At 34.4% G+C, this 274,789-nt stretch overlaps 5 protein-coding genes across 9 annotated transcripts in view; 3 read left to right on the forward strand and 2 right to left on the reverse strand.

Moving 5' to 3' along the window:
- The window catches only part of LOC127173417 (solute carrier family 45 member 3), an 8,764-nt gene extending 1,510 nt beyond the window's left edge, over positions 1-7,254 (forward strand). The window contains exons 3-6 of the mRNA XM_051123305.1: positions 937-1,112; positions 2,957-3,775; positions 4,739-5,004; positions 5,769-7,254. Coding sequence (XP_050979262.1) covers positions 971-1,112; positions 2,957-3,775; positions 4,739-5,004; positions 5,769-6,182 — 1,641 coding nt within the window. The 5' untranslated portion in view covers positions 937-970 and the 3' untranslated portion in view covers positions 6,183-7,254. The remainder of the gene's footprint in view (positions 1-936; positions 1,113-2,956; positions 3,776-4,738; positions 5,005-5,768) is intronic.
- A 726-nt stretch (positions 7,255-7,980) lies between these two features.
- On the forward strand, positions 7,981-15,353 carry si:ch211-117k10.3 (Krueppel-like factor 15). Its single transcript, XM_051123314.1, has 3 exons — positions 7,981-8,138; positions 9,868-10,868; positions 12,794-15,353. Exons 2-3 carry the CDS (start codon positions 9,922-9,924, stop codon positions 12,960-12,962), a joined length of 1,116 nt encoding a protein of 371 aa, XP_050979271.1. The 5' UTR covers positions 7,981-8,138; positions 9,868-9,921; the 3' UTR covers positions 12,963-15,353.
- A 1,954-nt stretch (positions 15,354-17,307) lies between these two features.
- On the forward strand, positions 17,308-37,277 carry elk4 (ETS transcription factor ELK4). Of its 3 annotated transcripts, XM_051123311.1 has the most exons (7): positions 17,308-17,976; positions 20,642-20,803; positions 20,929-21,235; positions 22,935-23,630; positions 26,013-26,201; positions 28,062-28,178; positions 30,281-37,277. In XM_051123311.1, the coding sequence occupies exons 3-7, from the start codon at positions 21,029-21,031 to the stop codon at positions 30,380-30,382; spliced, it is 1,311 nt and encodes a 436-aa protein (XP_050979268.1). In that variant the 5' UTR covers positions 17,308-17,976; positions 20,642-20,803; positions 20,929-21,028; the 3' UTR covers positions 30,383-37,277. The 3 variants fall into 3 exon arrangements, with proteins under 3 accessions (XP_050979268.1, XP_050979267.1, XP_050979270.1); XM_051123310.1 differs by lacking the exon at positions 20,642-20,803; XM_051123313.1 differs by lacking the exons at positions 20,642-20,803; positions 26,013-26,201; positions 28,062-28,178; positions 30,281-37,277 and adding an exon at positions 24,315-24,474.
- Positions 37,278-39,243: 1,966 nt separating this feature from the next.
- On the reverse strand, positions 39,244-58,892 carry mfsd4aa (major facilitator superfamily domain containing 4Aa). Its single transcript, XM_051123306.1, has 10 exons — positions 58,570-58,892; positions 55,566-55,764; positions 51,087-51,323; positions 48,979-49,144; positions 48,704-48,819; positions 48,430-48,603; positions 45,900-46,047; positions 42,463-42,533; positions 42,222-42,342; positions 39,244-40,482 (listed from the first exon to the last, which is right to left on the reverse strand). Exons 1-10 carry the CDS (start codon positions 58,803-58,805, stop codon positions 40,367-40,369), a joined length of 1,584 nt encoding a protein of 527 aa, XP_050979263.1. The 5' UTR covers positions 58,806-58,892; the 3' UTR covers positions 39,244-40,366.
- A 1,010-nt stretch (positions 58,893-59,902) lies between these two features.
- On the reverse strand, positions 59,903-188,502 carry cdk18 (cyclin dependent kinase 18). 3 transcript variants are annotated; one of them, XM_051123307.1, is made up of 16 exons: positions 188,363-188,502; positions 114,113-114,248; positions 86,811-86,938; positions 83,823-83,948; positions 81,515-81,571; positions 78,568-78,682; positions 76,575-76,669; positions 76,324-76,386; positions 74,123-74,246; positions 73,811-73,931; positions 71,416-71,513; positions 68,101-68,206; positions 67,859-67,901; positions 61,485-61,575; positions 61,259-61,336; positions 59,903-61,112 (listed from the first exon to the last, which is right to left on the reverse strand). In XM_051123307.1, the coding sequence occupies exons 1-16, from the start codon at positions 188,459-188,461 to the stop codon at positions 61,078-61,080; spliced, it is 1,515 nt and encodes a 504-aa protein (XP_050979264.1). In that variant the 5' UTR covers positions 188,462-188,502; the 3' UTR covers positions 59,903-61,077. The 3 variants fall into 3 exon arrangements, with proteins under 3 accessions (XP_050979264.1, XP_050979266.1, XP_050979265.1); XM_051123309.1 differs by lacking the exon at positions 188,363-188,502 and adding an exon at positions 173,812-174,094; XM_051123308.1 differs by lacking the exon at positions 188,363-188,502 and adding an exon at positions 143,684-144,023.
- Between the last annotated feature and the right edge of the window lie 86,287 nt (positions 188,503-274,789).

Consider the following 274,789-nt stretch of genomic DNA (forward strand, 5'->3'; position numbering starts at 1 on the left):
ATGAATGAATGAACTGTATTATAAATAAATAAATAAATATACAAACCAACACTAAATATGTTTTTTATTATATATATATATATATATATATATATGTGTGTGTGTGTGTGTGTGTGTGTGTGTGTGTGTTTAAAGCAGTACAATGTATTCTGCCACAAATTGCATAATTAATTAATTAACTAATTACAATTGTCATAAAAATAATAATGTAATTAATAGCTTTTGTGAGATTCCCTTGAAACGGGGACTGAAACAGGAGATTTTTGATTTGCTTAAATAGATTAAATATAGGCGTGCGTCATTCATACGTTTTAGTAATTTACGTCAATGTGGACTAAACAGCCAACTCAAATTTCCCTGTAGAAATATTCCATGAGTCTGTCACACTGGAAAGACCTAAGAAGAAAAGCCAGTGGTCACAAGTCACAAGCAATGCTAATCCGAAACCGGCAAAGAAATTGCCTACACTGTAAAAATGATTGCTACACATGCCGTGTTTTGTTTACTGTTGCCATGCATTTTAAATTTTTCATAACAATCATGACCTTGTTATGTCTACAATCAATCATAAAGCTGGTCTAATAGATGTACTCTCATCACTACATAATGTTTCTCATAGCTTTTTAAGGTTAAAGATCATTGGCTGAGTGCTAAGAAACTCATCATTATATTGTAGTCCTTAGCAAACACACTATGTTGACTAAAGGGGTGTAATATTCAGTTAAACATCCTGGTGTTAACGATCATAATCACATGAATGAAACTCACAGGAAGCTGGATGTCATAGTTGAATAAAGATGCAAATTATATTGTTAAAATTAGATTACAATATAAAAATCTTCTGAATCCGTTTGGAAGCTGTATGGAAGTCATAATATTGAATATATGCATCAATAATATTCCAGCATGGCTAAACAGCTTCTTTCATCACTACAGACTTTGAAGAGGTGAAAGAGTGGAGAATCTGGACATGCATGGCAGGATCTCGCAGTTGTTCTTGATTAATGCGTTAACATGTGGTTTGGAGGTATGTTTGGCTGCTGGGACCATCTACATCCCACCTATGCTGCTGGAGGCAGGGGTGGAGGAACAATTCATGACCATGGTACTAGGTAAGTCACTCCAAAGGAAGTCAAGATCAATATCAATATAGTACTTAAAAGATCTGAACTGATAACCAAACATTTTGAAGGTGTTGGAACTTCATAAAGGATTACTGTTATGAACTTCAAAGCTTTCAGGTGACAATAGCCTACGCAAAAAATGAGAAGAATGCTTCTGAGTTCATGCTATATCAGAAATATGTAAAATATGAGTTGTCAGATACATCTAACTAGTTTCCTAATGGTCATATATTGTATTTACATTTTTCTGACATGACGCCAGAAGGTGTGTAGCCGTTTTTCCAAAAGCTATTCAACTTTCCTTCAGCACTGACGTAAAAACAAACATAATACAGCGAGACGCACGGAGTTCGCTTCACGAACCGATGACTCTAATGAGCCGGTTCTTTTAACGAATCGTTCAAATACGCACAAGCTTATTGAACCAGACTGGCGAATCCTGACGAATCTGAGTGAACTAAAATTAACCAACTCTTGACTGGTTACTGAGACATATGACTCACTTTTATCATAGACGCATTTTGACAAGGGAACTGGTCCATTCTGTCAACATTACGTAACTTAAGATAAGTTTACGTATAAATGCTTGCATTTGCACTTTTCAAATTCCACAGTGTCTCGTCATTTCTTCCACCTCTGGTGTTTTTAAACCTTAATACCAAGGATATCCAAATATGTCGATCTACTTAAATGTAAAAGCAGCTGTATACTTAAAAAAAATATATTATACTGTTATAAAGATATGTTGTTTATACAATAAAATTGTTCAATAATTAAATACATTGCAATAAAATTATTCAAGTTAAATCATTATTTTATTTAATTATTCAATTTTTATAACCTACCAGTCAAAAGTTTTTGAACAGTAAGAGTTTTAATGTTTTTTTAAGCCTGCATTTATTTAATCCAAACTACAGCAAAAGCAGTAATATTGTGAAATAGTTTTACTATTTAAAATAACTGCTTTCTCTCTGAATATATTTTAAAATGTAATTTATTCCTGTGATTAAAGCTACATTTTCAGCATCATTACGCCAGTCTTCAGTATCACATGATCCTTCAGGAATCATTCTAATATGCTGATTTGCTGTTCAAGAAACATTTATTATTATTATCATCAAGTATCAAGTAAAACAGTATAATTCTGATAGACATTAATACTTTTATTTAGCAAGGCTGCTTTAAATTGATCAAAAGTGATGGTAAAGACATTTATAATGTTACAAAAGATTTCTATTTCAGATAAATGCTGTTCTTCTAAACTTTCTATTCATCAAAGAAACTTGAAAAAAAAAATTATATGATATGATATATATGATATTATATTATATTATATTATATTATATTATATTATATTATATTATATTATATTATATTATATTATATTGAGCAGCAAATCAGAATATTGGAATGATTTCTGAAGGATCATGTAAGTGGAGTAATGATGCTAAAAATTCACCTTTGAAATCATAGGAATAAATTACATTTTAAAATATATTAAAATAAATAAAATAGAATTTATTTAAAATAGAAATAAAAAAAAATAAAAAATTCAAAAAAATTAAAATAGAAATAAAATAAAATAGAAAACAGTTATTTTAAATAGTAAAAATATTTCAAAATTTTACAGTTTTTGCGGTACTTTGGATCAAATAAATGCATGCTTGGTGAGCAGAAGAAATTGTTTTATAATAATTTGTTATTGTACAGCATTGTACTCTGTTGTATAACATTTTACAGAATAAAATAGTGTCATACAATATGCATTTAGCAGACACTGAAAGACTGAATTTACATTTGATGTTTTATGATTTTATCTTTTATTTACACAGCTGTGGGACCTGTGCTGGGGCTCATCGTTGTCCCTCTAATTGGTTCGGCGAGTGATAGCTTTAAAAGTAAATATGGCCGTCGGCGTCCCTTCATATGGGTGTTGTGCATGGGCGTCCTGCTCAGCCTCTTGATCATCCCTCAGACGTCCACCCTCGTCACCCTGCTCACAAAACGGGAGCGGCATTGGCTGGAGGTCCCACTGCTGGTCCTTGCCATTTGTTTGATGGAATTCTGTGGTCAGGCCTGCTTCACCCTTCTGGAAGCCTTGGTTTCTGACCTCTTTCCCGGAGAGGAAGAGAGTCGCAAGGCTTTCTCTGTCTTCTCCCTCATGCTCAGTCTGGGCGGATGCATTGGCTACCTGCTGCCCGCGGTCGACTGGACCACTTTAGACACCGTGGCCTACTTGGGTGGACAAGAAGCCTTCATCTACGCTATTTTGACCTTCATTTTTCTCACCTGTTTGACGGGTACAACCTTCATCTCTGAGGAGAAGACAGTACGAGAAAGGCTGGGGGAAGCTGAGGTGTCCAGAAAGCCTGGAAACCTGTTGAAGACTTGCTGTGGCCGCTGTGTGGTGCTACCCAGATTTTTGCTTTTACGAAGGACGTTGTCTAGTCTCCTTTCTGTGGTTCCCCGACTCTACTCGCTGTGCAGCCGCATGCCAAAAGTCATTGCGAGGCTGTTCGTTGCTGAGCTGTGCAGCTGGATGGCACTGATGTCCTTTATGCTCTTCTACACAGACTTTGTCGGAGAGGGATTGTATAATGGGGTGCCCAGTGATGAGCCAGGCTCCTTAGGAAGGATACGCTATGATGAAGGTGACATTTTATCTGTTATATATACTTAAAAGTACTTTAAACAACACTACATATGATTTTAAAACGAGTTCCCTGGTGAAAAAAACAGCATATAGCTATGTTTTGATGCTGGGATGCTGGTTAGGTATGTTTTGGTGCTGGTTTAAGCTGGTTCTTTGCAGGTCTATGCTGGTCCTTAGCTTAGGCGTTATTAATCCGGGCATATTAGCGGCACTAAATGTAAACAATGCCACTGAACCGAACGAAACTCGCATATTTTGCTGATTATTGCTGCTGAAAACGGTCAATTATTGTCATGTTTTGAGCTGTACTAATCGGTCGAATCAGGAAAAACATTTGGAGTACTACAGACTGCCAAAAGTTATAACAAACTATGGAGAAGAGTGCAAAAAACTGTCTGAGGAACAAAAGGCGTTTGCGGTTGGCCAAACTAATCAGGTTTTTTAGGGCAAGAATCTTGACAACATTTGTGTTTGTTCTTATCATTTCCGGTCAGGAAGGTGAAATATTAGGCTAATCTTAATTAATACTGCTTGTAGGTATCCTTACCACCTATTAACTTTACTTCAACAATATACTTTACTGTCAAAATATTGTCCTTCTCTATATGATGTAGCAGCTTCCACATGTTTTTTTTCATAGTTTAGACAGCATAAATTAGCAAAACACATATTCAGTAGTACATTAACTGTGCAACCCTTGCTGTTGTTTACATCTGAGTATGGCCAATATGGCATCAGGGTAACTGACGAAATTGTAATTTTTCAAAAACTATTCCACAAAAAAATATTAAGCAGCAACTGTTTTCAGCATTGATACTGATACTAATACTAAAACTAATAAAATGTTTCTTAAGCAGCAAATCAGCATATTAGAATGATTTCTGAAGCATCATATGACACTGAAGACTGAAGTAATGGCTTATGGAATTTAAGTATTTGTGTTATTTTTATGTCACTGCAGGTGTGCGAATGGCCAGTCTGGGTCTTTTCCTACAATGTGTGACCTCTGTGATCTTCTCATTGATTATGGAGCGTATGGTGTTGTGTATTGGCGTCAGGAAGCTGTATCTGAGCAGCGTGGTTGTGCTGGCTGTGAGTACAGCTATTATGACCGTATCCCACAACATTATACTAGTCACCATCATGGCCGCTGCTACAGGATACACCTTCTGCACCCTGCAGATTCTGCCATACACGCTCACATGTCTATACCACTCAAATCCACAGGTAAGAGCTCCAAACAAAACATACGCATTTGTGTGCAGTTGAGGAACACAATGCATTAAGAGCTGGGGGGTGAAAACTTTTGGAATTTGAAGATCAGGGTAAATTTACCTTATTTTGTCTTCTGGGAAACATGTAAGTATCTTCTGTAGCTTTTAAAAAGCAGAACTAAATGAAACAAATATTATATTTAGGCAAAATGTACACATCTTCATTCTGTTCAAAAGTTTTCACCCCCCGGCGAATGCATTGTTTTTCCTTCTAAAGCATCAGTGAGTGTTTGAACCTTCTGTGATAGTTGCACATAAGTCCCTCAGTTGTCCTCAGTGTGAAAAGATGGATCTCAAAATCATACAGTCAATGTTGGAAAGGGTTCAAATACACAAAAATGTGTGGGACTTGAAGAATTTTTCCGAAAAACAGCAGGTAGTAACTGTTCAGGGACTCATGAACAACTATCACTGAAAAAAACACAGCTGTGGATCATTCAGGTAACAACACAGTATTAAGAATCAAGTGTATGTAAACTTTTGAACAGGGTCAATTTTATAAATTCAACTATTATTTTCTCTTGTGGACTATATGTCTTTTATGTGAAATATCTTATTCAGGTCAGTACTAGGTGAAAAATAACATGCATTTTGTATGATCCCTCTTATTTTTTAATATTTTGCAGATTCTGCAATGTGTATGTAAATATTTGACCTCAACTGCATCTTCCATTTTAAATGTTTTTATCCTAACCAGCTGCGTTTCACAATTCCCAGGTGTTTTTCTCCACCGACAGGCGGAAATTTCCTCCCAAGGAGGAAGATCTGATGTTAATCAGATCAGCGATGCCATCCATGACTAAGGAGAAAAGAACTAATGGGTGCGTCAATGGGTATCCAGGTACCGTACCCTTCCAGAACAGTATAAAAAACTCACAATTACTTGATCTGCATGTGTCTATCACCGTGGAACCACAACCATCAGCCCTCAGAGGCCTGGGCACAGACATTGCCATTTTAGACAGCGCCTATTTGCTGTCTCAGGTGGTCCCGTCTCTTTTCATGGGCTTCATCGTGCAGCTCTTCCACAGTGTGACTGCATACATGGCCTGTGCATCTTTGTTAAGTCTGGTAGCTGTTTATTTCTCGAGAAAGATCATCTTTGAGAAAACGGATGTTGATGCAAGATGACTAAGATGTTATCAAGAGAGCAACAGACTCAGAATAATGACAAAAAACTATAAAGGGCAGCTGGTTCTGTCTATTATTTTTTGGAAAAACCCAGTTGGAAATGTGCAATTTTCAAGCATTACACTGGCTGTAAACTATTCAGCAAAATATATGGTCATGCATTTACATAAAAAAGGTCTTGTTTGAGCATTAAATTATTTGAAAGAACTATTGTTACTTAACCTGTGGCTTACAATGTTATATTTGCAATATTGCACAGTTCTTTACCTATTAAGGAGAGCAATTACACTGTTAAAAATGAAGTATTAGTTGACTTGGGCGTATTGAAGTGCGGGAAAGCAAATATGCTGAATGAATGATTCAACTGAAGACGAGCAAGAGTTTCAGGTTTTGAATCTTGTGACACAACCCCGTACAAGAATTAATGTTTACATGTTAGTTCCAGAGAATATTAGTTATCAAAAGAAAGGCAAGAACATGTCTGAAGATTTTCTGGTGAGTTAGAAACATAAGTCTGAACTGGATGTCTCAATGATTCATTTTCTTAAATAGCACATGTTTGAGTTTCTGAAACTAATAGATTTGTATAGCATTTCACTTTAAGTTCACTGCACTGTATATTTAGGTATCTTTTAGGTTTTTACGTTTTGGTAGCAGCTTAATCTAAAGAATAAAAGCTATTTGCGACCAAATTAATATTGAATCTAGGATTTAACTTTATTACTGAGGATTGGTTATGCTATGTTAGGTTATGTTATGTTTAATGCAATTTTTAGCTATAGCCAGTCATCTTTTAGCTCGGAATGGGTTGCATCAGTCAGTTCTTTATCAGCTACTGCCATCTAGTGTCTCTATAGCACCTGTTTTTGTTTTATTTATTTATTTATTTAGTAGTAGTAGTCAAAACAGACAGGTTTACTCACATCATTCACTCCTTGTTCCTTTTCCTTCATGTTTTTCATTTTAAATATTTATTTTCTATATAGGCCATGTCAGAATTCACCCAGCTGCAGTGTTTTCAACAATTATGTGGCATTTCAACTAATTTATTAACCATTTCCTCATCTTTGGAAATAAATGCATAAATCAAACTTGATGTTGTTTTTTTTGTTTTTTTTTTCTGACTAAATAAATAAATGCATGGATGCATGCAGGGGAAATAACAGCAGGTGGCAGTAGGACACTGTCCCTGCAGTGCTAAGTTTTTAAAATTACAATAAAAGTGTGATAATATTTGTGATAATAATGATAATATTTAAAATAACTTTATCTTCTCCCAACAGTGAACTGAAGAATTGTGTATGAAGTTTTGTATATATATATATATATATATATATATATATATATATAATTAATTTAAAGCATGTATGTATGTATGTATATATGTATATATATATATATATATATATTAATTATATTATTAATTATATTTATTAATTTAAAGCATGTATATATATATATATATATATATATATGCTTTAAATTAATAAATATAATTAATAAAATTAATAAATATAATTATGGTTCTGGAATATAATGAACGCGTTGAAAGATAAAAGATGACATTTTTTCCGGGTTTCAATGGGTTAAATGCCGCATGCAATGCATGTATTTAAATGTGCATAAATGCATCAAGATCATTTTTTTTTTCTTTTTTGCTTTCGCTGGATGTTTTTCCTACTCTTATAAATAATTCATGACTCCTTTTACGCTAACCAATGACGCGCGTCGTTTTGGGGCGAGCCCCTGCCACGCAACCAATCAGAAGCGAGGAATCGGATCCGTGCCCTCGAGTGCATTGCGATGCGTGTCATGTGACAGGCCTCTGTGAGAAATGCCAACATGGAACCGTGGCAAGGACGATGTTCTTCCCAACAATAACATTGAAAGGGACATCTGGATTCATCCTATGTCGTACATCCACAACCCGGACATTTCAATCCATATTTACGCGAGGTAATGAGGCATACATATATCGTTTTCCGTTCGATAAAGCAAACCAAAGTCGATTTTTAACCAGAGGGTCGGATTCGATCTAAATGACCCGACTTTGTTGAACTTGACACCTGTTTCTGGGAATGTCGTGGCCGTGTTGTCCAAAAGCTGCAGTTTTCCTCGGCTGTGTGCTGGGAGCATGTGTGCAGGCCTGTTTTCCTGCCTTGCTGACGCACTTTAGTGAAACACATGTCTGGTGCCTCGTGTGTGTGCTGTACTTGAGCATTGCTGCAGTGTTTATGCGAGTTTTACTATGTCGTTTTTCTTGTAATTGGTTTAGTGTGCGTTATGATTTGTGTTGTGATGGTGATTTGTGTTGTGATGGTGTTTTGATCAGCCAGCCCCTCCTCTTTCTGCCCCGTAAACCTCGGTGCTTTAATCTCTGCAAGCATTGTGATGATGAGCATGGGCGCATGTAAATATTGACCACAGAACTATTTGGACACTCAAAAAGCATTTTTCACCGCATCAGATTAAAAACATCGCAACAGACCTAACTTAGTTTGTAACCAGCTGTCCGTAAGTTGGTTTTTATTTAATGTATGAATTGGCTTTTAAATTAGAAATTGTTTTGCGAAATGGATTTATACATCCTTTGTGTTTTTGTTTTTGTGGGTGTAGGCTAGTAAATTGTTTGGAAACTTGTTTGTGCTACCCGTCTTGGAATACCTCCTACTGTAATATAAAAAACTATAATTAGTATTATGCATGTATTATTAATTGTGTGAGTTGTTGTTCTGACAATTATTTTGTTGAATTAATAATATAAGTACACACTACCAGTCAAAAGTTTTTGAACAGTAAGATTTTGAATGTTTTTAAAGTTTTTTTTCTGCTCATCAAGCCTGCATTTATTTGATCCAAAATACAGCAAAAGCAGTAATATTGTGATATATTTTTACTATTTAAAATAAGTTCTTTCAATTTGAATATTTTGTTAACATGTAATTTATTCCTGTGATTAAGGCTACATTTTTAGCATCAAAACTTCTGTCTTCAGTGTCACATGATCCTTCAGAAATCATTCTAATAAGCTTATTTGCTGTTTAAGAAACATTTATTGTTATTATCAATATTAAAAACATTATATACTATACCATTCAAAAGCTTGGAGTCAGTATATTTTTTTATTTTTATTATATTATATATTATATTATTATATTATATATATTTATTATTATATTATTATATATTTATTTTATTATTTTTTTATTATTTTGGAAAGGAAATTATAGAAATTAATACTTTTATTTAGCAAAGATAAAGTGATCAAAAGTGATGCTAAAGACATTTTTAATTTTACAAAAGATTTCTATTTCAGATAACTGCTGTTCTTCTGAACCTTTTGTTCATCAGAGAAACCTGAAAAAAATCCACTTGGCTGTTTTCAACAAAATAATAATAATAATGATTTTTGAAGCAGCAAATCAGAATATTAGAATGATTTCTGAAGGATCATGTGACTGGACTAATGATGCTAAATCGCAGGAATAATTTATATTTTAAAAATATATTCAAATAGAAAGTGGTTATTTTAAATAGTAAAAATATTTCAAAATTTCACTGTTTTTTTTTCTGTACTTTGGATCAAATAAATGCACGCTTGGTGAGCAGAAGAGACTTCTTTAAAAAAATTATTAAAAGTCTTACTGTTCAAAAACTTCAATTTCTAACTTCTTTTTTGTTGCAGTGTTTACAAATCGTGGCAATACCTTCAGCCTTCCTCTGATCTGCGCACCAACAAATGGTCTCCATAAGTGACAAAGTGGTGGCCACTGCTAATGAATCATTTGCCGACCATGCCTTGGCCACCTTGCCCTTCATGGAAGTGGGCGGCAGCGAGAGCAGCGAGAGGGGCAGCTCCATCTCATGCTCCAGTCCCGAAACCGGAGATGCTGGAGCCCAACTCAGCTACAGCCCAGGGGAGGAAGATGAGGACGATGGGCCGCTGCAGATCTTCTTAGACTCCACTGAGGAGATGTTGATTCAGCCACCCAAGCTGCCTGATTTTATACCCCAGCTCTCAAGTACCTTCTCTCCAACCCTGGAGGACATTGAGGAGTTCCTGATGGAGAAAATGGAGCTTTTGAGAGATGCTCCTCTGAGCCCGGAGGAAAAGTCAAAGGAGGATGAACCTCCCATACAGCCGTCTTCCCCCGGTGACACCGAGCCGGAATCCAGCCCGACCACAACAACGCCTCCTGCCGCTCAGAGTGTTAACACGACGGCTAGTGCCGCACCGGTGCTCGTCGGTGCTCCGTTTGTGCTTCAGTTACAACCTCTCCAGCTAAGCCACGCCCTCCCACAGCCAGACACCCAAGCCAACGGGCTTCGGGTGGCCCACCTGGTGCTTGGTGTCCAAGGGGCACAGAACATTACCCTTCTTTCACCGCAGGTGCCCTCAGCAACTCTCCTCCCCATCGTGGGCGAGGCCGTCAACCAAGACCAAAAGTATGTGAAGATCGCTCCCCTGCCTATTGCCGTCAGGGCGGTCGGAATAGCAGGCACAGGCCTAGTCAAAGCCATCACACCACGTCCATCCAGGTCCTCCACGGAAACCTTGCGGGTACATAAATGCTCTCACCCAGGGTGTGAGAAGATGTACACCAAGAGCAGCCACCTGAAGGCTCATTTCCGCAGACACACGGGAGAGAAACCCTACCTGTGCAGCTGGCCAGACTGTGGGTGGAGGTGAGTGTTAAAAATAACCAACTTGGGAATGTCAGAAATAACTGCATTAAAAGTCCTACTTGCTTTCTTAAATGGATAGAGTTCACCCAAATAAAAAATTCTGTAATTAATTACTCACCCTCATGTCGTTCCAAACCTGTAAGACCTTCATTAATCTTCAAAACACAAATTAAGATATTTTTTGATTAAATCTGAGAGCTTTCTGACCCTGCTTAGACAGCAATGCAGCTGACACATTCAAGGCCCAGAAAGGTAATAAGGACATTGGGCCTCATTCATGAAACTTGCGTAAATTAAAGCAATAAACCATAAGACGCTCCGCGTCGTGCCTACAAACATCCCTTAGCTGTTAAAAATTCACTGTAAACCATGGCTTCGTGGGACTTATTTCTTTTATGAAACGGTTATTCCATATACATAAGCAGTGTTGCCAAGTCGGCGGTTTTCTCGCGTAATTGGGCTACTTATACACTGTTGCCACAGGTAGTTTTTGATGTTCGCACGTTGAAGCGACCCCAAAAAACGTGATATTTAGCCTCTGGAATGCGAATTTACCAGAGGAACCCCGACAAAAAACGTGTATTTTAACCCCTAAAACACGTTTTTTTAATTGGGGAACCCCCTCGAAATGCGATTGGGCTAGTTTTGAGTAGCAGTTGGGTGGGTTTTGTTATGAAAACCTGGCAACCCTGATAGTAAGGTTTCACAAAATAAAACGGAGCAAATAAAGTGTAATGATATTAATAAAACCATCATTCTTCCGCCAAACAATGTAGTTCCTTCAGTGTTGTCAAGTCTGCAGTTTTCCCGCTGAATTGGGCCACATTAACACTGTTGCCACAGGTTGAATCAACCCCAATAGCGTCATATTTAGCCCCTGAAATGCAAATTTACCAGGGGACCCCGACAATAAAACGTGTATTTTATCCCCCAGAATGCGATTTCTCCCTCGAAACGTGATTGGGCTAGTTTTGCGTAGCAATTGTGCAGGTTTTATGAAAACCTGATAGTAAGGTTTCACAAAATATTTCACAAATAAAGTATAATGATATTAATAAAAACATTATTCTTCCGCCAAACAATGTAGTTCCTCTAGTATTGCCAAGTCCGCAGTTTTCCCATGGTATTGAGCCACTTTAACACTGTTGCTGCGGGTTGTGTTTGATGTCTGAGGGATAAGTCGACCCCAGTAACGTCATTTAGCCCCTGAAATTTACCAGGGGAACCCCGAAGTTTGTATTTTGTCCCCCAGAACGTGATTTGTAACGGGGACCCCGTTACAAACACCACTGGGCTAGTTTTGAGTAGCAATTGGGCGGGTTTTGTTGTGAAAACCTGGCAACCCTGACTTCCTCAGAAATAGTTATGGTTGCAACAAAGTGGTTGCCGAGCAACACACAGACATAAACAAAGGTGTATGTTTGTAGAGTAATTTACAACAGCTTAGAAGGCGGCTTAACCAATCAGAACCAATGACCGAACTATCCGTTTTATAAATAATGTGTATTATAAACAACACACTCGTGCGTTGTGGTACTCTTGTAAATATCTCCGACTGACACGGAAGTAAATAAATGGTTGCATAGAGTCATTGTTTTTGTTTTGTTTGCGCATAAAATAAAGGTTGAACCACTGATGTCACATGGACTGTTTTAACAATGTCCTTACTACCTTTCTGGCCTTGAACGTGTCAGTTGCATTGCTGTCTATGCAGGGTCTGAAAGCTCTCAGATTTCATCACAAATATCTTAATTTGTGCTCCGAAGATGAACGAAGGTCTTACGAATTTGGAACGACATGAGAGTGAGTAATTAATGACAGAATTTTCATTTTTGGCTGAACTATCCCTTTAACATTAAAACCTGTAATGAGGCCTTGATTAACAATGAGCTGATGTGTATTTCCTGCTGTGTTTTGTTTTGAAGGTTCTCTCGCTCTGATGAGCTGTCCCGCCATCGGCGGTCTCATTCGGGAGTCAAGCCTTATGAGTGCACAATGTGCGACAAAAAGTTCGCCAGGAGCGACCACCTATCCAAACACACCAAGGTGCACCGGGGTCCTCGCGCCGGCAGACTGGTCAGGGCAAACGTCTGATCCTCGGATAAACCTGGAGTGTGATTCCTGGAGCCTGAGAGGGAAAGCTATGATATCTAATCGGGCCAACAGCCCGAAACCCTCCGCCTTCATTTTTGTCTCTGTTTCCTCCCCCACTTTTTTATCGTTTATCCAGATGTTTGTTTATCTTGGTGCTACAGTCAGCTAACTTGAAACTCAGGGATGTGATTGTTAAGCTCAAAACAGATTTCTGGCTTTTTTTTGTGGGCTGAAGTAAAGCTCACAGTCGATTTCATCACGTTTCGTCCTTCGCTGGTGTAAATCTACAGTCTGAGCTGCAACAGTTTTCGAGCTGTTTTTATTGCCTTTAAACCGAGGTTGCAAGAAAGTCTGGAGATCTAAAGGGCAATACGGAGAAACGTATTTCTTGTACAGTTTGTGAATATTGTGTTATAGATCTAACCAGGTGAAAATATAAAAGGAGTACAGTATTTAGCGCAGTATTATGCTGCAGAATTTCCCTTAAATTAAGACAATATGCACTAAGATTTAAGCTATGAAATTATGCATTATCAACATGGCCTCTTCCAGGGTGAATCTCAAGAAAAATGTTAAGAAATGCAATATTTAGTTGTATTCTACCCAAAAATATTAAGTAAAACAAAGAATGTTTTACGTATGAGTTACATAAAGAAAAGTTTTTATAACAGTGAAGTATATTTAACCCTTAAAATTGTCAGTAGCCATGCAAAAATCTCATTATCGTTACTGTAATGCAAAAACATCTTATTCTTATTATCATACTGTAAAACAAATTCAAAAATCAATAATCGCAATTAATCGCATACAAAATAAAAGTTTGAGTTTGCCTAATGTATGTGTTTGTACTATGTATATAATAATACACACGAATGTATATATTTAAGAGAAATATATTATGTACAAAATATTTGTATTTATATATTTAATATAAATGATATAAAAATATAAGTACATATACTTCTCACATATATACATGAATGCGTTTGTATTTATATCTACATAATAATTACACACAGTACACACACGTATATTGGGCAATTTTCAATAATCGTTTGACAACCCTAGAAAAAATATTTAAATTGTGAAGTACAATTGTTAGTGTACATTAGTATTGTTAAAATTAATTTGACTGATTTCTATGATCAAAACTGGAAAAATGATAACTATTACAATCAATGAAGGGTTTTTTGGATGGTGGAAATGCACTTATTCGTCATGAAATGTTACAATATGTTAAAAAAATAATAATTTTATTTAATTAATTTTTTTCTATTTGACATTTGTTCATGAGATTCACCTAATTAAAGTACTCTGGAGTACAACAGCTCTTTTTAAATAAAAATAAATGATGTAATGCAAAATTAGGTCTGATGCAGTTGTGACACGTCACCGTGTTTTAAAACATATTTAAGTTTTTACGTTTTTTTACTTTTTCCAAATGTTTTAGTCCCCGCCCCTTCTCCCTCGCGCAAACCCAATCGAAATATTGCAATATCGGTAATTTTCTTGGCCCAATCACATCCCTGCGCCAGCTGAAGGGTATTTATGCATCAAGTTGCTTTCCACGTGTTTTTTTTTCTGGTGCCTCATCTCTCTCAATCTGTTGAGAGCGTATGCCAAACCGGGCTCCCGCCTGTGCACGGGGGCCGTGGATAACATCACTACATGTACGGACGAACTTATGTACTGTAAAACATATATAAGCTAGAAACAATTTTCTCTTGGATCTGTAATCACACAATGAGAATTGTTTCCTTTATGTCGTCGTAATGTGCTTTGCATTAGATAAATGCATTTTTTTCTACTTAGTGCCGTCACGGTTGATAAGCTAAATCGCTGAGGACAGGTGTTACTGTTCACAAAAACTGGCAGCTGATCGCTTCCTGTCGAAATGAAGCTATCTGGACATACATCATTGAAGGCTTCAACTCATTAATGGGACTGTGCTTGAGTTTCCTTTTTCAAGAAGGGTCATTGTCTACCACATGGAGTGAATTTCCTTGACATCGTCTTGCCTTTTTACACCTGGTCTTAACTATTTTATGCATTTTTGTTTTTTTTTCCCACTCTAATTAGCTCATGTAGGCTTTCGTGAACTATCAGGTGCTCTACCTACTTAGTATCTGGACTTATCAATACGCTAAAGTCTGTAGCAGTTTCCGAATGATCACATAGGTACATCGTTTTTAATATCGCACCGAGAGCATCCTGATTTACAGTGTTTCGGCTAGAACTGTCATGTAAGATCTTCTTTTTCTTGTTCTCTTTTTTGGAAGAGAGATGTCTGTTTTTTTGGAATTATAACATTATTTTTCCTTTGCAAGGGCTCATCCTTGATTTTTCTGCCGCCACCTTCATCCCAATAAAAGCGTTAAATTATTTCCTTTACCTACAACATTATGTTAATGCATTAACAGTTTTCATTTATACAGACCATCCGACTATAGCTGCTCTCATACCATATAGCTGGTCAAATTTAGGTTATATTTTTGAATAACTTGAAAAGTGCTATTTTCCTATGTAAGAAAATAAAGTAAAAAAAAAAAAAAAAAAACTTTTGGAAAAGCTGTGATATGTCACCTTTGAGGTTTAGGCTAAGTCTAATCGGCTATTTAAAGAAAAGTCTGGGTTAAATACGAGTTAAATCTTGACTTGACATACTAACCAAGTCTGTGCAAATTCTAACCAGTATTATGTGAAGGTAAACACGGGTGACTTTGTTTTTTCTGACAGTTTATAAAAGCAATGTTTAATGTTTTAGTGTTATCTATACTATTATAGTATTTTAAGTTTTCATTTTTTATATTTTGAATATTAACTTCATTTTAAATTGTATACATTTTTGTCATTAGTTTTTTTTTTTTTCTTTTTGATTTACTACTTAAACTTTTTTTTTTTTTCATTTAGTTGCAACTTCAAATTTTCTTTTTGATTATTTCTATTATTATTTATATATAATTATATCATTTGGATTTGTTTTTATTTGTATATTTTCATTGTAATTTCATTGTAATTTTTAGGCTTTTGGCATTATTTAGAAATTTTATTTTAAGCTTTTCACATTTTAAAGATGCCACCAAATTGAAGGGAAAAAAGCCATTTTTCTGTTTTTGCTAGTATTTCTTTTTAGCTTTATTTTAATTCAGTTTCATTTTTAGTCATTTTACTACTTCAGTTTGTTTTATTTCACTTAGTTGCAACATTTCAGTTTTTCATTCAGATTATTTATATTATCATTTATATACAATTATAGCATTTAAAATGTTTATTTTTTATAATTTTTATGCTTTTGTCATTTGTTTATATTTCTATTTAATTTTTATTAGTTTTATTTTTAGTCATTTTAGTACTTATTTTATTTTGGTTATAGTTGCAGAGGCAACATTTCTATTTTAATTTAGCTTTTTCAGTTTTTTTTTTTTTTTTATTTTACCATTATTTTAGACAACTGCTGGTATAGTTTTAGTTTTATTTAACACTAATGATTGTTGCAAAGATGTCAGAAGTAGATTTCTACTTTAAGGAATTATGGTAATTATGCATAACCAGTCTATTTAAAAGATAATTTAGACTTTAAAGCCTAATTAACAAACAATTTGTATGCACAAATTAAAAGTCTTTCAACATGCATGCAAACGTCACATTTCTGCTTTAAAACCCTCAGCAACCCTCAGTTTCCATTATAACTGCAAACATTTTTTGTAAATCATAAGTGATGCTTTTTATATTTTACATTATTATTTCCTGACAAATGATTATTGTTGCCATTAACACTTTTTTTTGGTGAATAACTGCTAAGAAATATTCACTAAATCTTTTATCAGTCAATGATCTTGTACGGCAGGAATGCTGAGCTTGTTCCTGCATTTATTTTCCATGTTTTTTCCGCAGCGCTGGAATCTGTTTGGAAGGCATGGTCACTGGAGCTGACTCAAGACTAAAATTACAGTTTTATTCTGCCACTCTTTCCTACGCACATGGCAAATGAGTATGAATGAGACACTGTTATAAATAAATGACAGCGGTGTATGTAGGGTGTGGTAAATTTAAATTTAATTGCATCAGAAAGGAATGTTTACATACTTTGGTCATGCATATGGGGATTGTTGACAAGTAATATAGACACAAACCTTATGTTTTTGGTAAAGGAAAATGTTATATTTAATATTTTATAACTCAAACTTGTTCTTTTGAGCTATCTGCACTCTGCTCCACATAATGAGCACATACTGAAGTCTCTTCAGTATGATATCTATCTCACCCATCCATCATTTATGATGTCATTCCTTATCTAAATGTCAAAGTGCAATCAAACTGAATGGGTGTTATATAATATTTCATCTTTAAACATTTCAGTTTGAGTTTCATTTCACTCAGAATTGGTATTTTATATGTATGCGTAGGGTAAATCTTTTTATGAGGTTCATAAATGAAATGAGACAGTCCATCATGAGGTGATCCACATGCTTTCACTGCACTTCATAGGCTTCTGTGCATTTCTCAACTTGCATCTGGAGGATATTAAGGCGATTCAAACTGAAGGGATCTCGTTTCGTACAGATTCATAAAATCCGAGGCTTTGTTCTGGAGTTTTATTGTGCGCGGTTGGAGTGAAAGTGTTTAATCTGGTGGGCTTGTTGCTTCCTGTTTTTGTATTATTGTGGTTGCAGCTAAAAATATTGAGTAACTTACGTGAGATGCAGAGACTTTAGCATTTCCCTTTCTCTTACTCTGTCTATTTTGGTCGTTATCGTTGTAAACGAGGCAGAAAATCGCTTTAAATAGGCGCATTTATATCAATCCATGTTAGTTTAATGAGTCTAAAGTTTGCTAAGACTCCGTTAGCTAGCGCACTAGCACGCTACGCTAGCCGACCACCAGAATATCTCTACACGATGTAAACATACAAGAAAACACTTGACGTTTTTTATTTTATTTTATTTTTTTTTTTGCTTCGAACCCGTCGGAAAACACCTCCAGGAACGACTCTGGAGAGCAAAACGCCTCTCAGGTGAGTTTGACAGACATTAGCTCGATGCTAACGAGCGAAACTCATGTTCTAACAGGTTGCAGTTTAACATTTTTGGACGTTCGAGTGTGTTTTCCATCACTTGATAGTTTGTTAACTTTATAAGCATTATAGAGGATTTTAAAAACTAAAACGAATGGTAAATGATGTACTTTGACCCGTCTTCGCTAGTAAATGTGGTTCAATTGACGTGGATGTTTGGCTTTAGCTCTTATACAACAGTCTGCAACACATCAAGTTTTATGTGAGTTTAAATGGATCCTAAATGCACATTTAGGATTCTTTAGTTCTGAAATTTTAAGTTAAGCTTAAAACAAAGGTATATGTGTAGGTGTATAGCAATCTGTATGGATATGGAATCTGTCATCATAAGATGACATCTAGGATCAAAACCATTTAGGTGTTAAAAAAGTGTAATTATGGTGAGAACTAGGTATTTATTAAAGAAAAAAGCAAAAACAAAATGTACATCTAATTTTAGCCATTAAATTAAAGATGCACAAGTGTCATATTTACAGTATGCATGGACTAATATAATGCAACAGATCAAAAATTTTGAGATATATGTAATTGGTGATGATATCTGGGTTCAGAACAATTCAGGGGTAAGTTTAGTGTTTATATTAAATATCCAGATATGTGTATATATGATAGCAGCATGCACCATTACAATGTTTTGAACTTAAAAAGTGTAATTATGGTGAGATCTAGGTCTGTAATAAAGGAAAAAGGGCAAAGACAAAATGTGCATCTAATTTTAGCCATTAAATTAAAGATGCACAAGTGTCATATTTGCAGTATGCATTCATTAACATAATGCAACAGATCAAAAATTTGAGATGTATGTAATTGGTAATGATATCTGGGTTCAGAACAGTTCAGGTGTAAGTTCTGTGCTTATATTAAATATCCAGATATGTGTATATATGATAGCAGCATGCACCATCATACTGTTTTGAACTTAAAACCTGTAATTACGGTGAGTTCTAGGTCTGTAATAAAGAAAAAAGGGCAAAGACAAAATGTGCATCTAATTTTAGCCATTAAATTAAAGATGCACAAGTGTCATATTTACAGTATGCATTCACTAATATAATGCAACAGGTCAAAATTTTGAGAGATGTGTAATTGGTGATGATATCTGGGTTCAGAACAATTCAGGTGTAAGTTTTGTGCTTACATTAAATATCCAGATATGTGTATATATGATAGCAGCATGCACCATCATACTGTTTTGAACTTAAAACGTGTAATTACGGTGAGTTCTAGGTCTGTAATAAAGAAAAAAGGGCAAAAACAAAATGTGCATCTAATTTTAGCCATTAAATTATAGCTGCACAAGTGTTATATTTACAGTATGCATTCACTATCATAATGAAACAGGCTACAATTTTTAGCTACATGTAATTGGTCATTATATCTAGGATCAACACCATGTATAAGTTCAGTGTTTATATGAAATATCCAGATAAATGTATATATAATAGCAGCATGCACCATTACATTGTTTTGAACTTAAAAAGTGTAATTATGGTAAGATCTAAGTCTTTAATATAGAAAAAAGGGCAAAGACAAAATGTGCATCTAATTTTAGCCATTAAATTAAAGATGCACAAGTGTCATATTTACAGTATGCATTCACTAATATAATGCAACAGGTCAAAATTTTGAGAGATGTGTAATTGGTGATGATATCTGGGTTCAGAACAATTCAGGTGTAAGTTTTGTGCTTATATTAAATATCCAGATATGTGTATATATGATAGCAGCATGCACCATCATACTGTTTTGAATTTAAAACCTGTAATTACGGTGAGTTCTAGGTCTGTAATAAAGAAAAAAGGGCTAAGACAAAATGTGCATCTAATTTTAGCCATTAAATTAAAGATGCACAAGTGTCACATTTGCAGTATGCATTCACTATCATAATGTAACAGGCCACAATTTTGAGCTATATGTAATTGGTGATATCTAGTCTCAAAACCACTGAGGTGTAAGTTTTGTGTTTATATTAAATATCCAGATATGAGTGTATGTGATGGCACCATGCACCATTACACTGTTCTGAACTTAAAAAGTATAATTATGGTAAGATCTAATTCTTTAATAAAGAAAAAAAGAGCAAAAACAAAATGTGCATCTAATTTTAGCCGTTAAATTAAAGGTGCACAAGTGTCATATTTACAGTATGCATTCACTAACATAATGAAACAGGCCACAATTTTTAGCTACATGTAATTGGTGATTATATCTAGGATCAACACCATTCAGGTATAAGTTTAGTGTTTATATTGAAATATCCAGATAAATGTATACATAATTGCAAAATGCACCATTACGCTGTTTTGAACTTAAAAAGTGCAAAATATGGTAATATCTAAGTCTTTAATATAGAAAAAAAGAGCAAAAACAAAATGTGCATCTAATTTTAGCCATTAAATTAAAGGTGCACAAGTGTCATATCTGCAGTATGCATTCACAATCATAATGCAACAGGCCACAGTTTTGAGCTATATGTAATTGGTATTGATATCTAGGTTCATTTTGTCCCGAACTTTGAAATTCCCAGACGTTGTCTCCTACAGTCTGAGGAAAGCTGTCATGTCTCGCCTCTGTGTTTCTATATTTGTGTGTTCTGTTCTGTCAGATTGTATGTGGGAGACTTTTTTCGCTCTCTTTGGCAACTACCAGCTGGATATCGGATGAGTCAAGGCAGATTTAGTTTTAATTTAAGCTGCTTACACACACAGTCGTCCTGCACTCTCCACAGGATTACACTGAAGTCCAGTACCATTTGGTATTTAATATGGTGCGCATATTTACCATGCTTTTGTGAATTCAAGAATGGTCGTTTCATCAAATTAGTGATCGATGGTGGTTGTGTCACTTCGTACCCATCTAACTGATGTAATTGCTTCTTGATTTTAATTTCAGCCTCTGTCAGGATATTTGCCGGAATATGCCGTGACGTGCCGGGCAGGCTGTGAGCGCGAACAGGATCCCGTAAGGTAACGTTTCCCCCCCACGTCAGGACATGGACAGCTCAGTTACCCTGTGGCAGTTCCTGCTGCAGCTTCTGTTGGATCCCAGCAATGACCAGCTCATCTGCTGGACCAATGAGGATGGAGAGTTCAAACTGTTGCAGGCAGAAGAGGTGGCCAGATTATGGGGTGCCCGCAAGAACAAACCCAGCATGAACTACGACAAACTCAGCCGGGCTCTGCGTTACTACTATGACAAGGTGTGTATTGTCAGCAACCATCTGAATCACCTCAGCAGCCTGCAGCGTTTCAGTCACTCAACCTCGTGATGGTCCAAACCGTTACGACTTACTTTATTGAAGTTTTGGTGAATGTATAAGCTGTGGGTGGGGTTTGTCACATTGTCAAAATACGATCATAAAGTTGTCTATACGACTCGTGTGCTGTATTACAAGTCTTTTAAAGCTGTTTGGTAGCTTTTTATGACGAGCATACTTACTTTTTTGTCAGTTTTCATAGATAGTCATGCTTTCCATGATCTTTGATTGCCTTTTATAAGAACAATATTGTTAATCAGCTGACATCAGTGATTTTTAAAAAGTTATTATTATCTGCCACTATTTAATTATGACACTTATGACACTATCTATCTATAATATACATGCATACATAATGACAAAAAAATCATAGCATGGCATAAAAGTTGTTTATACAACTTGTATACACACAGTTTTCCACAATATTTTGCATTAATATTTATATTATAATTTTTTCCCCATAACTTTTTTGACAAAATAGTATTTTTTTTTTATATGTATTTTAATATATTTATATATTGTATAAACAACTTTTATGCTATTTTATGTTTTTTGTCATTATGTAGAAATATATCTGTCTATATATATATGTATATGCACACATATACATAAGGACAAAAAAAATCATAAAATGGTGTACAAGTTGTTTATACAATATTTTTTTATGTTAATATTTTTTTATTTTGACACTTTTTTTTTTTTACCATTTTTTTTTATTTTATTAATATAAAAATATTGTTGCTGAAAATGTGTGTATACAAGCAGTATAAACAGCTTTTATGCCATTTTATGATGTTTTTTGTCATTATGTAGATGGCCAGTTTTCAGTTCTGTTTTGTTTTGTTTCACTTCATTGAATGGGGAAAAACCAGTGTGAATGTTTTCTAAACTGTTCTATACAATATGCAAATAAATTAATTTAATTTTATAATTTAATTGTAATAAATTCAAAAAAAAAAAAAAAAAACATGTTCTAAAATATAGAATGTAAATTAAAAATATTATATTTATATTTATAAATTAAAATTGTGAATAATAAAATAATTATAGATTCTAATTATAATTTATAAAATCATATAAAATAATTATTTTTCATTTTTGGATGAACTAGTCTTCCAGGCTTTTCTGATTTACCTGCTAAACACTGTTGTGCTCATATATTTAAATTAGTGTTTATTATAATTGCTAGCTTTCAGCCCTCTCATCGCCCCCACACTCCACCATCAGTTTTGTTGTTGTAAACACACAATCAAGTCCCTCTGAACTGAAACAAGAGGGTCACCGAGCCCGTTAGCGAAGTGAGAAAGTCATGGCCTCTTGGTAAGAGTTTATGCTTAAGTGGGAACGACAGGTTTGGTGTGTTAGCTTTTTAAGCTTCATCTTGGCACCACAGGGCACGAGGTATCGTTTTCCGCATTCTTCCTGGTCTCTTTACACGGGTTCATTTACTTAATTGCATGTTATTTTGTTTAGTCAAAGTGAGAGAGCGTAGAAGAACACAACAGACTAAACTGTAAAAAATGCAAACGCAAGACGTTTTGGTTGATTTGTTTGGGTGATTGCATAGATATTTTTAGTGGTATGTAGGAAAAAGTCACTCATCGGCTAAAATAAACATATTTTCCATATTTTTTCCATGCAGAACATCATCAAAAAAGTAAACGGGCAGAAGTTTGTGTATCGTTTTGTTTCATACCCGGATATCCTTAAGGGAGAAGTCATGGCCAGAACAGAGGGCGCAGACAGCGGCTCAAATGCACCTCTGCCCCTCTCCGACAAACCTGCGAACATCTCCAAGGATAAAGACAACAAAGCCGCCCCAGACCGAGGTGCGGGGACACCGGGTCAGTCCAAATCGTCCAGCCGGAATGACTACATCCACTCTGGCTTGTATACATCCTTCACTTTGACCTCTCTGCAGTCAGGAACGCAACTTTTTAAATCCATGAAGATTGAAAACCCAGGAGAAAAGCTAATGGAGAAAAAGGCAGCCCAGGAGTCACCCCAGCCACCCACCGTCATTAAATTCGGGACTATGCCACAGAACAGACACACAGCTCTGTCTCTTATAGGGAAGTCTGAACCTCCGGCACAGCCCGCTCAAGCCCCACTTGAACCTGAGGCCAGACAGACAGCCGTCTCACATGTAGTCTGTGCGTTTGTGGAGAATCCCACCTCCGAGAATGCCATGACAGGCTTCCCGCTCTCAAGAGTCTCCAAATCGCCACTCGCTCGTTCTCAGTCGCCTTCCTCTTCTCCCATGACGGATTCCCAGGAGCTGGTGATTGACAGTGAAATCGAGTCCCTCTCCTCACAGCCTTCAGAGTTACATCTGCAGGTATGACACTTAGTGCTAATGCCTGCTTATGCAGTACTGCCTTTGGGAAAATACAATAAAATATGAATAATGTTGGAAGGAAGATGATGTGTCAAATCCTAGAAGATAAGCTAGCAGCTTTAATTTGCAATTTTCTGAATAACAAACATGCACAAAAGATGCATGTTATTTAAAAATGATTTGGGAGTCTTTAGGCATTGCATGATTCGATTGTGTTTTGATTCAGAGATTTGCATTGATTATGCAATTTACTTTTTTTTTTGGCTCTTAGCAAGTACAAAGCCACATCAGGGCCACCCTAAACTTCTTAAATATCGGTCAGAGTCAGAAACATCTTGATTTTGGAATATGCCTTTTCTTTAAATAAACCGCAAAACCAAGCATGGAAAATTTGTAGCAATAATAGCCAACAATACATTGTATAGGTCAAAATGATCAATTTTGCTCAAAATCATTAGGATATTAAGTAAAGATCATGTTCCATAAAGATCTTTTGCAAATTTCCTACCATAAATATATCAAAACTTAATTTTTGATTAGTAATATGCATTGCTAAGAACTTAATTTGGACAACTTTAAAGGCAGTTTTCTCAATTTTTTGAAATTTTTGATTTTTCACCCTCAGATTGCAGATATTCAAATAGCTTGGACATATTGTCCTATCCTAACAAATTATTTATTCAGCTTTCAGATGATGCATAAATCTCAATTTCAAAAAATTGACCCTCATGACTGGTTTTGTGGTCCAGGGTCACAGTTGATTAAGGAAGAATTGCACTGTGAAAGATTTTACTTCAACAACAATGTAAGTTTTTCACACCTGAATTTTGGTAAAAGTAAAATTTGTTGTGAAATCGTGAAATTATATATTATTTGGAAGAACAGCTATTGAAAATGAAAGATACAATTAAAATGAAAATTGAAAATAAAAAATAAAAGCTAATTCAAAATATGAATAAATACTATACAAACTGTATACTATATGATTTAAATAATACTAAAAAAGAAGTTTTTTTCTGAAACTGATTTTTTTTTTCCACCAAATTGATTTTTTTCTTTAAAAAAATTTTGAAATTGTGTGTATATATTATTTGGAAGATCAATTATCCAAGTGTTGTTTTTATTTATATTGTTTGGAAGAACTAAATTAGTGAAAGATTTTTTTGCACTACCATGAAAGGAAAGAAAGGAAAGGACATGACATGACATGTGGCCAAGTATTTGTGCTCTGTGTTTAAACCATCCAAGTGCACACACACAGTAGTGAGTAGTGAACAAACACACACACACACACACACACACACGCACACACACCTCAGTCATGGTATTGAGGGCGCTGGTTATTCAATCCCTGCCGGACCTGGGACTCGAACCCGCAACCTTTTGGTTACAAGCCAGACTCTCTAACCATTAGGCCATGGTTGCCCTCATCAATGCATTCTTAACTTTTCCACAGCTGAAATCCACACACACTCTTGCATATGTGGTTTGCGCAGACTCTCCATAGGCGTAATGGTTTTTCTATTGTACACACTGTATTTTTTTTTTATTGCCCTGCCCCAACCCTACACCTAAACCTACTCCTCACAGGAAACTACTAGCAATTTTTGGACTTGTCTGGGCTTTTTTGGGATTTTTAAACACCATGTGGTATGTTTATTAAACTTTTTGGTTTACATTTAGACATTTAGCAGACGCTTTTATCCAAAGCGACTTACAGAAGAGGACAAAAACGGGGACAAAGGAAGTGTCCGCATAAACCATGTTTACGTTGTAGTAGCTAGGGCTGGGCCATATGGCCAAAAAAATGGCATTTGACTGTTGCAGCATCTCATGGATGTAACAGCATTATAAAAACTCGGTGTTTAAGTTAAAAGTTAAACTTACGCTTTTTTTTTTTTTTTTCTTATTCCACTGCCTGCGTCGCATCTTTGTCAACACGATAGCACATTCTGTGTGAATGGCGCCTATCGATATGAGTTATTTTCTTTTTACTGTTATCGTTGACATATTGTCAAAAAATGTCCTAAAAAATAAAATTGTGGCAAAACATTAAATTTGAAGTAATAAAATCTGAAAAATCACTAGTAGTATCTATGTTATTATACACTTTGGTGTCCTCATAAACCATAAATACCAGAACACACATGTAGATATGAACAGGCAGTGACTTAAATTTAGCATTGAACCAAATTAGATTTGGTGTGGAAAATTTGCCAGTTGTATGCATATATGTTTATTTTGTTTTGAATGGTGCATGAAGGCTCAGAATCACTTCACGTAGGAATTTAGTAATTTTCTAAATGTAAAAATGTGAATATTAAAAAATGATTAATCTTTATCCTATTAAAACATTTACATCTCCCTTTCATGATCTGTCAGGACCAGCCCAGCTGTGTTTCCAAGGACATAGCACTAGTTTCTGAGATGTCTGAATCTCCACCACGCAATCTCAGCGGAAAGTCTAAGAAACCCAAAGGCTTGGAGTTGATGCCCACGCTGGTGGTGACCAGCTCTGACCTCAGCCCTCTCAATCTGTCCAGTCCATCCCTCCCTACGGCCTTGCTGCAGGTCAGTCCCCTCCTGAGCATCACACATGAACAAGGCTGTTTTTTGCTGTCATCGATTTGTTAGAATCGTCAGACCATCAGCAGATTTAGTTTTGGGTCACATTTTCTAGCCGTCTCACTAGAGACGCATCCTCTGTTGCTGCCTGTCTTCTTATATGCTTGTTTCACATAGATACACGTAGTCTTACTTAGCCAGTTTTTTTACTTTCATCAAGTTTAGACTAATATTCAGCTTACTCTGGCCAAGAACTGCCCATTCAGACAGGATACATGTGATATTTAGTCTTGAATTAAAACCACTACAGTAGTTTGCCTTGCAACAAAGTGGTAGCTTATTAAAATAGTTTTTAAAATATTTTATTCGGGAGCTATTATTATGATGCTGGGATGTTGTTGCCAGGCAATATGCAAAACTTACTATTTCATGTAAATTTCATGGATTTACAGCAAAGTAAAGTAAAAATTATTTTTAAGGGTAATTTACTAGTGAAATTATTTACCAAAAAATTTAAATACACAACACAGTATTTCTGAAAAATCAAGAGATTTTTTATAAAATCAATAATTTAGAGATGCTTTTGATTATTAAACTTTAATAAAACCATTAAAATGGAATCCAGAAAATTAATGGAAAACACAATATTTGAGAAAAATAAGACTGAATTTAAGGAAAAAAAATGTATTTCATAGGCCCTTAAAAATTATTTTTTGGTAAACTTTGAATAAATTAGTTTTCTAATTTCTTTTTTTCCCATAAAAATTAAAACTGAACAAACAGAATTGTGGAAAAAGTAAAACGGATTTCATAGGGCTTTAAAAATGTTTTTTTTTTTTGGTAAACTTTGAATAAATAACAGTAAATTGTGTACGTTCCATGCTTCAATTTTTTTTTTTTTTAAAATTTAACCATTAAAACAGTCTAGAAAAATTCAAACTGAACGAATGAAATTTGGAAAAAAAAATAGAATTTTGGAAGAAATAAAACGGATTTCAATGGGACCTATGAGTAAATGATGACAGAAAAATAAAGTGCTTTGTTTAATCAGTTATTTTATTTTTAGCATAAAGCTTTGATTGGACATTTTGGAAATAATACTTGCATTTCAAGCCTGAACGCAAATATTCAATTGTATTCTATTGCAGTTAATTCACAAACAGCTTTTGCAGTATTTGCAACTTTTATTTCAAAATAGCTTCAGAACTGTTTAATAAGCATATTTATGCTTGCAAATATAGGCTGTTGTAAAAAATGATCAATGGTAAAAAAAATCATAGGTTTTTTTTTTTGACCAGTCACAACCACCATTTTTTCTTAAAACATGTGGTTATCCTGAACAGAAATATGATGAGATCAAATCCAAGTCCTTTGATTATGTGGTTGAGTTGAAGTCATTTTGAGGCACTAGAGGGCAGTAGTGCACCACTAAAACTGGTGATGATGTGCCTGAGAGACACTGGTTGGCTGTTACGTGATTGTGATCATATGGTGAGGTTTAGCTGGATGCTACTTTGATGGATCACCTCGTTAAGACTGCACAATCTTTGCATTTACGAGCACTCATACAGCCAGCCCCAGAGGATCGACCTCCTGCTGTCTCTTCAGCGAGATGAAAGATGAAATATACTATAATTCAAATCTATTATTTATGGTTTTGGGGGAAATGCAGCCCCCTTGCCCTGTGATTAATTCTTATTGCTTCTTAAAGTCTCATTAAGCCACTTTTAATTAAACATTTATATTTCAGGGTTATGCCTCTTGCAAATGCTTTGTGCCACGTCGCTCGCGAGTATTTGGGAAGGCGCTTTTAATGAATGCGATTCACTTTGAGTAAAGGTCTGAAAAAGTTCACATTTGTTGCAGACACCCCTGCTGCTCACGCCCAGTCCGCTTCTCTCCAATATCCATTTCTGGAGCACACTCAGTCCGGTGGCGCCCCTCAGTCCTGCCCGGAGACAGGGCGCGCATACCCTCTTCCAGGTGAGCCGCTTGAAATTATTTACACACTTTAGGTCCAAACCTAAATTTGATTCCACAATCATTAGGATGACAATCACATTTTGTTGTTTGGATTCAGATCACGTCATCTGTGAGTATCACAGATATTCCTTTTCACCCAAAATAGTGCTGGTGCTCACATCAGCCCACATTTCCAATGAGCAACTCGATACGGAGCTTTTAGTGAAAACAGCTTTGTTGAATATAATTGGAGTGATCTCTTTGTGCAAGGTAGAAAGACTGAGTTGTTTAGGATTCCCACAGTCCTGGAAAAACAGGAAATATCAGAGAATTACGAAAGTGTGAAGCTTTGAAAAATTATATGTATATTAATTATATTAATTAATTATATTATTATTATTATTATTATTATTATTAATTATATTAATTAATTTTTAGTTTTTTTTTGTAGTGAAGTATATTTTGTTTTATAACTAAATGTATTATTTATATTTACAATAAATGTATTACAATAATTATTATAGTTGCTGCTTTAAAGTTACTATTGAAATTATTTTTATTATTTGATATAAATATTGGTTATTAATTATTGGATATTTTTTATTATTTAAATTACAATATCTTTCTTATTAACTTAAACCATGTGCACCACAATTATTTTTGGTGTGAAAGCCTTGACACATGATATTTATATAATCAGTATTTTTTTGTAGTGTATTTATTTTAGAACTAAATGTATTATTTATATTTAAAATAAATGTATTACAATATGTTAATTATAATATTTATTTTAAATTGTTGCTTTAAATTTGCTATTAAAATTATTTGGAATAGTTTTTGGTTAACAATTATTGGATATTAATTTATGAATTAGTTCCTTTCTTGTCAACTTAATCAAACTATCTGCACCAGAAACCTTTGGTGTGAAAGTCTGAAATCTAATGTTTATTTTAGTATTATTTTTATACTATTATACTATTTAGTATTAACCCTTTTTTTATTTTAATTATTCTCACATTTTAGTAATTTTGTATATGTTTATTGTATATTGTATATTGTTTATTTTTTTATTTAAAAATAAAAAATGCAAGTTTTTTATTTTAGTATTATTTGTAATTATAGTATTTATATATTTTTTTGTTTTTCATTTTAATTATATCTTAAGTTTTAGTAATTTCATGTTTTTTTGTATTAGTTATATATTTTGTTAATTTTTTTTATTTCATAAGTTCTTCAACTTAAGTATTATTTATATATTAAAATATTTATTATTAATTCATTTTTTGTTTTTATTTTATTTATATCTTAAGTTTTTGTAATTTTGTCATGCTTTGTTGTTTGTATTAGTTATATATATATATATATTCTGTTTAATTAATTTAAGCTCTTCAACGTATTATTTTGGTATTATTTATATATTATTGTATTATTTATTTTTAATTCTTTTTTGTTTTCATTTTAAATATATCTTAAGGTTCAGGAAATTGATTTTTATTTTAGTTAACAAAAAACATTTTTAATAGTTTTAGTGTTAGTTATTCATTCTTTATTTTTTCATTTTATATATATTTTAAGTTTTAGTAATTTTGTTATGCCTTTTTGCTTGTATTAGTTATGTGTATGTGTATTCTGTTAATTTTTTATTTCATTTAACTTATTTTAGTATTATTTATGTAGTACTATAATATTTATTATTAATTTATTTTTTGTATTCATTTTAATTATATCTTATGTTTTAGTAATTTTGTCATATGCTTTTTTTGTTTGTATTGTATATATTCTGTTCATTTTTTATTTGATTTAAGCTCTTCAACTTACTGTTTTGGTATTATTTATATATTATAGTATTTATTATTAATTCTTTTTTGTTTTCATTTTAATTACATCTTAAGGTTCAGTAATTTTGTTATATGCGCTTTTTTTTTGCATTAGTTTTATTTAATATTTTTATTTTGTTTAATTTGACCTTTATCTTAGTTACGAAAAAACAATTTGTGATAGTTTTAGTATTAGTTATTAATAACAACACTGGTCAAACCTCTATTAGATATTGACATTAAAACAAAACTGTATTTTAGAAAGGATGCTTTCAGCTTTTTTATTGTTTCTTTTCTTTTTATCAGTTTCCTTCTGTCCTGAGTTCCACGCAGTTCTCTGTTCCCGTGTATAATTTAGACGGCACCAACACACCCGGCCCTCTTTCACCCGACCCACAGAAGACCTAAGAGGGGGACAAAGATCGACACAATTCATCTTTGCCTCACATTTTTGATTGATAAACGCAAATTAACCTCATTCTGTTCACCTGATCTGGCAACCTTCAGGTAACGAAGATTTACGACCACCATTTAAGCGTCAAAGAGCATTCGTTTGGCTCTTGAACCTTTGTGATGTCACAGATACTTTTCCTTACGGATGTATATCAAGCCATCAGAGAAATCATTGGTTTCTATTTTTTAATGCGCTGGTCTTCAGGGATTGGCTAAAGCAGATCTGCACAACTGCCAAAATAGGAGTTTATCGAAAACAGCCATTGTTTGATTGGTAGATTAGAATCCGGATTGAATTTCCTTGTGTTTTGTTTCTCATGGAGCTTAAGACTTCGATCGGACGCAAAGAGATTCACGTCATGATGTGTTTGTACAGCAAGATCCTCCTTCTGCATTGGATAAAGGAGGGATCGTATTGTACATAATCCAACAAGCTCACCTCGTCTCAACTCATGTTTGCCTTTTGTTTGGGAAGTCCTCAAACAAACCTGCCTTGCCAAGCTAAACCGCCCCTTTGCCTTGTGATTTTGATAATGGTGACCTCTGTTTTATCTCGTACCTTTCCTCATGCTGCACTTACTGCCATGTATTTAAAGTGTTCTGTCACAATAATCGCTCAAACAGCACTTAGATGAAAACAAGCTGCACTTACTAGCGCTTTTGCGCCTTTTCATGTTTACTAGCCATACAGATATCAAGTGGTGAACTAGTCGGGTTATTTTACAAAGCTACACTACCAGTCAAAAGTTTTTGAACGGTAAGAGTTTTAATGTTTTTCAAATAAATCTTTTCTGCTTACCAAGCCTGCATTTATTTGATCCAAAGTACAGCAAAAACAGATAAACTTTGAAATATTTTTACTATTTAAAGTAACTGTTTTCTAGTTGAATATATTTTAAAATGTAATTTATTCCTGTGATTTCAAAGCTGAATTTTTAGCATCATTACTCCAGTCACATGATCATTCTAAAATTCTGATTTGCTGTGCAAAAAACATTTATTTTTATTATTATTTTGTTGGAAACAGCTGAGTAGATTTTTTCAGGTTTCTTTGATTAATCCTTGCTAAATAAAAGTATTAACTTCAAAAAAAAAATCTCAAAAAAAAAAAAAAAAATGACACAGACTCCAAGTTTTTAATTTCAGATAAATGCTGATCTTGGAATCTTTCTATTCATCATCCTGAAAAAAAAATGTACTCAACTGTTTTAAATATTGATAATAATAATAATAATAATAATAATAAATATTTCTTGAACAGCAAATCAGCATATTAAAATGATTTCTCAAGGAACTGGCACTGAAGACTGGAGTAATGCTAAAAATTTAGCTATATTCAAATATTCAATTAAAAGTGATTTTAAAGAGCAAAAATATTTATTTATTTTTTTTTTGTACTGTTTTTGCTGTACTTTGGCTTGGTGAGCAGAAGAGACTTCTTTAAAAACATTAAAAATCTTTTGACTGGTAGTGTAAACTGGGATGTGGTTTGTGTACAGACCAAATTTCCTTCCATTGTGTCTATATTTGCAATTTAATGCATCATCTAGTAAAGCTAGCTGGTGCAACCCTCAAAAACGTTCCTTAAGAGCCACATGAACACAATCACTTGCAGTCAGAATTGGCAGAGGTCAAGCTGATTTGGGATAGTTCACTAAAAATGAAAATTCACGTTGTTTGAAAACTGCATGTCTTTCCTTTTACTAAGGAACGCAATCTTTTGGAGACAAAACAACATTGGACACCATTGATCATCACAGTGAGACATAAGATGGTTTGGAACAACGTGATATTTCATTCATCTTTATGAAGATTGAGACTAACCCTCAACGTCGGAAAACGCATTTTAAAGTGACGTCTTAAAACACAAACCCCAACTTTTCTGGTCCTTCGACCATGATGCACATTTTTAAGAGGGCATTTAGTAGGCCAAATTGGCGTTGTCCTCGTTGCAATGCTTGATGGCGACTGTCTAATGGAGCGTGTTTCCAAACACGCCCCAGCGCCATTGAACCATGACCGTAACGCCACCAGATACGCCGCTGTGGCCATGCTTATCATGCAGATCTTTTCACAGAAACCATTTCCCCTCTCTAAAAGACTGGAAGCCATTAGGAACGATTTCAGTTGAGTGGGAAAAACCCAAGGACTTGCTTTACTCCAATAGACTGCCGATTCACCATTAAGCTAATGGAGCGTACACGGCATAAAATGGAATGGAACGGCACCGGCTCGGTGCTTAAAGCCTCATCCCACCATTAGGATTGGTGGAGATCGGTTGGATGTGTAGTGTAACTGGATGGCTGTCTGTAGAGCCCAGGCCAAATGCTCAAAACCATTCCTGCTTTTGTCAGCTTTCCCGGTGTTGTGCAAGATTCAGTCCCTTTGCAGAATACAATCTACCCTGGACAACGAGGCAAAACTGTTTTTAATGCCCAGTCAGAAGTGTCTGTCCTTGTTGTAGCTGGTTAGAACGGTCCAGTTAAACCCTGCTGGTAGATTAAACCACATTTTTGATGGTCATACGAAACTGGCATGTGTATTTGAAGGCAACAAATAAGGGAACCCTGGATATTAAGACTTGTATAGCTTAATATAGCTTAAATGATGTCTTTTACTAAAATATGTGACCCTGGACCACAAAACCAGTCTAAGTAGCATGTGTATATTTGTTGCAATAGCCAACAATACATTGTATGCGTCAAAATTATCGATTGTCAAAAATCATTAGGGTATTAAGTAAAGATCATGTTCCATGAGAACATTTTGGAAATTTCCTATCGTAAATATCTCAAAACCTAATTTTTCATTTGTAATATGCATTGCCAAGAACTTAATTTGGACAACTTTAAAGGCAATTTTCTCAATATTTTAATTTTTTTGCACCTCAGTTTCCAGTTTTTTAAATGGTTGTATCTCGACCTAATATTGTCCTATCCTAACAAACCATATGACAATAGAAAGCTTATTTATTCAGCTTTCAGGGTCATATATGTAGTAGAAAACCCATGAAAGATGTAAGTTTTTTTTTTTTTAAATTACACATTGTTTTGTAGTATTTTAGACTATGGGGGCGCCATTATTTTGATGACGTCAAATGGTTGCACTCTGTGAGTTACTGGCACTACCTGTTGCTATTTTTACTGCAAAACAACTCGAAATGCACAGTTTGGAAAATAAAATACTGATACAATGCCACGTTGTGTGGCTTTTGGTTGTAATTTTTAGTCGGAGAACGACAAGACAAACCATGCAAGTCTTCACTGCTTTCCTAGCGATACGAAGAGGAGAAAATAATGAATAAAACTTCTAAAGACCTGCGTCTTTGTTCTCTCCACTTAAGCCCTGATCCCTTTGAGGCTTTTAGTAGAGCACAGCTACTGAAAGAGCTTACAAATGGCAGAGACAAGAAACGCTAGATGCCATCCTGGCAGGGTGTAAACATGGCGACGCTTGTCATGACACCGCAGCCATCGAAGGAGTTTCTCAGCATGGATTTCACTCGATATCTGGGGACATTTAGACACCTTATGAAAATCAATGGTATCTTTCAGTAGCTGTGCTCATTTTATTTTCCAAGTTACGTTGCGGTAAAAATAGCAACAGGTAGCGCCAGTGGCCCACAGAGTGCACAGAGCGCCCCCCATAGTCCAAAATATGTATAAAATGAATTAGGTTTATTTTAAATAACGTAAATCTTTCATACACTGTAAAAAGTTTTCACCAGTTTCAACTTAAAAACTTACGTTTAGCAGCTGTCTCGAAATTTTAAGTTAAATCAACTTTAAATTTTAAGTTATTTCAACTCACAGGTTAAATCAACTTAAAAGTACAAGTAATTTTAACTCATTATATTGTAATGAGTTAAAATGACGTAGTTTTAAGTTGATTTAACTTAAAATTTTAAGGTAGCTGTTGAACTTAAGTTTTTAAGTTGAAATGGGTGAAAACGTTTTACAGTTTAGATTTTCTACTACATATTTCAGTAAGAGACATCATTTACATTTTATTAAGCCATACAAGTCTATCAAGGGTTCCTTTTAAAGTTTAGGGTCAGTAAGATTATTTTTTTAAAAATAAATTTAATTTAATTTTAACATTTTATTGTAATGAGTTAAAATGACTTGTAGTTTTAAGTTGCTTTAACTTAAATGTTTAAGGCAGCTGTTGAACTTAAGTTTTTAAGATGAAACTGGTGAAAACATTTTACAATTTACATTTCAGTAAGAGACATCATGTACGTTTTAAGCCATACAAGTCTACCCAGGGTTCCTTTTAAAGTCTGGAGTCAGTAAGATTGTTTTTTTTGAAAGAAATTTAATTTAATTGTAACATTTTATTGTAATAAGTTAAAATAACTTGTTTTAAGTTGATTTAACTTAAAATTTTAACACAGCTGCTAAACGTTTTTAAGTTTAAACTGGTCAAAACTTTTTACAGTGTAGGTTTTCTACTACATATTTCAGTAAGAGACATCATTTACGTTTTATTAAGCCATACAAGTCTACCCAGGGTTCCTTTTAAAGTCTGTTAATAATAAGAAATGCCAGTTTGAACTATATTAGCATATTAGAATGATTTCTGAAGGATCATGTGACGCTGAAGACTGGAGTAATGATGCTGAAAATTCAGCTTTGCATCACAAGAATAAATTACATTTTAAAATGTATTCAAATAGAAAACAGCTATTATAAATTATAATAATATTTCACAATTTTACAGTTTTTTTTTTTTGCCTTAATTTTGGTCAAATAAATAAAACATTGGTGAGCATAAGAGACTTACTTCAGAAATTGATTTATTTAACACTAATTATTAAGTAGTGTTTCTGATCAGGCATTATATGGAATATAACAAGTCCTGGAATTATTTTAGTGTCCAGTGGGCTTTGTATTCTGAATGAGAATTAAATATTGCACAATGCCGCCGCTAAACATCTGAACCAAAATCTGCAGTCCTCATTTGATGTCAATGCAGTATCGTGGTGTTTTTATGGAGCGTTTGGCTTTTTTACGTCTTCATTTATAAACCAATATAGAAAATGAATGCCCATATGTTGCACAACATAAAACCCTACCTCTAAGAGTCTTAAACTCAACAAGCCATGATTTATAACTGACATGCATTAGATGCAAAACTGGAAAAAGGCTTAAATGCTGACATTCAATTTGCAGAAACTGAGCTCTGTTAGTCCCTCCCTGTAGGACCACTTAAAGTGCAATGACTAAAATAGAAAGGGATAAAAATACATATGTATATAAAAACAGAAACTGTTCAGCATCTCAAATTCAGCTCTCAGGTATTGTATAATTACCCACAGTCCTTATCCTTTCACAAAACGCTATGTTCATACGCGTAGAAACTGCTCTTTCACACCCATGCTAACATGGTGCCTTCTAGTCCTGTTGTCTGTTGCAGTAAAATGAAAATAGGCAACAGTTTTGTTAATTGTTTCTATTCTGAATAGCTATGTTTTATCCTTTGGTAACAAAAAAAGGAAAAACTTTTAGCTATTTACAAGATTGTTCTGGTTTAAATATGGCTTTTGACAGCATTCGTGAGCACAGAAGAAAATTAATTCAATTAATTGATTCAATTAATTGACCCAAACAAATTGTTGTATTTGTTTACATTTTTTTTTTTGCTGTACTTAACCCAGAACATTCCTTCAGCATGATATCATAAACATAAATAATAAAAGCTAGAATCTGTATTCAGATCTAGTAGAAAACAGATCAAATTAAATATTAATGATTTATTCATACTTTCAAGTACTGTCGGGTTAATATTATTAGTCTGTGTAAATCAAGCATAGGGATATTTGATTCCTTTTAATAGCTGCCCTTGTACATTTTAGTTTTTTTACTGTTGTTTCAAACCTGCATGACAAAAATAAGATGTTTTGCAGAATGTCTTTTCCATACGAAAAAAGCTAACTAATTTATAATTCAATAGTTTTTTCTGAAGCCATACAGTTTTGTGACTGAAATTTCAGGCTGAATTTTCTCCAAAGATTTGAACCGTGAACTACTTTTCATATAACACTATAAATTAAATTTATGGTGCTTTTGTGCTAAGAGCAGCTCAGACATTGTGCAAAATATCTCCTTTTTTGTTTTTCCATGGAAAAAAGGAATTCATTTTAATTTTAGGCGAGTTTTAAAATAGTTCAGATGATTCATTGTACATACAGTAAGATGTGATGGGGTGTCAGTAGCATTGTGCTGTTGTTTTGTAGTATTTTCACTTTGACCTGTTTTCCTAAGGTCCTACAGTGCGACGCGTCTTCATTTGCATTCCTGCAGAATTCAGACTGTGTTTGATTGCTCTTGCCTGTATCGTGAGCACTGCACATGCAATTGCCTTCTCATCGAGGGGATATTGAGTTGCTTAATGCCTTTTACATTTTGAATGATGGATTTTGTGCAGTGTGCAATGTGACTTTTTTTTTTAAACCTGTTTCCATTATTTTCGTTAAATGCTCTCCTACCCACTTAGTGGATTTCTTTTCTGTTTGTGGGAGAACAAGCAGCTCAGTTTGGCTGCATTTATTTTTACTTCATTAAATAGTCAATTGTTTTGTTTCTATGTCTAAAATTTAAATTTCTCCCTGTAATGGATAAAATGGGTTGTCATATATGTTTAGCTGTTAAGCAGTCATGTCTTATGTTTTGTTTCTTCTTTGTTTGAGTTTGGTTTTCTTCCAAACACATTTAGCTATTGTAGCCATGCTGAACATCTGTTGTATTTTAATGCAAGTCTGAAGCACTTAAATTGTCCCTTTTTCTTTCTCTCCTCATTTTTTCTCTTTACTGGCACTTTGTATTTTTTTTTTTTTTTTTTTTTAGAATCTAGAAACTGTAAATCTCCGCTTATTAGTGACTCCTCCACCCAGAACACTCAAATTTTAGTTTTGGATCAACATTTGTAAACTATGCATTTAAAACTTCTGCTGCACAGAGATTTTGTAATGAATTTTAAGACTTTCTGGCATAATTAGAATATATTTTATGATTGCTTTATCAACTTACTATAAACATATTTTCTCTTCAATGAGATTCTTATTCCAAAAAGTCAGAAAGCCCTGTATTTTAGAAAAATGGCACTTTTTATGAATAGGGTATAAATTGGTGGGGTTTTTTTCCATTTCGACCACTGAATAAAAAATATAAAGGTAATTGCGACATTTTATCTCGCAATTCTGACTTGCAAGATATTCCTTTGTAAGGTGTAAACTCTTTTGCAAGTTAAAATGTCAGAATTTTGAGATAGAAACTGCGAGTTTATATCGCGCAATTCTGACTTTATAACACGCAATTGCAAGTTATAAACTCAGAATTGTGACATATGAACTTGCAATTCTGAGAAAAGTCTTTTTCCCCCCGAAATTGGACATTATAAATTGCAAAAAAGTCAGAATTGCGAGAGATAAACTCACAGTTGCAAGAAAAAAGTCAGAATTGCGAGATATAAATTCGTAATTGTGAGAGAAAAGTCTGATTTGTAAGAGATACATTTCGCAGTTGCAAGGAAAAAAAAAGAATTGCGAAATACAAATTCGCAATTGTGAGGAAAAAATTCGGAATTGTTAGAGATAAATTTGTAGTTGGGAGAAAAAAAGCCAGGACTGTGAGATACAAGTTCGCAATTGCGAGAAAAAATGCCAGAATAGCGAGATGTAAATCCACAAATGCGGAAAAAAAAATTCTGAATTGCAAGATATAAATTCGTAATTGCGAGTGAAAAAGTCTGAATTGCAAAAAAAAAAAAAAAAATCTGAATTATGAGAAAAAATTAAGAATTGTAGGATATAAACTTTTCTTTTGAACTTTTCTCACAATTGCGAATTTACATCTTGCAATTCTTTGTTTCTCATAATTGCAAATTTATATCACACAATTCTAAGAAAAAAGTTTGTAAATTCGCAGTTGCAAGAAAAAAGTCTGAATTGCGAATTTATATCTTTCAATTCTGACTTTCTTTTGCAATCACCAATTTGCATCTTGCAATTCTGATGTTTTTTTCTCACAGTTCAGACTTTTTTCTTGCAATTGCGAATTTACGAACTTTTTTTTCAGAATCGCGTGATATGAACTCGCAATTGCGAGAACGTCCGAATTGCGTGATAGAAACTTTTTTCACACAATTTCGAATATCGCGCAATTCTGAGATTACCTTTTTTTTATTCAGTGGCCAAATCAGACTTCATCTTCAGCGAGAATTATTAAAAATGTTAAAATATTTTCTAACATGAAAAGTAATTGATATTCAATTATTTCTAGATTATATATTTTATCCACATACTATTTTACTGTTCCACACTTGCCGGCAATCTGATTATCCTATCATTTCCCTACGAAAAATAGGTTGTTGCTCTAAAATTGTCACACCCAGAAAGTGACATCATGTGAGCGTTTTCTATTAAATAACAGAACATACAATTATATAATGTCATTCCATTTTGTAAATTTGCACACATTGTAGTGTTAACTGTAACCATTCCAAAAATAGCAAATTCCTTTTTTAAAATTTATATGAAATGTGTTTAATATAAATTGAATACAAATCAACATTTGGAAAACTATCATTAATTATTTGCAACCCTGTTACCCATTATGATGTATTTTATTTGCATTTTATTGCAAGAAATTGCACAAACAAAAATTACAAATCAGGTTTTTAACCCGCATTCAAACATTATAATAGATTAGAGTTTTTTCTTCCTCAGAAACTCCATATACAACATCTTATGTATCATAATATCTTTAATAATAATATCTTTAACATCTTAAATATGCTTCTGAAGCTATTTTGTACCCTATTCTAGGAAAGTGCCAATGCTAAACTTTAAGACGCATCAGATTTTCTCATCCTCTAAATATTGACATGTCACAACTGCACTGCATTTAGAACAACATTTTGTGTTTCATCAGCAAATTTGTATTTTGTGGACAAAAGGGATGATGTAATAATCAAAAGTGTGATCAATTCTACTGTTATGGTACAATATTGACACCAAATGTTTTCAATATTTTTGTGCAAATGTATTTTCAGATTGTCTCACTCTAGCAGCTCAAATGTTTACAAATCTATGTTCATTGGCATACCTGTTGTACTAATCTGTGGATGTTGGAAGGGAAGAAAGATTTCTATAAAAAACGCAAAAAAAGTAACTTATTTGGCTTGTGTGTCTTCATCAAATACAGCTGCAGAAGGCTGACCTCATTTATGCAGCAATTGTGTTAACGCTAGCATGTCTGACACCTGTGTAAACCAGAAAAAACAAATAAAATTTTACCCAGGCCAAGAGAAATACGCTGACACAGCAACCTACAACAATCAGGAACGTCCACCTGAACGCTGAGGTCACGGGCTTTAGAGGAACCATTAGACCTGAAGCTGTACAACACAATACACGGAAGCTTTTTCAGGAAGATGGTAGGGTAGGATGTCCTTTTTTGACTTTTTTGATCACTTTACTACAAATGTGTTATGAACATATAGACTTTGGCAGAGAATGATTTGGCTACTAATCTGTGAATAAGCAAAGAACAAAGTAATGCAATGCGTGAGGCCATTCCACACTGCAGGGCTTTTACATATTGAAAATAATAAAAACTACTATTTTATGTTGTACAGTGCTGATTGGTCAGTGCGTTTCTAACAACGAACACTAAAGCAACTTTTCTTTACAGAGAAAAGTCATATTGCACATATCCATTGCAGCCATTAAGAACAATTGCATTCAAATTTATGATCATTCATCAAAAATATTTAATACAAAAATAAAGCTTTCAATACAACTTCTAACACTCAATGATATTTCTATTAGCTCTTTTGATTGTCAGTGATTTGCAGGATGTGTTTGGTCCTTGATGTCCCTGAGTCATGACACCATTGTCCCTTCGCTCCTGTCATTCTCATCCATCTTCTGTATTGTTAGGGATCGATGGACGCTTTCTGCTCTGACGTGTCCCATGAGTTCAGGACGGCAGCAGAACAGGTCTTGATCCCATTTTCCTCAAGCCTTTCGGAAGGGGTGTTACTAGGTAAAGCTGTATGAAAAAACAAGATATGTTAGAAAGTGATGCATCTACAGTCAGTGTTGCCAAGTATGTGGTTTTACAGCAGAATTGGGATACTTTTACACTATTGCTGTGGGTTGTTTTTTAACCCGTGGGTTATAATCATCTACCCCCACCCCAAGAAATCCACCAACAGACAGGAAAACCACCAAAAAAATTGGGCGATTGGACTAGTTTTGAATTGCAATTGGGCTGGCTTTGTTTCACAGACCTGGCAACCCTGCAAACAGTATTAGTTTTGACACAAGACCAGGGTTTGTACAAGATGTTTAAAGTGCTTGAAGTACTTAAATTTGACTTTCTGAAATTTAAGGCCTGGAAAACCCTTGAAAATATTATATTCCTGAAGAGGTACTTGAAAAGACACTGCATCTATGAAGTAAGTGTTTGATTTTGTCAGTAAGCACATATTTATCTTTTAACGTAAAATTCATGTAAATCAAAAAACATCATGCTTTTTTATTTTAGTTGATGTCAGGAAACAATCGAGCTAAGCAAGTAGTAGCACTGCCAGTGTCGTGTAAACATGGCCGAAGATGTGAAAAGAGAAACAGATGAACCAAATCAATTGAGTCACTTACACTGGAACAGCTCCGACTGATTCAAACATGTGACTTGGATCATTCATTTCAAGCAATTCACTAGCAAAAACCAGATCAAATTAAAAGAGCCATTCGTTGTCAAACTTTCAACATCTCTTGTAATGATTTTAAAAAGCATGTAGTGATGGGTAAAACTGAGCTTTTCGAAACTCTGATTCAACTAAACCATTGCGTCGCAAATTGATTCGCTTTTTAGAAACGTTCCAATCAGGTCGTGTATCGCGAATCATTTGTTTCAGATCGGGACTTTGAATCACGCATCGCAGTTCATTTTGATTTAGGTCAGAACATCGCATATCGTGAATCATTTGATTCAGATCGGGTTTGTAAATCATTTTGCGAACTGAATGATTCAAATCAAATGACTCGCGATACACGTTTTGAAGTCCCGATCTAAATCAAAAGATTATTGATATGGAAAGTTCCAATCTTTTCTACTGTTTAAGAAAAAAAAAAAAAAAACTCAGAAGTCCTGATCTGAAACAAATGATTTGCGAACCTACACCGAAGTCCTGATCTGAATCAAATGATTTGTGAGCTGTACTCCAAAGTACCAATCCAAATTAAATGATTCACGATCCATGCTCTGAAGTTCCAATCTAAAGCAAAAGATTCGCAAACCCACTCCGAAGTTCAGAATTTCAGATCAGGATTCGGAGCGCAAATTATGAATCATTTGATTCAGATCAGGACTTCGGTATGGGATCGCGAATTGTTTCAGATCAGGATTTCTGAGTCATTTCACAAATCTTTTTTTTTTTAGTATATTTTTATCTATTTCTGTTTTTGTTTTGTTTTTTAGAATTTAAAATAGAAGACGTTGTTCGATAAGTGAGACCCCTGTTTGAAGTCCTTGAAAATCAAAAAAGAAGTGCTTAAAGTTCTTGAAAGTCCTGCAATTTCATTTTACAATATCTGTACAAACCCTCCAAGACTAGTTTTATTCAACTGGCTTTAGTAATGCCAAGGTCATAGGTTTGATTCCAAGTGAAGACAAATGTACACCTTGAACTCAAGGTAAAGTATCCACCAAATGCATTAGAAACAGTCCGCTTTCAATTTGAGCCTGATTATGGGCAACAATGTGAATTCTGAGAGTCGACGCACCTTCTGTGAAGTTTTTGTGACTTTGCTGGACGAAGAACAGCAAAAGGAAGAATGCGAATCCCAGGCAGCCGAAGATCATTCCACACAACAGGAAGCTGAAGCTACCTTGATTGTGCATCACCTGAGGGAGGAAAGACAGTCGAATCAGCGCATTTACAAAAACAGTTTGAGCTTATTTGGTGGACCATGATGACACTAGCAACGCAAAGTCATGGGTTCAATTCTAAGGAGCTAGACTTACCGAACCCACGATCACCTGGAGTAACATCTCGCCCATCCCTGCACTGGTCACCATGACTGTTGTGGCACAACCTAAAGATGAAACAACACAATCAACTGTTTTCAATTTTTCAAGATTTTCATTGACAACAACCTGCCTGTTGTTGCTGTTTTTAATATCCAGGCAATAAGTATAAAAATACTTGAATGTGGGGGGGAAAAAGTCAAATTTGTCGAGATCGTTACTGTAAAATTCTAATTGACACTGAAATCTGATGACAACTACATAAAACTTGAGATTTAAAAAAAAAACTGATTGTAATTTTTAGGGCTTCAAGTGCGCTACAGTGTCAAAAAGTACAAAATCCCTCATAATTCCCAAAACGTCAGTCGCAGGCTCAAGTGTCTTATGTCACTGGAATCCTTGGCTTGAAATCCTCAAAAGTATTTTTTTTTGAAAAACCTACTTTTGCGAACTAGTCCTAGGTTTTTCGCCCGTTTAGAACTAAACTAGTGCAGAAAGATTCTCTGGAGAGTGAATATCAATAATTATCAAAAACAAGCTGGACTTTCGACTTACGTAGCAATGGGACGCCAAAACGTTTTAGTAAAATGCCTATAACTCCTGAACAGAATGAGATAATGAATGAGTTCCGCCAAACTCTGAGCACTTATGTAAGAGCTCAATCTGAGGTCACAGTATCATATAATATAATTTTATCTCAGTGATACTAAAATAACACTACAGCTTGCGTGTAAAAGAACACAGCGCATCAATTTATTTGATTAAATCACAACCTTTGCTATTTGCAATTTCAGGTTTATTTCACTTAATTGGACTTTGCAACAGTATAGAAGCCCGTTTCCACCACTGAATGGAAAACAAAAAAAGGTTATTGTGACTTTTTAATCTCACAATTCTGAGAAAAAAGGCATATAAAAATTTTGTAAGAAATAAAGTCAAAATTGCCAGATAAAAATGAGCAGTTCTGGCTTTTTTGTCCTAATTGTGAGTTTATATCTTGCAATTCTGGCTTTTTTTCTCAAAATTGTGAGACAAACGCGCAATTGCAAGTTGTAAAGTCAGAATTGCGAGATATTATAAACTAGCAATTGCAAGTTATAAAGTCAGAATTATGATATAAACTCGCAATTCTGACTTTTTTTCTCAGAATTGTGATATAAACTCACAACCACAAGTTATAAGTCAGAATTGCGAGATATAAGTCAGAATTATGAAATAAACTCTTATTTTCTCAGAACTGTGTGATAAACTCACAACTGTGAGAAATAAAGTCAGAATTGCAAGATAAAAACTTGCAACTGCGAGTTATAAAGTCAGAATTATCATATAAACTTGCAATTCTGACTTTTTCTCACAGTTGTGAGATATAAACTCACACTTGTGAGAAATATGGTCAGAATTGCCTGTTGGATTTTTTTCTCTCCCAGATATAAGTTTATATCTTGCAATTCTGACTTTTCTAGCAATTCCTACTTTTTTTCTCAGAATTGTGAGATATTATAAACTTGCAATTGCGAGTTATAAAGTCAGAATTATGATATGAAGGCGCAATTCTGACTTTTTTTTTCTCAGAATTGCAAGACATAAACTCACAGTTGTGAGAAATAAAGTCAGAATTGCCTGTTGGATTTTTTTCTCTCCCAGAGAGAAAAAAAGTTTATATCTTGCAATTCTGACTTTTCTCAGAATTGTGAGACAAAAACACGCAATTGCAAGTTATAAGTCAGAACTGTGAGACTTAAGTCAGAATTATAATAGAAACTAATTTTTTCTCAGAATTGCGTGATTGTGAGAAATAAAGTCAGAATTGCCTGTTGGATTTATATTTTTTATATCTTGCAATTCTGACTCTTCAAGCAATTCTGACTTTTTTTCTCAGAATTGTGAGACAAAAACACAATTCCAAGTGATAAGTCAGAATTATGATATAAACTTTTTTTCTTAGAATTGTGTGATAAACTCAAAGTCAGAATTGTGAAATAAAAACTTGCAACTGCGAGTTATAAAGTCAGAATTATGATGTAAATTCGCAATTCTGACTTTTTCTCAGAATTGTGAGATATAAACTCACAATTTTGAAATTTTGAGAAACAAAGTCAGAATAATTGCCTGTTTTCTGACTTTTCTAGCAATTCTGACTTTTTTCTCAGAATTGTGTGATAAACTCACAATTGTGAGAAATAGTCAGAATTGCGAGATAAAAACATGTAACTGCGAGTTATAGTCAAAATTCTGATATGAACTCACAATTCTTGACTGTTTTTCTCAGAATTGCGTGATACAAAGTCACAATTGTGAGAAATAAAGTCAGAATTGCATTTCTGGCTTTTTTTTTTTTTCCAAAGAATTGCGTGATACAAACTTAGGGCTGCACAATTATGACAAATCATTATTGTTGATTATTCCCTTGAAATTGTAATTGCAATTATTAATTACAATTATCACAATCTCAGTGAATGATGTTTTGAATAGCATTATATCATCGTTTGAGGCAACTTCATGCCACATTTTCATATATAATTTCTTCTTAAAATATAAAAAAGTAAAAATGTAAAAATTAAAACAGAAAAAAACCCTTAAGATAATGTGTAAGAAAAATACACACACACTCTCTCAAACCCACACATCTTAAGAAAGCAGAAAAAGTAAGTGGATTTTTTTTTTTTTGTAAAGTTTTCTGCAAGTTATAAAGTCAGATTTTGAGGAGGAAAGAAATACTGATATGATCTCAGAATTGCAAGTTGATATCTCACAATTCTGATTTAACTCGCAACTGCGTCTTATAAATTCAGAATTGCGAGATACAAACCCACAATTCTGACGTTTTTCTCAGAACTTCAAGTTTGTCTTGCAGTTCTGACTTTATAACTCGCAAATCTGTCTTGTGAGATAAAAAGATGCAATTACATTTTTTTATATTTATTTTTTATTCAGTGGCGGAAATGGGATTTTTTTCCATTAATTTTTTTTTTCCAAGTGGTCCAGGATTCATATGCATTTTAATATCGGTTACAGCTGAAACCAGTCAATTAAATTCCGGTCCAGACCTGTAGGGACTCTAATGACGGGGATATTTTTAATGATAATGATATTTTTCTAATTGCTCTACCCTAACCAACCCCCATATCTGCGGTCAGTAATTAGCCATTTATTTGAAAATAATTCCTCCCAACGGGTTCGCCCGCTGCGTTTAAAAAAAAATCACCTCAGTCGTAAGACACAAGACCTGTCAAGCCAGACCTTCCCTTAATGTCAAAGGCCAACAGCGGAAAGAATTAAACGGGGCGGATCCTGTTGTCTTGGGCTCAGCAGTAAACCTTAAATAAATAGTGAACTGCAAAACCACCAATGGCTACTGTCAAATCAATGAAAGGCGTGGACAAAAAGGCGATTTAACAATGCCGGAGACAGCGGCGGCCCATCTGTCGCAATACCTTTGTACTCCAGGATGTCTTCGGTGAATGCGAGCGTGCAGGGGAAGATACTGCTTATAAATAGGCCGAGACAGCAGGTGCCGATGAAGAGGAACACACTACTGTTGGAGAAGATCAGCAGCAGAAGTAGTGTGACTATCACACCCACCTACGAGAGAAAAGAACGGAGAACATTTGCATTTGGACACGCACCGTCAACCAAGCCTTTGTTCTGTGAGGTGAACACCCCTGCTTTATCTGCACCAGGAACGGAAATTAAGAGGCCCCGCTGTCATTTTGGCGCAAATAAAAGCGTGAAATGAGAAAGGAGCCTTAGTCATGCCAGATAAACAAAAGTCCTGACTGGCCAGAGCAGGATGCAGAACAAGGATGTTTGTTCCTGTCCAAAGTTTCCCCTTGTGCATCGTGGGCGACACACCTTTTTTTTTTTTTTTGATAGTGTAATCCACTTTTATAGTCCATCTGACTCAACCGGAATCTGTCAAGAGAAAGTTTGTAATGGACTGACAAATGATGCTTTTTCTAAGCTCCACCCCCCTTAGTTACTGTTGCTAAAACAGACAAGGTTCACAGAACATCACATTTTTAATTGATGATCTAAAAGAATGCAAATATACACACACACACTTAGATACATAAATACTATTCTTTATATTACATTAAATGTTTATTTTAATTTATTATGAACATATTAGGTTATTTATGTTAATTTTTACAGTTACGTATTATGTATTTTTGCATTTATTTTTATTTAATTAATTAATTAATTATTTTGCAGGTTTTGGTCATAGCTGTGAACTGTTTACCTTTAGCTTTAGTTATATATATAATATAATGTAATATAATATAATATAATATAATATTAGTTCAAAAAGTCAAAAAGGTCAAAAGTATGGAATAATGTTAATTTTTTTTTTTTCATTTTATTTTATATTATTTTTTTATTATTTTGGAGGTTTTTTTTCTCCACAGCTGTCTACTCCCACTGTGTACTGTCACTAGAACCTTTACCCAGAATTTATTATATTATATTATATTATGATAAAAATACTATCAGTCAATAGTATGGAATAATATTTTAAGTTTATTATTTTTATCTTAATCTATTTTATTTTATTGTTATTATTATTTTTTTTTAATTTATTGTATTTTATTAGTTTGCAGGTTTAGGTATTCCATAGCTGTGTACTCTTTAGTCACTATATTACCTTTAGTTATATATAATATAATGTAGTATAATATAATATAATATAATATAATATAATATAATATAATATCTTCATTTATTATGAACATGTTTATTTCTATTATTTTTTTTACAATTACATATGTATTTATGCATTTATTTATTTTATTTCATTTAATTGTATTTATTATTATTATTATTATTATTATTATTATTATAGTTGTTATTATTATTATTTATTTATTTATTTGTATTTTATTTTATTTTTTGCTGTTTTTTTTCATAGCTGTGAACTGTTTAGTCACTAGAACCTTTAGCTTTAGTTATATATAATATAATATAATATAATATAGTTCCGGTCAAAAGTATGGAATAATATTTTAATTTATTATTTATTTGTATTTAATTTATTTTATATTATTTTTCGATTATTTTGGAGGTTTTTGTCCTCCATAGCTATGTACTCTTCAGTCACTAAAACCTTCACCCATAATTTATAATATTATATTATATATTATTATAATTTATTTTTTTATTTATATTTTATTTTTTGCTGGTTTTGGTCATAGCTGTAAACTGTTTAGTCACTAGAACCTTTAGCTTTAGTTATATATAATTTCTAGAATATAATATAATATTATATAATTTAATACAATATAATATAATATATTTCCAGTCAAAGGTATAGAATAATATTTTTAATTTATTATTTATTTTTATATTTTTATTTATTTATTTTATTTTATATTATTTTTTGGGAGGTTTTTGTCCTCCATAGCTGTGTACTCTTCTGTCACTAAAACCTTTACCCATAATTAATAATCTAATCTAATCTAATATAATATAATATTATATAATATAATAAAAATACTACCAGTCAATAGTATGGAATAATATTTTGAGTTTATTATTTTTGTTTGTATCTATTTTATTTTTTATTTATATTTATTTATTTTATTTTATTATTTTGCAGGTTTAGTCACTAAATTGGTTACCTTTAGTTATATATATATATAATATAATATAATATAATATAATATAATATAATATAATGATAAATATACTTCCAGTCAAAAATATGAAATAATATTTTGAGTTTATAATTTATTTTTATATTTATTTTTATTTATTTTATTTTATTATTTTGCATTATTTTTCATCCTCCCTAGCTGTGTACTCTTTAGTCACTAAAACCTTACATATAATGTAATATAATGATAAATATGTTTTTGTTTGTTTTTGATAAAACAGATTTATGTTTGCAGTGTACCTTGTACACTTACAACTCAGCAACAGTGTTTTTCATATATATTTTTTTAATACAACTAAATCAAAGATACGCACCTGACTAACGGTGAGCAATCGGACAGGTTTAAAGCGGTACGACAGAGGTATGGCGGACAGTCGGCCGACAGTGATCGCTGCCCAGAAGACGCAGGTCAAGTATCCGGCGGTCTTGTGAGACAGATTTATAGGGGGCGCCACTGCGTAGGTGTACACAAAGCCTGTGTACGAGCCCTGAGGTGTGCGAGATTAAATAATACATGAGTTCAAGTAATTAAGCAAATACTCTTCAATTACAGAGCTGAAGCTGCTGTGAAGTGCTAATCCTGCTTACCACTATACCGTCAGAAAAGAAGAGCACCAGACCCCCAAGGATATGGATCCCAAAGAAAGACAGTGGAAAATTGTGCGAGTTGCCAAGGAGACAGCAGTCGAACACGTCTACATGGCCTGCGGAGACAGAAGAGCGGGAAGATTACCGAAACATCCTCTCTGCTTTTATTCACATCTTACGGCATGTTATTTCTGACATGTGCTGTGTATGTGGTCTGATCCCACGCGCTAATTATTTCATCAATGTCAGTGGTGAAGAAGTGCTTAGGATCTTACTTTTGGAAGGCTCTTTCTGATGTCCAGCGTCTTCTGTCAGACCTGTGGTTCCCCAGGTTTTCATCGCTAGCGCGTCTCCGTCTAGTAAACGCCGGCTGGGGTTTGAGCCGCACGTGAACAGTCGCTCCCAATACATTAGGATTAATATGCCGATTGGTACAGGAAGCTATATGCAGGGAAGACAGAGTTATAAAAGAATCAAATGAATCATGCAAATGAATCATTCTTAAACGATTCAGATGAATCAGTTTGAAAGCATTCTTAAAACGTTATTGTAAAGAAGACTTGATTGAAACTATATAACCTCAAACAGGAGTATTAACTAGAATATTGTCGTGTATTTGACCATGCACACACACAGAAAAGCTAAATTAAACATCTGATTAATTTTTGTCAGAATCGGTTGTTTCAAACTGTCCATCACAATGAATCCAATGCCAACGGTGCATGTCATCACTCAAATGCAAAAATGTCTGTCTGGCATTTGTATAGAATAAAATAAAATAAAAAATGAAATATGAAATGAAACATGAAATGAAATATAATAAAAAAAAAATGACATGAAATAAAAAATGAAATGACATGAAATTAAACAAAAAATGAAATCACATAAACTTAAATAAAATGACCTGAAAAAAATGAAATGACATGAAATAAAACAAAACAATGAAATGACATAAAATAAAATTGAATAAAAAATAAAATGAAATGAAGTGACATGAAATAAAATAAAAAATTGAAATGACATGTAATGAAATAAAATGACATGAAATGAAATAAATAATACAATTAAATGAAATAAAAAAAATGACATTAAATGAAATAAAATAAAATGAAACAACATGAAATGCAATAAAATTAAATTAAATGGCATGAAATTTAATTAAAAAATGAAATGAAATTACGTAAAATGAAATAAAAAATAAAACATGACATGAAAAAATGAAATTACATGAAAAAAAAATGAAATAAAAAATGAAATGAAATGAAATAAAATCAAATTAAAAGAAATGAAATGAAATGAAATGAAATGAAATGAAATACAAATTGAAATGAAATGACCGACATGAAATAAAAAATAAAATGAAATGGCATGAAATTAAATAAAAAATGAAATGAAATTACATAAAATGAAATAAAAAATAAAATGACATGACATGAAAAAATGAAATAAAATAAAAAATAAAATGAAATGACGCGACATTAAATAAATGAAATGAAATAAAATAAAATCAAAAGAAATTAAATTAAATTAAAAAAAATGTAATGACATGAAATACAAATTGAAATGAAATGAGATGAAATGAAATAAAATAAAAATTAAAATAAAGTAAAATAAAATGAAATATTTTATTCATATTATTATTTTATTTTATTTTTTTCATTATAATATATACACACTACCAGTGAAGGCTTTGGGGTATGTTTTTTTTTCTTTGTGTTTTTGGGGAAAAAAGTCTCTTAAGCTCACCAAGGCTTTAATTAAGAATGCAGTAAAATCAGTAATAGTGTGGAATTGTGTAATATTATTACAATTTAAAATAACCTTTTTCAATTTAAATATATTTTATGATTTAATTTATTCCTTTGATGTAAAGCTGAATTTTCAGCATCATTACTCCAGTCTTCAGTGTCACATGATCCAGATACTTTTTTCAGGTTTCTTTGAATAGAAAGAACAGAGCTTATTTGAAATAATATATATTTTTAAGTTTTTACTGTCACTTTTGATCAATTTAATGCATACTTGTTCAATAAAAGTAGTCATATATTTGTCATTTTTTAACACACACACACACAATAAAGACCAGGTGTTAGGTGTGTATCAGTTCTACGATCACTATTGATCCACTATATTACAGGCAGTGTGTACACAAAGCTGTTAGATAGAGTGCAGTTACCAAGGAGGCCATCTTTATCTATTTTCTCTATAAATCGACTCCCAACTGCCCTTCCTTTGACAGTAAAGCTGACAGAGCATTTAGTATATGCACACTCACCCTACACAACTTTACCACCACACTACAGTAGAGCAGCTAGTGTTCTGAAGACATACCACTCTTAAAACTTAATATAACCTCAAAACTCAAGACAGATCTCGATCTTACATTGATGATAGCCATGATCCAGAAGGCGTAGGAGACGTTGGTCACCACCTCTCCATTAGTGTGGAGGTGGACGCTGGACACGTTGAGCACATGTCTGCCGGCGAGCTTGTTCCTCAGATGCCTTAATGATGTAGCATTGCTGCTGCTGTTCCCAATCACACAGCTGGTCTCAGAAAGGAAGGGGTCAGCGATGAGGGGACTCACTAACGCCCCGAGACCCACAAAGAAGTGAAGGGCCTAGAAAAAGATCAGAGAGAGGCAAGAAAAGAAGAAGATTCAGCAATGATGTTCTCCTCTGAGACGAGATTCTGTAAAAGCAAAAGTTTTTAAAGCAACTTTATAAAACATCTGATTGGATGTTTGTTTAAAGCTGTCAAACGATGCTTGCTTTGTGTCATGTCCACAATTACCAATGTATATGTCAAGTTTTTAATGCCAAGATGTTGACTGTCACCATAAACTATATAGTCTATAGTAATCCAAATGAACTATATCATTTACTAAAAATTGTTTATTGTGATTATTTTATTAATAATAAATCACATTTAAGTATCCACTGTTATTGTAATATTATTCATATTTTATTATAGTTTTTATTATTATTTTGATTTGTTTCTACATTTAATTTAGTAATATATTTACTTTTTTAGTAATTTTGTTGTTTTATATTACTATGTTTTTCTATTGTGTACACATATATATAGTATTATCCAGTGTTATTGTATTTAAAAAAAAAATTATACATACATTTTTATTTTAATTTTAGCACAATATAGTACAATACAAATATTTAATTGTTTAGTCATTTTATATTATTATTAACATAATATAAAATTACTAAAATGTCTATATATATATTTTTTAATTTAAGTTTTATTTATTTCCAGTTTTAATTTTAAATGAACTGTTTATTGTGATTATTGTATTAAATTATATTATTTCTTTAATATTGTGTATTATTGATGTATTATCCAGTGTTATTGTAAAATTGTTCATATTCTATTAGTTTTTATTAATATTTTTACAAATTGTATTCAGTTTTTATTTTAATTTTACTTAGTCAAATGTTTGTTTTTTTGTAATTGTGTTATTTGTATTAATATTTTGAATAGTAGTTTTTAGTTAGTAAAATATTAATTTTTCAAATAACTAAATAATTTTTTTTATGAATATTTTTAAATTATTTTTCAGTTTTCATTTCAATTTTAGTTAGTAAAATACACAATTATATATACATATATATATATATATATATATATATATATATATATATATATATATATATATATATATATATATATATATATATATATATATATATATATATATATATATACATATAAATTAGTTTTTATTTCCAGTTTGGAACTTTAGTGCTAAGAACTGTTTATTGTGATTATTTTATTAATAATAAGATAGATTATTTGTTTAATATGGATGTGTTATCCAGTGTTATTGTAATATTTATATATTATATTATATTTGACATGTAATATATTCATATTCTATTTAGTTTTTATTAATATTGAAATTTTCATCACATTTTTATTATTATTTCTTTAATATTGTGTATTATTGATGTATTATCCAGTGTTATTGTAAAATTGTTCATATTCTATTAGTTTTTATTAATATTTTTACAAATTGTATTCAGTTTTTATTTTAATTTTACTTAGTAAAATGTTTGTTTTTTTTGTAATTGTGTTATTTGTATTAATATTTTGAATAGTAGTTTTTAGTTAGTAAAATATTAATTTTTCAAATAACTAAATAATGTTTTTATGAATATTTTTAAATTATTTTTCAGTTTTCATTTCAATTTTAGTTAGTAAAATACACAATTATATATATATATATATAAATATATATAAAATTTCAGTTTTAGTTTTTATTTCCAGTTTGGAACTTTAGTGCTAAGAACTGTTTATTGTGATTATTTTATTAATAATAAGATCATTATTTGTTTAATATGGATGTATTATCCAGTGTTATTGTAATATTTATATATTATATTATATTTTACATGTAATATATTCATATTCTATTTAGTTTTTATTAATATTGAAATTATCATCACATTTTTATTTCTAATTTAAGTTCGTAAATAATTAATTTTTAAATAATTTTGTTATATGCTTTTGTAATGTTTTTTTATTGTTTTACATTACATTTTTATATACACGTTCTTTATATTATATTGCATATTATATAGAATTTTATTTTAGTTTATCATTTTAGTGTTTCAACTTAAAATACTATTAAAACAACATTAAATAAACTTGTTTTAGTTAACAATAATAGCCTTGAAAGTACAGCTATTAAAAAATAATTTTAAAAACAATATTTTTAAAAACAGAATAAACCACTCAAGACATGCACTATAGTGATTTTACCCCCTTTTTTTTAACTGTCTATGAAATATAAATAACAAATATGAACTTGTTTCTTGGAACTGGTACAGCAACGTCACACTCTCAATTGTGCTGTCAGTCTTAAAAGGACTATAAAACCGGTGTGGTTTGCTTAAATATTTCTTATCGTTAAACATTTGAAGTCTTTGTATAATGAGGGTGTATCTGCTTTTTACTTGGAACAATGTGCTTTGCATTAACATTAAAAAAATAATAAGATGGCAGAGAGAAATCTATAGGATGACACTGAAACTGGTTCTATAAATGCCTGACTCTATCCTGTACATCAACCTAAATATAGCTTATTTTTAAAGATTTAATTTTGCATTCTGTATGTGTGAGGGATGAATACTAATGAGAAACACACATCGGCTCAAATTAATCCACATTTAAGCTACCATATCAATCACCTGGTTAAATAAAATGTAAACTGCTAAATTTAACACCTACAATCATTCACTACAAAGTTTAATTTCAGACAAGTCCCCTTGGGTGAGTTTCTCTCCTCCCCAAATTATGACTAAACACCGGAAATGATGAGTTCAAGTGTAAAATCTGTTTAAAGTCATCATGAATTGCCATATAATGAGATTTACTTAATGACTTAATGAGCGTTTCTGAGGGAAACGCTGTATTTAGTGAGAAAAAAAAACAGTGTAGAATGGGACATTGATCATGTTCTGTGCCCTGTATTATTAATTTTAAAAAAACTACATGGTAATATATAAAATAACTTAAACCATATATACACTACCAGTCAAAAGTTTTTGAACATTAAGATTTTTTTTAAAGAAGTCTCTTCTGCTCACCAAGCTTGCATTTATTTGATCCAAAGTACAGCAAAAGCAGTACAATTTTAAAATATATTTACATTTTTTTAAATAACTGCTTTCTATTTGAATATATTTTAAAATGTAATTTATTCCTGTGATCTCAAAGAAAAAAATTCAGCATCATTATTCCAGTCTTCAGTGTCACATGATCCTTCAGAAGTCATTCTAATATGCTGATTTGCTGTTCAAGAATTTTTTATTATTATTATCAATATTTATAACAACTGAGTACATTTTTTACAGATAAAGACATTTACAATGTTACAAATTTAATGTTACAAAATTTCTATTTCAGTTAAATGTCGTTCATCTGAATGTTCAATGATTTTTCTGAATTATTAAAGAAACCTGAAAAAAAAAATTGTACTCTAAAAATTCTACTAATGGTTTTTGGAGGCAGCAAATCAGAATGTTACAATGATTTCTGAAGCATCATGTGACTGGAGTAATGATGCTAAAAATTCAACTATGAAATCACAGGAATAAATTACATTTTGAAATATATCCAAATAGAAAACAGTTATTTGAAATAGTACAAATATTTCTGAATTGCACTGTTTTTGGTGTACTTTGGATCAAATAAATACAGGTTTGGTGAGCAGAACTATCTTCTTTAAAAAACATTTAAAATCTTACTGTTGAAAAACATTTGACTGGTAGTGCATATATATATTAGTAAAGACATTTATCAAATAAATGCATTGTTGTTTCTGCGAAACAGTTGTTTTCAACATCGATAATAATAAAAATGCTTCTTAAGCAGCAAATCAGCATATTAGAATGATTTCTAAAAGATCATGTGACACTGAACTGGAGTAATGATGCTGAAAATTCAGTGTTGCATCACAGAAATAAATTTTACAATATATTAAAATAGTAAACAGTTCTTTTAAAATGTAATAATATTTTACAATATTACAATCTTTATTGTAATTTTTAATTAAATAAACTTAATTAAATTAAACTTAATTAAATAAGCATAAGAGACTCCCCTAGCTTTTGAACAGTGGTGTCAGTATAGTTCATAAGAACTCTTTTGTCTTCCAGAGAAAAGTCAAACAGGTTTCGAGGGTGGGTAGATAACAACAGAACTTTTAAAGAAAATTATCTGTACACATTGTGTGTAAAGACTTCAGATATGTGGATGGCATGTATTCTGCCGCAGCCTTTCAGAGAAACACTTTGTACCTATAATCAAGCAAACTAAAGATACCATTTTTTTGGAAGGTACCGACCTGCAGGAAAACTGTGGAGTCTCTCTGGTAGATCTTGACCAGTTGTAGGTTAGAGATGGTGTCAATGATGCCCATGGCAAGACCAGATACCGCCAAGGCAAAAGCCAATAGGAGCAGCTTATAGCATAGCGGGATCACAGCAAAAACCACAGAGATGGTGAGGGTGGACACAGCCAACGCTGACAAAGAACATACAAGCCTAAGAAAAAGAAGACAATGAGACATTAACAAAACCACATTAAGCCAGGAGGCATCAAAATGGTTGCCAAATATGCAATGCATTTCTTTAGGGATTAAGCTTTTTATAGTGAAAAAAAAAAAATCACATTTTGTAGTATGTTATATATAAAGAAAAGTTTTAAACAGATCCCACCTGAAACGGCCTCAAGTGAGGCTTTTAAATAAAGGCGTCTCTGTGATGCTGCCTCAGGCAGGATCTCTGACTTTATTTTCACCTTGGCCCAGTTAATTTCTGTTTACATGGCTTATCAAATACATGATTTCCAATGATAACAGATGATACCAGTGGATGTGTGACACTGTTACTTTTTAACAGTTTCATGCTGCTTTCACATGCTCCGAAACATCCTGCTTCTGATTTTTGAAGTCGTAATTACAAGTTTCTCATGTTCAAGTGCTTTCTTTGTCAGAAAGAATAGGAATAATGGAGGACACTAGATTCATTCGTTTCTATTTTGGAGGAAAATCTTATTATAAAGCCTAAATGTATTGAAGACATTCCACCAGTATTCAATGGATTTTTAATAAAATGCAAACCATATAAACATTACTCACACTATTGTATACATTCACCAAGTTTCAGTCAAATAAATGCTGTTTTCACTGAGTACAATAAATAGAATATGCATCTAATGATATTATATACAGTTTAAGTCAAAAGTTTACATACACCTTGCAGAATCTGCAAAATGTTAATTATTTTACCAAAATAAGAGGGATCATACAAAATGCATGTTATTTTTTAAATTTAGTATTGACCTGAATAAGATATTTCACATAAAAGATGTACATATAATCCACTAGAGAAAATAATATTTGAATTTATAAAAAATACCCTGTTCAGAAGTTTACACACACTTGATTCTTAATACTGTGTTGTTACCTGAATGATACACAGCTGTGTTTTTGTTTTGTTTTTTGTTTAGTGATAGTTGTTCATGAGTCCCTTGATTGTCCTGAACAGTTAAACTGCCTGCTGTTCTTCAGAAAAATCTTTCAGGTCCCACAAATTCTGTGGTTTCTCAGCATTTTTGTGTATTTGAACCCTTTTCTACAATGACTGTATGTATATAAGATCCATCTTTTCACACTGAGGACAACTGAGGGACTCATATGCAACTATTACAGAAGGTTCAAACACTCACTGATGCTTCAGAAAGAAACATGACGCTTTAAGAGCCAGGGGTGAAAACTTTTGGAATTTGAAGATCAGGGTAAATGTAACTTATTTTGTCTTCTGGGAAACATGCAAGTATCTTTTGTAGCTTCTGAAGGAGAGTACAAAATGAAAAAATACATATATTTAGGAAAAATAAGAAAAAATCTTCATTCTGTTCAAAAGTTTTCACCCCCCGGCTCTTAATGCGTCTTTTTTTTTCCTTCTGGAGCATTAGTAAGCAATTGAGCCTTATGTAATAGTTGCATATGAGTCCCTCAGTTGTCCTCGGTATGAAAAGATTGATCTCAAAATCATACAGTCATTGTTGGAAAGGGTTCAAACACACTGTGGGAATCTGTGGGATAGGAGTACGAGAGAAAACAAAATAAATGTAGGTAAAACTACAACTTAACAGTTATTACAGCAATGGTTTATAACCAGCCCAACTCAGAAACTCAGGTATCAAAATGACTCATAAATATGACTTGAGAAGTCATTCATGTGCAATTTCCGTCTGGGAAACTCGTATTTACGATAATCTCGATAGTGCATGAAGGTGGCATTAAGTTGCATGCCACAAGCTGTAAAACCAATAGAGCAGAACAGACAAGAGGTAAACATGCTGAGAAATGTGTGGTTAAATATAGTCAGGACTGCAGAACAGAGATAAAGAAATGAAGTAAATCCACGGAGATAAACAAAGTAATATGATTATCTGAAATAAACAAAACATAAAGAAAGGGACTAGTGTTACACCGAGAGCACAAGTTTCCAAATAAAAGCAATTAAATGAGACCTGAGGGTCAAAACATGACTAAACCAAAGAAAAAGCCATGCTTGCTAGTATCCTTGTGGTTTACTTGTTTTTAAGTCATTATTACTTTTTAGTGGTACAGTCGAAGTGCAGGGAAATCTACAAAACAAACTGTAAACTAATATAAATAGTGATTATCGGCAGTGTTTACTACACCAAGGAAATAGTTGGTTATGGTAAAAAAAAACACTCAGTTCTTCCTTAAATATGAAGTCGCTTTAAATGAGCACATGTTGTTCCAAAACTATTTGAACCCACTTACAAATAAGTGAATTTCTTTATCTAAACAACATCAGGGCCGTGCATGTTTTTATGGTTTTTATAACTGAGACAGCACGACTTTAATGAGCACATGACTACTATAGAGATTTCCAGACAGAGGCCTTGGATGGGTTAGAAAACAATCAGTCCCAAAGAAATCAGATAATGATATCCGTTACGATGATTAAAAGCAGCCAAAACAGTTTTCCTTAATGTAGGATGCATATAAAATGCCTTATCTCACAACCTGAGTAAGTGTAAGATACATGACAGAGAGGGGAAAAAACAAAAACTAAATTTTTGTAGTCATGAGACTAACTTGCTCTTTCTAATAACTTAAGGACAACTATATCAGAAAAAAATGTAATTTTTAAAATATACAAATGTACACCTTTTTTCTTTTTTTACAATTTGTATAAGTACTTTATTTCAGTATGACACTACTGAAAGACTTTGACATATGTCAACCACCCAGGAATAAGAAAATAAAATAAAAATGCATTTAAAATTTCAGTCTGAAAAACACTTACGTTTTACTGAAGAATCCTCCAATGGTGCTTCCAATAAAGAGGAAAAACTGTTGGGAGAAGAAGACCAGAGTGATCTCCTGTAGCGTGGACTGAGTCTGACATCTCAGGTCCAGGATGGTCGGACCCAGAAAAGCGACACAGAGTCCAAAACTAAAGAATACACTCCAATATGTGAGAGTATGCTGCCAGTTACTGCGGAATAAAGCGCAGATGCGTTCATTGAGCAGCTGCTTCATGTTGAAGAAAGTTTCTTAGGTGTTTCTTGAAGCATTTACGCAGCGGCATTCATCATAGACGCGAGAGGAGACTTGTCTGAAGCGAGAGTCGCGTGTTCGGAATGATGCTTGTCCGATTCGCGAGCGAGTCGTTCATTCGAATCGGTTCTTTTGAATGATTCGGTCTGAAAAGACCCGTTTGTGAAGAAGCGGTATGAAGACGTTTTAGTCAGGTTTTGCACCATGTGTGTTCATATGATCATTAGTAGGCAAGTCACAGAAAATCATTAACAAAATTATGACCGAACTACCGATTCATGACTCAAACGAACCGGTTCAAGAAAACGAAGTGATTCACTAAAAAGATTCAAACAGATCCGTGCAACAGGTGTGTTTCTGAACGTTTTGATCCTCCTAGATAATTCGTCCTCAAAGTCAACATAAATATGAAGGTGAGAAATCACGCTTCGCTGCCTGGGGCGTCACACATATTTAGACTATTTTGTTTTACGGATATTTTCAAGTTCACCAGACCAAGTGCACCTGACAGGTCCGACGAGTTCTTAAACAAGTCTTTTGTTCCAGCTATGCTAACAATGAAACACAAACTCACACAGGTTTATTTGGCTGTCCAGGAGAGAGTATGTGGCTTAAACCGATTTAAGTTTACTTTGTGAAGTGTACTAATGACAAATAACACAATTCAAGACAGTAAAACTATTGTTTGAGACAAGGGTAAGTCACATTCCCATGGTTCAACTCAACTCATTTATTTATTTAGTTTATTATTTAATTATTTTTGGCTTTTTCGCAGTCACAATACATTCAGCTTCAGAATAAGATCCATAATAGAATAGACAAATCACACAAAATATTTAATATCACATTTCATACAAAAATTCTAAATCTTTTATAAAACATTTAGACATCATCTAAGATCATTTAATACCATTTTTTTTTTTTTTTTTGTTTTTTTTTTTCCTCTGGCAAAAGTTCACTGAGAATAAAGAAAACACTTGTCAAAATACATATGTTTATATATTAATTCTTTTCAGTAGTATTTAAAATATTTTCATTTACCACAAAACGCATAAATTAGTGCCGCAGCTGCATTAATGTTAAACTAAATCTTTTTACGTCATTATATTTGATAGAATTTCATCTTTGTCAGTCAATATGTTCTCTGGTGGTCTTTAGGTAATTAAGCTTTTAATTTCTTTCCACTGTAAAACTAACTTGTGCTCAGTGTCGTTTACAATAAACTAAAGAGTCATAGTGCTTTCATTTTTAAACTACAAGATACAGTAGGAGAAGGTGAACAACATTAGGTTTCAGGTCCAGGACACTTGCATGCCATGTGCAAATACGGAGTAGCAATTAGCTTAAATGGCAAAACGAATATCAGCATGTGCAATTACTTGAAAGGACCGAGATCCTTGAGGAGATTGAAGTAGATGGTTTTTCGAAAGGCGTAAAATTGGACCCCATCATCTCTTACGGTCTGCAAAAGGCACCTTTTGATGATTTCGTAAATTAATAACTAGTCAAAGATGCTGTAAGCGAGTACCATAGCTTTTTTTAATTTTTTTTTTTTTTTAGCCAATCAGAAATCAGCCTGTCAATCATTTTATATACAGGGCGGGATTTAGAATTTTGCTAAAATCACTTACAGCACCTTTAGTAGCAATTTCAATGGTATCATGACAGAATTCAAGTAGTTTTCTATTCAATGGCTCATATATTTGAGACTTTACATTTTAAATGTGTCAAGCCTACTTTATATTAAAGTATTAAATGAACGCTTGTAAAATTAATCGCAGTATGAGCTTGTGCAATGACTCGTCAAACACGTATGGCAAAACAAGTCAAACCACAAACAGAAATGAAGGAAATTTCACTCAATGGGAAATATAGGACATGAAGCTACCATGTTTCTTGCACATACACATACACGCACAATTAAAAATACTATGAAAGTCTGAAAATACTACTAGAAATGGCGGAGAAGAGGCCGAACTCAAAGCTCTGAGCTTTAGGATCAGTGTGGTTTTTAGGTTTGAAAGAGACTACAAGAGATTTGATTGAGCCTTGGTCACACTTTTAACCAGCTAATGTTATGACTGAGGATGATTCACTTCTGTTCAGTCTGTTTTCTGATATACAGACTAATAAACTTGTGTTTGTGAATGGATGCATGCATGCATGCATGTGTTGGATGGAGAAACAAAGCTGTTTGCTTCATAATGGTTTTGTTCAGGCGATCTCTTCATGCGCACCACTTTGTTTCTTGTCCTCAGAATATGCTTTGTCTGCGATTCTTGCCTCGACCTGGATTTGGAGAAAACAACCCACTTTTAGACAGATCTGCAGGAGTGCAGGTGAGTACGTAGGACAGCATTAAATCCTAATTAATTAATATGCCGTATGCATGACTAAACATGATCAAGTTGCGCTTTGCAAATAGAGTAGAATACCCGGCGGTTGGAATACTGAGCTCTTGTGTCCCGGATCCTTCTGTAGCTGGATCTCCCTCAGTGAAAACACAGATGAGGCTAGAGAGGATAGAAGACAAGTGGGTGATGATCAAAGCGATTGTATTTTCTTGTTTGTTGTTGCATCAAGGAAAAAGACAGATTGTGTTGAGGTGATGTTATATAAGCAGACTGTCTAGAAATGCAGTAAATATTGGGATGAACTCACTGTCAGGTATGGAGTGGATGTTCTCGCCCAGAGTCAGGAAATAAGAGTGTCTCAGAGATGACTCGGCGGAAATCCTGCGTCTGGTGTCGTACTGAACAAAAACAGAACAAAAACATGGAGGAAAAACAGTGATTTAATGCTTTTTTTCTTTCTTTTTTTTTTTTAAAGTTAAATTATATTATATATATTATATTTAATGCTGTGTTTTGTATGCTTCTGGAATAATACGGTGAAACATTTTTTTTAAATATTTTATATTATTAAATGTAATTATATTATATATAATTCTCTCTCTCTCTCTCTCTCTGATACTAATAATTTTTTATATAAAAATTGTTTATGTGTTTGTATATATATATATATATATGTATATACATTTGTATATACATATATATACACAATTATAAAAAATTATATATATATCATATTTTTATATATTTCTATATATTACTCTGTCGCTTGCTCTCTCTCTCTCTCTCTCTCTATGATACAAAATTAATTATATAAAAATATATAAACTGTATACAATTCCAATATTCCAAATATATTATATATAACACAATATATAAAAATAATCCATAATGACTTTAATTGGGATTAAGAATATATTAAGATATTATATGCTTATATTACATATTATATTAGACATTATTTATTTTACATATAAATATTATAAGTTTCATGTTTTCTAGAAATTGATATCATCCATATTTGTTGTTTTTATCAGAAAAGAAAGCCTTCATTTGAATTTTCATCAACTTAAGTTTGAAATTTAACAATTTTATAATTTTTTGAATTTATAGTAGATGCTTTCTTACATTTAAATCCATAATTTATTTTATACACATTGCAAATTATATTTAGTATAAATCGTGTAATTGAAATGGAATATGTTGATCTAATAGTGACCATAATTTGCCATGTAGTATTATTTTTATTAAATATTAATTTAATATATAAGTAATTTGATATATATATAGTAATTTGAAATTTAAGTAATATAAAAACAAATTTATATACACACACACGTATATATATACACGTCATGTATATAAAGTATGACTTACATTTATATTTACATAGAAACGTTATAATATAAATTTCATATTTCAATCTATAGTGACCATCATTAGCCATATAAAAATTTAATTTACTTTTTATATAATATTTTCATAAAATTTTCTGTAAATATTAACATCGATGTTTGTTTTCTCAGAGAAGACTACATTTTAATTTTAGTCAACTTTGAATAAAATTATATAAAATATAATTTATATAAAAATTTATAGATTTTTGAAGTACCATAGATACTCTCAACTAACAGAAATGTACTAAAAGCCACAGAACTTGAATTTTTACTTGCATGCGTGACGCTTTATTTTGCGCACTAGAGCGCGAGTTACAGTAGCAGCCTGTGATCTTTCCCGTCGTGTGTGCTCTTCACTAATGACTCGATCTGAGCACAGCTCCCCTGACTTGTTGATCCCTGAGCTCTAAAGTAGTTTTAAATAATGAAGCACCCATCACCCTGCTGTCATCTCACACAAAGTTATAAAATTGTCTCCGGCGAAGTTTGGCGGTGTTTCAAGCGAGCAGAGCGTTCAGAGCGCATTGTGTGCGGCTGACGGCGCGATCAGTCAGCGGGGTTTGATGAGAAACAGGTGCACGGTTCGGACTCATTAAGGCCGCTGTCACCATTAACGAATCGCGCGCTCCGCGGTCTTTCATCATAATGACAGGTCAGTGCGCACTCAAGCTGCGCGCGCCATCAGAGAAAGAGAGAAACGCATTCACGTTTCTACACAAATACCGCGTTCTTCCCAAATACAAACGTGCACAGTCTGAGACATCCCATTGACTCCTACTGTAGTTAAATTAAAGCAATCATAATTATTGCACTAACCCTAACTTTTTTTTTAGGCTTTTTATCATCTGACACAATGAGGGTACATGGTACAGTTTGTAGGTGCAGATTTTATTTAGGACATTATTTGGCACAGCCCTTTTAATCATATTAACCAAACTGTCATACTGCAGAGACATTATAGTATATTGACTTAAAGTTTGTAAATTAAGCTTATCTTAATAGTTTGATGGTATTACCTGGATAGAGGGTAGACAAATTTTAAAGTGCATAAAGACATCAGTCATTTTTCTTGGTCTTTTTAGGCGACTTTTAATATTTGTAAGTTCAGCTAATCATAATAGTTTGCAGATTTTACTGGCTTTTGCTGGTAAATGATTCATGAACCTGCTCCGAAGTTTTGATCTGAATCAAATGATTGCAAAACTGCACCGAAGTCCTGATCTGAATCAAATGGCCTTACAAACCCGCACTGAAGTCCCAATCTGAATAAAATGATCTACGAACACGCACCTAAGTCCCTTTGTGAATCAAATGATTTGCGAAACTGCACCAACGTCTTGATCTGAATCGAATGATTCACAAACAAGCTCCAAAGTCCCGATCTGAATCAAATAATTTGCAAACCTGCACTGAAGTCCCGATCTGAATTAAATGTTTCGCGAACCTGCACCAAAGTCCTGATTTGAATCAAATGTTTCACGAACCCGCACCAAAGTCCCGATCTGAATCAAATGATTTGCGAAACTGCACCAAAGTCTTGATCTGAACTGAATGATTCACAAACATGCACCGAAATCCCGATCTGAATCAAATAATTTGCAAACCTGCATTGAAGTCCCGATCTGAATTAAATGTTTCGCGAACCTGCACCAAAGTCCTGATTTGAATCAAATGTTTCACGAACCCGCACCAAAGTCCCGATCTGAATCAAATGATTTGCGAAACTGCACCAAAGTCTTGATCTGAACTGAATGATTCACAAACATGCACCGAAATCCCGATCTTAATCAAATAATTTGCAAACCTGCACTGATGTCCTGATTTGAATCAAATGTTTTGCGAAACCGCACCAAAGTCCCAATCTTAATCAAATGACTTGCAAACCCATATCAAAGTCCCAATCTGAATCCAATGATTTGCGAACCTGCACTGAGGTCCCAATATGAATCAAATGTTTCTCGAACCCGCACCGAAATCCCAATCTGAATCAAATCATTCGCAAACCCACACTGAAGTCCTGATCTGAATCAAATTATTCAAAAAACCTGCACCGAAGTTCCGATTTGAATCAGATGTTTTGCATTCTGAAGTTCCGATCTGAATCGAAAGAATGATTTAAATCAAATGTTTTGTGAACTCGCACCAGCGTCCCGATCTGAATCATATGACTCGCAAACCCATATCAAAGTCCAGATCTGAATCCAATGATTCGCAAACATGCACCGCAGTCCCGATCTGAATCAAATGATTTGCGAACCTGTACCGAAGTCCCGTTCTGAATCAAATTGTTCGAAAAACCCACATCGAAGTCTCGATCTGAATCAAATGATTTGAAAAACCCATTCTGAATTCCCATTCTGAATCAAATGTTTTACAAACCAGCACCATAGTCCAGATCTGAAACAAATGTTTTGCGTACCAGTACCAAAGTCCCAATTGAAATCAAATGATTTGCAAACCTGCACCGAAGTCCCGATTGCAATGAAATGATTCGTCCACCTGCACAGAAGTCCCGATCTGAATCAAAAGAATTGCAAACCTGCACCAAAGTCCCGATCTGAATTGTTTCATGTTCTGAAGTTCCAATCTGAATCAAAAGAATCGCAAACTCACACCAAAGTCCTGTTCTGAATTAAATGTTTTGCAAACCTGCACCAAAGTCCCGATCTGAATCGAATGATTCACAAACCCACACTGAAGTCCCGATCTAAATCAAATGATTCGGGAACACGCACTGTAGTCCTGATCTGAATCAAAAGTTACGCGATGCACGTTCTGATCTGAATCAAATGATTTGCAAATCCGCTTTGAAGCTCCGAAGCTCCGAAGCTCCGAATCAGCGTCAAAGCAGCTTTACAGTGTTAAAGAGGAAAATAATGAAAAGTCGATAATGCATAAGCACAACAGCAAACACAACATTTTTTTGTCATCGTCCAGCTCAGTTCAGTTCAAATAGTAGACTATCTGTGCAATCAAGTTGACAATATTACCTGACATTGTCTATTGTTTAATTCCGATTTAATAGTGTATTTAATCTAGACTAAATAAAGCTGCAGTATGTTATAAACAATAAAATGTACTCTACTAATTTTTGTTGTATTTACAGCTTAGAAATATTTTTTTACAGTGTAAAGGTCACTGACGTGCATTACTGTATGCAATGTCTACTGCAGACTACAGCCAAAAATGCTGTGATTAGCAAGTCTCTGGAAGAGTCTTTAGCCCGTGGCAGCCCTCTTTGTTCAGTCATTCCCCCAACATAATCTCGAACAATATTCATCTGAAAGGTCCTTACTCTTGCCTGTACCTGAGTGAAGCGTGGAGGTGTCAGCCTGCGTTTGTTTACCTGTGTTTTGATAACGCTATAATGCGCTGTGCCTGACACTCTTGCCTGTATCAAACTAATTGGACCTGGAGGAGAGCAGGCAGAGAGGGGAAGCTGACACCATAATTAGCTTCTGAGCTCACTCCATCTCAGCAGCGAAACTCTTAACAAGGGCCTTTTTTCACCCGGGGATTTGTGGAAGCTGAAGACAGTTGCAGTTCCATGGCATTAAACAGCACCTCTCTGGCCTCTCTGCACATGTGCTGTGTGCTTGTTAGAATCGCACACATAAATGTCTCATGCTAGAGATTGACCAATGTGAATAGATTTTAGTTATGATTAATTGATTTTAATTGAGTAGTGCAAATAGTTTTTAACTGATTAGTAGTTGATCTGATTTAGTAATTTATTTCCTAGTTTTGCCACAGTAATTATACTTACAGACTATTTTAATGATGTCCTTACTACCTTACACTGCTGTCTATGCAGGCTCAGAAAGCTTTCGGATTTCCAGCAATATTCCTGTTTCATCCATGCTGTGATACCAGAAATATTGTCTTCCTACTATTCTGCCATATGCCGTCCTCTGATGACCTCTTTCACCAGCAGGGTGTTTCTAAACACAGTACCACCACTGGCTCGGTGTGTGTGCATGTGCATGTGTTTCGGACTATTCTCAGTACAGCCCTGCAGGGCTGCTGTTTCTGACATCTGACATAGACTGGCAAAACCTCATATTGCATAAATCTATTGTCTCATATCTTCTTGGCTCCTCCTCAGCATTCCAAGAACTGGAAAGTTGTCCATACACAGAGCAATGTACCTCAGATAATATGTGTTTTCAGTAAGAATGTACTCTATGCAAATACATAAATACAGGGATTGATGCTTGCTATTTTACTTTTTTGATATTAATTTTAAATAATTAGGAGTGCATAAAGACCTAAAAGTGGATATAAGGAGGCATTTGTATACAAAATTATTTTATTTTATTTATTTGGGTACTAAAACTACACTACGTTTTAAAAAAAATATGTTTTCAGTAAGTATGTACTTGCTTTTTAACTTTTTATTTTATTTTAATTAAAATATTTTAGAGTGTGTAAATACCTAAAAGTGCATGATGTATCATATAATTAATTTTTCCTTAAAAAAGAGATATAAGGAGGCATTTGCATGCAAAATTATTTAATTTTAATTATTCGGGTGCTAAAAGTACACTAGGTTTTTAAATATATATGTTTAAACTGTATTTACTTATTAATTCACCCCAAAAAATGAAAAATTGCTGAAAATGTACTCACCCTCAGGCCTTGTAGGATGTAGATGAGTTTGTTTTTTTATTGGAACATATTAAGAGCAATTTAACATTAGATCACTTGCTCACCAATCGTCTGCAGTGAATGGGTGCCGTCAGAATGAGAGACAGCTGATCAAAACATCACAATAATCCACAAGTAATCCAAACCACTCCAGTCCATCAATTAACATGTTTCTAATTGCAAATGGTGGCTTCTGGCTAAAATATGAGGTCTCTGTCTATAATAAAAATCATCTGAATCAGGGGAGAAATATGCACAGGTCAAGTGTAATTTTTATGTAAGAGGACAACATTATAGACCTACAAAGATGCAGCTTTTGCTTCACAAAACATTAACTGATGTACTTGAGTGGTGTGGATTGCTTGTGAATTATTGTGATGTTTTTATCAGCTGTTTGGACCCTCATTCTGACGGCACCCATTCACTGCAGTGGATCCATTGGTGAGCAAGTGATTTAATGCTACATTTCTCCAAATCTGTTCTGATAAACAAACAAACTAATCTGGGATGGTTATAAGCAAGCCCGAAATACTCTCACTTGTGATGCATTGGCTGAGGTTTTGCATTTGTGTTTGCATACTTGCATGTTTCTACCTCAAATCAGAATAATGCTTTTTTTTATTTTTAGATTTTTACTCACCAGCAATAGAGCCGTAAGAAGGTCTATTCCCTCTGTGTCAAGCCTTGAAACAAATAAACAAAAAAACAAGCTTGTATATTATAATATTCATCATCTATGATTCATAGCATGCAAAGGCTCCAAAACATAGTGTTGTGTTTTTATTTATAGATACAGGTGTTTTTTTGTTTGTGCATTTTATTTAAAGAAGCCAAAAGCTAGTCCCGTTGCATGCAAGTTAGTTTGTGGTGTATGTGTGGTACCTGGGCACATGATTAATGAGCGCTTGTGCTCTGTACTGAGGAAACAGGTAGGATTTGAATTCCTCATTAGCTGTGATTCCAGGCCAGGTCTCCTCGGTTGGGGTGCCTGGTTACGGAAAGAAGTGTAAGAATTTTAGTACGTGTCCTACAGTGAGATAATTAGACCTCCATTCAGCTTCAGACGGTGCACCCGCGACCACCCACAGTCCGTTCGCTGACCGCCTGATGCATACTGCATAAAAAATGGCTGATGTTTTGTTGATCTGGCAAGCCCTGATCCGGTTGGCTGGCTTTGCACAGCTTCTGAATCGAATTGCACAGGTTGTCATGTTTACAGCTGGCTGCTGGAACGAGCACTTATGAGGAGTTTGTAATCACTCAATCTGAGAGTTTGCCAGCAAGTCACTTAGTAGTAAGTAAATTAGTTTTCTGTGAAACAAGTGCTTTTGGATACAAAGAAATTCTGATTTTTTTTAATGATTTACATAAAGCCAAATGTTGAACAATTACTGCTGTTAGGGGTGGGCGATATACCAGTAGACATGATTAACCGGTAGAAATGTGTCAAGTGGTAGAAATTTTCGACTGTCGTCTCTATCACAGTTACACGTGATGTAGCTGTGCCATGTGGTCACGAAAACGTATTGTTTGCATGCCTTTTTATGCATTGTGTTTTAAAAACAAGTGATTTTAAGCTGTTGAAATGCAATCAGCAGTAAAAGAGAACTCATTTGGCTACAGTATATGTGAAGATCTTGTTCATAGAGTGCAGGAGTACTGAACCAGGTTATTTTTGCTGCTTTATAGGCCTTGAATGAATATAAACACACTTGTGTGTGCCCGTCTTTGCAAGTATCTGCATAAACACAGTAATTTAGGTTTTAAGTGAATGCAAACAGCTGAGAAAGAAAACACGCATGTAACTGTACATTGGATCCAGGAAGCTCTTAAAGTGACAGCTGTCTAATATTCCTGCTGTCTGTCATTCATGTTAATCAAACAACAAAAGAGAGAAAATCTCTCACTGTTTTTGACTAACATCAATTTTGTAACTTTAATAAGAAGAAATATATATTTAATTTACACAGTGAAGAATATGCAGTGTTTTTATACATTTGATTACTTCATACAGTGTATGTAGCATTTCTTATTTATTTGTTATATTCATTAAATTGATCAAAAGAGACATTTAAAGTAGGGCTGTCATGATTAATTATGATTTTTTTAGTAATCGAGTAATCAGTCGATTATTCTGATGATTAATCGAGTTATTATTATTATTATTATTATTTATTTTTTGCTTCATATATCAGTTTGGTGGTCTTATCGTATCTATAAATGAGCAACATTTTATTTTTCCCCCCTAAATTGTTAATTAAATTGATCAAAAGAGGCATTTAAAGTAGGGCTGTAACAATTATGCATGATTTTAGTAATTGAGTAATCAGTCGATAATTCTGACAATTAATCAAGTAATTATTTATTTATTATTTATTATTTTTTGCTTCATATCTCAGTTTGGTTGTCTACTCCTGTCTATAAATGCGCAAAATTAAAAAAAAGGGGCTGTCACGGTTATTCATGATTATTTTAGTCATTGAGTAATCAGTCAATTATTCTGATGAGTAATTGAGTAATCGAGTTGTTATTTTATATATATATATATATATATATATATATATATAAATATATATATATTCATTACATTGATCAAAAGAGGCATTTAAAGTAGGGCTGTAACAATTATGCATGATTTTAGTAATTGAGTAATCAGTCGATTATTCTGACAATTAATCAAGTAATTATTTATTTATTATTTATTATTTTTTGCTTCATATCTCAGTTTGGTTGTCTACTCCTGTCTATAAATGCGCAAAATTAAAAAAAAGGGGCTGTCACGATTGTTCATGATTATTTTAGTAATCAGTCGATTATTCTGATGATTAATCAAGTTTTTTTTTTTTTTTTATTTTTTTTTTATTTACTTTTTTATTTATTTATTTACTTCATATCTCAGTTTGGTGATCTCCTGTCTATAAATGAGCAAAAAAAAAAAAAAAAAAAAAAATTAAATTGTTAAATTATTCTATAAGTTGATCAAAAGAGACATTTAAAGTAGGGCTGTCACGATTATTCATGATTATTTTAGTAATCGAGTAATCAGTAATCTTTTTTTTTTTTTTTGTGGTAATTAAAATAGACCTAAGCGAACAATAGCCGTAAGAAATATTTAAAATACATTTATAATAACAATAACACAATAATAATTAGTTCAAATAAAGTATCAAAAGCTAGTAATAATGGTTTTATTGAACAAAACTGTTAAAATACATAATGTATTATAAACAATAGAACTAATGTACATTACGCATTATAACAAATTACTATAGAGGGCGCCAACAGCCTGACGATTATTTTTACACTTTACTGCACAACCCAAATTACACGCATGCAAATAAAGTGTATATATTAAACCTGCATCATATATTTATTTAACTGTATCGTAGCGTTTGTGAATTCACAATAGCATTATGCTTTATGATTTTTAAATTGGTTTAATATATCATGCAGCCTTGGAAAATGGTCTAATAATGTATTTTGTGTATTCTTGTCCATGAAATGCACCACTTCCGGTATTTCCATGGGCAAAATGCAATTGAGGATTTTTTAAAATCCAGCATTCAAACTGAATCAAGGAATCGTGACAGCCCTAATTTAAAGATATTTATACTGTTACTAAAAGTTTCCATTTTAAATCAGCATATTTGAATGATTTCTGAAGGATCATGTGACACTGAAAACTGAAGTAATGATGCTGAAAATTCAGCTTTGCATTACAGAAATAAATTACATTTTAAATATATATTCAAACAGAAAACATTTTTTGTAAATTGTAAAAATATTTTACAGTATTACTGTGTTTACTGTATTTTTAATCAAATTAATGCAGCCTTGTTGAGCATAAGACTACTTTTAAAAAACCTTAAAAAACTAAACTGAAAATGTAACTAGTTTAAATATGCAAATGTTTACATTTGTCTAGAAAACCCCAAAAGGAGTTTTTCACAGTGATTCCATAAAATAAGCATTTTTGGGTTCCCAAAAGAACCTTTCATGTAACAGTTCCTAAAAGAAACATTTTTGTCTTAGTGTAAACTACATTTTAATGATCTGAAGAACCCTTTTTGACTCTAAGGTTCTGTGAATGTTAAAAATTCTTCATGGAACCATAGATGCCAATAAAGAACCTTTATTTTCAAGTATTTTAATTTATATATAACAATTAAAATGACACAAAATCTCTCTCGTACATACCCATGAGCCGAAATATCAGGTGTAGTTCCTCTTTAACAGTTGATCCAGGAAACATGGGACGGCCTGTCGCCATTTCGTACAGGATGCAGCCCACGCCCCTAGTCATATAGAGACATCCATCATTTCCCTGCTGCGTTATGATCAGAAAATCTCTTTTAATTTCAGTGCTGTTATTCTATACGTCAAAGCTTTTAAATGAAGCCAGCAGACATCATTTGAATATATCAGATCAGGACTGTCACAGATGTTTTAGATACGGCGTCTCTGAGAGTATTCTCCTATCACAGTTTGACGTCTGCTTGACTGGAGGGTAGTTTTGGGAAAGCTGCGAGGTGGAGATATGGGAAAGACACATGTGGCTGCTGTCACGCTCGGATTGATTAGCCCACTGGACTAATCCTGAGGATTAAACACAACGGCATTTTTATCGAACAGGACGGCTTAGCTTTAAAAAAGCATTTATGTCCGAGTCCGTGTCAGCTATCCAAGGTTGCCCGAGGAGTGCGTGTCAGGGTGCGCGTGTGACGTTAAAAGGTTGTGTCAGGAAAGACAGAATTCAATTTTCTAACTTAATGTTTCTTCTGGAGGACTGAGCAACAGTTGAGAGCTCTTTGGCATGATCAAACGGCAGTTTGATGCATTATTTCATAGAGTTCGTAAATAGGATTTTTTCCCCCTAAAACAAAAGGTTATGTGAAACCATTCGTTTAAATATTTTGACATGAGATGCTGAAAAAAATAAAATGGACTAAAATTGAATGTGTTTGAGTGCTGAAAAAGCAGAAAAGGTCCAGTGATGGCAAAGATCAATCATCTCAAAAACACTTTATACTAATAGTTCATAAAGAAAACTGGCCTTGTGTTAACAATACAAGTGTTTTGCCTATTTAAGATTTATGTATATTAACTGAACATAAAATTTCAATCCATTACAGTTTTATCATTAACTTAATGTTCTGCATATTCATCAGCCATACATGAATAAAAAAGATTTATATAACAGTACTAATGAACAATAACCAGGTATATATAATTATCATAAATCTAATTGACAATATGTAAACCAGTCTCATACATTTAACTAAATGAATCTGACTTAATTGCATTTGTATTATTTAAACGGTTAAATCTGGCAAGTTTAAACTGTTAAATTCCTACTATTTAAATGGTTGAATTTGTCTAGTTTAAATGGTGAAATTCATATTATTTAACTGGTTAATTTTTTTCTAGTTTAAATGAATAAATTCATATTTAAATGGTTAAATCTGTTTAGTTTAAATGGTAAAAATCATATTATTTAAATGGTTAAAATTCCCTATTTAAATAAAATTTGTAACTATTGTCTAATTAAAATGGTTAAAATCGCCTATGTAGATTAAACTGGTGTTATTTCACTGGTTAAATTTGTCAAATGATTGTATTTGTATTATTTAAACGGTTACATTTTTCTAGTTTAAATGGTTAAATTCATATTATTTAAATGGTTAAATTTATCTGTTTTAAATGGTTAAAATAATATTATTTAAACGATTAAATTTGTCTAGTTTATATTAATAAATTCACATTTAAATGGTTAAATTTGTCTAGATTAAATGGTTAAATTCATATTTAAATGGTTAAATTTTTCTAGTTTAAATGGTAAATTCATATTATTTTAATGATTGCATTTTGCAGGTTAAATTAAATGTGAAACAATAAATAATTTAAATGATTACAATGGCCAATTGAAATTAAATTGGAATTATTTCAATGGTTAAATTTGTCAAAAAGTAACATTTGTATTATTTAAATGGTTAAATTTGTCTAGTTGAATTGGTTAAATTTGTATTATTTAAATGGTTACATTTGTCTAGTTTAAATTGGTAATTTTATATTATTTAAATGGTTAAATGTATCTGTTTTAAATGGTTAAAATTAATATTATTTAAACTGTGAAATTTGTCTAGTTTAAATGGTTAAAATAATATTATTTCAACGGTTAAATCTGTGTAATTTAAATGGTTAAATTCATATTTAAATGGTTAGATTTGTCTAGTTTAAATGGTTAAATTCAAATTTGTATTACATTTGTATTATTTGAACAGTTAAATTTGTCTAGATAAAATGGTTAAGTCTGTCTAATTAAAAAAGATAAGGTGCTTTGTTTGTTTTTTTATGCGCTTGCTGTGATGTTGTTCACTGACCCAAGTCAAAAGAGCCCGGCTTCCAGTACATATCATGATTTATTGTTTTAGACTTTGAAAACATTTTTTTTTGCCAAGTATTGTGCATGAGCAGTATTATAAGATTTGCTTGAATATTTCATAATGTTAGCAACACATTGTGGCCGATGTCGTACAGTAGCACTATTGTGTTTAATGTTTACCACCAGTGGTTTATGGGAGAAACATCTTACCACATGTCTATCGGTGTTGAGTACTCCGTGGAACCCAGCAGGACATCGGGAGGTCGATACCATAAGGTCACAACCTCATTCGAATAGGTTTTTGTCGGGACTGATTTTGCTCTGGCCAAACCTTAACAAGCAAGATTAGACAGATAGTTAAGGCGATGAACAAACGTTGCTGGGTAACCCAGAATCCAAGCCAAGAGTCACATGGGAGACCGCTGCTGGGTAATGTGCTAAAAAAACAAGTCAGATATGCTTTGTTCTGAACACCAAAGTAAACGCATCTGTGAATATTCAGGCCTCGTAAGAAAGTCTCACCAAAGTCTGCCAGTTTGAGTTCTCCCTTGTCATTAATGAGCAAATTCTGAGGCTTCAGGTCCCTGTGGAGAATCTTCCTCTTATGACAATATGATAAACCACGAAGAAGCTGGAACATAAATATCTACAAGGACAGAGAGACGGGTGTTAGCGCTTCTAAAACTTAAAATACCAACAAAGACAGCATTTTAAGGCATCCCAAATGTAGGCAGCTACCTTCAAATGTAGATTTTGACCAAATTAAGTCAACACCACATGTATCTACTGCAGATAACGCAATTCCAGAATGCATTACGAAATATTCTGAAATATTCGAAAGTTGAAAATTTAGCTTTGTTTTTTAATTTAATAATGGCAAGTACATTATTTACTCTACTATATAGCTCATTATTTTATTTTATTTTATTTTTATTATATTTTAATGAATATTTTTTTTATGCCTGACATCATGTTTTATCCAGGTGCAGCATGATAAAGTGACATGCAAAAAGCAATAAGCTGTCGAATTAGAAAAGTTGATTACTGCTGTTAGTATAGTTTTTATTAATTTATTAATTTTTCAGCCTAAGTTCCAAATTATCATAAAACATGCAGGCTGTTTTCAGCTATTTTAAAATTGCCTATTTCAATTAAATTATTATTATTTTAATGGTTAATTTGTCAAATGGTTACATTTGTGTTTTAAAAACAGCTAAAATTTTCTAGTTTAAATAGTGAAATTTATATTATTTAAATGGATAAATCTGTCTAATTTAAAAGCGTAAATTTAAATTATATTAAATAGATAATGCAATCCCAGAATGCATTATGAAATGTTCTGAAATGTTATATTTGTTTTAATTCAGTAAAGACAAGAATAGAATAAATTAATTCAAAGAGTTCTTTACCCATTATTTACTCTGCTATATATCCTATTATTTTATTTTATTTTATTAATTTTTAATGAATATTATTTATGCCTGACATCATGTTTTATTCAGGTGCACCATGATAAAGTGTATAGTATAGTTTTTATTAATTTATTAATTTTTCAGCTTAAGTTCCCAATTATTATAAAATTATTATAAAACATACTTAATTTAAAATTGTCTATTTAAATTAAATTATTATTATTTTAATGGTTAATTTGTCAAATGGTTACATTTGTGTTTTATAAACAGCTAAATGTTTCTAATTTAAATAGTTAAATTTATATTATTTAAACGGTTAAATGTATCTAGTTTAAATAGTTAAATCTGTCTAAATTAAAAGGGCAAGTTTGATTTAAAAAAAAAAAAAAAAAATTTAATCAGATAATGCAATCCCAGAATGCATTATGAAATATTCTGAAGTGTTATATTTTTTTTTAATTCAATAATGACAAGTATAGATGAAATTAATTAAAAGACTTCTTTACCCAATACCCAATCTATGATTTATCACATTTTATTTTATTTTATTTTATTTTATTTGAATTTATTTATTTATTTATTTATTTTTATTTATTTTATTTTATTTTTATTTTTTATTTGAATTTATTTATTTTTTTTCAATACTTTTTATGTCTGACAGCATATTTTATCAAGGTGCAGTATGATAAAGTGACATGCAAAAAGCAATTAGCTGTCGAATTAGAAAAGTTGATTACTGCTGTTAGTATGGTTTTTATTAATTTATTAATTTTTCAGTCTAAATTCCTCATTATCATAAAACATATGGGCTATTTCCAAATCATTAGATGCTGTTAATCAGCGCTTGAAATGTCACCAAGAGATCTATGCTCAATTTATATTTAATTTTCTTTAATAAATTGACTTATTAGTCATTTAAACAAACTAATTAGTCAATTATGGGTTCCCAATGCTCTAATTTCCACTCAACTTTTCCCTATAGGTAAGAAAAATCACAAATGAGATCTCATTGCTTCTTTGAGTCTGCTGGGTAGCCCCGCCCACTGAAATGTCATTGGTCCAAAATCCTGCTCTTCACAACTGTATGTTCTGATTGGATGTGATGTTGTTGAGCAGCTTTGTGCTTGTAATTGATTAACAAATTGCTTGTCACTGGAAACTTGTTGTTATTTAGCAACATGTTAACATGTCACACTCTATCAGAGTCAGTTCGCTCACATCTCTCTTGCTATTTCGTGTTAGGATGCTGCCTTAGAAGGTAGCTGTCTATATAGATAATTGGTAAGCTTGCTGGTGTTTTTTCGCTGTTACCTTCACATTGTGCATGCTCATTAGATTTCCACAGTTGTCGAGGTACTGCTTCAAGTCACTGTCCTGCAAAGACAGTAGGTTGTGACATCAAAATGCCATTCAAAACAGACCAGCCCTGCCACTTTTTGAGATTGCTTTCATAGTTAGAGAGGAAAAGACGTCAAATACTGCCCCACCCAATATCACAAAGCATTGTTGGACTATACAGGCTGCTACAGTTTTGAGAAGAAAAGCCGTGTGACGTGGCTTACCAGATACTCGAAGACAAGGGTGAGACATCGGTCTGTATGGATGATGTCATGCAGCGTTACGATGTTGGCGTGTTTCAGGTTCTTTAGCAGTGACACTGGTGCAACACAACAAGAATATGACAATGAGCACCTAAAATAATAACCTCCAACGGGGTTGTGCAATATTCAGAATGGAACTGAGACTGGCTTTTGAAATTCTAATCCAGTTCCTGAATTTTAATCAAGCCAAACAGGATGCCGAATTGTTATTCAAATTAGAAAATGCCTCTAAGTGTTGTTTTGTATTAATTCATGCTGAAAATTAAATATTATTAATGATAAACAGCCAACATATTTACCATTTCTGGAAACATAAATGGAAATAAAATAAATATATATTATTTTATATAGTAATTATATATTATATTATTTATATAAAGATATTTTATATTATTTTAAATTATTTTAGTTGTTAATAAAATGTGCATTATATTGTAATGTAATCTGTATATTAAAAATGGCATATGTATTTTTTTTTAATATTTACATTTTTTAAAAATATTTTAACGACTAATGTATTACAAAGAAATAATATTCTAATATGCTGATACATGTTATTTCATGTTATTATTTGTGTTTATGATGTTATTATTGCTTATAATTTTTGTGAAAACAGTTAAAAACGTTTTTTTTAAAGATTTTTTCATAAATAGAAAGTTTTAAACAACAGCATTTATTTGAAAATATTTTGTAATATTATAAATAATTCTATATCATTTATAAATAAATTATAAAATTATATTTTTTTATAATTTTTTATAATTTATAAAAAATTAACTAAATTTGCGATAGATAGATAGTGAAAACAGTTAAAAACATACTTTTGTTAAATATCTTTTTTCATAAATACAAAGTTTTAAACAGCAGCTATATATATATATATATATATATATATATATATATATATAGTGAAAACAGTGAAAACAGTTAAAAACAGATATATATTTTTTTTAAATATCTTTTTTCATAAATACAAAGTTTTAAACAGCAGCATTTATTTGAAAATATTTTAATATTATAGATAAGTCATTAAAAATAATATATCTATATATATATATATATATATATATACACACACAGTATATATATATATATATATAAAATATTATATTTATATATATATATATATATATATATATAATTTATTTATTTATAATATTACTATATATATATATATATATATATATATATTATTTTTAATATGACTTATTTATAATATTAAAATATTTTATTACGATAGATAGATAGATAGATAGATAGATAATGAAAACAGTTAAAAACAGATATACTTTTTTAAGTTTTAAACAGCAGCATTTATTTGAAAATATTTTAATATTATAAATAAGTCATATTAAAAATAATATATATATATATATATATATATCATTTAATTAAAATTATAATAGACAGGTAGATTTATTTTTTATTTGTCATTTTTATTAAGTAATTATTAATTTATGGATTAGTAAGAATGCCCTAATTTGCCTCTCATTTTAAGTCTTTTTTTATGCGACAGAAAAGAATTAAATATTAAAGCAAGAATGAACGGGCACTTTTGCCAAAGTCTTCTGAGTCTCAGCTTTTTCTTTAGAGAAATGGATCCCAGTAATCTTAAATCTGAAGCAAGTTCATACTTAAATGAAGTCTGGAAGCTATGAAAGAATTGCTTTCCCTGACCTCTCGTGACATGTTTTGTAATGCAATTCATCACGGTATATTCCCTCTGTTGTGAGCTCGGCAGCCACTGGATGGCAGCCTTGCTTCACATCAGCGTTTCCCATTAGCAACCCTGCTCACGTACTCCATCTCATTTAGATGGAGTGATTCAGGCTGGGTGAAGAAGACGCCTGTGGCTTGCTAGTTTAGAATGTATACTCTTCGTGACAATCTGGGTTTTGAACAACTGGGGAGCTTCAAATCATAGTTGTGTGTCTGTGAGAGAGTAGGACGCCACCTTCCCGTATGGCCGTGCACGGGGCGCCCTCTTCGTGCTCCAGACGAATCTCTTTCAGCGCCACCAGGTTTTCTGTGAGTTTGCTGCGACCCTTAAACACCGTCGCGTATGTGCCCTGTTTGACAGACAGGAAGATAAAAATATGTCAATCATCTGGGAAACAGGAGTGGTGCAGAACAGATCAGTGGTTCTCTACTGGTTTTGCTCGAGGACACAGATTTTGGTGACTCCACGTATTGTACAAAAGCAAACCGTAATGTACGTTAAGTACCCTAAAGCCTGGCAATATGACAAATTAAGAACATGTTTGATTCTCAAATGTCTTTTGAATTTCGGACTGCACAAACAAGGTTAATCTCAGAGTTTATCCTTGTGTAGTTTTGTTAATTGTTGGTTTCTCAGGATGCATTTTCAAGTGTCTACCAAATGACAGATTAATTTGTGATTAAAATATTGTAGAGATTGACTGGAAACGTGGTTTTTGATGTCAACAAGATGATGTATAATAGAAGAAAACACATTGTCTGTTCTAAATACATAATTATATGGTAAACTGCATTGCACTTTTGCATTCAACATTGTTTTTATTCCTGTTTTCATGAACCATATCAAGCCTGCATGAACCAGATGAGAACCACTGGATTAGACCTGTATGAAACTTGTTGATCTAGTTTGGTTAGAGATTTATTGCTTTGAACCACAATATCAGCTGGGATAAGATAGAAAATCTAAACTACTCTTTAAAACGAGTGAGCTATGACAGTCATTTCATATTATATACGTGTATGTTGGCTAGAGCTGAGCATCATGTTCATATTTCCAAAAATGAAATTAGTTTTTTACAGCTTCGTTGTAAGTGGATAATAATGATAATCCAGGAACAGTGGATCAAAACCTATAAAAATATAAAATATGGTTTAGTTGTGTGGTTCAAGATCTGGACTGTTAACTGAAAAGTTGTACATTGTTGTTTAAAGCTTTAGTGTCAGCAAGTTATTTTAATGTGTATAAAAGTCTCTTTTCTCACCAAGGCTCATGGTAAAAAATGTGAAATGTTATTAAAAAGTAAAATAAATGTTTTCTATTTCAATACATTGTAAAATGTAATTTATTCCTCTGATGCAAAGCTGAATTTTCAGCATCATTACTCCAGTCTTTAGTGTCACATGATCCTTTAGGATTTTTTGAAAAAGATTTCTTATTATGTTGAAAATACTTGTGCTTGATATTTTTTGTGTAAATGGTTATAAAATGTTCCAAAGAACAGCCTTCATTGACGCTGTAAATGTCTTTACTGTCACTTTTGGTCAAATGAATGTGTCCTTGCTGGTTAAAAGTATTAATTAAAAAAAAAAAAAAAAAAAAAAACCTCACTTTTTTGAAGGTTTGGTTCAAAGCCTTACTAGGGTAGATCCATGAACTACATCCCGTCATTTATGTAGCAAGACCTAAGATTCCTCCAAGGTGATTGTCCTTGTAAATGAATTTGTATAAAGCTGCCTGCTAAATGATATGCCTATTAGGTTAAAGATTTTAAATGCAATATTACAGATATTTCACTCAAAAAAGAGCAATTTCTAGCTGATATGATATTTTAGAGCTAGAATAAAACCATATCACACTTTTTAAGATTTTATTAAATTCCCTGACTCTTCCAGGCTGAGCTAAAAGCACCTTTAAATGTTAATTAAAAAATAGTCCAGTAATAGTGGATCAAAACCTATAGCAATTTAAAGTATGAAGTGGTTTAGCTGTGTGGTTTAAGATCTGGGCTGCTAATTAAAATTTTAGGGTCAGTAAGGTGTTTTAATGTTTATAAAAGTCTCTTTTCTCACCCAGGCTGTATTTATTTGATCCAAAAAATTGTGAAATATTTTTAAAATGAAAAATAACTCTTTTCTATTTCAATATATTGTAAAATGTAATTTATTCATGCGATGCAAAACTGAATTTTCAGCATCATTACTCCAGTCCATAGTGTCACATGATCCTTTAGGATTTTTAAAAAAGATTTCTTATTTGTATTTATGTTGAAAACACTTGTGCTTGATATTTTTGTGTAAATGATTATTAAAAAAATCCAAAGAACAGCAGAACAACATTTATTAACATTATAAATGTCTTTACTGTCACGTTTGATCAATTTAATGCATCCTTAATCCATCTTTAAAAAAAAAAAAGGCTTTGAACAGGTTTGGTTCAAAGCCTTACTAGATCCGTGAACTATATCCCATCATTTACTTAGCAAGACCTAAGATTCCTCCAAGGTGATTTTCCTTAAAAATTGATAATCCTTGTATAAAAGTGTCTGCTGAATGACAAGCCTATTATAGGTTAAGATTTTTAAATGCGATATTGCAGGTATTTCACCCACAAAAGAGCAATTTCTAGCTAATATGATATTTTAGAGCTAGAATAAAATCATATCACACTTTTTAAGATTGTAATAATTTCCCTGACTTTTCCAGACTGTGCACCTTTAAACGTTAATGATAACATTTAACTGCTGATAAAAAGATATGAAATGTGCTTTACCGTTATTTGTTTCTTTATTGAGGTGAATTCACTACAGTCCTTGTCCAGTGTTTTTCCAATACTTTAGGTTTTTTCTCACACACTCATTAGATACGGTATTCCTCAGGGTTGTATGTAGTACATTATTTCTCACAATTTGCAATGTGCATGCTTTGTTGCACTTAATGGAAAATTGACGGGCTAGTCGCGGTACAGCTTTGAGCATATTAGAGACTGATGTCTCTTCATGCCAAAGAAAAAGCCCATTAAATCAGAATCCACATTCAACACGACTCATATTCACTGTAATCGCCTGCGGGGGAATCTCGTAATGAACGCATTCGATTCTTCATTTAGATGGCTGCTGTTTTATGTTTTTAATTTTTGCCTATAACATTCTTTGTTTTCACCCAGGGAAGTGAAAACATCTTACCTCTCCTAGTTTGCCCAACTTCACATAGGTTTCCAGTTTCCCAAAGCCAATGTCCGACTGGAAAAGAATGGAATACAGTGTAAGCAAAGTGTCTTCAAGATACTTAAATAGTTTGTTGACAACATTTATGAATAGTTTTAGAAGCTGAAAACAGCGCGTGGATATTAACTCATGTAAATAAACATGAACTATAAGTGAGGCTGTTGTTAGGATTGCTAGTATTGTTTAATGTGAAGTACAAAACAAAAAACATATTTTGCACAAGTATGCGAATGCAACCAATGCTTTGAGTGCATACATTTTGTTTGAAAGCACACTGTAAAAAACAAAAAAACACAATTTGTTGAGTCAACTTAAAATAATATATTATCCTGCTGCCTTAAAATTTTAAGTTCAATCAACTTGAAATGTTACGTTTCAAATGTTAACTAAAAAATATGGTTTGTTAAACTTAAACGCTGGGTTTATAGATTTTGAGTTGAACCAAGTTTTTTTTTAAGTTGTCACTTAGTAACAATTTTTAGGCAGCAGGATTACAAATTATTTTAAGTTGACTCAACAAATTGTTTTTTACAGCAGCAGAATTATTTGATAGCACTTGACCTGAAAGTGAAAAATGGCTGTAGAAGTTGTTTATAATGTCTGTTAATGATAATGTTTATTACAACAGTTTGTGCAGTAATGCTTTGAATGCACCTTATGGTGTGTTATTTATCATTTGTAAGTATGTTTAGCAATATTTTTCAGCGCTAAAGCTATTTTGTAGATGAGTACACAAATAAAGCTAGAAATGCTAGAACAATGCATTAAAAGTGCACAAACAAGTTTTGCATGTTGTGTATAGCGCCCTTCACAATATAGTTTGAAAGCAATAGTATAGTTCGATAGTAGTTGAACTTAATGATCACTGTAAACTACAGTAATCGGGCTCTGAAGTGAAAATGCTATTCTTTTTCTCCATAGTGGAATCATTTTAAATAACTTGCAGTATAAATCTTTAAAAGGAATAGACATACTGTGAGCCACAAGGTTGTTAATCATTCAGCCTGCATTATTTTAGTTTATTGTGTTCTGCAATGGAATACCTGGTTAAAAAAAAAACTCTACGGTATAAAAAGTTTCCACCAGTTTCAACTTAAAAACTTGAGCTCAGCAGCCGCCTTAATTTTAAGTTAAATCAACTTAAAAGTACAAGTAACGTCAACTCATAAGTTAAATCAACTTAAAAGTACCAGTCATTCTAACTCAATTATTGTAGTGAGTTAAAATGACTTCTAGTTTAAAGTTGATTTAACTTAAAATTTTAAGTTGAAACTGGTGAAAACTTTTTACAGTGCATTACCCATGATTCTACAGAAAAATCTCCTCCAATCACAGAACTGCGTATGACTTGGTCATTTTTTCTTAAACTCTCAAACTACTTACATATTTGTGTGCATAATACGCATATTTCACAATAAATGTACATTTCTATAATCTTCAGATCTATCATTTTATTTTTCCAGTGTTTTATTTTGATTATGTCATTCACTATATGCTTTATGGGACTGTAATTCTTTCCTTTGTCAAAGCTGTCTGTTTCTCTAATTCTCACATTTTTTTTTGCGTCAAATCAAAGTTTGTAATGTTGTGATTCACCTTGTAACTGGTTGGTTACGTTAAACGCCTCATAACCCCAAAATGAAGATTTTTCTAAAATCCTTATAGACAAAAATGAATGGGAAAAATACTTCCAGGACCAAGGCCACTGAAAAACAGTGACTGACAATGCTAAAAATGTGTGTTGCGTTATGAATAAGCTCATTTTAAAAAAAAAAAGAAAAAAAAAGTACAAATTATCAAATTTTCAGTGCTCAATAAGATGCAGTGTGTTCATAATTGACATTTGCCATATATTTATACATTTGTTTTTCCCCACAAGCTTGTTGCAGTGCATTCTGGAGTTGCACTGACTGTAAAAAGGCATTTGTTGCTCAAGATTTTGTCTGTGAAAAAACAACGACAACTAGGTATCTGTGTACCATTGTATCCCTAAAATTCCTAATAATGTTGCCTAGGTAGGAAGCTCTCATGGTTTTGGAGCAGAATTTGTGTGCATGTAGAGAGGTTTACTTTAATAAGAAATTTATTTGAAGAAATTAACTGCATGTTTGTATGTTTTTTAAAATTGTAGTTATTCTGTTTTAAATGCAGAAACGTTAGTGGGGTTTTGGTCAGTCTGTAGTTATTAGCATTAATTTAAACTATGCAATGTCCTCGTTTAGATTGCATCAGCAGCTGTCTAAGCGAGTTTAGTTTGGTTACTAACCAGCGAGGCTCTTCTGGACATGCGGCTGAGCGGTTTGCACGGCGGAGGGCTTTCCATCTGTAACTTCTTCAGAAACTCTGGTGGGAGACGAATATCCATGGGCAGAGACATCCTCTTAGTTACATCCTGCACACACATCAAAGAGCTGTCAGCTATTAGCGTTCAGCTAGCACACATATGAAAACACAGCGTGTCAAGGTGAATATGACAGCTTTCTCCAGCGCGCAACACAACTCTACGCCTATAGGCAGAACCGACTATTCTTACCATGACGAACTCAGCATGACAATGAGAAAACCTGTCACTTTTCTCCAGTATGAAGACTCTCACTCAATAAAGGATTCTGGCGCAATCTCAACACACCAAGGCAGGGCAGGACAAAATATTGTGTCTTACGGTGAGCTGAAGTATATCCAACAATCTTTTCGCATTTAAGAAGCTCTGATGGAGTTAGTTCATAACTCGATTCATCGGCACGCTTAGGAGAGGCCCAAAAATAGCACGGCAATGAGGGGGAATCTTATGTGCTCTGAAAAATGAGAGCGTTCCCTGTGATTCCTCCCGCTTTGCCTTGTGGCTGCGTTTGTACGGTCGTGCAATAAAACTAGCCGGCGATTCTCAATAAAACCAGGGAATAAAAAGTCCTCCTTTCTCCTCGGTGTCTCTCCCGTCATGCCTGTGGGAATAAAATAAGGGTGCACGGTGCAGATAAAAGGTTTGCGAGAGCAGAAAGAAGCCGTCGGATTTGAAAATGGGAGAGGGCATTCATTCCAATTTTCCCCTTCTAGATTCATGGCTACTGAATAAGAAAGCTGACAGCCGAGGCAAAGAACACTCTGAATGCCGAGTCTGTCTTTTGTGGCGCCGGACTAACTTACAGGTAATACTTCCACTCCATTTAATGATGGACTCCATCTTTCTCATGTGCCTCAAACTGAGGCTCTTCTCTCGTACAGATACAGAATCGCATGGATGATTATGGTGAAAGAGAGGAGAAAAACAGGGAAGGTGATCAAGGCGGCAGGCCTCTGATTAGTCTGTTGTTGACACTTGGCAATCCAGTTGGCATGGTTTATTTTGAACCTTATTTTTGATTATACACACACACACACACACACACACACACATCACACATACATACCTACATATGTGTGTGTGTGTTTGTACTGAAGAGGATTATATTTTGATTGTTTCCCTGAGATACTTTGCATTCTTTGCAAAACTGTTGTTTCCCAGAAAAAAAAAAAATTTCTTCCGCAAAACTATTACATTCCCCTGAAAAACTTTGCATTCTTTCAAACAATTATTGCGTTCATCTGAAAAACTTTGCAAAGCTGTTTTTTTCCCTGAGAAACTCTGTATTATTTCGCAAAAGTATTGTGTTCCCCTAAAAAAAAAATTGTCTTGCAGAACTATTGCGTTTCCCAGAGAAACTTTGCACTCTTTTGCAAAAGAAGCATTGCTTTTTTTTTACAAAACTATCATGTTTCCCCACAAAACTTTGCGTTCTTTTGCAAAAGAAACATTGCATTTTTCACAAAACTATCACGTTTCCCCACAAAACTTTGCGTTTTATCGCAAAACTATTGTGTTCACCTGAAAAACTTTGTGGTCACTTGCAAAACTATTTTGCTCCCAAAAAACATTATGTTTTTTCACAAAACTAGTGTGTTTCTCTGAAAAAAAAACTGCATTTCCACAAGAAACTGCATTCTTTCACAAAACTATTGTGTTCTGAAAAAAATTGCGTTTCCACAAGAATCTGCATTCTTTCGCAAAACTATTGCGTTCCCCTGACAGTCTTTGCACTCTCTTACAAAACTATTGCATTTCACCGAGAAACTTTGCATTCTTTCAACAAAACTATCGTGTTCCTCTGAAAAACGTTGCGTTTTTTTTGTAAAACCATTGTTTCCCCAAGAAATGTTGCATACTTTTACAAAACTGTTGCGTTTTCCTGAAGAACGTTGCATTTTTTTTTGCAAAAACTATTCCGTTGCCACAAGAAACTGTTTCCTTTCGCAAAACTATTGCATTCCTGACAGTCTTTGCGCTCTCTTACAAAACTATTGCATTTCCCTGAAAAACTTTGCATTCTTTCGCCAAACTATTGCGTTTGTCTGAAAAACTTTTTGTTCTTTCGCAAAACTATTGCATTCCCCTGACAGTTTTTGCACTGTCTTGTAAAACTGTTGCATTTCCCTGAGAAACTTTGCATTCTTTCACAAAACTATTTTGTTCCTCTGAAAAACTTTGCGTTCTTTTGTAAAACTATTGTTTCTCTGAGAAATTTTGCTTTCTTTTGTAAAACTATTGTGTTTGCCTGAAAAACATTGCATTATTTCGTTAAACTGTTGCATTCCCCTAACAGTCTTTGCATTCTTTTGCAAAACTATTGAATTTCCCTGAAAAACAATTGCATTAGCTACCACAAACTTTGCATGCTTTCGTAAAACTAATGCATTCCCCTAATAAATTTTGTCTTCTCTTTCAAAACTATTGCATTTGCACAAGAAACGTTGCAGTCAGTCACTAAAGCATGGAAATGTTTTTTCTTCACACCTCATATTATTTCCATTTGCGAGCAAAAATAAAGTTTCTTAAGAAAACACAGAAGTTTCGCGAGAATGCAAAAGCATTAATATATATATTATATATATATTATTATATATTATTTTACCATGTCCCTTTAGGGCCTCTGTAAAACTGTGTTGAGCATAGTAAAGGTGTTTATAGCAGTCAGACAAAAACTTGTCATTGCTTTACTACTTTGATGTGACTTTACCTAGTCTCACCTTAAAGAGAAACAAAGCATTTGATAACGAGGCTTTAGTGCCTCTGGCAAGGACTTTATTAAGGACTCAGACAAGATTACAAGCAGAGCTTGTGTTGTTCTGTTAGGATCACTAGGACTCCATCAAAGCTTCAGGAATAAGCATTGGCTGGGCTTTAGCATGGAGAAGGATGAGATGATTAAACGTGACTCACCTCCATGGAGAATCGACGGTGCTGGACTTTGTTGCGGTACTGCAGCTGGGTGGGAGATTGAGCCTGGCTGTCTGGAGCCACAGGACTGGGCTGCAGGCTGTGTAAACCCAGACTATTGGGCACCACACCTGTAAGACACAATCACATAAAGCATACTCCAACAATCTGTTTTATTTACAACAAGGGTTCTAAGTTATATATATATTTTTGATGTGCAAAATATGATTATTTTGTTAACACTATAAGGTTTTTCTGTCTGACTGTGGTGCAGTAGATGGAGCTGATAGTCAGAAACCATCTTGTAGTCTCAGCTCATTCAATATTTATAATAAATATTTGACAGTATTCTTGTATCTACGGGTATTGAGTGATAGGTGAGGAAAAGCACATTTTGTGCAAGAACGAAAGAAGCAGGAGAGCATAAGTGAACACTTCTGAACATGCTGAAGCAAAAAAATTCTTGATATATACAGTAAACTTTAATATATTTATTTTTTCAGTTCCGTAGCCTGTTTTATGCCCACACTCGAAGCCTATAGGCCATGTTTTAGTGATCCCGCTGTGCTTTGTTTGGTCATTGCTTCTATTACGCCGGAAACTTCAATGGCAACTGTTGCATTCATTAGGTCATAAGAGTCGTTTGAAGAGCCTCAACAATCTCTCGTGCCTCTCTCGAGTGCGAATGGGCCGTAGACGTCCCACCTCTTCTCTGATTAGCCCGCTAACTCAATAACCGTGAGGTCAGCTTTGGCATATGCTGATGACGGCATCATTAATCAAGCCCACCGCAGTTAGCGGAGCGATCGCAATTATCGCGCCGAGTTTCATGCATTTATGATGTGGCTATCTAAGTGCGTGTCAATCCAGCCACCCCAATTAATAACGTCTGTGTCAACAGACTGTCAGCACAAATCCAATTACGCCCCTATACGGCACGTCCGATAGGGACCCAGCATCGCCACGGCTGACCCCCTTCGCGAGTGCTCGGCAGATGCCCACGGCAGCCTGGCATTATCACTGCCAAACCGTGTTTTCGGAGGTGAGAACGAAAATCAAAATGGCTTTTCTGCTCCATCAGTTCAATTTGGACGAGGGGGCTTGAAGGGCCTCCGGAGGCGTCGAGGTGGGAGCCCCCGGTCCATTTCACAGCGCCGTGGCAGCATAATTGAGATCCACCTCATTATTGGGCCGAGCCCGGCGCTGAATGAGAATTGCCTGCCAGGCTCATCCGTTCTCATTTATGCCGGTCTCATCCTCTCTGGACCGCACACGTGAACTCTTTATCGCAGCCATTTAGGCGGGAACGCCGCGAAATGTCACATCTGGCAGAGATGGCCGGTCGACGCGGTCGCATTACCCACGGCTGTCTTTATCCTATCCGAGACGATCGCGACAGCTGTTTTGCTTGTCCCTGTTATGACTCTGAATATTACGGTTGGGTTGACAAAATCAATAAAACTGTTTTAATCGATTGTCATTTTAATGTATATATCCATTTTTAAATAACAATGTTGATCTGTTAAGTCCTATAACTATAGTAGTATTTATTGATGCATTCATGTTGTCTGTCGCTTTAAACATTTGACAATAGACAACAACAAGCTTAAAAGTTAATGAGCTGATTTATAGTTGAGGTCAAAAGTTCACATACACCTTACACAATCTGCAAAATGTAAATTATTTTACCAAAATGCATGTTATTTTTTTATTTAGTACTGACCTGAATAAGATATTTCACATAAAAGACGTTTATATACGGTCTCTTGTTTGTCCTGAACAGTTAAACTGCCCGCTGTCCATCAGAAAAATGCTTCAGGTCCCACAATTTTTTTGGTTTTTCAGCATTTTTGTGTATTTGAACTCTTTCCAACAATGACTGTGTGACTTTGAGATCTTTTCACACTGAGGACAACTGAGGGACTCATGTGCAACTATAACAGAAGGTTCAAATGCTTACAGATGCTTCAGAAGGAAAAACAATGCTTTAAGGGCTGGGGGTAAAAACTTTTGAACAGAATGAAAATGTGTACATTTTTCTTATTTTGCCTAAATATCATAATTTTTTTTAATTTAGTACTGCCCTTCAGAAGCTACAGAGCATACTTACATGTTCCCAAGATCACAAAATAAGTTAAATTTACCCTGATATTCAAATTCCAAAAGTTTTCACCCCCAGCTCTTAACGCATTGTGTTTCCTTCTGAAGCATCAGTGAGTGTTTGAACCTTCTGTAATAGTTGCAAATGAGTCCTTCAGTTGTCCTCGGTGTGAAAAAATGGATCTCAAATTCATACAGCCATTGTTGGAAAGGATTCAAATACACAAAAATGCTGAAAACCAAAGAATTTGTGGGACCTGAAGGATTTTTCTGAAGTACAGCAGGCAGTTTAACTGTTCAGGACAAACAAGGGACTCATAAACAACTATCACTAAACAAAAACAAAAAACAGCTGTGGATCATTCAGGTAACAACACAGTAACACACTTTTGCACATGGTCATTTTTATGAAGTCAACTATTATTTTCTCTTGTGAACTATATGGAAACATCTTTTACATGAAATATCTTATTCAGGTCAGTACTAAATAAAAAGATTCTGCAAGATGTATGAAAACTTATGACCTCAACTGTATCTGCGTTTTAATATGCCTTTGGACATAGAGCTCTTTAGGTGGATGCAAAGGTTTTTAAGGATCTGCAATCTTGGCTCCAGTTCGTTTGCTGGCTTCCATAGTGTTTTCAACCAACTGGCAACCCCGGGTGTCAAAATCCTATTGGGTCAGTTGGCAGTGGGTGGGGTCACAAAGACCAAAACAAAAACAGACATTCCAACACGAAACGCATGTTTCAAAATAGAATAACTGCAGCATTGTTTTTTGGAGATACAAATATGTGAACATGTTTCTCAAATTTCTGCAAACATATTATGGTGTTTTTATGGATTTGTACAGTCCAAAAATGACGTACAGCACCTTTAATTTCTTGACTGCATTCTAATTGGCGTTGTTTTATCATTCATCAGCTGGAAAAAATGATTCCAACAATGTTGGTTCTTTGTGTTGTTAGAACTGTGGTGTTCACTTTGCTATTTTTATAGAATTAGAGTGATATTCAAAGCATTTTGTTGTTACAGTTATCGTCATTTGTGTGAACGGGCCGTTAGTTTTCTGTTTTATGCGTGAAAAGAACTTCTAAATATTTTTTGTAGCGCACCTGACAGCCAATAATTGCAACAAGTTTTGTGCTTTGTTACTTTGATACGAAGCAAAGTTTTCACTTTTAAATTTTGGTGCTTGTAGGCATTTCAGTTAAAGTGGCAGTGCAGAGCATGTTCATTTAAAACAAGTATTGTATCTGATGTAAATATCCAAATTAATCAAATCAAGAGCCTGTGAATTAGAATCAAATCAAATGAAATCTGTCAATACCCAACCCTACTGAATCGGCATCAGACCCCGCAGTCGCCCATGTAATACGGCATTTGAATTCCTTGCGGTGCGCACTGGTTAATATCGACGGCTCTAATCTTACTTGGCATTTGCTGTTGTCCTGAGTTTGTGCAGGGATCAGAATCCCTCCCTCTCGACAGGCCAGAGGGGTATTAGAGTCCTGACCCCAGAGCGTGTGCCGACGACAGGGTCAGAAATTGGATCTGAACCGCTTGAGTGACTCAGGCCCCCACCGAACATCAAAGCCCATCTCATCTGATCCGGGCTGGCACACAAACTGACCTCAAACATCACGGTCTCACTGTACCTCTCCGCTCGGGCTAACAGCGACGTGATGAAAGGTAAGGATGACCACCTGCATCGACTCGCTAGTCCGGACTGTCACTACACACAGTGACTGGTGTCTGTACTGTCGAACGCAGGAGGAGAGATGTGAAGCTTTGAAAATCATCAAAGCTGCATGAAGGTGTGAAAGATCCAATTGTGCCGACGAAGGGAGAGACATGACTCACAGGTCATAGATGGGAAATGACAAAGGCTGGGACAGATGCTCACGTTTTGTTATTAGTAAAGGCACCTGTGAGAAGCAGAATATCCACTGCATTGTTTTCAGAAAATGTATTACTAAAATATTGATGTCAGAGTATATATTATATGATATAGTATATATTATATTATACGAGGTATAGCCCTTACAAGTTTATCAGAAAATTCTGTTGGGAAAAATATAATATTAATATAACAGTGTTATATATATGTTTCCATCACCTGTTTTCATGCACATTTGAAGTATTGCATCAGAAACTAATGATGGAGACATTGTTTATGCAAACAGTGGGAGATGGAAAAACGCATTCGCAAATAAATTCCTCCATGCGCATCAACCTGACTAACTAGCGGACCGATCTTGTTGCACGGCATCTGAAATGTTATGGTCATACTTAAATGCCTGAGCAAAGTCTGTCGTCAAACTATTTCTGCATAATTGCCTCCCAGTACTGTCTGCTCACACTGCAAGTAATTTATAATATATGACAATTGTGGCTTCTCTTTTCTTTTAGATATTTAGTGCCAGTTTATCAATGACAATTTTATTCTCTTTGACTCGATGGATGGAAACTTATTCTCAAATGTTTTATGCTATATTCCAATTTTGCGCTTATCTTACAATCGCAACTTAAATAAAAGTTTGTGTTTATATAATATATGTGTGTGTGTGTTTATGTATACATACAGTATAAATATGCACAGTACACATACAGATATTATGTAAACACAAGCTTTTATTTTGAATGCGATTAATCGTGATTAATCGATTTGACAGCACTAATACTAATGTTATATATCAGAAATTATAATGTAAATAAAATGAGTGAGCCAGATAACTGAAACCAAATTTCAAAAACGCCACCTACAGGTGTAAAGATGTACCTACCTGCAGAAAGAGTCACTGAAAATTGATTTATAAAAGTCAGAGTTGTTAGAGAAATAAGGTGCAAGTTACTTTTTTATTCTTTATTCAGTAGCGGTTCAGTTCATTATTGTGAGATACAAACTTGCATTTGTGAGAAATAAAGTCAGAATTGCAAAATATAAACTCATATTTTTTACTTTTTTCTCAGAATTGTTTGTATCTCATAATTCAAACTTTTTCTCAGAATTGCATGATATAAACTCACAATTGTGAGTTAAAAAGTCAGAATTATGAGATAAAGTCATACATTTTTCTCAAAAAGTTTATATCTCACAATTGACTTTTTCTCAAAACTGCATGATATAAACTTGCAGTTGTAAGAAATAAAGTCAGAACTGCAAAATATAACACAAATTTCCTACTTTTTTAATCATAATTGAGAGTTTTTATCTAATTTTGAACTTTTTCTCAGAATTGCATGATATAAACTCGCAATTGTAAGTTAAAAAGTCAGAATTGTGAGATGCAAACTCGCATTTGCAAGAAATAAAGTCAGAAATTCTGACCTTTTTTTTTACAGAATTGCGGATTTGTATCTCATAATTACAATTTTTCTTTAGAATTGCAATATGAGCTCACAATTGCGAGTTAAATAGTCAGAATTGTGAGATGTAAGAAGATTGTGAGATTGTGAGAAGCCGCTCTCGTGCTGTATAACAAAGACTATAGGGACTTTGCTGTATAATGACGACCTTCTCAGCCGCTCCAGAAACAAACCCAACCTGGAAAAATCAACTATCGGTGCCGATTAATCGGCAAAACCGATACATCGGTTGACCTCTACTTTTAGTACACCTGTAAAGGTTATAAGTTAAGTCAATATATTATGCAATCAATTGAAAAACAGTTTGGTAATACTAAAAAAAAAAAAAATTACAGCAAGACAGAAATGGGTGGAAGCCACTGACTTCCATTGAAAAGAAAAAAATACTATCAAAGTCAATTGCTACCAGCAACGGTTTGGTTACCAACAGAAGGAGATAATCATATTTGGGTGTCTGACATTGTCACAGGTTCAAGAAAACCCCAGGCATAACTAATAATAATCACTGTAGCTGTGAAGGATAAGATGTCGGTTCAAGAAACAGCTAAACAGTCACTTTGAGTATAAATAAAGCGAGTAGCTGACAGATCGCCCTATTCTCCTTTTTACGCACAGTTTCATTTGTTTTGTAGTCTTTCATGCCTCTTCTCATTCTCTTTTTTAAACCCTTTCTAGGTGCACAAAGGATCACTAATGCTCCTTTATGTCAATGACAGCCTTGAAAGCAGGAGTAGGCCTCGCTGGGTGATCAAAAGACCATCTCGTCCCCCTCACTCTCCGTACATAATGAGACTAACGCTTCAGCCCTCTCCCTTCTTTATTTGGCAAACCCGAATATCCCCATTAACACGGCGCATTGCGAGGATGAATCACCGATTCCGTTCAGCGATATTTGATGTTTCAGGTAATAAGCGTGGCTTAGCGCTAGCATATTCAAAGGCTGTCGTTCTTGGGTAATTTGTTTTTTCAATGGAAGATCATTAGTAATAGGATTATAACTCTTGAGTGGACCCTGAAGGCTCTTCACTTTCTCAGCAACATCATCACTCGACACATCATATCAGTGCGTTTATGTGCTGTGGATGTTTCCAAATGCGCCCTAAGTGGAGTGATTTCTGATTGGAGGGTGCCAAATACCGCAACCAATCATATGTCTGCTTTACATATAGCTCAGCAGAGATCTCAAAGAAAAAATCTGATTCATTTTCTTCATACAGAAACTGATTTTGAGTGATAATGATAGACCTGCCATGAGCTCTGAGGGTGTTAAGTGGTGATTGATTCATCTGTAGTGATTTTAGCTTCATGAAAGCATGTTTAATAACCAAATTCACTTTGAAGAGCTAAACTCTCTATAATACTAATGAGATATCGATCAATCAGAAGAGAAAGTGCTACCATGGAAACAAAGAGCTTAGCATTGACCAAACATAACTGTAACGCACAGAAAATGATGGAATAACTCTTAAAAACTATATATTTAGTAATGTTTATGTTTTTATACTTTTTAATCAACTATAGGTCAATGGCTTTATTTGGTATGTGTCAGATCTTATTCAAGCTTTTAACTAAAACTATAAAACGTTGTTACCTGAAATAAAATGTTTTTAAGTCGCTAAGGCAGATTTAGTTAGAAGTACTACAATAACTAAACAATAGAAATAAAAACAGTATAAACATTTTTTAAAGAAAATGATTAAAATAACTATATATATATATATATATATATATATATATATATATATATATATATATGAATAAAAGTTTAAAATTAAAGTAAAATTTTAAAGTGATACTAAAATAATTTAAATAAAAACATAATGGTAAAATAATAATTAAATTAACATAATATAATAATAAAAACAAAAGTTTAAAATTAAAAACATTTAAAATGATACTAAAATAATGGTACCTGAGTGACCAAAAAAAAAAAAAAAAAAAAAAAAAAAACATTTAAATTTGTACAAAATTATTTTTTAAAACAATTAATAAAAAATGACAAAAAACATACAATCATTTAAACTAATATATATATATATATATATATATATAACAAAATATAAAATAAAGATATTAATAAACATTTTTAATGAATTAATTTTTTTTTTTATTTATACTAAAATTTTTACTTAAAATTTTAAAATTATAATAAAATAATGGTACCTGAGTGACAAAAATAAAAATCAATAAAGAAATCACTATAATGCTGTTGAGCTGTAAATGAATACAAAAATAGTATAATTTTTTTAAAGAAAATTAATTAAAATGACAAAAACATTGAATTATTTAAACTAAAATTAAAATAAAATGTAAAATATAAAATAAAAATATTAATAAAAATGTAAAATTAATTTAAAATTTTAAGTTATATACAATAATTAATAAAAATGACAAAAATAATAAAATAATTGAAATTAAAATTAAAATAAAACGTAAAATAAAAAATATATGAATATAATGAAAGTGAATTTAAAAATTAATTTATACTAAAATAATTTTTAAATTGTAAATGATACTAAAGTAATGGTAACTGAGTGACAAAAAATCAATTAAGGTAAATCACTATAATGCTATTGAACTGTAAATGAATAAAAACAGTGTAAACTTTTTTTTTAAGAAAATTCATAGAAATGACATAAACATAAAATTAAATAAAAAAGTAATACAAATTTAATTTCATTTAATTGAAACTTTAAATTTAAAATGATACTAAAATAACGGTACCTCAGTGACACTGAACTAACAATGGCTTGTGTTTTAGTGTATTGCTAATTAATAGTTAATAGTAACGCATTAACCATATTTAACTAATATGACCCAATTTTGAAGTTTTACACTTTTTATTTAGCCTTTTAATCATATTTTATTTATTTTATAGCAGTCTACTTCAACATTTTACATTTTGTTATCATTCATGTTTCTGTAAGTGGTCAGTCTCCTTTTCCTCCAAACAAAAATAAGTAGAATTTAAATATTTTGATCAGATTTTTTAGCTTAAAATCAAATATCGACAGGCTGTGATTAATTTCAAGGCTTCATTGGAGGTGTTTTTGAAATGCCTATGGAAAAAATGAATGGGAAAAGTGTGAGGTCACCGTTACATATACGTGTTGCGTGTGTACTTCAGTAAACTAGGCTTCGAGCTCTCACGTATTGTGAGATATAAAGTGTACTTCAGCTTTTACTCGGCCTTTGTCTACCATCAATTTAGCGGTAGCTCACAACTTTTCTCTCTCACTCTAAAACGTTTTTCGATTCCCCTAGCAATCACACGCAGCCGGCGTTTTTTTTCTTTCCGTCCTCTATTGTTCGGCAGCATGAATCTCAACTTGTCTCTGATGTTTAAATGCATGCTGCCATTTAATTGCTTGTTGCTATGGCGACGCAGACCGTTAACAAAGGCAACGTCGGGATCCGGATAACAAGAGATAGCTATTCTGTCTCTCAGGTAGCCATCTGATTCATCAATATTTATATCACATCCTGCTTTTCAGCAGATCTGAAATTCAATACCGGGTCCCCCACACAGCCTTAGATGTTTGTTCTCTCTCTCTCATCCGCTCTTTCTCTATCGTTCTCGTATTGATTTAATTGCATTTTATGTTCACACCTGGCCTAGGAATGCAGCGGGGGATGGTTTTTGCTGAAACGGACGAGTAAATGTTTTGCTATCCTTGATTTGTTAAGAGAGAGGTAAATGTCCCCTAGCCTACATATGCTAATTTAAAAAAACAAACTGAGGGAACGACTGGAGAGAGGAGCGTTGGAGGGCTAGTTGGTGATGAGTTTCAGTAAACATCAAGAGAATAAAGGTTAAAGAAAAAGTTCAGACAAAAAAAAAGAAAATTCTTTCTTCATTTATTCACTCACATTTAGTCATTCCAAACTTTTTCTTTCTTTTGTGAAAGCAAGAACAAAATGTCCTGTTGACTAACAGATGATTAGGAGAATAAAAAGGATGTTAAACTCCAAAAAAGTATTATTAAAGTAGAACATATGACTCTCGCACTATATAAGCAGAACCTAAAACTAACATATGGCCAGTGACTTGAGAAAAATATTGGTAGTAAATATTTTTTTTTACTGGCCATGAAACTCATTATTTCATTTAAAAAAGACTAATTGCTATTTTTATCATCATTATTATTGTTAATCATTACATTATTATATATTACACACTACCAGTCAAAAGTTTTTGAACAGTATGATTTTTAATGTTTTTTTTATAAAAAAGTCTCACCCAGCCTGCATTTATTTGATCCAAAAGTACAGTAAAATTGTGAAATATTTTTACTATTTAAAATAACCATTTTCTGTTTGAATATGTTTTAAAATGTAATTTTGTAAATTTTTTCTTGTGGTTTCAAAGCTGAATTTTTAGCTTCATTACTTCAGTCACATGATCCGTCAGAACTCTAATATTCTAATTTGCTGCTAGAAAAACATTTATTATTATTATGTTGAAAACAGCTGAGTAGAAATGTTTCAGCTTTTCTTTGTTGAATAGAAAGTTCAAATAGAAAATAGAAATCTTTGTTAACATTTTAAAAGTCTTTATCATCACTTTTAATCAATTTAAAGTATCCTTGCAAAATAAAAGTATTAATTTCTATAATTTCTTTTTTTTTTTTTTGCCAAAAAAAGAGAAAGAAATAAAAGCTTTTTTATTTCAGATAAATGCTGATTTTTGGATCTTGTTTATTCATCAAAGAATCCTGAAAAAACTGTTTTAAATATTGATAATAATATTAATAATAAATGTTTCTTGAACAGCAAATCAGCATATTAGAATGATTTCTAAAGGATCATGTGACACTGAAGACTGGAGTAATGATGCGGAAATGTCAGATTTGATCACAGGAATAAATTACATTTTAAAACATATTTAAATAAGAAAGCAGTTTTTTTAAATAGTAAAATTTCACAATATTACACCTTTTGTCAAATAAATACAGTCTTGGTGAGCAGAAGAGAATTCTTTAAAACACATTAAATATCTGACTGTTCAAAAAACTTTTGATTAGTAGTGTATATTATTCATTAAATATTAATTAAATGAAATTATAAAATCTAAACAAATACATAAAAATCAATATAATACAATTGATCTGTTAAATTCTGACTTTTTTTTCTCAGAATTGTGTGATATAAACTCGCAATTGCAAGTTATAAAGTCAGAATAATATAACTAGATAGAAACTCACAATTCTGACTTTTTTCATAGTTATGACCTTTTTTCTCAGAATTGTGAGATATAAATATGCTATAAAGCCCACTTTTTGAGGGGAAAAAAACTTTAAAAAGTTTATATGTCGCAATTCTGAATTTATATTAGAAAATCAGAATATTATTTATATTATTCAGAGTTTATATTACAATTCTGAGAACAAAAGTCAGAATTGTGAGTTTGTATCATGCAATTCTGAGGGGAAAAAAAACTCAAGTGTAAAATGTAAATTCGCAAATGTGAGGAAAAAAAAGTCAGAATTGTGAGAAAAAGTCGCAATTACCCTTTTTTTTTTTTTTTTTAAATTCAGTGGTGGAAACGGGCTTCCATACATACCTTTTTTATTTTAGTGAAACCACAGGGAAACTCTTTGTTGAAATGCTTTTGCTTTGGAGACAACAGATTTATAAATGCTTCACATTATAAACTTGGAAAGATGTTTGGCACTTGTTGCACTTTCGAGTGCACATTACAAGTGACGTAAACTCTCAGTAATTCAAGTTTTAAACTCTCAAGTTTAAAGTTCAAGTTTATAAATAATAGTATTTCCTACATAAAGCTGTCATGTGCCTTAAAAGGATTTGGAAATCTAGTTCATGAGTCATATGACCAACTTTCATGATGTTTTATGGTGTTTTTGTGTCCTCTTTTTATGATTTATTACTTCACATTCATTGAGTGTATACAAATACATATATTTATTCATGCATCCACACATTGCTATTCAATAATGAGTCTTTTAAATCTTTGCTACTCTTGACAGTCTATTCTTGATTCAAACTAGAGCTTCATTTTACGATATGCTGATTATGAATCACAGTTCATCAAATACATAAATACTTTTCCTGAATATAAACTTTTAAAATGATTATGGCAGATAAGTAATAAATCATTGAATGGAAATTACACAAAGTGGTTAGTATAGTCAGTATATTCTTTTATTTTGGCGATAAATCTCTGTACCTTCTGTGCTGTGTTCTTGCTGCCTTTTACTTTCACTTTTTCTGCTGATAGTCTTAAAGAGACAGTGCACTTTTAGAAAAAAAGGTACAAAAGCTGTCACAGGAGTGGTGCCATTTTAAAACCTACTAATATGTACCATTTAGGTACTTATAATTAAAATGTAGGTGCCTAAAGTACTTTCAGTTGATGTCAAAAGTTTACATACACCTTGTAGAATCTGCTAAACGTCAATTATTTGACCAAAATAAGAGGGATCATACAAAATGCATGTTATTTTTTATTTAATACTGACCTGAGGAAGATATTTCACACAATGGATGTTTACATACAGTCCACAAGAGAAAATAATAGTTGAATTTATAAAAATTACCCTGTTGAAAAGTTTACATATGTTTGATACTTAATACTGTGTTGTTACCTGAATGATCCACAGCTGTGTTTTTTTTGTTTAGTGATAGTTGTTCATGAGTCCCTTGTTTGTCCTGAACAGTTAAACTGCCCGCTAAATCCCTAATTCAGGTCCCAAAAATTTAGTTTTTCAGCATTTTAGTGTATTTGAACCCTTTTCCAACAAATGACTGTATGATTTTGAGACCCATCTTTTCACACTGAGGACATCTGAGGGACTCTCATGCAACTATTACAGAAGGTTCAAACACTCACTGATGCACCAGAAGGAAAAACGATGCATTAAGAGCCGGGGGGTGAAAACTTTTGAACAGAATGAAGATGTGTACATTTTTCTTATTTTGTCTAAATACCATATTTGTTTCATTTAGTACTGCCCTTCAGAAGCTACAGAAGATACGTACATGTTTCCCAGAAGACAAAATAAGTTAATTTTATCCTGATCTTCAAATTCCAAAAGTTTTCACCCCCCGGTTATGCATTGGCATTGGGTTTCCTTCTGGAGCATCAGTGAGTGTTTGCACCTTCTGTGTAATAGTTGCATATGAGTCCCTCAGTTGTGTGAAAATGTATCTCAGTATGAATGTAAAGAGTACAAATGATGCATGTAAACAATATCATGTAATATTGAAGTAACAGTCGCACATTCTAAATTATTTTGTCTTTATAAAAATGTAGGAAGTTATTAAACAGGCTCCTACAGTTGGCATTCGGTTTCATTAAAATTCAGCGGTAGGCGAATGAGAGCGTTATATAGCACTTTCAAACCCCGGCACAAAGGCACGGCGAATGAGCGAGAGAGGGAGAGGGCGGCAGTGGGCCTTGGTTTCCTTCATTTGCAGATATGAAAAGCGAGGCCCTATCCAGGCTCATCATTTAAATATCACAGTGGCAGCGAGCTCTTTGATCTCCTCGGTGGTAATTGGGGTCGTAGCAGGCGAGTCATTTTCTGCTCTTTCTCGCTCCCGCTTTCTCTTTCTGGTCCTCTATCGGAGAGATTTTCCTCTCCAGGAAATCCAGCCGCAATCTGGACTCCCCACCAATCTTTCATATCCGTCCCAAACCTTCATCTACCTACTGTACGTGTTGAATCACATCCCGGCCTTCTCTAGTGACAAAATTCAGATGCGCCGCCGAAGGTTTCGGGCAAATAGCTTGCGGGTTGAGCAAATACGAGGGGATGCGCTCAGGAGATTTGGCTTTCCTTCTTATTTGAGATGTCCGGTCTTGAGGAGAGATTGCGTAAGCTGTGAATCTTTGAGATGAAAGCGGAAAAGGGTTGTGATGTCCGACAGTTTATTTTTTTTCCTTCCAGTTTGTTTTGTGCTTTAGTATTTTTAGCTGTGCTGCTTTAAAGGGTTGAATTTATGAATGCAGAGAGGGTTTTTGCCTGCTGACAGCATGTTGTTATACTGTCAGTATGGTAAATGCTCTCCATAAAGCTGCATCTCTAAATTCATCCGTTCTAAAGCACCGCTGTTACTGCTTTTGTAACAAATCCACTCGACGATATATTTCAACACATAATGCTGTTTTTTGGGGGGCAATAAAGGTTATAGCTTATAGTTCTTTAGCCCATATATTTGTTTGTACAATGTATGTACACATACAGACAGATGACGTTGTCTTAAGACAAAACACATCTCAAGACTCATTACTGAATTTCTTTTCTGTTTTGAACACAAGACAATCCTAAGAAACATGATATGATTGGTGAATCTGTCTAGGGCTGAGTATTTTTCCTTAAAATGTTAAGATTAGTCTTTTACTGTATATGAATCTAATTCTTCACTGGGTTATTATTTTGAAATTAAATTAGTTTGATACATATTTTTAAATAATAAATATTTATTGGTTATTTGTGATGTAAATGTTGCACTAAAATATTGATTTGAAGAATTTTTATAATCATTCATAAAATTTTAAGATTGATCTTTTGGTATATGAATCTGGTTATTCACTGGGTTATTATAAAATGTAAAAAAATGGAATTAATTTTATAACTATAATGTATAATGAAAATATAAAAATATTTCTAAATACAACATTTTTATTGTTTTTTTGTGACGTAAATGTTACACTAAAATATTGATATGAATCTGGTTCTTCACTGGGTTATTAGAAAATTAAAAAATGGAAATAATTCTGATAATAATTCTAATATCTAAATACAAAATATTTATCTGTTGTGTGTGTGTGTGTGTGTGTGTGTGTGTGTGTGTATATATATATATATATATATAAATATAAAATATATTTAATTTCTATATTTTTCTTATTCTGAATTAATTTATTAAATTACATTAATTTGATATATAATATATATAACATATCATTAAAATATAAAAATATTTCTAAATACAAAATATTTAATATTTATATATGATGTAAATTTTATATATACACATTTACTGTATATGAATCTGGTTAATCACTAGATTATTATATAATTTTAAAAAGAAATTAATTTTATAAATATATAATAAAATCTTTAAATATTTCAAAATGCTAAATATTTTATATTTATCTGTTATTTTAATTTAAATAAACACTTAAAAATAACTTTCATATTTATCTGTGATGTAAATTATATATATATATTTAAAAATTATCTGTATTTATTCTTATAATTTTAAAATGGATCTTTTTATATAAGAATCTGGTTATTCACTAGATCATTATACAATTTTGAAAATAAATTAATTTTATCATTTTTTATATTTTAATGTAATTTTTTAGAAATATTTACAGTATTTCTAAATTTATCTTTGATGTTTCTTATTTATATATTTATGAAAAATATTAATTTAACATTAATATATATTTTTTTATATATATATATATATGTAAAGTAGTAATTATTGTGGTTATTTTATATTTTTAAATATTTAAATAAAGTCAATTAATAAATATTACATTTTTCTTTATGAATTAATATGAATTAATATTGTTTAAAATATTTATATTTATATAAATATTTATATTTGCTTTATAACTGAAGTAATGGTAGCTAATTATTTATGCATGCATGTACTGTAGCTCAAGGTCACTTATGTATATAAATAAATATATACATAAAAAGATGTAGTTTTGCGGAAGAGTTACTACTGGATGAAATACTGCAGTAGAAAATAGAAGCAAAGCCCTGTAGTTTGACCCTTTGTAGTGTCTCCCCAGAGTGTGAAGAGGTCAAAAGGAATAATAGATATGTCTGACAGCACCTTTAAACAGCTAACTGTTTGAAACAGTCAGTTTCCTACGCTCTGTCCTAAAATGACTTTCCGTGCATGGGGACCTGCACCAGTATTTGTGCTTGCCCTACCAGTAGGCTCCTGTCGACCCCTGGATGTCGGAGTATGTGTGTGTCCTATTTCTTATAGGCCTCTGGGCTCAGACAGGCCTCTGCCCAGACCGCTTTCTCCCACTGGGCTTCAGTAGAGTCTGTCTGCACATCTAAACACACGTATCAGGTCTATTAAGAACCTTCCTACATCTCTGTAAACTTCCAAGAGCTCAAACCTCCCTTGAGAAATTGTATCGGAGACTTATATCTATATCAAAGCTATCCTATAAGTCCCATGGGGGCGTAAAACAGCTGGTGAACTAGTAGCTGCTGTGAGAACGTGAACTGGTTTTTTGATATTCCAATAGTGATGCTATATAACTAACCAACCAGAGAATGATTAAAGAAAAACTCACCTAACGTGAACATTCCGTCATTATTTATTCACGCTCATGTCGTTCCAAACCCATACGCTCTTAAAACTAGATAAAAAGTTTGTTAAAACAAACCTTAGGTTAGCTTGAGAAAGCCTAGCCTGAAAACTTGAAGTAGTTGTAAAATCTTAAAAAGTTTGAAACCAATGTAAAGTTTAAAAGATAGATAGATTAGTATTTAGTATGATTGGTGTAATGTTATAGCATGTTTTTAGCATGTTTTAGCAATATTAACATGTTGTTAATCATGTTTTAATCATGTTTAACATAATTAGCATGTTGTTAACATGATTAGCATGTCAGCATGTTTTTAGTATGTTGCTAGCTTGTTTCTAACATGATTACCATGTTGTTAACATGTTGTTAACCATGTTTCTAGCATGTTTTAACGTGATTAGCATGTTGTTAGCATGTTGTTACCATGCTTCTAATGTGATAATGTTGCTGTCATGTTTTTAACATGATTAGCTTGTTGATAGCATGTTAGCATGATTAGCATAACATCAACATTTTGTTAACATGTTTTAAATTGGCATGTTTATAACATGATTAACATGTCATTAGCATGTTGTTAGCATGTTTCTAGCATATTAACATATTGTTAGCATGATTATCGTGTTGGTAACGTGTTGGTAACATGTCGATAGCATGTTTCGTCCATAATTAACATGTTGTTAATCATTTTTCTAGCATGTTTTTAACATGATTAGCATGTTTCTAGCAATGTTGTTACCAGGCTTTTAATGTAATTAGCATGTTGTTAGCATGTTTAAACACGATTGGCATGTTTATAACATGATTAACATGTCATTAGCATGTTGTTAGCATGTTTCTAGCATATTAACATATTGTTAGCATGATTATCATGTTGGTAACATGTTGGTAGCATGTTGATAGCATGTTTTTAACATGATTAGCATGTTTCTAGCAATGTTGTTACCAGGCTTTTAATGTAATTAGCATGTTGTTAGCATGTTTAATAGCATGTTTAAACACGATTGGCATGTTTTAACATGATCACCATGTCATTAGCATGTTGTTAGCATGTATCTAATAAATTAGCATGTTGTTACCATAAATAATATGTTGCAAGCATGATTTTAATATGATTAGGATGTTGTTACCATGCTTCTACCCTAATTAGCATGTTGCTAACAGGTTTCTAGCATATTAGCATGTTGGTAACATGTTGTTAATGATGTTTTTAACATGATTAGCATGTTACTAGCATGTTGATAGCATGATTATCATCTTGCTAACATTTTTCTAACGTGATTAACATGATGCTATTATTTTTTTAGCATGATTAGCATATTGTTAGTATGTTTTAACATGATTTAGCTTATTGCTAGCATGATTTAATTTTTAACATGTAGCAAACTGTTAACATAACTAGCATGATTAGCATGTTGCTAGCATGTTTCTAGTATAACTCGCATATTGCTACCATGTTGTTACCATAATTAGCATGTAGTATATATATTGTTAGCATGTTTCTTGTTAAATTAGCATATTGTTATCATGATTATGTTGGTAATGTTATTAATATGTTTTAACATGATTAACATGTTGTTAGCATATTTTTAGCTTGATTAGCATGTTGTTAGCATGATTAGCATATTAAAATTTTCTAGTATGATTAATGTGATTAGCATGTCGTTATGTTTCTAACAAGATTAGCATGTTGCTACCATGTTATTAGCAAAATTAACATGTACAGTAGTTAACATATTGCTAGCATGTTTCTTGCATGATTAGCATATTGTTAACGTGATTATGTTGGTAATGTGCTGCATGTTTTTAACATGAATAGCATGCTAACATGTTTATAGCATGGTTAGCATGTTGTTAAGATGTTACTAAACTGATTAGTATGTAGCTGGTATGTTGATAGCATGTTTACATTGTTAGCATGTTTCTAACATGTTGGTAACATGTTTAACATGTGGCTAACATGTTTCTAGCATGATTAACATGTTGTTAGGAAGTTTTTAACATGATTTAGCTTATTCCTAGCACGATTTAGCACACTGCTAGCATTACTAGCATTGGTACAGTGGGTACGGAAAGTATTCAGACCCCCTTAAATTTTTCACTCTTTGTTATATTGCAGCCATTTGCTAAAATCATTTAAGTTAATTTTTTTTCCTCGTGAATGTACACACAGCACCCCATATTGACAGAAAAACACAGAATTGTTGACATTTTTGCAGATTTATTAAAAAAGAAAAACTGAAATATCACATGGTCCTAAGTATTCAGACCCTTTGCTGTGACACTCATATATTGAACTCAGGTACTGTCCATTTCTTCTGATCATCCTTGAGATGATTCTACACCTTCATTTGAGTCCAACTGTGTTTGATTATACTGATTGGACTTGATTGGGAAAGCCACACACCTGTCTATATAAGACCTTACAGCTCACAGTGCATGTCAGAGCAAATGAGAATCATGAAATCATGGAACTGCCTGAAGAGCTCAGAGACAGAATTGTGGCAAGGCACAGATCTGACCAAGGTTACAAAAACATTTCTGCTGCACTTAAGGTTCCTAAGAGCACAGTGGCCTCCAAAATCCTTAAATGGAAGACGTTCGGGACGACCAGAACCCTTCCTAGAGCTGGCCGTCTGGCCAAACTGAGCTATCGGGGGAGAAGAGCCTTGGTGAGAGAGGTAAAGAAGAACCCAAAGATCACTGTGGCTGAGCTCCAGAGATGCAGTCGGGAGATGGGAGAACGTTGTAGAAAGTCAACCATCACTGCAGCCCTCCACCAGTCGGGGCTTTATGGCAGAGTGGCCCGACGGAAGCCTCTCCACATGGAGTTTGCTAAAAAACACCTGAAGGACTCCAAGATGGTGAGAAATAAGATTCTCTGGTCTGATGAGACCAAGATAGAACTTTTTGGCCTTAATTCTAAGCGGTATGTGTGGAGAAAACCAGGCACTGCTCATCACCTGTCCAATATAGTCCCAACAGTGAAGCATGGTGGTGGCAGCATCATGCTGTGGGGGTGTTTTTCAGCTGCAGGGACAGGACGACTGGTTACAATCGAGGGAAAGATGAATGCGGCCAAGTACAGGGATATCCTGGACGAAAACCTTCTCCAGAGTGCTCAGGACCTCAGACTGGGCCGAAGGTTTACCTTCCAACAAGACAATGACCCTAAGCACACAGCTAAAATAACGAAGGAGTGGCTTCACAACAACTCTGTGACTGTTCTTGAATGGCCCAGCCAGAGCCCTGACTTAAACCCAATTGAGCATCTCTGGAGAGACCTAAAAATGGCTGTCCACCAACATTTACCATCCAACCTGACAGAACTGGAGAGGATCTGCAAGGAGGAATGGCAGAGGATCCCCAAATCCAGGTGTGAAAAACTTGTTGCATCTTTCCCAAAAAGACTCATGGCTGTATTAGATCAAAAGGGTGCTTCTACTAAATACTGAGCAAAGGGTCTGAATACTTAGGACCATGTGATATTTCAGTTTTTCTTTAATAAATCTGCAAAAATGTCAACAATTCTGTGTTTTTCTGTCAATATGGGGTGCTGTGTGTACATTAATGAGGAAAAAAATGAACTTAAATGAGTTTAGCAAATGGCTGCAATATAACAAAGAGTGAAACATTTAAGGGGGTCTGAATACTTTCCGTACCCACTGTATATAGCATGTTTTAACAGATTGATACCATGATTAGCATGTTGATAACATAATTTAGTTCAATGATATGATGAATGTCTTAGGCTGTTTGGTAGGTTTGGCTAGTGGCTAGCTTGGTTTTAAAATAGGGTTTAAATTAATTTGGCTGTACTGCTCAGACAACTTGCAAAATAGTAAAGCCAACTGTTGGTTTTCCTATTAAAAAAAAAAAAAAGTTATTTTTGATCCAAATCACCTACCGTTCTTCTAAAAGCGTATGACATCTTTTTACCTGTAAATCACTTTAGGAGAAGTTTTGCAGAATGTTCACGCAACTCTTCTACATACAATAGAAGAATATAGTGAAACGTGGCTTTGCAACAAGGTCATGGGTGTTGCAACAACATGAGGGTGACTAAATGATGATATAATTAGAATTCCTTGAAATAAAGGAAACAAAACATTCATCTTTTTGTTTCTTTCCAGGCTTAACTTCCTTTTTCAAGTAGACATTCCCTGTTCAGAGACGAAAGCTCTCAACACATTAATAATGCAGAGAAATCGAGCTGTCATTGAAACAAAGGTGGCTCGGCGGTTGAGGTGAATGACTGATAAGCCGTGTTGCTGTGCCCTTGTGGTTTTAAACCGTTCTCTGGGGTGGTTATTAAAGATCTGGGCTGGTAACTGGCCACTTGTAAAACTAATTTTACTGTTAACCACTGATATTTTGCTTCATTATGGGGTTACAGGTGCCGCACACTTTCAGCTAATTATACAGAATTGATTGTAGTGTCCGGTTGAAAGTAGGTCATCAGATATTAGGCAAATTGTGTGTCGAAAGGCTTTGACCCGCTGGACTATAATTGATTATGCAGAAAACTATTAGCACTCCTCATTTACAAGGGAATTAATAATAGAACATGAAAGACGGAATATTTAGACTAAAGGCCATTTCAAATGACTGCTGTCAGGGCTTCAGTGTGTGTCCCAACACAGTCATAATGCACTGCTTTGACCTCCGTATGTAAAGTCCTGCACGTACAGTAGCATCATGGAAGAGGGGGTTTATGTTTGGGTAGGTAGCAAAAAAAGTGTTCTCGGTAAACTGCAAAAATAGGGAAAGCAAATGAATGATGAGACATGCATTTGATAATTTATATATTTTATTTTATTTTATTTTATTTTTGAGAGAAGTTTTTTATGCTTACCACGGCTGCATTTATGATGATAAATACAGTAAAAACAGTAATAATGTTACATATTATTAAAATTTAAAATAAGTGTTCTTTGTGGATATATTTAAAAAAATCTAATTTATTCCTGTGATGGTAAAGCTGACTTTTCAGCATCATTACTCCAGTCTTCAGTGTCACATGATCCTTCAGAAAATATAGATTTGCTGCTTAAGAAACATTTGTTATTATTGCCAATATATGAAAAATTTTAAACAGTTAGATTTATTTATTTATCTTTTCACGATTGTTTGATGAATAGAATATTCAGTAGGACAGCTATTAGTTGAAATTGAAAAAGTATTTCTGATATATATATATATATATATATATATATATATATATCAGAAATACTTTTTTTTATATATATATAATTTTTTTTTAAATCAATTTATGCCTCCCAAGGCATTAATTAAAAAAAGATATATATATTTATTTTATTTTATTTTATTTTATTTTAAATAATAATAATAATAAAAAAAGAAGTTGTAGAAGTGCAGTGAAATATTTAAACAGTTTCAAGATGACATATTTAGTTAAATTTGACATAAGCTTTGAATGATGCATTGTGCTGTTTAACTTGTTGGATTGTTCATCTATAATTTTAAAAAGTATTTCTGAAATTTTAGATGATCAATTTGATGCATCCTTGTTAAATAAAATGATTCATTTTATTTTATTTTATTTTACTTCCATACGTTTTGTTAATAATTAAAACAATACTAATATAATTTTAAAAAGTATTTCTGATATTTTAAATGATCAATTTGATCCATCCTTGTTAAATGAAAGGATTCATTAAAATAATAATAATAATAATAATAATAATAATAATCTGATCCCAGACTTTAAAAGCATGTATTTTTTATTTTATTTTATTTTATTTTACTTCCATAGGTTTTGTTAATAATAAACTTTAAAAGTATGTGTTTTATTATTTTATTTTATTTTATTTTATTTTATTTATTTTTATATATAAAATTTTAAAATAAAAACAATATTTTATTTCATTTACTGATATTATCAGTTTGATTAATCCTTGTTAAATAAAAGGATGCATTTCTTTAAAAAAAAAAATTTTTCTTTATTTATGATAATTTGTTTATAGGTTCAGTTAATAATTTAAAAAATACTCAAGTAGTGCAATAAAAAATTTCAACAGTTCAGAGGTAACAGAGTTAAATTTGACTTAAACTTTGAATGATGCAATGCAGTGTTTAACTTGTTAGAAAAGTTTAGATTTTTATTTTTTGTGTGTGTGTGTGTGTGTTCTGCAGAATTCTTAGGAGACAAGTTTTGTGAAAGGCCCTCAGGTCCTCTTTGGTCTAGTTATTTTTCTCCTGACGTTTGTGCTTGAATATAAGCTATTTTATGCGCACCTGAACACCTGCTTCCTTGTTGTGATGTTCGCATGATTGTTTTGATTCGTACCTCTGAGCAAAACCATCCAGACACTGCAGCCCTTGCCGTTTTTCATCGGAAATGAGCACACTTTTCATTCATGCCTAGCCAGAGGGCCACACGACAGCTGGTGGTTATTTCGATGGCTGTCTCTAAATGAGATGCCTCTCCTTTCAGTTCGCCACAACACACATTACATTCATCCTTTGCGGTATAAACTCCTCAATGAGATTTAGAGCGCTTATAAAAGCGATGGGTGGGTGTTTCTGGGTCTGTAATTATGCTCGAACCCTCCGAGGAATCTGTTGAAAAGCCATTTTGGAAGCATTATCATTAAATATAGCTTACATCTTTGTGGTAATCAAGAAACACTTGTTAACCAAAAGACTGTCGCCAACATTTGCATGATGGCTCCATCACGGGCGCCTCTCCACAGAGAATGACTCTGTCGCGGCTCGATCAGCGATACATCACAAATATAACGAGATAATGGAGGCAGACGTGCTGGCAGGGAGGAAATATGAGGTCTGACTCCCTAACGTGACTCGGATCGGTTTCTTCCACATTAACCTTGCGGTAATTGAGTTCTAATAATCATAGGTGTATAGGCGAGTGAATTGGAACGAAGCGTTCCATTTCTCAAGGCGTTTCCGACGCTTTTTCCATCCCGACCCGCAGACGTCTCTCCCGCCACGCTTGGCTTGGAGGTTCATTTGCAGCTGGAGGGAAGGGGACGGGGTAAATAGAAGAAAAGCGCTCTTGCGTCTACTCCCCGCCTGTCCTCGGATCTGCTCCCTCCTTCCAAACCCCATCGTGCTCCAGCTGTCTCCGTCGCTGCCATCTCTCCCGGGGGTGGAGGAAGTAACAGCGTGCCGTCCCATCAGTCAATCGGAGCAGCTGGTTCGTGGTGGGGGGAAAATGGGGCGTTGTGGAAACAGCTGCCTCAGACAGACAGCTGAGGAGCCTGATTACTCCCCAAACAAATGTTTTGTTCCCAGCATGCAGCCAGGTCCAAGTCCCCGTCCTGCCATGGACCGAGGGTTCATCGCCTGGTTTGGCTTCTTAGTATGAGTTTATTCAGTCTTGTGTAGACAGAGTTTTGTCCTTCAAAGGTTTTATGCACCTTACAGCTTATTCTGACTAAGTAATGCTAGCTTAGACAGGAAGAAATCATTGGAATGACCAAAAACGGTCATTTAGGGCAGATTAAGGGCATTGAGCTTCAGTTTGTACTTGTTACAAAACGGACTAAATTCTTACAGTTGCATTTTCTCCTGGAGTAACTTTTTATGATCAAATGATTCACAATACAGACTCTGAAGTCCTGATCTGAATCAAATGATTTGCAATCCATCATTTCATATCGGGACTTCAGAGTGCACTTAGCAAATCATTCAATTTGCGAAATGATTCACGAACCCACTGTGAAGTTTTGATCTTAATCAAATGATTCTCAATATGCGCTCCAAATTCCCAGAATCAAATGATTTGTGATACGGGTGCTGAAGTCCCGATCTGAATCAAATGATTCGCAATCCATGTTCCGAAGTTCCGATCTGATTTGTGAACCATCATTTCAGATCAGGATTTCGGAGTGTGGATCACGAATCATTCAATTTGCGAAATGATTCACGAACCCGCTCGATCTAAATCAAATGATTCACGATACGTGCTCCGAAGTCCCAAACTGAATCAGATGATTTGTGATTGTGCTCTGAAGTTCTGATCTGAATAACGATTTGCGAACCATCATTTCAGATCAGGACTTTGGAGTACGGATCGTGAATCCTTTGATTTAGATCAAAACTATTCACTATTCACCTCCTGAAATGATTTGCGGACCTGCTCCGAAGTCCCGATCTGAATCAAATGATTTGTGATATGTGATCAGATTGGAGTGTTTTGAAACTGTGAATCATTTTGCAACGCAGTGGTTTAACTGATTCCGAGTTTTGAGAAGCTTTGTTTCACCTAACACTCTATGTGCTTTTTAAAATCATTACAAGTGATGCCGAAATTTGAAAATGAATGGCTCTTTTGATCTGGTTTTTGCTAGTGAATTGTTTGAACTGAATGATCGAAGTCACAAGTTTGAATCAGTCGGAGCGGTTCCAATATAAATGACTCACTCAGTCGAACTGGTTTGTCTTTTCCTCTGCTTTTCATGTCTTTAGCCATGAAATTCAGTTGGTGACAGTGGTGAAAACAGCTGTCCTGCTTATTATTTTTGTGAAAACCAACTTTTATTTGAAATAGAAAACTTTTTAAAATCATGAATGTCAGTGTTGAAAAAATTGATATGTCCTTGCTCAATAAAAGTATTAATGTCTTTAAAATAAATAAATAAACAGAGCTAAGTTGGAAAAACAATATTGCCAGGCACTTTTTTTCATTTTTGATTGCACTTGAAGTCTTTTGTGGTTTGTACCACTATTGTGATGATTAAATTTATATAAATCCAGACATGAACAGTGAAAATTTGCTGTTTTTTTTGTTTTTTTTTATTAAAAAAAAAAATATGGAACAGGATGCCTAACATGCATTTCCAAGTCATTTTTGTCACCATAATGTATTTTTTGATTATAAAGTTGATTGGAATCCAAAATAAAGAGTATATAAGCTCTTTCTTTAGAGTTAAAATAAGGTACAGACCGGCCAATAACTAGCATTATCGATTTATATCAAGTCCGCAGGTGCACGAAAACCCCTGTAGATCTTTGACAGAGTCTTAAATTCTTAAAATGGTCTTGCTTGTAGTCTCTCCCTTGAAATTCGATTTAATATTGACTTGAGAAGGCGTTAAGACCATAGAGCCAGACAGCGAAGCAGAATTGTACTATTACCACTGCATTAATAATGTAGGCACAAAGATAAGCACCACTGTGAGCGAAGATGCTGGAGGGTCAGAATCCTGTTTCCTCCTCATCTTCTCTGGAGCGGCTCTGACCCCGAGGTCCTCGCAGGCCGCTAGATGCATCTCTCTCTCTCATCTCTTGGAGAGATTATCAAACTCTTAAGGGCCGCTTACTTTCCTGGGCACTTGGTGAGATCTCATTCTATTTGAGAACAATCCAGAAGGCTTCGAATTGAGTAAGGTTGCCTCAGTTGACTTGCGGTGATGCTTCAAAATGGACATTATTTACTCTATTAATAAATGTTCTTGATTTTATTGTGTGCGGTTCATCAGTCTAACCAATTCCCATTGGATAATATATCCCACCCTACATTTTGTCTGGTTGAATATCCTGTTTCATTCATGAATGTGTCATATTGTGGATGTAAAATAGGTTTGGAATGTGCTTGGTTGACTTTAAAAGCACAGTGTTTTATATATATTAGGATTTTTATATTTACAGTTTTACATTTTTTTTTCATATATTTTTTTTTTCTGCTCACCAAGCCTGTATTTATTTATGGAAGCTCGTTACCACCACTGAATAATTTATTTTTTTTTTTTTTTTTTTTAAAGTTTATTGCAACTTTTCTCACAATTCTGACTCTTTTTTTCTCAGAATTGAGTGATACAAAAATATAAATTCACAATTGCGAGTTATAAAGTCATAATTGCAAGATATAAATTCACAATTCTGAGAAATATTGTCAGTTATAAAGTCAGAATTCCGAGAATTCTAAGAAATTAAATCAGAATTGTGAGATATAAAATCTCAATTCTCTGAACATCAGTCTTTTTTTTTTTTCTCCTAATAACTGGACTTTATAAATCGCAATTGCGAGTTTGTGACTCATAATTCGTAGAGGAAAAAAGTCAGAATTGTGAGATAAAAAGTCGTAATTACCTTTTTTATTTTTTATTCAGTGGCGGAAACGGGCTTCCATATTTATTTGATCCAGTGTACAGCAAAAACAGTAACATTTTAAAATATTTTACTATTTAAAATAACTGTTTTCTATTTGAATATATTTTAAAATTTGATTTTAAAACTGAATTTTTAACATCATTATTCCAGTCACATAATCCTTTATAATAATAGTAGTAGTAGTAATAATAATAATAATTATAATAATAATAATAGTCTGATTTGCTGATAATAATAATAATAATAGTCTGATTTGATAATACTAGTAATACATTTTTTTTCTTAAACAGCAAATCAGCATATCATGATTTCTGAAGGATCATGTGACACTGAAGACTGGAGTAATGATGCTGAAAATTCAGCTTTGATCACGGGAATAAATTACATTTGAAAATATATTCAAATAAAAAGCAGTTATTTTAAACATTTAAATATTACTGCTTTAGCTGTATTTTGGATTAAATAAATGCAGGCTTGGTGAGCAGAAGATATTTAAAAAAAAACATTAAAAATCTTACTGTTCAAAAGCTTTTGACTTGGAGTTTTCCTTTTTTCCCATTTTTATTAGTTTTTATTACATTACCTTTTACATTTATTTTTATTTTGGTTTTAACTTAAGGCAACATTTCTAATTTTCTTTTAGTTTATTTTTATCTGATATTTATATTTTAAACGATTTAATCTTTATTTCAAACAACAAAAATGCTTATAATAGTTTTATTTTTTACACTAGCTAACAATAAAGATAAACTTTCCATCCCATGCTGACCTGATAAATAAAATTAAGTCCCGCAGCTCATCATTTCTCTCTGAATATTCAGTTTCACGTGTAAATCCATCACGTTATGCAAAATCTATTTGAAGTTTCATGTCGTTTTTATAAATCTACAATTTTTTGCACAACAAAGGAAACAAACCACTGATGCCCAAATTAGAATTAACTGTCTTTTGTTATTATAAATTCTTCATTATGCATGAAATTAATGAAAAACAAACAGTTCATATTGTAGGATTAGACTAAAGCCCTTTTTGGATGGGACTAGTTTTCCCTCAGGAGGTCAGGTGCATGTGTGTTTCACAGATTTGTATTTTTGTTTATTTATTTTTTAAAATCCCATCCGAATTTAACATGTCTGTTTTTTTTTTCACTCAGGCGTCCTCTGAGAAATCAAATCCATCTGGGTAGGACGATCTGTGATTATGGTATATTATTTACCCTACTCCTAATTTGTTTTGATCTTTGTTGGAAACTGATTAAGCTACAGTTTTTCTTTATAGATTTAAACCAGCTTTCTTGGCAAATGAGTCAGTGAGGAATGCCTGGTAGCACTGTCACACAAGTCTTGTTTATTTCAGTGGGCTTCAAGATGCTCACATCAGACTCTTGTGCTTTAAATGGGAGACGCAAATGTCAAAAGAAAAGCCGTACCATCATTGCAGCGGATGTTGAGCTGGTTTATCTGTTCTGTGAACTCGTTCTCCTCTATCGTCTCTGTTCGTGGCACGGAAAGTGAGAAACGCCTCTTGAAGTTCTTCATCTTATTCATGTCGCTGGACCAGAAGTCCTGTGGAGGATGCAAGAACAGTTTGAGTTAATGTGTTATTTTTTTGAACATGACATTTGTTTCGTTGCACTCTTACATGAAAGCTGTCGTGATATTATTGGGCTCTCTTGTATTATTTATCTTTTAAAAGAATCTGAGACTGAATGTTTACAACTTTTTAGAGAGATTAGCCTCTGTTTCTGGCATCGATGGCTGCTTTTACGCTGTCAGAGCGCCAAGTTTGGTATTTGTTACACACAAAAATTTCAATATAACAAGTCTGCAATCAAAAGTCAGAGATCTCAATATAAACTCAAATGCTTCTAATTGAATTCCTCCTGCTATCTGCATTCAATTTAAAGTGTTATATTCTTGCTTAAGGTCAGCTATTGACTCATTTGGGTCTGTTTTTATCTCCCCAAAGGAGTTTTTGCAGAACAATCTGATTCATTTTGATTCATGAGCTAATAAAAGGGCAACCTCTGAGACAAAAATTATATCTCAGTATTTTTAGGGATTTTGTTAAAGGAGAAGTCCACTTCCAGAACAACAAATAATTTACTCACCCCCTTGTCATCCAAGATGTTCATGTCTTTCTGTCTTCAGTCGTGAAGAAATTGTTTTTTGAGGAAACCATTTCAGGATTTTTCCCCATATAATGGAGTTCATTGGTGCCCCAATTTTAAACTTCCGAAATGTAGTTTAATTGCAGATTCAAAGGGCTGTAAACAATCCTAGCTGAGAAAGAAGGGTCTAGCGAAGCAATCAGTCATTTTTTTCGGAAAATAAAAATTTGTATACTTTTTAAGCACAAAAGCTCATGTAGCACAGGCTCTGGGATGCACGTTCACAACACTACCTACTATTGAATCACGTCGAAAGGTCACACAGAACATAGTCGGATCTACAGACCCAGTGTTTACAAAGCGAGCACGCAAAGACTAAGAAAGTGCAAGTAAGTCAAACGCTGTTTACAAACAAAAAGGTACAGCGATGTTGGACGATTCTGAAGTTGTAGGAAAAAAAAAGATGGAGTTTTTCGCCATTCTCTACCTTTTTGAGTCGGAGTACACAGACAATGAACTTAGACGTGATTTGTAGTAGTGATGGGAAGTTCGGATCATTTTACCGACTCGGTCCTTTGAGTCTCGTTCAGCAAAATGAACAAATCTTTTTTTGAGTCATTTGTTCATTTTACCAAAATATAATTAAAATGTTACGTGTTAATTCCCTAACACATCTACTGCTTACACAAATGTTAATTACACTACAAACAATAAAAGATTAATTCATTGTTTACCTGGGTCTTTAGTCTGATTAGCTCACCTCACCTCTTATCTGACAAGTTTTCGGGTTTGAGTCATTTGTTCATCACTTGACAGCCCCATTAGCGCAACTAATGGAATGTGAGCCGGAAAAAGAATTGATTAGTTCATCTCTCGAGTCTTCAGGTTCGAGTCGTTCGTGCATCACGTGACAGCCCCATAAGATGAACAAACGACTCGAAAAACCTGAAGACACAAAACAGGTGAACTAATTCCAGTACAGAACCTAACAGGATGTTGCGCATGCATGACTGAACGAATCACTCCCCGAGACGACTCGTTCTTCCCGAGTCACATTAGAGATTTGTTCAAAATGAACGAATCATTCAAGAATGACTCATCAATAATTCGTAGCATCGTGGACGCATATCCGAGAGCCTGTGCTACACGAGCTTTTGTGCTTAAAAAGTATACAGATTTTTATTTTCCAAAAAAATGGCCGATCATTTCACTAGATAAGACCCTTCTTCCTCGCCTGGAATTATTTTCAATCCCTTTGAAGCTGCATTTAAACTACATTTTGGAAGTTCAAAATCGGGGCACCAATGAAGTATTAATTATATGGAGAAAAATGCTGAAATGCTTTCCTCAAAAACCATAATTTCTTAATGACTGAAGACAGAAAGACATGAACATCTTGGGTGACAAGAGGGTGAGTAAAGTATTTGTAAATTATTGTTCTGGAACTGGACTTCTCCTTTAATAATGATAATTAAACAATATTTTGTTGAGTGTGTTTTGTGCTGGAAGTTTGGATGGTTTATGCTTGTCCAGGATAAATAAATATGACCACAAAACCAGTCATAAAGGTCAATTTTTTGAAACTGAGATGTATACATCATCTGAAAGCTGATAAATAAGCTTTCCATTGATGTATGGTTTGTTAAGATAGGAAAATATTTGGCTGAGATACAACTATTTGAAAATCTGGAATCTAAGGTTGCAAAAAAATCGAAATGTTGAGAAGATCACCTTTAAAGTTGTCCAAATGAAGTTTTTAGCAATGCATATTACACTAATCAAAAATTAAGTTTTGATATATTCACGGTAGGAAATTTACAAAATATCTTCATGAAACATGATCTATACTCAATATCCTAATTATTTTTGGCATCAAAGAAATATCGATAATTTTGACCCATACAAGGCTATTGCTGCAAATATACCCGTGCCCTACTTATGAATGGTTTTGTGGTCCAGGGTCACATATGACAGTAAAATCACCAGTAGGTGGTGGAAAGTCCCTATATTAATGAATAATTCATTGATTCATTCATAAGTGATTCATTCATTCAAACGATTCATTCAGAATGTCTGATTCATTTAGAAAGGAAACAATTAACTATTTTTATGAATGGATCTTTGAATCGCTGATATAATTCATTCAGGAATGCAGAAATGTTCTGATCAAACTTTGAAACTATTTTCAGTGCTCACACACTGATAATCAGAAAAAAGACTCTTGCTTGTGTGATATTGCTAAACTAAATCATATCTTATAAAAAACAAAGGATATTTTTTTGCTTGTACAACTTAGCCTATACTGGCATTTTAACTATATTCTAATAGGCTTCATTATGCTTTTGAACGTGTGCTTGTTCATTTATTTACTGCAAAGCGAGTGACATACTCAATCATGTCAGCTTGCACATCATTAAAACAACAATTATGATTATCATAGACGATAAAAATCACACAGCCCTACTGTATGCCCAACATCAGTGATTTCTAATGAGTTAGAGAGGGTAAAAATAAAGATAATTTACTGTAATAGTCTTCAAACGTGTACTTTTTGTCCCTTATAAGTGATGAAGTGGTTGCTATATGCATATGGACTAACACTCCGTTTAAAGAGAGCGATTTAATAGATTTCTAATGATATTAAATTTCTCCACGGCTGAAGTTCAGCTCCGTCTCACTGGAGCTTATCAAAATCTCTCGTACTCTCTTCCGTTACCAGGCAGAGCGGTTGCTAAGGGTTCCAGTGCTGTGCGTTTAATTCCGGGTGTGAGATCTTGCTGTGTGCTTTACTAATTATTTTGAAAGTGGGAGACTAGCCAATACTCCCATTGCCAATTAGCGTCAGCTACCCCTAAAATAACTCCGTCTCAGAGCGCCATTGTTTCTCAAATGACTCTGAAACAAAAAATAATAAAATAAATATTAATTGTGTTAAAAAAGTTCCCTTGTCAGCTGTGGTGGTGGTAGTTTTTTTCCCCCTTCTTCTCAAACTTGTTTTCTGCCTCGCGTTCTCTCCCTGTCTTTGATTATAGTGGTTGTTTTTGCTAAGGATAATGATTTAGTCTTCCTGTCTTTGAAACATGACTCTCATAAGACAATAATTGCTCCATGCAGTCCCATCATAGGGCTGATGAAACGCAGACCAGCGTCTGCCTGAATAATCTCATCTATATCGGATTTATGGGATGTTACTGGTTCCAGCATTGAAAACGTTTAGCGCAATCTTTTGTTTTGGTCGTGATCCTAACTATTTTTTGGGGGGTTTTGAATACATTTTTTATATTTTGAATTTAATATATATCAAATTATATATATATAATACATTTTATTTACACATAATTAATTATACAGTGTCTTGCAAAAGTATTCATACCCCTTTTTTTTTTTTGCACATTTTATGTTTCTTCCTTATATTATACTTATGCAATGTTATTTTAGAAATGTATTTTTAATAAATTTGCAGATTTGTCACAAATCAAGGGGTATGAATACTTTCGCAAGGTACTGTATAATTAATTATATATATGTATATATATTTTTGTGATGCGATTTGGGAAAACCTGTCGGATGTTGTGCTGGGACGTTTTCAGGAAATTCTGAAAATTGGTTGAATGTCAATTTTTTTTGTTTTCAAAATTAGGTTTTCATTAAATTATTATTCTATAACATTTTGTCTATCATTTCTGAAAATATCTCGGCAAAATTCACTTGTTTCGTGCAGAAAATAGCAATTTATTGCATTTTTCTTAAAATTCTATTCCTGAAAATGAGCTAACTTAAGATAGCCATAGCTTTTGTTATGTTCATTTATATGTATGTATTTGTGTGTGTGTGTGTATATATGTATATGTGTCTATATATATATATGTATATATATGTATGTATATATGTGTATGTGTGTATATATATATATATATATATATTAAATCAGATGATTTAATGTGTTTATATTTATTTACTTTATTTATGGATTTAAATTTGGTTTGTGATTTAAATATGGATTTTAATATGGTTGTTAATGGGGAAAAAATGAATGCTATGACACTACAAATAAAAATAAACAACAAATAAAATAAAAAAAAAACTCTCTTTATAAGAAAAATCAAGCTAGTGTCACTCAGATGAGTCTAAAACTGTCAGATTCAAAGGGCAAAATATGAACATGATTTTTAAAGTATCTTACAGTTTCCTCGCATTAATCACACACAGTGGAAATATTTTATTGATATTCTCTCCTGCTTCCGTATTCACTCTGATTGAATCCAAAATCTCATCCAAGTGTAATTACGTCCCGAACTCCAGGGACCCTCCAAAGATGTGAGGGTGTCATAAGCAGATGTTAACCGAATCATCCGGAGAGGTGACCTTATATTCTCTGTCACACTTCCTGTGGTGGCTGGTTTTTCCGTCTGTAATTTATTCTAATTCTTATTCCGAAGGAGAATTTGGTCTCTCTAATGCTGTTGCTGATAAAACCGAGTTTGCGTTTGTCTGACTTTACTAATGTGCTGCCAACTTACAGACTCCCAAAGATGCCTCATGTACTTCAACTAATTCACAGCCTTCTCGTCTCATCTGACCGACCCCGTCCATCAACCGCCGCCTCGCTGCCTTTTGCATTTGCTACGTGCCTCGGTTCCGTGGGGATCGCGGTGACTCAAAATAGAGCCACCTATCCTCCGCCGTGATGCGATCTCCTCCAGACGCGTCTGAAGAAGCTGAAGGAATTCTCAGCGTGACTCATTCGGCGCTCTGTACTCACTACGCTCCGCGGGGACGTGACTTCTCTTTGGCAGAGAATCTATTAATAAGGTGTTTTTTGGTTCGGTTGGTGGGCTGGTGGCATATGGAGGACTGTGTGTTCCTGGAGTGGGCCGTAGAGCCCAGAGGAGTTGAAAAGACTTGCACATGCTGAAGTCATTGAAGAATAAGTGATGACGGAGAGCCGGTCATCTTGTGTGTTCTGATAATCGTGCAGTAGATTTTGCTATATATATATATTTAAAACGATGGTGTCAGCTTACTGTAGAACTGGAAGGCCAGATTAATAACAATTCTTGCATTACAATTACTTTTGTTTCTTGTACTTAGGGTAAGTCATTTGCACAAACCCATAACTTAAATGAACTATCTTGCACTTTACTCTGGCCCTAAATAATGAGAAAAACATCAAAAAAATAAAAAAAAGAGTGAATGAAATGAAAATGAGAGGTGGTGCAGTTGCTAGGCTGCTTTGAGTGCTTTTTAGAATGTTGCTATGGAGTTTCTTGGGTATTTTGAATGTTGTTTAGAATTATGTTAGGTTGTTTTGAGTCTGGAATGTTGCTATGCAGTTGCTAGGCTGTTTTAAGTGTTGTCTAGAATGTTGCTATGGAGTTTCTTGGGTGTTTTGAATGTTGTTTAGAATGTTGCTATGCAGTTGCTGGGGTGTTCTGAGTCTGGAATGTTGCTATGCAGTTGCTAGGCTGTTTTAAGTGTTGTCTAGAATGTTGCTATGGAGTTTCTATGGTAATTTGAATGTTGTTTAGAATTTTGGTTAGGTTGTTTTGAGTCTGGAATGTTGCTATGCAGTTGCTAGGATCTTCTAATTGTTGTTTAGCATGTTGTTATGTGGTTGCTAGGGTGCCTTGAGTCTGGAATGTTGCTATGCACTTGCTAGGCTGTTTTAAGTGTTGTCTAGCATGTTGCTATGGAGTTTCTAGGGAGTTTTGAATGTTGTTTAGAATGTTGCTATGCAGTTGCTAGGCTGTTTTAAGTGTTGTTTAGAATGTTGCAATGAAGTTTCTAGGGTATTTTGAATGTTATTTAGAATTTTGTTAGGTTGTTTTGAGTCTGGAATGTTGCTATGCTGTTGCTAGGCTGTTTTAAGTGTTGTCTAGAATGTTGCTATGGAGTTTCTTGGGTGTTTTGAATGTTATTTAGAATTTTGTTAGGTTGTTTTGAGTCTGGAATGTTGCTATGCAGTTGCTAGGATCTTCTAATTGTTGTTTAGCATGTTGTTATGTGGTTGCTAGGGTGCCTTGAGTCCGGAATGTTGTTATGCAGTTGCTAGGCTGTTTTAAGTGTTGTCTAGAATGTTGCTATGGAGTTTCTAGGGTGTTGTTTAGAATGTTGCCAAGCAGTTGCTGGGGTGTTTTGAGTCTGGAATTTTGCAATGCAGTTGCTAGGATCTTCTGATTGTTGTTTAGCATGTTGCTATGGTTGCTAGGGTGCTTTGAATCTGGAATGTTGCTATACAGTTGCTAGGCTGTTTTGAGTATTGCTTAGAATGTTGCTATGGAGTTTCTAGGGTGTTTTGAATGTTGTTTAGACTGTTGCTAGGTTGTTTTGAGTCTGAAATGCTTCTGTGCAGTTGCTAGGATCTTCTGATTGTTGTTTAGCATGTTGCTATGTGGTTTCTAGGGTGCTGTGAGTCTGGAATGTTGCTATGCAGCTGCCATGCTGTTTTGAGTGCTTTTTAGAATGTTGCTATGGAGTTTCTAGGGTGTTTTAAATGTTGTTTTGAATGTTGCTAGGATAGAGTTTGGAATGATTCTTTGCAGTTGCTAGGATCTAATGGGTCTTGTTTAGAATGTTGCTATGTTGTTGCTAGGGTGCTTTGAGTCTGGAATGTTGCTTTGGAGTTGCTAGGCGGTTTTAAATGTTGTTTAGAATGTTGTCATGGAGTTTCTAAGGTGTTTGAGTCTTGTTTAGCATGTTGCCGGGGTGTACAGAGTCTGGAATTTTGCAATGCAGTTTTTAGGATCTATTAAATGTTTAGCATGTTGCTATGTGGTTGCTAGGGTGCTTTGAGTCTGGAATTTGCTGTACAGTTGCTAGGCTGTTTTGAGTGTTGTTCAGAATGTTGTTACTGTATGTGGTTGCTAGGGTGCTCTGAGTCTGGAATGTTGCTATGCAGTTGCTAGGGTGTTCTGAATGTTGTTTAGATTGTTGCTACGTGGTTGCTAGGATATGCTTAGTGGTTTCTAAGTGATAGTATTAACCACATTCAAGTTTAATAGCTAGTTTTAGATGCAGTGATGGTCTGTTACTGGCACTAGCTGGTTAAGCTGGTTGTTGCTACATGTAAACCAGCATGATCGGCCAGAACTAGCATGATTTGGTACATAATACATTTTGTAGTGGTAAACAGCAGTATGCTAATGCTGGTTACCATTTCATAGCTTCTGCAGCAGCACTCAAGACAGCTGATGGTTTTCATGTTCATGTAATCATCTGTAACTGCATGCATTAACATTTCATCTAGAAGTCATATAAACCAGCAGATTATGATTGCTGGGCTCGAATTGCTCATAATCTGCTAGAGTAACAGTCAATCAGCTCTTTTGTTCTGTGACTAGAGCTCTTAATGGCTGATATGAATGTCGGCTCAATACCATCAGCAGAATTAAAACACAATTAACATGATTTGTCCATTTACATTTTCACCAGACTCATTTCACTGAAGTCAGACCAGCAGTATAGAAATGTGAGGTAAATGTTTCCAAAAGATCCAGTTATAATCCATTTTATTTTATGTTATTTTATTTTATGAAAGGTGGTGTGTATATTTATAATATTTTATAATAATATAATATTTATTATATAGTATACAGTATACGTTTCACATAGATGTGCGATATTTATTGTCTACAGAAATAACATCATTGATGTTTTAACAATGTAAAATGACAGTCAGCAAAATATTGATTGATTGATTGATTATATTTGCTATCGCTAGCAAAAAAAAAATTGAGATATAATTTTTGGTCAATATTGCACACCCCAGTTTTATTATACATAATTTAAATTTTCTTCTCTTTACCTTTGTGTTAATATTCATCTTTAGATGCCTTATTAAATCCTTGGAGCAAGGAGTACTTTTCTCATAAAGTTTGATGTTTTCTCTAATTATCGATTCTGCATGTGTATGTGACCTTAAGGCCTCTGGTGAATCAAATTAGTAAATTCCATGTGCACCCTTCAGTTTTTAACCACACTATTATTAATGAAAGTAGTATAAATTCATTCATTATTATAATATTGGCTTCAGAAGGGCATGTTGTGCATACAGCCTTGCAGTCTTCACGGGTGACGGTTTGTCTAATCTGACCCTCGAGTTAAAATTATAATGACACGCGAATCACAGAATCACACTTTATTGTCTTTATAATTGCACTGTTCCTCTGCCTCCAGTTGTTTAGATTCTCAATACGTAATTTTGCCAGTGTCGTGTCGATCTCTGCTTACATTCCCAGAACAAGTCAATAGGTAGCGGTGGACTCAATTTAGCTCTGCACTGTTAGCAAAACAGAACACTGCAGTCTGATACGTATTGACCTCTGAATGAGTCTGTGGATGAACCAGTGAGGCACAGCTGTGCTGCCAAACCTCCACCGAAAAGCCCCTGCTGTCCTTGACTACCCCTCTCCGTCTCCCGCCAGACGCCAAGATCAAAGATCGCATTAACATTGGTGAGATGTGCAAAGGCACTGAATGTTTAACCTTTTCTCTGTGTGCACTTGTTGTTTTCCACAAAACAAGCCACAAAAGGCAGATAAAAGTAGACTTTTACATTTCCTGAAGAAAAGTCAGCACTATGTAGTGTTTGATATGTATTGTCTATGATAGTATTGTATCTGAAAACGATCAAAAGTATTCACTGTGTGAATCTAGTTATTGAGTTACATTTTAGACACAGCATTATCGGAGCAGAACATTTGTGCATCTCATGGCAGTACTGCAGTATTTCCAGTGAATCTGTTTTTGAGCAAATCATTTGAGTCAATGATTCAATAACCAATTCATAAAGACAGCCATATGCTTTGTTTTTAAATGAATCAGCCGTTTTGAACTTATCGTTTAAAAAATTCTATGAATCACTCATAAATGACTTATTAAGGGACCTACTGATGGTTTTTGTGTCATATTTATTTATCCATGCCTAAACCAGTCAAGGTACCAGCATAAGAACACACTAAGCAAAATATTATTTAATTATCATTTATCCAAAGAATCATAAATACACACCCCACCACCGTGATATTATAGTGAAGTGTTAACCCTCTCGGGTCGACAAACACTCCGGCACATTTTGTGGCATTTTTTCCTGATAACCCCTAAAGGAACTTAAATAACTCCATCATCTTTTGATCAGAAAAGAGCAATACATCATTCGTATCTGTAAAGGGTCTACTTTTACTTCTATACATTCATAATAACAACAAAACTTTGTGCTTTTGTAAAATATAGAAGACACTGCCGCACCCTGTGCCTTTCTGCTGCCTCGGCATGTATATTCAAGCTGCTCACGTATTATTGTAGCCCTGAATATTTAGTGATGAAAACAGTATTGTTATACTTTAGCCATTTAATATGTTTTTAAGATACTGAAAAAAAAACAAACAAAACAAATGTCAGGGCACTTCAAAACTTCTACAGGGCCCCAAAATGCTAAGCTTCAGCTTACTTGTTTGTTGGTGCATTCAGATCATCATAGACATTTCCGCAATAAAGTGTGCGTACATGATTGCCAGATTGCAAAAAATTAAGCAAAACACCCGGCAGGAAATCTTTTTAACAAGCCTGATCTCATGACGAAAACAGCAAGAAGCGAAATACTTATGTTTTGTGACGTATTCAATGTGAAATGTCCACTGAGTGGCGCTAAAAGAGGGTTCATTTAACCTACCCGATAGTTTGAACAAAAGTGAATTTCAGCTTGTTTTTCGATCTCTCATCTATAAAGGAGAAGTCCACTTCCAGAACAGCAATTTACAGATAATGTATTTACCCCCTTGTCATCCAAGACGTTCATGTCTTTATTCAGTCGTGACTTCCGGTTCATGGCAGTTAGGGTATGTCGAAAAACTCCCATCTCATGTTCTCCCTCAACTTCAAAATCATCCTATATTGCTGTTTTACCTTTTTTGTTAAGGGTGTTTGATCTTATTTGCATGTTCACTTTGCAAAGACTGGGCCGGAACTTCTGCAGTGATGTAGGATGATCTTGAAATGATTTTTGAAGTTAAGGGAGAAAATACGATCAGAGTTTTTCGACATACCCTAACTGTCTTGAGTCAGAATAACACAGAGTTCAGGGAGAGCAGGACAAGACGAGCGTTTCAGATTAAAAAGTATTTAAATTGCTAGATAAGACCCTTCTTCCTCGGCTGGGATTGTTTACAACCACATTTGGGATCGTTTGAAGCTGCATTTAAACTGCATTTTGGAAGTTCAAACTCATACCAGTCCATTATATGGAGAAAAAACCTGAAATGTTTTCCTCAAAAAACAAAATTTCTTTACGACTGAAGAAAGAAAGACATGAACATCTTGGATGACAAGGGGGTGAGTACATTATCTCTAAATTGTAGTTTTGGAAATGGACTTCTCCTTTAATCTCTTTTATCATAAGTCATGTTTTTTATAGGATTCATACCTAAGGATTCCACATCCAAGTCCAATTCCTATCCTAACAAATTATTTAGCTTTTAGATGATGTATAAATCTCAGTTTCCAAAAAGCTGACCCTTATGACTCATTTTGTGGGCCAGGGTCACACATTTTCCCTTTAAAGCTCTGTGATATTCTGGTCTTTGGATTTTTTTTAACCATCTGTCCGTCAAAGTTTAATATCGAGGCTTGAGCAACAGTAATAAATTTCCCTTTATAAAACAGTGCACAAAAAAGCCACTTTGATTAGATCTACCTTTTTCTCTCCTCTTTCACTCTTTCGTTCCAAAGCGGCGTAATTGCTCATTGCCAGGAATGCATTCCAAATCAGGATGCGCCCCATTTGTCTTCTTTACAGACTACAGATCTGGCTTTGCACGGACCAGAGAGCACACACTGGCACATTGTGCGGCCGGCCAAAAGGCAAATATCCATGCAGGTCTCACTCACAGAGCAAAAAAGTGCAACCAGAACCCCCGCGTGGCAAAAAACAAACCCTAATTTGGTTTTTCACAGACTCCGTAGACTGGACACTCGGCAGGGTTCGGCCGTTTTGATTGGGAACACGACTTCCCACATGAAAAGATGTGAGAAAATAATGAGAAGATTCTGATCTCTCTGACAGAGTTTGGCCGCCCCGTTCTGGCTCGCCATCATCAAATGGCATCTGCTCTCATTCTCGTGCCAGATCAACTTGGCCCTCGGCTCTGAGCGGGAAAACCCATCATTTGGCAGCGGGACGCCCTTGATGGTGCAACACTGATGTCTCAAGCTGCTTTCTCTGCGGTTGCGTGTCAGAATAATTCGCCTTTTCTGCATTCGTGAGAAAACATAAAGGCGTTTTTTGACTCATCTGCCTATTAGATTCTCACTCACGGCCGCGAGTGACAGCCGGATGGCGTTTGATTCGGGGATTGACCCCTTTTTGTCTCCCCTAAGGATCATCCCGCCGCAAGGTCATCGTCATGTGGTTATTGTTCAAAGAACAGAACTCAAAGTCTGGTTATCGAATGTGTTACGAAACTTTTCAAGCGTTCACACGCCCCACAGAGATTGTTTGCGACATTAAAAACAATGGTTTTCTCTCCCATCTGGCTTTGCTGCTGCAATTACAGTCCTGGCATTGCCGCGCAGATGTCCATCCACCAAGTCCATTTATTGAACAATGAGAAAACAACATGACATTTGCCTCTGGCGAACACGGCTAAGCCCTCCAGCGGAGCGGCGTCAGGGCATTGTGGAGGCTGAGTACTGACGTACAGAGAGGGAAATCATTTCACCTACACTTTAATTGATGCTTAGGCACCCGTGGGTTGGGTTCATTCAATACGGCGGCTGATCAAATGCTAGTTTTTGTCCAGGGAGAAAGAGCACGCAGAGACGGCTGCGAGGAGACCTCGCTGGTGCCGAACAGTGTTGTGATTTGATTCGAAGGTGAAAAAGGATATCCTCGTCTCATGCACAAAGAAATTACAGCTTGTTGCGTGTAATTGTACAGAGGAAATGTCACCTGTAATCAGCAGTGGTTTTTGCCATTTTCAGCTTTTGGTGAAATACCAGGGTATTGATTTGAAAAATGATGTGTATATATATTAGGAAATGTATATTAGGATATTTCCTTCTCCTCTGTTTCCTTCTTATTATTTGACTTTGGCTTGTTCACTGGGTGGTTTGTAATGCACCTTCTCATTAATATAGAGAAACTTTGTTTCTCTCTGTCAAAATATTGAATATTTTAATGTGTTCTTCTTTTTCTGTTTGTTATCATTTTTGCTCTTTTTTTTCAAACATTTATTTTGTGTTCATTCTGGTAGTTGTGTATTACATTATTGCATGTTCCCTGTCTTTTTTCAGATAGATAGATAGATAACTATTTTGTAGCAATAATAGTTAAAAAAGTTATAAAATAAACAATATTATATAATATAATGTTATGATTTCTAAATTCACTTATAAATAAACACATTTATTTAAAAATAATATAAATACTTAAATATTTAAAATATTTATTCATTCATTCATTTCTTCATTTATTTTATAGTATTAAATTGTAATATGAAGTACTTATTGGTTAACAGCCATAATATTACATTATTTATTTATTTAGAACAAAATAGTATTTAATTTTAATATTGAGGATTTATTGGTTAACAGCAATATTGGTTTGTTTGTTTATTTATTTATTGATTATTTATTTTGTGCAAAATAGCTTTAAATTTTAATATCAAGGATTTATTGGTTAACAGCCATAATATCGCAATATTTATTTATTTATTTATTTAGCACAAAATAGTATTGAATTTTAATATCCAGGATTTAGTGGTTAACAGACATATTATTTATTTATTTATGTTTATTTATTTATTTATTTTTTTGCACAAAATAGTGTTGAATTTTTAATAACAAGGATTTGGTTAACAGCCATAGTAGCATTTTATTTATTTATTTATTTATTTATTTAAAACAAAATTACATGAAATTTTAATATCAGGGATTTATTGGTTAAATATTTATTTGTTTTCTTTTTTGCGCAAAATAGTATTGAATTTTTAATATCAAGGATTTATTGGTTAACAGCCATAATATTGCAGTTTTTATTTATTTAAAACAAAAAAACATGGAATTTTAATAGCAAGGATTTATTGGTTAAATATTTATTTATTTATTTAGCACAAAATAGTATTGAATTTTTAATATCATGGATTTATTGGTTAACAGCCATAATATTGTAATTTTTATTTATTTATTTATTTAAAACTAAATAGTATTGAATTTTAATATCAAGAATTTATTGGTTTACAGCCATAATATCACAACAATCATTTTATTTATTTTAAATAGTACTGAATTTTAATATCAAGGATTTATTGGTTAACAGTCATAACATCGCAATATTTAACTTTATCATTTTCAGCCAGCATTTTGATGTCAGTAATTCAGTTTTTTTTTTTTTTTTTTTTTTTTTTTTACATTCAATGATGAATTGTGCACTATGAAACCAGAAAGTAGGATAATTTTTGACGTCACTTGGGATCAATTTCACGTTCAAAAGACAAAACGATGTGATTCATTCATTTGAAATCTTTAGTGTTAGATCTGCACTGAACATCGCAGCTTTTCCAGAAAACAACTCATCCAGAAACAGTCATCATATTTTGTACGAAACCCTTGACTCTCTCAATACGCGTCTGTAAAATGACGACCTAGATCCTGTCAGACGCCCAGGGGATCGACTGACTCATTCATCTGGAAGTGCACTCCTGTAATGTCGTCTCAGGAGGAATAAAGGTGTGAGTCCAGTAAAAGGAAAAATCCAGGAATCCGGTGTTCATCGAGTCCAGAGCCGCTTGCGTCGGTTTTTATATGTTGCAACGACTTGTTGAGACATTGGTGTTAAAAATCGTAAAACCATTCGGGCCTGAAATTGCGGGGCTGTTTTTAAGGCTGATAATGAAAAGCAACAGATAATGATACGTTTTACCTCCAGAATGGCCAATATTCTGTGCAAAATGAGTGAGAACAATAGCGGTTTGGAGCAGACGTGTAATTTAGCCTTGCTGTTTTTTGAGTTAAATCAGTAAAGGGAGGAATGACTAACTAAGGATGGTGTCTTGGGGAAACACAGATCGCTCTTTTTTTCCTTATTGCGCTGTTTTGGTGGAAGTTGTGAGGACACGGTGGAAGTGGAATAAACAGGATCGGTCGGGGGTCGAGACAGATTAATGAGGAGAAGAGTCCCCTTCGCCTGCCCCTTAGACACACTGCTCCGAGAAATAAAGGGGTGTTTTACTTTTGCTCTGCCGTTGTAATGAATCATGATCTCTCACAGAGCTGGAGATAGTTTCTCTGTATTAAAAAACAATAATGTCTCAGTCTCAGTGGCCTCGTGGGTAGAAATATGAGTGTGGAAATGGCCTGAGGAGAATTTGATTGTCCACAGGTGACTCCTTCAGACATAATTTTCTCAGATAAGTATATTTGTCATAGTTCTTTCTCTTAAAATTAACATAGACACGAATGTTTCAATAGCTGATGTATATTAGGAGTAGAGAAGTGCAAAATGAATGTGGATGGCAGATCAGATTGTTTAGTCTTAGGGGAACTTGACTTTAGATTGCAGACCTGTCAAATGTGAGATATTAAAGATGTTATTGAGAAATCTTTATGAAGGGGAGATATGAGACCGTTGTTGACAGAGTATAAAGCAATAAACTTTTATTTATTTATTTTAGAAAAAAAGTAGTATTCATATTGAGTCTCGTTTTTTTTTTTTTTTTTTAGTTTTTTTATTATCTTATTACATTTTTTTGGAAGAATTTGAGAAGTATTTGCTTTTATACCTCCAATTTAATTTTATTTAATTTAATTTAATTTAATTTTATTTTGAAGGGAATCAAGCCTTGATATTGAACCTTCTATTTATTTAATATTTTATTATATTTTTTTTTACTTTAGATTTTCTTTTATTATTTTATTTTGAAAAATTTAAGAAGTATTTGCTTTGATATTTAACCTTTTATTTTATTTTATTATTTATAGTCTATTTTATATTTAAGAAATATTTGCTTTCTTGTTAAACCTCCTATTATTTTATTTAATTTAATTTAATTTTATTTTATTTTGTAAAAGAAAAGGAAATTGAAAGCCTATTATTTTATACTTATATTTTACTTTAAAGAATTTAAAATGTATTTGCTTTCATATTGAACTTCCTATTTTATTTTATTATTACATGTTATTTTAGCATTTTTGGAAGGAATCAAGCTTTGTTGAACCTCCTATTTAATTTAATTTAATATAATTAATTTAATTTAATTTATTTTTTTACATTTTATTTTATGTTATATTTTAATGTTTGATTATTTTCTTTATTTATTTTTTGGAAGGAATCAAGCTTTGATATTGAACCTCCTATATATTTTAGAGTTTATTTTATTTTATTTGAAAGAGTTTAATAAGTATTTGCTTTCATGTTAAACCTCCTATTATTTTATTTAATTTTAATTAATTTTATTTTATTTAATTTTTATTTGAAAGAATTTAATAAGTACTTGCTTTTATGTTAAACATCCTATTATTTTATTTATTTATTTTTTGAAGGAATCAAGCTTTGATATTGAAGCTCCTATTTTTTTATAATAATTTAACTAGTATTTGCTTTCATACTGAACCTCCTATTTTTTTATTTTATTTTATTTCATTTATAATAATTTAGTAATTGCTTTCATATTGAACCTCCCATTTTATATTTTAATTGTATTTTAATTTATTCTATAAAGATAAGAAATACTTTTATTCACATCGTCGAGCCTGATGTTGCTATCTTGAATAAGCAAGTGAGATATTGAAAAGATGTCATTTGTGATTTGTCTTTCCCATGGGGAATTCCAAAGATAATTTTCCCATCTGTGCATCATATTCGGTAAATTTACAACTGATGCATTTGTCGGCAGGTCCTATCTAATCTAACATATTAAATTAGCCAACCTGTCCATCAGAAGATTCACATCCATCATCTAAAGATGGTTTGCCTCTGCAATCACGCTTTAATGACTGCATTAAGAGGTAACCCAGATTTTCAATTGTGACTCAAACCCAAAGCACATAAAGACAGGCCGGGCTCAGTCCTGCGGTCAGATTAGTTTACGCCTCAGTGACAGGAGCGCTCGTTCAGATGCACGCTCCAGTGCCGTTTTACAACTCGCAATATGCCGGCACAACGTTGCCCTTGTTTTTCAGGATGACATCGCTACAAGCATTTACACTGGATTCCTCCTGGAAAACATCCTTCTATCCGACAAAGCCTGTTCTTTTAGGAAGGCGAAAAGAACAGAGAAACACTGACTTGTTTGTTTAACTACTGTGTTGTCACTTCTCAGGGCTACAGAGTGCAAATAAAATATTTACAAATTTAAAATCTGAATTTGCTATGGACAGGAAAGTTTACTTTTCATCAAATTGATGTTTGATTCTCAAACAAATGACTCTTATGAACTGATTCTTTTTAATGAAACATTCTCAGACATACAAGTATATTGGTTTGAACTGGTCTGTATGATCTGATCTGAAAGTCATTTTTGATCATGTCTGGTTTGGTATGTTTGTTTTACAAGTTAAGTTACCAGCTGGTCGTTCAAAAGTAAATGTGTAGTTAAAGATACACATTCACAACAGAGATTTGTATTGCAGTTTTAAAAAGTCAAATAAAATATATAAATAGTAGTAGTTATTGTTTAGTATGTTTTTCCCCTCTCATTGCCAGCACTTTACAACAAAAAATACAGTAGCAACATTTTTTTTTTTCAGAGTGAACTGAAATTTACAGCGGAATCAAGCTTTAATATTGAACCTCGTATTTTATTTTATTTTATTTTATTTTATTTTATTTTATTTTATTTAATTTTTTAAAATTGTATTTTATTTTATTTTGAATAATGTAAAAAGTATTTGCTTTCATGTTAAACCTCCTTATTTTTATACTTATTGTTTTATTTATTTAGAATAATGTAAAAAAAAAAAAAAAAAAGTGTTTGCTCTTATTTTAATGCCCTACCTTTTTTTGAAAAATGTTATTTTATATGCTAATATATTATTATTATATTTTTGGAAGGAATCAATCTTTAATATTGAACCTCATATTTATTTAATTTTATTTTATTTTATTTATAGAATAATGTAAGAAGTAATTTTATTCATATTAAATGTTGGGAAAAAAAGAATACAATTTTTCTTTCATGTTAAACCTCCTTATTTTTATACTTTATTTTAATTTATAGGTTTTATATTATTGTATTTAAAATAATGTAAAAAAAGTATTTGCCTTTATTTTAATGTCCTATTTTATTTATTTATTTTTTTAAGAATTTAATTTTATTTTATTTTGAATAATGTAAAAAGTATTTGCTTTCATGTTAAACCTCCTTATTTTTATACTTATTGTTTTATTTATTTAGAATAATGTAAAAAAAAAAGTGTTTGCTCTTATTTTAATGTCCTACCTTTTTTTGAAAAATGTTATTTTATATGCTAATATATTATTATTATATTTTTGGAAGGAATCAATCTTTAATATTGAACCTCATATTTATTTAATTTAATTTTATTCTATTTTATTTTATTTATAGAATAATGTAAGAAGTAATTTTATTCATATTAAATGTTGGGAAAAAAGAATACAATTTTGCTTTCATGTTAAACCTCCTTATTTTTATACTTTATTTTAATTTTTAGGTTTATATTATTGTATTAAAATAATGTAAAAAAAAAAGTATTTGCCTTTATTTTAATGTCCTATTTTATTTATTTATTTTTTTTAAGAATTTAATTTAATTAATTTTATTTAATTTTATGTAGAGTAATGTTTAAAGCATTTGCTTTCATCTTAACAGAAGAATTTGAGAAGTATTTGCTGTCATAGTAAACCTCCTATTTTATTTTATTTTATTTTATTTTTTTAATTTAATTTAATTTTATTGGAAGGAATAAATCTTTAATATTGAATGTCCATTTTATTTCATTTTATTTTATTATTTCTGAAAGGAGTTCAACCTTTTATTTTATATTATTTATTTATTTATTTATTTTATTATTATTTTTTTTTTTTTTGGAAGAGTTGAACCTCCTATTTTATTTTATTTTATTTTATTTTATTTTATTTTATTTTATTTTATTTTATTTTATTTTATTTTGAAGAATTATTAAAAGTATTTGCTTTCACATTAAACTTCCCTTTTATTTTATTTTTTTATTTTTAGAAAAATTTTTTTTGAAGAATTTAAGAAGTATTTGCGTTCATACTGAACCTTCTTTTTTATTTTTTTGAACCTTCTTTTTTATTTTTTTGAACCTTTTTTTTCAGATTGATCTTAAATTTAAAGTAAGAATTACTAAAATAAAAAACTAAAAAAAAAAAAACTTTTTAATACACTGACAACCATCTTAAAAACATAAATTAATTTAATAGCACAAGATGTAAGACAAAACCCTAATGAACATAACTGGTCAGAAAAAGCTAAGAAACATAAAAAAAAAAAAAAAAAAAAACACATTAAATGTCAGCTGTTATACTGTGAATGTCAATTTCAGTTTTTTCCCAACACAATACACTTTATACAAAGGCAAAACCTTGCTTCTGAACAACCATCACTATTGAGAGATTCTGTTATTTGGCAACCTAAATTCATTTGATTCGTAAGCGTTCCAATTTGAGCGCCAGCGGCATTCTAGTCATTTTATTATCTGCAGTCAATGCTTGATTGAATGCGCTGTAACTGACCTCGTACGGCGGCCCGTCCGGCCCCGGCGGTGGCAAAATTGAGACGTCCCCCTTAAGACGGATGGCGATACCTCACACGCGTATCGCCCCGATACAATATTCCTGCCTGTCAAGCTGAAAATCGCACGACTAAACTAAGACAAATGGCTTCCACGAACACGAAGACAGCTTAATATGCAGCAAAGCTGAAAATGACATGACAGGAAGGGCCATTTGTCATTGCCTTTGGCTTCGCGGCATGTGTGGACATAGATAAAGATGCATATTACTTGGACCGCCACATTAGACCGTCTTTTTCGGAAAGGAGCGAGCTGTGAATGATGCATTAGTAATGTTGTTAGCGCCGGTGTCACATAATTTGCTTGTGCGCTTTTCATTACACAAGTAAACAGTTGACGGGACTCCAAAATGCACATAAATCTGGAGGAGGGAGTGATTATATATTTTTAGAAAGCCTACCGGCAGTAAATGCCCGCCGATCCCCGTCCCATTTAGACGAAGCAATAAAGACGACCTTTTGTTTTCACTGTACGCATCGCTACGACCGGTGCCAGAGACGTCTCGTTGCACTACAAAAAGCTCTTTCTTTCTTTATGTAGATGCACAAATCAAAAAAATGGTCGGGCGTCAAGCTAAAACAATGGCTGTAGTGTTCCTCTTATTTAAAAAAGACATAACAAAACACAACCGCCAACTATCTATGCTTAATAGTCGTGCTAGTGTTCGTTCAGCTGGCTCACAATTACGTGAAAAGAAACTAAGCCTGGTGAGAAGGAACAAACTGTGATTTTTATCGAGACTACATGGTCATTTTGTTGCTCTTTAGAAGCGTTGGGTTTGTTCCCTCCCGCTGTGACGATTGCTAGCAGCCTCTAGCTGTTATCAAAATCTTTGACGATCCATAAAAACAGCATTTTGCTTTTGTTCCATATCATAAAGGCAACGTGTTGCCCTTTTAATGAGTCAAAACTGGATTAGCTTGAAATGTTGAGCAACGTTGTGGTGAAGGCCGTGCTTTATTTACTGCAAACAGCAGGCTAGCTACTGTAAACATTTCTGGGAACCAGCCCGGATGAAGCACAGATGAGCGTTAGTGTTTTTGCTAAGCTTTCTCTCTTCTCTTTCTGATTGCTTCATGCTCAGTGGTTGCTCTTTCATAGCTCAGGAGACTTAATAGGGCTTTGGGTGAGGTTTATGCATCTGTGTTTCTCCTCAAATTTCTTAGACATGCTTTAATGGCAATACATTGTCTTTTTTAAAAGGTTAAAGCTATAAAATATATAATATATTTGGTTATTACCTAAGATAACTTAGTTTGAATGTTAGAGTTCAGACTTCTGAAACTAGATGTGTGATTACTGTATATTTTTATAGTTATATATTATTTTATTATATTATATAATCATATATAATTAGATTTTATTACATTTGTGGATGAAGATCATTTTATCTTTGAAGATTTTAATGAGAGTTTACAGAGTTTGTATTGAGGACATTGACTTAATTTCAGACTTTTGAAACTAGGAGGCGTGTGTTTTCTATATTATTTTTTTTTATGATATTATATAACTATATATTATATTATATTTGTGGATTAAGATCATTTTATTTTGGAGGACTTTAGTACTGAGATCACAGACTTTTGAAACTGAGACATGTGATTACTGTATATTATATTGTATATTATTATCCGATTATTATATCTGATATATTTATATATATATATATATATATATATATAGTGGTAATAAAAATAGACCTAAGCGAGCAAACAGTAGTCTTTAAAATGACTTAAAATACATATATAATAGCAATCCAACTACTCAGTTGTAATAATTATCTGATTACTTGATTGCCAAAATAATCGTTAGTGACAGCTCTTATATATATACATTTATATATTTATATATATTGTGTGTGTATATATATATATATATATATATTTTTTATTACCACTATACATATATATATATATATATATATATATATATATATATATATATATATATATATATATATAAAAGCACTGTCACTAATGATTATTTTGGTAATCGAGTTATCAGTTGTTATCAGTACATATGCCTACTTTTTATTACCACACATCCCCCCAAAAAATTTATAATAATTATAATTATATAAAATAAAATAAAATTTCATATATATAAATATTATTTACACACACACACACACATATATATATATATACACACACACACACATATATATATATATATATATATATATATGTGTGTGTGTGTGTGTAAATAATCATTAGTGACAGTGCTTATATATATATATATATATGTATGTATATATGTATAGTGGTAATAAAAATAGACCTAAGCGAATAATAGCCTTTAAATTTACTTAAAAATACATATATAATAGCAATCAGTTGATTATTTTGACAATTAATTTGGAAATCAGATATATAAAGGTAATAAAAGTAATAAAACCATACCTAAGCGAGTAATAGCAATCTGATTACTCAATTGTAATAATTATCTGATTACTCGATTAATCGTCAAAACAATCGACTGATTACTTGGTTACCAAAAAAATCGTTACAGTTCTTTTTTTTTTGTGGTAATAAAAATAGACCTAAGCGAACAATAGCCTTTAAAATACATATATAATAGCAATCCGACTACTTGATTGTAATAATTATCCGATTACTCGATTAATTGTCGAAATAATCAACTGATTACTCGATTACCAAAATAATCATTAGTGATGGCGCTAATATATATATATTTATATATATATATATATATATATTGTAGTAATGAAAATAGACCTAAGCAAACAATAGCCTTTAAATTTACTTAAAAATACATATATAATAGCAATCAGTTGATTATTTTGGTGATTAATCGAGTAATCAGATATAGGTAATAAAAATACACCTAAGCGAACAATTGCAATCCAATTACTCGATTGTAATAATTATCCGTAAACTCAGAGCGAGCTGATCGTTATAATAAACCCAAACTCACAGCAATATGTAGAGATGGAGTTTGAGACACTCCACACATGTAAATAATAACACTTCATGTAGAACGGCATTTACTTAAGACTGAGCAGATCTGAGACGCACGTACGCTAATGTAAATAATGAAAGCGAATATATTAAACCTGAATCGGTTATATTTATTTAATTTTGGGACTTCACAATGGCATTATGCTTTAGTATGGTTTTTAAAAGGGTTTATTATATTATATTATATTATATATTATATTAATTTTGTGCATTAAGAATCCTCCAAAATACTGAAACATAATTTTTGGCCAATACTGCACACCCCTAAAGTACCCTAGCATCATCTTTTGGGGAAAAAATCAGGTTTCCTAGTTTTCTTGTAAATTATATTGTAGTTTTATGGTTAATATTAATGTAATTGTTAGCAAACCAAGGTTTAACAAAAGGTAATTGTGTTCACACAAGAGGACGTTTTCTCCAATCTGGCCCTCAGATGACATGAATTTTTGACACTCCTGCTCTAATTAGTGATTTTTCTATTCTATATGACCGTAACTACAGGATGAGTCTGTCACTGCTAGAGAGAGTCTATGCACGCAACAATACAGATAATAAAGCTGTACAGCTAAATGACTAGCCACATGTGAAATATGGTTTTATGTGCAGGATTTAACAGGACACTGTGTGCTGAGTTGAAAGGAATGGTCCCATGCTGGTTTGCTAGAGGCTACACAGAAGTTATGACCCATAAATGGCCCCAACGAGAGATGATTTATAGAAATAAAAGTGTGTTGACAGGCTAACTACCTCAGAGCTGCTGGGTGACTAGCTGTATTTGCACTGTGGGTGGCACATCCTCACCCTGATATTCACCGAGATAAGACTGATCTGAGAACAGTTTGTTTTTCTTTAAAATGCCAAAATGTAAGGACTGAACTGGGGAAGTTGGCCTTAAATGACCACGGACAGACACATGAAACACATGGGGAACTTTACCGTGACTAACATGTAGTGTTTGTCTATTATTACAGGTCTTATGCATCGACCCACCATCATATGAGTCAACACACATTCCTGGGGTCACTTTAAATAACTTTACTTGCCTTCAGATGTAAAAAAAAAAAAAAAAAAAAAAAAAAAAAAAAAAAAGGGTTATTATTAAAATCAAATATGAAAAGAAAATGTAAAACCTTGCCAGAACTACAGGTGTTAAACATAGATGTGGGATATTGGCACTTCCAGATGAAGTGTAGGACAGCAGGATCACCTTCTATGCAAGCTGAAGCCAAATCTTGATTAACAATTTGTCTAAATGCATTGCTTTGCTGTTCACTACATGTCAGACATTGAGTGAATGAATGAATAGATGTAGATGAATGGAGTGGTGTTGCTTATGAAAGATTCACTGCCTTAATACTAAGCTGTTTGGAATTGTTGCAGTTGCTAGGCTGTTCCAAATGTATTTTTGTTGCTATGCAGTTTGCTAGGCTGTTCTGCGTGTTTTTTTAATTCGTTGGTATGCGGTTGATAGACTGTTCTGAGTGTTTTTGTGTTGCTATGCAGTTGCTATGCTGTTCTCAGTGTTTTTTTGTTGCTATGCCGTTGCTAGGGTGTTCTCAGTTTTGTTTGTGTTGCTGTGTGGTTGCTATGCAGTTCTGAGTGTTTTTGTGTCGCTATGCAGTTGCTAAGCTGTTCTGAGTGTTTATTTTATTCTGTTGCCATGCGGTGGCTAGGCTGTTTTCAGTGTTTTTTGTGTTGCAATGTGGTTGCTATGTCGTTCTTTTTGTGCTATGCAGTTGCTAGGCTGCTCTGAGTGTTTTTAGTGTTGCTATGCAGTTGCTAGGCTGCTCTGAGTGTTTTTAGTGTTGCTATGCAGTTGCTAGACTGTTCTGAGTGTTTTTGTGTTGCTATGTGGTTGCTATGCTGTTCTGAGTGGGTTTTGTGTCAGTATGCAGTTACGATGCTGTTCTGAGTGTTTTTGTGTTGCTATGCCGTTACAATGCTGTTCTGAGAGTTTTTGTGTTGCTATGCAGTTGCTATGCTGTTCTCAGTGTTTTTGTGTTGCTATACGGTTGCTAGGGTGTTCTCAGTGTTGTTTGTGTTGCTGTGTGGTTGCTATGCTGTTTTGAGAGTGTTTGTGTTGCTATGCAGTTGCTAGGCTGTTCTGAGTGTTTATTTTATTATGTTGCCATGCAGTTGCTAGGCTGTTTTCAGTGTTTTTTGTGTTGCTATGTGGTTGCTATGCCATCCTAAGTGTTTTTTTTTTTTTTTTTTTTTTTTTTGTGCCATGCAGTTGCTAGGCTGTTCTGAGTGTTTTTTGTTTGTTTGTTTTTGTCACTGTCGCTGTGCTGTTCTGGGTGTTTTTTGTGTTGCTATCCAGTTGCTAGGCTGTTCTGAGTGTTTATTTTATTATGTTGCCATGTGGTTGTTAGGCTGTTTTCAATGTTTTTTGGTGTTGCTATGTGGTTGCTATGTCGTTCTGTCTTTTTTTGTGCTATGCGGTTGCTAGGCTGTTCTAAGTGGGTTTTTTTTTTATTTGTGTTAATATGAGGTTGCTACATGTTTTTATTGGTGTTTAGTATGTCACTGTGTGGTTTCTGTGAATTTTATTGCATTTAATTGTAGTTGCTATAATTTTTTCCCGTTTTGCTGTTTGTTACTGTAAAGGTTAAGTGTTCTACGTGGTTTTGAGTGTGTTGCTTAACAGTTACTGGGGATTTCTGAAGTTCCTAGGTATGTTTGACTTGGCAAATACCATTATTAAGTCTATCCATCAGATAATTTCTTTTATTTGAAGAACTGTTGTATTTGTTCTCCAACAAAAGCAGTTCTGACAGTTCGGACATATTAAGCTTATGCATATATGTATATATAACCAGAGCAAAAACACACAGTACACAATGGATTACCTTTGCCCATAGTAATTAAAAAACACTGAACAGACAACCTCTGTCTCTCAGTGCCATATGCTGTGTAATAAAGAACTGTAGCAGTCGCGTGTTAAATTATGAGGATCTAATTATTTGTCTAGTTAGCAGGCCATTAATCTCCTGTAATCACTCACAGATTTATAGTGATGTCATCAGAGCTCTGAAAACACTCTCGATCAATAAGCACTCAGTCCTATAAGTTATTTCTAGTAAATCAATGGGTGCCCTATAGAGACCTTAAACAGCATAATTAGTCTGTGCAGATCAATAGTATATCTCTCTCTCTTTCTCTCACTCTTTCTCTAAGTAACTCTTCAGGGAGTGAGTTATAAAAGGGAAAAGGTTTGAATTTCCCAAAAAGAGGCAAAACAGGAGGTTTATATATACATATATTTCATTAAATACTTAAATGCTTCTTTTTTTTTTTAGCACTTTATAGTTTGTATTTAAAAGTAGAGGACAAAAATGATCACTGATTGTTATCTCACTGTACTTTGTGCACCAAAATACAATTTTTATTATGAAATTCCTTTCTGAAATTCATTATATAATTTGCACACTGCCTGTATTTCTACAATAGAGCAGTGTCTCTCTGTGAATGTAATTAGTTGAGTCTTAATTACTCATTATTTCAATTGCACATGACTTTAAGTACTTAAGCTTACTTATCAACATGCAATTTGCTGATTAGGGCAAACAAGGGCTGGGTGGTGTGAAGATATACACCACCTGGTAGTTATACAGACTGGAAGAAATTCTACTTTATTTACATGTGAGAGTGACAAAGAGTCACTGTAAAATATACAGCAGGACGTGTCCCATTTAGAGTTTAGATGCTTATGTTCAGTCGCTGAGCAAAATTGCAACTTATACACTTTAAAATATAAAGTGTGTGTAGCACTGTCTGTGCTGCAGTACTTCACAATGGCTCATTCAGTTAAAATCAGAGCAATATATTTTATATTTGTGTAATACTGATATTCTTACTTAATTGTAATATAATGTGACATAATTTGTTATGAATCATTATTTGTTATGAGTAATTTTAAGTTTTGGTTTGCATTCCTCAAGTTCATAATAATTAGTTGATTAGTATACATTTTGGGACTCGTTATTTAGAAAACATCTAAATATATAATCTATATATATATCTTATATAATCTATATATAAGTGTTCATCATGTATTTAATTTATATGAAGTTCTCTAAAGTTCCAAATAAAAATAAAAAATAATAATAATAAAAAAGATTTAAATTCAAATAGTGCATCACAATCAACAATGTGTCATTTGCAAAACCTTTAAATAATTGTTCCATTTAATTTATATTTTAAATATTGTGTTTACTTTTTTACGTTAATAATTTTAATTATTTTTAATTTCTATTATGTACATAATAAAATAAGATTAAAATAGTGCAGCACAATCAAAAATGTGTCATTTGTAAAACATGTAAATAATTTTAATGTTTTATATATTAAATATTACATTTAATATTTTTGCATTCATATTTTTTATATATATATATATATATATATATATATATATAATAACATAACAAGTTGTATAACAATATAATATAATTTATATGACAATATAATATAACAATATTAAAATTAAAATGGTGTAACAAATTAAATTTATCTATTAAAATATTTAATAAACATTTAATATTTATTACATTTATATTTTTTATTATATATATATATATATATATATAACATAAAATTTAAATTAAAATGCTGCATGGCATTAAATAATTTTAAATATTTAATTAGTTTTAGCATATTATTTATATATTATATATTACATTTAATATTTTTACATTATTAATTATTATATATATATATATGTGTGTGTGTGTGTGTAATAAGTTTAAAGTGATGCATGACAATCAGGTATGTTTTATTTGTAAAACATTTAAATAATTTTAAGATTTAATTTATATTTTAAATATTACACTTTTTTTTTTTAAACTTGAGGGACTTATTTCTTTTCCATGCAAAAATATCTACATTGTGATTACCGATACCGGTAATGTATAGTTACTCATACTGTGATTAAGAATGTGGTCATTCCCTCCATCCCTGTTGCAAACTTGTGAAAGTTCTTGACACAAGTTGCGTAAGTTGATTGACATCTGCACTTTATCTCCGCCAACATCCAGCATCATGGTTTTGGCCTATAAACCCGTCGGTGGTGTGAACGTTAATGAGAAACGCTCACTCACGGTGTGAACAGAGGTTATTAGTTCACAGGACCGTGAACACTGATGCCAGTGAGGCGAGAGATGGCGAGAGGGCAGATGGTGAAGAGGTTGAACCAAGTGCTGCGCGCCGCCCCGGGCCTGTCCATGTTGGGTCGACCTCGTTCTCATCTTCCTATCGCCATCAAAGCACAGCAGCTCTTTTGACTAACAAGAATCGTCGTCCACAATACAGGGCGGTGTTGGTGCATATTCATTCTCCCCATGTGTTATTTCTATCTAGACAGGGAATTTTGTGTCATTTCCATTTCAAAGCCGGAGAAGAAAGGCAAAGACACTTCTTTATAATCACAGGGCTCTGAAATTGTATCCCAGCTCGGATACAAACAACGGGGAAATTCTTGAAGGCGCTTTTGTTACTTCCTGATACTTTGCTCACTTACACCCGAGCTATTACCATCACCGGAGCCCGGCACATGATATATGATATGTTTTGCTTAGGACATTTTTGTGCGTCACCACGGCTGTCACTATATGCGAGGCACCGTTTATCTCAAATGAGCAATAAAACCTCTCATTTGGTGCCGTTCTCCTAGGCCCAATTGCGCAATTATCTTCAATCGCCTTCTCGAAGTAAGGCTTCACAGCCGAGGAAGGAAATTAACTGAGTTAGAAGACCAACAAACCACAATTGCTCCTTCTGAATACACAATTTAGCTTTGAGAGGAAATGCTGCCCGTCTAGACCAAGGTGATAACATCTGTCATATTCACATCCTATAAAGGAACTCATAAACTTACATAATGCCGTTGTGTTCTCCACATCACAGGTTTGTCCTCATATTCTCCCAGTTTATTAAATGAAGGTTATCTTCCATGTGCGGAATAAAGTTTGTGGAGCAAATTATGAGTAAACTGACTGGTCAACATGAGTAACTGATAAAAATACCCATTTCTGGTATTGTTTCCACTGGTTTTCCACACACACGTACTTGTGTGTACCTTAAGTTTTAAAAAAAGTTACCATACCAATGTTTTGTTTTACAAAAACCGGCACTATTCATATTCATTTTATAAAACTACACTCTTATACATTAACAATCATCATACTTGAGTTTATTTCAAATTTAACTTCTCCAAAAGCATAGAAGAAGCACCTCGGACAGAGTTGCTGCTTAATGCTACTTAAAGTTTCACAAGCAACAACATTTAGTCCCAAAGTTTTTTTTTTTTTTTTAACATTTTCATGAAAGCAGTTTTCCCTCAAGCAAACATAAACATGATTTACGTCTTCCCACATGCCCTCACTGGATCATCTTTGTGATCACATGAGACCTTCAAATCTGAAAAGTTGCACAAGTTGCTTGTGAATTCATGCTTGTTGACAAGTTTTAAAGTTTCAAAAATGACTTTTAACTCTCTTGTTCTGTATGAAACCACCACATGCTGTTGCTTTAAAGATCCAAAACCAAAAACTCATCTGCAGATGTTCATCACCAACTTTTTACTCTCATAAACGCCATATCAGAACCCTATACAGCCCAAAGCGGCCCTTTATTAAGCGGCTTTATTTTTAAGAGTGCTGCATATAATATAGATTCATAGCACCTTTTCTTTTTTCTTTTGCACTAATGAGCCACTGCCAGCCGCCTATTGTGGCTTCACACTGATCCTGCTTCACACTAATGTTATTGACCGACTCTGTTTGTGCGTTCGAGTGGTCGGATAGGCTGCAATAAGCAGGCGTGTTATGTAAACATAGCAATGTGTCACTTTAAAGCATCTCGCCGCAAATCTATAGTCCCGGCCGTACAGGCAGCCGTGAATCATGTGCCCACGCCGCTGAACACGCGTGACCCCGAAGCCGCATATATTGCGTCAGCACGCGTCAGCGTGTGGGTTTAGAAAAGATGAGCGAAACCTGAATGGAAAGAGCGTTTATGGCGTTATTCCAGTGCTAGATGTACACAGCTTCAGCTTCGCTCTCTATCTACATAACGGCACGGTCAAGCATGTCATAAAGTCAGAACAGTTCATGTCACAACACAGACACGGTTGCATACTCACAGGAGTGGTTGGAGTCTGCAGGAGGCAAACAGTAGACCGTCTCTACTCTACTCTTCCTTCAGTGTGAAAGGGAGGAGAAAGAGGAGGAGGAGGGCGGCCTCCAGGTCTGGAGGCAGTCAGCGCACCGCCAGACAGATAATCCAAAACTGGAGGTGTCTTATTTAGTCTGCAGCACGCATTGCATGCGTGCATGCAGCAGAGAGAGGCACAGGCGTTTATCTCGCGTCCCTCTCTGCGCTCCCTCCTACTTCTGCTCATGAGAGACCCTTCTGACAGGAGGAGATGCGGGGAAACATAACAGAAAATAAATAAAAAAATAAAAACATACAGGAAGCAAATGTGTCTCTCTGAAGGATTTTATAATCACGCTGGGTCTCCACCCCCACTTGGCTGTCTCTCCTCCCCTATTGTTATAGCAACGGCCAATCAGAGCGCTTCATCACACAAGCCCTCTCTGCCTGCCGAGAGACTGTGATTCTTTCACACCGGAGCTTGTTCAATATGGCTGTGGACCAATAGTGTGTGTGTGTGTGTGTTGTGGATGCTGTTAATTAGCTGATCTGTCTAGTGAAAGGTTAAACAGTGTTTCGCTGTCTTTAGCTGTCAAACCCTTGTGTTTTTTTTCAGTTTTGTGGTTTACCGTCTTCACATGCGCTTCAAAGAGAGATATCAAACACGTCGGCGTAGACTAATTAGGGAACAGCTTTGAAAAGTGCAGGTTTTCACTAGCTAGTCAGTCATTGGTTTAGTTTCATAGAGGAATGCTCTGTTGAAAGACTTCATTAGAGGTTATTATGTGCTGATAAGTGTTTTTAATAGGCGTTGCTGTCTTGTTTTACGGTTTCATTTTCTAAAAATTGCTAAAACAAGATAATTTGCTTGAAGCAGCACTGCATAATGACACTGTTAGGACTTGTTTTCATGTATTTTATCTCGAATAGAATATATTTGTTGTACTGACACAGACTTAAGTATTTTTGTTTAGACTTTAAAAAAGTTTAAATCAAATCTTTATGTCTTAAGAAGTGTTGCTTTTTAAGCAAATTCATCTTGGTTTAAGGAATTTTTAGATATTTTACTTGGAAAAACAAACTCTGAAACAGCTTTTAAGTTGCTCTTTTCCATTTAATAAAAGTGAGTGAGAATGATCTCTTTCAAGCTCAAAAAATGACAAAAAGTACGATAAAAGCATCATAAAATAGTCAATATGACTTGTGTGCTGTTTTTTTTCCCCCAAATCTACTGAAGCCATGTGATTGAAACTGAAGTCATTGTTCATTCATTACTGAATATATTCCGTCCTCTGTAGTTCTCAAATCTCATTTGCATTCATCTCATATATGGCATTTCAGGATGTTTCATGCCACTGTTATTTTAGTATTATTTATAGGCCTATTTATTTATTTTTAGATTTGACTTTGTTTATATATTCAGGTTTGTTCTAACTTATATTTTTGTTTTATATACACAAATTATTTATATATAAAATAATTGAAAATATGTAAACAAAATAAATACAATAACAAAATTATATAATAAATATAAATATAATAAAATATAAATTCAATTTATATATATATATATATATATATATATATAATTGAAAAATTGTGTGTATAAATGTAAAATAAAAAAGTATATGTATTTTTTAAAGAATGTATATATCTTTCATAAGTATCTATATATATATATATATTTACTTTTTTTAAATAAAAAGTAAACAAAATAAATAAAATTAAAGATTAGTATTAGTAAGTAATAGTATTAATTAAAATAGTTTCAATATATAAATCATATGTATATATTGAACATTTTAAAATGTTTATAAATATATAAATATTGTATATATAATAATATAAGAACTAAAAGGAAATAAACAAACAAACAATATATATATATATATATATATATATAATTAAAATAGTTTAAATATATAAATTATATATATATATATATATATGTGTGTGTGTGTGTATATGTACTTTTTATATATTATATATGTGATATATATATATATATATATATTATTTTTTATTATTATTTTTTAATAAAATTTTTTATATATATATATATATATATATATATATATATATATATATATATATATATATCAATTTATAATACACTTTTTAATATGTATATGTATAATACACTTTTTCACTTTATTTAATTTCTTAATTTCTTCATCCAATATTTATATTTTATGTACAAATGTAACAATTTTTGAGCTGTGTGGACAGTGTATGCTTTAGTGATACTGCAAAATTTCCCTTTTGTGTTCCACAAAAGAAAGTCAGTCAAACCGGTTTGGAACAGCATGAGTGTGAGTAAATAATGACGGAGTTTTCATGTTTGTCTGAACTATTCCTACAGTTTAGTTCTATTCCATTAAAACACTGAGGAATGGTAAAATGCAGCCATAAGTGGACCAAATCCCTGTTAGATGTTGTGCGTCTCACAGCGGCAACACAGTCAAAGCTCCTTTTCATTAAGCGAGCAACTCAGATGTTCAAACAACATTCAGCTCGGTTTCAAACACGAGGTTTGTTGATGTTTGCGTATCCGTGTGTGTCTTTACCAGCTGTATATGTAGCGCACTACATACAGCAGATCTCAGAGCCAGTGACCCGCACAGCAACAGAATGAGTACTCAGCAAAAATTAGGCATCCAAATGAGGTTTTCACACCTGAATTGGAAAAAGTAATTTTACTGAAATGAGGTTCAGAGAACCATGGATAGAGCAGAAAAAAGGGCTGTGCACCTTTCACACATTTTCTTCTGAAGCATGTCAGCAGATTTTATGATGTTAGAATCAGTCAATAATTGATATTGATGTTTACAGGAGACCTACACCACTAAAGTTGCTTGTACAAAAAAGGACTTTCTGTACTTTTCAGTACTGTATGTTCTGAAACACAATTATTTTTAATGAAACAGTGGCTTTCAGTAAGGGATCATGTGCAGTTAGAAGATCATTATCGCAAAACAAACCCTCAACCCTAATGGGAAGTGGAGTGTAAATAATGAAGACCTTAATTATCTAACTAACTCGTAACCTTGTTTAATTGCACTTAAAAAAGTTCTCTTCTGTCTGTTGTTCTGCACTTCCTGTTCTGCTGTAGAAATTTATTATTTTCCATTTGGTCTCAAGTTTGGTCTAGTAGACATTGTTTTCTATCTTGGATGAATCAGTTTTTCTTGTATTCTCCTCATTTATTAGTCACTTTAGATAAAAGCTTCTGCCAAATGAATAAATATAAATGTAAATTATGTTTTGAAGTCAATATAGTTCCTATGTTGCGTAGCAGTTCAACTGGAGTTTAACTGATAACATTTATATGTACATTTAAAGCCACATTAAAATATACTCAAGTAAATATAGATTCTGTTCCGCCTAGTGAGCTGCCCTGCTGTTTACCGTCTACAAACACAGCTGCCTTCTAAGATTGCAACTTTGATGGTCACTCATAAGTGTTATATTATATTATATTATATTTAAAGTCACATTAAAATGTAAGTAACAGAAGTACTTATTCTAAATATACACTCTGTAAAAACAGACTGTGTTCCGCCTACAGATCTGGCTGTAGAAACCACTACATTTTCAGATTCTGACTGATTGTGATGGTAGAATTTAATTTTACTACATTTCAAAACTATATGTAATTATTATGTATATATAAATACACACAAATTAATGCAAATGTTTATAAATGTTATTTATGTGCAAAATTCTATTTTATATTATTATCCATTCCTTTTTTCAGACGTAACATGACTGAATTGCAACACTGTATCATCTGTATCATTTTCCTTTCTAATTTCTAATATATTATATGAATGAATTTTAAAAAATATATACCATATATATTATATATATATATATATATATATATATATATATATATATATATATATATATATATATATATATATATATATATATATATATATATATATATATATATATATGTAATTTTTTTTTTATAAATATACATCTTTTTTCCATAAATATTGTATTCTATTCTATGCTATTCTATTATTTTCGATTCATTTTTCAAACATAACTTTTTTGTAACATTGAAATGCAACATTGTATAATTTACCTACATATGTATATAGTTGATTTTTAGAATTAATCTTTTTTAGAATTTATAAATAATTCTAATATATTAAAAAATTATATGAACAAAATAAAAAACTATATTTATCTATGTTTTTTATTATACATATTTTGTCTATATATATTTTTTCCATAAATATTCTATTCTATTCTATTCTATTCTATTCTATTCTATTCTATTCTATTCTATTCTATTCTATTCTCCATTCATTTTTCAAACAGTAACATTTTCATAACATGACTGAATTGCAACATTGTATCAGTTCCATATGTATATATATATATATATATATATATATATATATATATATATATATACATACAGATGAATATAGAATAGAATAGAACAGAATAGAATGGAATAGAATATTTATGGAAAAGTATTGTACACACACACAAAATAGAGAAATATAGATAGATGTATTTTAATTTGGTCATATAATATATAGTATATTAGAATTACTTATAAATTCTAATAATGTAAATATATACATGTGTGTGTGTGTATATATATATATATATATATATATATATATATATATATATATAGTGGGGACCAAATGTATATATATGAAATTTTATATGTGTATATATATATATATATTTATATATGTGTATGTATGTATGTATGTATGTGTATATATATATATATATATATATATGTGTGTGTGTGTGTGTGTGTATATGTATATATGTGTTTATATGTATGTATGTATTATTTAATATTATTATTTAATATTTAATATATTATATGAGCGAATGAAAAAAACATATATCTCTGTTTATCTCTCTATATTTTTTATGTAGTATATTTTGTATCTATATATAGATTTCTTTTTTCCCATAAATATTCTATTCTATTCTATTCTATTCTATTCTATTCTATTCTATTCTATTCTCCTTTTATTTTTCAAACAGTAAATTTTCCCATTTAGGATTTAAACAAAGTAGGAAATTATGTGACAATTAATTTTTTTTTTTTTTAATGATGACTTTCTCACAGTTCATCACAGTTGATCTGGCATCATTTCCACTCTGACGAGTTTCTTTATTTGTTTTCTCAAGGAGACAACAGTGTCAATGAAGACCTTGAAATGAAATATGAGACATGAAATCAAAGAAACATCAAGGAATTTTTCACTTGTAAACAATATTCTTATTTTGTGTCATTGTTAACCAAGCTGTAATTATGACACTACAAAGTGTGGGAACATACAGTATTAATTGTGTGTATTATTTATACATAAAATGCTGGCTTTAAAATTTTGTGAAAAAATTGCATTCAACATTCAATATTATTATTATTATTATTATTATTATTTAGAATGGTTGAGATTGCAGTGATATCAGGATTGTTTACACATACTGACAGCTTTCAGAACTCTGATGGTTTATCAGCTTTGATGATAATAGCGTGAAGTAGGCCGTTAGTGAAGCGTTCAGATGTGTGGCCCTGTTGAAGCCATCAGACGCCTCTGTGCTGTCAGGACTGACAGGATGATAGTATCACATGCTCCTCTGTGATGGAAACTACCGGCACACATCAAACAGCATGATCAAAGCCCGTGTTTGCCTCATAACCTTGTTGTTCGATGAGCGGTACAAATAAGTTTTATATGCTGAAGTTCACTGTAGCTTTTCCTCCTAATTTCAAATGGAAAGACTTTGTTTGTGGAGATAAAAGCAGCGGTGAGGACCTGATGCTGAGCTGCTTCTCTAAAAGATTAAAACTGAACGCATTAGGGACCAGTGACCCTTAATTGGTCCAGAAGCTTGTAATCGGCTGATTCTGATGATGCTTATTAGATTAATTGGTCTGAAATACCAACACAGATCCGACTTTGATTTTATAGCTTGATGATGAGACACTTTGAGGGTCGCTGACGGTGGAAAAAAGAAGAAACAATAACTGCATTACAGTGTGATGCAGCATATTTGAAGCCATGCAAACCTAATTTATCTTTCTGTTGGTTTTTTAAATCCATTACATTTATTGTAAATTTAGCAGAAAGTACAGAATACGTGAATACATTTCCTTTTTGTTCTATGTAAACTTATTATAAGAAAGATCTTGATGAGAATGGAGTACTGCTAGACATACTTAATGCAGTATGCATATATTACACATAATTTGTGATATTTAATACCATTCTATGGTGTAAATGATTTTTTTTATTAACATTTCTGGAATAAAAGATTCAACTCTTTTGTTACAGTTACATATTTTTACACCCTTTGCATAATTTGACAACATTACAGCTTGATTGCAAATGATGCAACTGTTCTCTTGTGATAATTACCTTGATTTTTCTACATTTTCTTCAAATATATTTTCTCAAGCTTTCCAGTGGCACTGTTGTCTCCTTGGTAACCAAAAAGGAACTCAAGATGGAAACTTTTTCTTTATTATTTTTTTTTTTAAATTGTTGAAATTATTAGTTTTTTTTTTTTAAATTAAGTTTATTTCACTCTTTTGCTAATTGTTTAAATGTTTTTCACCAATCAAAAGTTTGGAATAATTAATTTTTTTTTTTTGTTAATGATTAATGTTTAATAATGTTTTTTTTTTTCTTAAATGAAGAAAAAATGAAGTAAAAAAAGATGTAAAATGTTATTACAAGTTAAAGGATCTGTTTTCAATATTAATAAAATAAATTAAAAATAATTCATTTATTTATTATTATTATTATTGCTGCTTAATATTTTGTGAAAACTGTTACATTTCAGTAGAAAATTCAAAAGAACAGCATTTATTTGAAATAGAAATCTTGTGTAACTTTAGAAATGTTTTTACTGTCACTTTTGATTGAATTAACGCTTCCTGCCTTAAAAAAAAAAAAGACTTTCAGAACAATGAAAAACATTAAGTAATTTCTGTTTAATATTTTGTAAATGTCACTTTTGATAAATTTAATGTTTTTTTTTTTTAAATGTAAAAAATGAATTTGCAAAAAATATGAATCATTAACTTACACTTGCAATGCAAAAATTGACAAACTTTTTTTTTTGTTATGCTTAGTTCAGTGAAAGTTCAAAAGAACAGCATTTATTTGAAATACAAATCTTGTGTAACTTTAGAAATACAATACATACAAAGGTTGCGCTAGATTTTTGAAGTTGAGGGTGAAAATACGTTTGTCGTTTTTCAACATACCCTAACTGTCTTGAGCCAGAATACACAGAGTTCAGGGAGAGTAAGACAAGACGAGCGTTTGAGAATAAAAAGTATTTAAATTGTATTTTTTTATTTTTAATTTTTTTTATGAACTTTTTTTTTTGTTATGCTTAGTTCAGTGAAAGTTCAAAAGAACAGCATTTATTTGAAATACAAATCTTGTGTAACTTTAGAAATACAATACATACAAAGGTTGCGCTAGACTTTAACATTGTCCGTACGGCCTTCAGATATTTCCGTCATTAATAAAAAAATTCCGTCAATTCCTTTCTTTTTTTTTTATAAAATGTAATGCTTAAATTTAATTTGCAAAAAATCTAAATCATTCTGAATTATTAACTTCTACTTGCAATGCAAAAATTGACAAAAACATTGACAAACTTTTTTGGGGGAGGAAATATCGCTTAATGTTAAACATGAAATTAGTTATTTATCTGAATTTCTAGATTTCTGTTTCACATTCAATGAATCTAGTTGTTTTTGGGGTGCAAAACAAACAAAAGTGAATTTATCTGCAATCAGTGACAGATTCTTTTAAGTTTTTACACTGAGCTGATACTGTACGTAGTTGTACTTGGCAGCTCTAGACTGTCAGTAATCAACATATGGATCTAAATCTGACAGCAGTGAGTATTAGTAACTGAAGTGTGTGTGTAACATCGAGCATTTTCTCATGAGTCACTCAGCCGGCCAACCTGGAAAACTCTGCTGACAAAGAGCCCGAATCGGCCGAGTGACCTTGTCGGGAACTGGAGAGAAAGAGATTGAACAGCAGAGGGACAGAGTTTTCTCCCCGCAGGCGACACGCTGAGATCTGATTAGATCAGCGATGCCCTTCACAGTGGACTCGGATCCGAGCGGGGCCAAACGAACGCTCCGGAAAATGAAAATCTATTTCAAGGGGGAACGGGCACCAAACGGCCGGGGTTAATATTTAATGAACAAACAGGACTGTGATGCGGTGGCAAGCTGCAGGACCCGCCGTGTTTGCACAGGAACGATCTGCAGCTTTTTTAAAGAGCCGCTTTGATTTATGCGGTGAGAGGAGACACCCTGGGAGAGAGGACACGTCTGATGGAGTCTGTGCTGGGAAAGCATGGAGTCAGCACTTTGACTGGATAACAAGACTCTTCATCAAGGTTTCCCCTGCGAGAGAACTCGTTTCAGTGGCTCGCGATCGATTTAGCCGTATCCTCTTCTCATTTGGGAGTGTGTTACCTCTGTGACGGTGTGGAGAAGGGCCTGATGGGTCGTCTGCTGCTGCTCTTCTGTACTGTAGTGTTTCTGACAAAGAGCTTGCTTTTTTTGTTAACCTTATAATGCCTAGTGTATCATATTTGATACACAGGCCTTTAAATGATCAGCATGATCAAAATTGATCAAAACAGATTCATATATAATGTACTCACCCCCTTGTCATCCAAGATGTTCATGTCTTTCTTTCTTCAGTCGTAAAGAAATTGTTTTTTGAGGGAAACATTTCTGCATTTTTTTTTTCCATATGAAGGACTGCTTTGGTGCCCTGTCTTATCTAGTGTAACGATGGGTTATTTTAACAAAAATAATACAATTTATATACTTTTTAATGCCAAGCGCTCGTCTTGTCTTACTCTGCCTGGACTGTTTTTTCCCAGTTTGTGACAGTTAGGGTATGTCGAAAAACCCTCATCTCATGTTCTCCCTCAACTTCAAAATCGCTGTTTTACCTTTTTTGTTGAGGGTGTTTGATCTTCTTTGCATGTTCACTTTGCAAAGACTGGGTCGGTACTTCTGCAGCGATGTAGGATGATTTTAAAATGATTTTTGAAGTTGAGGGTGAAAATACGTTTGTCGTTTTTCAACATACCCTAACTGTCTTGAGCCAGAATACACAGAGTTCAGGGAGAGTAAGACAAGACGAGCGTTTGAGAATAAAAAGTATTTAAATTGTATTTTTTTATTTTTTATTTTTTTTATGAAAATAACCGATCATTTTGCTGGATAAGACCCTTCTTCCTCGGCTAGGATCGTTTACAACCGCATTTGGGATCGTTTGAAGCTGCATTTAAACTGCATTTTGAAAGTTACAAATCTAGGCACCATATCAATCCATTATATGGAGAAAAATTCTGAAATGTTTTCCTCAAAAAACATAATTTCTTTACGACTGAAGAAAGAAAGACATGAACATCTTGGATGACAAGGGGGTGAGTACATTGTATGTGAATCTTTGTTTTGGAAGTGGACTTCTTTAAATTCATATGATCATGGCATTCATTTTTTTGTGAGGGATTGTTTCCTCATGTGTTTTATTTTAAAGAGAAGCAAAAGCATAAATTCTGTGCTACATGGCTTAGGTCACTCAATATTCATTAAACAATACGCGGTAGATGGTGGTATGTGCTGCTTCATCTGTCAGTCACCTGAAGAAGAACTTGTCATTTACATTTTTTTAGTAATAAAAATCATTTAGTTCAGTTAGAGAACAGACAATACAACTAAAACTGAACACAGCTGCTCAAAGCCTGTTGACTTTTGCCATTTATCTAAGGTGATAGTGGAAGTTTCATATTTATTTGGTTCCAGTGTTTGCTGATTTTTATTTAAACTGTGTAATTTTTTTTTTATTTTACATTACATCAAGGTGTATGCAATGCTTCCAAGCTTTTATATTCATTTGGCTAATAAACGTTCTACGTTTCTTTTTTATTTGGTTACAGTGTTTACTGATTTTCAGTTTTGTATACCCAATTAAACTTTGTGTAAGTTAGTATTTTTTATTAGGCATATAACATGGTGTATTATTATTAGTTTTGTTAATAAAAGTTTGTTACGTTACATTAATGCTGCTCATTTAAAAGTGACAGTAAAATGCGCATGATGCTTTTACAAGCTAATTAAAACCGAAGGAAAGTGAAGAAAAGAGGGAAAACTCAAACGAACTAAAAACAAACAATTGCTAGACACTGAATTGCTGCTAATTTGAAAGTGAAAGTAAAACTTGACCTATACAACATATTGCTGTTTTGTTTTCCCTTCGATTTTTTTTCCCCCTTATTTTTTTGTTGGTTTTAAAAAGGTCTTAAAAAAGTCTTACATTTTTTAAAAGTTCTTTTAGGATAATCATGAAAGTGTTCACCTCAGGTCTGTTTCCTGTGAAATCATTTCTAGTTTTTGTAGTCAAGCAGACATAAGAATAACTTTCATATTGTTAATAATGAGGAAGCTTAGTTTACTTGATCCACACAATATTAAAAAAAGTCTTATTAAAATGTATCAAATATGTGTTGCTTTTGAGAAACATTTATTTGTTAATCTCTTAAACAATTGTATTGCATTGCATTGTTCTTCAAATAATATCATACAGTTACTTTATCTTCTGATTTGCAATTCCTGCTTCTTCTATATCTTAGTTTCTTCTTCTTCTATCATGATATCCTTGTGATATGCAATTTCTCCTCCTCCTTGTCCTTCTTCTATATTGCTGTGTACTTGATGTACTTGAATACACTCAAGTTTGGTCACCATTTTTTTCCCAGAGGGAGAAAAAGAACAAATCTAGCCTTTGAATAAATATCCCATGACCTTCAGGAGGCATGATGGAATTTCACTTAACGATTCTTGGCCCAAGTGGAATGTGTGTGTATGTATATATATACTTATACACTGCCATTCAAAGGTTTGGGATTAGTAAAATTTATTTATTTTTTTTAAGAAATTTCTTCACAATCTAAGATTCTTGGCCCAAGGGGAATATACAGTAAAACTGTAAAATATTGAAATTTAAACTAATGGTTTTCCATTTGAATATACTTCTTCTTCTGATATTTATTTAAATCATCTTCCTCTGATATCATACACTTCCTCCTCCTTATCGTTCTTCTTCTTATAATTTCTTCTTCCTGTTCATCATCATCTTCATTCATTGCCTCCTTCTTCTTGTCTATCTTCCAGAATTCCTTCTTCTCATCTTACAATTTCTACTGCTACTTCTTCTTCTAATATCATATTGTTCTTCTTCTGTCTTACATTTCCTTTTCCTTTTGATATGCAATTTCTCCAACTCCGTGTCCTCCTATATTATAATTTTTTCTCTTCTTCTGATATCATACATGTCCTCCTTCTTGCTATGGTTCTTCTATCTTACACTTTCTCCTTCTTCTTCTTCTTTTTCTTCTTCATACATTGCCTCTTCCTTCTAATCCTCCTTCTAGAATTCCTTCTTCTTCCTCTTCTAATATCATTAATGTCTTCTTTTGTTTTGTTCTATCGTACAATTCCTTTTTTTCTTCTATCATGCAATTTCTTCATCATCTATTACACAAATTCATCTTTTTCTGATGTTAATCAATCTTTTTCTTTTTCTTCATCATCATCATCTTTTTTGAGTGTGTTTTGTTTTAGGATGTTTGTAGTCAAATATATTTTTGCATATGTTGTAAACGTGCCTGGTTTAAACAAACAGGCGTTAAATGTATCTGAGAATGATTTAAAGTTTAAAGTCAACATGACAACTGACAGAAAAAAATTGACCCTATTTTACTCTCTTAAAACATTGTGGTGAACGATTTTTCAGTTTATGTCATCTTTATGTCAGTTTATGTCAAATTTAACTGACTTTATACTGTTGTTATTTGTCAGAGAAGTGCTGGAGACAGCTATAAACATCCACTAAAAACAATACACCTGTTTATTTACTCATTGATTAGAGGGAATGGGTGAATTGTCTGCACTCTGTGGTACAAGAAATATAATCACTCCACAAGGTCAGAAAATAAGAGTGATTATTCTCCTGGTGGAAATTCCATCTGAACCCAACCGTGAGGTGAGCAGAAGACAAAGGAACAAACTGTGTTCTTGAGATTCCTCTCAATTCATCTCATTGCGATCTCAGTGAGGGTTAATTCTGATTAGTGATGCTCTTTGTCGGTGGGCCGCATGCACACTGCGTTCAGTCAGGGCCAATTGCTAGTTTTCTGATGACCTTGATGGCAATAAAAGCTCCATTATCGGAGCGTGATGTCATCGTTCAGTTACACTGCATGAAGATGATATATTGTCGCAGGCCGGAACAAAAGAGATTTCACAGTAAGTGCGACTGGTGACCTCAACGTTCTAGGAATACACTCAAATTTGGTCGCCCCTTTTTTCTCAGAGGGGGAAAAAAGAACAAATCTAGCCTTTGAATAAATATCCCGTGACCTTCAGGAGGCATGAAGGAATTTCACTTAACGATTCTTGGCCCAAGGGGAATATATATTACAATTTTAAACGAACAGGTTTCTGTTTTAATTTTCTGTAAAATATTTATTTTTGTAAATACTTATACAGATTTTTATAATTAATTCCTGTGATGCAAAGCTGAATTTTCATCCTCATTACTCCAGTGCCTAGATTTGTATATGATCCTTCAGAAATCTTCAGAATATGCTAATTTATCATCAATGTTGGAAACAGTTGTGCTGCTATATAATATTTCTTTTTTGAAACACAAACACACACACACACACACACACACACACACACACACACACACACACATATATATATATATATATATATATATATATATATACACACACATATATATGTATATATATATGTATGTATATGTATGTGTGTGTGTGTGTGTATATATATATATATATATATATATATATATATATATATATACACACACACACATATGTGTGTATATACTGTATATTTATTTATTTTATTTTATTTTATTTATTTATTTTTTTTTTTTGCAACCTGTGATATTTTTTAGTAAAAAGAACAGCATTTAAGAACAGCATGTTTTTTGTATCAATAAACACTACTGTTCAAAAATCTCATGTACAGTAGGTTACTAAACAAAATAATATTTCCACAATTTTTTAATTGTGATTTTTTTTAATTGTAAATTAAAGTTTAATATAATTAAATAGAATTGAATTACATTTTTATACAATTTAATAATTTTACTTATTTATATAAATAAATAAAATTGCAATTTGAAATGTATTTAACTTTTAAAAACATGACTTGATTACTAAAATTATTTTTTAAGAGTTTATGTTGCAGTACAGTGTGTAATCAATCAAATCAGTTTTTTCAGCATTATTCAATTTAATATATTTCAACATAATTTACTGTAAGCTTCAGACACTAGTATCAGGTTTATCAGTTGAAAGCACAGTTGTATATGAAAGGCTCTACTTTGTATCGCTTGCCAAGTCCACTCAAATGCAGCACAACTACTGCTCTCGCTTTCACTTGCTTTCTTCTCTCAGAAGAGCCTCTCTCATCTGTCTCATTGCACATTGTGAAAGCGAGAGCAGAACAGCTGAACTCCCCCTCAGCTGCTCGGCTGCGGCTCAGCAGCGCCGGCTCCAGGTTTCACCACAGCAGCTCGGAGATGCCGAGGGATGAAAGGCACTAGCCTCTCTCAACAAAAGCATTAGCCGGCCTTTGAATTATGCAAGATCCACACTTAAAGGAGCTTCAATTTGATATTTCTTAAGTCAAAGAACAAAAGAGATGAAAGGCAAAGGCGTCCCTGTGAAGACAGACGGACACTCTTTCATTAAGACTGTATGTTCATTCAAAGAAGAGGCTTGCCTTGAGACAATAAAACCTGGCACAATATTTTGCAGCTCTCTGCCAAGGAGTCCATCTTTTCTCATATGTCAAACGTATGAGTAACAGCCGACAACATTAGCAGGGAACTAGCATTTTTAATAGCTCTGATTCATATGTCATAAAGATTATACAAGCAAGACCTTAGTCAGAAGACACCACGTTTAATTTGAGGAGAATGAAAGCGAGGTCATGAGACACGTAACGAGACATTTGACTGTCAGATGAAAATCAGATCCATTTTGCAGCTTCTTCAGGCCAAGAACCACCCACTTAAAAAATGAAACATCTGATTGACATTTAACGCAGTTAAACTATGTTATTTTGGTTTTCACATTGTCATCTGCTGGCAGATAATGTTAGCTGACTACTATCACAAAATAAACCCAAAGAATGATGAATATGTTCACAATCAATTAGAAATACCTGGATGTACAGCGCTAAAAGGCTGTAATGGAAATGGCAGATTAGAAATCGGTATTATAAAAAAAAAAACATGTCTAATTTGTAAGATTTTATGCCACTAACTTGGAAAACCTAATCTGTTTCAGTCTGCTCTCCTCATAAATGGTCATTGTTTGAAGCCTTTACCATGTAAACATGACTTTGTGTCCAGATGGACCATTGCATCCGACTCCCAGACGATGTGTAATGCCAAACAATCTAATTGCAACTGCCAATTACCAGCTCTGGCCTTCCTTTCAGATGGTTAGTGTGGCTATTGTTGATCAGACAAAACGGCGTCTACTGGATATTTGCAAAATGTTGTACATGCATGCATACATGTGATAAAAACTACCTAAAATGACATTTAAGGTATTTGGGGAAAATTTATTTGAAGCATAAATTCATATTTTTTCTATGTACATATATTTTTTCATTTTTAAATAGAGAGGACAGGGTTTATGACCTATACTCTAATTTTTTCAGTTAAGTTTATACCAAAAATATGCTCATATAGCCACCTTATTTTTCAATGTGGAGGTAAGCCTACAGTGTAAAAAACAATTTGTTGAGTCAACTTAAAATAATTTGTAACCTGGCTGCCTTAAAATTTTAAGTTCCGTCAACTCAAAAAAAAAGTTTATTCAACTTGAAATGTTAAATTATACTAAGTGACAGCTTAGATATTTGAGTTGAATCAACTTACAATTTTAAGGCAGCTGGGTTACTTACCCATCTGTTAAGTTTAGCAAACACAAATATCTAAGTTGTTACTTAGAACAACTTAACATTTCAAGTTGACTGAATTTATTTTAGTTGACTGAACTTAAAATTTTAAGGCAGCAGGGTAACAAATTATTTTAAGCTGACTCAACAAATTGTGTTTTTTATTTTTTACAGTGTATGGGCGAGACATCCGGATTAATAGCCGCTATAGGAAAATAACGAGAAGAATATCAACGTGTGATAAACGGTAAAACAGTTTGCAGTACAAACTAGTGTGTTTATAATTAACATAATACATTAAAATATGGTAAGACACACCAATTATCAATATCAAGCAGCAAAACGAGCTGTTTTGTGTAGCTAAACATAGCTGGATGTGGAAGAGACTGGAAACCGGACCCATAAAATTTACAAATGGCCACACCTGCTCTTACAGAAAAAATAAGGTGGATTTTAACACAGAGCCTGATTTTATCAAGTACGACATGTTCCTGGATCAACATCTTTGTTGACCCTGGAACAACATTGTGATGAACCAATCAGACTTGAAAAATCAGTTTATAGTTTTTGTGAAGTTTAGGCTTACAATCAGTGTTAGTGACATTCATCTATATTTCCTCTGATTTTAGGGATTACTCATGGGTAAGGTTAGGTTTAGGTGTAGGGATGTGGTCAAGATTCAATTTTTGGATTAAAATGTTGTTCCAGGGTCAACAAAATCAGGACGTGCGGATTTTAAAGATGCATTAAGGTATATCAAATGCTTGCTTCTCAACTAAAGGGATAGTTCACCCAAAAATCTAAATTTCGCAATTCTCTTTCTCTTTCAAGTTGTTCCAAACCTGTATGAGTTTCTTTCTTCTCTTGAGCACAAAAGAAGGTATTTTGAAGAATGTTGGTTACCAAACAGTTGATGGTAGCCATTGACTTCATGGTACGGGGAAAAAAAAAAAAAAAAACTACTGTAGAAGTCAGCAGTGTTGAGAAAAGTAACTTTTAAAAGTAATGCATTACAATATTGAGTTACTCCCTAAAAAAGTTACTAATTACGTTACTTAGTTACTTTTTATGGAAAGTAATGCGTTACTTTATTTTGCGTTACTTTTTAAATCTGGGCAGGGGTTTGTTTGTTTGTTTGTTTTTAATATAAAAAGTTCTATTTTAGGCAAATATAAAAGCCTTTTTACACCAAAAGCCTCAGGCTTTGAGAAAAGTAAATTCATGTCTGTACAGTAGACCACAGAGAAAAAAATGTCAAGTCTTCAGCAATAAAAAAGGAAAACAAATGTTAGATTATCTTGAGTAATTTTTTGCTTATTAGTATGGTTGAATTGGATCATCGAAGGTTGGCAGCAAAGACATCGGTTAATAAAATGGGATTAAATGCATAAAGGATATTTGTATTATTTAACATATTTAATTATTGCAGGTTTGTGTGATTATTCTGGGTTGAATTTCAGTGTTTTTATTCATTTTGAGGAATACTGAATCTGTTTTTGTGAGTGAGATGAATCAATGCATGTCCACATTTATTCTAGAACTAACATCTTACTCCCGATTTCTCTCAACATGGGGACAGGAGAGCTTTTAATCAATAAATGGTAGGGAAAGTAACTGGCATTACTCATTTGAAAGAAGTACCTCAAATAAGTTATAAAGAAATAAATTTTCTTGTCAATTAAAAAGTAATGCATTACTTTACTAGTTCTTACTACTTTACTTTACTAGCTACTTGAAAAAAGTAATAATATTACGTTACTTGCGTTACTTGCGTTACTTGCGTTACTTACCCCCAACACTGGAAGTCAGTAGTTGTGTTTCCATCTCCCTGTTTTTATGTGAATTTTGACGTGTCGCATCAGAAACGAGTGATGGAAAATTGACTTCTGGGCAGTGCAGTGTTAATTTTGACAGCAAATTATGATTTAGTCTTACCCATAGTCTTACCCATTTAGTTTTAGTCATATTTTAGTAATTGAATTGTTTTAGTTTTAGTCTAGTTTTAGTCGACTAAATATCATAAGATTTTAGCTCAAATCTAATAGGTTTATTTACAGTGTAATGCATTTATTAAGCATTTCCAAACACATTAACATTTCCAAACACATTATATAGGTTTGATATTAAGGTTTTATCATAGACACAGATTTAGATGCTGTGACACGCAACATGCCTTATATAATACCATAATCTTCTTTTCAATGAAATGCCAATGGTTATATAGGCGAATTATGCATTCTTTATAACAACTTGTTCACCAAATTCTTCATTCTTTCAAGCAGACATATTTATTTATATAAATATTAATTTAGATTAATCTTTATTACAGCTACTAAAGTGATTCAGTCAAGAGCAGTGAGTGATTTTCTGTCTTTTTTTGTTGCTTGACATCAATGCCACAGACAATAGCAACTAAAGGCTGCTGTCCCTTTAAAACTGAATGCATGGATGCAATGCATTGATACACATCCTATATTTTTTCCCAACTGTTTATATTACATTAACCTAGTGCGTTTACATGAATACTCATCAAAACTGACAATTGGATATTATTTTGTATTTCTCCTTTCACGTGCACTGTGTTGAAGGCACAGAAGACGGGACCGAATTGAGTTCTTTTTTTGCATCTCAAATTTACCCACGTCTGCTCTTCTCTTACTCCCAGATATTGACATTTTTTAACGTTTTATGAGACGTGCACCAAATGTATGCTAGCTTATGTCCCTTCGGATCAATAAAATAACTGGAGTGGTTATTTTCAGTTTTAAAAATATAATAACTGAATAATAACTTTTTTTTACCAAGCACATTTTACCAATTCCAAACCACATCAATTTTATTGACTACTATTAATTTTGTATTTAATCATTTGTAGATTATATATAATTGTCCATGAAGAATGGAAGTAAAAAAAACTCATACTCAGGTGTGCATAATTATGAGGCATGTTTTCCTTTACAGATAAAACAAGCCAAAAAAGAGATTTAACTCAGACTGAAAAGTCAAAATTATTAAATGCCCATGAGAAGAATGCAATACTAATGCAATACTAGAATTGAATTGAACATGAGAGTGAGAGTGACTCTTGAAGGATAAGCATCACATCCTCTTATACCTCTGATTCAAGAGTTTATCTTCCGGAATCTGGCAGTACATTTTGGGAGTTTATGTTTAGTTTATCTCCTATCCTGAAAAGTCTGACTTGCAGAGATGGACAGATAAAACAGATAAAATAAACTCCCAAAACTTACTGCCAGATTTTGGAAGATAAATTCTTTAGTGGTATAAGAGGATTTGATGCTGGACCTTTAAGATTCACTCTCAACTTATCTGTCTGTAAAGCCTATAGGAAACAGTCTTCATGTATTTCAGCATGTTATTCTTTTTAAGTGAGGGTCATTTTTTAGGATTTTTCACCCAAGCAAAGTCTCTGAGTGAGAACCTGACACATTGTACTTCTGAAGACTCCAGGTAGGTTGCAGTTCTGGAAAACGGTGGCACTGGAGACTAAATGGCTCCTGATGGTTTCACACCTAATTCTTTTCCTTAATTCTTAATTCTTTTGCAGTTAGCATGCGTCTTTTCTTCTCCACTATTTTTTCTCACTGTGCTGACCCAACAAGCATTTCTCTGTCCAATGGTCATGCCTTAACTTTGCAAATTCTTGCATTAGTATTACATCCTTCTCTTGGGCATTTAATAATTTTTTGCTTTTCAGTCTGGGTTAAATCTCTTTTTTGGTTTATTTATATGTAAAAGAAAACGTGCCTAATAATTATGCACACCTGAATATAAGGAGTTTTTCACTTCTAGCCTTCATGGACAATTATATATCACATATAAATGATTAAATACAAAATCGATAGTAGTTATTAAGATTAATGTGGTTTAGAATTGGTCAAATATGTTTGGAAAAAAAATATGACCAGAATATCAGCGTGTCTAATAATTATGCACACAGTGTATAAAGGATGATTTTGAAGTTGAGGGAGAACATGACATGGGAGTTTTTCGACATACCCCTAAACTGTCATGAACCGAAAAAAAAAAACAGTCCAGGCAGAGTTAGACAAGATGAGAGTTTGACATTAAAAAGTATTCAAATTGTATTATTTTTATGAAAATAACCAATCGTTTTGCTAGATAAGACCCTTCCTCGCCTGGGATCGTTTACACCCACATTTGGGATCGTTTGAAGCAGCAATTAAACTACATTTTTAAAGTTCAAACTCGGGGCACCATAGCAGTCCATTATAGGGCTTCAAATGGTACCAGGTTCGGTACTTTCGGTACTGAAATTTTAAAAACGTCCATTTCCCGCTCACATTTGAGCATTGTTGAGCCGATTTTTAAACATCACCGTTTGGTCATAGTGTTCACATGCTCAACAGACATGACTGTGATTGGCTACAATGATAAGTGCCTCACGCTCCTCACCGAGCGCTCACAAATAAGCACAACGGGAGCGTTTGAAAGCCACGTGTGTCAGTGGATCCGCTGACAATTTTTTTTCCAACTGAAGAAAGAAAGACATGAACATTTTGGATGACAAGGGGGTGAGTCCGTTATCTGTAAATCGTTGTTCTGGATGTGGACACCTTGGGGATTGTTCCCCCAAAAATTAGTATGGGAAATATCAACAGTTTGGTTACACACATTCTCCAAAATAATATATGTTGTGCTCAACAGAAGACTGAAACTCGTACAGGTTTGAAACAACTTGAGAGTGAGTAAATGATAACAGAACGTTAATTTTGGGGGAACTGTCCCTTTAAGGGTTTTTCGATATTTTACCGGCAAAATAAGACATAAATGCTTGTAATGAATAGGAATTTTTGCCATGCACAGCCTCATTTTCATTTACGTCAATCTAAATAATGCTGTTTACTCCAACTTGAGTTAAAGTGTCCATTTTGGGATGCTAGGAGTGAAAGCAGTTTGTAAACTCTTAAATTTGGTGTCTCTCCACTCATACAGTAGGGTGACAAATGTCACACAAATTACACATATGGTAACCTGCAAAAGTGTCACATTGGTTAAACTGCTGTGTTGCAATTTGTGCTCACCTGACACTTATTTTTAACATGCATGTCCTTGGCAGAGTTATCTTTAGGGTTTAAATGGAGTGTGTTTAGCATTAGTTTGTCTGCGTTGGCAGCAGTCCTCTCATTAAGCTGATAGAAGCTGAAAATAGTGCAGGCAGACACCTCCCCAGCACTGTGTGAATTGCCTTTACACCGAGATAATTATGGCTGTTTTCAGTCGAACATTTGTTTGCCGTTTTTTCCCCCGCTTTTATCTGTGGGAAAACGAAGCAAGGCCTCGGGAGATGCCGAGACGTTTATTTCCCTCTGTAGAAAGTTTTTTTCCGGCTCGCGTTCTGAATCTCATCACGGAGCAGGACAGATGCGGAGCGGGGAGGGCCGGTGCTGCTCCGTTAACAACCCGAAATCGAATCTGTTGCATAAGCGTGTGGGGTTACGCTGAGTGAATGATGTACGCTGAACTAAAAACAACTCTGAGTAGATATTGCTCGCTGGGAATAAACTGCATTACAGCTAGTTTGTCTTCATCCTCCCATTCCATCATTTCAGCTGTCACTTTGTGCTTTCTTCTTGTTTCACGTAACGTATTTACACCTCCCGTTGTAATACATGTGTTCTTTAATGCCTTGGAGCACTAAACGCACTTGTGCAATAAATTTGTGATGTTTTATGCATGTGTCTCTTTAAGGCTTCCATGCGAGCGGTTCCTCAGCGAAGACGTTTAATGTCCTAGATCACGTCTTGTTTCCTCAAGCCTTGTTTTCCATCCTTTTTTTCTGATGGATGGATTTTTTTTTTTGAAAAGACAAGTTTTCAGTCTTTATTTTTTTTTTTCCAAGTCGTCATTGTTTCTCCTGGAATTGAGATTAATTTGAAAGAAAATAGAGACGTTTGTCTCTCTCTCTCTCAACAATGTCTCAAACTATGCTCAGATTTGACAAGATATCAAAGTCTGTAATCAAATTCCTCATCAGATTTTCCAAAATGCAAATGCTTGTAGCTGCCATGTTGCGTTTTTTCTGTCAAAATAAAAGTTTGATGGTTTAACGCAGGGGTCACCTGATCCGGTCCTGGAGGGCCGGTGTCCCTGCAGAGTTTAGCTCCAACCCTAATCAAACACACCTGAACCAGCTAATCAAGATCTTACTAGGTATACTTGAAACTTCCAGGCAGGTGTGTTGAGGAAAGTTGGAGGTAAACTCTGCAGGACACCGGCCCTCCAGGAACAGGGGTTCGGTGACCCCTGGTTTTAACGTTTGTAAATTAAGAAATTAAAACAACTTAAGTATTAGTATTGCAATTTTAAATTTGTAATGTAAAATTGTTACAGTATTTTTAACTACTAGTTTTATTATACAGTAAAATTTAGTAATAATTCTTATTTATTTATTTATATTGTTATTTTATTATTATTATTATTATTATTATTATTATTATTATTATTAACTATATTGATAAATTACAACATGCATACAAATTGCAATCACAATTTGTAGCAGAAAAATCATAATTTGGGTTTAAATATTAGTATTGTAATTTTACATTTGTAATGTAAAATTATTTTATTATTTTTAAATACTACTTTTATTATACAGTAAAATTTACATGGGTAATAATTCTTTATTTTTAGTTGTATTTATATCATATATATATAAATGAGATTTTTAGTCATTTTTATTTATTATTATTATTATTATTACTTAATAGCCATATTGATAAAATCACAACATGCAATCGCAATTTTTAGCAAAACATTCACAATTCAGTTTGATATATTAATAATGTAATTTTACATTTGTTATATAAAATTTGATTATTTTTAAATATTACTTTTATTATACAGTAAAATTTACATGAGTAATGTTTCTTATTTTTTTGTTTTTATATTTTATTTATTATTGTTATTATTAATATTAATATTTTGTTAATATTACTTTTTAGCCATATTGACAAAATCACAACATGCATATGAATTGCAATCATGGTTTTCACCCGAAAAATTACGATTCAGGGTTAAATATTAGTATTACAAATGTAAAATTATTATAGTATTTTTAAATACTAGTTTTGTTATACAGTAAAATTTAAACATTTGTTATTATTATTATTATTACTTTATAGCTACATTTATAAAATCACAACACGCATACAAATCACATGCAATCACATTTTTTGTTTCAGAAAAATCACAATCCAGTTTTTTCCCCCCTCATATTGTGCAGCCCTACTCTGTTTTTATTGTATGTTGACTATTGTATAATTTTCTAATTTTCTCTGGAATTTTAGCAAAAACATCTGAGGCAGAGTTGGGACGTAAAGGTGAAGCGTGTCATTTCTGCACTGCTATTTTAACATCAAAACAAAAGCTGAAGCCTTTAGGTCTCCTGAGCTGTGAAAAAGCAATGTCTGAGCAATAACATGTTCCTCGGGGAGTGTTGCGCTATTTCTCTTTATCTGTCCTCTAAATACACGTCTGTACCCCCTTCATGCATCGGCAGGCTTTGAGTTCTCCGGCTTTCTCTCACTGTCTCATCTCTCTCCTGAACCCTCTCTCCTCCACATCTTAAACCCAATCAACAGCTCTCGCTTCCAGCCCGCTAGCAAGATGTCTGACCTCAGAGAGCAAAAGAGAGAGAGAGACGATGAGAGGACAGATGAACAAATGATAGAAATGAGGCAGAGGTTGAGAGTGGTAGATTGATATCAGAATCAGAGCGAGAGAGAGAGAGAGGGAAGGGTGATGGAGGTTTAGGAAAATCAGTGGATGATATGGAGGAGAAACAGGTATTAGAGGACAAAGAAAAACAAGCTGTTAGACTGGAACAAACAAAAGATGACTTACAAAAGACCTTCAAAGTTTTCAAAGACAAGACAGGCAAAATGTCCTCTAGACTAACATGTGCTTGAGTGATTTAGATGATTCCTGTTTAATTATCAACATCATTCATTATCTATAATTTAATAGGAGGTCACAGAGATACATGATTTATCACCAGATATCGTTTTAAATTTTACATTGTCATATGTGAAAAGATGGATGGAAGAAACTGATAGTCGGACAGATGGATAGATGAATAGTCGGATAGATAGATCGACAAATAGATATTCTGATGGATGGATAGATGGATAGATATAGTCGGATGGATGAATCGACTGGATGGATGGATGGGTGGATAGAAATTCAGATAAATGAATGGATACATAGTTAATAAATGACAGATAGCTAATAGAATGGATAGACAGTTGGCTGGATAATAGATGGATAAATGGACAGATAGATAGGTGGATGGATAAATAGATAGATCGACAGAGATGGTGGATGGATAGATAGATATTCAGAAAAACGAATGGATACATAGTCAATGAATGACAGATAGCTAATAGGATGGATGGATAGTTGGGTGAATAGATAGAACAGACAGCTGGATAGAGAGAGAAAGAGAGAGAGAGAGATAGATGGACAGATGTTCTGATGGGTGGATGAATGGATAGATAGTCAATGAATGACAGATAGCTAATAGGATGGATAGACAGTTGGCTGGATAATAGATGGATAAATGGACGGATGGATGGATGGATAGATAGATAGATAGATAGATAGATAGATAGATAGATAGATAGATAGACAGATAGATAGACAGATAGATAGACAGATAGATAGACAGATAGATAGATAGACAGATAGATAGAGAGATGGACACATCAACAGACAGATGTTCTGATGGGATAGATAGGGAGGGAGAGAGAGAGAGAGAGAGAGATGAATGGATAGTCAAATGGATGAATACATGAATAGATATAGTCAGATAGATGAACAGAGATGATGGTTAGATATTCAGATAAACAAATGGATGCATAGATGAATGACAGATAGCTAGTAGGATGAATAGATAGATAGATAGATAGATAGATAGATAGACAGACAGACAGACAGACAGACAGACAGACAGACAGATGGACAGATGTTCTGGTGGATGGATGAATGGATGGATGGATAGAAATTCAGATAAATGAATGGATACATAGTCTGGATAATAGATGGATAAAAGGATAGATAGATAGATAGATAGACAGACAGATAGATAGATAGATAGATAGATAGATAGATAGATAGATAGATGGATAGATGGATAGATGATAGATAGATAGATAGATAGATAGATAGATAGATAGATAGATAGATAGATAGATAGATAGATGGATAGATAGATGGATAGTCAAATGGATGAATACATGAAGGCGGATAGATGAACAGAGATGATGGATGGACAGATATTCAGATAAACAAATGGATACACTGTTAGATGAATGACACATAGCTAGTAGGATAAATAGATAGTTGGATGGATAATAGACAGATAGATAGGAAGATAGATAGATAGATAGATAGATAGATAGATAGATAGATAGACAGAAAGACAGACAGATAGAAAGATGGACACATCAACAGACAGATGTTCTGATGGATGAATACATGAGATGAGATGGATAGTCAAATGGATGAATACATGAATAGATATAGTCAGATAGATGAACAGAGATGATGGATAGATATTCAGATAAACAAATGGATACATAGATGAGTGACAGATAGCTAGTAGGATGAATAGATAGTGATGGATGATAGATAGATAGATGGACAGATGTTCTGGTGGATGGATGAATGGATGGATGGATAGAAATTCAGATAAACGAATGGATACATAGTCTGAATAATAGATGGATAAAATAGATAGATAGATAGATAGATAGATAGATAGATAGATAGATGATAGATAGATGGATGTTTGGATGGATGGATGGATAGATAGATAGAGAGATAGAGAGATAGATAAATAGATAGATAAATGGATAGTCAAATGGATGAATACATGAAGTCGGATAGATGAACAGAGATGATGGATGGATAGATATTCAGATCGACAAATGGATACACTGTTAGATGAATGACAGATAGCTAGTAGGATAAATAGATAGTTGGATGGATAATAGACAGACAGATAGATAGACAGATACATAGATAGATAGATAGATAGATAGATAGAAAGATGGATAGTAAATACAATATCTTTAAGACATTTATTTCTAGTAATGTTTGAAATTTCTAAAAATGATTTCTTTCCAAAGCTACCGAAACACCTCTGAGGAGCCTGAATCACGGAGATGTCAGTCCTGCAGCTCTGTAGTATATACATATTGCAGCTTTACAATGTTTTGAACATTTTGTATATGAAGTGCCAAAGATGATGTTGAGCTCAGTGTGAGCTGATGTCAGACTCCTCCACTAGATGGCAGACCAGTGTCATGAGCCTTTTCAGTGTCTATGGAGCAATTCAAATATCATCTGCTGAAAAAGGCCATATACCATCACAGTCCTATAAAAGCCAGTCATATTGTCTGTATTACAGTGTACAGAGATATTGGATTTTTTTTTTCTTTCTTTTTTAGTAAAAAGATGCTGTGGTGCCTTTCTGATGATACTGAATATAATAGACCATCTTTCTCATGAAACCACAGTAAAGCAGAATGTGTAGCCCGCAGACATGTCTTGAGCGCTGAGGTGATGTATAAAAGATTTAAAGAGCCTCTTTTATGTGTTCTGTGTGTCTAAAGCTAGAACAAGAAGTGAAATAAGACACAGCAGACATTGTAAATCAAAACTCAATGAAAATCGCGACGCGTTTTTTGATCATGCACGAACGCCCTGCGCTTTTTGAGGGCACGGGCAGGAAATTGCGGTTTGAAATCGGACAAAAGTCCTTTGATTCCTCCAGACGCAGAGGTCAGTGCATCGCAAACAATCTTCCCACAATAGTCTTTTAATGAAGAGTGTTTCCAGCTTTCCGCACAGTTGGTTATAAGATTGGATATCTAATAGTGCCACCCCCACTTTTCCATAACCATAACAATTCTCAACTGTCTGTTTGAATAATTTCAGGGGTGTAGCATCTCGCTAAAGGCTATTTAATTTCACAGCGTATTCTCTGTTTGAAATTGATTCATGAGAGGAGCCGATCTGTGTGCGCGAATACAAATGCAGGCTTTTGGCTGCCGTCAATAGAGTGCCAGACTCATTTGAGAAGAGCCGTTTCATTAAAACAAGAAATTTGAAAAAATCCCTGCCACTTAATTCTTGGAATCTGCCGAGGCTTGTTGTGGGATTATTAACTAACGGCTGAGAATTAAGAGCGCCGGGATGCATTAATGATGCAGTTTGTTCATGTTATTTTCACAGTGTCTTCCACACTATGGAGAATTTGCATTTGGCCTAGACTCAATATGTAAAAAGTATCCATTCAGAGGACAGTAGGCCTAGTTATGTTGGTAACACTTTAGATTAGGAACAGTCACTATTGACTAGTTGTTACTATTTACTAGTATTAACTAGTACTTTTTAGCATGCATATTACTGGAATATTGTCTGATTATTAATACTTTCATGCACGACGGTATTCTAGATCCCTTAATCCTGCACAATACCTAAATTTAACTACTACAGCTACCTTACTTACTATCAATAAACACAAAATTAGGAGTTTTTTGAAGGAACACAATGTGTTCCCTAAACCAAAGTGGGTCACACTTTAGTTTGAGGACCAGTTCTCATTAACTAACTGTTAACCATGACAATTGGTTTAAAACATTCCTCATTAGCTGCTTATTAATAGTTAATAAAGTAGTTGTTAAGTTTGGTTATGGGGTAGGATTAAAGGATCTAAACTATGGTCATGCAGAATAAAGCATTAATATGTGCATTGTAAGTACTAATAAACAGCCAATATGCTAGTAATATGCATGTTTTTATAAATATAAACAGCCAATATGCTAGTGATATGTATGCTTTATAAATACTAATAAACAGCCAATATGCTAGTGATATGCATGCATTCTAAGTACTAATCAACAGTCAGTATGCTAGTAAAATGCATGCTTTATAAATACTAATAAACAGCCAATATGCTAGTAATATGCATGCATTATAAGTACTAATGAACAGCCAGTATGCTAGTAAAATGCATGCTTTATAAATACTAATAAACAGCCAATACGCTAGTAATATGTATGCTTTATAAATACTAATAAACAGCCAATACGCTAGTAATATGCATGCTTTATAAATACTAATAAACAGCCAATACGCTAGTAATATGCATGCTTTATAAATACTAGTAAACAGCCAATATGCTAGTAATATGCATGCTTTATAAATACTAATAAACAGTAAATATGATAATAATATACATGCTAAAAAGCAACTAGTTAATAGTGAGAACTGATCTCTAAACTAAAGTGTTACTGATAACCTACTTGTAAGGACTTTTGACAAGGACATGGAAGCTGAAGGTCAAAATTTGAGAGCAACATACTGTATCCCAAAGGTAACACCCCTTTCAAATCGTAATATCATAATCTTTATTACTTTAGTGTTCAGCACTGTATTAATGTGTTAGCAAGATTTCCAACTGGCTGCATTAGCAGCCCTCTAAGAAAAGTCTGTAAACATTGGGTTCAGAGTACTAATATGAAGGATTTCATGAATTTTTCACTAGTGTTTTACTCATGTTTTGAATTATGCATTACATTATGTTGTGTTTTGGGGTTAAAGGAAATGTTAGTAAACTTAACAGACAATGCCCTGGCAGAATATTACCAGTACCTTTTTCATTTTTTCTTTTATTTTTAAACCTCTTTGACCTTATTTATTTGTTTATTTTATTTTGAGGCCCATCTGAGATTTTAAAGTAATATTTAAATAATTTAATAACACATTTGCATATTTGCAGTCCTGAAAGCACATGCAAAAGACCTGAACCGGAAACAACGCAACCTGTGTTAAATAGATAAGTTTGCTGCGCATAACCCCCACTGTCACATGACATGCAGGTAATATATATATATATATATATATATATATATATGTGTGTGTGTGTGTGTGTGTGTATATATATATATATATATATATATATATATATATATATAATTACATAGTGTTACATATAGTAATAATTTGCACTGACACATTTTAAGTAAATGTTCCTGCCACAACTCTGTACAATTTACCTGTATTATTGTCACATGTTATTAAAATCTACACTATATCTACACTACACTTGCTTAGCAATACAATAGATTTTACTCAATACAGCACTGAATTAAATTTAGAAACATCTAAGTAAATAATACATTTGATCTCATGTAGATACCACATCTACATAATTAACAATACGGCACTCACCCGAACACAGAAACTTCAATACCTGTTACATAATGCACCATGACGCTAACATTCTGTGGAACGTTTTTAAGAATGATTGTGTCGTTTTGAGTAGAGAATGAACTCCAGATGTAACAAAATCACAAGTTACTAAACCTGACAACAAAAGCAATGATGAAAGTGTAAATACAGCTGGAAAACAAAAAAAAAAAATAAATAAATAAATAAATCGACCTTGTTAAGTATTCATGCCTCAGTGCATGATGGGAGCAATGTATATACAGTTGAAGTCAAAAGGTTACATACACCTTGCAGAATCTGCTAAATGTTAATTATTTTACCAAAAAAAGAGGGATCATACAAAATGCATGCTATTTTTTTTATTTAGTACTGACCTGAATAAGATATTTCACATAAAAGACATTTACATATAGTCCACAAGAGAAAATAATAGCTGAATAATCCACAGCGTTTTTTTTTTTTTTTTTTCTGTAATAGTTGTTCATGAGTCCGTTGTTAGCACTGAACTGATAAACTGCCACAAATCCCACAAATTCTTTGGTTTTTCAGCATTTTTGTGTATTTGAACCCTTTCCTACAATGACTGTATGATTTGAGATCCATCTTTTCACACTGAGGACAACTGAAGGACTCATATGCAACTAATACAGAAGGTTCAAACGCTTACTGATGCTCCAGAAGGAAAAACGATGCATTAAGAGCCGGGGGGTGAAAACTTTCGGAATTTGAAGGTTAGGGTAAATTTCACTTATTTTATCTTCTGGTAAACATGTAAGTATCTTCTGTAGCTTGTGAAGGGCAGTACTAAATGAAAAAAGATATTTAGGCAAAATAAGAAAAATGTATACATCTTCATTCTGTTCAAAAGTTTACACCCCCGGCTCTTAATGCATCGTTTTTCTTTCTGGAGCATCAGTGAACGTTTGAACCTTTTGTAATAGTTGCATATGAGTCCCTCAGTTGTCCTCAGTGTGAAAAGATGGATCTCATAATCATACAGTCATTGATGGAAAGGGTTTAAATACACAGAAATGCTGAAAAACACAGAATTTATGGGACCTTAAGGATTTTTCTGAAGAACAGCGGGCAGTTTAACTGTTCAGGACAAAAAAAGGGACTCAAAAACACAAAAAAAAACAAAACAAAATTAAAAAAAACAGGTGTGGATCATTTAGTATTATCATTTCGTATAAAAAATAACATGCATTTTGTATGATCTCTCTTATTGTGGTAAAATAATTAACATTTTGCAGATTCTGCAAGGTGTATGTCAATTTTTGACTTTAACTGGCATCTAAGGTTCCATATGGAACCTTAGATGCCAATAAAGAACCCTTATTTTTAAGAGCGTATGCACTACAGGTTAATTCTAACCATTCCATGAAGTCTTTCCATTCCACAAAAAATTTTTAATAGTCAAAAATGGTTCTTTTGAGTTTTAAAATGTTTATTACACTAGGAAAAAATGTTTCTTTTAGGAACCGTTTACTGAAAGATTATTTGGGGAAGCACAAACAGTTCTTCTACTTTTAAGACTGCATGTGATATCAAAGAAAACTAGTGTCAGATGCTGAGAAAGAAGAAGACTTTGCAAATGACATTTCTTGGATCATATCCGCCGTGCAGGTGTTCTTCCGTGGAAGTAATTACATTCAATCAAGTCGACGCTCCAAGTTATGGAGAAACACAGAAGTCCACAAACGCACTCACGATTAACCCCCCTTCATATTCACATCTTCACCCGCAAAGCAGAGCGATTCAAAAGCCACAAAACTCACCTCGTCTTTTTATCGGCTGCAATCCAGTGACATTTGGGGCCGGTGGCCACGTCATTAGCAGATCGACCTCTGTGGGAGCAGGTGGAGGGGGTAGACGGTGGCTCTGAGTCAGTGTCAGGGGCAACACCGTGGGCAGAATTTTAATAAAGCAGCTCGCCCATGTGTCACCGGCGTCCTTCGATGCGTTCTCTCCATCTCACCCGGTGAAAAAAGCGATGACACATAGACCGAGCGTCCGCATGTCCCTGTCTGAGCCCGTCCCTGCCTCCCCTGCCACCCCCGGATGCATACGCTCGTCTGGCAGGGAACGTTTTGTCAATCCTCAGAGAAATCTCGAGGTCTAAAAGCTGGGGCTGTAAGCTAGTCACATCCTGTCTGAGGGCCAGATCCTCAGAGGTTCTCACTCGACTTTTTTTTTTTTTTTTTTCTTTTTTCCAAAGCTCAGCTGCAGTCCAAGCGTAAGTCGCCGTGTTGAATTACAAGTGAGAGGAGACCCGTCAAGTGAGATCTGTCACGTCAAAGCCGCTCGATGCGAGTTAATGCTGATTAATGGAGCCCTTCTGCGTGGCGGTTTTGATCCATGAAATGACATGAATGAATGTTTGCTTCACACAGACGCATTGCTTTCACCCGACTGTCATCTGTACTGATTAAAACACTCTGACTGAATGGAATTGTGGCTCATTTTAGCATTGAACGATGGTTTTCTCAGAAGTCGCTCGCTGCTTTAACAAATATCGACCAAGTTTTACACAGTTTTGTCAAAATGCTATAATTACGGCTACTATTCATGGTTTTTACAGTGTTTCCATCACTGTTCAGGGACTTTTTTTTGGCCTGGCAGATGATCAGATTCTCTAGACTTAAGAGGAAACTTGAGCTAGATCTCAAGACTTAAAGAATGCAATAGCAGTGGCTTTTTTTTAAGTTATAAATCTTGCAGAACTTCTTTCCATTTAAGTTATATTTTGAATTAAACTGTTCGCTTTCATTGTAACATTACCTAAGTATGATATTTTAGGTGAAACTATGATTAGTTTGGTAAATAAATACATAAATAACCATTTTGCTGTTTTTCCAGGGATTGGATTAATTAAAATTGATTTTGGTTAGAAATAAAGGTAATGGTTGTGTTGGATTCATCTTTCTTTCTCTCTTTATTACATATTGACAAAAACACTAAGCTTTTATAGCACTAATGCAACAAAATGAAGAGCATCTTGATTTGTAAAAAATGATTTTATTGCTCACTATTTTGTCTTGTTACAAATATCTAAAAATTAAACTAAAAGCCAAGTTACTTGAGAAGCAAAATTATGTATTTTTTTCTTGTTTTCTGAAAAACGTATCAAATTTAATTGAGTTTTTTGCTTAAATCAAGAAAAATGTTTTGCCAGTTGGGTAAGAATAATAATTTAGTTTTTTCTTTTAATTAAATAGATTTTTATGACCCTGCTAGCAGATATTTTTTCTGTGCTACAGCACAAACTTTGTATTTTAAGTCATTTTGCTTTCCATCATTTCTTAAAGTATAAACCAGCTAAATGAGTAGTATTATCTGGCTAACTTCTCTGTTATCCCTTCCACGAATTCTACAGTCAACATTCATAATTAAATCTTAATTATGACCTGTATTAGCCATCATCCACCATTTGTTAATTAACACACCGGCCAACTCGAACAATCAGGGCTTAAATAAAACCAGAACCCACCAGAAAATCATGATTGTCTTGTAAACATGATCATTCTTTAAAGCTGATGGCATTTTTCCATTGTTAAAATACTTTCTCCAATCTCGCCCAAGTAAAAATGTAATAGATTTAAAATGCATTTATTTTATACTAAGTATAGTCTATTAACATAATTACTGACATATCGCTTGAGAGTTACTGATATAAAAATTGTAATTAAACTTTATTTGGAGTACTATTTGTGCACAGTTTCTTAATATTACACCTGAAAAAAGTGTTTTAATGTCACTCTTAATAAGGATTGTATGATCTTTAAATAATATCCGTCTTTTAATGAAAAATATTTAAAGTGTACCTAATGTATACTTGGAATAGTTCCACTTTAGCACAATCGGATATACTTAAGTATATCATTAGTTGGACTTCAGCACTACTTCTGCACATTTAAAGTGAATTAAGTGCAAAATTAGTTGTTCCAATTTAGCAGACTTTAAATATACCAGTTTAATATACTGAAAGTACAATTGCAGGGTATTTTTGATTAAGTACATAATATGGAAATGCATTTGTAGTATACTTAGCATGAAATAAATGTATTTTAAATACCTTTTAGTATATTTATTTTTCACTAGGGCAGTTTATCTACAAATCCTGGCAGGACTATCAGTTTGGTTGTCAGTGGAAGGTAGGGTAAGTGCTGGAGGAAAACAGTCATTACTTTTGGCACGTTTCACCTTTAATGATATAGTAGCATGACGATGGCGGTGTACAGTGCTCTCCACTAATATTGGCACCCTTGGTAAAAAAATATGAAAAATCTGCATTGGTTGTCTTTTTTGATCTTTCATTTAAAAACTTTTCATTGAAATAAAACAATTGACAGTGGGGGGGAAATCTCATTATGAAATGTTTCTCCAGTGCATGTTGGCCACAATTATTGGCAGCCCTAAAAATTCTTATGAGTGAAATATCTCTGAAGTATATTCCCTTTCATATTTGCATTTTTTTAGAGTGACTAGGAGCATGAAATTGTCCAGCCATGACTTCCTGTTCCACAGGATAATAAATATGAGGAACAGAAAGGCCAAATTCCTTTATGTATCCATCACAAAGAGTAAAATAAAAAAATGTGTGACCTTGGGCCACAAAACCAGTCATAAAGGTCAATTTTTTAAAATTGAGATTTATACATCATCTGAAATCTGAATAAATAAGCTTTCCTTTGATGTATGGTTTGTTAGAACAGTCAGAACAGACAATATTTGGCCGAGATACGACTGTCTGAAAATCTGGAATCTGAGGGTGCAAAAAAAATCCAAATATTGAGAAAATTACCTTTAAAGTTGTCCGAAAGAAGTTCTTAGCAATGCATATTGCTAATCAAATATTAAGTTTTGCTATATTTATGGTAGGAAATTCACAAAATGTCTTTATGGAACATGATCTTTACTTAATATTCTAATGATTTTTGGCATAAAAGAAAAATCAATAATTTTGACCCTTACAGTGTATTTTTGGCTATTGCTACAAATATACCCGTGCTACTTATGACTGGTTTTGTGGTCCAGGGTCACAAATAGTTCTGATGTGCAGAACAAGATTGTTGAGCTTCACAAAGTAGAAAATGGCTGTAAGAAAACAGCTAAAGCACTGAATATCCCTATTTTCACCATCAGTGCAATAACTAAGAAGTTTAGCATCAACTAAAGATGTTACAGATCTGCCTGCAAGAGGATGTGTTTAAATCATCCTAATGCATGATGAGGAAGACAGTTTGAGTGGCCAAAGAGTACCCAAGAGTCACAGCTTGAGAACTGCAGAGATTAGTTGAATCTTGAGGTCAGAAAGCCTAAAAAATATATCAAACAGCCCCTACATCACCACATGTTGTTTAGGGGGGGTTTCAAGAAAAATCATCCTTGCTCATCCAGAAACAAACTCCAGCATGTTCAGTTGTGAGACACGACTGGAACTTCAAACGGGCTTGGCTTCTATGGTCAGATGAAAGTAAAAAAAAGGGCTTTTTGAAAGCAAACCCACCAGATGGGTTTGGTGCAAACAGGGATAAAAAGTACCCACGTCCACGTAAATATACTGCTGAATCTTTAATGTTGTGGGCCTGTTTTTGTGCTGGAGCTCCTGGGCTTGGTCAGATACATGGCATCATGTATTCTATCAAATACCAACAGATAAAGAATCAAAACTGCTTCTGTTAGAAATCTTATAATGGGCCGTGGTTGGACCTTCAACAGGACTTCCTAATCACCACAAAAATGTGTCACTGAGCACAAAATAAAGCTTCAGCCATGGCCGTCCCAGTTGACTTGAACCCTGTAGAAAATGAGTAGGATGAACTGAAGAGAAGAAGCACCGACATGGAGCTGGGAGAGATTCTGGATAAAGGAATGGCCTCTGATCTCCCATCAGATGTTCTCCAAAGTCAGGCATTATATGAGAAAACTCAGAGCTGTTATTTTGGGAAAAGGACGTTGCAATAATTGGGTGACAAAACTTGTGGCCAACATGAACTAGAGAACAAACAATCCCAAATGCAGTTGTAAACAATCCCAGCCAAGAAAGAAGGGTCTTATCTAGCAAAACGACTGGTTGTTTTTATAAAAATAATACAATTTATATATTTTTTAATGTCAAACGCTCGTCTTGTCTTATTCTGCCTAAACTCATGACAGTTAGGGTATGTTGAAAAACTCCCATCTGTTTTACCTTTTTTTGTAAGGGCATTTGATCTTCTTTGCATGTTCACTTTGCAAAGACTAGGTCAGTACTTCTGCATTGATGTAGGATGATTTTGAAATGATTTTTGAAGTTGAGGGAGAAAATATGAGTTTTTTAACATAACCTACCTGTCTTGAGCCAGAATACACAGAGTTCAGGGAGAGCAAGACAAGACGAGCATTTGAGATTAAAAAGTATTTAAATTGTATTTTTTTTTTTAATGAAAATAACCAATCGTTTCGCTAGATAAGACCTCATCTTGGAGCATTTACAACCGCATTTGGGATCGTTTGAAGCCGCATTTAAACTGCATTTTGGAAGTTCAAACTCGGGGCACCATATCAGTCCATTATATGGAGAAAAATCCTGAAATGTTTTCCTCAAAAAACATAATTTCTTTTTGACTGAAGAAAGAAAGACATGAACATTTTGGAGGGGGTGAGTACATTATCTGTCAATGGGGTGAGTACATTATCTGTCAATTTTTGTTCTGAAAGTGGACTTCTCCTTTAATGGAGGGCATTGTATATTTAAGTATACTCAAAACCCAAGTCGGATAAAGTTGCGTCTTCCCTCTTCGGGATGTTGTAATTCTCAACACATCCCAAACCCCGGGAGTTCTTCCTCTAAAGTTTCACTTTGAATCGTACAGTAAGTTCCTCTGTCGAAAACTTAGTACCTCTCTGACAGACACTGCAGCCCAAAGCTTTATATAGAGCGGAGAGAGACGAAACATTCTGCTCCGCTCCGATTGTCTGGATAACAAAGAGAAATGGCAGACAGTGTCAAACTTCCTCACAGCTGCCACATGATAACTAGCAAGTGTGTGTGTTTGTGAGAGTGTGTGTAATGTGTGTTGCCCTGGGTCGCATGTCTCCATGTCTATCACACCAGTAAAGTAGATGTTCTATTCTGCACCTGATTCCCTCATACAGAGCAAATGAAATCCTGTAAAACCCATTTCGTAGAGGACACACTCTGATAACACAGTAATCGCGCTCGCCGAGATGCGGCCTGACTGCAGACACATAATTCGAATGTTTTTTTGTTGTTTCATTTGATAATTTTTAACCTGCGAGCGCATTCTATACATCGCGCGATTCGTCTTAGCTGTCAAAGACCTCAGAAAAAAGCGATGAGACATCTGTCTGGGTTTTGACGTGGAGGAGAAAAGGGGGCGGAAAAGTAGATGGAATCAGAGATATTGGGGGGGAAAAGTAGTTCCTTTCTGCGCTCGGTCCATCAGAGAGACAGAAAGAGACAAGGGGAGATAGACGCAATGAATGGACGAGCTGAAAGGGGAGTGAGAGCGATAGATACACGGCTTTAAAAGACAGAATGTGTGTGGGAGAGAGATAACATGAGACAGGGATGTCGCCGAGATGGAGAGAGGGATAAACGCAAGCGGGGACATATGGAGATGGAACGGAGGTTAGAGAACGGCGTTAATGCCGTTAAAGACACGTATGCACACTTACAGGACTAGTTCTTCTGAAAATGACAGTGGTGTTGCCCACAGGCCTAGATTGGGGTTTAACAATGGTTATTAACGGCAGTCAGATTATTCTGGTACAAATCTTTGCATATTGAAGTTTGTCCTTGCCAGCCTGTAGTGTGTGTATATAATACGTACACTACCAGTCAAAAGTTTTTGAACAGTAAGATTTTTAATGTTTTTAAAGAAGTCTCTTCTGCTCACCAAGCCTGCATTTATTTGATCCAAAGAACAACAAAAACAGTAAAATTCTGAAATATTTTTACTCTTTAAAATAACCGTTTTCTATTTGAAAATATATTAAGATGTAATTTATTCCATATATGGTCATGCAGGATAAGTGCATTAATATGCGCATTATAAGTATTAATAAACAGCCAGTATGCCAGTAATATGCATGCTAATGAGCAACTACTTAATAGGGAATAGTGTTTCCTAATCTAAAGTGTAACTGAATAGTTATATAGCATATTTTTAACTATGTTTTGGGGCTTGACATCTTCTGTGTTCATTGCAAAGAAAACCATCCTTCAAAACATCTCTTTATGTATAGAAAAATATGTTTAATAATACATCTCATGTATACTAATTTAGTATTCTTAAAGTAATTTAATATTAAAAATGGTTCCACTTTACGATAGGTTTTTATATGTTAACATTAGTCAAGAAATAACAACAAACAATATTTTTGCAGTATTTAGGTGAATGTTAATGTTAAGTTTTACATATACATTTGTAACATTTCAGGTTGTTTAGTTGTAAGTAATAAATAACATAATAAATCTAATAAAAATAATAAAATTTATTTAAATATTTATTTAAAAATGTAGCAGTTAATATAGAGACAGACATGAATTAAAAATAATAATAGAATATTTTGTCACACTTTAATTTGGGGTACAGTTCTGTTAACTATGACTTGCCACAATAAACTTAAAATTAAAATTAATATTTAGTAAGGTAGTTGTTAAGTTTAGGTACGGGGTGGATTAAAAGGTCAATTTTATTTTTAAATCTGAATAAATAAGCTTTCCGTTGATGTATGGATTGTTAGGATGTATGGACAGAGATGTTAATTAGTCATTTTTGCTGAATAAACACACTTTACATTGATGTATGGTTTGCTAGAATAGGACAATATTTGGCCGAGATGCAACTATTTGAAAATCTGAGGGTGCAAAAAATCAAAATATTGAGAAAATCACCTTTAAAGTTGTCCAAATGAAGTTCTTAGCAATGCATATTACTAATCAAAAATTAAGTCTTGATATATTTACAGTAGGAAATGTACAAAATATCTTCATGGAACATGATCTTTACTTAATATCCTAATGATTTTTGCATTAAAAATAATCGATACTTTTGACCCATACAATGTATTTTTGGCTATTGCTACAAATATTACTGTGCTACTTAAGGTTTTGTGGTCCAGCGACACATATGTGCTTTATTAGTAACAATACACAGCTAAATATGCATGCTTTATTAGTACTAATAAATAGCCAATATACTAGTAATATGCATGCTTATAAGCAACTATTTAATAGTGAGAATTGGCTCCTAAACTAAAGTGTTACCGAATATTTTAAATGCTAAAAATACTGAGGGGGAAAAAAAAACACTGTTAGTTCTCGATGCCTAAAGCATAGTAATATTAAACAGGAAACTTTACTGTAAAGTATTACCATAAAAACACTAAATTTAGGTTTATGCATCTGTATATATGCATATTAGAGCGTAAGCAATGTGAATAATTATTAGCAGAGAGATGAAATGCATGAATTCACATAAAAGTTTTGTGTTTGTTATAAATTCCAGAAACGTGACCCAGACAGTGCTTTCAAAAACAAATAAAAGCATCCTGAGACACTGAATATTGTATGAATAATTCCTTTATAGGAAATGCAGGTGTATATATAGTCTCTCTTCGCGTAGGGGATGCAGAGAACTCGGCGTGTTTAGGAGGATTTCATCGCTTCTAAATGTCGAATGTGTGATGTGAATGTGATGCAGGTCTTGGTCACTTCAGATAGAGGTGAGGGCCAAACAGACAGCGGGTGAGCGGGGCATCTCGCCGTCGGTAATGAAAGCAAAGGATTCTGGGATGGATTGTGCACCGAGGGGTAGAAAGAGAAAGATGGGGAGATATGTTATGATTGACAGCGAGGGAGAGAGAGAGAGGGAGGCTTGATTCAGACTGATTCCCGCTGTTCTGCCCGCCACACGTCCTCAGCCTGTCATATGTGCACGTGTTGAGGGGGATGTTGAATTCATTCACCCGGCTCTCGTTCGCGTTCACGTTACTCATCGGCCGTGTGTGTGTGTAGTGCGGGGGCTCCCGCGTTCAAACAGGAGATTCTCTCCCACTGTTCACTTTCCATTAAAAACCAACTCCCACTGCTCGACGAGTGCCACGCGCAGTCGACCGAGGACGTCCAAGCGCGCCGTGTCTCTAGCCGGTGAGAGTTTGACTCGTTTTAGAAAAACGGGAAGTCTGCCACCGTTCGTGTGAATCTAATCTGTTGTAGTCGTTTAGTAATCAACATAAAGTCTGTTCCTTGAGAAGAACAGACCGTCTGACTGATGTATAACGTGACCAAACGCTGGTTGTTTTTATAGGCCTGGTTAGGAGTTGGTAATATGCCGGTCTGGATTTGAAATATTGCATAACGGTCTTTGCAAACATGCTACAGAAAAAAAATTGTGGAAATTTGTGTAGACTTTGTGATCAAAGTTTCTGTCTGTTCAAAATTAATGAGTACTTTAAAGCAAGTCAGTTCACTCGGCGGCCATATTATTAACGCCCCCGGCAGCTATTTCAACCTTATATAAGAACATCTCTGTCTAGATGAATGGGTAAAGACTTGACTGTTTGTCGAAATTCTGTTTTAATAATATAAGAAATAAATTCTGGCAGCAGCGGTAGTATATATTTGACCCTGGACCACAAAAGCAGTCTTAAGTAGTATGGGTATATTTGTAACAATAGCCAATACATTGTATGGGTCAAAATTATAGATTTTTCTTTAATGCCAAAAATCATTAGGATATTAAGTAAAGATCATGTTCCATGAAGATATTTGGTAAACTTCCTACCGTAAATATTTTAAAACTTAATTTCTGATTAGTAATATGCATTGCTAAGAGCTTCATTTGGACAATTTTAAAGGTGATTTTCTCAGTGTTTAGATTTCAGATTTTTAAATAGTTGTATCTCGGCCAGATATTGTCCTATCCTACAAACCATGCATCAATGGAAAGCTTATTTATTCAGCTTTCAGATGATGTGTAAATCTCAATTTCATAAAATTGACCCTTTTGTGGTCCAGGGTCACATATTGTGTGTGTGTTTTTTTTTTTTTTTTTTTTTTTTTTTTTGGTTAAATACATGCTAAAAATTGGTCCAGCTAATGTATGCTACTGTTTTAAAGTCTGTTATGCTCACAACACTGCATTTGTTTAATCAGAAATACAGTAAAACCAGTATAATATTAATATAGCTTAAAATACCTGTTTCTGTTTGAATATATGGTAAAATATCTTAGGTGTCGCATGATGCTTAAGAAACATTTCTTGCATTGAAAACAGTTGTGCTGCTTAATGTTTCTTATAGCTTTTTATGAAGAGAAAGTTCAAAACAGCATTTATTTAAAATTTAAATCTTTTGTAACATTATAAATATCTTTACTGTCATGTTTAATCCAAACTTTTGAGGTGTACTTTATGTGCATTAGATTATCATAGTGCTGTATATTATTAAAATATTAGTGTTATGAAAGTAAACAAACAGAAGATCGACTCCTACAGCTGTTAAATTGAGCATTAGGTTTTTTCTAATGAATATACAGTTGAAGTCAAAAGTTTACACACATGCAGAATCTGCAAAATGTTAATTATTTGACCAAAATAAGAGGGATCATACAAAATGCATGTTATTTTTTATTTATTTATTTATGACCTGAATAAGATATTTCACATAAAAGATGTTTACATATAGTCCACAAGAGAAAATAGTAGCTGAATTTATGAAAATGATCCTGTTCAAAAGTTTACAGACACTTGGTTCTTAATACTGTGTTGTTACCTGAATGATCCACAGCTGTGTTTTTTGTTTAGTGATAGTTGTTCATGAGTCCTTTGTTTGTCCTGAACAGTTACACTGCTTGCTATTATTCTTTGGTTTTTCAGCATTTTTGTGTATTTGAACCCTTTCCAACAATGACTGTATGATTTTGAGGTTTACAGAATGTTCAAACACTCACTGATGCTTTAATAGAAAAAACGATGCATTAAGAGTCGGGGGGTGAAAACTTTTTGAATTTGAAGATCAGGGTAAATTTAACTTACTTTGTCTTCTGCATGTAAGAATCTTCTGTAGCTTCTGAAGGGCACTACTAATTGAAAAAAAAAAAAAAAAAAAAATATATATATATATATATATATATATATATATATAGGCAAAATATGAAAAATGTATCACATCTTCATTCTGATCAAAAGTTTACACCCCTGGTTTTTAATGCTTTGTATTTCATTCTGGAGCATCAGTGAGCGTTTGAACCTTCTGTAATAGTTGCATACGAGTCCCTCAGTTGTCCTCAGTGTGAAAAGATGGATCTCAAAATCATACAATCATTGCTGGTAAGGGTAAAAATGCTGAAAATCCAAAGAATATAGTTATTTTTGCTGTAAATTTAAGGAAATAACTGTCTATATATAAAATAATGTGAATTAAACACTATTTAATTAGATTTATTAGTGCGGCCAGTTGTTTTGCAGTTGTAAGAAACTACACTAAAAACAAGACCTTATTTTGACTGGTTTCGGATGCTTTGCACTATGTATTTGTGCATGAATTAATGTTTCTTTGATGTTGTCGGTTTAATAATGTTCTAACAGATATAGCTGCACCAATTTTCCAGTTAAAATATCTAAAAATCCTTGACATGGCAAGGAATGCCACATAAGATGTGAAGAGTAGTCTTTATAAATTGTGTTTTGGACGTAAGTGCTTTGTTTTTCTTACTGCACTGGCAGATATTTTTTTACTGATTGTATGCACAAAATAAGTGTAAGACGAAACACACTTATACTCAGAATGCAAAATAATATTCTGTTGCTTTTCAATTAAATGCATCTCGTTTTAAATAGGTACTTTACTGAAAAGCAAGTTTAAAGACCCCCCGTGGTGAAAATTAAGATTTTAAGTTGTTTACATGTCTATCCGGTGTATTTAATATGTTTAAAGACAAACCATGTGCAAATTCATCAATCAACACCATTGCTGAGCATTTTCTCCATAAAAATGCAGTGTACCAAAGACAGTCAAGTCAAGGACGTGGTTTGACAACACCCCTTTTTTCTGCTGTCACAAACATGTCCAATCCTGTTGACTCTTGGGGCGGGGCTTTTCATATCATTAGCATACATAACGATGTTGGTTTTTAGAAGGTAGCTGCCTGAGATGGCCAAAGGATATGGTGTGTGTAACATTAGCAACACATTATTTGCTGTTTGATAACGTAGTCAAACCAAAAGCTAATTATATCAATTACCGTTACATGTCTGACATTGTAGAGAGCGATTCATAAAATATTCCTCTTTTTCTTCAGGACCAGTTTCTGGTTCAAGCATAATGGCTGGATTGATCTAATATTGCCATGGTGTAGTAACCAAGTGAAAGTGGAGCAGGTTTGAGCTGGTCAGATTGAGTGGAGATGGGAACTAATTAGCATATTCATGTTTCCACATATACTAAATGTAAGGGTGTAGAGTTACGTTCAAGCCATTTTAAGTGATGAAGAAATGATTTTCACAAGAAAAACATTTAAATGTGTTTTTGATTCAAAGATTAATTTTTAGTGATAAAATTAGTGACTGCTGATTAGGGACTGCTGAAAAACTCATTAAAGGTCCACTGAAGTGTCTTGAAACGTGCAGCATTAATTTGAACTGAAACAGGAAGACCGAGTGGGACATATCGTGCAGCCCCGCCCCCTTTTTTTAAATAGCCAGTGGCGTAACTGCTTGGGCCAGAGCCGTTGAGCTCTGTAAAGGTGCATTTGACAGCATATGACAGCCATAGCCTAATAGACCAATTTGTAGTAGACGTCACAGTTGCATCACCTGCAGCTGAACGTACACTGTGGCAGACAAACACTTGTAACAAGTGGAGGAAAACGGGTAAAACCCATGAAATAACATGACATTTACCTCTTTATCTCACAATTCTGACTTTTTTCTCACAAATGCAAGTTTATATATCATAGTTCAGACTTTGTAACTTGATTTAACTCAATATTTGTGAGTTTGTCAATTCTGAGGAAAAAAAGGCAGAGTGTAGGATATAAATTCATGATTCTGAGCCGAGGGGGAAAGAGAGAATGACAAGTTGATTTTTCTTATCAGAATTGTGAGATATAATCTCAAGAATTGCAAGAAAAATCTGAATTTTGAAATATAAACCCAAAAAGACTTTTTTATTACTTTATTTAATGGCTTTTATAGACTGCCACTTTAACACTGTCATTTTCTGCCATCAGATATAGGCTCCGCCCCCAAAAACATTATCACTGTTCGCAAACACCGAAATTGGTTTATACATTACCTCTTTAGATTCAATATGAAATTTATGTCATTTGTGTTGATGCATAGTACCAGCGTTGTCTCTTATACTTGTTAGTGCTGTTTGTTTAACCATTTCTCCTTCAAATCTCATCCATATTGCTATAAAAAACAGCATTCTGTGTAGAATTCAAGTGGGTACGATATATTTTGTGGTCTGTGCCGATTCGCACATATAAACCACACCATCCTATCGTGTCTCTGGACCAGAGCAGACTGTGGTGGTTCATGTCAAACAGCGCAAAACCAGACTTCTTTCGCCCCATTGGAAAGCATATTTACACTGTCTAATTTATTCCCTATCCCCTACATAGTACACTACGTGCCATTCACTGTACAGAAAATACTAACTCTACAAACAAATGATCAATTTTAGCTACAGTTCAGCATCTATTTATAGTGTAGGGGGGTGGGACGCTTTGAATTCTAGAGAGCATTTTATTGGACAGAAAGTTTGATGAGAAGCTGAAGTGCAGGCTGATGTCATCAAAATCGTTGATCTGTATTGGTGGAAATTAGAGACTGTAAGTTTTGAATGCTTACATCTTCATCATCATGAATATCTTACATCAGATAAATAGATGAAATAGATGAAATCTAAATTGAAGTTTTTTGGCTTTTAGTATGAATACATTAGCCTTAAGGTTATCCATAAGCTAGTGTTTCAAAACAATGACAAAATTCGCATTTACAAGATATACGCATTCAAAACGTACAGTCTCTTAACTTCCGCCAATATGGATCAACAATTTTGATGACATCACCCTGCACTTCAGCTTCTCATCAAATTTTCTGTCCAATCAAATGCTCTCTAGAATCCAAAGTGTCCCGCCCCCTACACTATAAATAGACGCCGAAGCTTTACAGAATTAGTATTTTCTGTATGGTGAATGGCATTGTAATACACGATATAGGGGATAGGGAACGAATCAGACAATGTACATATGCTTTCCACTGGGGCAAAAGAAAGTTTTGCCATTTAAATGCAGCTTCAAATGGCTTTTTACGATCCCGGCTGAGGAAGAAGGGTCTTATCTAGCAAAACGATCTGTCATTTTTTTAATCAGATTGACAATTTATATTCTTTTTAACCCTAAACGCTCGTCTTGTCTGTCTGCGTGAACTTTTTTTTCCAGTTCAGTACGGTCAATACAGTTAGGGTATATCGAAAAACTCACATCTTGTTTTCTTTCCCAACTTCAAAATGGTCCTACATCGCTGCAGAAGTACTGACCCAGTGTTTATAAAGTGAACATGCAACTAAGTTCAAACGCCATTTACAAAAAAAAAAAAAGGTAAAACAGCGATGTCAGATGATTTTGATGCTGAAGAAGAAAACGAGACGGGAGTTTTTCGACATACCCTAACTGTATTGACTCGGATTACACAGACTATGCATCACAGAGATGAGACAAAACGAGCATTTGAGGTTTAGATGTATAAATTGTCAATTTGTTTTGAAAATGACCAATCGTTTCGCTAGATAAGACAATTTCTTATTTCTTAACTTCCTTGGCTGGGATCGTTTAGAGCCATTTGAAGCTGCATTTAAACTGCATTTTGGAAGTTCAAACTTGGGGGCACCATTGAAGTCCACTATACGGAGATAATTCCTGAAACGTTTTCCTCAAGAAAGAAAGACATGAACATCTTGGATGACAAAGGGGTAAGTAAAGTATCTGTAAACTTTCGTTCTGGAAGTGAACTTCTCCTTTAACCATAACTTGCATGAGTCAGATGACTCCCGCAGTTTGCGAAAAAACCATCCAGTAAGACTGAAACTGTCAATTTCAGTCCTCGCTTGCTATTTTTCTGTGACCAGGCGGAAGGGAACTAGATGTGTGGTTCTTGGACACCCGTCTGAATCTATAATCTAGCTTGCCCTTCGAGACAGATTTTTGTTTTTGGAAACAGCGTGCGAAATGACTCGTGCGTGTCGGCGCTGTACAGTATACGATGCCCTTTTGAAGTGCGTAGGCTAGTGTATGTTCTGCCGCAGGCTTACCCACGCTGCCTCCTGTGTGTCATCAGTGAATGAAAGGCCCTCGTCTCGTTGGAAACATGTGAGGGAAGAGCGCGTCAGATCTCCGGCAAGCTCTGGCATCAATTATACAACTGACACCGGCGTGAAGCGTCTCTCTCCATCTCTCCCCATAGCGCACGTAGCTTACGAGAGCGTAATGAGTCATCCGTCTTAATTAACAAATGAATGGTAGAGCGTCAGGAGCGACTGTCACGCTTGTTTACGCGCCATCTTGCCCTGCTGAGTTTCGCCTTTGTGTCAAAGCAAACACGCGATATTGCCGACTCAGAGCTCCTGTCACCCAATTAGCTTTGAATGATCGTAGCGGGAAAAACGTAACGGCGGCAAATACTCCCGGGATGAGTCGAACAAAGAAGCGTCTCTCTCTCACACACACACTCTCGTTCGGTCCCTCTCTTGTTTTCTCTTCAAGGGTCCCCTCAGGGTTCCCACGTTGCTTTTCAAATGAATAGCCTGGCCCGATAAGGACTATTTGTTTGTTTGCTGCGGTTTCCTAATGTGTGTCTGTCTATTCAATATCCATTAGGGGCCGGCGTGAGGCGCTTGGCATCCAAATGCAAAGTGACAAAAACACCTTGATGTGGAGTTTGTTTTCTCTCTCCCGGCCGTCGCTTCCTTTTGTTTGGGACGGAGACAAGCGTCCGTCTTTGTTAAGGCGGCTAATTGCTTCTCTGGTGGCGCGGCTGTAGCTTTGGCTGTCTGGCGGCTGATAAAGTATTGATTGTCTGTCTATGAGGAGGAGAGGAGTGTGGAAAGGGTTAGAAGGGGATAGAAAAGGAATTAGGTTCTTTGCACCTGCTTCTACCTGTGGCACAAAAGCGACCCGAGTTCAGTCGAGAAAGGACAAAAGCGCTGACCATTAGCTAGCTTGTAGGCTATAGTTTTATAACAATGCCATATTACGACAACTATTCACTCAGCCACGGCTGTAGAAAGAGCTGCACTGTGTCTGAATAGAGAAATTAAACGCTAATAAGCTCCTCAAGCTTCAAACTTTTGCTTTGGCATCGACTGAAATTGCATTGGCTGTAAAGATAATGCCTTTTGACCTGAGAAAACAATTGATTTCAGATTCACCTGAGAAAGCATTGAGAAGACACATCAAAGCAGTTAATGAGGTGGTTATTTTAGATTTGTGTAAAAAAAAAAAAAAAATCACACAGCCTAAATCAGAACTTCATCTACACAGCTAGTTTTTCTCATTTTAATAATTATGTCAAACAGATTCACAGTGATTTTGTTTAGGAGTGAAAGTGAGGTGGGTGGCATGAATTATAAGCCATAAACTAAATTTAAAAATATTTGTTTGAAATGATATGTAGCCTTGTTTTTTCATAAGAAAACGTGAATGGCGCTTGCTCATGAAATAGCCACAGCCACTGTGGTTGCTAAGATAATAATAATAAATATATGATAGAATTGCAAGTTTGCATGCTTAATTGTAAGAACACACATCCAAGAGTGTAGGTTCGAAGTCGCAATCTGAATTAAATGATTCGTGAACCCGCACCAAATCGGAATGGATTGATTCGCGCTCCGAAGTTCTGATCAGAATCAAAAGATTCGCGAACCCGCTCAGAAGTTCCAGTCTAAATCAAATGATTCTCAGGACCCACGCTTTGCATTCCCATTCTGAATAATGATTAGCGAACCATCATTTCATATGGGGACTTCAGAGCGCGGATCGCGAATCATTCATTTTGCGAAATAATTGAGAGGGTGCTCGTTGCAGAGCCAGATGGGAGGAGCTGGAGCTCCAGCTCCCCCTCGCTGGAGGTAATGGCTGGAGATAGACACCTAACCACACCCTAACCCTACCCCTTACCCTATCCTAACCCTAACTCCACCCATTAGTTCACACAGAGGTGGAGCTGGAGGCCATTCGGCTCTGCAGTGAGCAGTACTTGAAATAATTCCCGAACACACTCCAAAGTTCTGATCTCAATCAAATCGCAATACACGCTTTGAGGTCTGATCTCAATCAAATGATTAATGGAACGCGATTCAATTCAAAAGTGCTTTGAATCGAGTTTAAAAAGTCGTTTCACACATCACTATACATGTGTTTTAAAATAATTAACCTACAAGCGATGCAGAAATTTGAAAATGAGTGGCTCTTTTGATCTGTGTTTTGCAAGTGAATCGCTTGAACTGAATGATTGAAGTCACAAGTTTGAATCAGTGCAGTTCCAGTGTAAATGACTCACTCAATTAAATCAGTTTGTCTGTTTCTCTGCTTCTCGCATCTTCAGCCATGTTTACACGACGCTGTCAGTACTGCAGTGGCTTAGCTTGCTAGTTTTATGACATTAACTAAAATAAGCGAAAGAATTACGATGTTTACAAATAAAATATCCACATTTCCATTCCAAAGATAGCATCCAAGACAAATCTGCAAACATATTCAGGTGAACGGTTTATTGCTAACTAGTGAAAACGCTCCATAAAAATGATGAGATGCACCTCAATTTGCATGTTAGATGAAAACATTGTGCATTGTGCATTGTAGCTTATTTTACTATATTTTAAATAGTTTGACCACTGAAGTTCAGTTGTTGACAGTTCAGTAGGAAATCAGTTGAAAGCATCCAGTTCTCTCATACCATTTAAGTTAACGTTCAGTTTATATTCTAATACATTTTTGGGAAATTATTGTTGTATCTGATTGTATTAGTCTATACTAAGTGATAGTCAATGTTAAAAGAGCAAATGGGAGAAGCAGATGAACACAAAACAGCCTAACAACAGTTCAAGAGGTTAAACCATATCATTCAACTGAACTGTGCACGTATGTTTTAAACACTTCGTCTACCATATGTTCTTACTCTGCACATATATAGATATGTATATACATATTTAATTGTTTGATCAAAATCATTCACATCGCTGAAAGTATTTTTAACTTGCAGTCCCACAAGTGAGTCAGATGTTGATTCAGTAAGTGCTCTGATTCAGTGGGTTTTATTCATTGAAAGATTTGTCAGACTGAATCAAAGTCATTGATTAAATAAGGCTTTTACTTCACAAGAATCATTTGTGGAAAGTTTTCTTTCCATTATTTCACAGCATGGTCTTTTTATCTCACCAAATTGGACTGCAAGCTCTTAACTTGGGTAAAATGTAATTAAATTTGCTGTGATGCTGTAATTTTGGCCCTGCTGCTGAAAAGCGCGAATGAAATAGTGATATGTGCCATTGCACTGTTGTTTGCTTTATTTTCCCTGTTTGACTAAATTGTAATTTTGTTTATACAAATACAGTGTATAATTGCTATTAATTGCATTTATTTCATTTTCTGACCTTAATATTAACAGGAACTTTTAACGGCATAGAGATGCTAAAACAGGTTAATTTGTACTCAAAATAAGAAATAAGACTCATGAACAAAGATTGCAGCATAACATGTTTTCAACCCCCTTTTCATAAGTATGATCAAGCAATAGCCTAGTAGTGCTTGATTTAGCAAGCTCTTCACATTAAATGACATAAAATACAGCATGAGATTTGTAAGAGCGCTGCTGAGTGATGAATTGGTTTTCTGAACTGATTCATTGAGACAAACGAAGCGCTACACTAAAATGCATTGGACTTCCCAGTGCTGATGTCAAATAACAGTGACATGATTAAAATCTAGTTTGGACCGGCAGCCTTTTAGCCTGTGTGCTTCAATGCAGCCCATTTGCTTCATCTCCACTTCGTTAAATCTGTAGATGGCCCCAGACCCCAAAATATCAGCCTGGGAAAGGAAAGGAAAATAGAAAGAACCGGAGACACTACAGTTTTTAGGAAAATGTGAGTGGCACTTGCCAGTGAAAAACTAGGCACCATGATGCTAGGATGTTTTAGGTGGCTCTCAGGGTGTTACTATATGGTTGTTAGTGTGTTTTGAGTGTGTTGTTTACCATGTTTCCATGTGATTGCTAGGGTTTTCAGTGTGTTATTTGCAGCATATTTGCTTTTTTTTTTTTTTTTTGTATAACTCTACTGCCTTAATGGTTTGTTTTCAAGTCCTGATCTAAATCATAAGATTCACAAACCTGCACTGATGTCCCGATCTGAATCAAATGATTCGCAATATGTGCCCCGAAGTCCCGATCTGAATAATGATTTGCAGTCCATCATTTCAGATTGGGACTTCGGAGTGTGAATAGCAAATCATTCAATTCACAAAATAATTTGAACATCTGAATCAAATGATTCACCAACCTGCACCGAAGTCCCGATCTGAATCAAATGATTTGCAATATGCACTCCAAAGTCCCAATCTAAATCAATAGATTCACAAACCCGCACCGAAGTCCCAATCTGAATCAGATGATTCACAACCCCGACCTGAAGTCCCGATCTGAATCAAGTGATTTGTGATACACACAATCTGAATAATGATTTGAAAACCATAATTTCAGATTCAGACTTCGGATTGCAGATAGCAAATCATTCAATTTGCGAAATAATTCAAAGATCTGAATCAAATGATTCACAAACCCACACCAAAGTCCCGATCTGAATCAAATGATTCGTAAACCCACACCGAAGTTCCCATTTGAATTGAATGATTTGCGATCCACGCTATGAAGTTCTAATCTAAATCAAACGTTTTGTACGATCTGCGCTCCGTAATCCCAATCTGAATAATGATTTTCGAACCATTACTTCAGATCGGGACTTCGAAGTGTGGATCACAAAGCATTCAATTGGCTAAATGATTCGCGAACCCGCTCCGAAGTTTCGATCTCAATCAAATGATAAGCAATGCATTAGGTCCCAATCTAAGTCAAAGGGTTCACGAAGCATGCTTTGAAGTCCACATCTGATTCAAATGATTGGCGATACGTGATCTGATTGGAGCGCTTCGAAACAGTGAATAATTTTGTGACGCAATGGTTTAACTGATTCAGAGTTTTAAAAAGGTTCGTTTCACTCATCACTATACATGCATTTTAAAATCATTAGCCTACAAACGATGCCGAAATACAAAAATGAATGGCTCTTTTGATCCATTCATTTTTGAACTTATGCTGCTATCTTTGTTCATGATTTTTACTCCTTATTTTGAGTGCAGATTAACCTGTTTTAGCATCTCTATGCCATTGCATTCATGCATTCATTAGCCAGCAAAGTTACATATGTAAACCTAGCGAAAGAGTTCAAAACTCTCCAACCTAGTTATCCTTATCAGCAAAATCCATTATCAGTCGACCTCTAGTTTTTTAGCCTGCTGGTTTGCAGTTGCTTGGATGTTCTGGGTGTTTTTAAAATGTTGCTTTGTAGTCGTTAGGGTGTTGTGATTGGCTGCTTGTCTTATCAGTCAAGCACTACTAAATTGGCCTAATATGTAGAGGTTAGGGAAGGAAGTTCATCAGATCTTAAGAGTAGGATCAAAGCGATGAGACCTACAGTATCAGAACCTCCCTGCCATCCACACACGGGCACACAGACACTTCTCAAGTGATTGCATTGATGGCTTTTTGTTTTGTTTATGCGTTGGTGTTTGGGTCAGTCAGAGTTAGTGTTTGTGAGGCTGACATTAGCGACGGGAAGGACCGCTCGCCAAGAGAACCGATTGTTTGTTTGAGATCAGTAGCGGTCAGTGGCATTTGTCTAAGCTGTGAGTCAAGGAACAGCGTGACGTTGGTGTTGCCACGGGGATGAAATGACCTTACAGAGCCCATAGATCAAGAGTAATAGGAGACGCTGGTGTCAGTAGAACATTATAAACTTCCTAAAAGACCAACTTGTTTCAGCTCAAACGTCACCGCACGGCTTTATTAGCGTGGCTGAGAACTGCAGAAACCTGCAAGATATAGTCAAGAAACAGGGGGCAGGGCTTAACATTCAGGTGTGGGAGAGTTTTGGGCTTCAAGTGACATTCATCCTACATCCAATAATCATATGCATGTGTAATACCTTGCAAACATGTATTTTTTTTAGATACATTGAACATTTCTAAGAAATAAATAATTATTATCTTAAGGTCTGTCAGGATTCCTCCATTGCATTTTGCGCGTCGATTAACCATCAAAATGCCGGAAGTGCCACATTTCACTGACGAGAATCCATGAAAAGCATTATTAAACTGTTTTCTAAAGCTGCACAAAAATATTAAACCCATTTAAAAATCATTAAGCATAGTGTTATTGTGAATTCACAAAGGCTGTAACTCAATAAAAAAAATGCATTGCAGGTTAAATATGCACTTTATTTCTATGCTGGTAGGTTATGTGCATCTCACAGTGGCTCCATTCACAGTAAACGCTGCTCCACACAAACAGTTATAATTTACACGCACAAAATGTCTCAAACTCCATCTTTGCATATGCTGTCAGTCGCTTATATCGTTCATCTGGGAACAATGTGCATCATTGTATGAGATTTACAAGGTAAATCATTTATAAACCTACGCCAGCACAGGAGAATGCATTGTTTTCTTTATAAATATGCTAACTGTTTATCGTGACTTAAAAATAAAAGTTTAAAGCCTTGCTTTAAATTAGCATGTTTTGATGTCCACATGTTCTTGTGCAAGAAAGCTCAAACCTTCATTCTGAGTTTACACGTTTTGATGTCCACATATTCAAGAAATGACAGTGGGTGTAGTATTTCTGTCATAAAGAAATGGCCAAATATTAAGTTTACATTTAAATGAAATGTTGTTAAGTCAATATTAAACAACGATAAGATCATGCTGTAAAGTGTAAAACTAATCGTTAGGCCGCTGGCACCCTCTGCATGGATTTATTATAATGCATAATGTACATTAGTTCTGTTTTTTTATAATAAATTTTAAATTTTTACAGTTTCGTTCAGTGAAACCATATGATTACATGCTTTTGATACTTTATTTGAACCAATTTTTTGCCATTATTGCTACTATGAATGCATTTTAAGTGATTTTAAATTCTATTGTTTGCTTAGGTCTATTTTTATTACCTAAAAAAATGTATTATAATTATCAGATTACTCAATTAATCGTCAGAATAACTGACTGATTACTCGATTACCAATATAATCGTTAGTGACAGCCCAAAAGTGGACATTTCAATTAAATGTTGTTTATTCAATATTAAACAAAGATTATATGTAATGTATAAATTGTATGCTTGGGTCTATTTTTTATTACCTCAAGAGAAAAAAAGTATTGTAATTATCAGATTACTGTATATTTAAGAGAAATATGTTATGTACAAAATATTTTTATTTATATATATAATATAAATTATATAAAAATTATAATAAATACATGTACATGTAAATATTTCTTAAATATATACATGAATATGTTTGTATTTTTTATATAAATAATAATTACACACAGTACACACATATTAGGCAAACTCAAACTTTTGTTTTATATGCAATTAATCATGATTAATCGTTTGACAGCCCTAAAACTATCTTGTTCAATGAAACCATATGATTACTTGCTTTTGATATTTTATTTGAACCAGTTATTATTGCTGCATTGCTATTACATATGTATTTTAAGTCATTTTAAAGTCTATTTTTATTACCACCAAAGATGACCAGATTACTCGATTAATCGTCAGAATAATTGACTGATTACTCAAGTACCAAAATAATCATTAGCTTACGATCCATTTGTTCTCATATCCACAATATGTGAATATCACAACCTCAATGTCGGTCCAAAAATAACATGCACAATACATACTAGTATTTACGAGAAGCAAAGGTCTAGTGAAAGCAAACATTGCATGTAAAAACCCACACTACTGAATGTTTTGACTGCATTATTGCTTTCCAAGAAGAAGAAGAAGAAAATAACGGACAGGGTGGCTTCAACATGCTGTCTGTCAGAGACAATAACATACCTAATACATAATGCACATATAATAATGCAATAATGCAAGTATAAATTTGTTCCTCACTCGCTGTAATTGAATCAGAATAATATCAACAGCTACCTACTCTCTGGATATCTAGCACGAGCCCTAACTTATCCTTACTTTTTCTGCATACTTTCAATGTTATAAAAACATTTTACTCTGTATTTATTTTAATCATGAACATGCTAACTAATTGCTTTATATATCATATACATTGTATCACCAAAGCTAAAAATGGACAAACTGAACATTTGTTTTCGGGGTAGATGATTTGCATATCAGCTTAGTTTATTTGCTTGTTCCTTGCTAACTGTTAAAGAAAAGCTCTTTTGATTATTGATCTGATATGGTTTGGCATTGAGGATTTTGTGAACCTCAGCCAATAGAGGCACAGTTTTGTTGTAAAATGTGATTATTGTTTGTGTAAACATCCAATTTCTCTCTGTACAGAACAGCATGAAGTGAACAGAAGAGCAGTGATGGCATGTATATGGATGTAAAGATGAAAACTGAACTGATGCTTCTGAATTGCGGTATGTAAACCTCAGTTCTCTAATGAAAGAGGTTAGGTGATGAGCTTACGCATGTAAAGCTTTGATGGCGCGCACACACACACACATACATATACATATATATATATATATATATATATATCAGGGCCATCTGATCTTTCAATTTCAGTGTTTCTATATAACACACTCTGTAACGCGCACACACATTCCTGCACACCCCTAAAAGTAACGTCCCCAGTTAGAATCCCATCAGAGAAACAGGTCAAGAGGGTCAATATTTACAGCGTCAAGCCCAGATTGCAATTACCTTCACGGAGGCCAGGCGGCGAGGAGAGAGGAGGCGGCCGCAGAGCAGTTTAGGATGAGCTGTGATGCGATGCCCCCCTCCCAGATTCCTTCTCTTCTGATTGCGCTGCACCCCAGCCTCCAGTGTGGCTAACACTTGTAGAAATTACCTGACAGAACCAATTTAATGTTATTACCCAGCCACGTGCATCCAGCTGTCTCGGAGAGAGGCGTTCGTCGAGATATTGGAGCCAGAGCCTCCCCTTCCCCACCCTCCCCAATTTATTTCTCACAAATGAAAATGAATTATGCATTTTCCAGTGTCACTCTCGCACATAAACGCAGAGAACACATTCGGCTGCTTCTATTACGTGCAAAGGCAATATGAGGCAGATACTTGTTGAGACAACGCTGTTTAAAACTATAAACTTGCCACCAAGTTTTGTGAGCACAAGGATGAGATGATTTTTTTTATTTTTTATTTTATTATTTTTTTTATTATATACAGGTTTTGAGTTGGACTATACACTGTATGGTTTACATTTACATTTACATTTAGCATACACTTTTATCCAAAGTGACTTACAAAAGAGGACAATGGAAGCAATCAAAATCAACAAAAGAGCAATAACGTGCAAGTACTATAACCAGTCTCAGTTAGCCTAATGCAGTAAACATATTTAATTATATAATAATAATAATATATATAATAATAATAATAATAATAATAAATAGAACAGAAAAAGAAAAGCAAGCTAGTGTTTTTTTTTTTTTTTTTTTTTTTTTTTTGCTTTTTGTTAATTTTATAATAAATAAAAAAGAAAAAACAAATAGACAGATTTTTTAAGAAAACAAGCAATAAGAAAATAGAGTATAAGTCTAAAAGGACAAGTATTTAAAAAAAATTAATTGTCTAAAGGTGTAAAGCTTTTAATTTGAAGGTTTAATTCTGTTTATATATATGTACATGTAAAATTATATATATATATATATATAATTTATGAATAATATGAAGAACATCTTTATATACATATTATATACAATTGCCATCATTTGTTGTATTTACATTATATATATATAAAGTGTGCGTGTGTGTGTGTGTGTATATATATATATATATATATACATATATAATGTAAATATAACAAATGATGGCAAGTGTAGAAATGTTATATATAAATGTAATATAAAAATACGTATATAAAGATGTTCTTCATATTATTCATAAATTGTTTAATATGGAAAAAGACATTAAATAAAATTCAAATATATAAAATACAATATAAAAATATCTAAAACAAATGGTAACAAATATATATATAATCTAAAAAGTGTATGTATATATCATACTGTGTATATAAATATCAGCTATTTTATATTATATAATATTATATATTTATATAATGTATAAATATTATATATGTACATTTACATACATAAAATCTAAACAAAAAATTATAACAGAAATATAATATATATATTATAATATTTTATAATACATATAAATGTAATATATAATATAAAAATATATATTATAATACATATAAATGTAATATATAATATATAAATATTTATTTCATATTATACATAAATTGTAGAATTATTAGATACAATTGTTTTATATGGAAAAATACATAATAAATAAAGTTCAAATATATAAAATACAATATATAAAATATAAATCTAAAACAAATACAGAAATATTATACATGACATAACAAATAAATATAATGTATATAAATATACATAAATATAGAAATATTATACATGTAATCTAAAAAGTGTATGCATATATCATATTGTGTATATAAATATCAGATTTTATGTTATACATAAATTACTGCAAATTATTTATAATCAAATATACAAATGTTTTATCTGAAAATACACATTAAATACAATTAAAATATAACAAAATAAATATATACTATATAAAACAAATGATGACAGATATAAAAATATTATATTTAAATGTAATATATAAATATATATATATATATATATAAAACAAATAAATATTATATAAAAAATTATATATAATATATAAAATGTAAAATGTATATAAATATATCTATTATTTTTTTAATATACAACAATATACATGTTAAAAGTATAGTATATTTGTATAAATGAGTATATTTGTCATGATTGCAGAACAACTAACAATCTGACTGTCTGGGATCTCGCTGTTAAGCGCTGGATATGCTGTACAGACTGGGACAAACACATGCTTTTTATAAGTGTAAGTACATCTGCATATTTATATAGGCAAATGTATTTAGATTTTAAATATAACAGCACACATAAACAGTGCAAAGTGCGAAGGAGCGACAAATGTGTTTAAAAGCGTGAGTGAATCCCCATTAATGTTTAATCCAAAGCACATGCATTGCATTTGCATTGCATCACTGCATGCACTCCTTGGGAATCGAACCCATAACCCTATTGTTGGGAATGCCATTTGTTACCATCTACATGATATTGGCTGCATTATCTTGAAGTTTGCTATTAAAATCACCTTCCGGAAAAAGAGCAAAGGTGTATGAGCTCAAAACCGGCTGCATTAATGTCTCCACATTTCCAGTTCTCTCACACGCCGCTCATTAGAACCGGCAAAGCTTCATCGCCCTCATCAATACGAGGCTGATATTCTCGCATGAATGCGTTATATCTATAACCGTTGTCTCCCTGATGCAAACGGCCGTCCTTCCTGTGTGTGACAAGGTCGCCTCACAACTGCCAACTTAAGAATTCTCCTCACATTCTCGCTAATCCTTAGCATTTGAGCTGGCAATACAAACAAATTTAACTCCGCCTGTAAGACAGGCTTTTGTAATACCCAGCGGAGTGTTTAGTATTCTAGCCATCATCCATCACTGCATCCCTATTCCCTGCGCTGTCCTTTCTGTACAATACTGTAAGGAAGCGGGGAAGACTAGCATGCTAACCATACCCATGAACAGAGAAAAATAAGTTGGCCTTTCTTTTCCAGCCGCTGAATCGTGATGCTTGGAAAGCTATTATCTCCCGCTAAGCTGCATGGGACGCCTGCGAACCATCGTGATGGCGATAAGAGGAGCGTGAGATGGGTCCTGTGTGTGCTCTGGCAGTAAGTAGCTATTAGGGCGATGACATTTTAGTGGGGTCTTATTGACCGTGACATGCACATGGATGAGTTTGGCTAATGGGTGTCAGGCCCACGTTTTGGCACCCCACACCCAGAGGGCTGTCTAACAAAAATAATAGCCCATAATAGCCTGCTAAATCATCTCATTTTCCATCGCTCTTTATTTTCAGCTCGAGACGTAACACATATTTGGATTGGGAAGTACGGCAGAAAGCGCGATGCGCCGGATGCCCTCAACAGAGTCTGTAGGTTTCTCTCGGGTCGTCGGTGCATGATGTTGTCAGGATTTAAGGGTTGTGCACCATTCAGAATTGAATTGAGAATGGCATTTCAATTCCAGTTCAGTTCTTAAAGTTGAATTTAATTGGAATTGAGGTAGTGGAATTAATGGCAGTTCCAATTTGAACGCTTTAAATTTTTTTTTTATAATATTAATATTTAATTTTCAATTTTTATTGTATATTTAATATTATATTTTTTTATACAAGTTTAAAGTTAATATGATATTTTGTATTTATATTGTAATTTTTGTATTTTTTATATTTACATTTTAATATTTTAAAATTTTAATACTTGACAAAGGTTATATTTTTGCATAGAGATCAAATCAATAGTGGCCGTTTTCATAAACAACACAAATTCATTTATTAATATTTACTAATCATATTCTTATATTTCAGTTTATAATATTTATATTTCTATATTTTATTTTTTGCTATATTAAGATTATATGTTAGATTAGATATTTAATATGACCACTGAACACTGTTCAGTAAAATTAATTTGTAATATTTATTCAAAATGAATACTATATATAATATTTATATTTTATTTAATACGTATATTTGCATTTTTGTATTTTGATATATATTTATATTTTAATATCTTAGCAGTTTTTGAATACTTTAGACAAATATCAAACCAGTAGTGATAGATTTCATAAAAACAAATTCATTTACTAATATTTATTTTTATATTCTTATATTTTGTTTAATATTCATATTTATATATTTCAATATTTTGTTATATTAATATAGATATATATAGTTAATCAATAATAGATTTAATAAATTAATATTTTTTACTGATTTAAAAAAATGTATTTCAATATTTTTGTTCAATATTTTTATTCTAAAATTTTCTTAATTATTATTTAATATGACTGCTTAATTTCTAAGAAAGCATTAACAGTTCAGTAAAAATTCTCTCTTAATATAATATTTTTAATATTTATTTTAAATTAGTATTACATTTAATATTTCTATTTTAATTTTTGTATATTTATATTTTAAGATTTTAAGATGTTGATACTTGACAAATGTTATATTTTTGCATAAAGAACAATTAAATAGTCACAGATTTCATAAATAAAACAAATTCATTTATCAGTGCTTAATATTTATATTTTAATATTTTGATTAAGATAAATAGAGATTTAATCAGTAATACAGGATAAATATATATCAATATCTTTATCATAATTATATAAGATACAAAGAGATTTGTATTTGAATATTTTCTTATTTATTACTTAATATGACCACTGAACACTTAATTTCCGAGAAAGATGTTGCATTTCTTTGAATTCCAGTTCAGTAAAACTATTTTCCCTGTCATTCCAACTCGAATGTCAACTTCCTGTCTTTGCCAATTCAATTCAAATCCACTCTCACAAATTCAAAGGGAATTTTACACCACACTGGCAGAAGTGTCTTATTGCAGAGGTTGAGGCCTGAGGGATATTGGTGACAGGAAACACTCAGGCATGGTTTCTTCCCCCCGGTGTGGCACCGGGAACGAGTCGCCTTGAGTACTGGCAGTGCCACGGACTATCGAAGTGTGAAATCGCGCGGTGGTTATCCCATTACGCTTCATTTATCAACGCACCGCGCCATCCCTCACTTTTGACAAGTTTCTTAACCGCTGGAAAACAGTCAGGGGGCATAAAGGCGGGGGGAAAGATGGCTTGCGCGCAGAGGGGGCAGGGGCGAAAGGCTGTTGTGCCGCATCTGGAATGGGATTCTAATAAAGCCAGGCGCTGCCATGGAAACAGGAGGAGAGCCACCCCACATCCTCCAAGCAGGGAAGAGACCCCAAGGAGCATCTCTCCCTCTCTCTCTCTTTCTTCGTCTTCGAGCGTGGCAAATGGCCCAGTGCCTCCGACCCATGCAGAAGCAGGCGCCTCGCCAGCGAAAGGGGGCCAGATAAGGGTGCGTAAAATTAGCTGTGGCTTCCAGAAAAAGAGGGGGAAATGTGCAACCTAGTCCCCCATGAAAGGAATTTCACACAGACGCCTCTATCGCATTTTCCCGCTCCGTGCACCGTGACTGCCAGTCCCGCAGTCAGACGTCCACAGGGCGAGAAAGACGAGTACAAAGGGTCGACCGTGTCTGCTGTGGGTGCAGGAAGCGGCGTGCATTATGGGATTGGGTGGCACCGGTTCCAGCCTCCTTTTCCCAGTTTGCTGCATTAAAAAAAGGTGGCACCTGCACCTGCCGGGATCCTTAACGGATTACCGGCCGATTCGCACGGTTAACTCGTGCACCCAGCTGCATTCGCACGGCGCATCTTCTAAAGGAAACCCAGAGTTCTCCTCTTCTGTTTCTCTCTGCTGCCTTTCAAGTGACACCAGACTGATGAAAGTGGAAGAAAAAAGGAGACAGCGGCGGCAGGGAGAGAGAAAAGGAGTTGCGAAATGAAAGAGTTGACTTGTTTCCCTCGAGGGGGGTTTCCCTCAGCCGGCGTGTGAAGTGATGCCCTCGGTGATTCATGGGAAATTTACACATCGAGTGTGAAATGCCCCTTGGCTCGCATTAAAGATTGGGTTTTAATATCTGACTAATACAAAGCCTTAATAAGATCCTTTTTTCTGCCCCCTTTCCTGCTTTCCGTGGGTTTATTAGGGAATTGATGAAAGAAGCAGCTGGCAAATGTCTGGCTTCGTATTTATTCACAAATGGATTCGAAAATTGCCTGTGTGCAAATAGCTTCGTGGAGCAAAGCTTAATTCGTCTTCCGAGAAAATGCAGGAATGCGGCTACACAGCCCTCATCTGACGCAACCGATGGTGTACTTCAAAAAATAATTGTTTACCTCTGACGGATCCTCTCTCAAAGCCTGATTAAAGCAAAGAATATTCCATATGTCTCCTTCAAGCATCCGTTTCATGATGGCTGCTCTTTGTTCTCCAACTTGGAGGTCATTGGAAACCACATGGGCCTCTGTCCCTCGTTCAGTTTTACAGGTCTCGTTGTTCTAGAACTTTTCACTGCGACAAACTTCCTGCCCTGTTTTCGTTCCTCCGCGAGCTTGCAGCTCTGGAGACAGTCGGACTGACGGAGGAAGACAGTGGTTGATTAGATCTGCCTCCTGCTGAGCTTTGATAATTCATAGCAAGGGAAGCACAACAGGAAGTTTTTTAATATTCAAATGCATTCTGCCAAATTCTAAACGCAAAGATGACAGTCTGACTTTACTGAGAGCAACGGGGCTCTTTTTAGTCCAGATGTGGCAGAAACTACAATTATCGTTACGTGTTAAAATAGTCTATGTGACATCGGTAGTACTCTCGTGAACATGCGTCGTATACTGACATGGAAGAAAACATATTGTTGAATAAAGTCGTTATTTTTTGTTTTTCTTGCGTGCAAAAGTATTATCGTAGCTTCATAATATTAAGGTTGAACCACTGATGTCACATGGACTATTTAAACAATGTCTTTACTACTTTTCTGGGCCTTAAATGTGGTAGTTGTGTTGCTGTCTGTGTAGGGTTAGAAAGCTCTTGGATTCCATAAAAATATCTTAATTTGTATTACGGTCTTAATTACAGAATTTAATGACAAATTTTTTGGTGAACTATCCTTTTAAATTTGTCTACTAAGTACGTTTAATAGTATATACATAAATCACAGAATGAATCTCAATGATTTTATTTATAAAAGGCATGAGCATTTCTACCACAACGTAATTTTCACCACATCACAAATTATGGATTTTGTCTTTGTTTTATAGTGGAAATGACATATTATCTCTTTTTATCTAATTTAATAGCTAGCATTTTATAATGATAATACATAACATTTATAATGTATAATAATATTTTCACAGCTAATGTATAATTTAACACAATTACAGCTTGATGCACAATACAAGTTATATTAACCTTGATTTTTCTGTTTTCTTCACAGTTCATGTCTCTCAAGCTCCTCACCAACACTATTGTCTCCTAGGTAACCAGGTAAAGTATACTAACTATTTAGTAGCAAAATGATATGTTGTGACTGGTGGAAATGACACCACAACTGAGGAGCAAGCTTATTTGTTTATTTCTGAAACCATTCAAATCATTTGCTCACAGTAAATATTTAAATTGGGGCTGTCAGTTTAACACGCTAACTTAATTAATTAGTTATGAAAAAAAACGTGATTAAAATATTTTAATGCATCTATCACAAGCTTAAATGTGATTTATACAACAGTTCAGTAAATAAGAAGTTGATATTGTGTATTTTAAACACTATATTATATGTTTTTCCTCAATTTTGCAGAGAACATATTGCCTTTGAAACCAGAGCAGAATTGTTGCGCGTCTCAGAGCAACACAGCAGTGTTTAGTTTCTGAATTAATCCACATTTTGAATGAATTGTGTGAAACAATGATTCAAAGGCCTATTCATAAAGAGAGCCATTTACTTCATTCCTGAATGAATCAGCCATTTGAACAAATCAAACGAATGAATGACTCTGGAAACTTTCCAAAAAATCCTGGAAACTTTCCAAAATATCTGGAATGTTTCTGAAATTTACCAATTTTCCACTTTTTCCAACCTAAATCTAAACTTCATGTAATTAATTAGATTCAAAATTTGAATCGACTGACAGTCCTTATTTAAATACCTTATTTTACTCTTTTTTTTTTTTTTTTAAATTGTTACTAATTTTAATGACCTTATTTGTAATATTATAATATATAATATTAATGCACAGAATTAAACTGAAGTTCTTCAGAAGATTTTAGTCTGGTCTCAGGGACAAGAGTAAAACATTAAAATAAATTAAATAAACAATAATGATGCCAACATGGTCTCATGACAAAAATGTACCTGTGGAAACATTTTTCGTGAGACACTAAATAAACATTCACTAAAAAGTGAATGTGATGCAAAAATGTAGCTTGTTTTTATCTTTCAGCTCTTTCATTGTGAGTCATGTTTTTCACAGGATTCGTACCCAAGGATTCCACATTGTAAGTCTAATTCAGTGCCGGCTGAGCTACCGAACAAGCTTGTTATGTCCGGAAAGCAAAACATATGGAGCTGTAATCGTAACTGTATATGAAATTGACTACAAGTGCTTGCTGTTTACTGCCTCTAGTGTTCACTTCTTTTGGAAACTGCAGTGTGCTTTGGTACGGTTTGGCGTGGTTTTGATGTGACCTTCACATAACACAAGGAAAGCTGAAATTCCTTAGCATTCATAAAAATCCTTTCCTAGGACATAAAAGTGTTGTACCTGAAGAAACACTTTGCACAGTAGCATGCTAGGCAGCTGTCTTGGTGATTCAAAGTTTCCTTCACACTCTAAACCAAAGTACGACGGTTTAAACAGGTTCTCACTTCATTCACTTTGTAGGCCCACCATTGTGAAATCCAGAAGCCTTCGTCAGAACCCCAGCAGATGTGACCGCTCCGGTGAGGTGGAAAACGCTCAAATGTACGATTGCATTCATAGAAGATGCGTGGTGAGAAAAATCACAAAGATGAAGTGAGTTAAGACCCTGTTTAAGGCAGCCGGTGGACTTTCATGATCTCTGGCATATATTTGACACGCTCAAAGGCCTCTCGCTCATAGGGGCTCATCATTCCCCCTCACCGCGATTGTGGCATCCAGCTGTAAAGTGGAGATGAAGTGTAGGATTACACTGATGCCTTTCATCAGCACGTAACCTAACAGCAGCCGCATGAAAGGGAATACAAGGTAGCGCGCTGGCGTCTGGAGACATCGCCGGTTGGCTCCGAGTGCGTGGGATGGCTCTGTGATGTGTCCTTCCCAATAATCCTCAACGATAAACTTTGCTGAGGGCTCAGCCGATGGTGGTGGCAGCTCTGAACCTACCCATTCCACCCCCCTCTTTTTTAATTGCTTTTATTACAGAGCCATTGATCGAGACCGTGTTGGCGTTGAAAAAGAAGAAGAAGAGTGATCCTATGGCGACGCTTTGTTTACCGTGAGGAGCGAGGTGTTGAGTCTTTGTAGGTGCTCTACCTGTCAGATAATTTCCTTTTCATCAGCACCGTGATGGCTGTTCTCTTGCTTGTACGCAGTGCGAACAGTCAGAGCGGATGACGACCAAGTTTTCAAATTAGTCCGTGTGCCTTCAGCTTTGGATCGACTAACAAGAGTCAGCTGTAAACAGTCGTACTGTCACGGTGGCGTTGAAACGGCAGTGTGTAGCGTGTGATCACCGGCTGAATCCCGGTTTAATTAAATGGGGGTTAGGTGAAGGGTGTCGGAGCGCAGATGGTGAAGGTGTGGGAACTGGAAGTGTGTGCGCGCACCTTAATCGCTTCCTGTGGGAATCAAGTCGAAGTGATGGCCGCGGTCTCCGAATGACAGTTTTATTGCATTTATAATGTCTGTATACACAGCAGCGCGAAGCGAGAGTCTGTGAATGAGAGGGAGAGAGGGAGACAAAATCGTTGGCTGTCACTCTCGAATCCCCCTTTTCCCCTCCCCGCGCCTCTGGCCCCTCACTTCTGTCAATCATATTTGTGAAAAGGGCACTGGCTCTTAATACGGTGAATGACAATGATTTTTTTAATAATAATAACCTGGATCCGCCAGAGGAGCAGGCGAGGGCATCCCTTTATATTCTGACATTTAAGATAAGCAAACTTTCTCATAACGTCAACACGGATAACAAATACCCTAGAATAGAGCACAGTTGCCCTTTAGTGGGATTTGCACGGCTAAGAGAGTTTGAAGCCGTCTAATTATGGCAAGTATAAGCATCGTGCTGGTCAAACTTCCTCTCAGACTTCGCTGCGAATTAGTTTAACTAGCCGGTGAGTCATACAGGTAGGTGCGCACGGAAACTCACGTGAAACAGTCTGTACTCTTGCAGAAAGGACAAACATTGCGCTAACCCGTAGTTCCTGACTAATGTTATTGTCGGAGGTTGCTCTTTAGAGAGTTCTCAGTAATGTCTCATGTATGCTTGAACTGTTCTCGGGAGAAATAAAAACAGACGCAAATGAGCAGCTCTTGAAAGCCCTGGATGAGAAATGTTGGAGTTCATGTTAAAATAGGACTTTTGACTTGCAAACCTTGAGATTTCTTTTAAAACTGTAGAGGAAATGTGTAATACGTGAGAAGAAACATTTGAGAAGCAGGTGATTTTTTTTCCATTTCATTGCTTTCTAGGAGAAATAATTGAGATACTAAAGAGATCTCATTTGTGACCCTGGACCTCAAAAACGGTTATAAGTAGCACCGGTATATTTGTAGCAGTAGCCAAAAATACAATGTATGGGTCAAAATTATGGATTTTTCTTTTATTCCAGGATATTAGGATATTAGTGCCATAAAGATATTTTGAAAATTTCCTACCGTAAATATATCAAAACTTAATTTTTGATTAGCAATATTCATTGCCAAGAACTTCATTTAGACAACTTTAAAGGTGATTTTCTCAGTATTTTGACCCTCAGATTCCAGATTGCAAATAGTCATATTTTGGCCAAATATTGTCCTATCCTAACAAAAATTAACCCTTATCACTGTTTTTTTGTTCAGGGTCAAATTATTTGGTTTCTCTTCCCTGTGGGTCCTTTTTCATTGAGTAAATAAATAAAATGACATATAAAATATGTCAGAAACATTCTGCTAGTCTCCTGCCACCATTAAGAATTAAGCTGAGAATGTTTTTTGAATTGAGTTCCTGAATTTGAATTAAATTTGAATTAAGTTTGGAAGTCGATTTTAAATTTAAATGAAATTCATATAAACACACTAAGTACAATATTTAAATGACGGCCTGACTGCCTTGATTTAGTTCTGAAGTATTGAAATTTTAAAGTTTTATTGGCCTTACAGAAAGACAGATTGATTTATGCATCAAGGTAAGTGTGAACACTTACTCCCAGAATTGCAATTTAGTAATTCCAATTTAACTTCTAGTGGGCTGCAGCCAAATCAAATATGATGAAATATGGCCAGTAGGGAACCACCTAGTAATCCTTTGAATATCCCAGCAACCAATTGGAACACTGTGGCGAAGATTATGCACAAAAATGTAAAAATGTAGTTATTTAAATGCTTTAACTATAATAATAATATGTACCTATGTTTGGTGAAAATTAGAAAGTGCTCTGGTGAATTTTTATGATGAAAAGCTGATAAAAAATTGAAAACCTGCTCATGTACAACCAAACTATGAAACTAGAAAACTAATTATAGTTTAATGAGGGTAAAACCTCTTAAGTTAAATATAGGAATGACAAAACCTGTTGATGTATTTTCATCTTTCTGTTTCACGGCTGTTCACATATATAGTAAAGGCTGTAGTACAGTTTTATAAAGATAAACCTCTAAAACAGAGCTTAAAAACTGCAGTAAGCAACAACTCAAAATACCCTAGCATCACTGATTATACTTTTGAACAGGAAAGGAAAACGGAAAGGACGTGGCGTGGCCAAGTATGGTGTCCCATACTTGGAATTTGTGTTCTGCGTCTAACACAACCCAAGTGCACACACAGCAGTGAGTAGTGAACACACACACCGTAAACACACACACAGAGCAGTGGGCAGTCATTTTTGCTGCAGCGCCTGGGGAGCAGTTGGGGGTTCAGTGCCTTGCTCAAGGGTCGCACCTCAGTCATGGTATTGAAGGTGGAGGAGAGCGCTGTACAATCACTCCCCCACCTACAATCCCTGCCGGTACCGAGACTCAAACCTACGACCTTTGGATTACAAGTCCGAGTCTCCTACTATTTGGCCACAGGTAAGTACCACTCACAATTTACTACTGTGTGTGATGAAAACTATGATAATACTAAAGTTTTAGCTTTTTAAAATCAAGGTTAAGAACCTGTTGATGTAATCCCAATTGACTTCCACCTCCTTTTCCAGAACTGTTCACAAGGACAAACAATCTCCTTCAACTCACCCAGAATGTCCTAGCAACATGGAGTACTTTTGAAGAGCCAAGTACAACTCACATCTTCTTCAGAATATATTCAGATATCTAGTTTTACTATGAGTAACAGTTTTGCCGACAAAACCTGTTGGTGTAATACATATTGTCTTCCTATTCCAGAGCCGTTCACAAGGACCGTACGACTCTGGCCTTGAGTGAAGTGTGTCGAGGCCATTTGAGAGTGAGAGAGACTAACAGAATAAAGTGGAACGGCCTCTTGAAGGGCTCGGCTTCTTTTTACAGACAGATGGAGCAGAAAGTGAGAGAGAGGACACCTGCTGGTCCACAGTGCTGCCCCCCTCCTGCTTCTCCTTTTCTCTACCTCTTTTTCTCACTCCTGCATTAGAATTCAGCATCTCTTCTGCCTCGTCTGAGTGAGTGGGTTACTGAAGCGTGTCACAGTAAGAACCAGTGAATGATAATGAAGCGAACGTGTGCGAGAGGGAGGGGAAGAGGGAGGAGATCCGAGAGGATTCCTGTAAGCCGGCTCTCTTCTTGAATCGCGGATAGGGAAAGAAAGAAAGTGAGCGAGAGGACGAACGAGGTTGTCGACTGAATCACCACCACCTCCGCCACTTCACCACTCCTTTCTCTTGGCACGGGGGAGTGAGTGTGGGACGGGACGCCCCGCACTGTTCCCTCTCCCCCATTCCCGTCCTCCACCAGCAGACCCACATCTCCGAATGAATTCATTCATCTTCTTCCCTCCTTTTGTCATTTTCATGTCAACCTCCCTCCGCTTTATTATTATTATTTTATTTTCTCTCCTTCTCTCCCCTCTTGTTCTCTTTACCGAGCTCTCCCACACATTGCTATCCCACTCGTTTTGTCACGGCCGAGGAAAAGAAAATGATCGTCCAACCAGCCGCGAGAGCAAAAGAGGAACAACGGTGCGAGGAGAGCTCCGTCCCGACGTGGAACTCAAAGCCGCGAGAAGCCGGTCCCCTCCTGATGGATTATCCCGAGCGGAGAACTCCGAATGCCAGAGAGAAAAGAAAACCTGAACATGAGCCGCGTCGAAAAACCTGAGGGGGGGACGACCGTTCTTGTTCTTTTCTAACATTCAGATAGTTCTCAACTCGTTCTCCGTTGTTTAATTCGATCTCTTGTTTCTCGTTCGCCTCCGAACCCCCTTCCCACCCTGGTTTGGGACGTTTTGGCTGCTCATTGTGAAGAATTCTCGGGACTGTGCTCTGAAAAGCACTTTTCAATCTAATTAATTCCTTTCTGAGCCGAGGCTCGAAAGAAGCCTTTTTTTCCCTCTTGGTCTCCCTCCTTTTGAGACCTAAATAATTGGAGCCGTGGACTCCACTGTAACCGTGCCACAGGAGCGAGTTGGACCAATCCGGACACAACACCTGGTGCAGTGTTTGCCAGAGGAGCCATTTTTCCCCCTTCTTCCAAATCACTTTATTATCTCTGGGAGGGGGGAACAACCACCCAAGCCTTGGGCCTTAGTGATCCGAATATGCTGAGAAAGAGAGACCTCCGAGGAGATGAAAGCCGAGGCAAACTCAGTCTTCGAGCCCAAATCCGAGGTCTTGATGAACCTGTTCTAAAAAAAAAGACAGAATGAGGGACCTTTCTGATCTTGAGACACACTAACCCTCCCTCATTTCTTGTCTTAACCAGAGTCAAATTTGAAGCAAAAAGCAGGTGTACCACGAATTGGCCTTTTGCGCTCAAAGGCTCTGAAGAAACTTGGACAAGACTGGGAAGCCTTCTACGCGCCGTATTGTACTTTTTTCCCAGCCTTTCTTTGCCTCCGCCCCCCTCTTTCTACGTTAAGTCATTCACTGGGGCAGTTTTGCTCCCCCTCCTTCTTTCGGTAGCTGAAAGCCGTTGATCGCTAATCCACGGCCGTTTCATCAGATTCTTGCGCTGATTTCTACATTGATTGGCCGTCTACTTCAGAACCTCTCTGGCTCCCTCCTCTTGCTCTTTCACTCTCCTTCATCCACTTCTCATTCTCTCATCCCCCTCCCTCCTTCTCTCGCTCTCTCTCTCTCCCTCTCTCTCTCTCTCACCCTGCCTCATTGTCTCCGTGTGCGGCAACAGTGCTGCTGGAAGCCAGTCCTTTTCACTGCTCGCCAGACAGAGGAAGGCAGAGGTGAGTCCCGTCAAATGCATCCCAAACGCCGTTGCCCACCTTGTCTCTGACATCGCTCTCTCAATGTGAACGTCCACCATTGTGTTTGTTTATTTGTTCTCAGAGTCTGTTGTCGTCTAACACAACTGTGATTTTGGTGTTTTTCCTGTTTTGTATTGGAGGGGCGTGTGAGTAAGTGTGTGCTATGCTGGTTGGGTTCTGGCAGGTGTTTCTGGTGGTCGGATGCAGTTTTGGGCTGGTCGCTAGAGTGTGTGTGTCTGATTGGGATGCGTTGCCGCTCTTGGAGCGTTGCTGTGGTTTCCTTATCTCCAAGTTCAGCATGCAAAAAGCCTTCAGGCTCCAAAACGCTCTGCAGAATGAGAGAATCACTGACCGGCGCCTCAGCTTTATATGCTTTAAGTAGTGCTGCTGTATATGCATCCTTGCATAGCCACAGAACTCACATTATTAAACGCAGGCATATGCATATATTTTAATATTCACTTACAAACTTATAACTTTTATTCCCGAACACACTCTCGCACAACGTGCATTTCACTATGGCAAATTTAGGTGTATCCCCAGGGCTGGACGGAAATAGATCCCAAGCTAAATCAGGACAAGCACCAAGACTCCATGGAAAAAAGGTGTTACGCACGATCAGGCTTCCGTGTTAAAACTGAAACTGAATTAAAAGACGATATTTTAATGGCAACAAATGAATAACAGACTGAAAGCAAGCAAAGGTGGCTTTAAATGGTACGGGTTTTATGTGTTTTTACAGTATTTTACCGTCGTCTCTCCATTTGTCCCACAAAAAGCTGTTCACTCAGTATCACCTCATCCCTAAATCGGATCACCCACATATTGCACCAAGACCCTCATCTCTTATTGGATGCTAATATGTGTTATTGTACATACTATATACATAACTTACATATATATATATATATATCATTATTACTTTTATTTGTTTTGTTTTTTACCACTGATTGCTATAGAGACCTTAGTCTAGCATTGTTGCTTTCAAGTTGTTTGGCTTCCACTGTGGTTTCTTGTGGCAGCTTAGACGACTTAAGTTTATCTTCATTTGCTGCACGGGCGCAGATACAAAAGAATGCCATGTTGCCTTATTGCTCCTCACAAAATGTCAGCAAATGTAGCTTAAGCTCATATAAGACAACAAGTGGAACCGTAGACGGTAGCGCGCAGTCAAAAGACATCATAAAGTGGATTTTTCACAGCTAAACAGGATTCCCTCTACATTCAGGGTTTCCCTGCCGCTTCGAGATGGAAAGTATAATGTGTCTGTGTGTGTGTTTGAGCGAAGGGAAGGGGAGGGGAGTCGGACACACATGCTGCGAGAGACGATTGACAGTAGCTAAATTGGTTCAGACACATTACGGTTGGATCTATCCCTTCTATGCAGCAGGGACGGACACCTACGGTGGCTACGATATATGTTGTCGTCTCAAAAGCAGCAGGTCTTCTGAATCCTGTCCTCTCGTGTGAATGCCTGTCTACGCGAACAAAGGGGTCCCAAAGGTTGAGGGATAGTTGTACGCACCCTACGTGACACAAAATGCAATCCAGCGGTAACAATAGCCAGCGCGTAGTAAAAAATAGTGATTTCTGTGTTAAAAATACCAAGAGTGGCAGAGTGGAAGCGTGGAAGCGACAGGGTCTGGCGGTCTCACTGAGATGCCAGTGTCCGGAGATGGCAATTCCTCCACACCTCCGCGCTCAGATACTTAAGATGACACCTCTGACAGCCCCGCTGTCAGTATCAGACTCTGCCGAGAGATTATCATCCGCCTCGAACAATGTCTCCCAGTCCCCTATTGTCCTTTCCACAACTGCGCTCGTTTGGTTTCCTACATGGGAACCCAGTGACCCTGAGGACAGGTTTGAAGATTCTGCCCTAGTCCTAGACGTGTAAACTCTAAATTGGTTTGCAAGTCATCACAAAATTTATTCAATCATTTTAAAATGTAGCATTCGTAATTTGCTGCGATTGATAAACGATGACTAAATATGGTTTTAAAATGCAATTCCAATAGCCTATCAACCATTACGTCATTCTATAGCCTGTTGCTGTGGGCGTTACCCTTCAGAAGGGTGGCGTGACTTTTGCCGCCCCCCAACCAATCGCTGTTTACACCTTCTCAGCCCAGCTGCATATTCAGGGTGTGGCACATTCTCTCTGACAGCCGTCATTCTGTCTGTTTTGTCATTCGGCGTTCGAGTCGAAGAAGTTAAAGATATAGTTCACCAAAAAATGAAATTTTTGCGATCATCGACTTAACCCCCCTGTGTCGTTCCAATTCTGCGGAGCACAAAATATCAAAATAGCTTTCGAAATATATTTGTGTTCCGCAGAAGTGAAAAGTGAGAATTTTCATTTTTGGGTGAACTATGCTAAAAATCTAATTGTTGCGGAGAATTAAATGCAAAGCTCTTTAGGGAATAAGACTTGTGCTGCATATAGTTGGGGCACCCATCGGGAATGTCTTCAGCTCGTTTCGGCAGTTTCTTCTTTTTTTGTCAGGCGGGCATGACGTGATTGTGTTGTCGAGGGGGGAACCCTGCCTAGTGCATAGCAGCTGCCAGTCTCGTATCGAAAAAGAGGGGGAGAGTTGAGCATCCTACATTTGAATGATGAGAGCTCTCCAGCATACACAAGCGCGGTCATACTGAGGCCCATTCACTCCCTAACATTCCCTGGCTCTTACTCATTTTCTGGGAAGAGGGGCGCGTCACCCACCAGCCTCCTTTCGACGCCTCCCTCCCCCGTTTTTATTTATCCATTCTCTCATTTTCCCAGTAATGACTCTCTCCCGTCAATTAGGCTAACCCGTCGCCAACGTTCCTGAGGTGAATGAATACATGATGATGCCTCCCCTGCCAGCCCCCTACTCCTGGGAGGTGCGAAGAAAAAAAATCAGTGCGATCTTGCAGGGGAAGGCATTTGCCAGAGATAAAGCTAATTTAATCCGATGAAATGTGACATTTGGCGGCGGACGCTCCCACTCGGCCAGAGTGCAGGTGCTGCATCAAGATTAATGAATCGCCAACAGCCCATCCATTCGCGCAGCGAAAGAGAGAGAGAAACAGAGGGCGCAGGGGGTAGGGCTGGTGAGATGGAGTGAAAGAGAAAGGGAAAAAAGAATCGTTGAATGCAATAGAGGACAGTGGTTGGTGGGAGGTCAGGTACTCTGTGAAAGGAGGGCGTTGAGCTGCGTGCTGTGTTTTGTCACTGGGGACCTGCTGCGAGAGATTGAGAAGGCGGCTACCTTGATTAGAAGTGAGAGTTCTTGCTCCCCATCTTATCCGTTCCTCCTCTTCATTCCGCGAGCCCACCGCTGTTCTGAACCGACTCGTATAAGAGGCCGCGGCTTGTTTTCGTGTCTATGCGCGCATATGCGCGAGTATGTTTACTTGCGTAGTTAACGGCGCCCACGGCTGGTGGGGAATTTCCTTGCGTGAAGCGCACGGCGCTGCCAAATGAAGCAGATTGGCACTTTCGACTCATGCCAGAGCATAATAAATACTAACTTACTGCCGCTCACGATTACTTCTACTCTGAATTTCGTTAGGAAATCAGGCTTATTAGCTCTGAACTATTAGTCAACATTGCAATCATGAAGTATTTGGATTATGAAAAATGTATATACATACATACATATGTGACCCTGAACCACAAAACAAGTCAAGTCTCATGGGTATATTTGTACCAATAGCCAACAATACATTGTATGGGTCAAAATTATAGATTTTTCTTTAATGCCAAAAATCATTAGGATATTAAGCAACAATCATGTTCCATGAAGATATTTTGTAAATTTCCTACCGTAAATATATCAAAACTTCAGTTTTGATTAGTAATATGCATTTCTAAGGCGATTTTCTCAATATTTAGATTTTTTCGCACCCTCAGATTCCAGATTTTCAAATTGTTGTATCTCAGCCAACAATTTGTTGCATTTCCTATCCTAACAAACCATACTTCAATGGAAAGCTTATTTATTCAGCTTTCAGATTCTGTCTTATCAAAAATTTGACGCTTATGAGTGGTTTTGTGGTCCAGGGTCACTTATATGTATATATAATATAAATTAAACTTCTAAAGCCTTTGGTCCCATTACAGACAAGTAGCAGGTGAGAGGGCCTTCGGATTCCCCTTCCGTCGCGTTCTGATATCACCTTGACCTTCCCGTCTCCTAACTTGGGAGGGTGACAGGATGTCCTCATTAGAAGCGGAAAAGAGGGCGTTCTGCATTCACCAGGGGACTTGATTACCATATAAAGTGACAGTGTACAAAAACAAAACGGTAATATGCAGTATGAATCTCAACTTTTGACCTTGATGCGATACACTTTGCTGCGAACCAGCTAGATATTAGCTTGATGCTGAATTATGGTTCCCGAGAGCCATCTGTATCCAGCGAACCGGTAACAGTATCTTTTTCCTATGCAAATAGAGCATTTGTGCGGAAATGATAACCAGAGGAGCTGCAAAACCTGCTGTTTGCAGGAATCTGCACCTCCTCTGCAATCACCACATGTTTTTTCTTCATATTTCTCTGAGGTTCTTGCAAATTTACATGTACAGTCTTGAGATACTGCACTGTGTTGCATCATAGCTAGCATAAATCTATGTAGACACTAGATCGATATAAAATGGATAATATACAATCAACCGGTTTTAATCGAATAATAAACACACATGTGAGTTTAAATGAGAAAGTTGCCCGGAACAACGGTTCATTATGCAAATGTAGCATTCCATGACTGGCCAATCAGAATCAAGAATTCCCTCAAGCCCCCTCCTGATCACAAATATCTCCAAATCAGATTCACTTTCAAATACAGACCTTCTTTTATACTCACCTCCCCCCCTTGACATCCGGTTTGGCTTCACCAGCCGCGTAGTGAAACTCTGAATCTGTGGCATCTCTGTAAAAGCGTCGTGACCTTTTCTTACCTGGTTACGCTGCTTGGTTTTGTACCTGGTTACTTGAAGATAATCCTCGGAGAGCGAAGCACAACATCACTTACCCGCACAGCACTGTTTTTATTTAAGACCGATCAGATCCTGCATCTCAGACGGTCTCCACGGGAGGCAGAAATAGGCTTACGTCCACATTTTCCTCTTTTGAGTTCCTCATTCCAAGCGGCCGCTTGGATTTCTCTCTTTGAATGTGCTCTCCGCGGAGAGCTTTACTATGTGGGCCAGGATCTTTCCATATGATTAGTGAGCCTGATAAATGGGACTGCATAATTATGTTGTGACTATTAAGGAATAGCGGTTAAGCCGTTCTATAAGAAGTGTGTATATAATTACATGCCGCTTTATCAATAGGCTTGTGCACATCTCAAAAGAGCTCATGCTGAAGGCAGCTGCTCTGTAGTGCTGGGCAGCACAAAGACCAAATAGAGAGTCCTCTCCCTCTCTCTCTCTCTCTCTCTCTCTCTCTCTCTCTCTCTCTCTCTCTCTCTCTCTCTCTCTCTCTCTCTCTCTCTCTCTCTCTCTCTCTCTCTCTCTCTCTCTCTCTCTCTCTCTCTCGCTGTCTCTCGTATCTCTTTTTCACTCTGCTTAATGCTGTGAAAGATCAATTTGCCATATCCTAGTGCTGCTCAGCAAGGTTATGGTAGCCTAACAGTTTTGTGATTTGGGCTGGTAACCAAACAGTTGTGATAATGAACATACTCAACATTAATACTGAACATATCATACGTTAATGACATATTCAATATTAATATGTTGGTGAAACCAAGTTTACAACATGAATATTGCAATCATTTTAATTTTAAATGCAGTTGTGGTTGTTAATTTGGCCACTTAAGCTTTAATTTAAGTTTAATTTTTGTGAATTAAGTACTTTGTAGTACTAGTTTTGCATGCTTAAAATGTTTCACCAAAAAAAAAAAAAAAAAAAAAAAACAATTTGGTTTGTGACTATGTATGACATTTTAAAATATAAAAATATATTAAAATAGAATTGTTTTATTTAAATGTATATATATTAAAATAGAAATATTTTAGTAATATTTTACATTTTAATAATATTTAAATATATTTTAATTGGGAATTTTAATATTTTTTATTATTATTTTTCTTGTAGTGAAGTATTGTTGAATTATTTATATTCAAATATTAAACATTTTAAATATTAAAGATTTAAAGTATTATAAAATATTGTATTATTAAACTATTAAAAGTAGCAGTAAAGAATACTGTTGATATATATAATTTTTTAAATTACATAAAAATATTTAGAAATATATTTTTAAATTTTAAATTTCAAAATAAATGTACATATACGTGATATATATTCAATTTTATATATATTTTATATATTTATATATGATATAAAATTATATATATATATATATATATTTTTTTTTTTTTTTTTTTTTTTTGCATATATATATTTAAATTACATTTATATTTATATTATAAAATTCCAAATAAGGTTATATATATATATATATATGTGATATATATTCAATTACATATATATATTACATATATATTACAATATATAGGAACCAAGAGTGTAAGAGTTTGTCTGTTTTTCATTTGAGTTGGACATGCAAAAAAACTAAAATGCGGGTTGCCACAGCAGAATTATAGTGGTAGTATAAATAAGATACCTCAATAAAATGTGTGTGCTAAATAAGTCCAAAAAAAGGAAAAAAGCCCTGAACATTCACTTTAGAGAGGTTCTGAATTTCTCTTGTCTTCCTCTAGAGGGAGCTGTTGCGTCCAGTCCTGCTATAACAGCATAAAATACAGTTTTGTGTTTTTAAGGTCATATCTGAAAGAGGACATCGCACCCTGTGGCTTCTTATTTGCTGCCACTTCATTGACTTAACCTAGACGGACAGGTAGCGCTCGTTTACAATGCTAGTTTTGACCACCGGTGGCCTTCACAAAGAACTGTTTGGTTGTGCTCTCCTCCTCTGGAAAAAAAAAGGAAGGGAAAAAAGGAAGGGTAAAAAACAGCGCTGTAAGTGTCTTGAATGGAGGCTTTGTTACAGGGGCCAGGACCCAGCGTGAGAGGGCTGAGGGCAGTGATGGATAGTAATACCTGGCCCCCCTGGTGCCTCAAATGCCTCGGTGAGATACCACCTCCACAAACACTGCCTCTGTCCGGCTCTCGTCCCGCTTTCCCTGCCCAGCTTTTTGTGTTTGAACAACCAAAGCTTTTTTCCTACCTTCACCCCCCTTTTCTATCCCGGTCTTCCATTTTTCACACAAGCCAAGAGGGAGGGGTTGGCCAGCTGTCCGTACTCACCTGTGGACGGTGAGCTGGAGATTTGGGAGGAAACAGGAGAGCAAAGTGTTGCGTTTTCTTAGAAAACTCTGAATTTAGAGAAGTTTTGGTGTAGTTGTTTGGAAGCTAGCAGAAGAAAAGATGTGTGGCCCACCAAATCAACCAAGAACATTCATCACAGCTAGAGGAAAGGTCTGTTGTTTTTACCTCTTCGATACCTTTAAAGATCGTTTTCATTGCATATCACGCGAATTACCTTCTGGAGTGGGTTTTTCACTTGACCAAAATGATCAGAATGATCAAAAAATGTCAAAATACTACTTCAAAAATGCAAAATGTGCCATAAACCAATTTGTACCTGATCTGACCTTTAAAAATGACTTTGATGGGTCTAACTTAGTTTATGAAAGAAATGTATTTATTAATTTAAAATTCACTTATTGTGGTCATAGTACTTTTTTGAAACATTTTATTTTATTTTATTTTATGCTTTTAGATTACCACATTGTGTGAATATTTTAATAATTTAAATTAAAAATAATAATAAAAATAATAACAATTTATTCTCAATATATGAATGTTCAAAAATGGTTACAATGACTGTAAAAAGGGGAATTGTAGCACAAATTTCTACCTGATTTGACGTATATTAACGACTTTGGTCTAACCTTGTGTTTTCTGATTGAGTTGGTCATTAAATAGTATTTTTGACTTTTTGAGAGTTAATTTAGCTGATTTAATTTAGGATTTTTAGATTATCCGCCAACACGTGAATGATTTTCACAGTGTTTGTTTTGTTTAACGTACTGTAAATAATAATAATTTATTATATTACAATTTATTATATTTATTTATAATATTATATATATATATATATATATATATATATATATTTAATCAAATAACATACTAATGTTCAAAAATGCTTAAAACTATTTTAAAAATTAATTTTAATTTTTTAATTTTTTTTAATTCTAATTTTTTTTTTTACCTGATCTGACCACTAGCAATGACTTTGATTGATCTAACCTAGCATATTCTGGTGGATTTAGTCATAGTAAATAATATTTTTGGACTTCTTGAAAGATAATTTAGCTGATTTAATTTAATTTAGTGCTTTTAGATTACCTGACAACAAAACGTGAATATTTTTTATAATTTACAATGTTAAATTAAAAATAATATAATAACAACAATTTATTCTCAACATACGAATGTTCAAAAATGGTTAAAATGACTGTAAAAAGTGAAAATATAGCATAAATCTCCACCTGATGTGACAAATGTCAATGACTTTGGTCTAACCTTGTGTTTTCAGACTGATTTGGTCATACTAAATAACATTTTTGACTTTTTTAGTTAATTTAGCTGATTTAATTTAGCATTTTTAGATTATCTGACAAATGTGAACGATTTTTAGAAGGTTTTTTTTTTAATGTACTGTAAATAATAATTATTTATTCTAGAGACCACAAAATTCTGTATTTTCATCAAATTCTAGAAATTTATTCTAGAAGACACTAAATTGTATATTTTCATCAGATAATTTACAAATATTTAAAATAAGTTAAAACAACTATAAAAAATGAAAATGTGGCAAAACTGTATTTTGACCATAATATTAAAAATAAGTTTAACTGGTGTAACCTAGCATATTCTGGTTGATTAGTTATAGTAAGTAATATTTTTGTTACTTTTTCATAACTTAGTGTGTTTATGTAGGAATGATTTTATTTATTTATATTTGAATAATTTATTCTACAAGCCACTAAAGTGTATATTTACGTCAATAATATCCTCTAATTTTGTTCTAGAGCGAAGACACAAGTCGTCTCAGTTGATGGTGAGATGTTTAGTGCTATTCCAGGAGACAAGATCCCTGTGCTGCAAACATAAGCAGCCTGTGGATTCCCAAATGCTTTTATCCGTGTCTATTTTGTACAGAAGTGAATTCAAAAGCTTGTCGTCTGAATTTCCAGAGTTGTCTTAACCTTAATACACACTCAGAGGAAGGGAACTTACCGCCTCAGTGCATTTGCAAACAGTGTGGCTTTTCATTATAACTTTCTTTGTTTTGTTTTGTTTTTTGGAGGGGAGAGAGAATGAGTATGACTCACTTCTCGTCTCCCCTTCCCCTTGTCTTCCCCTCCATCGTTCTTTCTTTTTCAGACAGGTTTGAGACAGATCTGCGCCACTGATCAATGGCGCTCTGCCTCACTTTTTACCAGACACTTTCTCCTTTCTCAGGGTGCTTTTCTGGCTGCCGTCCATTTCATTCTTCACCGGTCAAATAGATCTGCGGAAAGAGAGAGATTGACTTCTTTTTGTTTGCTCGTTCGTTCCCCCTCATTGCGTTTTGAAAGGACTGACGCACACGAGACAAAACCAATCAATTGCCCTCTCTGTGGATCTTTTTCGAAACGACCGATAACCTGATCGAAACATGATGTTGTTCACGCCGGAATTTGATCAGTGGCTAGAAAGAGGGTAATAAAATTTATCACGGCCGACCCATAACTGTATATCACGTCGTTCCCGCGTGCCCTTTAGCCCACGTTCCCGGCGAGACAGAGAGCTCTGAGATCAGATGGATGGCTTTAAATTACAGAGAAAGACAACGGTAATAGGCTTGTGGTCAAACTTTGTTTCTCTGTTGACTGTTAGGATTAGCTGTCGGATTTGGTCCCTCGCATCCGCGGCTGGAAAACCGCGGCTTATCGTTCTGTCTTCCCTGGAAATAAATAAATAAGACTACTGTCTGTTGCCACAGAGATCTTGATAATGGCACAAATCAGCTTAGAATCCCCTTCTGCACAAACCTATCTCCCCCAGGATGTTGAAGGCAGGGAAGGACTTAAATCTGTTTTCCCCCCTCTTCTTTTCATTCTGTCATTCTGTGGAGCTCACAAAGTCAGAAGGAACTCCCGCGCTGAATAGGAAGTGAGGATTAAGCTGTTCCTCCAACAAATAGCCAATCTATTCTATTCCCTATTCCATCTATCTATCTATCTATCTATAGTAGGGGTCAGTAAGATTTTGTGTTTTCAAAAGAAGTCTCTTATGCTCACCAATACAGTAAAATTGTTAAATATTATTGCAGTTTTAAATAACTGCTTTGTATTTTTTGATTATAAATTAAAATGTAACTTATTTCTGTGATGCAAAGCTGAATTTTCAGCATCATTACTCCAGTCTTCAATGTCACATGATTCCCCAGAAAGCATTCTAATATGTTGATTTGCTGCTCAAGATTCGTTTCTTATTATTATCTTATTTTCAGGATTCCTTAATGAATGGAAAGTTTGAAAAACACTTTTTAAAAAAAACAAAAAAAACAATTATTTTTATTTATAATTCATTATAAAAAAAAATATGTAAAATTTATGGTAAAAAACGGCAGCTGTGGTTGCCAGAATTTTACTGTTAAAAATACGGTAGCAACATTTTATGTTTTACGGTTTTAACTTAAATTTACATTTAAATACCGTAACTTAATTAACTGATGTAATGTTAATGTACCAACTTATTGAAGTACTGAAATCTGCTTTGTACCTTTGTAATACACTTTTGCAAGTGATGATGAAAAAGACAGGATGAACCAAAGCCCATCACAAGCAGCTCTTAAATATTAATATATATATATATATATATATATATATATGATGCACTCATGTCATTCACACAAACACTAAACACCATCATGGTGACACACAAAACTGAAATAATGCAATAAACATGTAACATACATATCTAATTGACAAAACTGATAAGAAAAAAACTAAGGAAGTTATTTCAACAAAAAAACATCAAATAAAAAAAACGTAATGAAGGGAATTCTGGTAGTGTGTTCTTTTTCACTTCCAAAAACGGTAGACTACTGTAAAATTACAATTTCACCGTATATAGTAGGGGAACATACCGTTAACCATTTAACAGGTTTTTACCGTAGTATTTTTACAGTCTTTTACTGTCATTTTTTACAATATAAATGTCTTTACTGTCAATTTAGTGCATCCTTGCTGAATAAAAGTTTTTTTTTTTTTTAAACTTAACACATATTGCTCGTTTTCCTGCGTAAAAATTTATTACCTTACTCTGTCTATAATTTCTATAAGTTTGTCAAAATGTAAGCTCACTCCGCATACAAAAATTTATTTCCTTTTTGACTGACATCACCAAATTCCCATTTTGTTTTAACCCCTCCAATCATCTGATTCCAATTTACATCCAGTTTTTCCAATCCAGTCAGTTCCTTATCAATAAACTCAAGTCCCACCCCCCCCATTCTTTCTTTAATAAACGTTCTATATCTAAAGTTTCACTTTAATAGAAACTAGGTCTAATTACATGGTACTTAAGTCTTATGAAAAGCTAAAACAAGGTCATTGTGCTTTAGAAGCAAACAACAAGGCGGTAATGAAATGCTGATGCTTGTTGCTAGTGGTGCGCCAAGTTGAGTCATCCCAGTTAGGATGGTTAATAATTTATTGTAAGATTTATATTTTTGCCTCATAAGTAGTCCTTTTTTTTTCAACTTTCCTTAAAAAGGAGGTGAAAACAAAGCCATATATTTAAATTGTGCGAAGGCTTGTGAAGCAGTGCAATCTTAGCTCATTCGCTAGTCAGGAAATATAAAGCTCCCCCCCGAGGAATTGACATTCAGGGAGTCGCTTACTCCAAGGAGCAGATATCAGCTTCACTCTTCATGTTTCGCGGCTGGTGCTTGTGGTCTTCCTGTCAGCGCTTCGGCCCGTGGTCTTATCTGACTCCGCCGCATCTAGCTAAACCCACATTGGAGTTCCTCTCCATGGTAGACAGACCGATGCTGAGGGATCGTGGGACCACTGGTCCGTTCAGCTGGCTTGTCAGTGCCACACAGAGAATGATTGAGAGTCTCTCCGGAGGGCTTCTGAGGTGGGGAAAGCGTAGGTCGGGATGGAAGGAAGGAAGGATGATGGGATGGCTGGAGTGTCTTGGCAGTCTCGCTTGGTCACTGCTGTGTTTTATGGCTTTCTATTCCTATGTGATTTTCTTCTGTAATGTCACATAGGGTTCAAAGCCATTGGGTACAGAGTGGAAGCTCAACTGAAGCTCATGGACTGAAGACCACCTGAGAAGGTTTTGGAGCGTTCTACCAAATAGGTGCAGTTTTCAATGAAAGCTTTTCTGAGGTGTTAACATTCAACACCATGTCCAAACCAAGCAAGTCAATGACTTAAAATTCAGCTAATTTGGCTTTTCAACCACTTCCCACCAACCATCTTTGTTTTACATGAGCTATTCCGTTTCCAGTGGATAAAATGAAGCCCCACTCATTGAATGTCCTATTTTACTGATCAAATTGCAGAAGTGCATCAAACTGCAAATGCCATTTCATGTTGATGTTTAAAAAAAAAATGGCATTTCAAAGCTGAAATGGCTGCACAAAGCAACAAAATTGCAGTCAATCATTTGTTGGTTGTTAAATTCCATTTCAGTTCCTGAATTTGAATGGAGGTAGCAAACAGAAACTACTATTGAAGTTCAAAGTATATTCAAAAAATGTTATTTTTAACAAGAAAGACTGATGTCTTTCATGAAAACTTTCAATGTTGGCTTCAAGTCTTCAAGTTTTATTGGCCTTACAATGAGATAGAAGAACATTTGGAACTTTCAGGAATTTAATTCCCAATCTCTTTGAATTGCAGTTCAGTACATTACACTTCCTGTCATTCAAAATTCCAATTTAGCATTCTTTGGTGTGTGGAAAATTCCAGTTCAAACTTTTGAATTAAAAATGTATATTACATTAAAAAATAAATATATCTTATTCAGGGTTGGGCAAATTTAGTCGTCTAAGAATTGATAGATGGACATAAAAAAAAAAAAAATAGATGGATGCGCATTAAAACCAGACAACGGCGTTTTAGTGCCATGAAAAAAAAAAAAAAATCTACGATTACAAGATTAAAGTTGTAATATTTTGAGAATAATGTCAAAATTAAGAGAACGAAATTGAAATATTACAAGAATAAAGTTGAAATTACGAGAATAAAATCGAAGTGTTTCAAGAATAGCCAAAATATTTCGGGAATAAAGTCAAAATCACGAGAATTAATTTATAGCAATTACGAGATTATTGTTATAATATTTTGAGAGTATATTCTAGCCTTCTGTGCATGCAAATGGCCCAGATTGGGAGCACCAGGAGATATTCCAAAATCTCAGTGAAATACAAACAATGTCTATTAATGTGTTTTTTACACTCTTTAATGTGGCGTGACAGATCGCTGTATTGGCCTCAGTTTAAATAGCATGTGAATCAGTCATCTTTCCAATTACAGTGAGACGTTCATTTCATTAAATTAGGCTATTTTGTTCCTTCATGCTATAAACTTGAAATAACGAGGAAAACACATTTATAATTTGTATTTTGTGATAAAACTGACAGAATTTGAAAGCTGAGCTGTGTTATATTAAAAGCAACAAAGCAAAAAATTATTGCGATTACTGGGTGGCTGGTGCGCTACAAATAATGAATGGAAGACGTTAAGTATTATTTTGTCATTTACTGTATTATACCATGAATAAAACAGCTTGTGAATAGTCACTTATATACCTCAGAAAAGACAACATTATAACTTATATTAACGAGCTGGAGTCCACTTCAACCTTTAGAACGTTTTATTGTTGTTTTTAATTAAATCCATGTGAGGAATGAAAGACTGGACGACACAGATGTTTTAGCGGAGTAGGTGGTGGAATTTTCACATAGAAAATGGTATAATTTAATGTAACAAATTTAATGTAACGAATTATAGAGCGTGGAAAACACATTATTGCAAGACAGTGTTTGTATTTCACTATAAAATTGACAGATTTTGAAAGCTGAGATTTTTTTATATTAAGTTTATTCTCAAAATAATTTTGACTTTATTCTCGAAACATTTCAACATTATTTTCCTAATTGTAACTTTAGTCTCAAAATATTTCAACATTAATCTCATAATTTCAACTTTATTCTCTACACATTTCAGCTTTATTCTCGAAATATTTTGACTTAATTCTCGTAATTGCGAATTTATTCTCGAAACATTTCGACTTTATTCTCAAAACATTTCGACTTTATTCTTGAAACATTTCAACTTCATTCTTGAAACATTTCAACTTCATTCCCGAAACATTTCGACTTTATTCACGCCATTTTGACTGTATTCTCGGAATATTTTGACATTATTTTCGTGATTTTGATTTTATTCTCAAAACATTTTGACTTCATTCTCGAAACATTTCGACTTTATTCATGCAATTTCAACTGTATTCTCAAAATATTTTGACATTATTTTCAGAATTTCTACTTTATTCTCGAAACATTTTGATATTCTTGAAACATTTTGACTTCATTTTCGAAACATTTAGACTTTATTCACTCAATTTTGACTATTCTCAAAATATTTCGACATTATTCTCATAATTTCGACTTTATTCTCGAAACATTTTGACTTTATTCACACAATTTTGACTTTATTCTCGAAATATTTTGACAATATTCTCATAATTTTGACTTTATTCTCAAAACATTTTGACTTTATTCACACAATTTTGACTTTATTCTCAAAATTTTGACTTTATTCTTGAAATATTTTGACAATATTCTCGTAATTTTTACTTAATTCTCAAAACATTTTTACTTTATTCACAAAATTTTGACTTTATTCTCGAAATATTTCGACATTATTCTCGTAATTTTTACTTTATTCTCGAAACATTTTGACTTTATTCTCGAAACATTTTGACTTTCACACAATTTTGACTTTATTCTCGAAATATTTCGTCATTATTCTCGTAATTTTGACTTTATTCTTGAAACATTTCGACTTTATTCTTGAAACATTTTGACTTCATTCTCGAAACATTTCGACTTTATTCTTGTAATTTAGATTTTATTCTCTAAATATTTAGACTTTATTCTCAAAATATTATGTCTTTAATCTTTAATTATGTCTTTAAAAATTTTTTTATTTTTTAGCGTGGCACTAAAACGCCATTGTAAGACTAGAATGCTTATCCATAAAACGTACAAATGGCCGCGTCTACTCTTACGGGAGGAAAAAGGTGGATACAAGAAACAATTCCGTTAATAATCAGAACACGTATGTGTGCATTTTCTAAATGGGAGGAGTTAAAGTACGCTGGCAATTTGATTGCGGCCATTAAAAAGTCGTGCATCATAGCACCATCACAGCACGTTTCCTTGTTCCACAGTGTTTTTTGTGGATCACTGTGCGTTATGTTTCACTTCTCTGCCAGCACAAACTAGCACCTCAAATATCTAGAATCCATTTTCGTAATGAACTTAGCATTGAGTCCCGGAGTGCAGTCACGCTTGTGATGGGCTAATTAGATATGTAGCTGCGATGAATAGAAACATTTTTTCTTCTCGTTGACAACTATGACATTACAGCATTGAGGATGTGGCAAGCCTGCACAATACTGACAATAATCCATGATTCTTTTCCTTTCTCTCTCATTCTCGCTGTCACACACACACACATAGTCGCGTTATGCCCTTGGGCACTGTGTCTGTAGGCTTCCAAAGCCCCCCGTTGCACCGTGGCTGGTTTTTGTTCCCGTGGCTGGCAGTTTTACCCGAGCGTCAAAAGCGCAGCGCCAAACCGCCACGACCGTCTGCTGAGTCAGGCTGTTTTTAACGAAGCCTGCAGTATTTATCACCAGCTTCCCTCTCTTAATTAGACTCATTGGGAGCAGCGCGGGGAGAGTGAAATGTTAATGTTTTATTTCCTCCCAGGCGCGATATCACCTCTGCTTGTTATTGTGATCAGGGCAGGGGTGGCGGTGCTACCTGGGGGAATAAGTGAAAGAAGAAGTGATTCGGATGAATAAAAATCCAGCAGTGTCGAAGCTGGGAGGTTTTTTAGTGTGCGCAGTCAGACCGACCACCGCTGGTTTGCCGTAGCCTAATTTGTCAATGCGTCCTCAACTATGAAATAAAAGCATGCCACTGCTGTCTCTCTAAGTTCGTCCATTGCTGCGTCTTTGTTGTAGCTACGGAACTGCACCTGACACAAAATAATGACAATAATAACACTCATCGACTGCAAACTCAGCAACCACTGCTTTTCCACTCAATTCTCAAACCGCTAAGAGTGGCACTCAAGTGCCGTGCGCATAGACGCTTTCCCTGAAGCCCTGCCGAACTGACCTCGATTTGAAAATAATCACAGACGTGCCACATTTACTTGGACTTTAGCCTTGAACTGAACTCCATGAGGAACGCTCAGTCTTGGTTCCAAAATATCTGAGCTTCGCGAATCAGTTTTTCTTCGCTTAAAAATCAAATGAAATTTAAATTTTGATTTGATCAGGTGACCGCTATCTAGAATATGGAGTCATAATGGATACAAAAATATAGTTTAACTCGTTCATGAATTAGTTCTTATGTAAATCAAATGACAATACACTATATTATGACAAATAATACACAAAAAGTTATGCGGTGAGGGCCAAAAAAAAAAGGTCTTTTTTAATGCAGATTGAGTCCTTATGAAATAGTTTTACTTTTTCCCAGATTCCTTGTTTTTTTTTTTTATTAAAATTAAAAAATATTAATCAAAAAAGCATGTATAATTACTTTTAAATCATGAAACTTACACAGTTCAGCAGTCTCATTCAGTTTCATTTTTCCCAAATTCTGTTCTCCATTAATTTTGGGTCCATTTTAATGGTTTCATTAAATTTTAATAATCAAAAGCATTTCTAATTAAATGATTTTATATTTTTTAAAAAAATATTTATTTATTTATTTTCTTTCAGAAATGTTGTATTTACATTTTCCTGGTAAATAGATTCTGGTAAATATTTTTTTCTTGTAAATATATTTCTTAAAATTAAACCTACCTTTAATTTCGATGAGTTTCTATGAAAAAAAAATTAATTTAACATAATTAAATTATTTTCAGAAACGTTGTCTTTACATTTTTCTGGTAAATAGATTCTGGTAAATATTTTTTCTTGTAAATATTTCTGTCGCAGTTTCTTTAAATTAAACCTAACTTTTATTTCGATGGGTTGCTTTTAACCTTTTAAGTTTCTGTGTGTATATGAAATGATCATAAAAATAAAATGGTCATAAAGGGACTCTCAGAGCAGTTCTAGAGATTATGTTCATGTTTTGAGTTCATGTTCGGTATGTGTGTAGTAAACGAAATTGCACGTCTGCGCCATTCATTCATACAGAACATGCGGGATTCATTTTTAAATAGTGTTTTTGCTGCTTAATATTCACAGACGCTAGTCCCTTTTTGTGTTTTTATTCAAGTATACTGACCTACTGCACAATTATGTGACAAATGCAAAACACAGTACATGAAACTCAAGCAGAATGATCTTTTATATTGCATTATTCTATTATTTTTAATTTCGAATTTTGTTTTACTAAAGATTTTGTGACAGTGGAGCAAATTACGTAATAGGTTTATGATCGATTTTATCATTTACACTCCAATGGTTTTCAAATCAGTTTAAAGAGAAAGTCATTCTGTTTACATTTGACAAATGAGGCCCCACTTTTCTTCACCAGTATGTTTGAGGTGGCATCATCGCAGAGCGTCTGACTAATTCATGAGTTGTTTGACTAAACCAGGGGCCCTTATGAGTGCAAATGGAGGCCTGCGCTTGTCTAGGATGCGGGTGCTTGTGGTTTAGAGGATTTAAGGTGCTTACACGTGTAGTTCTCATCACTGGAGTGCCCTCAACCATTAGTGGCAAGTACCTTAATGGGACCGTGGGGACTATCCACGGTTCTGCAATGTCAAATCCATTCAGCGCAGTCCGTATTGCTTTTCTGTCCATGTCCCACTGCACATCTTGACACGCACTGTCTAATTTCTGAATGCATACGCATGAGTCTGTTTACCATACGTGGCAGGGGGGGGGTCTATAAATGAACACACCGCTGTCCACGTATTCACATGCATGTGTGCGGTGCTTGACCTTCCCGCTTCCGTAAGGCTTAAGAGTCGAGATTTCAGACGTCTCAATTCCCAGAGCGAAAGCCGCACTCGAGTTAATTGCAGTCTGCACAGGATATGATAGCTGCGATTTTGCCCTGTCCTCTCACAGGAAGCTCATCAGCGCGTGAGCCGCTCGGCTCAGCCAGCCGAGTCCGAAATGCATTCAGCATGTAATCTCCTCTCTGCAGAACACAAGCAAACCTACAGCCTGAAACAATGCGGTGCAGATAACGCGCCAGTCACGCTGAGATGCTGCTTTAGCGCATTTTGCCTGTATTATGGCCCTTCAGAATTACGTTATTGAACTTCATAATTGAGAGACTCTTGCATTTTCAGCTCATGAAGTCCGGTGTTTAACGAGCTTTGTTGCGAGAGAATAAAGTGGCAAATTTACTAAACTCTTTTGCTCACGGTCTTATTCACCAACCATTTGCAATCCAGTTTAACTGGCCGCTATCTGTGCTAGTACAGCACATACAGTATTTAAATGAAATGACTGTCATTATTTCAGTGTAAACACACTTATTTATTATAGATCATGCTTTTTTTCACAGATTAATTAGTGGTTTTGTTGCAAAAAACTATATTTTGTTTTATTTACATTTATGCATTTTAGACTTTATCCAAAGCGACTTGCATTGAAGGTATACAGTTTATCAGTTCATGCATTCTTTGGGAATCGAACCCATGACCTTGATGTTGGAAACACCATGCTTTACTGCTCTATTGTAATATTTTTTAGAAATCACTTTTTTAAACTTATTTTAAACAAAATTTTGTTTCATCTTCTTTGTTAAAACAAATTTAAGTTATGTTTCAGTGTCTTTTCCAATACAATTTTTTGGTTGGATCTTATTAAACAAATCAGAATGTTTATTGTATTTCATTTTTTTGTAAATACAGATTTTTTTTTTTTTTTAACATAAAAATAAGTCTCTTCTGCTCACCAAGCCTGAATTTATTTGGTCCAAAGTACAGCAAAAGCAGCAATATTGTGAAATATTTTTACCATTTAAAACAACTGCTTTCTATTTGAATATATTTTTAAATGTAATTTATTTCTGTGATCAAAGCAAAATTTTCAGCAACATTACCTCAGTCTTCAGTGTCACAAGATCCTTCAGAAATCATGCTGAAAAAGACTTTTTTTTTAGGATTCTTTGATGAATATAAAGATCCAAAAATCAACATTTATCTGAAATAAAAAGCTTTTGTAACATTATACACTATACCATTCAAAAGCTTGGAGTCAATTTTTTTTTTTTTTTTTTTGCTAAAGAAATGAGAGAAATTAATACTTTTATTTAGCAAGGATGCTTTAAATTGATCAAAAGTGATGTTAAAGACATTCATAATATTACGAAAGATTTCTATTTCAGATAAATTCTGTTCTTCTGAAAGAAAAATTCTACTGTACTCTCTTACATTCTGGAATATTAGAATGATTTCTGAAGGATCATGTGACTGGAGTAATGATGCTAAAATTCAGTTTTGAAATCACAGGAATAAATTACATTTTAAAATACATTTAAATAGAAAACCGTAATTTTAAATAGTAAAAATATTTCGTAATTTTACAGTTTTTGCATTAAAAATCTTTCTGTCCAAAAACTTTTGACTGGTAGTGTATATTTAAATGTAGAAATATATGTATAACTCAGCACTAATGTAAAATTCAGCACTAATTTTGTGCTGATTTGCATTATTTTTCCATCTCACGTTTTTCCCAGAATCAATGATTCATCATCTTGCCTGGTATCTACATTTCTCTTTCTCTCTTTCCATCTCTGCAGGTTTTCAATTTGTGGAGATCCAGAGATAGCTAGACTATGCCTCAGTTCACCTTTGCCTGCTTCTGCGGCCTTCACGGCCTTTGCGGAAGGAAAAAGAAGAAAAAGGAGCAGGAGGGACAACCGCAGCAGGACTATGAGACCGAGGTTTGAGATGATGTCTGGACTGAGAAGATTCTCAAGTTTTCAGTAGCTTACAAAAAAGGGAACCAGACACAGGACTTGACCTCAGTGTCAGCCCAGATGTCAGGGCTGAGAAACAGAGGCGATATCAGGACCCTGTTCATGATTTGAATGTACTTATATATAAGACAATCTGGTTATTTTCAGTCCGTAGTACAAAGGTGCAGGGAAGTACTGTTGCACTTTAAACATTTATGTTTAAACATTTTAAAATTTATATTCACATTTAGAGGTCCCAAAAATAATTTTTTACAAGTCACTACATTAGATTGCAAAAGATCATAAAGAATACAACTTTACGCAACCTGCTTTAATATTTTTAGTGATCATAATAATAGCAATTATCTAATGCATTAAAAGTGGCTATCGCCGTAAAAAGTTTTCACCAGTTTCAACCTAAGCTGCCTTAAAATCTTAAGTTAAATCAACTTAAAAGTACAAGTAATTTCAACTTCAATTCAAGTAAAAGTCAACTTAACTCACTTTATTGTAGTTGAAATGACTTGTAGTTTTAAGTTGATTTAACTTAAAATTTTAAGGCAGTTGCTAAACTGTTGAAACTAGTAAAAACTTTTTACAGTGTACAAATACATGTGAACAAGTGATTTTGGGGCCGCTAAATGATGTATATTCTATGCTAGGATCATTTTTGCAAGCATACGCCTCAACACATGCTGAATGTTGAATCACCATTTAACACGTTTAAATATTTACTTATTCAGTGCAAATACGTCTGGAGGCGAAACACTTTCAGTCCATCGATGCCAAAAATTTCCCTCCAAAAATCTTCAGATATATTATTGTTATTACAGATATATTTTTGGTGAATGTACACTTTTGTGTTTGTTATAGCAGCTTTAGAAGCAATGTCTGACTATAATTATAGTTTATGGTGGGAAATTAATTCTTTTAACAAACAGGGGTCTATAGCACCTAGATCTGGTGCCTTTATCTTAACCAGTTTGCCTATTAAATGCCTCAGAGGTAATTAAGGACCCCTGGAGAGATCCAAGCGGTCCATTCGCAAATGCCGCCACGGTAAAGGATGGCTACCATCTGTCATTTCTCAATAACATTTCAAATCTGGCCCCGGGCAAGTTTCACCTGACTTCCCCTCAATTATTGTGCGGAACTTGGAGGAGACGCACCATGAATTTGAATGAAACGTCTGGGTGTCGTTTGTGTGTCCTAGGGAGAAGTGAGCCTGGAAAGTGTTCACGACACTACATCAAAGCATGTAATCAGCCAGAGAGAGGCTTATTCACGCTGTGAATTGGACCTTACCAATCATACCGCACCAGAACCGGCTGGCACAGCCGCGATAGTTGTGGCCGTGAAACGTTTCCCAATAAGAAAAAAACGATTTGGCCGTCTCAGGTTGTTGCAGGTTGTTCACACGGACCGTCCCCCCCGAAGGCTCTAGAGTGATAAATAGGAAGTTTATTTCCAGATACATTTCCGCTCTCTTTTCCCTCTCAAAGATTAATGCGGCCGATTCTAAATGCGCAGGAGTAATTTACCATGATTTACTCTACACAAAAGTCGGCCCATAACCTCGACAGGAGCCATTTTCTCTGGCCATGCTCCTCTGCCCAGCGTAGATCCATAATTGTCGCTATTTTTAGCACATTTATGCGCGTGTACCCCCAAGCCTGTGTGAATAACCGTCAGCTCCGCATTAATATATTCAATTAAAGTGGAATTAAAAAAAAAAAAAAAAAAACTCACCATGGCAACCAGTCTGACCAAAACTTTGGCCTTTGGGTGTGAGGTTTGAATGGGTTTGAAAATAGCAGTAATTGTGGCGGTAAATGGCAGCCCTCATTAGCGGAGGTGATTATGCAGTTCGTGCACGCGCGGATGGGGCGACGCAATTAATCTTTCTCAACAGGAAGCAGTCCAGGATGACGGATGCCCTAAATCTGATGTCACCGAAACAAAAGGCGGCAAAAAGTCAGAGACTGAAACTTGGGCTAATCGCCTTAAAGCAAAGGCTTATGAAAACAATTTTAGCTTAGCTTTGTTTTTATTACGGAGGGAATCTTTAATCAGCTTTCTCCTGTATTCACGACTTAAGAGCGCTGAGGCTGTCGGAAATGGCTTTAATTCTGATTGCGTTTTGCTTTTCTTTCCGATATTTGTTTTGACCCCCGGAGTCATGCTTTAAAAGCTAGCGAGTCGAATTTCACATCCACTAAACGAGCGCGGTCCGAATCGATTTTGCAGAGGTGAGTGTCTGTTTAGCGCAGCGGATCTGCTCTGTCTGTGGGTGGACCTGGTTTAATGAGCAAGAGATTCAAATGACCTCAAATTATTATCTGCAGTCACGCTAATTGGCCGCGTGTCTCTTGCTGTCTCTAGTAGCACCCTCGCTCAAAACGCGTGTCGTGAGAAAAGTTCACTCCTGCAGATTTTGTCCGGTTTCAAACTCCTGTCAGCAGGCAAAAATTAATTATGACCTCAGTGTTTTATAGATAAAAGCAGAAAAGAACAGGAACGTGCACAGATCTGATGTTTGGTGAGATTAAAGGAATAGCCTAAAAATGTTAATTTTGGGTCCCACTCTGTATTAGGTGGGTTTAACTGTAGTTATAGCAAAAAATACTTTTTGCAATACTTGTTGTATACATATAGTATTGCAAAACACTTTTGCAGCTATTGAGGTGGGAAACAGGTAAGGTTAAGGACAGGTTTGGTGGTATGGGTAGGTTTAAGATGTAAAGGATGGGTCAGAAACAGTGTAATTATAAATGTAATTACATAATCATAGATGTAATTACATGCATGTTTTTTTTTTTTTTTTTAAATATAAGAACAATGTAAAATTGTTTATGTACACATTAAGTGAACATTTTTTCAAATAATTCAGTTTCACTTTATAAGGTGTCCTTGTTACAGTGTAATTATACAGTTATAACTGAGTAATAGTAATTAACTACATGTACTTACTATATAGTTAGGGTTATAATTAGGATTGCTTTCAAGTAATTGTGCATAAAAAATACTAATTAATTATTACAACAGTAAGTACATGTAACGTGTAACAAGGACACCTTAAAATAAAGTGTTACCAATAATTAATTTAAATTTAAGTACATAGTACTTAAGGCCTGCTAATATAAAGTAGGACCAAATTTTGTCCTGAAAATAAAATGAAAATATTTTATTATTCTGTAAAACACAAATGGAGATCTTCTAAACTTTTGTTTTCAGTTCAACAAAAGTGGGTGATGATTTTTACTACTTTTTAAAGATCTAATAAGGAAAATCATAATAATAATAATAATAATAATAATAATAAAGTATAATATATAATATATAATAATAATATAATTATTGGGTATTTAATGTTCCTCCCCAATTTTTACTTGATACAAATTTTATTTTTAAACAAATGAAAATGAGATTTGTTGTAAATAACTCTTTAAATTTCACACAAAACTTTATTATATGTGACCCTGGACCACAAAACCAGCCATAAGGGTAATTTTATTGACATTTTATTGATGTGTGGTTTGTTAGGAAAGGACAATATTTGGCTGAGATACAATGATTTGAAAATCTGGAATCTGACAGTGCAAAAAAATCTAAATATTGAGAAAATCGCCTTTAAAGTTGTCCGAATTAAGTTCTTAACAATGCATATTACTAATCAAAAATTAAGTTTTGATATATTTTTATGGTAGAAAATTCACAAAAAAATGTCTTCATGGTACATGATCTTTAATTAATAACCATAAAAAATAATTTTGACCCATGCAATGTATTGTTGGCTATTGCTACAAATATACCTGTGCTACTTAAGTTTTGTGGTCCAAGGTCACATATGGCTTCAGAAATTTTCTGAAAAATTGCCCACAAGTTAACCAATTTTGTGCAAAAAGAAATAGTTTTCCAGTTTTTCTTTTCAGTTTTCTAAAAATTGGTTCAAACATTATAAATTTGGTTGAGAAGCAACAATGCACAATAAATTAGGAGTGTATTTTGTATTACTACACTGGTTTATAAGATGAAAACAAATGGAAAAAAAAATCTAATTGACGTGCAGTAAAACAAAATATACTTTTATGCATGATGCTCCAAAAAGACTAATTAGAAACTAATTTTTCGCAGTGCTTTTTCTTTTTTGGAGTAAAAATCACCGTCCACCTTTGTTGTAGGGAAACCGAAACATTCTACACATCTCATTTTCCGTTTCACAGAATAAAAAATAATAATACGAGGCTGGAGTGACATGTAGGTGAGTAAATGATGACAAAGTTTTCATTTCAGGCCATCTATTTCTTTATGGGCTTCTTTCTTTATAAGATGAGATCGCCATCGGGCCGAAACGAAGCGTCTCACGCTTCATTTCTCAACTACGCAGTGAAAAGTTTCACGTTCCTCCGTAGCAGACAGGCAGAGAGAGAGAGACTAAATGAGAGTCAAAGAGAGAGGTCATACACGTCGCTTCTTCACGCTGATGGCAGCGGTCCCTCTCGACGGTGACAGTCGGGATGTCTCCTCGGCGTAATGAAAATTAAAGTGGGTTTCCTCCTCTTAAGTTCCCCTAATTAGCCAATCGTCCGAACGGACAGGCGAGGCGATGGCAGTCTCTGGTAGAAAAGGGTGAGCGGGGAAAGTGAGATTGTGTAATTGCAAAGGTAATGGATTTTGTCAGGAGCACCTGTCAGGGCCCTGGTGAAAACAGACGCCGGAGCCAGAAAAGGGAATTGGAGTCAGGATGCCAGCGAGCAGAGCCTCCATCCAAGCCAACCTCACCTGATTGCCAATTTGTGCGAGTCTTCATACATCAAGCGGCTGGACACGTGCGTTAAGGGGCCTGGTGGGTGGCGATTCCACGGGCGAACCATTAAAGAACGTGTCAAAGTAAGAGGGCAGACCGGAGCGATTGAAAGATAAAACCCACAGACGTTTAATTCCCAATTTAATGTGTGAAAGATGAAAACGGAGCGCGCCACCATACTAGACGGGGGCCCAAGTTGACGAAACTAGACTTGGCAGCCTCCTTGGCGAGAATGAAGCCAAATGAGGAAAAAACCCAAAGCAAGGAGGTAGAAAAACTCCAAATGAACAGCCCGGGCGACCGCCGTCTCCCTCATGTGAATATGGCCAGGTAATAGGAAATGGAAATGTTCCTTAGACGAAGTGCTGTTGGCATGTGCTTTAAACATTCGTTTTTCAGATCGCCGTCAGCCCTCGAATGTTGTCAGACCTTCCAGAGCAGCTTCAAATAGAGGTCAAGTATATAATTCATTCGGTGCAGAAGATCACATATCCTCTTGAAAACGCTTCGTACTTTGAAATAAACACTCCGGCTAAGATGGGTTGTGGGAATGAGGAATCAATTTGAACTCCTTCGGCTGTCGAAACCACCATCGGGTTCCGCAATGCGGCTCATTTGTGCAAATTGTTGTTTGGAAACAGGCTGTTTTAAATAGTTTGGAATATATTGTGGATAGCGAGCTGATGCAGACACGCCGATGCAGAATTCAGCCATCAGAAATGATAGATGTGATTCGAGAGCAGCTTTAAGAGATGCTGTATCAACATTATAATGAGACAAGCTATCCCTAATGAAAATTCACCATGGAAACCATAGTTTCCACCAAAATACCATAGTTGCTATTGCAATCATTACTGTAATAAACTGTGCCAGCCACTGTTTATTAAGGCCAACACAAAATCAAAATTGATGCTGCTTACTTTCTACTTTCTTAACACATACTCCTAGTGTTTTTGTAAATGATTCATCAGTGCTTTTTATTCAAAATGAAACAAATGTTCCTCATAATATTTCATTGAAATACAGTCTTATTTTACTTTTCAGTCTACTTCTCCAAACGCACGACTCCGTTCTGGTATGTAACAACTGCTTTTCGGGATCCAATCAAACACATTTTTTCTATTTAAATGTCCTGTTTCACTCTGAAATGCATCATGGAAGTAAAATGTAGAATGTGTATTAATTATGATTTTAAACTGGCAACTGTGGTATTCTGGGTGAAAACTATTGTTGTAATTATATTTTTGTAAGGTTAGCAACTTTAGTCTAGCACTAAACCTATAAAATTAAATGAGAATACAGTAGATTCCTATTTAAAAGCTTTGGGGAGGTAGAAATTAACATGTGACCCTGGACCACAAAACCAGTCTTAAGTAGCAATTATAGCCAAAAATACATTGTATGGGTCAAAATTATCAATTTTTCTTTTATGCCAAAAATCATTAGGATATTAAGTAAAAATCATGTTCAATGAAGATATTTTGTAAATTTCTTTTTTTGATTTTTTTTTATTAGTAATATGCATTAGAACTTCATCTGGACAACTTTAAAGGTGATTCCTCAGTATTTTGATTTTTTTGCACCCTCAGATTTTCAAAGAGTTGTATCTCAACAAACCATACATCAATGGAAAGCTTATTTTTTATGATGTATAAATCTCAATTTCAAGAAAATGTATCCTTATGACTGGTTTTGTGGTCCAGGGTCACATACGTATGCATTAAATTGATCGAAAGGGCCAGTAAAACATTTTGATTTCTATTAATGATGCTGAAAATTTAGTTTTGCATCACAGGAATAAATTACATTTTAACATGCATTAAAACAGAAAACAGATATTTCAAATTACAGTAATATTTCACCATTTTTGCTGTATTTTTATCAAATGAATGCAGCTTTGGTGATCCGAAGAACCTGACCCCAATCTTTTGAACGGTAGATTGGGAAAATGTCATTCCGTAATGCATTGGACAAGTTCTGAATAAAGTTTTCGCCAGCGAAAGAACCATTCTGGGTTTCACGCTGATAGTTCATCTTAATCAGCTTTCCACGAGTTAATCAATTACACCTCCCCCGAAATTCTGTCTATCCTTCCCCCCTCTCTCCATCAGACGAGAGGAGGGAGCTCAGATGAACACTGATTGCGGTGAGAATAGCCCTTTCACTTCATCGGCGGAATGTGAGACGGCTGCCGAGTTTCCCCAGACCCGTTTAATTCGAGGTTGCGGGAGACAAACAATCGTTCATTTGTCTTCATTAATGTGCCTTTCTCTCGACGGCTCGAAGCGCGGACAATGGGAAATATCTGTATTATAATCCGTCTTCTCATTCCCACAATGCCTCTTGCTCTTTGCGCAATGAGGTACGCCCTATTGATCTGTTTGTTGTCTTTTTCATTAGCGCGTCGCATTTGCTCTTCGCAGAGCGTGTGTGCAACCATCGCGCATAATGATTCCATTTATATCGTTTCGTTTCGATAAAGAGCCATTTTTCTTGTTGGGCTAGGAACGGGGGGACTTTTGTCTCCTCCGCTGGCTTCCACATACAGACGGAGCCGCAAGCCTGATGTTTTTCTTTTGTGTAGATTGACTCGCACACCCTTTCAGCAGCTTTTGTGTGTTTCGTCTCATTTGGGAGATTTGATGAAGCAGCTTAGCGTTCTTCCTTACTCCTCCTCTCCCTCTCTCTCTCTCTCTCTCTGGCTGTCTTTGGCATTATCTTCCTCCGCCCGAATCAGCAGCCGTGGCAGGCGCTATGCCGCTGTAAGCTCCTCACTTTGTTCCAGGCACAAAGTTACATTATTCATTTGAGTGAATCGCGCAGGCAGCGCGCGCTGGCGTGCTGTCAGGAGGGGTGTGAAGGGAAAGCAAGACTAGGTGGTACGCGCTGTTCCTAGCGCTCTAAATAATACAGATATAACCGAACAGGTACGACAGAACGTGAAGATGAACGTGTTCGCGTCTGACGTGGTCCACGTTTATTATGTGAGGTGAGAAACGGGGCCCTTTCCGCCCTCCTTGTGCTCTTCATCAGGCAGCTTCCTCCTTTTCAGCAGAGCTAATGGCACTTTTGTTGATTTAAACTGTATGTGCGTGTGCTTACGTCTGTTCCAGAACCGAGTGAGATGCCTCGCTGTCTACTGCTTTTGAGTGACAGCAACAGCTTGAGAGACGTTTACCCTAGTTGAGCAGAAATGGATGCTTGCAATCAAGTATTCAAGCATACAGTTTTGTTTAGTGACAACCAGCAATAAAAAATGTTTTAAATAAGCTTAAGACAGCATCCCAACAATCACTGAATTTAATAAATGGCAAATAAAAAAAAACTGTTTTTAAACAGTAAGATTTTTAATGTTTTTTTTTTTTTTTAAGTCTGTTCTGCTCACCAAGCCTGCATTTATTTGATCCAAATTTTGAAATATTTTTACAATTTAAAATAACTATTTTCTATTTGAGTATATTTTAAAATGTGTTTTATTCCTATGATCAAAGCTACATTTTCAGCATCATTACTCCAGTCTTTAGTGATCCTGCAAAAATCATTCTAATATGCTGATTTGCTGTTCAAGAAACTTTGATGTATAGAAAGATTCAAAGATCCAAAGATATCTAAATTACAATTTCTAAATTATAGAAATTAATAATTTTTTTTTAGCAAGGATGCTGTTTTCAACAAAAAATAATAATAATAATAATAAAAGTTATTTGAGCAGCAAATTAGAATATTAGATTGAATTCTGAAGGAACGTGTTTGGAGTAATGATGCTAAAAATTCATAGGAAATCACAGGAATAAATTTCATTTTAAAATACATTCAAATAGAAAACAGTCAATGTAAACTTTTAAATTTATTTTAAACAGTTATTTAAATAGTAAAAATATTTTAACATTTTACTGTTTTTACTTTACTTTGGATCAAATAAATGTTGTTTGAGCAGCGAATCAGATTTGTGACTGGAGCAATGATGCTAAAAATTTAGCTTTGAAATCACAGGAATAAATTACATTTTTAAATATATTCAAATAGAAAACAGTAATTTTAAACAGTTATTTTAAATAGTAAAAATAGTTGAGAAGTTTACTGTTTTTGCTGTATTTTGGATCAAATAAATGCAGGCTCGGTGAGCAGAAGAGACTTAAAAATCTTACTGTATATACATAATTTCTAGAAATTATTTAATTTCTTAAAGTATAAAAATAGATACATTTTATAATGTATATTTGTAATACTATTCAAATTAGTTTATAACAGTATTACAAATATACATTGTAAATATGTATTCCTTATATATTACGATATTTAATTTTATATATATATATATATATATATATATAAATTCTGGCATTATGGTGTTGGCCTACCTTCTCAAATCTCTGAAATATACACTGTAAATATGTGTCCCTTATATATTACAATATAAAATTTTTATTATTTATATATATATATATATATATCTCAGAGGTTGCGTTAACTGAAAATTGTCTGTCATTGACAGAATTTTTTTTTTTGTCAGTGACGGAAAAATCTGAAGGCCGTCTGTCATTTTGATAGATTACACTGAGGGTGATCTGTTGTAAATTGTAGCTGTAATCCCACCACTGTCCAATTGGTGGTGAGTGCGCTCCAGTGTAGCAGCAGAGCACGAGATACAGAACAAAAACGGAACTGTCCCAAATGTTTTCGTATGCGTTTGATTACGCACAGGCAAGTACACAGAAGCTACAACGATCTGTCACGCCACATTAAAGAGCACCAAAACGGTATTTATTGCTTGAATTTCCTAATGAAACAGACAGAATTTGCAATCTGAGACTTTGTTTCATATCTAAAGTAACACAAAGTCTAGCCTATTGCTATTTATTGGAAGGAAGGCGCACTAGTTTATTCATCAACTGAAAACAGCATAGACCAAAAGATCGATTGAGATTTAAGAATCAATATTGGTTCATTAAAATGAGAATCTATTAAAATCGAGAAACCGATTTTTTTTGTTTGTTTGTTTACACAGCCCTAGCGTATTTTGTTGTTTTTAAACACTGCAATGTAAACAAAAAGAAAATCAATTAAATGTGTTATAATAAAAATATGAAAATTAAAATGACGGGTTATAATGGAATTTTTACGACCCTGTCCGTCAAAATGATGGACAATATTAAAGTCTAGCACAACCTCTGATATATATATATAAAAACTCTGGCATTCTGATGTTGGCCTACCTTCTCAAATCTCTGAAATTGGCAAGGGATGCATGTGGTGCTACTTTACAGTTTGGCCAAAAATGAGGCATCTTAGAAGGCAGCATAATTACTTTGCCTACCTTTTGGAAAAGCCTTCACGCCTTTGATCCCTTAAAATGCCTGCTCCGTAGGCAGCTCACTAGGCTCTAGAACAGAGCGCATCTTTGCACGAGGGGAACATAACCAGTTAGCCGCAGATGTGTGGCGAGAAGCTTGTTTATTTTTCCTAATCAGGTTTACAAGCCTCTCTCTCGCCACGTCTCAGGGAAGGATGAATTCAGTATGCACACTGTGCATCACGCCTCAAGGTTAATGACACTTCAGAGGAGTTAGGCGCACACAGAGAAAGAGAGAGCAAAATATTGCACAATCCCCCCATTAGGGGAAGGAGAATACCATCGCAGAGCCGAAGCATTGGCCCACGTCTACTCAGCGTGACGTGTATGTTGGAGGCCAGGGTTAAGACAGGACCCCTACCCCTGTCTCAATGTGTGTGCGCGTGCTTGGGATGCCGGGCACGTCTTCGTCCGACGGATTCTTCCGGCCCGGGGAGCCTCATTAGAACAACTTGTGCAGCAGCCTTAAAGCCGGGATAAGCTTAGCAGGCAGGCACTGCCGATAAAAGAGTTATGTATCACGTTCTTACACAAGCATGACAAAAAGCCCCCTTATCCAGGTGCCACGCAAGCCTAAACTCCTACGGCGCGCTGCCGATTCTGTGCAAATTGTTCTTAGTCGATCCTCCTGCATTGAGAGGAAACAATAATAAGTTTGTCAGAAAATGGAACGGATTTAGCCAGGGCTTTTTGTGATTGTAATACGCTTTTAACTAGATTTGTTTCAATGCAATATATTTAAGTCAAAATGGAAAAAAAATGACAGCTGGGCTTTAAGGCATAAATTAAGTCTGCGGAAATAATTCGCTTAAACTGTGCTTAATTCTATTCTGCGCCTAGCGCACATACACTTCGCCGAACGTTTTCTGAGCTATTAAGCTGTTTTAGTTTTCAAACACTGTTTGAAAATCACATATTTTGAGATCCAATATTTTATATTTGCTGCTGTGTGGTCTGGATTGTGTTTGCTCTTTAAATTGGGTTTTCTTAGAAGAACGTATGCGATGCTGTAACCTCTTTTCATTGATTTACCATTAATAAAATTCAGTGTACGGGGGGAAAACACAAATCGATATCTGACACTGTGTCCAAATCACAACACTGATACTGTAATGTACATACGTTTCTGCTGCAGACATCGGTGTACTGCCATATCAAAGTCATTTCCCTTCTATTGTGCACTTACTATCATTGCTGAACATGAAAGTGAAATGTACTGTGTGCCTTTATCAATATTAATGAGGAGGTTATAATGAATATGCATTTTCATTCCGGGAGAGCCATACAGCTAATAAGCCATGATCTGGTGAAATGAGATGCAAATGTTTTTCATTAATAAAATATATTACTGTGAGTGCTTCTTGTGTATGCATCACTTCAATACTTACAAAAGATAATTCACTTGTGTCTCACGCAATCACTTCTCATATGAATTCTTCCTTTTGCTGGTGACTGTCGAAAATCTCGGTTCTGTAAGAAAAATGATGCCTAATAAAAGTCTTACACCCCGCTACTTTTGAATAAAACATCTTTTGCACTGTAAAGCGACTCCTTTGTGCTTTCTTGAGTGGAATATGATGGTAAACGAGCATGGTCCGCTACTGATTTTTGGTGTGAATCTCTCTCTGAGGGTTATTAATGTCCTCACGCTAACACCTCTGACTAAACTTTTTCACACAACACCTCGTTATCGTTCCTAATGCAACCTTTACGCGCACACGCGCCATGTAGCTAGTTAGCGTCCGTGTTTTGGTTTGATTCTGGGCTTCCGCTGTTTCAAAGCGGATTGAGAGGGATTTCAGGATTTCTTCAGCATACTGTAGATAATCCTCGAGTGTCTCCATGGTCTGATCTCTTGGTTAGTGTCTCCCCGGCTCTCACGGCACGGCCCGAGCTCCTCGGCCTCCCTCCCTCTCCCTCCGAAAGCGATGGCAGCTCTCCATCAGTGAAGAAATAGAAGTCATGTTCTCATTTACAGGGGCCAGAAATCATTGGTGTGAAAATCGGTCGGCTTGGTCCCATCAGGTTAGTGCAGTGAAGAAGGGCCAAGACTCATCGATTTCTCTCAAGGATCTAGTAACCTAGCAACAAGCTCTGGCCCGGTCCTGGTGGACAAACTCTTAATCCTGGTAATTTCAGTAGTTGCTGACTAAATGCAGATTTAAAGTTTTTCATTAGTTGCGGCTCTACTTGCAAGATCCATTTTATCTCTGCTCTGCGATACACGGTCATGTATTGTCGTTTGGTCATGAGTTCTTAATGTTCATTAGACGATATCTTAATTAAAGCATTACTTTCTTATAGTGCTGCTCATGCAAAATGTAAATTGATTTTTCGTTTGTGTTTTTTAGAGTTCCTGTGGTGTTTGCAACACTAAGGTTACAGATTCGATTCAAGGGAAACATGCATACTGATAAAGTTTAAATCTTAAATGTGCTGCAAGTCGCTTTGCATATTTAATGTGTTTCTTTTAAAGAAATAATTCACTTTTTGGCATTCGCTCACCCTTACGTCATTCCAACCGTCTATGACTTGCTTTCATCTGTGGAACACAAAAGCAGATGTTTAGTACAATGTTCATGCTGCTCTTTTTCATACAACACAATGGAAATGCTTCCACATAACCAAGCTTGGCACATAAAGAATGTATACTGTACCATGAATGTAAGTTACTTGGGATAATGAAAGATTTTATTTATTTATTTTTTTTTTTAAGAAATTAGGATGCATTAAATTGATCAAAGGTGACAGTAAAGACTTTTACATTGTTACAAAAAATCTATTTCGAGTAAATGCTTCTGAACTTTCTATTTAATAGAAATGCTTCCTGACCAGAAAGACTGATTTTAGAATAATTTCTGAAGGATCATGTGACACCTAAGACTGGAGTAAAGGCTGCTGAAAATTCTGCTTTGCATCACAGGAATAAATGCTATTTTTTTAGAGTTCCTGTGGGAGTTGCATAGTTACGGATTTGATTCGAAAGTTAATATTTTAAATGTGCTGCGAGTCACTTTGCATATTTACAGACAGTTAATGTGCTCTTTTTAAGTAAATAATTCATCTTAAAATAGGAAATTTGTCATTTACTTACCTTATATCATTCCAACTGTCTATGACTTGCTTTCATCTGTGGAACACAAAAACAGATGTTTGGTACAATGTTAATGCTGCTCTATTCCATATAACACGATGGAAATGCTTCCATATAAGTTACTTGGGATAAAAACAGCTTCAGAATGTGTACAATACCTTTCTGAAAATTTAGAGTCAGTAAGGTTTTTTTTTATGCTGAATAAAATTTAAATACATTAATTCAGCAAGGAACTGAACTGTATTTTTGTTCAAATCAATGCAGCCTCAGTGACAAGAACATTTCGAGAACATTAATATCTTACCAACCCCAAACTTCTGAATGCTATTTTTATTTGTATTTTTTAGAGTTCCTGTGGTTTCAAGGTTATAGATTCAATTGTAAAGCTTATATCATAAAACTGCTGCAAGTTACTGCATATTTGCAGACAGTTAATGTGCTCTTTTTAAAGAAATAGTTCACCTTAAATTAGAAATTTTGGCATTTACTCACACATCATTAACCCTCTATGACTTGCTTTCATCTGTGGAACACAAAAGCAGATGTTTGGTACAATGTTCATGTTGCTTTTTCCATACAACACAATGCAAATGCTTCCACATAATCAAACTTAAAGACTGTTTGTAAGAATGTGTACTGTACCATTAATTTAAGTTATTTGGGAAAAAATAGCTTTATTTTATTTTATTTTTTTAAGAAATTAGTACAAGGATGCATTAAATTGATCAAAAATGACAGTAAAGACATTTACAGTACATTGCTACAAAAATATATTTCAAATAAATGCTTCTGAACTTTCTATTTATCAAAGAATCCTAAAAAAAAATGCATCCAATTTCCATAAAAATAGTTAGCAGCACAACTGTTTTTCATCATTAATAATAATAAGAAATGTTTCTTGAACATAAAGATTGATTTCAGACTAATATCTGAAGGATTATGTGACACTGGAGACTAGAGTAATGATGCTGAAAATTCAGCTTTGCATCACATGATAAATGTAAAACTTATTCAAATAAAAAACAGTAATTTTGAATTGTAATAATATTTCACAATATCACTGTTTTTACTGTATTTCTGTTCAGATCAGTGCAGCCTCCCTGACTTATTTCAAGGACATTAAAATCGTACCGACCCCAAACTTTTGAATGCTATTATAATCTTAATATAAAACTAGTTTTCTCATAAGATTTTAAAGATGTTTCCCTGGCTCATATCTTTTCTGCAGATTGATTGTGCGAGCTGCCAATATGCGTTACCATTCTTCCTGACAAAGCAAACTCTAGAAAATTACAAGAATGGATGTTTGCAATCAATACAGCCAGCAGATACGAGTATAACCCAGAATAAATTTCCTCTCACTTGAACGAGAAGGGAAGACATTAATGTTTGAATATGGAATATTAAATTCAAGCCAACAGATGCACTCAACCGTCGACAGGATTCTGACAGGTGTTTTGACAGGAAAAGGATATGGATATGCTCATAAAGACCCCTTATTGACAATGAAATTACTTTGGAGGACATTCTCACATGAATTCCTCTCGATTAATCCACTTATTATTATAATTTACAGTAAACTTTTAGTTGACTTGCTTCTGGCAATCAAATGAAAACTCACACTGCATATCTATGCACGCAAGGTTCACAAATGTATATTCTGTCATTATTGTTCACTTGAAGATCTTGATGTCTGAGGCAACACAAGGGTAAGTATGTGAAAGATTTTTTTAAATTAATTTAATCTAATTTAACTTAGGATGGAGTCTCAGTGATACCAGATCAAAAACAAATCTGCAAAGCTAGAAGATTAAAGGAAATTAACTGCATAGATAATCACTAACAATTTTAGCTTCCACACTAAGGTGACCAGATTTCTGAAACCAGGGAAATTTATAGTTTAATGGTAAAAACATAACTGAAATCTCACTAGTTGTTAAAACTGCAATTGATAAAATGCAACAGCAGGAAGGTTTCATAGGAAACTGTACAGGCCTAGGTAAATATGACTATAACTGCAGCATTTAAAGAAAAAGTTTTATAAAGTTGAGAAAACAGAAAGAACAGACACACACACAAAGCATATTTTAAATACTTTCCTTACAAAATGTATATTTATATGCACCTTACTAACAGTAAAACTTTTGTCGCTGCCTATGGTAATATTCCAGGTGACGATAATGAGGAAATTACATTGTCTTTCAATGCTTCACCAAGTACGTTCCAAACGGCTTCATGAAGTGCGCTGCTCCCTCCAAAGTCTTCACATCAAGGGCTCTGCCCTTCGCAGTGAGTAGGGCATAAGTATGCTCAGTTCTGTTAGGAATTTGCACAATTTCTCTGGTAACCAGCAGGCTATGACGGTGGTTTGCAGCATATAGAGTGTTTTTACGATGCGTCATCAATCGGTCATACTGGCGGCACTGAACCTAAGCAATGTCACTGAACCAAACAAAACTCGCATATTTTGCTGATTATTATTGCTGAAAATGGTCAATTATTGTCATGTTTTGGGCTGTACTAATCAGTCGGACTGGGAAAAAACATTTGGAGTACTACAAACTGCCAAAAGTTATAACAAATCAAGGAGTGCGTTTGTGGTTGGCCAAACTGAACCAGGATTTCCAATGCAAGAATCCTGACAACATTTGAGTTTGTTCTTATAATTTAAAAAATATTAGGCTAATATCTTAATTAACACTGCTCGTTCGTATCTTTACCACCTATTAACTTTAGTTTGTCAAAATATTGCACAAAATATAGAGTCCTTCTCTATATGATTTAGCAGCTTCCACATGTTTTTCCATTGTTTAGACAGCATTTTAGCAGAACAACGTATTCAGTAGTGCATTAACCGTGCGTTCCATGCTGTTGTTTACATCTGAGTATATTTAATATGGCCGTATAGCCAGTAACTGACCAAATGTGATGTAAGTGCAAAATTTCTATTTAAGGGCTGTTTTGAAGGTGCTGTAAAACAGGGACATTTCCAGGGACAGGACACCAAAAACCAGGACGGTCACTTCAAGTCACTTTAAATGCCTAAGCGTTGTAATGTTTGGTGGATTCTGATTGGCTATCAATGTTTTTATCTTGGAAAAAAAGGCTTGAAATCATTATAGTTGTGGTGCTTCCTCTTCTAATGGAATTAGAACGATTAATAAAACTTGATGTGATAATTATAAAGTTTTTCCTCACAGAGGAACAACACCACCTGATTCAGACTTTGATGACACGTTTCCACAGTCCTTAACATTGTAAATCTAGTAAAGTTTTTAAGGGTTGATTGGAATTGGAATTTTTTTCCAGCTGATGAACAGGACGATAGTATATTGACAGTCAACCAGAGTCCATCTGAGCACAAGCATTTAAAGCTGACTTGACGTTATGGTCTGCTGGTGTATAGACACTAGTTATCGTACCTGGTGTAAAAGGACCTTAATCATGTGCCTATATATCTTCGTTCCCCCTCTCTCCAAAAACATTAAACTAAGAACAGCAGGTGCTCCTCATAAACTCACCCAGATCCTCAGCAGTCTGCTCTCATGCCAGGTCTGATGTATTAAGGCTGAGGAACACAGCGTTTTCTACTGTCGTAGGCTTTTCTTAGAATAGGTGAGTGAAGAACATGGTATTTTACTGCTATTAATAATGACAAGTCTATGGGAACATTCCTTTACTGCTTGATTTTTAATAGTGGATTCTTTTTTGTATCCCAAAGGAAGAATATGATAGTAGCGAACAATCATTTCAGAGGGCTTCATTGAAATCTGGTCTTCAGAGCGGTTCCTTGCTTCTCATTACTTATGTTCCTGGGGTTTATTATAATGTGTTAAATGTGCATTGACACTTCATTAAAGTGTGATAAAACTCTCACGTAGCCAAGAAGAGGTAAGCCGGTGGTTTGAGGATTTAATCAGCTGAAGTCCTGGGCTTATTAAGGGCCACAAACCACCCTGACTAATATTAATTATATTAAATGTACATCGTTTCAAGTTTAGCTCTATGGATACGGTCTTTGACTGCAATACATGCAAGAATATCAGAAAGAGAAATCCACCGACAAGAATTCTGTTAGCATATGCATGAAAATTTACTGCTAAAATGGTGATTACAACATCTTTACAGCTGAAAATACACATTTCGGTGAGAAACAATTAATGTAAGCAATTTTTGTGCCTTACCCCATAGACTTCCACTGTATCTGCTGTTGCACAAAGTACTTACGAAAGTGGAAGTGAACTTTTATGAACATATGAGAAATCTGGGTGATAAATGATGTTGATTCACTCACTAACTCACTTACCCTGAAATTAGGGTTGCCAACATTTTGTCTTTCTTTTTTAGAAAAGTGTTTGAAGTAACCCATTGACCATGACAATTGATGACACTGTAAACAAAAAAACTAAATGCTACATACAAAAAAAGACAATAGTTGCTGCTTGACTAAATTAAGTGCTAAAAGGCATTTGAGAAGCAATCAGTTTGTTTTTGGCTCATTGACATATGACTTCATTGGATCTGTTGTAAAAATAAATGAATTTTAATGCCAAACTAAAGTGTCACACACTATTACACACATATCAATTCAGCTTCAACCTAGGCACATTAAAAACGCTAGAGAATGGCTGTACATATGCATTTCAAGATGAGCCGACTCGCAGTTCAACTTGAAGTGTTTTGCATTGTAGACATTTTAATTAAAAGAGCAACAGATCCGGTGAAAAATATCCCAGTGAAGTGCTGAAAATGGACTGATTGTGTTTATTTCAGCATAAAAAACATTACGATGGGAAAAAATTCAACAGGAAAGTTATCTAGCCGTTAGCGTCCTTGATGTAGCAATTCTGTTAGAAAGAATAGAGGTCAGTTGGCAGCCCTAACTGAAATATGATTGCGTATATACTGCATAATGCTGTTTGAATATAAATTTAATGAAAGCTTTGTTGATTTGACGTTGTATGTTGGCAGTAGTTCTAACCCGTTTTTGGCCAATGGGTAGTTAGTAATTTGGCTCGCGTATGTCAGGTCAGCTCCGAGGCTGAGAGAACTGTTCAGTTCAGGGCGGCTCTGCTGAGAACTGCTGGCAGATCTGGGCCAGCTGTGTCCATGAATACCAGAGACCTCATTTCTCTATTTTATCGCACAGGCCATCAAAAACGCTCAAAGTGTGTGGTGTGTGTGTCAGAGAGAGAGAGAAACAGTGTATGGGGAGTTAAGTTAAAATATACAGCGGTGTCGCTGTCTAGTCAATGCAAGAGTTCTCTTAAAGGTATAGTCATTAATTACTCACCCATGTCGTTCCAAACCTGTAAGACCTTCGTTTATCTTCAGAACACAAAGTAAGATATTTTTGATGAAATCCGAGAACTTTCAGACCCTGCATAGACAGCAATAAAACTACCACGTTCAAGGGATGATGTATTTTTGCAGGCCAAAATCAGGAAATGAGTTAGTACCTTCCATTTCCACCTTCCAAAGTTTTTTGATAAAATGCCTGAAATAAGGTCTGTGGTTAACATAAAGACATCAGTAACATTCCCTTGCAATTTTTAAAGCTTGTCTTGAAAAAGGCAGTTGCTAACAAGTGGATAGATAAATGGGACTACAGATGTCGACAATAAACACTAGTCACTTTCACAGCCTCACTGTGTTTATAATCTCACCCTTGCAAACTATTCTAACTCAAACTTTCAGGAAAAATGCTTTTGTAAATAAAGATTTAAAAGTGGTGGTGAGAGAATTTGGCATATGTTTGGTCTTGGCAGAACAGGTCTGCTACAGAGACTCGCTACTAACAAAACATCCACATGCTGCTCTGAATTAACCCCCATATATAACATACATGGAATCACCCCTGTAGCAGATCTACACAGGTGGAACTGGGGAAGGTGGAGGGTTCTGAAGCGCTGCAACTGCTACAGCAAGCACTAGCCGAGTATCTGAATGTTGAGTAGCAAGCTCATTGGCTGCTGGTACAAAAAGTAACCAATCAGCTGTGCCATATGAATAATGATTGAGTTTGAACCCATCGGACTGCACCATCTAGAGTTTGGATTTATACATGACCAACATTTAGCTTTTTACTTCTGGCAGTTGTGATCCTGGACCACAAAACCAGTCATAAGTCACACAGGTATATTTGTAGCAATAGCCCACATTGTATAGGTCAAAATTATAGATTTTTATTTATGCCAAAAATCATTAGGATATTAAGTAAAGATCATGTTCCATGAAGATATTTTGTAAATTTCCTACTGTAAATATATCAAAACTTAATTTTTGAGTAGTAATATGCATTGCTAAGAACTTCATGCAGATGAAACCTATATGACATTTGTTTCTATTAATTACGGTGCAATCTGGTGCTGGAATCTGTTGTTTTTTAAAACATGCTGAATGTTCGCTGCAATGTTTTTAGTGACAGAACACAGTCTCACATACCAGTGCTTCAATGTATTGCTTAAACATTGCATTATTCATTCAGTTAAATTACAAAACAAAACACAAATTGTGTCCCTGCTCTGAATAGGCGATTACTGATGAACATCTCTGATTTTAATAAGGGGAAAAAATTACATGGGCAGATTAGAACCCAAAACCTCCTATACACAAATGATACCACTGGACTGTTTAGGAGTACAAATGTTTATTGCATATCTATGCATTTTTTTATTCACCAACGTAAATAGTTTTAGGCCTAATACTGTCCTATAACAATAAAGACAATAATTTATATGAACATCCCAAATATTAAAATACCTCAGCCAGAACTTTCGCTAATTTCCTTCCTATCACGTTTAAGCATTCTTGGATAACCACAGAGGTAAACTATCACTTGTAAACATTATTCATTAATGCCCTTGTTGATGTTATTAATTGCGTGCCAGCCGTTAGCCGTGCTAGTTGAGTTTGCGTCTATGCAGTGGGTGGGCTGGTTGTTAAAAACTCCCATCCTTTTCAACCATGAAATATTCAGTTATCTAATTAGAGAGAAACTTAGTGGTTGGATGGCGGCCTTATTTCTCACAGCACGGTGGCGTTTGTCTGATTAGGTGCTTCCTGTCGTTCTTTACTCGGCTCACGCTGATACCGCCGCACTTGACGGGAGGAAAACACACCTGACAGAGGTTTCACGGAGGGGACATGGTGTGCTTGAGGATGGATGTGTGTGGGTATGTTGGGTGGGGGATGAGCGGTCGTGCTCCAGTTGGCACACCTTGCATCGCATTACATTTCCGCCCACGTCGAAAAGCCACCCGAGGGGAAAACCGAAGGCGAGCGTGGAGGGGAAAAAAAGAGCGCGAGAACAAACGACTGGGTTGTTTAGATCCGGCTGACGGCCTCGACGTATCAAGTTTGCGGTGTCTGATCTAAATGCGAAGAAAAATGGGGAGGCCTCATGCAACCCCTTATTACTCTGTCACTTACCATTAAACATGAATAAACAGCTTGGGCTCCCCACATCACCCAGGCATTTTATTTCACTGGCTTTTTAATGAGACTAAAATTGCATCCATTGCCGAATGTGCCTCAGTAATTTCTAGTACATTAAAACAGGGGGAAACACTCTTTGAATCTGTTCTGCAATGTTCCCTGCACGTAGGAATTATTTGATTATGAAAAGTTGCTCAAATGTTTACAGAATAAAATTAGATTTTGGATGGGCTGCTGACGCAGAAAGTTGTCTTTGATCAGCGAGGAGATGTTTGCTGTTGGTTCAGCTGGTGTGTATCAAAGTCAAGCTGCTCCGGGATCAACACGTACCTTGTAGCTATAATCAAATTATGGTCAACAAAACTGAGAATCGACATGCTATAATGTAGTTTGGAGTGTGTAAACACAAATTAAATGAGTCTTAAAAATAGACAGCAAATTTATATAAGCATTCTTATGTAAAATGTCAAATTGATAGATTTTGTAAGCATAATTTTACAAATTATGCACACCTAAATCTTTTTAAATATAAATTTGAGCATTTGCAAGGGTCCCAATTTCAAATCCTTTATGCCGAAGAAACTGTGGACAGTATAGACACAGGATATGTTCAGAATAGCATACAAATACATAAATGCACATAAATTACTGACATAGTTACCAACTGAATTGCAGTGATCAAACTATTTAAAATACAGCATAATAAGCTGCAAATGTGATCATAATGTTTCCATCTGACATATATTTTGAGCTGCAGCTCGCCATATTATTGGAGTGTTTCACTAGTTAGCAGTAAACCGGTAACCTCACCTGAATATGTTTGTAGATTTGTGTTGAATGTTATCTTTAAAGAGGAAAAATGTATATTTTATTTGTAAACATTATACTTTTTTCTTTTATTTCAGTTAATGTCATAAAACTAGTGAGCTAAGACAGTAATAGTACTGACAGTTTCGTGTAAACATTGCTTAAGACGCAATACTGACGAATGTGTATAGCAAATCATTTGATTTAGGTTGAGTCTTCAGAGTGCGTATTACGAATCATTTGATTCAGATCAGGATTTCAGAACGGGTTCGCAAATCTTTTAATTCATATCGGAACTTCAGAGTGGTTTCACAAATCTGATTGGGAATTTGGTGTGGGTTTGATTGATTGTTTGATTCAAATCGTGACTTTGGTGTGTGTTCGTGAATCATTTGATTCAGATTGAAACTTTGGCGTGTGAATCAGTTGATTCAAAATGAGATCTGGGAGCGTGAATCAGTTGATTCTGATCGGGACTTCGGTATGTGTTCATGAATTATTTGATTCAGATCAAGACTTTGGAGTGCGAATCATTTGATTCAGATCGTAAATCAGGTATGTGTTTGCAAGTCATCTGATTCAGATCGATACTTCGGAGCGTGAATCAGTTGATTCAGATCGAGACTTTGGAGCGCAAATCATTTGATTCAAATCAAGACTTCGGTGTGTGTTCGCCAATCATTTGATTCAGATCGAGACTTTGAAGCGCGAATCATTTGATTCAGATTGAGACTTTGGAGCATGAATCATTTGATTCAGATCAGGACTTCGGAGCGTGTAACGTGAATCTTTCTTTCTGATTTTTTTATTAAACAGTACAAAGAATCAAGACATTAGAACAGTTATAAAAGCAGTATAAAAAAGTATAGGCCTACACAAATACAAATTTCTTAAGGAAATTAACCATGGATTTTTATAGCTTTTTTAGAGTTTTTTTCATAAGGGATGTGTTGCCAGGTTAACAAATAAATAAATAAATAATAAAGTAATAAATCTGCACCTACTGTAAGATGACACATATAATAAATATAAAGATGCAGTTTTTAGGATTAACAGAACTTTGGATAGTTTCCATATACTTACTTATACAAATAAAAGACAGTATTAGAGCCAGTTTTTTGTTTATGCATGTGAAAGTTAGCTAGCAGGAAACACAAATTAAGATGTATTTTCCTATATTCTCTTTTGCTTAGTCAAACAATCCAAAGAAAACTCTTTAAAACAGAAAGAAAAGTCGCTTATGAAATAAGATCAGCTGAACATTATAAAAAACAAACCAAAATTCCTCTGCTTGTGTAGATTGGCAAACAAGTGAATGACATCTTCTTCAGAAGAGTGACAAAAACAGCAACTCACTTCAGTGACTGACATTATCATAATTATGTCTATAAGTTTTTTGTGAAATTTGGATTAACTCACTAATCTGTTGTTGACCTCTTCATGTTTAAGGAGAGAACTATAGTTTCCAAAGTCAGACATTGCTTGTTATGATTTTCAAGTGTGTAGAATTTCATAGGGATGCTATGACACATCCCTACCAATATCCAGCCAAACTGTCCCTATAGCAATAATTATGATCAAACAATAAAAAAAACCTATGCCAATATCCAAGTCCCATTGCATTTCTTGTTTCACTGATAAATGTCACATTATAGAAGCAAATGGATTGTGAATTCCTTTCATTGCATCTTGCAATATTCAAGTTTTAAAAAATAGTAAACTGCATACAGTAAGTAGTAAGTTAGCATTCTTTTATAAACTTTTATACATTGGTACTGAAAAGCCATGTAGTCCAATCCCAAAACCAACTTAATCAAAGAATGTTTTCTTGGATGGAACTACATCCTGCTTGTCAGCTTGTCACGGTGACCGCATATCTTTGTTTTGCCACATCGTTTGACGTCCTCCATGCAAAAGCAAAGTTAGCTGTTCAACAGCTTGTTTGGGTGCTTTATTAAAAACAAATCTCTCCCTATTGACAGACACCAGCAATAAAACAATGCACTCTACACGGCTTAGCAGAATACCGCTACAGCATCCAGGAGCAGAGAGAGAGAGAGCAAACAGTAAACAAAAGTGACTGTTTGCTTGTGTATATTACAGAAATGCACTTCAGATAAAGGGTTAGATCACCTACGGGATGGACATTTGTTATCTTCGAAGAATATGTCAATGTCAACGGCACTGAAATAAAATAAAACGCACGTTTCCAAACATAAGGTCCTTGTCAGGAACAGGAAAATGTGTACTAATGTGATTGAAAGCCAATGCTTGTGTTTGCTGAATTAGTCATGTTTATTTTCAGACAACGTTTATGATTTGTTCCATCTACACAGGTTAAAGTCAACATGAAATTGAAATTTCTTAATACACATTTATAGTCTTATTGTTTACTGATGATATATACAGTGATTTTCCAAAGACTAACATTGCAAACTCACCTTCAGGTTTAGCTGTAATATGAAAGGCTACATTTTTACAATCAGATCTATTTTAAATCGTCCCATCCTACAGTATTTTATCATTACATATCTTGATTCACTCATAAATATGTCACCTAAAGTTCTTAAAATATTCAGGTTCTCAACTTGAGGTTATGATCCATTTTATTAAAAACAACATTTCGCAACGCTCTTGCATTTTGTGTTTTTGATTTTCATGTAAAATCTGCAAGCAAAACCACTTCTGCTCTGGATATAAAAAAGATCTTTCAAACGTTAAACAAGACTGTTCTGATGACTCTCATCATTTGATTGCTGTTTTCTCTGATGTTGTTTTCTCCTCAAGCAGATTGTCAAGTCTTTGTTGCATTGTTCTATATATTGTGTAATATGCAAATTTTATACAAAAACGCAAGTTCTAACCCACCCATAACATCCCTGAACTGCTTAAATGTGTGGTTGATGTACTCAGATGGCAGCTGAGCGCTCAGTTACATTTTAGCTTGTAATCAAGCTGGTTTCATCCAAATAGAAACACTTATCTGTGCATCAAGACTCAGCCACCCCAGCCCATCAGCCCTCACCACAAATGAGTTTAATCAGTGTGCTAATTATGTCATTTGGTACATTTAACTCAGTGTGAAACTTTGGGCTTTATTGTGTAACAATCTATTGTTCCTCTCTGTGATTTAAAAGTGGCGAGCTAATGTCATGCTTAGTACAAGATTCCTTTGTTTGGCATGCCTTCAAACGGAGATCTGTCTCATTTTGTGTTATCTCAAGACGCTTTCAGAAGCATCTTTGTGAGATGAAATATGGGCTTGAAGTGAGCAGTGAAACAGTGCCACCTTTTGACTAATGGCAGCATCACGGTTCTTCTCCAGGGTTTGAATGTCCAATTCCCAGTGATTTCATCTCAAAGAACGCGCTTGGCTTCGGGTCAGAATGGAAGCGCTGCCAGACACGAGATGAACAGAAACCCCCCAGTCCCCATGGAAGTCCGACAATAGTTGCATGAAGATGCGTTTTATTATAATATCGACTGGCTTGGTTCTCATATGAATAAATAATAACCCAAGATGTTCAAAACCTCACAGAGGTGTTTGATTAATTTTCTAAGCCGGATAATCCTCCTGGCCTTTCAAAACAGCCAATAATCAGGTCTTATGCAAAGGGTTATTTGCACTTATAGGATATTTTTATGTTTTAGTTTCCTCAAGATAAGGAGTATATGAATGGAAAAATGATAGGTATTGATTTGTCACATTCTCACTTTCAGAAAGTCCCCATACACACAGTATATAGTGTATCTTAAATGACTACGGTATCACATGAATACTATGTTCATGCACAGTGGTATTCCTACTCAATGTATTATTCCAGTTTCCAAAAACCAACTCATTCCCTTAGTGCCATGTCTAAAAGCCACGGTAATACTAACCTTCCAACACTGAATACCAAAATTCTTCCTTTCCAATATCTTTTGTCCACATGCTGAGAGAGAGCGCAGCAGTGCGCTGCATCTAAATTAGATTTTTCCCAAAATAATTGATTATGTTGCTCATCCTGCAAATATAAATTGATGACTTGTTGTGAATTGATCATGTTTAGTAATTTGTCTGTCTACACTGAAAGCAAAAATGCTCCACAATGCGCCTTTTCCTGCTTACTAAGTCATTCCCTATACAATTTAACAGCTTCCACATGTTTTTTCCATGGTTTAGACAGCATAAATTAGCAGAACAACGTATTCAGTGTTGTTGACAGTATCACCAATATGGCCACGTATCTGGCTAACTGACCAAATTGTGACATAAGTGCAAACCCTCTATTGTGACATATATCCGAATTCAGCCGATTGTCATAAAAGAAAAAATGTAGATTGCAGAAGTCCTGTATGTGTCACAACAGAGGTCCACTACAAGAAGATTAAAAAAAGAATGAAACATATATAGACCTTATGTAGCCCCGCCTCTTTTCAGCACTGCGCTCGTTGTCTTTTGTCTTCCGGATGGACCATTCTCATATTTCCAGGTTTCCCATAGCGGAAGTCATCATAGTTGGGTAAAATCCAAGAGCAGTGAATAGGAGAGTACCACAAATATATTTTTTGCATTCCCATTTGCTCAAATAGCAAAAGAAAAATTCCACGATAGTGTTTTCACGACTTTCAATGGCAGTCAGAAGAGAGAACAATGTCAAATTTACTGTCCCTCCCGTTGACTCTGCATTAGAAACACCCTCGCATTAGCGTTAACTATTTATTTATTTATTTTATTTTTTTGTAATTTGATGAAAAGGTGAGATAATATAAAGTATAGTGTTATAAATGTACATATATTAAAAAAAAAAAAATCAAAACATGAAAAACTTTCAATGATTTATGATTATGATGACCGTTGAAACGCGTCATCACAGCCTTGTGAAAAGGGTACGCTGTAGTTTCACAGAAAAGGTAAAGTCGTACGAATTTATGAATGAGCCACTCATTTTAAAATCTTCCGGTCTACTGACATCCGCTTCGAAGATGTACATTATATATCTTATATTTTCAACAGCTACCGCAAAAACGTAAGTTCAGTTACAACATTTTAAAGATGGCTGCGCACTTGTTTCTCAGACGCATAAGTTCTGCGGCAACAACCGATGAGTTAATATATCTAAATATGAAATATATCTAAAAGTAATTTCACTAGTCTGTGGTTAATAGACCATCTTTACCTGCGATTTGTCTTTATCGCGTCACCTGCTTGAGGTGTAAACAGCTCGGTTAATTATAATGGGAGCGTTATAGTTTTGTCACGTCACGTTGTGCCACACACTTGCCGCGTCGACGCGCAGCGTTGCGCTTGAGGGGAGATCGGTCGGTCTCTAGAGCCCCCTGCTTCTCCTCAACCTGGCTGCATTCAACCTGTTCCTCTCACCTCTTTCTGTAGCCTTTGGCATCACTCAAACGCTGCTGAATAACTAACTCACTCTTCACCTTTATTCATGAGGCGTTTCATCTCTTCTCTTCATGTGTCAGTTTCTTCACAGCTGTCTGGACAGGTTTTATGGAAGTCCAGGGTCCCACAGACAGCTCTGGCTGAAATATTTCTCACCGTGTGTTGTTGGGAGCGTTGTAATGAATGGTGCCATTCAAAATCAAAATGCCATAAAGGAAAGAGATGAGAGCTGGAAAGATTGAAATGACCCAGGTGACCGAATCCAGACTGCTCTGCCCTTGCAAAACTTTACCATGGTAAGCAGTTTATGCATAAATACACTTTATAAAAAGTATTGTGGTGGTACCATGGTATAGCAAACTTTAATACCATGATACTTTGACATATACAATGTTTTTGAAGGATTATCATTTTCATGTACACAAAAGCAAAAAAACATGGAGAAGTACTTTGGAATATTATTAAATAAGTAAATAAGTATTAAATTGGTCCTGCCAGAGAACTTTTTTATAAGGAAATACCATTTTCGTAGTAAGCCTGATACACAAGTTGTGGATAACTTGATATATACTATGTTTTTGAATGATTACCATATTGAGGTACCATGGTTAACTTGCCAAAAAATACAGAAAGGTACAATAGTAGTACCCTGGTATTTTTAAGTGCCTTTGGAGAACCATGTAAATACCATGGTACATGAATTTCAGTATACATTAAAATACCATGGTACTGCCACAGTATTTAGACTTCAGGGTTCATCAAAAATATCATGGTATTATGTCCAAATCAGGGTTGTTATTGTTAACTATAGTAAACTATTAAAACCTTTTTGCTAATTAAAATAAACTTAAAAAAAATATATATATATTAATATTAGATGGAAAATGCACTAAACTTAAAAAATAAAATAAAACTGAAATAAAAAATAAATGTATAATAAATTTATAAAATATTACATGTAAAAACCTAAACTAAAAAAAAAAGTTTGAAATAAAATAAAAAATAAAACTGGAATAAAAAATATATAAATAGTAATGTTTAAAAAAAAATCTAAAAAAAATAACAAAATTACTAAAATGTAAAACAAAAATATAAATTAACCTCAAAGTATATAAATGAATACTAATTCAAAATATTAATAAAAACTATAATAGTATATAAATAATACTAAAACAACACTGGTCTAAACAAATACAGTATATCCATATATATTCAGAAACACTGTAGTAAACAAATAAACATGGTTGTACGTGGGTATTTTTGTAAGGAACGGTTGCTAACTGTCTCCTTGAATGAACACTGGTTTGTTGACATTTTGCATTATTAAGATAAACATCTTTTGTGTCATACTGACTTCTCAGTCAATACAAGACAAAATCTAAATGTTAGTGCTGTTCTTGTAAAAGCCACAACGACATGGCTAAAGATATGAATTCACATTCCTAAACATAACTCTAAACCATCTATAAATAAAATACAATAATGCTGCTTTAATTACCCAAAGATTATGTCAAATCAGGCTCTAATTTATAACCTTGCAACAAGCAAAAATATGAATCATTCTTTATTGCAACAAGAACAAAAAAAAAGCATCGTATCTAGGTCTTGTTGTTATTCTGTAACTATGTCCCAGTTATGGCAAAATGGCCTATTTGTGTACGGCAATATCTCACTCGAACATCCCACTCCTAATGGCTGTTTTATTTTAAACAATGCGTCTCGGTCCCTGGGCGTACTATTATCAGCGAGTGGAGTCTTCGGGGAATGCTCGACGTGACGGCGCGTGGGAGGCCAACTCCAGCTCCACTCATCTGTCACCTCATAAGGGTTTCCATGGGAACCAAAGAGCGCATAGCAAAGTAATGAGGCAGCCCATAATTGTTCACCGTGACCTTGCTGATCCCATCAAGGTTGTATCCCTTGCCTCGACGCTACGTGTCTGCGCAAATGTTAATGCAAAACCATCCGAGACGGATAAGATGCAGCCCCATGTTTAGGCCGTTTGAGTGAGGCCGGACTTAATCGGTTTTACCATCTAGCCGATATATAGAGTATCATCCAGGGGATGAATCATCACGCTTACGTCCGCAGTAACCCGATTAACACGGGGGCTCGAACGCTGTAATTTTGCAATTACGCACAGACGCCAACAGCCTCTCGCTCCTATTTATCCATATTCGCTCTTCTGATTGGCTTGTTTTCGCCAGACTATCAGCTCCTTCCTTCAAAACTGTCGCCGGATGCAGAACTTGTCACTGTCGCTGTCTGTGTTTACCTGTCTCTCTTGAGACATGACAGGTGGCTGAAATGCACTGTGGGATCCGCCATTAGTTACTTGCTAAACTGTCGTCAGCTCTCTCCGGATTGAATTTGGAAAGACGATTTAAGGTGAAATGGGATGCTGTGTTTTCTGTCAGAATTACATGGATTTCCTGCAGGTTGCGTGCAACGCTTTCGCAACTAGTAGAATATTAGAAAGCCGTCGTTTTAGATATGGATCAAGTGCTCCTGTAATGTTTTTCCAAGCTAAAAAGGGTCATCGTCATTTTTTTGTTTTTGTTTTTTGTCTTTTTCATATTTTGGCCAAAAGCGGCTGTTCGCCAATAGTGCGTGAAACTCTGGCGCTAACCTAATTAGGACACATTTAAAATGATTGCAGTGTATTTGCCAAGTCTTCATATTTGTTTATCAGGAATAATTGGTTCTAATGATGATGTTTCCACAGTTGTGAAGCAACTGGAAGTTTTTGAAATGTAAATTTATGCACACGAGTCTTATGGGCATATGTTTTCAGGAGGAGCGTTTTCTCTGCAACTAACTAATATCTTCAAAGAGTCAAAATGTACCTGCTGTTCAGAACATCTTATGTAATAAGACAGAGATACAAAGTGAGCAAAAATAGTTCTGCAGCTACTTATAATTGTATTATTCTGAGTGATTTAAACTTGTGAACTTGTAACCTAATTTAGATTTAGATTTAAATGTATAAATATCCATATTCTTTGTTTTACTGAGGAATTAGAAAAAAAATCATTAATCTCATGGAATGAAAATTCTGTCATCATTTAATCAATCTCAAGTTGTTCCAAACAGCTGACGGTAGCTATTGACTTCTATAGTATGGAAAAAGTACAATTAAGGTCAAAAGTTTACATACACCTTGCAGAATCTGCAAAATGTTAATTATTTTACCAAAAAAGGTGGATCATACAAAATGCATGTTTTTTATTTAGTACTGACCTGAATAAGATATTTCACATAAAGCACATTTTCATATAGTCCACCAGAAAAAATAAAAATGCTGAAAAACCAAAGAATTTGTGGGACCTGAAGGATTTTTCTGAAAAACAGCAGGCAGACAACTGAGGGACTCATATGCAACTACTACAGAATGTTCAAACACTCACTGATGCTCCAGAAGAAAACACAATACATTAAGAGCCGGGGGGTGAAAACTTTTGGAATTTGAAGATCAGGGTAAATTTAACTTATTTTGTCTTCTGGGAAACATGTAAGTATCTTCTGTAGCTTCTGAAAGGCAGTACTAAATGAAAAAAAAAAAATCATATTTAGGCAATATAAGAAAAATGTACACATCTTCATTCTGTTCAAAAGTTTTCACCCCCCGGCTCTTAATGCCTTGTGTTTCCCTCTGGAGCATCAGTGAGCATTTGAACTTTTTTGTAATATTTGCGTATGAGACCCACAGTTGTCCTCAGTGTGAAAAGATGAATCTCAAAATCATACACTCGTTGGAAAGGGGTTCAAATATACAAGAAATGCTAAAAAACCAAAGAATTTGTGGGACCTGAAGGATTTTTTTCTGAAGAACAGTGGGCAGTTTAACTGTTCAGGACGAACAAGGGACTCATGAACAACTATCACTAAACAAAAGGACACAGCTGTGGATCATTCAGTGATGTAAACTTTTGAATAGGCTCAATTTTATCAGTTCAACTGTTATTTTCTCATGCATTTTGTATGATTTTGGTAAAATAATTAACATTTTGCAGATTCTGCAAGGTTTATGTAAACTTTTGACCTCAACTGTATATTGACAGTACAGGACATATAATTCTGATTCTATTTTAAATAGAAATGTTAAATAACATTATACATGTCTTTACTGACACTTTTGATCAATTAAATGCATCCTTGCTCAATATTAAGTAAGTACGTATTTTAAATAAATCATACTCCCCCCAAAACCGTAGTGTATGTCAATAATTGACTCTTGAGTGCATTTTAATTTAAGAAAAACATCTGAGACAAATATAATATTGTGAACCCTGTGTCTTCTATGCTGCAAAAAGCAGCCTTTGTGCAATAAAACTTCCCTTTGGAGTGAAACTGACTACTCTGACCTGCATTTTTAAAAGGAAAGTCTGACAATGTCACTCTGTGTCCTTCCTTTACAAAAGTGCTGGGTAAAGAACAACGTCTTCTGACTGTCTACTTTTCTTCAAATGCTAGATTACGAGTCAGAGTGTGATAAAGCCTCATAAGTTAAAGCTACAACAGAGATCTTCACAGATTGCTTAGAATAAGTGTCAGAAATTGAAGGATTACTTTGTACTTCAAGGAAAGTGTTCCTGTCAGAGTGTTTGGGGAATCAACACTCCGCACCTCCCTTTTGTTATGCTATTGTACTCTTGCTTGTGGCACACAGATTTGAATTGCTTTAAATTAAGCCTGAATTAGAAATATAGATTGCTTTACAATTTCTCAAGAAAATGCAAGTCTGTAAATGTAATTTATCATAACATTGATTATGTAAAATGAAATGTAGAGTAAGAAGCCACACAAATTGAGGCACAGATGGTGTGGGAATATGAGCCTTAAGTATGAGCAACAGTAATAGTGACGCTTGGTTTGGCAAACACCACTGGCTAACCTAACGGTTAAAGGTAAACACAGTTAGCATGTGAACCGTTGCAGCCTTTTACTAATGGAGACAGAAAATCAATAGAGTGCTCTGCCTGACTTTAGTAATTGGTGAGTGAAACGAAAGGCTGAAATAAATGGGTTTTAAAAGTGAAAACTGCTAATATGATGTTTGCTAGTAGCTTGAACCAGTTGCAGCTTTCCAAAATAGTATGCAGAGCTTGTTGAAATCGTAACTGCGCATAGCATACATGCTAGAACTGTCTACTGCTTTGTCTCCATCACTATCAGTCACCAAAATGACAAAGAGGCCAAGGAATCTGCTTTGTTGCTTGTTTTGTCGTGGTTAGCTAGTTTACGTGGCACAAATCAGTACTTTATGTGACTGTGGGAGATATTGACAGTGGCAGAGTATATACCGGTGTCATATCTATCAGTCTTGAAGCACTCCTGGGAGCCGGCGCTCATGAGGCCAGAGTCTATTTTCAGGTCTCATTTCATCTTGGTCCGGCAGCGGCTGAGATTTGTACCAATTAAGGTGATAAAGACAACAGGCTGCCATATTTCTCTCCACACCAAGGCTGGAAAATTGGGGCGGAAAGATCGGGCCAGTGAGAATCCTTGAGAGACCGCTATGATGAATACTCTTCTTCCTCCACAGGGCAGTGCTGGGTTGCAATATGGCACACTGACCTTTCTCATAAGATCGTTTTGCCGGTAAGATTCATTTACTAAAATCCCAGTTTCCGCATTAATGCTGCATGGGGGCACATTTTCGCTTCTTATTGTCTGCTCCTCGAGTGGACTCAGCTGGTGAGTTTTTTCCATCCACTCAGTTAGGGCTTAATTCGATGTGTTATCAGTGCTCCAGTAACCGGTTTGTGGCCAGAGAAATGAAGCGGACACATGCGGTGATGGATGTGTTTTTGTGAACTTAAAGAGCTCGCCGTGCTGTCGATGGTTTGAAATCGCTCTTTCACGCTGCTGTCCTTGACTCGCCTTATATTTTCATTAGAAGCCTCTTGACAAAAGCCACTGTAAACGAAATAAAGCCTGAGTCACTGATCTGATACTAATGAAAGGTGAATGAGTCATCATCAGAACTCGCTAGAAAGTCACCCAAGAACTGAATGGTGCCATGCAGAAAATCTAATGAAAACACTGGATGATGCATCTCCCTGTAAATGTTTGTTTTATTAGAACTGTAATGCTGGAAATAGTGTTCTTTGCATGAAATGCATTCAGCTTATCATACAAAGTATGATTTCTGTTCAGCAAAATGGCTGCAAAACCATCTCAACCAACTTACTATATAAGAAAAGGCATGGAAATAAAAGCATTGACTACTGATACTGCACATAAATTTGTTCATTTGTTCACAGATATAGTTCACCCAAAAACATTAGCCCATGATTTACGCACCCTCAAGCCATCTTAGGTGTATATGACTGTCTTCTTTCAGACGAATACAATCTGAGTTATATAAAAAAATATCCTGGCTCTTCCAAGATTTATAACTGCAGTGAATGGCTGCTGAGATTTTGAAGTCTAATAAAGTGAATCCATCCATCATTAAAATATTATTCGATCCCCTGCTGCTTTTGTATGTTTGCCCACTGACAAAGAAATGATCAGTCTATAATTTTAATGGTAGGTTTATTTTAACAGTGAGAGACAGAATAACAACAACAAAAAATTCTGAAAAACGCATTTCAAGTTATAAATTGATTTGCATTTTAATGAGTGAAATAAGAATTTGATTCTCTATCAGTCAGCAAGATTTCTGGCTCCCAGGTGTGTTTTATACAGGTACCGAGCTAAGATTAGGAGGACTCACTTAAAGGGACTGTATTAAAGACACCTCTCCACAGAAGCAATCAATCAGATTCCAAACCCTCCACCATGGCCAAGACCAAAGAGCTGTCCAAGGATGTCAGGGACAAGACTGTAGATCTACACAAGGCAGGAAAGAGCTACAAGACCATCGCCAAGCAGCTTGGTGAGAAGGTGACAACAGTTGGTGTGATTATTCGCAAAAGAAAGAAGTAACTGTCCATCTCCCTCGGTCTGGGGCTCTATGTAAGATCTCACCTCGTGGAGTTTCAGTGATCATGAGAACAGTGAGGAATCAGCCTAGAACTACACAGGAGGATCTTGTTAATGATTTCAAGGCAGCTGGGACCATAGTCACCAAGATAACGATTGGTAACACACTACTGTAAAGGACTGAAATTTTCCAGAGCAAAAAAAGCACATGTACAGGCCCTGAACTGGGTGAACGTATTGTGGTCAGATGAGATCAAAATCAAGCTCTTTGGCATCAACTCGCCATGTTTGAAGGAGGAGGAATGCTGCCTATGCCCCCTAGAACACCATCCCCACCCTCAAACATGGAGGTGGAAACATTATGCTTTGGGGATGTTTTTCTGCTAAGGGGACAGGACAACTGCACCGCATCAAAGAGATGATGAACAGGGACATATACCGTTAAATCTTGGGTGAGAACCTCCTACCCTCAATGAAAATGGGTCGTGGATGGGTATTCCAGCATGACAATGACCCAAAACACACGGTCAAGGCAACAAAGGAGTGACTCAAGTTGAAGCACATTAAGGTCCTGGAGTGGCCAAGCCAGTCTCCAGACCTTAATCCCATAGAAAATCTGTGGAGGGAGCTGAAGGTTCGAGTTGCCAAACGTCAGCCTTTAAAACCTTAATGACTTGGAGAGGATCTGCAAAGAGGAGTCTGACAAAATCCCTCCTGAGATGTGTGCAAACCTGGTGGCCAACTACAAGAAACATCTGACCTCTGCCAACTAGGGTTTTGCCAGCAAGTAGTAAGTCAGGTTTTGCGAAGGGGTCAAATACTTATTTCACTCATTAAAATGTAAATCAATTTATAACATATATTTTTTTAAATGCATTATTTGCTGTACAAATAAACCTATTTTTAAAATTATAGGCTGGTCATTTCTTTGTCAGTGGGCAAACATACAAAATCAGCAGGGGAATAATCATTTTTCAAATACTTTTTTCCCCCCGCTGTAGGCATAGCGTACACTACGGTCAGAATATGCTAGTCTCGTGAGAACCAAGTTTTGTTTACAGCAAAGGAAAACCAGTCTCCTCTTGGCTTGCATCAAAATCTTTTGACATTTTTCTTTTGCAAATCCTTGTTTTGTGCTTCTAATTCGTGATCGGTGTTTTCTTTTGCTCTCTCCTTTGCGCTTCCGCATGCATCACTTCATATGGATATTTTTCTGATATTACAGATACAGTATTAATGATGGATGGATGCACTTTATTATGCTTCAAAATCTCAATACCCGTTCATTGCCATTATAAAGCTTTGAAGAGCCAGGATATTTTTATGCAACTCTGATTGTAACTGACTGTAAATAACTGTTTTTCAATTTAAATGCATTTTATAAACAGAAGTAATAATTTATTCCTGTGATGCAAAGCTGAATTTTCAGCATCATTACTCCAGTCTTAAGTGTCCCATCACATCAATAAACATTTTTTTTTCCTTTTTTTCCAACAACAAAAAGCCTGTCTATATTGCATTTCAGTCACTGAATGACAATTTGCTTTCCAGTCCTCCACACTCACTAAAGCCTTGTTCACACTGCCAGTACTTGGTCGCTGTATGTCGCCAGTCCCTGTTCTGCTCAGTTTCTAGTAGGCGTTCCTTGTTCTGGTTGCCCTAGTAACAGTTGTGAACTCCTCTGCTGCTAAGATGTCTTTTCATGTTGTTCCACGTTGAGACTGAATACGTTTTTATTTCAGTGTATTTGTACAGCTGATCACAAATGTGCATTGGCAGTTACATTAACAAGCATTAACAAGATGTCGTTCTCTCAACAAATGTTGACAAAAATTTGCCAGCGACATTTTGGTGGAGGAAGTATCTTAGCAACTGCATAGAAACACACTGGCAACAATCCACGGCGCTCCAGCATTGTGGTGGAGTTCTGCACAGGCACTCGCATTTCCTTCACCGAACGTACAATTCTGCTCTTATTTGGCACTCAGATGTCAACAAACTCATCATGCCACTGCACATGAGAGGTCGAACTGCTCATCCACGGTGATCTCAAAGCGGTGTTTTCCAGGAAGTGAGGAGGATAAGTCATGGTGTCTCATCTTCCACTTTCACACCTGAGTTACACTCTGCCCCAGGCAGTTCCAGCTTCCACTATTAGATAAAAGTCTGAAAATCCCAAGCATCAGCAAGAGAGCTCGCCAGGCCATGTCTATCACTCGATAACGCCACACAACCACTGCATAAAATGTCAGCATGAAATGGCTTGAGAAATGTTGTTTTTTGTTTAGAATTGAATGTATTAGGACTTGTATGACTACTAATTTTTGCTAGTTATATCTAGGTCAGCTAATTACAAAAAAGATAGTCCTAAAAAGCTAAATGCAAACCATCCGCTCTCACACCACACGTCATGTTCTCACGCAGTGAAAAATAAATCGCAGAGCAAAGACAAAACTGACAACGCACCGAAAGACAAGACAGAGCAGATTACTTAAGGTATGAAACAAAGTCTCAGCATTCAAATGTATTATTTTTTTTTATTCAAACAATAAATACTGTTTTGTGGCTCTTTAAAGTGCCATGAAAGATTGCTGTAGCGCCTCAGTTCTAGCACCACAAGAAACGATCATATCTTTCTTTCTTTACTAGTTATAGCATGGAGTAAACACAAATGAACATCAGAAGGTATTTACATTAATCACAATTCACATTCACAATTCGCAATTCTTTTATGCAATTCGTAAAAAAAGTCTAAATTGCAAGATGTGAACTATGAATCGTGAGATGAAAACTCTGTGATATAAAAAAAACAAGCAACAGCGAGAAAAATGTTAAAATTGTGAGATGAAAAGTTGCAATTACAGTTTTTTAATTCCATGGCAGAAAACAAAATTACAATTGTGAGATGCATTCTAGGAATTGCAAGAAAATTTGAGAAAAAATAGAGTTTATGTCTAACAATTCTGATCTTTTTCTCAAAATGGGGAGTTTATATCTCACAATTCTGAGTTTATATCTCACAGTTCTGTTATTTTTTATTTCAAAATAAAGAATCACAAGATATGAGCTCAGATATAAACTTGAGGGGTGTCATACAACAGTTATCAACTAAAAATAGAAAACGTTTTATGCGTTTTGGCCATTCATTTACATAACAACAGTCTTTTGGGGGCCTGAAAATTCAAACTTTTGAAACTGGGTTTTAAAAGTTTTTAAAAACGATGTCATTATTATTTCTGTGTAGCTAAATGGAATTGTTTTAACGTTGTTGTCTGTACGCAAAATTTAAAAAAACACGAAGAAAAACCTTTTCCCTTTCTAGTACAATTGCAGTCATGTAAACATAACCTTATAATTGTGACATATAAACTTGCAATTGTGGGGAAAAAGTAAGAATTATGAAATAAAAAGGTTACAATTACATTTTTTGTACTATTGTATTTTTTTATTTATTTTTTAAATTCCATGGCAGAAAACAAAAAAATTGATTTGTGAGATGTACTGTGGACTCGGAATTGCAAGAAATATGGTCAGAATTTTTTGTCTAAGAATTCTGATATTTTTCTGTTATTTTTATTTTATTATTTATTTTATTATTTTTATTTTAAAAGACAGAATTGCAAGATAGAAACTTAGAATTGTGAGATATAAAAAAGTTTTTTACACAAAACAGTTTTCAACTTAATGCGAAAAACTTTTCATACATTTTGGCTGTCCATTTACACAACAACAGCGTTTTGGGGGCCTGAAAACGCTAACTTTTAAAACTAGGTTTCAGAGTTTCAAAAGATTTCAAAAGGTTTTCAAAACAATATCATTATCATCTCAGTGTTGTCCTCTATATGCAAAACTTTTAAAAAACACAAAGGAAAACCTTTTCCCTTTTTAGTGCAATCATGTAAACGTACCCTGAGAATTGTGAAATATAAACTTGTCGCAATTACCTTTAAATTGTGACGAAAACAAAAGCAAGATGTAAACTCAGAATTCAGAGAAAAAAAGTCAGAATTGCAAGATGTACACTCAGAATTGTCAATAAAAAAAATACAATTGTTAGGGGCTGGGTTTTGACACATTTCACAATTCGATTTGATTCTGATATGATTCACAAGCTTGCAGTTTGATTCGATTTCCAATTTGATTTGAGTCAATAACAATTATTTTGGATATATATCAGCATGCCAGACGAAAAATCTCTCAACTAATACTATAAAATATAGATGAGAGTCAGTTGGTACTAAAAACACATTACATACTGTAAAAAACACTTAAATTACACTCAGTGAAGTTTTTAAACTTACAATTACATAAGTACTATATATCTATTTTTTTCTATGTTTTTTTTTTAAATATAAACAATTTAATGGCTGCCATAAAAAATTGACAGATTTATTCAAACTAATTAAACACTGAAGAACAGTAAAAATTATAATGAATATGCTATGTTGTACATATATTTAGCAAAATGCTTCTAGAGTTCATTTTTCTAGCTGGCTGAGGAGTTTGTGGTCACCAAATATGTTTTTTCTGAAGTAAATGTGATGTTACGTGATATTGTTTATAAGCTGTTATACTGACGTCTTTGAAACACTGATTGAACGATTACATAAAGACAGGATACAGATTTCAGTAAGTTGCACTCTTTCTTTATACTTTCGTTATTTATTTGTGTGTATTTCATTTCTAAGCGCCATTTATTGTTTTAATACTGTGATAAAATGGACAGAATTTGAAATCTGAGACTCTGTTTCATATCAAAAGTAACAAAGCACGAAGCTTATTGCGATTTATTGGATGGGAGGTGCACTACAATGTTCCATTCATTAACTAAAAACAGTCTAGACTAATCGATTCTTGGGATTTAAGAATCTATATTTTTTATCCAGCCCTAATAATTGCAGATATATTGCAGAACTCTGCAGAATTAAGGTAATTGTGACTTTTCTCTGACAGTTCTGACCTGTTTTCTAGGTTTTCTAGGACTTTTTTTATAGGTTGCAATTCTACACTTCTTTCTCTTTTTTTTACCATTTTTATTTGCGGAATTTATTTGTGGTGGACATTCCATAAGTTCCACAGGTTATGCATCAATTCTGGCTGGTATGTGAACGCTTAAAGTGAACTTCAAGTTTATTTTACTGAAACAGAAGTCACGTGATCCATGAAGTCGACACCGACTAGACAGTGCAATCCCTAGTCGGTATCCTTATTATATCAGTTATGCTGTTCTGTTATTTGGCTTCATAATTCACTGAGAGTCTGCAGCCTGAAATACTTTCATCATCCCAAGGAGTGCATAAATCAGCGCTAAATTAGCAGGGTGTTTTTATCAAGAGGCTACAGCGAGACTCTCTGGATGAGGCAGACAGAAAATGATCACCAGGACGTTACAAATTTCTCACCCCATGCCCTCTCGTTTGCATTTCATCCCATGCATGCTAATTATGTGGTATGTTAATTTTTTGTGATTTTTTAAATTGGCAATCAAGTTCCACAAAATGTGTTTTTTGTCTGTACCAAGTACCATCTTTATAATTAACTCACAGTTGCCATCCTCTGCGTGAAATCTTGCCCATGGACGAATATGAACATCTACTGTATGACGTGAAGAGGGTAAGATTGGATTACAGAGATTATTATGCCCAGTTTTGGGTGATTTTTCATGCGTGATTTTATCTCTTTTCTAAATTTAGTTTATCAGGCCCAGATAGACTCTGCAGGCATTTTTCCCCACAGATTTTAGGAGACAAACTGCAGAATTCTCTGCAATGGATTTAAAGGTATTGCATTCAACTAATAAGTAAGCAACCAAGCCAGAAGCACACTATTAAAAAAAAAAAGGTACACCTTTGTACTTTATTTACCCTGAAATGGTACATATTAGTAATGTAAAGGTACATATCAGTACTTAGTGTTCATATTAGTACCTTTTGCGAGAGTATTGCACCAGTGACAGTTTTGTATCTTTTTGTCAGAGGGTATGTTGTTCATTAAAGTCAGTACATACTCTGAGAGTATGCAAAATTTAGACATAAAATATTAAAATTAATAGTTTGCATTGATGCAAGTGTTACAAGGCATGTAGAAATTAATACCTTTGTATTCTGGAGAATTTGGACATGAACAAAACAAAACCAAAAACAAAATAAAATAAAATACAAACAGTTATCATGCATGCAAGTGTTGCAGGCCATGTAGAAATGTTTGGTTATATTTGAACATATAATGTATTTAAAATTTTATTATAAAAATAATAAGGCTAAAATAATATAAAAAAATTCAGACATAAAATGTTAAAATGAAAAATTAGCATGCATGCAAGTGTTCCAGGCTTTGTAGAAATTAAAAATAAAATAAATCAATAAATGAAATGAAAAATAAAAAAATCTGTATGTACAAAAATTTAAATAATAAATAATTTTAAATAATAATATTTAAATAATATTAAAATTTTAACTAACAGTCTGCACGCTCAGCAGTCGCAGTGTATCTGGGACATTCTGTCTGCATAGTTTTCAGTCTTTTTATGTGCTATTGTCAGGGGTAAAGAACTACGAAGCTAACCAGTGTTTTGTAGCAGGAAAAAACAAGAAGGCAGACTTTCTCAAAGCCAACAGATTCCAAAAGAGCGATCAAAGAAACTATTGAAAATATAATGAGGTTAAACCTGCGTGTCTGTTAGCTAGTGTATTTGTCGCTCTGATTGAGAGTTGTTAGTACTAACATTATAAAAAAACAGCAAAATGCCACTGGAAAATTAAACAGTAGCAGTTGCTGTGAAGCCCTTGGGGCATCAAACTCAGTCAACATCCTAAGAAAAATTGCTGAAAGTCCTTCAGCTTAATAGTGTGTGCCACAAATCCAGAACGTTTTAATAAGGTCTCTAATTTGACCTCATCACCTCAAGCAATATAACTGCATCCCACACAAATCCCAAGATCAAAGGTTCTTTTAAAGTTATTGGCACCCTACTTAGTTCACAAATGACAGTCGCATGATAAATAAATGGAAAACACCCTTCAACCGACGTGGAATCAGTCATGATTACAGCTCCTGATTCCTGCGTTTTGGTTTCAGACATCAAACCGCGCCCCAGGCACCTGCTGTTCCCTGTATTGTTAATGCGTTGTCCTCAATCCCAGCATGCTCGGGAAGCAGCATCTTCTATTGCAACGGCGCAGTGCAACATAAAAGTGGCATTGCTTTTCACATGATTCATTATTAACTGCACTTGGTGGACTGTGGCGTGCAAAACACGTCTTTTATTGTGTGCGTGGGTGTACATCTTTCATGTTTTATCACGAAGACGCCCTTAACGTCGGACTTCTCGCTGTAATTACTTCTCGCGGGTTATCAGCACAAGCGGGTCAGGTCTCCAGTGGACTCGGCGGGCTACGGCAACGCGAGTCTGGACGAGTGGCGGTGGAAATCTAGGGCAAGTTGGAGCTTGATGTTGTGATTGGCATCGCCTGGTTCAAAAGAAGGACTCGGGGAGCTATATATAGATTAATTATTGTTGCACAAAGACGTCCTTCTGGAGGGTTTGCAGATAAGATGTTTACAGACTAGGCTGGAGAAGGGAGGAGGGCGACAGGGCTGTGAGCCATTCAGAACTGAATTGAGAAAGCCTTTTAAGTTTGTAAATGGAACTGGAATAGAGGTAGCAAACAAGATTTGAATTTGAATCTACATACTGTAAACTTTCTGCTGTACGTGTATAGTAAAACAAGGTTACGTTTTCACAGGAAATGATCTTAAATGTTTTATCATACACACAACATATGAGCTACTTTTGGAAATATTTGATTATAATATAATGTTCAATGTTGAAATTTATTTTATTTTTTTTTTTTTAAATAATTTTTACACAAAATGCGGTAGATGTTTTGTGGTGTGATATGACAAAAAGAAAATCTATTTTAATGAATCACTAATTAAACTATTAATTTTAAATACCGAACTGGCAAAATATCTAATTGATTCTAATGTATTCTATGTTTAGAGGGCGTAATTGCCCTTAATTAATTAACTTTTACCCTTAATTAATTAACATTTTATCATTCACACAGCATATGTGCTATTTTTAGAAACATTTCATGATAATAATATTCAATGTTTGAAATGCTACCTATTATATAAATTATATTTAATTTAAATTTATTTACACAAAATGAAAAAAATAATAAAATTGTTATATAATGGGTATAAATTGGTATATATAAATTATATAAATTATATTTAATCTAAATTTATTTTATAAGAAATTATAAAATAAGAAAAAAATTATATATATATATATATATATATATATTCACACAGCATATGTGCTACATATGATAATAATTCCTATTATATTTAATTAATTTAATTTAATAAGAAGTTATAAAATAAAAAAATATATATGTGCTATTTGTAGAATTATGATAATTTAATAAAAAATACTAATTTTGTTAAATTATTTGTAAATGTTAAAACTAAATTTAGTATGTATATATATTTTTAAAGTTATAACTTTATATTAATTTTTAATTTTATAATTTAGATATTTTTATATTTATATTTATATTTTATATATATATATATATATATATATTAATATATATTATATATATTAACATTATTATATATATATATATATATATTATTATTATTAAATATAACTATTTTAATATATTACTTAAAAAGGTTACATAAAAGCCTAATTTATTAACATTAAAAATAATTATATTATTAACATAATTTATTTTTATTTTGAAGTCAATATTTATAATATATCTTCTAAATATTATTTTGTGAATATATTGCTTAAAAACAACTTAATTTAACAATGTGGTAAATATTTTGTAGTGTGATATGACAAAAATCTATCTTGATGGCTATGTTCATTTTAGCCAATTAATTTCTGCCAATTCTAAATTGCAAAAATTTCTAATCAAATATGTATTTTTTGTTTAAAGGGCATAATTGCATAGTTAGTCCAAAGTAATTATACAATTAAGTACCCTGCTAAAAAAAAACAATTGAGACTATTATAGAATTTGTAGCTTGGTGGTTTTACTGGTTATAATGGGAATTTTACTGGTTTTAATGGAAACTGTAATGGTGTCTGTTGGCCTTCTATTGGTGACTTGTTAAAACCACTAAATCCTAATGGAACATGTCCCAAAACACACTACAGCAATCCATTTTTAATCGTTTTAATGGTTAAAAGTTGATGGTTTGTAATGGTTTTGGTAGTGGAAGCCATTAGAATTTTCTGTGATGGGACA

This window comes from Labeo rohita, chromosome 11 (assembly GCF_022985175.1).
Source record: "Labeo rohita strain BAU-BD-2019 chromosome 11, IGBB_LRoh.1.0, whole genome shotgun sequence".
Taxonomy (NCBI): Eukaryota; Metazoa; Chordata; class Actinopteri; order Cypriniformes; family Cyprinidae; genus Labeo; species Labeo rohita.

Bases quoted from the DNA above. Each gene is read 5' to 3' on its own strand.
- si:ch211-117k10.3 (XM_051123314.1), top strand. From the start codon at position 9,922: ATGGTCTCCATAAGTGACAAAGTGGTGGCCACTGCTAATGAATCATTT. The intron at 10,869-12,793 runs GTGAGTGTTAAA...TTTGTTTTGAAG, and splicing joins TGGCCAGACTGTGGGTGGAG to GTTCTCTCGCTCTGATGAGC.
- elk4 (XM_051123311.1), top strand. From the start codon at position 21,029: ATGGACAGCTCAGTTACCCTGTGGCAGTTCCTGCTGCAGCTTCTGTTG. The intron at 23,631-26,012 runs GTATGACACTTA...ATGATCTGTCAG, and splicing joins CTTCAGAGTTACATCTGCAG to GACCAGCCCAGCTGTGTTTC. The intron at 26,202-28,061 runs GTCAGTCCCCTC...CATTTGTTGCAG, and splicing joins TCCCTACGGCCTTGCTGCAG to ACACCCCTGCTGCTCACGCC.
- mfsd4aa (XM_051123306.1), bottom strand. From the start codon at position 58,805: ATGAAGCAGCTGCTCAATGAACGCATCTGCGCTTTATTCCGCAGTAAC. The intron at 48,820-48,978 runs GTAAGATCCTAA...CTGTCTCCGCAG, and splicing joins TCAGAAAGAGCCTTCCAAAA to GCCATGTAGACGTGTTCGAC. The intron at 42,534-45,899 runs GTATTGCGACAG...TTTCATCTTTAG, and splicing joins AGACATCCTGGAGTACAAAG to GTTGTGCCACAACAGTCATG.
- cdk18 (XM_051123307.1), bottom strand. From the start codon at position 188,461: ATGCCAGAGCTTGCCGGAGATCTGACGCGCTCTTCCCTCACATGTTTC. The intron at 81,572-83,822 runs GTTAGTAACCAA...ATTCTTTTCCAG, and splicing joins TGTCCAGAAGAGCCTCGCTG to TCGGACATTGGCTTTGGGAA. The intron at 68,207-71,415 runs GTATGTACGAGA...TTCCGTAACCAG, and splicing joins CCTGATATTTCGGCTCATGG to GCACCCCAACCGAGGAGACC.